At 35.0% G+C, this 213,987-nt stretch overlaps 5 protein-coding genes and 2 long non-coding RNA genes across 23 annotated transcripts; 4 read left to right on the top strand and 3 right to left on the bottom strand.

Moving 5' to 3' along the window:
- The first annotated feature begins 55,219 nt into the window (after positions 1-55,219).
- On the top strand, positions 55,220-59,195 carry LOC138182585 (uncharacterized). The gene is made up of 3 exons (XR_011173833.1): positions 55,220-55,546; positions 56,017-56,734; positions 58,177-59,195. It is a non-coding gene; the product is annotated as an uncharacterized LOC138182585 (long non-coding RNA).
- Positions 59,196-61,359: 2,164 nt separating this feature from the next.
- On the bottom strand, positions 61,360-63,169 carry pasi1 (septate junction component pasiflora 1). Of its 2 annotated transcripts, none has more exons than XM_069118538.1 (6): positions 63,001-63,169; positions 62,364-62,454; positions 62,185-62,284; positions 61,915-62,102; positions 61,792-61,842; positions 61,360-61,694 (listed from the first exon to the last, which is right to left on the bottom strand). In XM_069118538.1, exons 2-6 carry the CDS (start codon positions 62,448-62,450, stop codon positions 61,611-61,613), a joined length of 510 nt encoding a protein of 169 aa, XP_068974639.1. In that variant the 5' UTR covers positions 62,451-62,454; positions 63,001-63,169; the 3' UTR covers positions 61,360-61,610. The 2 variants fall into 2 exon arrangements, with proteins under 2 accessions (XP_068974639.1, XP_068974638.1); XM_069118537.1 differs by lacking the exon at positions 63,001-63,169 and adding an exon at positions 62,543-62,670.
- Positions 63,170-68,852: 5,683 nt separating this feature from the next.
- Positions 68,853-139,777, top strand: LOC138182875 (rho guanine nucleotide exchange factor 17). Of its 9 annotated transcripts, none has more exons than XM_069119187.1 (25): positions 68,853-69,793; positions 82,395-82,575; positions 86,726-87,373; positions 88,632-88,868; positions 89,608-90,106; positions 98,720-99,136; positions 101,212-101,515; positions 102,416-102,716; positions 116,931-117,008; positions 123,103-123,180; positions 124,162-124,266; positions 124,619-124,735; positions 125,372-125,658; positions 126,822-126,959; positions 127,438-127,529; positions 127,645-127,867; positions 128,855-128,946; positions 129,702-129,969; positions 130,881-130,988; positions 131,788-132,027; positions 132,223-132,290; positions 132,528-132,854; positions 134,044-134,214; positions 135,123-135,406; positions 135,867-139,777. In XM_069119187.1, exons 2-24 carry the CDS (start codon positions 82,414-82,416, stop codon positions 135,383-135,385), a joined length of 5,223 nt encoding a protein of 1,740 aa, XP_068975288.1. In that variant the 5' UTR covers positions 68,853-69,793; positions 82,395-82,413; the 3' UTR covers positions 135,386-135,406; positions 135,867-139,777. The 9 variants fall into 9 exon arrangements, with proteins under 9 accessions (XP_068975288.1, XP_068975291.1, XP_068975290.1 ...); XM_069119190.1 differs by having other exon boundaries at positions 127,435-127,529; positions 130,923-130,988; positions 131,791-132,027; XM_069119189.1 differs by having other exon boundaries at positions 127,435-127,529; positions 130,923-130,988.
- Positions 132,850-159,119, bottom strand: LOC138182876 (prostaglandin E2 receptor EP3 subtype). 4 transcript variants are annotated; one of them, XM_069119198.1, is made up of 6 exons: positions 157,617-159,111; positions 156,276-156,515; positions 147,401-147,578; positions 146,621-146,859; positions 144,019-144,247; positions 132,850-133,462 (listed from the first exon to the last, which is right to left on the bottom strand). In XM_069119198.1, exons 1-6 carry the CDS (start codon positions 157,854-157,856, stop codon positions 133,401-133,403), a joined length of 1,188 nt encoding a protein of 395 aa, XP_068975299.1. In that variant the 5' UTR covers positions 157,857-159,111; the 3' UTR covers positions 132,850-133,400. The 4 variants fall into 4 exon arrangements, with proteins under 4 accessions (XP_068975299.1, XP_068975296.1, XP_068975298.1 ...); XM_069119195.1 differs by lacking the exon at positions 132,850-133,462 and adding an exon at positions 140,310-142,007 and having other exon boundaries at positions 157,617-159,119; XM_069119197.1 differs by lacking the exon at positions 132,850-133,462 and adding an exon at positions 140,310-141,910.
- A 4,007-nt stretch (positions 159,120-163,126) lies between these two features.
- On the top strand, positions 163,127-164,757 carry LOC138182499 (uncharacterized). 2 transcript variants are annotated; one of them, XR_011173811.1, is made up of 3 exons: positions 163,127-163,332; positions 163,533-163,710; positions 163,831-164,757. It is a non-coding gene; the product is annotated as an uncharacterized LOC138182499 (long non-coding RNA). The 2 variants fall into 2 exon arrangements; XR_011173810.1 differs by having other exon boundaries at positions 163,127-163,341.
- A 1,756-nt stretch (positions 164,758-166,513) lies between these two features.
- Positions 166,514-179,762, top strand: LOC138182203 (serine/threonine-protein kinase Wnk). Its single transcript, XM_081833743.1, is given in 8 exon segments — positions 166,514-166,666; positions 173,952-174,086; positions 176,222-176,334; positions 177,610-178,134; positions 178,194-178,460; positions 178,654-178,961; positions 179,136-179,316; positions 179,400-179,762. Coding segments are annotated over 8 exon segments (1,833 nt in total). The 5' UTR covers positions 166,514-166,626; the 3' UTR covers positions 179,664-179,762.
- A 510-nt stretch (positions 179,763-180,272) lies between these two features.
- Positions 180,273-210,073, bottom strand: LOC138182200 (thrombospondin type-1 domain-containing protein 4). 4 transcript variants are annotated; one of them, XM_069117794.1, is made up of 14 exons: positions 209,724-210,072; positions 201,958-202,379; positions 187,211-187,358; positions 184,095-184,261; positions 183,890-183,983; positions 183,749-183,797; positions 183,548-183,666; positions 183,239-183,368; positions 182,900-183,143; positions 182,535-182,735; positions 181,982-182,143; positions 181,580-181,756; positions 181,134-181,350; positions 180,273-181,035 (listed from the first exon to the last, which is right to left on the bottom strand). In XM_069117794.1, exons 2-14 carry the CDS (start codon positions 202,006-202,008, stop codon positions 180,902-180,904), a joined length of 1,893 nt encoding a protein of 630 aa, XP_068973895.1. In that variant the 5' UTR covers positions 202,009-202,379; positions 209,724-210,072; the 3' UTR covers positions 180,273-180,901. The 4 variants fall into 4 exon arrangements, with proteins under 4 accessions (XP_068973895.1, XP_068973894.1, XP_068973896.1 ...); XM_069117793.1 differs by having other exon boundaries at positions 201,958-202,316; XM_069117795.1 differs by lacking the exon at positions 209,724-210,072 and adding an exon at positions 202,447-202,639 and having other exon boundaries at positions 201,958-202,316.
- Positions 210,074-213,987: the final 3,914 nt, after the last annotated feature.

The raw sequence follows: 213,987 nt of genomic DNA, 5'->3' as shown, positions 1-213,987 counted from the left end.
TGTTAGGACAACTTCTTAATATCCCAACTTTTTCTTTACAAGAAACAAGTTGTTTTATTGTGATCAGTCTTTATCCATTCCTCAAGCAAAAGTAGAAAAGAAGTTTGCTATGTCATGTTGTAATTAATTTTTTTTTACGGCCACTATAAAAGACGTCACTTTTATAGTCGCTGGTGAAACGCGTTTCGACGAAGCGTACAAAGTTGCACGGTTGTAAGGGAAGAAAGGAAATAGAAAGGCCGCGATTCGAGTAAAGGGATTTCTTCTGCCTGTTGGAGCAAACATCCTGATGCATTTCGCGGAGAACAGACAAGCGGCATTGTCTTTCTCGACGTGACAGAGGTCACTTAGCATAAAACAACGTTGTTTGATCGTATTTAGCATATCCCGCGCGGTAGCCTGTCTAGTCTGCATATATACAACTCGTGTAACACACGCTCGACGTGCTCGTACCGTTTTCCTCCTGTTGACATCACAATAATGATATTAATTATGTCCGTGAGAGCAGATAAATAGCTGAAAAGAACGAACGAGCGACCCACGTTTTATCGTTTCAGACGTTTCGTGACGTATTCGGGTGTCGTAGTTGCTTTTTTTATCTCTCTCTTGTTACAATTTGAATTATAAACTATAAAATTATCGAGAGTAATTTCATTAGAATGTTCGGGAAACGTGATTGTACGTTTTATATTTTTCTATTCTTATAACTTGTGTAAAAGTAACATTCGATTAGAAAGGGATCCAATTAACAAATAGACGTTTCATAATACCAAATTATATGCAAAAAGAAAGTATAGAAGAATAATAAAGTATCGATTAGAAAGTGATCCAATTAACAAATAAATGTTTCATAATAGCATATTATATGCAAAAAAAAAAAATCTTAATCTCTGACCCCGATAAAATGCACATTTCTGTCCTCCCATCAAAGGAACGAGCCAAACAATGGTAGCACAAGCAAAGATAACAATCGTTATCCCGACACCTCGATCTCCCATTCTTCCCTTTATATGTAATTACAATCGTAGTTCCATTTCCTCGTAGTCGCACATAAATTTCCAAGCAGCGCGTTGCACAAAGGGTCACAATGGATTCCCTTAATTAAAATTCCCCCTCTGTTTTGTCACTTGTATCTCAAGTAAAGTAATAAAAAAAAAAGTCGACCGTTTCCGATAGACTCGCGTTCTTTTCTATTCGTCGTTCCTTACTTCTTCCGAAGCGTGAAAACCGCGATGCGCATGGGAAACGGCGTTCCTTCATTTAGGGGGCGGCTATTCACGTTTGTCCCGCCACCGATAAGTGGTAGAATGCTCGGCTAACGAACGCACAATGTCGGCCAATTATGTTTCGCGGTAGTGCAAATTTGCATCGCTAATCCCACGCGTAAAGAATGATGGACTTCGTTGGCTGCATGTCCCGTCGGCCTCGAGACTTCCGAGCAATTTTAACGAACATTGTACTTCAAGAATGTGCGCCGCGGTTCAAGGTGTACCGCGACAGAAGGACGTTTACAGCGACCGCGAGTACACTACGTAGGTACAGTTGCTCACGAAAGTAGCTGAACATTTATGGCAGAAAATTTTTGAATATTGTAGCTGTTATATACAACGTTCTCAAATTTCCTTAACACTGTAAAGTGACACAATTATCACTATCGTATCGATCAAATTTGAAATCAATCTGGAAATCTATATCCACCTATAGAAGTCGCAAGATATTCACTTGGTTGCAACGTCTAGATATTTCGATGAAAGACGTGTTCTCTGTAATGGAAGGGTTAGAGCTTTGTGGGGATAGAAAATCGTTTCTCATTGGAAGTTTGTTAACTTGGTAGTAGCATTAATAGGATATGGTGGAACACAAGTGAAATCCTTTTTGAAAGTGCACAATTTATTGGTTAGAAATGTAAATATAGTGTCCTAAGTATTTTCGAAAACGTGTTGGATCAGTGTTTTAAATGCGATCAGTTGGTCACACGTGGCATGTATTACACGCGATATTCCCAACCGCATTGCCAGAACACGTGTATACTATGCACCACCGTTAACATTCTCGCTCGCGTGCAGCTACACGACACCCGATATGTCTCGCTTAATTGTGCAAAAGATCGCTGCATAATCGTGTTATCGTACCGCGTGGGCGAGAAAACGACGATTGAAAAACTCCCAGTTTGTCAGCTCATAATTATTAGTAGCCGATTAAGCGAAGCGGAAGGTTAATTAATCGACAGATTGGCGATGCATAATTGAGAAGCCTGCCAGTAACTATGAATTAGATAAGCGTTTCACTGATGGTTTCAGAAAGATCATGAATCATGATCTTATTGTACCTTCTCTAGACTAAAAATAGATTAAGTGCATTACTAATTAAATAGAAAGTTTGAAGACACTTTTTCTCCTTCGAAAGTAGTTTCAAGAAATTTATTTATTTGAAGGAAAATTACACTTTTGACCCTTAGCTACAAACATCGATATTTTTATGCCTCAGATTACTTGACAGTTTTTATTTTCTTAAGTTATATATTTTTTTGATATATTTGTTCGTTCCAGTGAATTGCGGAACTGAAAGAAATGTTTAGATTTAACCTTTCGGATTCGAGTGGCTTGTAGTTATTGTGAGTTAATCAAATACAGTTAATTCCTGTTATCTGAACCCGCTTGAACTGGACATATTCTTGTTGAGAGTAGAACAAATGACATATCCAATATTTTGTGATTCGCAAAAATACTATAATTTGTTGAAAGAACATATTTTCGAATTAGCTGGCCATTTATTCATGCACGCAAGACTTTAGTTACATAGAAGCAAATTAAAACAACGTCCACTTTCCTCGTGACAATTCATTAGCGAACTTTACTTGAAAAACGTACTTCCATTATCACCTTATCCATCCTCATTCCATCTATCTCTCTTAGCCACGCAAAGCACTATAAAAATAAACTATCTGAAAAAAACAAATTCGTTTTCATTCGTTTCATCGAATGATTATGTGGTAGGTGGAATCCATAGAACTCGTAGCGAACAACGAAAAGAGGATGTCGAAAGGGCATCGTAGCATGGACTGTACACATTGATATCCCAGTGATAACACGGTTTACCCAGATGTGGTGGCGACATGGTATCGCGAGTGCTACGCGGTTTCCTATGCTATTCTAGCTAGACATCACGGATGTATCGCAACCGGAACAGCACCTGCAAAAATAAATATCAGACACGTGATAAATGGATTATCAGGCGACTTCCTGGCTGCGAGGGCGAAATTTTGTCGTTGGTGAAAGTCGCGATGACAACGACCGCGGAAAATTGCCTTTATCTCGCTGAAAATAGCACTGTTGCATCGCATAGGAAGCGATGCACGATGCACGAGGTGTTTATCCTCTCGACGTGTTGGACCGCACGAGACCACTGCGTTACGCTTTTCTTCCCTTTTCGTGGTTAATCGAGAAAGTGATTGATGCACCGTTTAAGTCAACGCTAACCTGTGATTAAATATAGACGACGATATTACGGTCTAATCGATCGGAAAAGCAATCGCTCGAACACTCGACGAACCAGGAAGAACGTGTCGATGGAAATTGCATTATTAATTAAATGATCGTTTTGATGCAGTCTTTTGTTGTCCTTTTTAAAAGATATACCGTGGCTTTATTAAATATATTACATAAAACCGCCATTGCTGAAGAGTGCAGACTCCGCAAAACTCATTCGCAAGAGTTAAGTTTTAAAATCAAGTGCATGCTGCGCTCGCTATTTTGTTCGGCGATAGAACATTTTATGACGAAAATAACATTAGGATAAAAGATTTTTTCTTCCGCTTTGTTTATTCTTCAAATTGTAAATAGCGTCGTTCATGCTGAAGTGTAATTTTTTTATTGTTCTAGATTAGGCATTTAAAAATCCGCGGAAGTGCTCGCAGTGCTTTTCTATAATATCGTATTAAACTTTTGACAAAAAGATAACAAACCTGAGGAATCCTCAATAAACCTGATACAACGAATATTCACGACCAAGATACTAAGAAAAGTCGACAGAAATGAATCAGAGCGCTCCGTCTCATAATGATCATCAAAGTCAGCTGGAAATCAACGCTGCCGCAACTGAAACGTCTTCTGAGGAGGCAAGATTATTATTTTTCCGCCAGGAATATCGTCATTTTCGATTCCCGCAAGTAGCATGTACACGCCAAACCGCGGCGTGGAATCTGTAAATTACAATAAAAGCAGGAAGCGATAAAAGCAAACGATCGCATTACGAGCCGTTTAGACACTGGCGCGGGATGAATTCAAGCCGGTTGCCCTGAGTCGTGTGACGTAACAAGAACCCCAGCCAACATTGTAACGAAATGCACGAAGCGGCGCGACAGGCGTAAATAACGCGCGCGACCAGCTACGCCGCCATAAACGTTTCGTGCATTTGCATCCGTGAAATTTATGAAGAAATCGGCGCAGAGTCTCGTCGATGACCGTTCGTCGTACTAATAATAATGCAGCCAGGAAATCAACGTACGCATAAACGTCCCGCGAGCATGCGTGCTGAACGTCCGCGCGAACGTTAACTAAATAATTATCGTATAAAATAATTCTTAACGCTGGCTAGGAAGCAATAAAGGTAACCGACCTTAACGGTGGCTGTGATACGAATATATATCGTCGACGACGATATAACCGATGCAACGTGTCGGCGTAACGGATAGAAATATACCTTGTACGATAAACTATCGATCGACCAGCGTACTCAACAGCTGGTACTGGTATCCACCGATTCGACTCGTCTTATAGATGTTATTGCTTGCAAGTGGAAAGTTGACTATTCTTATTCATTTAATAATTGCATCATTCTACGACGAAGTGATTGGTTTTTTGGACAGAAATTTTTTTAAAGATAGAAAATGTTATAAAAAGGATTGAACTCAACATGATTCTGGAGTCAGACTCTCTAATTTCACATGGATTGTTTAAATCTAATGCAATTTTTTTTAAAGATTCCTGATACAGAAAAGGGACAAAAGTGATTGATAAAGCAGAACGAAATCTGATACGTATAATATAGGGGTAGGTATAATATTGGTATTTATGAATTGTTTATTTAGTCAGAGAAAAATTATAAACACAAATATCAATAATTTTTCCTAAAATTCATTTTCTCATGTGAAATCTTAATCGGTGCTTCAAATACAAGAATACGATTTAGCAATAATTGTATTATAAAAAGTATCTATTATTCTCACAGATTACTGGATGTTATAACGAACATTCTGTTATCTGCATTATTCGCTCAGATATCTCGATATCTATATTACAGTATACGCTTAGGATTTCTCTGCTTCGCGAACCAAACATTAAATTTTCATCACCATAATCGAGACGTCATAAATTTCAAGAACAATGTTTCGAGACACTTTATACACCTTCTATAATAAGCATTCTTTGCACATTCCTCTGTTTCCTTACTCTCCTGTATAGTTACACTATCTTCGTTCATTATCACCGGTCGAACCAAACGATTTCCTAATCAGTTATGAACATAATCGGTGTTATACCAAGAAAAATATGACGAAAATGTCAAGAGAAGATGAAATGAAATTGGAATGAAGGAAACATGTTTTGTGCAAATCCTTGGAATTTATTTTCAAAATTACAATTTGTTCAAACACAGATTTCATAATATGAATTATTGACTGAAAATATGCAACTTACATATTGCGTCACCGCAATATCGGGTCTTACATATTAATAAGGATATAAAGTAAGATAATCATCCGTATTGATATGATTGTATTAATTACATCGCAGTATGGTTTATTATAACAGGATAATCAGTGATTCGATTAGAAATAATATACATACTAGGAATTGTTGTTGCAATTTTTCTTTCTAAAACCATTAATTTTGTGGGCATGACGTGGATTTGTTACACTTTTATTACATACTAACACCTGGTTGTTGATATTATATTGTAATTTAGTTTATCGTGCACGTAATATGCTCAAGAGTTTTCGTGAGGCACTGAAGGCATTCGTGTCGCAAAAAACTGAGACCTTTTATCAATCTGTGATATTTTATGAATATTACTCTAACGTTGTGTTACCTCAGATTGATGGTAAAAAACATCGATTGAGCGCGAGAAACGTCATAATCGAAAACCGCTTATTCATTAGATACAAGCAAATGCTCATTTATCTTTCTAGTCTGCACCTGTTGCAACGAATAATAAAGATAGCATGACTGTGAGAAATTGCAGTACCATTACCTTCACCCATTTAAAACCTCTGCAGTTCCCATCCTTGTCGATTCACACGTTCCCTTTAAAATCTCGAAATCGAATTAAATTACAGACATTTTTTTTTTTTTTGGAAGAAAGATTGTTTTCTAAAGCAGGGACTTCCACAGTTGAAAGAAGCCACAGCTGTTGAATTAATAGATCAAATGCTTTAAAACTCGTGAACGCTATGAATCATTGTATCCATTAATTTTTACATTTTTTCCTTATTACAGCACCACAGATTAAAATCATTTTTTTATTCTTCCCGATGGCTATTAATTAGAGTTGACGTTCAGTTACATAAGCAGATTCAATATGCAAGAGTTCATTTAATCGGAACCAATCTAAAATTTCGTTTTAATAAATGGTAGTTATAATAAAGGGAGTTCCACTGTAAAACCCAAATGTCAGAGCTTATAAAGTCGTTTAGTACCAGAAGATTTTACTTTGTTTATCTTAAACGTGTTCCACGATTAAGCGGATCTTGTGAGTTGTATTGAAATTTTATGAACTTGTCTTGGTACGTATATCCTCTTTCAACAATCGATGCAAGCATCGCATCTGCATCCACACCGTTTTCCAAGCTTTCACGGCGCTTACTCGAGCGTGCTCTAATTAATTAAGGTATAAAATAATTCTCGAGTCGATAGAGAAGCAATAAAGGTTGACGGTTTTAACGAGAATCGTTTCGAGGACTTCTCGACAGGGAGTTAACTCGATCGAAGCGATTGCAACAACGTGATATAATGGTCGTCATTACATCTCGATCGACGCTGGATCATCCGATGCAGCCTGAAACACAGTCATCGGAACGCTCGTTTGTGTAATCCGATAGAAATCAGCGAATTTAGTCGACTCACCACCGGTTAATTCAAGTATTTTCAGTATACTGGTTCTGTTCTTAATTCACTCGTTAATTAATTGCTGCAATGAATTTATAAATATTCATGAACGGGAAAAATTCACATAGAGAGAGCTGCAAGTTTGTCCATTTAATTAAAGATACGGATTTTGATTAAACCGTAAGTTATCGGTGAATTTAACGTCATATAATACTGTGAATCTGTAATGGCTTATTCATTATCAATGTAACAGAAGGTAATTTATCGAACTGATAATTCAGGTTCGTAGAAGTACAGTACCATTCACAATCGTTCGAATAACGGTAAATTCAAACTCTTCAAATTATGACTAACGTTAATTGTCATTAACAATTAATTATTCAAATGCTTTTGATTAACAATTTATTATTCAAATACATTCAAGTGTTAATTTCATTAGTGTTTATTAGTTGTTATTAATATTAACACACTTAATATATTCCTAAAAAATGTCTTGTAAATATTCAAATATTTCGTATTCTATCCTATTATTATTCTTCGTCGTATCCTATTATCTACAATTATATATTGCAATTGTATTTACAATTATAATTAAGTATTATTCTACAATTTATCAATTTTTCAAGCATCTCCGTAACAGCAAACACTGTCTGTCTCTCATGATAGCAAACACTCCAAAACTTGTTATTTAACTTTAAATGACCGATCAATTATCCATCGTCCACCGTTAATGGACTTCTCAAGAGTTTACCTACCCGTCCAACAGTTTCCTACCTCGATTTCCACTTCCTTGCATCGTTAATTAACGGATGATTAACTGTTCGCGGGCGATATCAGATTCTGTTCGCCCACGTCAACGAATCCCACTGATTTGTAGGTTAAATAAAGTCCAGCTGGCCGATGCGCAGAGAGCTGAAAGACGCGGTTGTATTATGCGGCCTACGTGCACTTTGCAGTTAGCTCAAGCGTGGGCGTTAAATTGCGGTAAATTGCCACGAAAATCAGGAAATCGTATGTTTAACTGTGGCCACCTTCGTCCTTATTCACTGTGTGCCCACCGAGCACGCGCTTTTCTCTGATTGACAACCGTGGATCTGCGAAAATTAGGTCGCCCAGAGTCGCTGGACGATAAGAAAAAAAATTAAGTCGTTAGCTTGAAAGGAAATACTCAGTTTCTTTCGATATAAAACGGACTTGGTAAGATCTAACAGGTTTAAAGACATTAAGAATCAATGTAACGTTGCGTTAACGCAACATTTCATTTATAATTTTCTTCAGGCGATTTATATTGAATATTATTTTGCAATATCGTGGTTATGAAAGGGAATTCCAAGGATTTGCTTAATACATATCTTTTTCTTCCAAAGTTTTCAGATATTTTATGAAATTTAAAAATGTTGTAATATTTACAGCATTGTAATCATAATTGTTTCTTAAATCATAGATTCAATCAAGACATTACTGTCTTTTAAATTATAGAAATTTTTTTGTTATACATTTATCATATCTTGGCAATATGCAAGTTATGTCATTTCTTTAATAATGCATTTACGCAACTTTTGCGCGTTGCCTCACTGTCTGGTCCATAATGCATTAAGAGGCGGATTTGTAATGATAGCAAAGAATTATGGAAACGAGTTGAGATGAAACAAGATATACAGTGTCTTGAATTTCTGCTTGTGGGATCTTTTATTACACGATGAGTTGGAAGATTTTTCTGATATACCCGGGCTTTATCGTCGAACTTTCAGAAAAAGGGAAACGAAAGTTAGGTTAATCTTTATGCTGCGACGAACGCCCCTGCATGCTCGTTTTATTCGAGATTCGACTTACAATTGACTCTCTTGGAAGCGAAATTAATTAACTTTATTTTTTATACCTTTTCTTATAAATGAGTTTACTTTTTGTAAGGAAGTGGTGTTTATTCGAAAAAAGTCATGCTTCTCATCACTTTTGTCTACTTTTGAATTTACAGAACTGATCAATATGATTTCGGACATCTCAATTATTAGTCAACTTTGATTATATACTTCACATACTATTAAAATTTATGCTTCTTCACCGTGTAGAGTGATAAAAAGTAAGTTGAAGATTAAAAAATTTTTCTTTTTCCTTCTAAAAGTGTTACCTCTTAAAAATAGTTATAGAAACATAGTCAAAATTTCAAAGAAATTCTTTACTCTTATACAGGAAACGAGTAAGAAACTATTTGCTAGCGATTTTAAATTGCTAATATTACTTCGCAATTTGCTTTGCGACTAATACAGCAATTGATGGTTAGATAATCGTAAATGGTCATCGAAGTTCAATTTACATTACTATCGTACTTAATGGTTGACTGTGATGCAGAGTTCGGTTCTTTATCAGTAACTTAACACTGCGTGATACTATCGGCAATATAAATTATGAATCTTCGAAGTGAAACCCGTATAAAGTAACGTCTGGTGGCAGGCGTTTTCCATCAGCTTGGAATTTTAATAGGAAAATTCTGTGCTGGAAATCGTCCCACGTATTTGGTGACTTTCTATCGCGACACGTTAAGAACAACAAAAGAATAATTGACGGTTATTGCGTGGTTCGGTTAACTCAGGAATCAGATAAATTCGCCGATATGGACAAAGTATATGCTCGACACGAATCAGTGACTTACTAATGATTCGTGCAAGAATGTTGTGTGACTCGGTATCCAACTCTTTGGTATCTTATGATACAGAGAAACGACTTTCAATAGCTGTTACGGATTAGATGCTTGAAGTTTTCATCTTTGACATTAATCGAGTGATATCTGTTGAACACCGTGAAATTTTCTGCTGCTATCATTGTGTTGTAATTTGTCATCGTAGTTCGCATAAATTACCCCAATGAAAATGTTGATCTTGCCTCACTTTGCCTCGCCTTCACTTAACCTTCCTTCTAAAGGAAGCTTTTACCTCTCTCCTACATTAACCACTCCTACTTGAGCGATGTTCCTCGAATTAGTTTCAACAAATCCTCTCACGTTAACCTTCTTTATCTTAGACTTCGCTCTACCTTAAGGAAAAGTTCATCGAATTAGTTTCAACGAATCTTCTCACATTAACCTCCTCCTTCTTTGACCTCCCTCTACCTTAAGGGAAAATTCTTCGAATCAATTTCAACAAATCTTCTCACGTTAACTTTTCTCCTACCTCAAGGGGATGTTCCTCGAATCAGTTTCGCCAAATTTTCTCACGCATTAACTTCAACTTCAACGTACGATACAGTCTTTCAATTCAGTCCAAGACACCTCAAATTTCCGTAAAACTTAATCTACTTTCTTCTTACGTGAACCTCTCGTTGACCAACACCGTTAGACCATCATGACAGCGTTATATCATAGGGAACGAGTACGGTCATCGTGGCGTCGCGAGAACGTTCCCAGAAGCGTCACCGGCTGATCATTCAGCCAATGAAACCGAACTCTTTGACCCGTTTCTAGCCTCGATTCGTATTCCGGAATCGAGGAGTTGAAATGGTAAAAGATGTGTATGTTAGAAGTCAAAATAAAAATCTATTTCTGCTAATTTATCGTTTGAGTATTGCAGACCTTCCAACCATTACCACTTTTACACATTTATGAGGAAAATAAATGGTAAAGAAGGACTATGTATGGGCAATACATATATAGATATCAAATGTGCCTTGTAGTCAAATAATTGAATCATTATAAAGTTGTTCAGAATGTTCCCCAATTGTTCCAACACTTATTACACAATCTTCGTTATCTTATTCCTCATGATTTACACTTCTTTTTTGTACCAAAAAATCGTTCTTTAGCTTTTAGTATCTACACTGTGCACAATTTTAATTCTGTAACTGAACTATCGGCGGAAACTACGTCGTTAAACATATCCCGAAACAAATAACACGCGACAGTCATCTGGTCATGGTGAAAGTGCGTATGCATTCTTTTCCGTAGGCAACAAAATTACGATCGAGCCAGCCTCACAATGTGCGATCGCGAAACTCGGAGACACCAACGAACCACGTGAAATATGTTGGCAATTTTATCGTTTCGGCTTGTTTCGAGCTGTTAAGAAAGTTTCGAGATTGAGCTAGTACACGGTGCCATGTAATACCGTACAGTTTCGATAGATCGAGTTTCACGTTTGCGTAAAAACCCTGTTCCGATGGTATTAAAACGTCCGAATTAAACGAACGTTTACGACATGGCTGAGTGAAAAAAGTCACGGTGAAATTCGAATTATTCGCGAACGAACGAGTCTGTTGGAAGGCGTTGTTTCATTCAACTGTACAAGAAAATAGGACACGAGTATCTGTCGGGTTGGTTACTTGTCGCCATTAGTTCGGCCGCATTCCGATCGAATTTCATCGGACGCGCGGAAGAATGGCGGGGACGAGCGATTTCAATGAGCGTCAACAACCGGCTCCTTCATCGACGCTGCCTTACGCGATTCTGCCGTAATAATTCACTGTCACCGATGGTTATCGTCCCGGCCCGATTAAACGGCTCACGCGCTGATTCCTTGTGAATATTTCCATAGATTTATGACGTTACGATCTAAAAAGAACCGCGCAAACATCGTTTTTTCTCGCTTGATCGCTTTTCCGTTTTGTTCGCAGTCTTAATGAATAACGGAAGTAATTTGTGACTTTGCTACCTTTAGAAAGCAGCTTGAAAGTTTCATTTCGCATGCATTTTTATTATATTACGTTTATTGTTTTCTTGAAATAAGTCGAGGTAATAAAACAAAATAAATAAGGTATGCAAAACGGTGGTGAATTGCCGAAACTTTCGAGTCAGTCATAAAAAATTAAGAAATGAACCGTTCTCCGAGATCATTCATGAGTTTTGCGATGATCAAGATTTCGTTCAAAGATAGTCACCTCGCGTTTAATAAAAATATATATCTGGTTCATAGCTACGTGGATCGAGCATTAATCACCCAGAGGATTCCGCGTTCGCCGCTATGTCCACCAGTAATGACTAGTAACTTCTATACTTCCGTGCATGATCGAGAATTAATGAGATACGCGGGGACCGAAAGCTAGTCGTTAATCATTATTACAACGTAATTATCGAGAAATCGTTAAGCAAAAGTCGAAGGAATTAGGTGGTGCACTTTATTATTAAACCTAATGGTCGCCGCTAGATTTAATAAACTCTCGTGCATCGATTATTTCGTCATTCGAACGGTTCCACAGTTACGTATTTCTTCGTTTGATTCTCGTGTCCTCAGATTTATCAGTCTTACTTTTCTATTCACGTCGCGAACCTACACCGTTATAACGTCGTATAACGTCGGTTTATTGACATTTCCTCCGTAATGCAAAATAAATCACGCTATGCCGCAGAGGAAAAATGAAAGAGGAAAAGAAATAGAAACTAGTCACGAGGTTTTGTATAATTTGCTTTTCAATTACATCCCTAATGATCCTGTCGTTTTTAACCTCGGCCGATCGATCGTGTAAATATCAAAGGAGCAACGGGACACGTCGATTTAAACGAACGAGCAGTTTTCTCGATCGATAACAATACGATTCTTTGTCAGGTACACCCACGATCGTCGTTCGTTTAAACAAAGATCTTTATAGTAATCCCTCCACCAAGGATCGGTTCGGTCGACCGATAAAATCTCTTGTGAGAAATTCGACGGTGCGATACTACAAATAACTTTAAACTGAAACGCAAAGGCATAACACGAGGGAGATAGATCGACGGGAAATCACACATTGCGAGCGATTCGCGGTGGTTCGTGGCATGATTGAAATAATAGAAATCACAGATAACGTCGGAGACTGTTGCAATCACGAGTAAGATCGATTGGCCGATTGCTATCTGAAAACGTGTAACGACATAATCGCAGGGAACGCTTCGTGGCAATAAAATCAGCCGAGGTGTTAATAACCGATTCCGTATTTCGTTGCGTGGCAGAACTCGAAACGTGCCGTGATTTCGCAAATAATCGAATGTCAATTGCCGCCGTTACACCAACGTTTCGCGACAATTATTGCCACTAAAGGGAGTTTACGACTTGGCAAGATAAGAAATTTTTATGGCACCGCTGAAGCGGTTTTAAGCAACAGCCTGGTCAGTTTGTTACGTATGCATGTGTGTACTTTAAATTATATATACGCATGCTGCGAGCGGTAACTAATTTTGCAGCTACGTGAAATTTTTAATTTTTAGATTGATTGGAGGATTTATTATTTGAAATTTTTTCTCAAAGATGTCGTTCGTCGCCAATTCTGCTAATCGTGTCACTCGTGTAAAACGTGTCATTTCTATACCAATCTCTGACGCATCTTTAGTCATAATAATGTAACTATGGTAAGCGCAGCTTTAAATCGGAAAGCAAGAATTTTCTCTGGTGGATAACCGTCTTAAATATCATGTAATTTAAAAGTTACATGCTCATATACTTATATCTTACAAATCCACTGAAACTGATTATTGTATCGTCAGGCAAACATCATAAAACCCATTTATATCAATTACTATTTCCTATACTTCGAATTCAAACAAAAGACTGTCATTAATTACTACTAGTTCGCTCCTAATCGATCAAAAACCAAATTGTAAAGGATTAAGCAAGTTTCGTAGCTGACAGTTGCGGCGCGAAACATATTAAGGAACGATTCATAAACTTGAACGTTAGGAGCGTCCATCCGAGGCGTGTGCCCGAATGGAAAGCTTCTAGCCGTGTTACGTTCGATACTGTTTCGCGTCGCTTTAACAAACGTACGTACACGTAGGAGCTCACGATTGCGGCGTGACCAGCCAGCTATCGATTACCGGCGATTTTATCGATTAGATTAATGGGCGAGAGCGCGAGCCGGTTACTCAGACGCGAAATCATTTCGTCGTGCGGGAGAGTCGGACATCGTCGACGATCGCGAAATCGTTCCACCACGGAATTTACGAAGGCTCCGTGGGATAAGTAAGGAACCGCCGTTTGTTAACTGCCGCTGACCTTATTTGCGCCCACCAATCGCGATTTTAAATCGATATTCCTCCGGTAAGGGCGCTAAGAGTCACAATTTAACTCTGATACAGCTGATATCTGGTTAATCGATCGACATACGTCGCAAATGAATTTTTAAGGCCGAGGAAACGTCGATCTTGACACTTTTCCTTTGGAAATAACGAGGAGACGGGGGTGATTTGTTGAGATTGTTAGGGTAAGTGAGGACTTGAAATGGTAAATGATACGAATAAAGTCATCATTTGAATGCTGTGGACTTTCGGCGTTTGTCATCTTTACAGATTCGGAGAGAGAACAAATAATACAAAATACATCGGATTTGTTAAATTTATTTATTTTAATGAATTTACTTATAATAATAGAAATTTTTGTGAATCACGTGAAACACACACACATACAATTATTACATACGTACATTACAGTTTACCTTAACCACAATAGTATAGGGAAAGTGATTCACAATTCAGGACTTTTCTAGATGTATTTTATCGTAGTGAAATAAGTTCATGAATAAGTAACGTGTTCTCTGTCAGTCGAGCGTTATAGAACAGATGACAAATTGGAAATCGAAGGAGCACATGGGAATTACCGATGATTCGAAAGAAAAGGCGAAAGTTCTTGCAATACAACAAAAAATACAGTAATAAGAATTCTGTGGTCAGTGAAATTAAAAATAAGAGAATAGAAATGTGGCAATGCTACATGCTATTTAACTTTCTCAATTTCGTGTTACATTACACTGCAGATTACAAGAAAAGTTCCTTTCAACAAAAAATGACGATACTCCGAATCTCTTTAAATCCGAGTACATGTAACACAATTTCTCATGTCACATTTTTATTTTTCGTTTTTCGAATCAAACAACTTGCAATCTGGCTGTACATTGCTATTACATTTCGCATAAAACAAGACATGTCACCCCACACGCTCAATCCGCCTACCGTAATCAGATATTTAGGTTGCGACACTTAACGAGTATCCACGGGGTAAAGGTAATCAAAATGTTCGTTGAAATTAACGATACAAGTGCCGCCAAGCGTCACTCGTACGAAACGACTAAATTGGCTGACTACTGTTTCGAGATTTCCTCAATCATTTCATCAGCCATCATTATCAGCCTCGACCGTTAACGGTTTGTGGGGCAGATCAGTCCCACGCGATCCCATCGATTGGACCGTCAAGAAACATGGTGGCAGAATTGCCTCGGTGTAACGCAATTGCCGATACGCTTCGCCCACTTGCATATTTATTTGTCTTCTCTAGATTCATCAGAAAGTAAACGAATATTTAGAGTAGTTTAAAAAATAATTAATGCGATCCATAAAATCTCGGACCTTTTCCTTTTATTCTGTATCTTATACTTTATATAACCAAGTTACATACATAAATGTTATAACTTGCATAAAAAAAAAAGATGGGAGAAACATTATCCACTAGATAGATTCAATCTTTTAAGATCTATCCACGTTTGTCTTACAAATTTACGCAATATACTTCCTTTCACTCAGCCACGTATTTTTCCACCCAAATCTAATAACCACAAAGCTTTATCGCGATTGTTTGGATTTATACTTCACGCTCGAGTTGATCAAATCACCCACGTAATATTCTTCTATTTTTACAGTTGCCGATCTTTACCGCGTTGACGTTACTAATTTCATCGTTCCGCGGAAACTGACCAGTAACAGTGCCTGAATAACGGACACTTTACGGTAAACGCTTTTCGTGATAGCGTAGCAGAAAGAAAAATCGTTAGTCAGCCGCGGGCATCCTTTCAACTAAATTGAGACGTTCACTTTGTAGCGTTTACTTCTCACATTTACGCTATACCGACAATTTTCACGCGTATCATAAAGATTTTTTGCCCCTGGTAATTGCAATACGCATACACGCGAAAGCCACCGTGATATACCAATTATGTACTGGGTTAAATTAAAAGAATTCGTTTAGTAAAGTAATACCATAATCATCGTAAAAATCGGACTTTTGCGTTATTCCCGTGTCTGTACGGACTCGTTTAGAAATCGTTTTCATCGAACGAGAGTATTTTGTAGGGGAGATAATACCACGTACCTACTTTGAAATGAAATGGTACCATGGGAGTATGAAGCTATCTCGAGTAGCGTACAACGGATGTTTTGCATCAATCACGGGTAAGCGTTGTTCGTGATGTAAATTCAATGCATGGGAGGAAACGATAGCTGCAGGATGTTCCAAAATTGAGACGTTCGCGATTCAACATTTAATTTACGAATCCTTGCTATTGAGATTCGAAGCAATTTCCTTGTTTAGAATGCAACGTGAGAACCAGCGTTAGACAAGCTTCAAGTCTCTTTGTTTGTCTCTTGAGAGCATTGTAACAACTATACTGTTAAATAACTGCTGTAATAAAAAAGAAAAAAATATCCAAAGGTGTAAAAATGTCGAAAAAATGGAGCTGCCTTCTTATTGTTATTATCTCTTCGATTACCTAAAACAGAGCACGCAATATTACAGGATATACTTCATTTATAACCATGCAAGGTATTAAAGGATTTTACACCGTTTCCACGAAACGAAACGAAACGAGGTAATCCGAAGGCGCGACGTTAATTTTTATGAATTTCACACAGCTTGTTGCAAAGTGAGAATTGCACTTGGCCCGGAAGAGGCGACTATAATATATTCGCGTACGATCGTTTTTTCGAAGGCCATTTTGTTTTGTTGTTTAACGGAACGATCCTTAACCGACGATCAATTTTCATTCACGGGCAGCATCATTATTTTCTCCGTTCGCGTTTTAATGGCATACGCGAGCTTTTACAATCGACAACGAACTGCGGCTCGCTCAAATGAGCCTTAACGCATCGATTCGCAGTACGCAATCGAAGGAAAATCGCGGCACTGGAATGGCTCCTCGAAACCGAGCCGGCGATTAACCAACGAAGAAGAGAATAATGACAGGGAAGAGATCAGCGAAATGACGTCGTATCGCATACCAACGACTAATTTGTTACAGTTTTAATATCCACGCGAGCGCGTATTTAAATCACGCGCGTTGAAAGATAAACCCTCCGTATGGTATGTTAAACGATCGTTAACTTTCCGAAGGAGAGCAACGCAGCATCGAGAGTCGTTTATGATAATTTTGTAACAAATACTTTCGAAATACTTATTTTATTAGAAAAAGCATAGAATATATGTAATTATAAAATATATTACTTTATGGGAGGTTTATTAATAATGAGACGTTTTGTGTAAAGAAGGTTGAAAGATAAACAATTTTCAAAAAATAAAGTTGACATAATTTTAGATGTATCGAAAACATTGAAAATGTTACAACTTACTATTTTTACGTAAAGCTTGCGACTTTTGTTATTATATATTTTCACAGAATCTCTTCTTTCGTTACATTAATATTTTTACTAATATTTTCATCCATATCAACAACTACCTCTCTTATATCGATTTATTTATCGTTATCAAAAGTTCCATAATATCGAATTATTTTTTGAAATTCTTATTTGTGCTATCTCCTGCTGAGAACTAAATTTATAGGAGTAAGTTATTTGTTTTTTAAGATGACGGATACTAAGTAATGTATGTACTTGAATAATAAAATTTAAAAATTTATAAAAAGTGAAGTTGATCCTTTTGGCTTCTAAGAGGCTTATATTTTTTATGAAGTCCATTCACGCAAGCGATCAATCAATTCTTGAACCTTAGTAAACTTCAAAGGGTATTATCGTACAAGTACAATGAAACGATGGTAACGAGTTGAACGTAACGATGAATCGATAGCTCGAGCAACTCATGCGACACGATCGAATCAAGTTCAAGGCAACTCGGCTAATGGGAATGCAAGTCGTGTTCCATTCGTAGATACCTGAAATGCCACAGTCGAGCACAAGCTTCCATAGAAGATCACAGATCCTTCTACGGAAAAAGGACGGTACTGTTCGTCGGATTAGTCGTTAGAAAGATCAATTTGCCGCAGATCCGTACGCCCCCGCATTCGTCTCGTTCCTGTATATCATTAAAACGTTTCAAACTCTTGAAGCCTTGAAACCATGTTTCTCCATTGTCCGGAGAACCGAGACTGACGTTGCATGTAACCGAGACAGGAAACTTCCATCGTGGCTCTATAATTTCTGAACTTACTTCGAGCTCCTATGCACGTTGCTGCCATTTCTGTTTCGAGAGAGTTTCTGCCGATTTTTCCAACGAAATTTCTACGGTGATATTCGCGTAGGTGTGAATAAGTTTACATTGTTCCGGTGGATGTTGTTGCGTGATTTAGTAAAAATAGGAAATTTTCACTTCAAGGAGATGTAAACACATCTGAAGAGCCCCCGAGGAAAAACGAAATCTGAAACATCTTCGTTGTTTTTGAGGAATAAAGTATACTGCCCCCTTACTGTACGCTATCAGGAATTTCATATTTTTCTTCTTTATAACGTGTCTCCGAATGTTTCTAGGAGCATCAAACGTTGTCAAAACGTTCCACAAATTGTATGAAAGTAAAATTTGTTTCTGTAGACTGGCGTTGATAGAAATCGTTTTAACCATAGTAATGAAATAGAAAAATTACTGCAAATCATTTTTGGAAAAAGGACATAGAGATAAATTATACGTACCATTTATTTTTATCCTAATATCTTAATTATTATCATTTATACATACAACTCCATATTGGAGACATACTCCAGATCAGTAATTCTATTAACGAACCTGTATCTTCGCCATCCTATATTCTTATTTATTTAAATTGTATATCGGAGAAGCTTCAATATAATAGAGTTTCAGCAAATTTCAAGGAGAAACTACACTTACACACTTCGCAAACCTCTCAAGAGCAATTCAACCGCAATAACCATCTAATGTCACGATAAGAAGTCAAATTTCCAAGCATAGTCACGCGTAAAGGTGATTTAAGCGCGATTCGATCGGGAAGTCGCGAGACAGGGTATCGAGAAGCTGTCGCTACCTGTTCTAACGTCTCGACGACATCCTTTATTACGTCGATATCGGTCGTCGACGACGTTGGTACACTTGGCGCGCGAGACCGAACACCTATGCGGTCTCGTATTTCTCCTGCTGCATAATATCGATACGTGCCACCGTCGATATCTCAGGCTCGATAGTCGCAAATGTAATACCGGAAGCTGCGCCACGATCACGTCGGCCCTGTCGATCGTCAATAGCTTCCTCGTTGCTTTGCAACTTAGATGGTGTGCGTGTTGCTTTCGCTCGATATGATCGTCGAGTCCGCGTGGCCAGCGTGCAGCAAATTTCTTGATCGCGCGCGTACCACCTACGCGAGATTAAGTCGATTGGAAAGTACGATCGATTGTGAACAGAGAACCATGAGGGATGAAATAGCGCGTCGCCTAGCTAGATTTTTTTTGTTCCTCTCTTGGACGTGGTTGCACCGAGGAACGATGGAAATTGCAGGTCTATGTGTTTTGAGTAATTACGATAGTAACGAAATTGAATCTTGACTTTTCGATTAAACGAGATCGTTGTATTCGAAGATGAGGATTTTGGAAATGGAGAAATTTTGGTGGCAATGGATCGCGTTTTTTTTAGAATGTCTTAATGATACAATATCGTTGTAAATATCCGTAGAAACGAGTAAATACAATTTTAAATCATATCAATAAGGGTAAGATGGTATTACACGTTATCTGGCAGACAGTTTGAAGTGGAGCTAATTTCCTCTCAGTATATTTATACTTTGATTTCAGTCATAAATATCACGTACAACGAAGAAAAGTGTTTGTTAATATCGTTAAAGGAGAAACTACAAAGGTATCAAATTTCTACATTCACTACACCTACTGTATTAAAATACCATTACTCATAATCCTCCGAGGGACGCGGCATTTCACCTTTCGACGACAATACATTCGCATCACTGGATACTATTCCAAGAAACGAACTTCCATTCACTTGTCGCAGTATGCTCTTTCAAGGACCTACATACGTTGGCCGAAAAAAGTGTCTTCACCCTGTCCGCGAAAAATGTCGCGACACGCTAATTTGTCACAGTCGACCGTGAAAAAAACTCGAGACACGATGCAGCAGCACTGATTCAAGAACCGTTTGAAAGATCACCCTGAGCATAAGAAAATCCTCTTCTACGTACCATAAACGCGTATCGCGATTCGATTGGAGAATCCGCAAAACGCGACGCGTGGGTGCGCTCGCGTGTTCGCGTGTCCCACGTGCGTGTGCCCACATAGCGAAAGGACTTAATGGACTTCTGATAGACCTCTCAGTACAGAGAGGGAACGTATACCAAGGGTTACGTTGCCCACGTGAATCTTTCTCGAGTTTCTGCAACATCCTACAGAATCTGTTCGTCCGGATGAAAATTGATCGTCGCTTCGCGATCGAACAAAAGGGAATAATAATTCGCAACCAGTCCCCCCCTTCCTCTTTTCTTTCTTTTTTCAATGAAAACCAGGAGAATGTTATTCACGTCGCCGCGGTCTTCAAGGAACACTTTGCACTCGTTATGCTTCGGCCAATTCGACAAAAACTTGCCGGCGGTTCTTCGACTTCCGTCGCCAGGGACGTCGGGTCGGGCATAAAAGTGACTTTGTTCCTGCTTGTTCGCCTTCGTCGCGCATTTATCCACGAACACGTTGCTATATAGATGCATCGATATGCTGTAAAACCACCATAGAAAATATCGGAATTATGCGGCGGCTTGCTGCGTGCCAGGGGTGGTCGTTAGTCTTTCCATTGGATAGAACCGAGCATACCTTGGGGAGTTGAATGTGGAAAACGTAGGGGATTTAATCATTCTTCTCCTGACTGTAATATAAAACACCAAGGGGGGCTGATGATCAAGGAAAGGTAGACACTGTTACAATTATTTCACAGCCACGATGAGAGTGTCAAAGTCAATGTGTATCGGAATAGAAAATTAAGGAGATCTTTATCGATATCTAAGTCCTCTTGCGTAGTAATTTACCAGCTAATAGTATTAGTGACGATATAAACGTACGCGGAACGAATATATCTCCTCCATATCGTATGTTATATACTGTACGTTATATATTGTGTTAAATAAATAATTATTGGTTAGAGAGTAGTATATATTAGTTAATATATAATTATTGTATTGAATAAAAAACTGTATTAGAAAAAGAGAATTGATACTGCATAGAATATCGCGAATAGAATATCATACAAAAAGAAAAAAAGTGCACCTGGTAACATTACTATGGTCGTTTTTCACATAAAAATGTACGATAGCTGTAACTTTATGCTTTTTAAAGGTGTAAATTTTAATTGTGGAAGCGATAGAGGCGTGAGCACTAGGCAATGTTATCTAATATTATATTACATTATAAAGATCGTCGATAGCAATGTATATAGTTTGTTCTTATTTTATGTTATGAGAAGAGTTTTCGAAGGAAAGTAGAAGAAGTCTCGAGTTTAGTTGAGGATTTTTGTTCAATAAATTTAATGAATTAAGATTGTTCAGATTAAAAAAATGTAGCTGTCAGAGACAGTGAAGGACGTGTACGTTCATAGATAGATTCAAAATGCGAGCAACTACGGGGAACTGGTTCGGTTTTGTTCCTTTTACATTGATCCACTTTTTTACGCAATCGATCCAGTTAATCCGCTATCGCGATCCATCTACGTATGAGAGTCAGCTTTTTTCTTCGCACGTGGCCATCCGTTTGATAAGGCCGTTCGTTTTTCTCTAAATTATTTAATTTATCGCATATCGGGTAAAATTTGATACGGTGGAACGTTTGTTAATCAAACTCTTGCTGCTTTTTTGCGATAGTCTACATCGATTGCTGTTAATTAATGAAGCATTCGAGTCAATTTACTACTTTTTTCTTCCGATTTTTATTTAGATACTTTTGTGGATAACGAAAGAACGTCAGCGAGCCTCCTGATATCCAGCTGTGAAGTTTCTGTATAATTAAGGATTATCGAAATTATTTTCAACGTTAATGATGCAGATTTTTAACAGTATTCCTATCATAATATTTTTTCTATTTAACTATACTTTCTTTTCAGTTTCCTATTTATTTTTGTTTCTGTATTAAATAAAAAATCAATATAGCTGATCTTAATGACCTCGTCATTATTCATTCCAAATTCCTATTAAAAAATTTCATATAATACCTCTGTACGTAACAATTACGCAAAAATTTTATTCCATTTCTACACACAAATCCACTACTTTAACAAAATTAGAATAAATAAATTTCTATTCCACTCTCATAAATCACCAAATATCACACTCAATCTCACTTCATAGCAAAAGAACACTCCACATAAAAGCTCGTCAACTCAGTACCATCTTTCCGTCATATTGTCACTCAAGCGCTTGCAACGTTTCAGTCGACCACCTTCGCTATCGATAACCGCAGACATCTACAAGCATCACTATTCTACTTCGATCCACGAATCAATTCCCACATGCAGTAACAAACGTCAGGTTCGCACGTGGTCGGCAAGCAAACTCGAACCATCTCAAAGAGATCGAACTGGTTTGATTTTGTTCTCTTGCATCCGGCCCAAACCAGGCAGAAAAGGTGCGCACTCGCGTCTTAGCGAGACAGGTTCCGTACGAGTCGTAAAGAGTTCGCTGGCCCCTGGAGCCTCGAGTGTCGTCCGGACGGTGTATCAGGATGAATCACCTGGCCGAAGGCTGTTTTATTATGCAAATACGCAGCGGTTTCGCGCGAGCCACGCCACGCGGACACGCTAAACGCGGCCGATCGGCTCCCCCTTCGATCCTGACGACCTGTCAGGCGTCGATATCACCGATCGGACAGCTGCTACGGATGCTCGAATATCGCCGCGTCCATATTCTGCGCGCCCTACCAGACCGCAGACGATCGAAATACGACTTTCACAGTTTACGACCGTGCCGCGCTACGCAATTCGTGCTCCAACCACTTTGGAGACACGCTTTAACGTCCGTCCACGATTAAAGCGATTTCGTCCCCGAACCCTTCACAGTCGATGACGATCGTGCCTCGTAAAACGACAACCGACTCGCATCGCCGACAGTGAATTAACCCTGTCTGCAATGGGACCAGTGCTACGTTTTAGGAGGATTTTTAAATCACTTCGTTCATTCGCTTCTGCACCCTCTTTTTTTACCACCCTGTAAATATAGGTGCGAATGAAATTTGTATCGATAAGAAAAGTTCAAAAAGGATTCGTGTGCTATTTTGTGAGACGTAACTTGATGTTTGGCTGGCAGCTGGTGTGGGTTGAAGGATTATATTAGTAATTTTCACTTGTAATATACGAAGAGAGAATGATTCCTTGTTCGGCTTCATCGTAGATAAATTATGGTAATTGAAAGAAATATCCTTTGGACGTGTTATATCCTTGGTCACGTATTATAAGTGTATGATATGTGGCAAAATTGACAAGAATTTTCTCTAGAACTTTTACCGAAACCTACGAGAAAGAGAACGGAAACGACTTTTCTACACAACGTTGGTGAGGATAGCTTGTGAAAAGTTTCAAATGAGATTTCTCCGCCGTGTTTCTCGCGAAGATTGTAATAAACTTTGCGAAAGAGATCCGCTAACTAGCAACCGGTGGTAAGTGAAATATTCTCCCGATTGCGTATCCGTAAACCCGTAATGATTTAAAACTCGCTGTCTTCGTAAATTTCAATTTCATTTGAACTTTGCCTAGCATTAAAATCTACGGATACTTTGAATTTTCTTGCATACTTCTACGATTACTTAGTTTGCACCTATCTACCTTGTATTATGCAAATGAAACGTTCAAATATTCTGAACGTCGCAGATTACGCTAAAATGTACAATGGAATCATTTCTTATGTGCAACCAGTATCCTAAATATGGTCATATCTTTTCAGGTGTTCTTAAATATTATGCATATAATATTCTGTAACTGTACTTGCATTTTTTAAGAACTTGTGACATAGTCGTGCATACATTCTAATTTGCAAAATGTAATAAAATGTTATTCAATAAAATTTTTTATGATTGTTTGAAATCCTATATGGAATCCTATTTGTAATCCTATATGGAATTTTAAACAGACACATGTATGAATTTTTAAATAAAACACATTAATGGAGGTACTCCATTATTATATTAAATTCACTCTGTCTTATTCTAAATAAATATTAGTATTAATATTATTAAGTGTAATTTTTTACTTTATACTATTCACTATCTAAAGGAGGATGGAATTTAAAATGCTTCTTAATTACTAAATTAATCAAATAAACTAAACTACAGTGCCCGAAATTTCCATAAAGCCACTAACATTTTTTGGTAAAAATCTTATAATTGTTTCATTCTAATGAGAATTTTATGTATAATGTCATTTTGGAAAAATAAAAAAAGAAACATATACTTCGGTTGTAACAACAAAAGTAAAATTTATTTTAAAAAACGTGAGAATAAAATTAAAATTAACAATAATTTCTTCACTATTCTCATATTAGCAGTGTACATAATTGCCATTTTTTTTAATTACGTTAAAAATGCAATTCAGTATTGACAAAATCAAATTTTATTTACCTTTTTGTTAGCAATAAATGCGCATGCTTCGTTTACCGCGTTTGATAATTTACAAATGCAATTATATTGCCTGCAATTGGCATAAATTTTTCGTAAAATTATTTACGTGTAGAATATACTGTTTGCTGTATCTCGATATATGAATCGGAGCATTGTCGTGTCGATAAATAAAATAATTATCTTCAATTCTTTCCATTCTAAACCATTACTACGTATATGTTTTTTTCTAATTTTTCCCAAAATATTATTATACACAAACTTATCATTAGAATCGAATAATTATAAGACTTTACCAAAAATTATGTACTTTATGTACATCGTCTTTATGGAATTTTCGGTCACTGTATTGTATAAAAGAAATCTTTAGTAGTGCCTTAAAATATTCGCCTTAAAGTTTGTACGATTTTGCAACAAAGAACCACCCACGACGATCCGTGGCCGAGTTCGTTCTGAATCATCCGGTCGACAGTTTCCGTGTATCGAGATATTTCGCGTATCGAACGACATCGGTTAGTTCCAAAGGGAGTATTGACATATCGTGGATGAGTAGCGGGTCTCCATCGAAAGGCAGTTTCCGCGGTATACGAGTCATCATCGGGGCCCCTGTACGACAATGGATCGTGTAGGCGTGAACGACGATGCCGTTGTTCTCCGAAGGTGTTTAGAAATCGAAGGGAGGCGAGCATCAGACGTTCTATTGTCTCACTGGTAACTGCTGACGAGGTATCGTCAATCTCATCCGACCTGGTTGCACAATGGTCGAAAGTCGAAAAATCTTGGCTGCTTCTAATCAACGGCTTGACGTGACCGCCATTATCGTCCATTTTCTAGCGTTTCTGTCGCAACGGGGCGTGTAACAACATTACTTTCGTCCCATATCGAGTAAAATATTTTTTAAATTAGGATGAGATAGATTTTCTGACGTACTGTCGTGTTTTATCGATAAAACATTGTAACTTGTAACTGGACGTTGTATGCGTTTAGATGAAGCAAAAAATATTGAGAATGTGGGGGAACAGAAAGAAATATTCATCGAAAGGAACGAATTTCAAGAACAATTCATTGGAAATATTCTCGTCGAAAATATATCGTTGGTTTTTATGTAGCCGACCAACGAATTGCCTAAGAATTATGAATCTGCAGGTGAATTATTATCTGAGATCATAGAAGAGTACAATCTATGATATACATTAAATGTGCGAAAATATACTAGCACAAATACAAATACAAAAGTACATAAAATATGTAAAATACGTAAGACACTCCTTTGTAAAAAATATGAAATTACATAAACATCCGTATATTAGATTCGTAGAGATAAAGCTTTCTTTAATAATTTTCTTTAGATTTTTACAATGAATTTATTACAAACAAAGTACAATGTACTAGGTATAAAGATTTTAACATTCTAAATAAATAAACTATCTGTTCATAAAAATTTGGTAACATGCTCTTTGCATACATATTATAAACAGCTTGCAAACATCATGGAGTACTATAAACATTGTTCATTGGATGAAAGGCAGAAGCACGAAGGCAAGATTATATAATATACATGTAAAGCAAGATCAAGTTGGCGGATCTCGTCGAGGGTTCGATAAAGCAGACTGACGATGGAATTTAACGAGATCCGCGCGTGACAAAAACCAGTCAGCGTTCTCGAGCTCACGGTGGAAAACCTGGTGAAACGAGAGCTGAATGGTGTAGCAAGCACGACAATGGCGATGTTGAATGAGCTCATGAATGATCGAAAGAATGAAGAAGTGCCACCCGTTAACAGGTAATAAACAGCCTGCTACCATCGTATCATTCGAAGCGATCTCGTACATTTTCCTCGTTTATAAAGGTTGTAGAAGAACACGCGATAAACTCGTAACTAACATACCGACGTACCTTCACGTTGCACATGTTTTTCAAAATGCAAGAATGTTGACGATAATCTTCTAGAATGAAACTTTCTTTATTAACTTCTCCAGTGAAGTGGAATGCTTGGATAATTTATTAGATATTTTTGATTTTACATTCGAAATGCAGTTAAATGTTTCCTTAGAGATAACTCCATCAGAATCTAAGGAAAATTGTTTTACCCTTAACACTAACCTTACCAGGCCCGGTAATATATTATCTGATTAATCAGTTTCTCGACTTTTGTTAATGTAAGAATTTATATAAAGTTAGATGAGCGAAAGAAATAACAGTGAATGTAAAACTTTAAATTGAATTTTGAAAGCGATCATTTGACCGGACCTGGTAAGCTTAGTGTTAACTTCTAAATGGATACTTTACGAAATTTAATTAATTCGATATGATATTAATTGTCTCAAAAATTGGTATCTTGTAGAACTGATCCAAACCATAATTTTAAAATAATAAAAGGTGAAAGGAAGATTTCATTAGACGCAATGAAATGATTTTGAACAGTGATAGAAGTGGAAGAGTTTTATAAATTGACAAGTTACTTATGGGATATTATACACTTGTACTTGAAACTATACACTTTGGCAAAATTTATGAAAGACAAGGAAAGAATAAACGCGAGTATCGCTTTGTACAATTTCATGGAGAAAAATATAGAATATTTTACAATTAAGAAATCAACAAAAATAACATACGTAAGTTGTTCCATAGAACAGATTAAAACTCTCCTCAAAAACACCATAGAAGCACTATTCTTCTAGCGTACAGAATAAGGAAAAAAGGGACCAAAAAATGTGTAGAACGGCACGAGGCAAATATTTTCTTCCTGACTCCGATCGCTTCCCGCAATTTTATCGTAACGCTTTCAAACATATCGTAGCCATCGCATCGCAGGTGTGGCTCGCGACAGGATGTGTCAACGCTTGTGGAAGCCGGTCACGTAGGTGCGTGCATCTTGTGATTGTGGACGGTGCATTAACCCCGGTGAAGATATAATGAACGAGCGGGCTTGTCGACACCTTCCCGTTTCTGAAAACGCCTGTTCCGCGTTCAAAGCCCGTACTTCAACCATTTTTCGTAAACGGGGTCGCTGAGATGAATTTAGCAGAACCGATTTTCGAGGATTAGACATTTACGAGCCAAGACATTCCTTTTTGGACGACATCGACCTATTTTAAATATTTCTAGCGGAAGGATTGAAGTTTAAAACGCATTTTATATGTATCCTTTTAACTCACAGGGCATTTGACTTAGATTTATGAGCAGTAAAGGCTTGAACTACGAGGAATTGGGTCGGTGGAAGGTGAAAGAGAATACATTTTAGTTCTTTCTTTTCTTGTCGAACTCGTGCTTACGTGATCGGTGATTCGAATACTCGATTTCAATTATAACAGATCTCAATCAGATACGAAGCAATAACAGTACAAAATAATAGCACGAAGGATTTTTAGTCTCTCGTAAATCATTACATGAACACGAGTTACATACGCAACGATTCGCATAACGAAACATAAAGAAATCCCTTTCTATTTTTTGAATCCAGATTTCATGCTATGTGCTATGCATCGATTGAAATTTGTACGTCCATGAGACTCTTGCATTACAATTTCCAAACTGAAAAAGTACCAACATACGACTGATATGACCAACATTACTCATATACACATGTATATTTGCTTGCAGATATGTACTGCTCTCTGACGGCGTCGCGTCATTAAAGGTTAAGCGTCTCAAAGATAGAAACGAAACAAGGTCGAGAGACATGCGTGAAGGAAGGAGGGCAAAGAAACGAGAAGAAACGGAAATAGAAGGACAAGAAGAGCAACCACGCAAAGAAGCAAAGGGGTCGAGTGCTAAAAGGGGGGCAAAGAAGAGGTGAGAGAGTGCGACGCGAGCCCTGAAACCAATTTCACTGCGAACGTTTTGTACGATTCTTCACGGTACTACAACGAAGGAACGTTAAACCTTCCCACGACTAGCGGACGAGCTTTCCTTAATGGCTGCCTTTTCAAGGAAGCAGCTCTAATTTTGTCCTCCAACGCGATAATACGACGCACAAGCCGCTAAAGAAACGTAAGGAGAACGAATAATATTAAAGAAATCGTTTTGTGCATTAATTTATGTATGAATTTTGAGGTCGAAGAGGTGACAATGAGTTAGCAATAATTTGTAGGATAGGTGATATGAAAAAGCAAGAAATAATTAAGAGGATTGCTATGATAAAGAGATAGCTCCATTTTCCAATAATTTGGATAAACCAACAAAAATCAATTCAAATCAAGCCACTTTTCAAATTGCGACGTGAAAGTACTCAAAAGCTGGGATACTTTCGAAAGTTTCGTATATCTGTGGTGAAAGATTTTTAATAAGGTCCAGCTTGGTAAATTAATTTTCAAAATGGGTCGAGGTACTTACTTAAATCGAATTAGCTATTAAATCAAGTTTAGCGAATACACTGATGATTTACGTGAGTTATAAAGTATAGGTTGTTGCCCTCGACATAAATTATACTTGGCGAGATACTCGATGTTTCTTAAATCCAAAGTTCATGGACAGCAATGACAGATTGGCACGGTTGCTTGACAAAGAGCATTGTTTATTCAGTCTTTCTCATAGCCATAGCGGATGCATTGTAAATATATTACTTTCTTTGCGCGTTATATGACTCATCCCGCGAAGTAATGACTAACATGTTAATATCTTTCATTTTCGATGTCATATTTATAACCCTAACTCGTAACTAAGTAAATGTTTAAATCATAATAAAATCTGAATTAAAATCTTATTATTCTCTTTAAATTTTCTTTTACATTTGTTCAAGGTAATATCGTATATTACATCTAATTTCATTAAATAAGTTGAACTTTATTCTATAAAAAGAAAGCAGAAGGTAAATACTATGTTCAAATTGATCGTTGAAGTAAGTACTCATATTTGCTTAAATATATTTATTCGTCAAATTTCATACAATTATGACAGTAGACGCTACGTAAAGATTATAGCGTAAAAGTATAGTAGCTCATATTTTGTGGCGATTTAAACATTTAATAAGCTTTCAACCAATATTATATTATTAACCTTCATTCAATCCTGAGACAACTAACGCTAAAATTATCGATAACTAAAATAGAAAATTTGTACCAGAGGTATGAGAATGAAAATGAAAAAACACACACACATTTACAAATATATACAGGGTGGTTGGTGAAAAAGAAGTCGAAAATATAAAATAAAAATTTTTCGTTTGAGGCTTTGTTTTCGAGAAAATCGACTTTGAATTTTCGCTCGGTACGCATGCGGTACGTTATAACGGATCTCACTGTAAATCGTCTCGATGGAAAAATCTAAAAAAAAAAATAAAAAAAAAATTTTTATTCTATATTTTCGACTTCTTTTTTCGCGTAGAATCACCCCCTTTCCGCTTGTACCACCAGTTACCAACCACCCTGTATATTGCAGGGAAAGCAAGAAGCTTCTATCCATATATCCTTATACAGAATCATTAAAAGCAGATAAGTAGAAAACATTACACGATCAGATATTTTCCGATTTTTTTATTTCGTGCCTTAATGATTATTTTTTAATAATTCTATCATTTCTACTAATTAAATTTATTATTCTTTATCTTAGTAATTATATTTTTTATTTCAATATTTATTATTTTTTACATTATATGAGATTTGTAAATTTAATTAACATTCAAGATATATTCTATTCAATAATATTCGATTAGTCCCTACATATTTGGCAACATCATGTATATACGTGCAATCAAACTTTGGACAAACCTGAGCTGAATTTCACGTACAAGGAAAAGGATGTTAAATAATTGGCGATGCATTCGCGTTGGAAACAGCAACGCTGTGTGGTTCGAACGTGGAAGCGTTGGTCGGTGTCCGCTCGACAGCCACCGTGATCGGGAACGCCCAACGCCTCCTTCAGGAGTATTGCAAGGAAATGATCGCTGATGCAAAGCGTGTCGTTGCATTAATGCGTCATTGCATCTTCATGAAGCAGCCGTGATAAGCGGGCCGCCTACGACTTCGTCAGATACTCATCTATCTTTTCCGGAAAATTTATGATCTCTCTGTTTTTGGAGATTCTCTTATTAAGATTAACTATCATCACCAACCGAACGTTCCTAATCTTCTATTCTAGCTCTTACACTCTTGAAAACACGACGCTACATTTTAGCTCATCTTAAATGACTTTCAATTACTTTCAGTTATAAAAAGATAAACGTCTGTAATTTGGTTTTTCTACCTTCCTATTTTCCCTTTTGTTACTTCCTATTTTACCTTTTGTTGAGTTTCGATTGTGTTTCATGGGGAAAGATACATGAGTTAGATATTCTTTGTGAAAGGGGACGTGTTATGCATGCACAAATATATTATTTTCTGTTACGTTAGCGTATATGAAGTTTCTGCAAAGTCTGAGTATGACGGTTCGATACTTATTCGTTCATGTGTCGATTATCAGCTACATTATAAAAGAAGAAATTTATTATAAATCGCGTATATTCAGTATTAAAAAGATTTATCATAAAAATGTCTAAATTTTGCTATTGTCTGTTTTAAATTTAATGGATCAATGATTATAAATTTAAATTCAGAAAGAAATGGTACGAAAGTTGCCGAAAACACAAATATAGCATTTGAAGAAGGTTAAGGATGTCCATTTCTAGGTAATTCTCTAAATGCTATTTGAAAAAAAAATTATAAGAGCACCTTTTTTAAATTCTGGAACCGATGATTCTTATGTAACAACTGATAAATATTAAAGAAATGATTCACGTAAGCGAATATAAATGAGCTAAAATTACGTTAATCGCGTAGTTCGATACATCCATCGAAATTCATATTGTTCCCCAAGTTATCACGAATGCAATGAACTTTCGACTCCCGTTACAAACAATGAGTAAGATCTTACGAAATTTATGCACCGCGTTAGAAAGTCAAATAAGCTCGTTTTCTAATATGACTGGCAGTGAGTGTGTTTGTTCATTGACTCGTCCATTACCATGCAATCGACTTTCCTTTTCCGTTTACTAGCTTTATTTTTATCCTCTTCGTGCAAATCCACGCCATAAAATTACCTCTTCGTTTTCATCGATTTCCCTAAACATAAGCAATGTGTAAGGTCCTATCGATAATACCATCGTTCACTCGTCCATAACAAAGAAAGAAAGAAAAAATGAAAAACACGGTAAAGAAAGTGCAATCTTAGTAAACGGCTGGGAAAAACGAGGACCGTGTTTGGAGCGAAGATCTTCCATGAAATCATACGATACAGGAGGAAGGTCCGATTTCATAACAGCAAAACGATAGAGCATGATCGTGAAACGAGGGAAGCTTTTGTGGCCCGTGTTTGACTCCAGTTCGAGATCGAGGAGACACTGAGACCACCTAGATGTCAGGCTACACTTTAGCACAGACGTATGTTACACGTAAAGGACTTTAAAGATCGTGATTTCTATGGTTCGTGTATGAAACGTTAAACTTGCCACTGGGGCAGGCTGTCTTCCGTTGGCAACGATACACTTTCGTGGTCTGCCGCGACGAGGTGGTCCAACGGTACAATGTCTCGACCTATGCACTTTCGTGTAGACATTGTTGTTAGGAGTAACTGGAACCAGTGCTTTTCGAGTGTCACTCGGCGAACGGTGCTCCTGAGAGATCATAATTGACCGCTATCTGGTGAATGCTCGAACGTGGTATCCATTCTTGGAATTTTATGGACTTCGTACTTACTTCACCACCAGATACGAAGAAACTTAACATATTGTGTCATCAAATCCAATTTCAAATTTCTCGTGTTCTGCCTTTTGACAAGACTATAGGTATGACAGTTCTGAATGAAAACGTCTAAATTTGGAAATATAATACGATGTAAGAATATTGAAGCGTTCATTATAACCGTTTAAAACGATGATATGAAAAAAATTGATCGAACAATCGTAGGAGTATCGAGTAACTGTTATTGAGCAACGCAATTGGAGATGCATGATGAGAAGGATCAAGCGGTGAACATCGCGTTGCCACTTTACACCTAATAGAGACCAACGGATCGCGAATGTGAATGTTAATCTTTACTCAGCCGTTTCCTGCATACAGTAAAGCGGCATAAAGAGAACGACTTAAGTATCATCACGGCTGTAAAAATACTACGTTTAGTATTTTTATTGGCTTATGAAAATCATTATATTTGTTTTGCAATATTACTATTCGATGCTGTATCACATCGTGCTTGAAAACGGACAAAAATTCACAACTCATCATCCAATTAGGAATTAATTCGTATAATCATGATCTTCATTAACATTGTTACTTAAATAGAATTTCAAATCTTTCTCAACTACTTTACTCTAGCTCCTCCACCAACATCATAGGTACATGCATCCGTGTTTTTGTCTGCACCACGTCATTTGCTCCAACATATTCATCGTTCATAAATCTCGTCACGTTTCGGCAGACAGAGCCCAGGTAACCGAAAAACTGGAGAATGTTCGATGCTGGTTGAGTGTTTCTCGCGATGAAAAATCGCCACACACGACGCCGGACATGAACGCATCATCGAAGGATAAAAGGGGCCTATCGAGAGCGGGGCGGTTGCGTGTACAGCGAAGAAAACGGAGAAGAAGCGCGTTACATTAACAAACAAAGGCTTTGTACAGGTCTGTGCACGCGAAGAAGGTAGGAATGACACTCGGACGAGACCAGGACGTAAAAGTGAGAAGACTGCCAGAGGACGGTAGAACGTTGGAGGAAGAGGGTCGAACAAACGGAAGCAACAAACAACGACGCGAGTGGTCGCTTTTAACGAGCCCAGTGAAACTTTTCTGGATTTCTTGCGCGCGCGCGTTGCAACCGGGCCGATGCACATGCAGCTGCACGGCGATCGCCTGGAATTCAGTCGGGAAGGTGCGTGGACGTGTCACGCCGGACAGGATAATAAGTATTTGTTGGAATTTATGACACGGTGTACCGAGCGGGACCCGCTCCGACTTATCTTTATGGTTTCACATTGTATCGCGGCTGAAGCGTCATTGCGACGATTTAAGGAGAGAATTAATGGGGCATCCTCCTTTTTTCTCGCGGGAAGATGGCGTCATTGAAAGCATAGCCTAGGTTGAGTAGGGTTGAATGAGAAATTAGAGTTTGAGGTGTTTTGTGAAAGAGGAGATATAGGCGAAGTGGTTATATCGTGAGAATTGTCGAATCGTAACTTGATTTTGTTAATTAGTTATTAATTAATACGAGATCGACTGGAGTGTCACAATTGAAATAATATTATTAGTGAAATATTACAGGTCACAAATTATACGTTGCATGTAATCTTACGAATAAGTTTTACAAGTTACAAGTTGATTGATCATCTTATTTGGTTGTAGAAAAATTATAGAATCGTAAAGAAGTCCCGCAACTTGTAATTTGACGATTTATTAACGTCATTAGTTCGTAAATTATTGAGCAAGAGAGGCTTGATGTTAAAAGCATGGAAGGAATAAATGTTAATTGATCTGTTAATTTATATCCACAAAAACGACATAACTTTAATGGATTTAATTGAAAATCAACAGTTTCATTGGCTGAGAGTAGAAATTACTTCAGTCAAATTAAAATAGATATGACTAAACATTCGTGGGAAAGCTCACTTCATTTACACATTTCTTTATTGAGTATAATTCTAAAGAAACGTTTACATGCGGGGCTTACAATATGACACGTATAATGAATCTATTGTAGAGGGCATCGCTTTCATGTGCCGAAACGCGTTTCATTCTTTTCTTTTATCGTCTTTACAAGTATAGTCGAGGGATTTTTGCTTGCCTAGACAGGCAACCTTCCGGCTTTGATTAAAATTGCATCATACTAGGTCATCGTTGCAATAGCTCGTGAATGAGCTGATGTCATCGCGAGACAATGGTAATAATAGAAATGATATCAGTAGTTCAGATCAACAGTTACATGCAAATGAGCTCGTATCTACCGTAACTTTAATTACGAGTATCTTTCCTATATTTGGAATAGGTGAATAAATTGCATAATATCACGGAACGATGTTTTAACTGAAAACACTAAAAATACGAATACATAAAGCTTCCTAACAAAAAGTCATCGTTTCTCGAGATTTTCTCACTATCAAACGTAAGAAACTGTTCTAGATTTTCGTATTTCACAAGAACTAAGGTACATAAATTAACGTACATAATTTACAAGAAACAATTTGATCTCATTCCATGGGGGTTGATAGCATCGAAAAGAAACTAACACGTACGTAACTCGTATGCTGTACTTTGTAACAAAAAGACATCGATGTCCACTCGAAGAAAAGGCGATGTACACAGTACACGCATCGTCTAAGCATGCGCAGGGAGTACTTAATCATCCTGCGGTACGCAATTATTCTAATGAAGGGACCAGACGCGACTCACATACGAAGAATAATCTTCGGTCACAACGAAGCCAAGGGTGGCTACAGACCCCCTGTGTTTTTTAGTGCGGTGCGGCGTCCTCTACGAGATCTCCAGCTTGTTACAAAGTATTTATTCCATGGATGATTGGTGGACTTCGTATCGTTGTTCGATGAAAAATATTCGAATATTTTCATGAATATATGAGAATAGAAAATTTTGAAAGTTCCAATAAGCAATCCCAAAGTATCTAGCAAGACAAATGGGACGAAGGACCAAATTTGTTCTATTCTCACGATATTTCTTAACTGAATACTTGATATTGTGTAATTATTTAAGGAACAGTGTCGAAAGAAATTTTGAAACAACGCCTGGAAGAAGAACGCGGCAATATAAGCACACCGAATATTTAGAAAAAAGTAAAATGCGACACGCCTCAACATTTGAAAGTCATTCGATAAGGGCAGCGTCTAACAAAATATTAAATCTTTCTTCCTTTATAAAAGTTAATACACAAATGATCAATCTGAGCATTAACATCGCTCACTGTGAAACTCTATATTGACATATTCGTTTGGAATGTTAGAGCAATTTAGAAATTTCCATCAAAATGTTTAATACGATAGGTGTAATGCATTATCGATGATTAAGAATTCCTCGAAATTCTGATACATACAATACTAGATCGTAAGCTATATCTCAATGACGAAACGCTATTTGCGTACAGACGAATACGTGAACGAATGATTTTCTCATAACGTAACATACCAGAATTAATGTCATACAGTATCATGTATAAAAACTGCAATGGAAACGCACGGTTTAAATATGCGTCGCACGGATCAAAGGAAAAAGAGGAAAGAGAAAGAAGAGGAACGGTTGGAACGTTGAACAGAGGCCTTTGAAAGGGTCTATAAAGTTATTTCATCGTCGACAGACGTCAGCCAAAAGACGACGTCAGATCTTAGGTTCCAGAACCCAAGAGTTACCTCATCGTCCGCTTTTTTCAGCCGTTCTATAACGTCTTCAATTTGCATGGGACAATATCGTGCGCCAGAAAGCCTGGAGGCTGTTTTTTCTTCTTCATCGTGAACCGTTTCAGTTCTCGCACCACGTCGTAAACTCTTTTTAATTGCCAGCCTTTTGCACTCCGTGATGTGTTTTAAACTCGAAGATAATTGGCAGCGTCCTTTTTTTCGAATCAATTAGCTCAAGTATCTCCGTCTTTCATCATTCTAAATCTTTGCCATAAGCACTACTGGCTATATAATTAATATTCATCAAACTTCTCTTATGCCTTCCAAAATTTTTCATATTCAAATTTGTAACCTTTACTCCCTTGAAGTATATGATATCGATGGAATTAAAGCTTTTTAAGGATACATTTTAGTGTTACTTTAGCATTGGTTTGATTAAAAGTATGTGAAACTTTTGTTATGTATTTCAGAATTGTCCCTACTTAAAATCAAAACATTTGTTTCCTTGAAAAGAAATTTATCAATGAGAATGTTAAAAAATTATTAAATATCTCTCATATCGCGAGAACTACGAAGAAGAGTAACAATAAAATCATCGTTCGTTTTGACGAAGTAAAATTGTTCTCGACGCGACAGGAAGCAACTCTCGAGCAGATTCAATCGACTTCCATGGAAGTGCGAGTTCCTGCGACGGCAATTTTCTTCTAGCGTGGCGCATTCCTTCCTCTAATTTCCATAAAACGGAGACGCATTCCTTCCACCGACTATCGTTCCGACGTTCCTCGCTTTTCTGCTCGTTTACGTGGCGTGCGTCGCATGGCTTCTCGGAGCCGTTTCGTTTCCGCGATAATTGCGGCAACGAGCTTCCACTTGACTCGTGCCACCAGGCCCTTAAACTAACCCCTCGTGATCGTTTCTCCTCTTTCAACACGATCGTCCATTCTCCTTCTGCACGTGGCCACTGTGGGAATTTTAAGGATGATTCAGAACAACGGATGAGAAAAGTGCGTTGTAGATGATGCGTATGGTTTACACGCAAACCGAGTCTGAAGCAATATTGGAGCGATGATTATACAGAGTGTTCAAGAAACAGCGTAGAAAATATTTAATCCAGATATTACGAAATTTTTCTCTGATATTTTTTAAGATAATGTCATTTCTTCTTCATTTCGAGTTCATATCGAATGTACCAAGCGTTTTTCCGTTTACTCTTTGAGTACTTCATATAGAGTTTATGGCGGTTTATTGCGAAGATTTTAATTCTATTAGAATTTATTTCTCCGAAAATCAGTTTCATAAAAGTTGTATGAAAAAATATTGAAATATCCTTAGTATGAAAGAAAACGTATGAGAGGTCTCAATGAAGCAATGAAAAGTATTTATATCATGAATTGAATGGTCAATGAATCGTGAATTGAATTTAACGATGCTCTGTATATTTATATGTTCGTCTTATATTTTCTATGCTAATATTCTTTACTTCTCAATAATATTTTGAGTTATTTAAAAAATATAGTAATTCATTCTGGTATCGCCATGCAAAAATTATAGTGGAAAGAAAATTTAAAAAAAGATGAGTCAGTAAGACACAATCTTCTATAGTACATCTACATCAAAACATAATTAAAAAGAATATGATGTGAAACATAACCAATCGAATCCTATATTAAAAATACGTCTCGTTCTTATTCTATAAAATCTCGCGAGGCTTCATTTACAAAGTTACTTTTACGCCCACCGATTAATCTCTTTTTTTTACGTTTGCCACACCGTCGATTCAATGTATACTAAATTATCATATTTATAACGAATATGATAATTAGTACATCTTAATGCAGATCCCGTGGACGTTTTACATAGTTTTTGGAACTGACTACAAGGATCTTCTTTGGCCCATGGTGGAGGTTTACGTCTTATGCGACCCGGTTGAATCGTCCATGACAGCGGAAGGAAACGCGATTATGTCAACATAAAACGAAAACTTGTTCCCCCTGCATTACCATTCAAGTCCGAAATGCATTTCCTACCGTGCAGCGGTACGTTTGATGCGTCCAACATTCACATTGCATCTTCCCCACCTCAGTGTGTTCTGCATTTCTCTTTTCAGCTGTTTGCCATTTTTTTACCCCTACACTCTCTGCCTTCCCAGTGAGCTACCTTTTTTTCGTTCCGCCTTTTCTGGTACGTCCATTTGTTTCTCTCTAAGGTTAATCCTTCTGGAACACTCTTATTAATTTTCATGTCCTTCTTCATACTGTTGTTGAAAATATTACGTATTGGGGACGTATGTATTTTTTATTAATTTGCAGAAAATATTTGTGAACAATTTGCGATGCAACTTTTGAAGCTTGGCAGGGAAGAGAACAGACTGTCCTAAATATATTTACAAAAGCGAACAACTAGAAAAGGTTGTATGGTCGAATATTTTTGATAATTTTTATTTTTCAAGCACATTTTTTCGTAACTTCGTATTTTTTATCAAATAAATTTGTTATTTTCTATTTTTTAACCCTCGTTAATTGCGTATATTACAATTTGATATATCGCGATAAATGTAAGAAAACAGAAATTTCATTTCCTTATTTTCAGAGAACTCCTAAATTTCAATATTTATCATTTGTTGTATTAATATTGTACTGTTACTACTGTGTCGAGTCAACTATTGTGAAAACGAGAAACAGATGAGGATTACGGTGAAAAATATACACCTCCGTCACTTCATTCTACTTAAACAAAGATCTACATTGTGTAACTACAAAAAAAAGATACTCCGCATGCAGTTTCACCGTATCATTCCTCCCACTCGAACAAGCCGGAACATCATGTCGAACACGTAAGTGACTTCAAACATGATTTCCTAAATAGGTAAACGAGCAATTTCACCAAAGTATTCGAGCAAAATGGAATAAGAAACCTGTCGAACGATAATCGAAGGTGTGAGAAAGCTATAGGGAAAGCTGCGCTATTGAGATTCGTTCTCTTTTGATCTCTTACTGTCAGGTGAGGTCCGTAACGCCGAATCGACGGACCGTGCTGTTGGACAGTTCGTTTAATTCCGGCTGTCACGAGGAATAACCAACAATTAACTAGTCGTAACAAGGTGTGAGTCAGAAGCAACAGTCCAAGAGAGAAGGGAATTCGATGTAACGCTAGTGTGTTCCCTTCGTGAGTTTATGTAACTTCGCGTTATGTTGGCTGGCCAAGCCTTTCGAGCAGCGTTTAAACGAACGAACCGTGAAACTTTTTAACCATGAACGGCAAGCACCGCGTCGGTATCGTTTGAAAAAAGGATCGTAACACGCTCGCACCAGAGACCTCATTCTTCATGGCTCGTTCTCCGGACTTCATACCGAGTCATTTAATTACAGTGAGGTCCAGCGCGGTCGATGTTACACTAGGATACATTCAGCCACACCAATGATAAGAAATAAATGTTACGATTATCTCGACGCAGGTAGCGATATTTGTTATTTGTTTTACGCTGCCATTCGGCTCGTTGCCAGCCGTTTTTCTGCGGCCTTACGACAGCCTGCGGTAGAGAGAGGCTCCGGATCGCGTCTCGTTATGAAATATGTATTATCGGGATGGCTGGATGACAATGAATCGCTAGGGCTTCATTGGAATTGCATTGCGGTGCACACGAAATGTGAAATGTTTCTTCCGATCGAATTTCAAACGGATGCTATTTCCCGTTTCGAAATCATATATCAAGTGGATTGTATAATACTAGCTCTTTGACTGATCGTAAGAACGAAAGAGGGAGACAATAGAGGGGAAAAGTCGTTAATGAGCAGAGGCGAACATTATCGTATTACAGTTCCGTGTTGTAACCTTGTTTATGTTTATAATTTTAGGCTGTAAGATCGGTACTTTAATATTTGGTACTCGAGTAGATTATAATCTTGTATAGCGAAACACGAGTAGAGAGTATTTTACTACGAGCTGCAGTAGTCTACGTAGAATTTCAGTTCATTGTGATGCAGACGAGTTCAACAAGCACCTTTAAGCTACCTTCCAATAGTTGACACTGTTCCGTTCCGGGTCCATAGAGCGTCATGCTTATACACGACAAGGAAGCCCGAACCTCATTGTAATGCCTTTTAACATAGCACGTCACAGTGACATACTATGGTCCGTAGACGAGGTTACAAACGGGTGTTTCAAAATGATCTTCTCTCCCTTAACCAACTTGTTTTTCCCATCGGATATCTATGGTAGTTCGCCTTTAATACTCTCTTCAAATACTGCTTTAGTTTATTAGTTTATTATTTAGTTTATTATTATTGTTTTGGATTTTACCTGTTATGAAATTACTAAGATACTCTCGTAAATTAAACACCTATTGGATCGATGCATATAAAATTTTCAATTTTAAATGCATATAGACTCTTTGGAATATTTAAAATTAATACTCATAAACAATAAAATTAACAATCATCTGGTATGGAAATTAAAAACATTTAAGCGCTGTAAAAATTGCTTAAGTTATTTAAAAAATGATAATTCGAGGTAATAAAGTGATACGATAAATGTAAGATCGAGGAACTTTTGAGAGATTGTGAGAAAACTCTATATTTTAATGCATTCTTTTTATTTCTTTGAAGCAAGGTGACCATGTATCTCCATTCGTCTTGGGTTCCACATGCCATTTAACTGATGCGGAACTATCTGTCTATTTTCTTTACTTTTCCTCCTTGTGAATGACTAATAATTGTAAAGTGGCTTAGTTTCGTTTGAAATATTATCTTCCTTGTCGTTTGACGTGGATTATTTTCAATGATCTCTCTTTAAACATTATTGTCAATGGCATTTCCTGGCCTTTCTCCCGGCTTATTCTCTAGTGAAAGATCATCAGTCTTGAATTCTATAAATCAACGTTGAAGTTCCGTAACATTTACATAAACTTTTTCAAATGCTATATTCATACTTTCAGTAGATTTTACTCGATAAATGATAAAAGGCGTATACTCTACGGTGCCTACAGTCGCCAATTAGGATCCAAATTTAATTATTCAAAATCCAAATTAAATTATTTTAGCATCTGTCGAGTTTTACATCCTTTCTCAATAAGTAAAAAAGAAAAAAAAAATAAAAGTAAGATAAGAAATCTATTTTTTACTTTTTCTGTTTTACGTTCCAACTTTTCAATAACTACGCTGTACTGTTACGTTTTAAACTACGTTTTAAAGCCGCTAAAATTCCACTGTTCAAGAAACGCGTTCACCCATTAGTGTTAACAGCAGGGAAGACAGGGCAAGCGATTTCGATTCCGTAGCAAACAAAACTCGTTTCCCTTTTGAGGTTCCAACAGCTTATCAGTTTTCCGTAGGCAGTGTCGCGCGTCTACCCGTCGCTTTGTGTGGCTCTTCACGCCGCAAAGAGGACCACAAACGGGGTGTCAGTGTCCCATTGCGTGAGATAATGCATTAGGTTGCGTGAGTACGTCTACGCACAATGGCCTCGACAACTTTCGTGCCTTTGTAAGTACATGCCCCACCATCGCCTGGCCTCTTTCGACCGATACAAACGCTGCATAATAATGTCATTGAGCGTGACCGGCCGGTGAATCACGGTGGTTTAACAACGACAAACCGAATGTATTCGGAATTGAGTCATTAGCTGCCTCATCCGGTGAGTGCACCCTCTAGTTTCATGATATCCACATACGAAGGCACTCTACTGCCTTTCGTACCTCTCTATATGCGAAAGCATCGCTTTCACTCTGGAAACAAACGAGCTTATTGATAGATACTTTTTGCACACAGTGTATACTACTATACGCCACATACCGTTACATACAACGGACTGAAAATCATAACGGGGTAAGTGTCAAAATTCTACGAATTTGAATGTAGTCGTGTCTGTCATTCTTTTAAAAGTATCATCCCCTTAGTTCCATAAGCAATTGAGTTCTATGATCAAATAACATTGAGATTTTTATCGTCGATCTAGATATGTCATTTCGATACCATGTATGCTGTTACTCAATACTATAATATCGAAGTGGTTGGCCATTGGCAACTGGAATATTCCGAAAGTTCGCGTGGCAGAAGTAGTTTGCTGTTTTAAGTGGCTGGGTCAAATGTGGAAGTTCAACGATGGCAAGCGCGAACGGCATACCTTTGTAATTAAGCGAATTGGTTGTCTAGTGGTCGTCTGGTAACGATAAAAATTGGTCGTCTGGTAACGATAAAAATTGGTCGTCAAGTTTTTAACGAGCAAACTGTGTTATAATTAAGATACAATAACATCGTTGAATAATTGCAATTAGAACATGTGGACCTTCGTTTCTGTATCGAATAATGAACTAATTACGAAATCGACGAATAACGAACTCTAATCAAGTTATAACCACATACAAGAATTTCCAACTAGACTCAAATATCGTATATGCGCATATTATGTCACATAAATGGCGAATTATCTTCAGCTGTCCACATTATAATTGAATACATAAATAATTACATACATATACAATCACATATAGCAATTAGAACCACTCAAAGATTCAACATCTTTCATTTTAGTTAGATTTACATTCAAAATGCGAACGAAGATCTAGATAAAGCTTCGAATGCTCTAACAGTAATTATTCAACGATGTTATTATATATATCTTGGCATAATATTACCTCTATAGAGGTGAAATTTTTGTAGTTTAATATTCGAGAATATTAAAGAGAACTAAAGAACTTTCGAATTCATCAGCAGATCTAAAAACATCAAAGGCGTATCAGCAAAATTATCAACATTTCATCCGGTGTCTGGCAACTTGTTCGCATTTCTATACAGACAGATTATTCATGGCAGAGTTCTCGTTGCCGTCTTGAATTTGTCAATGAACGAAAGCTTATGTTAATCACCGAGACGCTTGAGTAACCGGCATGATATTTCACCGGATTAATACGGGATCCTCTCGGGCAAGAAGATACGTTTTAAATCCATAGAATCGAATTATAGCATTCCAGCGTGTTTAATTCGGCTCTCGAAATGGCCGAGTGATTTATAATCCGCTGGTGTCAGACGATCTGACGATCGCGCGCCGGTATCTGGAGAATGCAGATCCCCGAAATCGAGCCGTGAAACTCGTTGACATTTACAAGCGTTGTAATTAAAGGTCTCGCGTGCGAACTTTTTACTCGAAGTCGATAATCGCTTGTCGGCTCGGCTGCGTTCGATCCCGAGTAATCAACAAAACTCAACGACCGAGATTTTTCGAATTCCATCCATGATTCCCCAATACGTATCTTCAACTAATGACACGTAACTGTTTTGTGGTGTAGACATTCCTTAAATGTCGAAAAGTTGAACAATACTCGAAATGATTTTAAAACTTCCACAATTCTATTCGAAACTCTTTATTGGATATTACGTTGGAAAATAATACGTGAGCTTCACCAAAATCTCTATCTGAACTTCCATCAAAACTTTCACCTACACCTTCATCCAAGTCTCCACCTAAACGTTAACCTCAAACGCCCAGGAGAAACTCTGAGTTAGATTTTCTTCTAACGCGATAAAAAGCATTAAATTTTTATTAACGAAACCTTTTTCTACTTGTAACCGTTTTCGAGTAAGCTCTTAAGGAATCAAACTTTCGGGGGTGTCTGATTCATCCTTTAAATTTGATGAGTTATCGCAGGCATATTTGGCTATTCTTCCAAATCAGAGTTTCATCCAAATCAGAGGGAAACCGTTGGCGATCCTTTCCTGTTAAAAGCAAACGATAATGACACGATCGTCACCGGTTTCACGAAAGGGAACGCTGGTCTGATCGAACTCATTAAGCGGCAGCTGACTTTCATTTGTGCTGCTCGTTGACAATCGGGCCGGCGTAATGCCGGCGCTGTTTTCGAAAGTGGATCGCGTGAGCGCAGGTGGTACCCACTGGGACCTCTCTACCTGTCGTACGTGCGCATCCCGAAAGCAATTACGGCCGGATGAGTAAATTTCGAGCCGCGATCGTATCTCATTCTCCGCTTAGCGTTCGCTTCTTTCACCTTCTTCCTCTTTCTCTCCCTCGAGCCTCCACTTAGTTTCGCTTCCTCCTCTTTACCGCGAGTTCTGTTGCGCTGCGATTCCCAAGCTCCTCTTCCGTCTCTCTTTTTCTTCTTGTCTACTTTCCTTCTTTCTTTGCTCCTTTCGTGCGTCGTCTTTTTCTTGGGAATTCTGGTTTGGGCGGTCGTAGGAAGTATCGCGACTGGGTGGTCCACCCGGTGGCTGCATTGAGACGTCAGCACCGAAGTAGCTTGCTCTCTCGAACCCCTTCATTCTGGTGTGCGTGATCCTTGAAACTGTGTCGGTGCCTGGTATCCTCCTCAAAGGAACACTGTCCGCTTTGCGTATAAACGCCACGAGGATATCGTGTTCATGGAAGAACATTATTCCCTGCGGTTCGTGAGCACAACTTTTCGGCTCGCTCTTGTTCACTCCCTTACGTAATTGGACTCCCGTGTTCCACCAAGTGATCGCCGTGGAACGAGCTATAGCGTTCTTCTGAAGTTCTGATTCCATTTGCAGAAGGTGTAGGTTATTATCCACAATTTTATAACCTTTTGTCCGATAGTGTGATTGCATAACTTGTAACTCGTAAAATTTACTCCCAAAATCCCTCTTACACGATAGCTTACCAATTAATAATACTGATGACTTGAAAAGTCACAAATTGTACAGAAGTAGATGTACATTTGAACGTTGAAGTTAGCTATTTATAAAAGGATTCTATACATTCTGAAATATTTATGTACGCTAAATTCCATTGTCTCTTGCGGATTAAGAAATACTCTCATCGTATATGAATTAAAGAAAAACTAAGCCTACACGTGCGTGCTCTCGAGAAATTAAAGCGCACACGTGTTTAATTAATTTCTAATCACGATTGCACGATTGCTGCAGTACGTTACGTAAAACATAAACTGTATCCGAACGGAATTATTAAACAGTATGTTTTTAAATGAACATTCGACTGGTTCGTAATTATAAGTCGCGGTACCAATCGGAAACGTGTTACACGGCAAGTTAAGTAACGCTGACGTCGTGTCAATAAAGCTGTCGTTGCTCATCGCGAAAGAAAATATCGCGGCTATATTAATCTGATTGGAAATTAGAATCTACCCGGCTGTTCGTGATCACGGCCGATCGAAACGCATTGATAAATGTGACGCGATCGCTGATAATTGCAACACGCGTAAAGTAGTCGTGTTATCGATTACGTTCTCTCTTACGTTCCTCTTTGATCTCGTGCTGTTACGCTTTGCACGGCTACATTTTCTTTTGCTAAAAAATCCGAATACGTGAACTCATTTTATTCTGTGCAGAATTTTTGTTCACATTTAAAAATCAATAATTATATTTTATATATTAGATAATTATACATAATATCACAATATAACGTTGTCAAGTACTTTTAATAAAAACGAAGCGTTCAAAACAACCAACTGTTATTTACGTATGATGGTTTCCTTCTTTTATTAAAACCAATAAAACGACTAAAATGTTTCGTCCAATTATAGAATAAAATACTCTACAATTTCTATTCGTTAATGCTAATACTATTTACCATAGAGAAGTTCTAGAAAATTTCTATTCCCTATTTGTTAACGTTAGAATGACCACACTTGGTCAAAATGATGAGTTTCAGATTAATGACTAATGCCTGTACATGTCACAATACAATAAATCATTAACATATATAACATAAATTACAATCAAATAATCTGTCTCAAATCTGTCCCAAAGCGTGGCAGTATACTACACAATGTATACCAACAGTACCATTTGAAAGTCAACTCACAAATCGTCTGTTCTTATTTTCCTCGTGTTCCACTTCACACATCGCACGATTACAAGTTCATTGACATATAAAAAATAGCAGGAACAGAACGTCCCTTTCTCGATTTCCCGGTGCTCAGATTAGGAATTTACTACGGAACGATCTACGGGACTGGCTGCATGTCCGACTTGTCGAATGGAGTAACGACGGCTCTTTGTTCACGTGAACACGTTGTTCCTTTTCACTTGCAAATAGATTCCCATGGGTACACCACACCTAAGAGGGTCGTCGCAACCGATGAAAGAGAAAAAGACGTGGATGAATCCGGGCCGTGTTTCGCCGGGCCGTTGCACACCACACTCGACCGAAGCGTCGAAGGAATGAACGAGATCAAGATCCTTGCCAATAGTTCAGCTCCGCATACGTTCCGCTCAGCATGCATGTAGATCAGCCCTAGTTAGCATATTCGATCTCATTCGACACGTATCGATCTGCCCGTTCGTCGTGTTGACACTTCGCATGAAAATTTGAAATTCGATGCATTTGAAATTGAGGAGTCGAAAGGATGAACGACGTGAACGCAGAAAGTAAAGATTTTCAATACGAAGGAAAAATGTATTTTTATCCATTTTGATGCCTACAGTGGCCACAAAAAGTATTGATGTATTATTGTATATATTATATCATATACATACTAATCTATTATATCAGTGTATTTATTGTGTCATTTACATACTAATTTGTTATATCAGCCTATTTATTATGCCACTTTAATACCAGTTTATTATATCAGTGTATCTATTATATTGTCTACATAGTAATTAATTAGATCCACGAGTTTTATATTTCGTATCATTTCCCTCTTACTGTTCATGTTCCCAGAAATCGTGTAGGAAAAAAGTATCCTCATCGTGGAAATTTTTCCTTCTTTTTTATCTATCACAAATTCATACATATAGTCCCCGTGAGCGAAAGATTGCGCAGAAAGGAAAAGAAACTCTAGGTCTTATTTCAATCTAAGAGTACTTTATTCTCAGGTTCTACCAGCAAATAGTGCACTGTGATATAACACCGTGTTCACGACACAAATTTCACTCGAGAATTTTAGAAAAGAATAGTTTCACTTCCGGCACTTTACAAAACGTTTTAACCAAGAAGATTGCTCGGTTCGAGGGATTTCCTAGAAATTGGCGCAAGATTATAGACACAAGGAATTTCCTGTGTTTTGTACTGTTATCAATTTTTATTCCAGCGATTTCCTTCGTTAACCGAAGTAGGTCGGCCGCTCGATTTCCACTTCTTTCCGATCTCTCAACTATCAACTATCGTGAGAAACGCAGGAATAGGAAATGCTTCAGTTTAGGTGCACACACAAATCGAAATTGCTTAATGTGCTCGATCCAGAAGACATTGACTTGCTGGGTGCACGCTACTGATACTGGCACACGCGGACTCGCTGCCATCGAGATTTAAATTCTCACAGGAAGACGACTTTCTCCGTGTCGTTATATTTCCATACAACCGACGTGATTCCAATTTATACTTTTACTTTCGCCCGGCCAATTGTACGAATCCTCCTTCACACTCTTTTCGCGCATAAATCTGCTACATTATTCGCATTATACGCAGCTTTTTGAAATCTTATTAACACTGTAATGAGACGTCGATTCTCAATGCAGTGCTAACGAAATTTTGGAGATTTCCGTATAAGCACATAATGTATTCATAAAAGTGTTCGATTACTTTCCTAAGCCATTGCATATGCAGTGAACGTTGGATATAACGTGCGAAGAGCATCGTATTATAACAAAATGTGCTTGGAATATACGACATTGCGTAAGGCATTTGTTGAGCGCTTTCACCGTGAACGACATAATTGAAACTGAAACATTTTACAGTTCTAAAACTAGTTAAGACTGTCTACTTGTTTCAGGAATGCCGAAGATAACTTAAATAAAGCAATCTCAACTAATTTTTAACGAATCAATCTTTCAAGAATAACAAAGTTTAACTTCTAATTTCAATCAATAATATAATGTAACTGATTATCAATTATAATGATCTATGTGACGGTAAACGATATTCAAAGTGAAGCGACAAAAATAAAAAAAGAATCTGATGAGAATCGTTAGGTCAGGTGAAGTAACAATTTCGTAACTGAACGAGCAACAGCACCGAGAGAAATAATCTTACAAATCGCTTAATCTTGCGTTAAAATAAGTTGCTGGGAAAACAAGTCTAATGAACGTCACAAAGAATTTGGTACACCAGAGGAAACACAGCTGATTGTTCTTCCCGGTGAAAGACGAAACAAAGATGGTAAGAGGTAACGCGAGTATCACGTGCAACATGCTCGTTGCTTCTGATCCCACTTGCAAACCGCCTCGAGCCATTTTCGAACGTAGTAACACACGAACCGAGCAGCGCTTGCCACTCGTGGGAAGATAGAATTGGGTTAAATATTACGGGATCGATACGTTTCGAAGGATAAGGGAACTGTCGCGATCAACTCGCCCCAGACATTTGTCAAAGTCCACCGGTTTCCAGCGAACGGTTTGAAAAATGAATGGAGAGCGCTGCGAGTTGGCGGCACACGAAATCCGACATTGTAATGAATGTAGAACGTCGTCCAGAATAGAATTGCGTAAATGACAACGGCGAAATGTGTACGACACTGACGATAACTGGTAGAAATTGCATGAAATTATTTTGGTGCTAAAAGCTGCGCCGTGGTCGTGTCCGTATAATACAGGATGGATCGACTCCACACAAGTAATATTGGACGTAGCTCGCTATAGTAAGATTATTCTTTTGCCGAGTAATAATTTACTGTATGGTGAACGCAATATAGCGAGTTATCAAAGTATTTGAACATTGCTATAAACAAATTTTATGAATATACCATTCGTTATACGAAACTAGGAAATTGTATTAGTAGACGCTATAACGAAACACGACTGTCATTACATCAGATTAAAGAAAATATATTAACCTTTCAACATCGACTAAAATATCAACACCCAACGTACAAATTATGATAAATTGCAACTACCTTCCATCATTTGACATTACACCACAATGTATTTAATATTCAAAGACCACCGAGGGGCAAATTTCCATGGAAATAACAGAAAGCGACGTTTAATGGTCACGGTGGAAACCAGATTATTAGGAAAGGAAAGCATCAATAGCAGAGCACGAACAGGATTAGCAGCGACTATGGACGTTCATGCTGTTGCATCCGCGTTTCATTCGGTCGACGTGCATGAATACATGTGGCAACCACGATGTTCGCGATATATGGATCACCGTATTAGAGCAAGCCGTTACAGCCGCCTTTAACGTGCAAACACGATACAAGGAGCTCGTGACATTGCACTGTCTATGATAATACGACACGTGAACTCCATAATCTGGTCTACCAATGCATCTTATCCCCTTGTGCACACGTGCAATCCGGCTCGCTTCGAGAAATCTAACTGTGTCAGGGATCCAGGAGTTTTACGAGATCGTTGATGCCCTGCACTTGATACTCGAGATGTTCGAATTGAGTAGTTTGACCGAGTGTAATAGCCTCGGAGGAAATATTCGAACAAACTGGAGTCGTTTCGTCCTGAGATATGAAATTACTGCGAACTTCGAAGGAGAATTGAATTTGTTCACGATTCCTGTGCATTTTATATTTGAATTTATAAGTATACGAAGACGGAGGATTTTTAAGAGAAAGTACATCGAACGTGGTTTTTTGTTTCAATAAAAATTTTCAATAGGAGTCGTCCTCTGTTCGCACGAATATTTAAATATAATCCTTTACATCGGGTACGATGTGTGCGAGATAAAAGGGATGCAATACGGTAAACGAAAGGGGCATGTACCTGAAACGAGTGGAATGATTTCAAGGAAACACACGTTCAGACAGCTGGTATTAATGACCATGTGATGCACGGACCACACACGTATCAGCGAAACAATCCCTGACGCGCGTGCACCCTCCATGTAATGACACGGTATCCGCGAACATAGTAGCACTAATGCAGCGTGACAACCTCCGGCGCGCTATAATTTTAATAATAATAGGGATTTTGGCCCACGGAGATTAATAGCAAACCACGACCGGTTCAGTCTTTCCTCGTGTCTTTTGACTCTTCAAACATTCCAGACCTTTCGACGCACTCTGGTTCATTCATAGGAGCACGAAAAGAATCCTTCGATTTATTTATCGTTCTTTTTCATGCTGAGTTACAGGCAGTTTTTCATTTCCATTGTGAAAAGAGATTCTTTGAAAAAATGGAAGAATTCTTTATAATGTTTTCTTATTCGAGCCTTCAATTTCGAAATATGTGTATTTTATCAAGCTTGAATCACACCAAACAGAATAAGAAATCGTATCGTTCAAAAGGTTCGTTCCAAATCATTTAAACAAAATCAATACTATACACACCAGTCTACATTCCTTCTCCAGTCGGATTAATACAAATTACACGGAATAAAATCTATTCGTCACGAGCTTTATCTCGTAAATTATCAAATGAGCGTGAAAATCCACGTGGTTATATAATCCGTGATTAAATGATTTTTTCTCTGTTCTATCCCCTTTAGGCTATCGTCCATTTTACGTTATGCGTGAAACCTTCTAACGGAAAGTCGTGGCGACAGCCAGACACACTCTCAAATTAATTTCCATGGATTTCCATGTACGCGAGGCAATACCAGAGCGAAGCAGGCGAACGCGATCGTTCCTCCGACGAGTCGGCGCGGCAATTAATTGGACGCGGCTTTAACTTTACGACTGTCACTATTATACGGCCTTTACGGCGAACTCGAAGGCGGCGCGGGCCGCGCTCCTCTCACGGTACAAGATAGTTAACGATTAATACGATCGCCCGCGTTTACCGGCGCGTGTTTCACACGCTGCCCGGCTAGACGACACTAATTACACTATCAAGTAACGCGAGGGAGTCGCGCACCGTCCACGATAATTGCGTCCAACTCGTCGCTTCAATTGCCACCAATTGTTTTCTCACTGTCCCTCCGCGTTTCCCACCGTTCGCTATTTTCCCGTCATCTTTGTGCTCCACTCTCCTCTTTCTTTGCAAGATCTTGAGCTGGAGGAACATTTCGTTACATGACACGAAAATTAAAATGTTTATATTTGTCCTTCATACGCATCTTATTATGTTATTATATATGTCTTTGTTTTCACTGCAAGTATAAAAACACGGGACATTTTTTTTCTGATTTCCTGTGACTCACAAAAGTATTCGAACACTTATGGAAATTTTTTATGAATATATTACGTGTTTGGAATTTACATTTGATGTTTAGGATTAATAACGTTAGAAGTAACATTTTGGAATTTCATTAGCATTGTAACGAAACCCGGCTATTCTAATTGTGTTGGTGAAATTTGAAAGAGAATTTTTCCCCGCAAATGACGTAAAACACACACTAAGAACGCACGTATATCGTTTAAAATTTCTCTCACTGTTAGGAATAATCTTAGTTTTTTCAACGCGGTATTAATAGATCTATTGTTATTACAAATTCCGAGTACAAATTACCGACAATTAGTCATTTCAATATTAATTTGTCATAAGAGCAATGGTGTATCTTGATATCAGGTCAATGAAAATCAATTCGTGACTTTGTTCCGCGCCATTGGAGATATACGGTACTTTTAATTCGGAATTGTCTGTATGTAATTTTCTTTGGTTGGCGAATAATTCACAACACGTATGTGTACGTAACTTTTTCATGAGCAAATGTGTTCGGAATACCAAGGTTACTTTGTAACTTTATATTTGCACAAATGCGACGAAGTTTATACTTGACATTAGCACCACTTGTTTTTTCCTATATTTCGTCTGTAATAGAGCAAAAACTACAAAGTTCTCCAATTTCGCGCGATCAATTCAATTTTACAAACATCCGGTCATCACGACGTAATTATTTTCGAGGAAAAAATTAAATAGCGTAACTGCATTTCACGGCCATATTGTACACATACACATTGTATAACAACGATTCAACTGGGGTCAGTAATAACAGTAGGTACATTATATTAAAGTTATTACTGCTCGTTGTTTTTAATGGTCTTCCGTAGTTCTACCCGAGTCATTTATAACATACATTTATTTAGTCTTCCTAATCGTTTTTACACATGTACTATTTGTAGCTTAATTCCTGTAGTTTTTAATAATTTTTATTACGGATACTCATACATTCCTGCAGTAAAGTCTTAGGACACTTTGTTTTTAATAAAGCTTCTGTATCTTTCTGTATTTAATATTTAATTAGCGTTTTATACGATATATTAGATACTCTTTTTATATCAAATATTATGTTGAACTATGTTCCCTTCTGACACTATACGTATTCGTTGGATTTGAATATTTTTTAACATATTCATATCTGAATAAAACATTGTTTCTCATCTTACTTACAAGTACATATATCTTCCATATACCTTTCATTTTGATTTCTTTGCTACAAGTTTAATACATTCATCGTCGATAGTTCCGATATTAACACACGTTCAACACAAGCATCTCCTCCTCTCTTCTTCTCCAAATTTTATCAGGTATCATTTATAATTCGCGCATGGCCAAACCCGTTGAGATTCGAAAAATAAAGCAAAATGATCAGGTAAAAGGTAAAACAATTTCGTTTCATCGAAAACAGGTACTCTTTCATCGAGGCGCCAAATGAATTTTCGAGGAGGGTGATTAATGTTCTCGGCAACGCGGTCGATTAATCGACTGTCGATTATGCAAATTTTTATTTGGCGCACGCTTCGCGAGAAAGTTACGGTAAAATTGACCGAAAGAAGAACAAGAAACGAGGCCTACCGCCAAGTACAAGGCGTACAACGTGGAGATGAAACTTCCACGGAAAAGAGGTTTCTCGGGAGAATCGGCGGAGATTTTTGCTTGGTCGTGCCGCACACGAGGCGCGTATGCAAAGAGAGGCCGAGACGGCCTCATAACGTATGTATCTCGCTTTCTATCGGAGCCCCTGGAACCATATTAGTGCATCCTGTGTTGCGCAAACTGCAGCGACCGCCTGCAGTCCGGTTCCATATTAGCCTTTGAGTCGTGTCCGCGTCTACTTATTAATTGGAACGTTTCTGCGTAATATTGTATTATTATAGCGAAACATGTCTTTAGAACTTATAAAATCATCTTTCGCAAATGAGACCTAATATATTACATCTTTAATCCATTTTGTGCGATTCACCAATTTCAAATACATTTATTTTCATGTGCAACTAACTTTTAAGCTAATTATCCTTCCGCCAGTACATCGGGCGAAATCGAATTATTAATTGAAGTTTATTTTGAGGCGTTCTTGAGGGTTTGAGGAAATAAAAATATAAAACAAAAAATCATCTCATATAATAATACGATATTTAGATTTATATTGCGTCGATAATACGGATTTTAGCGAAACGAGAAATTCGTAAGCCGCGTAATTTTCGATGTCAAAAGATGTGTTCAATACGTGTTTGGTTAACGTTACCCTTTCGAGCGGTCATTGTCGATAGAAAGATAGGATAGAAAAATGAATGCATGCTAGATTATAGCTCGAGTGCTTTCTTAAAAAGTAACTGACCTTTTCTCGAAGCTATGCTCGTTGTAAAGATGAAATCGGGCCGACATTTCGTGAAGTGTTATTTTTTTCGAAGGAGATAGAACGATAAATATTGAACTTCAAGCGTGGACCTCGGGTCGGCGAGTCACGATTTAAAATTCAATCTACAAAAAATATCTGAAACCCAGCAAGATCGCTGTGAACATTTGTGAGATCAAGTGAGTGGCGATAGCTTTTATGGTTCGAGTTTACGTTAGTTTGAGGCATATTAAAACGGTCTAAAAAAAGTTAAGTAAATTCTAAAGCTGCTAAGATCTACAAAGAACAGATTCAATCTATTAAATCGCAGCACATAAAATATTCTACGTGTGTAGTATGAATTTTTTAAACTTCTTTTTTGTAATCAATACATACTTTTATTTTAGTAAATTTTCTACATGTCATCTTAAAACATAAAATCGTCTCTCTCTCTCATATGACCCTCATTATTCAAACATTCACATATATAAATGCATCCATCATAGGATTCATTGGAACATAATCAATGAAATATATACTTTATATAGTCCAAGAATCATTTATGGTGACTCAGCTTCTCTATGAACAACAGTAGTCAATATATAATACCATTAAAATAGGAATATGAAAGTCATACGAAGCCTGATAAACTCAAATATGCCTTTGTATTTTATTTTTTCAGCAAAACAATCGCAGCATATCTGTAGGTTGTATCTATTCTGCAATTTTTAACAGCATTGCTCATGTTTTACATTATGCTTTTACTTGAATAGTAATAGCAAAATTAATATATTTAATTTATATCCTAAGTGGAGAGAAAATGATATTATTTTAAGAAACATCTTAAACACTGAAAAGCATATCTATGTCGACTCATTTATCATACGTCTGTCATTGTGCCAGGTACCGTAATATGCACACTTTCTTAAAATCCACATATCAAGTAGACATCGTCTGGAGGGTCCAGATTCCAGCGCGACAAAAAGCCAAGTCGTCCCACTTTTCTCTAATTCGCGTGAAGGAACAGCCGCAGAACGGTGCATTATGTCCCCGGAACTCGCACATCAAAGTGAGTTCACCAGCGCCGACCTGCACCTTTTTATCCGACGCGACTCTTCTTTGAAAACTCTTCTCAGAGCTCGTAGTCCGCGAATCAACAGAAATATCATTGTCCACGATAGTCTCTCTCCGGTCGAGGACACAAAAAGAAGCAGCGAGAGTTGCGCGTTGAAAGGCATATTTAACCCTGTCTTGTGCAGGTTGACGAGCATCAAAGAGGAAAATCCAGTGGGTTACGCTGAACGTGGAAAGAACGCCACCTAAAAATAGAGAATCGCACGAAACGCGCGTGGTACCGACGACGACCGCGCCCCAAAAAGGGGAAGAGACGAAGGAGGGCTGACAATGAGCACGGTAGGAAACAGGAGATCCAGCCGACAGTGTGACATTTCAGTGATTTAGCGAGACGAAATTTAATTTTGACACAGAGTTCCAAGATTTGTACGAATTTAACAAGCACACCTAAATAAATTTATTCAAATCTAATTCAAATCTAACTTATTTTAATCTAGCCTTTTTACTTTTTGTACAGTATGTCAATCAAACTGAAAAAATTTTATATTTCTATTCATTTCTATGAAATAAGGAAGAATTTTAAAGCACATTTGTTTTCTCGATTGCCGCGATTGATTCGTTGTTTTAATGATAAAATAAAGCTTTCGAAGAAGACTGGAATTAAATAGCGAAGATTGGTCTCTAAACTGCATAATTCCCTCGAAAACGTCGTGCCAGATTGTTAAAATGTTACAGCGCGACGACAAAACTGTCGTGCGACCAAGTGAACCGAGTCAACGGCCCGCGAGAAGCGGAAGGGGCGGAAACGGCCGAGTCGCGCATAAATAAGCGGCTGGAAACCACAATGCTTTTGCGGGGACGTCGCGTGTGGGCAGAGACGCGCTACGGTACGAGCCTCTTGACCTCAAAATCAATGTGAAACAATTTGACTGACGACCTCTGCTGTGGCACGTCGTAAATCATAGCCGCGTCGAAGGAGACGCTGTGCAAGCCGTGCATTTGTTCCCGAGAACCCGTGTCAAGCTAGAAAGTAGAGAATAGCAGAAACTTTTCCCTGCGTGCGAGCCGCGAACGAATTTTTCCGATTTCTCGCGAGGCGACGTTCCTGAATGGTCATCGATGACAATAGCACGCATGAAAATATGTACCCTGAAAATACGGGTCTCTTTCGTTGGCGAGGAGTCACGTAAGTAGTTACGTGTGGTTGAACGTTTCGGGTTGAAACATGGTGACAGACGTCGGGATTTCAACGAGATTGTTGATAAAGTTTGGTTGATCTGTTACTGAAAATCGTTGAAATTTATTGAAAATTAGGGAGAACGCTTCTTGATTGCAATTTTGACTTCATTGAATTGCTGTGCGAATAATTTGTATTTTGGTGAATTATATTTAAGGTTTTGTTAATACTTATTTCACTGAAGAATTGTGTAGATAATCTGTGCTTGTAATGTAACTTGCAATTCGTATTCCTAATCCCTTAAAATACGATATAGTAAAATTTTATTATTGTAGTTATTATTGAAAATAATGAAAAGAGGTTTTTGGCAGCAACTTTTAGTTAACTAAAGTGTTGTATGACTATTTTGTGCTTGGAGATCTTCACAATTTGTATTCGAAACTTTTATTTCATTGAAGAATTGTTCTTCGAGTTTACAGAGCTTCATTCAAATCGAAACCAGTCCGTTCACGATCTACCCTTGTTGCTTCATCAAAGCAACCCAAAACGAGGAGCACAAATCAGACTCGACTAGTAGACATCGTAAAAGCATCTCTTCTTGGCGGAGCGTAAGTGGATTTCACCCTCGTCTCAGGCGATTATAATCACCACAGCCGATCGATGATCGGCACGTTTCGTTGTGGCACGTGACTCCCCTTGCCGACCGTTTCACGATTCGTTGTCCACCGCTCGTTAGGCTAGTCTCGGGATTTACGATTTTACCGTGCGAAATACGCGCGAATAATCAAGAGAAAAAGAGGCAGAGAGGAAAGATTTCGCGCGGCGGGGCACGTAGCGCATGGCACAAGGAGCGGAATCGCCTGTAATGACTGTGAAGCATCCCTGCGAGGTCGATTCGCGGCCGAGCATTATGCTTTCGTAAAATATCACGGTCAGTCGCGCCACGAATGGAAGTCGACGATGATCATGCTTCCTTTACATCGCGCGTACGTAAAGTGCGAGACACGCGTTGTGTGTGACCCGCGTCGCGCAATCAGCGTCGCGTTAACGCACGGTATTCAACCTTGTCGCGGAAAAATAACGTTGATCAAGGTCGACGTCGGCTGTCTCGATCATGGTATCTGCATAGTTGCTGCAGGAGATGTGATGACGTAGTGAAATTTGTCAAGTAACTTAAAATACTTTGTTGAACATAAGGTATTAAATCCTCATTCACAATCATGCGATGCTAACTAGAAACTATATTCTGTTTCCATCTCTTTAAAAAAGGTGTAAATTAATTTTTACAAGTATAAATTAATTTTTTCTGACACAGCCATTATTAAACAAAAAGTTACAAAGATTTAATATCATAGAATTTCGATGAAACATTTGTAGCCTGATATTTAAAGGATTTCTGACATTGTACAATGTGTAAATATAACTTTATGCTTTGTTTCAACTAATCTAATTAAACAATCTCATATTTATGAAATCTATTCCTAAAGATCTTCTTGTAAAAAATGATTTTACTTATCTATTCAAATTTATTATTTATTTTATTTGTAATTTGTTATATGGCAGAGACAGTGACAGAGAAAAATCAGAGAGTAATACTATACATTCCATAAAATGTAAACTAAAACATGCATAATCGAAGTGCAATTTCATCACAAATACGATAAGTATTGGATTTTAATATAACTTGTACCACATCGATATCGCTGATTTACATCGGCAAGAAAGTAATACAGTTAACTGTAAAATGAAAATACGTTTGTCATGAAGTAGCAATTGCTACGTTATGCAAATCGTTGCGACAGACATGTTTCTAGAACTGCGTTTGTTTTATTCAACAGAGCACATTCGTTCAAAGTTTTCCTATTTTTCCGAGATCTTAACAAGTCGATTACAACACGCTCTCGTTACATTTGCTTCGTTGTATCTATTCAACTGAACGGCACACGTTAACATGCATTAACCATAAGCGCGTCCTGCATTTTTAGAAGTACGATCGGACGATCTCGAGTGTCAAGCGTCCTCGCAGTAACTGAAACAATAATTAACTCTGTCGCGTTTCGTTATGTGCGATGCAACGAGCGGGCAGCGAAACTTTCAAGCCTCGAAAGCTTATCTGACACTCTGAATCAGTGAACAGTAGACCTACGAAATAAGCGAGTGCCATCATTAGAATTCGTGTCGTTTCCTCTACACGGCCTGAAGGACTGATTCGAAGTTCCATGCTCGAATAATTTTGTAACCACTTTTACAACGATCCGCGAGTACCTATAACGATTCTTTATTTCATGCCGATTACGGATTAGCAATACGAGAAAGTGTTTCACTTTCGTATTCTTACTGGATTTATATTAAATGTAATTAATAAAGTTGTTCTCCGATCCTTAAATAAAATCTTAACACGGTCGTTGCTGGTGATTTTACAGAAATTCTAAAATAGGAAAGTACATTGTGATTAAAGCAAAGATAGGAATTTGAAGAGTTGTCTTTTAAATATCATATTTTATGTCATTTTGTGTCGTTTATTATAATTCAAATAAATGCAAATCATTTTTATTGAGGTTTCTGAGATAAGAAATAGTAAAAGATACCTCACTATCATTATCATTTTGCAATAAAATACCTTTTATTATGTTATCTAGGTATTTCAGATGGAGTTATTAATGAAGACCTACTTATTCCTTGAATGGGACATTCTACGAAACGTTTAATTCATCATTCCGTATTTTGTGCTTATAGAGCTCTGAAATATAGGAATACGCAGTTCGAAGGAAGCCATAAAAAAGCATAGGGTTATTTTCTCGTCGCTTTATCGGCTGAAGAAGAATGTTCCATTCATACTTTTACACACCATTTATGGACGCCTTATGTGCGCGATATCAGCCTTATCAGCACTTCTACGCCGCCTACAATTTAATGTGGCTGTATGCGCATGTAGAGCTATCGGAAAAGGAAAGACGGCGTTGCAAGAAATGCTACCTGCGCAGCAAACAATCATGGAACTCCTTGTCGACGAGTATTCAATGCCAATCCCAGGGATTCAAATATCGTTCTAATTCTTTGTCCTTTATTACACGACAGCTTCGATATTTATGACGACAATGTAAAACAGTCGAGTATTATATTCACCTATTACAAGAAACAGATAGAAATTTTATTAGCGAAATGTTTTTCCATGAAAATAATTTCTAAGAACTTCTGTTTGTAATATTTGCTATTTTTATAAAATAGTATTTAATCATTTTTAATATTTACGAATACATATTTATTAAGACACGTTGGAAATCAGATTAAGATTGAGATATCAACCTATGGATCGAGTAGCAAAGAAATGCATAGAAATTGTGTAAATGCAATATTATTTAAAAAAGAAAATACTAGTTCCAAAAAACTGTCCATAATTTAACAAATATTTTATCATACTACTCTAAATACTTCGGTTTCTTTACACTTCGTAAGATTATAGGATTCAAATGGAAGAAAAAATAGCGGCAAAAGAAATATAACCGCAATGTTAAGAAATAGAATTCAATAATGCAAATTAGCTGAGAAACCTTAATTGTAACTCAATATTAACGAAGTCGAACTAACATGTACTTGTATATTTGCATGTTAGTGCAGGATACTTTCCTTTCCAATAATCAATAAAGTTAAGGTATTGCGCAAGAATCAGTTCTACCTCGCATTTAATTTCGTTACTCATACAGACTTGTATCCTTACAAAATTTATTCGAATGCTTATAGGTGCTTATGATCATCGCGATCGATTACCTCGGGTGTGGTCGGTCCAGAAGTGAAAGTACCGTCGTGACAATAAAGATTCTACATTATTATGCCTACCATCTTTCGTGAAACCATTGTCGATAGTCGAAAGTCCCACCGAAAAAAAATATTCATTGCTGTAAATTTCGATCGTCCGATACTTTGCTGAAGTTCGCCATTCCGTGGTGCCAAATGGAGATATTTATGATCTGTTAATCATTCGACGCTTGAAACTAATGGAATCTGTAAAATAAAGTTCAAGCAATGATATTATTGGCGAATTTATGAAACACGACAGTTAACTTTCGTTTTGTCGATTGTAATACGAATCTTAGGTACAATTGAATTCTCCGTATTTTTTAAACTTACGAAACGTTCGAATTAAGGATGATAAAATAAGTAACCAGTTTAACTTAATTTCATCGGGATTATTCGGTTTGGTGTCGTTATTAATTACTATAATAAATAAAACTTTCGCAAAATGTTTTACATCATCGTCGATGATCGTTATCTTAATTTCTATGGTCGGCGAACAGTTACTTCGTGAAAATTTGTCAGACACGCGCTCTCTCCTTCGCCGGAATCACTAATTACATGTAAGATACGAAACATTTCACTAGCGCCAGCCCATTAATATCAACTTCGACAGACCACGAACACGGTGGTCCGCTGAGGGAGGATTTCTCGAAGTTGTCATTAATCACCGTATCAAGAACAGGACAACTTAAGAGAGACTTAGAAAGCGTCTGATTTCCTCCAATAATTCCGCTACCATGTGATCACTGAATTGCAATAGCAACAAGTTTATATTTACATACTTGATCTGACTATGATCGTAACTTTAAGGATAGGTCAATGTATATATAATTTATTTCGTTTTTACGTATTTCTATTAAAAGGAAAGCCTACATCCTAGAATCAAGTACGAAATATGTTACTGCTAAATTAAAGAGGTCATTGTTATGACAGACAATTATTCTAATGAATACATCTATACATATACATATACATACATTATTCTTCAGTTTGGAGATTGTTACGGAAATCTAATGTAAAACTTTTTCGATTATATTAATCACATACATTAATTACATCTTTTGAAATTTTACTACATCATAGAAGATAGTACAATCAAATGATCGATTTAAAACAGGGATATGTTTTACCAAAATACATCAAATTTTTTCAAATTATTACCTAAATAATTACAATTTAGTCGTAATTATTTTAAGTGTTTAATAATATATATCTTTTTAATGTCTCGTAACGATTTTAAGATATTACTAATAAGTACATCTTTACGCCATCTATCATGAACGTATTTCAAATTATAGTTTATTTAAGATCATCAAGTATGTATTACCGTATATCTAAGGTAAGTGAGTATTTGCAAATTAATAAACATGATTCTCTGTTTTTCTCTATAAAATAAACATTTGTCGTAATTTTTGATGGAATAGAATGTTTAATATTTGAAAATATATTTTACGCGCGTTTATCTGCATATGCTTCTCTCATGTCTAAATATCCCGCTAGATGACGCTCGCGTACCTTTAACGAGATACTTGTTTAACGACGAGAGGTAATGTTAAAAATGTAAGTTAAATAATTATTTAATTATTTCATAGCTAATTGTTGTATTGTAATCATAAGTCAACTTTTTTTTTATAATTTAGCTCATTTTAATATCAATCGAACTCATTATTTCTAAGTATACACACAAATAACCTCAAATTTTTATTTTACATATTGTATTACTGTATATCTCATTATAATGCTTTAAGAGGTTTATTAACGTACTATTTTTATTTATATCAAACATACAAAATTTTTACAAATGTCATAGAATATCTTATATAAAAATTCATAATAAATTTGTCTATTTGTTTCAAATATTTTTGGTCATGTAGAGCAATCTTCTATAAAATTGTCTTGTTTACAGTTGTTAACAAATTTCAAAATACTACTCTGAAATTTGGACGGATGTTTCCTTAGACCATTATCAGTCTTTTCGTTAAAATGTAAAAAGTTCTAAGGTTCAAACTAATCGTACATTACTGACATGTGAGTATGTTAATTATGTGTTTATAATATTTAATATTAGATATGTCAAAAATAAATAATCATAACCAAGTTGAACACAAGTTTTTGTTCGATCTAAATTATCTTTTAAATATTATTTCTCTAAATAAACATTTTGTTTGAAGAAAATGTACAAAAGTAGAAGATTATATCTGTATCTCTCAAGACACTGTATCTTACTTTGGTGCCAATCAATGTACTTGATATCTTATAGTTAGTATTATGTACCTACTTAAGGCCACAAAAGCTCTATATTCGGAGATTGTAATTCTTCAAATATTTTGTACATTGACAACACAACTAACCAACAATATATCTGAAAAGACAATCAATTATATAATAAATACAATTTAAATATACATTGTATCATATAATAAAAGAATATATCAACGAATAAATTGTTTTATGCTTACATTATAGGACATCCAGAACCAAATACACATCGCTGCAAATGTTGCATCAAGCTATAATCATAACATTAAGATATCCATTTACAAACCTCCAAAAAATGCATTAATGGAATATACAAAACTTACATAGATGTAATAACCTCCTACAAGCCAAAGTCCAAAAACTAATTGGAATAAACATACAATGAACCATAATATAAGCCAGGGAAGTAACCATCCTCTTATTCCTTCTTTTAATCCATGCATCATCAAACCGCTTGAAATTATCAAGAGAGCAAAATAAAAGATCATAAATCCTCCACCAATTTGCATTGCTAAAAAATCATGTATATATATAATGCGTAAATATAATGGAGTAACTGATATATATTACCAATATACAATTATATTACTTACATCCTCTAATATCAGCCTCAAACAGAGGATTATACAATTGAGATGAATCGCCTCCATTTAATTGATAACATACCAATGTAATGCATATTATACTAATTGCCTACAACAAGAGATAAGCAGTTTGAAATTATATAAAACTAAATATAGTGAAACAGTTATATTAAATTCAAAATACATACAATTGTATAAAAAGCGATAGCTTTGCATCCTGTCTTGATATTATTGGTCCAAACAAATGGTGACCAGCAGGATTCCAATATGGTCATGATTCTGTTAAAATAAAAATTTACGTGTAATAATTTTACTAGCGTCCATTAACTAGAGAACGCGGATGATTCGATTAATAAACACCACCCACTTGTTAGTGTACTCAAGATTCAAGGTTTGGGCGTCAACACGTAAAAGGTCTACCAACATACAAATTCCATAAACTAGAAAATACTAGCGAACGAATTCAATGAAAATGTTACTTTTTATCCATTTCTGAATGCCACTTTGAAATTTAAACTTCCAACTTAAGTAACATATTAATATATTTTGAAGCGTGTAAGAGAAAGGTATTAAAATCATTAATGTTGAACACCATTGTTACGAATGAAAACTTTATCCATATATACGAAAGTACAACATCCAAATCTTGAACGAGAATATAATTAAGAAAAAACTGCTAGTTTTATAATCATACAAATGTGAAACTGGAGTTCGTATTTCGATATTTTAATGTAATGTTTTATGAATCATTTACTTTATCTGCTACTCCACGTGATTGGTTATCAGATACACCTTCGAAGGTACGTCATTTTCAAGTTTACTTACGTTTATAAATAAAATAGCTTTATTAAATTAAATCCTTATTATAATAGGTAGTCACCGGTTACCAGATTTCAAATATTTTAACCATTTGGAATGTTTCACTGCTAACAAACAATGCCACGCACGCGTCAGTAAGTGTACTGTTAATGGCGCCGTGTCAGCGTTTACTTCCCCTCCACTTTGCTGCAGGATTGTTATGGCGGTTCCTTCAATACTCGAGCGTAACCTGATAAAATGTATTGTCTCAGTTCTTGTATGTAATGTTCAAATTTCAGTACAGAAGTATCGGATATATACAATTAAAGTATGACTAGTAGGTTTATTTATCAAAGGTCGAAAAAAAATTTTTTTATTTTAATGTATCTATAATGAACTGACAGTTTTCCTCAGTAATAACTTTTACAATTGGAGAGTTTGAATTGCTTTAATTTATTATGTATAACATAAAATAGAATTTTATCACAACATTACACATTTTAAAAAACTAATTTATTTACTAAAATGCGCAATAATTATGTTTGCAAACTTTAAATAAGACATTTATTACGATACAGTTTCAACATTACAAATATATTTTAATAAAACAGATAAAATAATATGATAGAGATTGTGGTTTGAAAAATTTGATAATGTGTTTCTCATGAATTACGCGAAGTTTTTTTACATCAAAGAATAAATAGAATTACGTGTTTTACAACTGTCGATAGTAAGCAATGACGGAAGAACACATTCGTTTAGTAAAGCGTACCTTGGCGACGCAAGGATAAAAATTAATTAATGTATGCATATTATCAACTATCGAACGTTGTCGGTGATTAACCCGTGGAAAATGTAGTTCAATGGTTTCGAATTACTTGCTTGCGGTTTCCGCGGGAAGCAGCCATTTTGGTACCGCAAATGCAAATAAGCTGACTGAAACCAGATAAGATCTGATAATGCAGTCACAAAACAAAACCGATAGCCTTTGACTAAGCTAAATGTTAAGTCCTATAAAGTTGTCTAAATACAACGACTGGAAGCTTTCACCTGATCTGTTACATGCTGATACCATTAGTAACGAAACACATGAAACAATGGAGTTGTAGATGCAATAACAATGTTCAAAGGACATGGATTGCGAGATCTGTTTCGCAAACTAATTTCCGACAGTTAAAACAACAGTACAAATGCTTATCAAAATACGTAATTCATTCTATTTAAATGGCGCAATTGTAAACAACAGGACGTTTGTTATTTTAAATGATACGTGTTTGATGGAACCTTCCATCAGACGCTAATACGGAATGTCAGGAGACTCACAATTGAATAGAACGTTGTAGAATTCACGCGAGCCTCTTAAATTCCTATAGTCATCGAACACGATAGCATATTGCGTAACGGATGAGGTATTCTCTTTGGGACAACGAGATGATCGTAGTCTTCGTATTTTGATTGCGTAATAAAACATCGTAATTCAATTGTATCAATATAATTCAATAATTTCGATAAAAGTTATTACCTTCGTTTTATTGAATTTTATTTACATCGTACTTTTTGATTGAGTTCAACTATTATTAGAAATAGAAAAGAAAGAGAATAAAGCGACAGCAACCATCGACTAAAAATAAAAAAATCGTAAAGGGATTGCTTCAAGGAAGGAGAAAATTGGTTTGCAGGATTATATGGAGTAATGGCATATTTGATCAGAGCTACTGCTGCGAGAAGAATTTATCTCATAGTTGGCGTTCGATCTGCAAGTACTTACGTAGAACGGTCCTTTATTGTAGGCATATCTAGTATTAAGGGGATCGTGGATATTGCATTCATTGCTACTCTCGAGGGAAGAATATCGTTACGTTGCCATACAGTTTATGGAAAAAATATACGTGTATTATCCGTTTTAACAACGTAAACGTAGAGCGACAGATGCGTTTCATAGACTCGCGAAGCCGGCTAGTCCAAAAGCTATAAATATGTAAGTATGAATGCCTGGAACTCTTCTCAGTCCCTTGGACCATCAAAATTCTCTGTCCTGTTCACTTAGGCTATTTGTCTCAATCATTTTCTAAGATAGTTCGCCATCTTATTGGTTCCTTGATAATTCCAGCGAGTTATTATAAAGCAATGTCCACACATAAGTAATTCCTTCTTTAATGTATATTTAATCATATGTTACAAAAAAAAAAAAAGAAAAAAACTGATGAAAGAGCTTGCATGCATGAATATCATAAATCTTTAGATTTTATTAGGTTGTCCGAAAAGTTTCTTTCGTTTTATAAGGAAATAATAGACGCACAATGTTTTTTTGTTTTATATTAGTTTATTGAATTATGCACGAACATAATAATAGAAATATAATGAAATGGATCATACTTAATTCAATAAAATAATATAAAATAGAAATTGTTGTTCATCTATTATCACCTTATGAAACGAAAGAAACTTTTCGGACAACCTAATAGATTCCTTCGCACATTACGTAATTTAGTACGAACATTTGATAATATGTAGGCACGAGAGGGAGACCTTGAAGACATCTGCAGATCCAGTACTCGGTTCTTTCGATGCTAGCGAGGAGCCAAAAAGAAGATTAATGTTTGTCTCGGAAATTATAATGTGACAGTTCATTTTAGCGTCGCGTAACTGTGAATTAGCTTTAAAATGGCTCTCAATTTAGGTGTCAGTCAAAAGCAGCGCGTACAACGTTGTCGCCGTATCCATTCTGGAAGGCATATCTCGACCTCGTGAATGGTAAGTCTCGTAGCTAGTAAAGGCAACACCAATAGATTTTCAATGAACAACCTGCACGTGACTGCTTATGCTTACGGAAAATGGACAAATCAAGACATAATAAGTCGATGCATCACTCCATTGTAATTGGTAGAAATACAGAAGCAAAAAGGAGCCCGAAGGTCTGCAATTTGAATACCTAACTAGTGGTAATCGCTATCTTGCAATAACGCTTAATGTTTCCAATGTAATTTTTGCATTGGAAAAATTTTATTTGAAAAAGAAGAAATTAATTCTAAGTAAAAAGAAGAGTGGTCTCGCTGTTTAAAAAAATATTTATAGTAAAAGATACAAAAAGGAAAAACAAATTTTACCATTATTTTTAATTATTCAGTCGTGATTTATCTGTACTTTAAAGCTAAAGATTTCGCACGTATGATTGATAATAAGATATTACTTACGTGCAGAATTAAAACACAATTTGCGTGAAAAGATATTGATGAAAGAAGAATATAAAAAGATAAGTAAATCTACAAATTTGTAGCACGAAGTGTTTAATACAAACATTACTCGAAAGAGTCAAAGTTTCCACAGGAAAATGTTACTTAAGTTCTGTTAAGGCTCTCCAAATAAATCACCGAACCGTAATTAAATTTGTGCATTGGTATTTCGCTTTTCAAGCGGGTTAACGCGGCGCGCGTTGCAGGAAAGGAATCGGATCAACAAAAAGTTGTTGGAACAACTTTGCGTTTCGCGTTGAATGCTCTTCGAGAAAAACTGTAATACCATACAATGGATTTAAAATTAAATGCATATTCTTGCATTAATTTGGGGAATCGAGCTTATTTCAAAATAAATTTTTACTAAAAAAAAAAAAAAAAATATATGTAATTTCTGCAAACTAATAAAGTTATCCTAAATTGATTCTCGTTTTGTAATGCAAATGGAGATGCTTGCTATGGACACTGTTTTTGAAACGGAAGAATGTTTATACTGTTCAGCGAACTTATTCGTGTACGAAGCTATCACAGTTATCGGAAACGCGATATAGTCAACTCCTTTTGTGTCGATGATTTTGCGTTACTTCGCACTCCTATTTCATCCTCTGTTATTCTGGACACCATGCAAACTCATTCTACCATCATCGATCAGGTAACGCTATTACAACGAAATTAAAATAAACACGTAAAAACATCTTAACATTAATCCACGTATTACATCGATAATTTATGCTTGAATCTAATTACGTTCCCGCCAAAAATTTCACCATGAATAAAATCCACATGGATACATTAAATGGTCTTGTATTGTAAACTCCATTCACATAATTTTTCCTAAATCCATCAAAATCTACCATTCAACCAATTTTTATTCCAAAACTCTCGATGACACTTCATTCACCTCTCAAAAGGCATTGCCTCTTAAACAAATTAACACAAATAATAAATATAATATATCAAAAGGATATTTCGAAGAAGACAATCTCGAATACACATAACATAGGAAAATGAACATGTAACGTATTTGAGAAAACGCAACGAAGATTGTGTGCACAATTGCACGCGCGAGCGAAGCGCGGTGGCGTTGGAGTTAGGGGAAAGGCGCTATAGAGGTCCCCTCTAGTGAGATTGGGCCCCGTTCTGGTCTCTCTCACACACTCTCTCGCGACGTCGAAGGTTTCCTTCGCACCGGTTCGTGCCGTGGCGGTCCGGCTCGGCTCGTGCACATACGCCATGGTCTCTCGTATCGAATCGGGCCAGCTTCGTGTTGCCCAGCTGGATCTATACACCCATTTGTCGGCCTCCAACTCGTCGTCGTCGTCGACGTTCGCCGCGGCCCATTCGTACCCACCGGAGATCCGTTCTCGATCGCTCTGTCGTCTCGGCTGTGAAACGTGCAGCGTGTCTCGGTGATCTGATGTAACCCTTCTCTTTCTTTCTAGCTATCTCCCTCTCTTTTTCTTTCTTCCTTACTCAGGCTCTCACTCTCGCGTAGTCACTCCTTCTCTTTCCCTGCCGTGAAACCGCATCGGCCGTGTGTATATCGCCTCGATTACACCAGAACGGTTGAGCGTCGCCGAGCGGTCCCAACGTCTGGATCCGTGAAGCGCACTTGCTCGTCGTCGTCCTCGTCGTCTTCGATGCTCCGGCAGTGTTCTCTTACGCGCCAATTCCTCTGCCGATCGCGCTGCTAATTAAACCTGGTGAGCTCACTGGACACCGTTGCGATCGACTTGATTCGTTCGCGGTGGAACGATCGACGATCGAGAGTTTCTCGATCACAATCCTTAGTGCGTGGAATTATCCTGTTTATTGGACCTGGATTCGTCCACTCGGACGAGAAATATTAATATCTACACAAGACCATCGATGATCTTCTAATTGAAGCAGGATTTAAGAGATCTTCTGGGTGGTTTAGTGGATTTTAGATAGAAGTCACGGTGTATTTTGTGGTTCGCTGGTGTCGTGCTTGTTTTTCGTGAACAAGATTCGTGATCCTCCGATGCTGAGCGCACAATATTCGAGGCTCGTATGTGTGCACGAGCCGAGTTTAAGGCTGGTTAACGTGGAAGGTGGAACTGAGAGAGGTTAAGTGGTTCAGAGGATGAAGACCAAACAGCGGTGGTTAGAAATTGAAAGCTTCTCGGAGAAGAAAAGCTCGGACGTTTGTGACGGGGAAAACAGACATTTCGTTCTCGGCGATCGGCGCGAGATTCCGTCCGGCGCTTTCGTGTGCGAGCAATTAATCGATTAATCGTCCTCTTGGTACGAAAGAGATAGTCGGTTTTCTTGACGAAACTGGTTTAAGTGGTTCGCATTAGCATCTTTAATATGCTACTGTTACGGAATACAATTCCGCGTCGAGTAAGTGGACGAGATTAATGTTTCTATTGGTGCCGAGCTGTTCGTCGAGCAAATCAAAGCGTTCACGGTGTCCTTTCTTATGGACTGATAAAAGCGATACGCGTGCATTTACGACCGAATAAGATAAAAGTACGAAGTACGAAGACAGTAGAAAGAAAAGATATTCATATTTTGGTGTGCGTCGTCGCTTGTTGATCGTCTCACGGTTGTCGATGTTTTCGAATCTCGATTCTTTATGATCGATTAACAGAGCAGCCAAAAATTGGTTCTTACTATAAAACAAAAAAGAAAAAAATGGTTGAGTGAAAGTGCTCTCGGATAGTAGCCGTGTGTCGTTGCATTCCGTGCGTTTAATTCCAAGTGCACTCGTGATTAATTAAGAACGGAGGAAAGCGATCTCGCGCGCTCGAAGAATCATGAAGAATGCTTTCAGGTTGATATTTATATGTATGATACTTACACCTATACAAGTGTGCGTGCGTGCGTGTGCGTGTGTGCGCGCGTGTGTGTGTATGTCGATCTCTATGCAAAAAACCGATTCGTGATCTGCTAATCTAGTCACATTGACTTTAAGATTATCTCTCTGAAACTAGTGGTCCGAAACGAGGACAGAGACATTTCGTTTGCCGATATGAAGATCTGTATATCGTTCGCAATCTGCAGAACGAACAAACTCGTAAACACAATATTATGATAATATTATCTCGCAACGATAAGGCTCCCACGAACGTAAGCGAATACTCGAATCTGTCTTGGCCAATTTGACCGTGTAAAAGATTTTAAATAAATGTTTTTCAACCGCAGTTGTGCATGATCCGGTTGGGTCTTTTCGATCGGTTCGATTCAAGGCTGAAATCGGTTTAGAAACAGCCGGTTCGATCGAACTCAGAAACGAACGACCAAACAGAAGTAGAACATCGAGATTTGTGGAACATTTTTTATTCTACGTTACTTTCGAGTAATGTACGGGATCGAACAACGTCGATTTAACGATTGTTTGGAAACAACGGGTATAACAGCGAAGAAAATTTTCATCCTGAAGTGTAATGTAACGAAATTGTGTTTGGTGGAAAGCCGTCGATGATAATTCCTCGTGCACGAAACATCACCTGGTTTGAGGAAGTGCTTGTTATGGATATCTGCGTGGCGATCAAACGGGAATACTTTCTCGAGCAGAATTACGTGGATGGCATCCAAGGAAGCGTTTTCGAACCCTTGCAGGAGTGAGTATATATGTTGTTTCACGCAAAATTCCTTATTGAGAATTATTAAAGACAAATATTTCTATCTGGTATCTTGAACTTTTGTGTACATTACTGGTATTAATAACTTGTCAGACTCGCTGGTATTTTTATATCGTGAAAAGTATTTCAGAACAAAGTCAAGGCAGGTTAAACAGGAAAATCTTCTTGTACTGAATATCATCTTTCACGATAATTTATTAACCGATATGATAAATGTTACTATTTTGTAGATTTCTATTGTACAAAAAGTCTCTACAATCTGAATATTAAAAGAAAATATTAAAGGATTGTAAGTAAATATTGAAGTAAGGAACAGCTTTTCTTATACGTATTTTTAATTGCGTGTAGAATCTCATTCTAGTTGTTTTTACCTAAACTTATCTCTTTATTATCTCAATTTTTTAGATTGTTGAAGAACTTTGTTCTTTTTATAAGGTTAAAAAATCAATAATCATTTATTGGAAATGAAAAAGAGGTATCTGTGAGTTTAATATTTCATGGAGGTTAAAAATTGAAATTAGTAGCAACATTACTTGATTGTAAATTTATATGTCTCAAAAGGAAATTGATTTTTAAATGGCACTTTTTATTTATTGGAATTGTCAGAAAATGCAATCTTATAGCTGCAATTTTTTAAATTATACATCGAAGAGAATAAATAACTAGTTCGAACCTTTTAAAATCCGCTTATAGAATTTCGCTTATGTTATTGTCAAACTTCCTACCTCAGCATTGACAACTTGCAATTTGTGACTTGTAAAACTTTGCCAATGATATTACTTTAACCGTACAAGATCTTCCAAGTAACTTATATTTAACGATCAGTAAGGACTTCCTAACAAATGACACATAAAAATGGCAATTTAATATCGGCCATATGACACGGTTAAAACTACAACGCTTACTTTTCTATTCTTAGAAACGTCTCAATTAAAACAAATCACCTGCTAGAGTTACTCCCGTAAAGTGCAATCCGATCGCGATACATCTTCCCCCGAAGCCAAACGTTAATCAAGTGCTTGATCGTTTCTCGATGGATTCTCAACAGGAGTTGATCGAACGTCCATTCGACCATCAGTTTTTTGTATTTACAGCGTACTGTGTATTTCGGATAATTCCGCTACACGAAATAAAATGTGTATTTTCCAATCTCTCCGTACCTATCGAAACATCTAAGCAAAATATATCCACCTGTTAAAATCTCTCCTGCTGGTGTGTAGCGGGATCACGGAGCGTATCCTTCCGTGGAACGGAGCTCAGCTACGATAACCACATGAGAAAGTATTACAATGGAGCACGTTGGGCCGCTATTTATGAATATAATGTTCGATCGCCCTGCGCGGCTCTGCGAACCGTTGTTCGAGCGGGGAAAAATCGCGATTTTTGCTCGATCGGTGAAAGTTGAAGTTTGCTGGTAATCTCGACAATGCCGGAAGCCCTAAGTTTACTCCTCGTCGCGGTCGTTTCTCGATGGGCGAGGAAAGAAGAAGTCGGAAGGCATTGTGCACAGGGGATGCGTGTGTACTGTGTGCAGTCTTCGTTTCTCGTGTCTCTCTAACGTCGTGGCCCATTACGTTGCACCAAGACGACCAACCGTAACAGCCACGTTTTTTCTCCTCATTTCATAGAGGATCATCTTGGGGACGATAAATCGCGCGAAAGTCGAGGACGAATCTTGATCCCCGTAACGATAAAAGAACGCGCGTTCGAAACCGGAGGGGACGAGAGAGTTGAACGGGAATCGTTTCTGATGTTCGTCTTTTTCACTTACTATTATTTTAATTTCAATGGTAATTAAAGAGAAGCATCGCGGCACGCGATGTAATGATTATCCTCCAGATGTGTTGGTATATAGAGCTGAGGTTACTGATTATGAAGTGAAATGAATATTTGACTTGGATGTAATAAAGAGTGACAAATTGATCTGAGCTTAATGTTTGCACAGTGATGTCAAAAGATAAGGTAAAAGTTATGGTGCAATATGTACTGGTTGCAATGTTTGGACAATGTAGAGGAAGTGAAATGTATATGTTATACAAATTTATTATTCTGTAAGAGTTAACAAATTTTTTTAAATTTATCTTCTCATAAATGATATTTAACTTTAAGGAGGGGAGAGTATATTCGCATTGACTTTTAATAGAAGCCTTTAATACGATAGGAGTTCTTCGAAGTATTACTTGATGCTAAAATTATCTTATTTTTCGACTTGTACGATTTAATTCGTCGAAACTCACATGTAGCACTTGCTTCGACTTCCGTGCAGTATAAGCGTAAATAAGATCAAATTCCTTTGCTCTTATATGTACATTATTTTTCGCTGTTGGCTTAACGAATGCCACAAGTCGTATTTTTCGATGATTGCGTTCACTGTTGCGTCATCGAGCGAGGAATTCCGTATGGCAGACCAAGCAATCGATTTTGGCAGCTGTATTAAGACAGGTGCGAAAATATTCGTACAAGATTTTTCATATTAGCATGGGCACTATGTTTCATAATTATCAATTATTACAATATTATATTCTCTACAATTTAACATATGCAAAATGTTGGAAAGATAAGGAAGGAGGAGTGTATCCTTGACGAATTTCGATATTCGTAGATAATTGATAATTTTATTATGGTAGTGAAAATAATAATAATAATCCGCTATTATATAAAATTAATGCGTTGATCATTATCACGGTATCCTGCTTAACCGTGCGTGAAGAATCAATTTACCAAGTCCAGCTTGTGTGATCAGTTTTGTCTCTTCTATTTTTTCAAAAACATGATCTTTTTTTATAATTACGATTACGCGGTATCAAATTTATTTACCCGACGATAATTCTAATTTCCTTTAATTACTCGTTCAGCTTCGTTATATCTTGAACGAACTATATACATATATTAGGATTTTAAGTTTCCGTAAGGTACGATAATTATTAGGAGGATGCGGGAATATAGTTGCATGTCGAAATAAGATAACATAATTCTATGAGGTTTTTTTGGTACGATTATGTATTAATTAGCTTTTGGTTACGTAGAAATATTTAAAGCGGAATATTTCGTACATCTTCATGAAAAGATTTAATTCTTACATTTTTATGAAATTTTTGTATTGAGTTCTTCGCAAAAATGCTTCTTACAATTATTTTCTAGAAGTGTTTGTGTTTTATTATATCATTGAGACAAAGAGTTTCTGAGAATAAAATCATGTTCCACAAGTAGAGCATGTAGTGTAGCTTATACAGAGCAATGTTATAAATAGCTTTGCTAGAAACCTGTGGCAATTACTGTAAAAGAAGATGAAACATTCACAGAACTTCAACAATCATTCAACAACAACCACTTAATAAACTTGAAATTTCTACATTTTTACAAAACAAGATGTATAACATTCTGACAACATTCCAACATTCTCAGAAAATAGTGATAGTATATCTTTGACCGTGCAGTATATCTTTAGTATAGTACATAGTATATCTTTGATACTGCTACGGTCTTCGAATCTTTAAGTTTCAATCTTGCTTTTGTTTCGACAAACAAAACGATTTTTTAATATTTTAAAAAGAATTTCAGTATAAAATTGAAACGCATCATATACAGTATATGTAAATAACGATTCTCTCATACGTGCTCGAAAATTAAGAAATTCTTTATCAATAGAAACACACAGTTGGATCAAAAGTGACGTGAATCGAGCAAAATCACTAAATCCTTTCTTCTTCAGTCAGTCTTTCAAGCAGACTAGTAGACGAAAAGATCGAAGCTCTTGGAGAGCCAGTAAACACGAAAGATCCGCAATATCCGGCGTTCCCTCCACGAAGGTATGCGGAGGGATGTTCCTGGTCGCGGATTCACTGGCTCTCCAAAAGACACGACGTATAAATACCACCTCGTTTCGGTTTCCTCTCTCCTCACTGTCCCGTTCTCCCTCTCTCTTCTGCCTGGTAGCACGGACTCTATTTAGATAATCTTCCGCTTAGCGGGAGCGGCACTCGGTGCGGTAAGGGAGCCTCTTCTTCGCGGAGGCTTTCACCAAGGTGGCATCATATTCCTGATCCGCGAACCGGCCGCGTTTCTTCGATCCTCTCCACTCGTCTACATTGCTCTCGTCTCTCTTCGTCGTTTCTGTTGTCTCGGTGGCCAGTGTTCGATAGAGGTTTTTGGCGAACGCCACGCCCGTGTCCAAAGAACCCTACTCGTCGTGCCTCTGTGACTCGTAAACGCCTTCGACGACGTGACCTTGAGCTCCACTGATCTCGAGGACTTCGCCAGGTCACCGGTACGATATCAAGATCTACGTCAAGACCAGGGATCCGCTGTTGACTGGTCGTGGGACATTCCTTCCATCCTATTTCGTCTCGTCGCCACGACATGCGGCTGTCTTGATTAATCGGTAAGCGAACCAGTCCGCTTTCGACGATTCGTGGCCTCGTCGATGCGTGGGTGATCGCCCCGATGGCGCTTTAATGATAGACCCCGTGATCTCTCGATCAGATTCTTTGTTTGTATTGTATAGAGGTTTTTGTTCTCGTTCGAAGAGAATGTAGGTGGGTCTTGCTATTTGCGGCGCGCGCCTTTAACCCTTTAACTGTCTAGCGCATCTGGCAGATGATTATGTAGATATAGGCCCGCCTGTGTATTCTTAAAATGTAGGATGTTTGCTGAACGGGAGTTAGACTCGTGCGAAGCGTGTTATACGCGGTTCTCGAAGCAGTTTGGTATTTTTAATGATGCGTGTGCAAGTTCATTGTTTTAAAAGGGTCTTCTGGCTTTGTTGGAATGCTTTCTTGTGTCAATGAAGGCTGTATGATTTTTACTTTACCGTGATTACTCATGTTTTCTCGTGATTATCTAAGTAATTTTTTGGGAAAAAGTTGAAGATTTATTATTGTAAAATAATATCTGGATTTTCTTAGGATTTCTTCTTTGTACTATAAATATCTTATTACACCTCTGTTTTATCTATATTTATTTACAATTAGTAATAAATGAAATCGCATTAGTCACATTATATATTTTTCTCTCATAATTAAAATATACACAGGATTCTATTATCTACAGAAAAAAGCGTTATGCTTCCTTATTCAAATAATCAAGGAAACGATGACATCATTGATGTTAGTAACTTACGAACAAAAAGGCGGCATGAGGAAGAATTTTCTTAGCGGGCTTTTAATTTATTAGCGATAAACGGCATTGAACGAGTTTCTGAGAGAAACTGGCGATAACGATCGATCGAATGAGGGAAAGGCACGCGAGATGCTTTATCTCGCGTGTATTCATTGTTTATCATTGAGTACAATTGCCTGGCTACGTGTGCAGTCGTGCGATCGCGCAGATGTTCAAGACAATTAAAAGTGATTGACGCGACTCTGCCCGATTCTCGAATCGTCGCGACAAATTAGGGCCGTATAAAGACTGAGCGTAGGGGCGAACGATGAACGTGTTCTCGTGTTAAGAGGTTCAAACGTGTATTCTATCTTTAGCAACGTTTCCCCGAAAAGAGAGTCTCAACAGAAAGAGAAAGAGAGTACAAAAGGGTTTGCGTTCTTCGATAGAGCAATACAAAATCGTTTGATCGTTTCTCTGAAAAGTTCCATCTGGGAAACTGTAACAGACAATTATTATAGTATAATATTCATTTAATCGAACGTATACATTCCTGCAATGGGTCACGTACACATCTCCTTATTGTTTATTATATTCGATGAATTAATTTTGGTTTCTTTCATGTAAGAAGGTTTGGGATTTATGTTCTTTGGTGCGATTTTAAGTAAAGAACGAAAATAAAAAAAATATCGCGATAAAGCGGCGGGTGCATCTCAGCGAGTTGCAGCAGCTTATCGTTTCGCAAATAAACCCAACGACGCTTTCTGCCACATTGCGATGACAAAGCAACGTGCATGTTTATCGGTTGTTTGCACCGAGACGCGTTGCGTCTCTCGTGCAAATAACATCGCCGGAACGGAATGCGGTTGTCTCTTTTTCTTCAACGCTTTCCTTATTCGTATCGTAGCTTCATGTGCCAAGAAAGACTTTTGGTCTTCTCCAAAAGATCGTGGATTAAAATTAGCCACGAAAGTGTCTCCGCTTCGACGAAGACGACGTGGCGATTCCTTTTTTTTTTTTTTTTTCTTATGAAATCTGACGAATGAAAATAGAAGCTTCGTCTTCGTCGAGAAGAGCTCGATTAACGATAGTGTTCGTAGAAAAGCTGGCCGTCGACAGTGTTCTTTCTCCCGTGTGTTTGACCCTGTACGGATTTTTGCTTATTATACTCGGAATTCTGACGCCGCATTGCGGTGCATTTCTTTTTTCGCAGTGAATGTTCTTTGTGAGCAACGCGACAAAATACGAGTTTGCACCCTCGTCGATATTTACGTCACGTTCGTTGTATTTCGAATTCTTCGTATATTTTCCGCGTGCCATGGCACTTTGCTGTACGTGAAACCACTCTCTTCCTTCGATCGGTTGAATCATCCAAATCCGGCGTTTGGATTCCGGACGAAAATCATGGCGGGCAAGGTGCCAATAAATGACTGTACTAAGAGTGCCACCTGCGTGCGAGATGCTTTACTCGATATCGAATCTATTTCACGTATCTTTCAACCATTAGTCGAACAGTTTTACGATATTTATTTTATGAAGACGTTAATATATAATCCTAATATATAATCTTATAATATCGCTTTATAGTATTTTTATGGAATCATGCTTCCGGAAAACAGGTCTATTAGGGATTATTAATGTATTTTATTGACAGGATGTCAGATAGGAAAAAGAACAATGTCGTCTTATCGGTAATTTATAATTTATTTTATATGATATACAATTTAAGTGGATATTAAAGTAAAGTATAATATTAAAGGCTTAATTTTGGCTCTTTACTTCTATTATCCTCCATTGTCGAATACCCTAATGTGTGAACACTGTACTGAAGAAACAAGTGCTTTTTTCTGTTACAAATAGTATTATTGTACGTGTTACTACGTGTATTAGAACATAAATATTAAGGGCTGGTGTAAACAAGTCAGTTTTTTACTTTGCGTTCTCTCTGTGTCATATGTCTTTCTTTGTTTCCCAGTTAGAACCAACAATGACAGACATATGACGCAGCGTGAACGTGGCGTCAAAAAGTCGCTCTCTGCACGGCACCTTAGTGAAAATAATGAGAATGTGTCTTTTCATCACGAAAATTTATGTAGTTCAACGGCCAACAAATATGACATCCCTAGATAATAAATAAAACTGGCAAGTTTCTTGTTCTTTACATGAATAAATGAAATGTAATATCAAGACGGTGGGTGTTCTATTATCTGAACATTTTCGTCTCCCTGTTGTGTAGTTCCGATACGGGAAACTTTATTGTATTACGACAGTGAAGTGAGGTACGTAGGTGGAACGGATTTGTGAATTAGAAGGAAAGCCACGACTTCCCGGCTCAAGACACTGGTGTACAAGGTATTTGAAATACTACGCCGCGATGTCGCGTTTCGAATTTAATTAATACGCGGCTGCCGCGATACCAATGCCACGTGCCGACATAAACCAAGATGAAAACTTGGAATAAGGTGGGAGCGCGTGAGCGTCGCGGAATTCGAGAATATCGCGGGTGCTGTGGGTTCGAGGAACGAAAAGAAAGTGAAAGAAAACGCCCTCGGGTATCCTGCCGCGCACCAGGCGTCTTTGGTTTCCTCGTCTTCTTTTTATTCACCTCAACGCGACCCTGGCACAAGTTCAATTCGTTCCGGCCAATTGGACTCGGGACTGTGTAAAAGAGCCGCTTTCCATGGACCAATCGACCATTTTCTCGAGAGGAATGCATCGGTTCGTTCGCGGCTTCGTAATCAGACGCTCGTAATGAAATTTGCATTTTCTACGTTAGGATTCTTTCGAAAGCTTCCAGTCGGGTGAATATCATTCGTCTCTTCTTTTTTGTTTTCTTTTTTTTTGTATCTTGTCAGCTTGGTTTATTAGTGGAGATTAATTTAGATCGTTGTTGTCGAGTGATGCCGTTAGTGATGGGATCAAGTATACTATAAGTTGGTTCGAACCTAATTGCAAAGTTTAATATTTATCGCCTCATAAGTTCGCCGAAAAGAAACAATATATTTAAATAGATTTGAACTAATTCAGAAGTTAAATTGGTTAACTTCATAAATTGGAAAGTAAAGAAAATTGTGGAATATTACAATTGTTAGAGAATTTCCTTGGAGAGATCACCTTTATTTATGTTACTTTTTTATAATAAATGAACTTTTGAAAATGAATAATTAGTTTATTCAACAAGTTCAATATTAATTACGTATCCATATAATAAAGTTGAGAAACGTACAAAAAGTGGAGTTGATTAGTTTGGCTTCTAAGGGGCTCAAATAAGAGTATATTTTCAAAGAAATGCTTCGAAAAAAGACACATCTTTTAATAAATATACAAACATAATTGAATAAGAATCCAATTGAAATATTCTTTCTATACAAAATGAGTTGAATAATGTTAGTAATCGAAACATTGGGTGATTGGAATATTCCTGGCACCATTCGCTAGAAAATTGACTCATTTTGGGCGAAAATTGACTCTTTCGATCTGGTGAATCGACTTTCGCCCAACAATAATGCATATCATTGATCATGAACTTTATCGAGATTCGGTCGAATCGAGTTCAACATCCGTTATCGGGAACAGTGGTGGCTCGTGGTTCGGCGAAATAACTCACTCCGGGAATTGAATGTCACTCGATCACTGCTATCTGACAGAAAACACATTAGATGAAAATCGAATAGGCTGGCTAGGATTTACGGTGCATCGAAATAATATTTCTCGTTAATCCCAACCTGTTCCACGGCCGTTCATAAATTCTGCAATGCCGCGTCCAACCTCGATGGTAATTTGCATACGCGAAAAAGAATGGCCATTTTTGTAGTACAAATAATGCAAGAGAAAATGATTTTTATCGTCTCATAAATCTAACCAGCCGCGTTCAACGAAACACGCGATCTGCGTGATAGAATAAAGCCAGCGGAACGACGCGATCACCGTTGCCTTTCGCGATAATAAAAGCTCGTAATTCAACTTTTGAGAAACAATGTCTCTCGTTGCTTTATACAATAGCTTACAAAAGTAGATATACGAATGCTTATATAGACATTTTTTTATGAATATATTATGTGTGTTATACGAAACTTTCCGAAATTTCATTAGAATTGTAAAGAGGCACAACTGCCATTATTATACGTACTGATAAAATTAGAGATGAATCTGAAAATGTATATGACTTCTATATACATTTTCGGAATGGTTCCAAGACCAATATAATCACGAGTTAAATGTCATTAAAGTGTTAATGAAATATGCAAAAATGTTTTATATATTTTATACAATTCATATAATATGTTCATAAAACTTTTCTACGTGTTCGAATACTTTCATAAAATATTGTACGTAAATAAGCTTGATCTTCTTAACAGTATAGGATTTACTCAGCAGTATATGATTTATATAATCGCTATTATTATTATTTGGAGGTGGATGATGGACTCTTAATGCTTCTTTAGACCTGAGAAGACGTACGAACCACTTCAATTTCCGATATAGTTAGCCTTCAGCATTCGGAAATAGAAAAGACATACACGGGTATTTATAAACGCTCAATATTTGCAATCATAAAGTCTCCATCGCGATACTGTTTAGATGAAAGCCAGCTTTGCAAAGATAGTGTAGTTGTCAATATATATGGTATAATTCGAAGATTACAAAAGAAAGATATGATAGTCCGTTTTTATTAGTTTTTTGACTTTTATATAACTTCATGACCAAGAAGAAGTATTTTAATATAAAATACTTAAAGAAGGATAGACATAACTTCATAAATTCAAAGATGTAAGCATTTAGGAATAAATGATTGTAAAAATAAATCCATGATGATTGTAAGAATCGAATAATATTACTTTAATTGTTCTGTTAATTGAACTTAATTATTGTGTTTTCCACATCAAAAATTCTAGCAATAGAGATAAACGAAATTTTTGCACTATTATTTTCGTTCGTTCGTTATTGTTCACGAATTCCATGAATAAATTTGAATCCAAATAACATTAAAGTAAATAATGCAACACTCGAATCGTTTGAAATAGTAGGCATCTGGGATTTTCAATTTATTCGTTGATTGCTCGTTCATCGACGAGTGCACTGCGATTATCAACAGCAATTTCCGGTCTCCAGATTTATTCGTTCAAATCACAGTGGTTGCTTCACCGAATAAAATGATGAATTCATGGTGGATAGTTTACGCGAGATCACATATTTGCAGTTATAGATGCGCGAATTTGTGCCAAATTTCTATCACTATTACTACAGATCTGTAAGGTTTGTTTTCTATTACAAAGTGTTAAACGAAGAATGAAGAATACAGATTTATTTCTTTGTTGGACTTTTTACAGTTAAATGGCGCTTCCATATTTAGCAAAGTTTAAATGCTTTCCTTTTCTGTTCAGAAATCGTCTGTGGCACCTAACTCGGATGTAACGGTGTGATGACGTCAATTTCCGATTGACATTAATCATATGCAATATGGCGAAACGTAGATAAACTTTATAATTCTTGGCCTTATGCGACAAATTCTTCTCTTATGAATGGGCAATTATATTCCTAATTCAACACATAACCTTTACTATGCAAATTATTATTATACGTGACATATGAGTATAAACGTAGAAAGCATATATTTCTAAAATTGTATTTTCTACTCAGAGATAACCAATACATTCTTGTAAAAGTTTATTTATATGAATGGTATGATCAATATCATGAAGAAAATTGGTACAATTGATGCGGCACATTTATTACATCACAAATAAATAATCTACATTTAATCATCCAAAAGTATATGAAATATTACATATGTACATCACTTAGTTTAATATAATATGTACTGCCACTAAATTTTATTTTTGCTTAAAGAATCAGAAATTGTATATGTATTATCAAATTAAGCCTTTGCGTTTTAAACAATTGATGCGAAATAAATCAGAAGAAAATGTATATCTAAAAAATGCTATTTCATCAGTCCGGACGGTTTCTATAAATTTTTCATAACAGAAACAAATCTAATTGAACTACCATGATTATGCGAACTCACGCGTCTATGTTACGCACGCACGCACGCACGCACTCACGCACCACAATCGCTTCTTGAATTCTTGCGAACGTTTGCGCATTCCCCGATAGCTGTGGAGAATGATTTTATTTATTTACCACGCGTTGCTGTTACTGAATGAAATTCTCGTCGATTCCCGAGAAAGTTTCATTAAAGTTACTCGAAGACGTATTGCGTACACGCGCCGTGAAAGCTTCGGAATAGTTCTGTAAATCAACGTAATCTGTGAGAAAAGAAACGTTTACGAGGTTTGATTTGTGAACAAAGTGAACGTTAAGTCGCAATATTATCGACATTGCTCGTGTTCTGTTCTATCATGGTTAATTTATGATAGTGGAGCCTGAAGAGTATAAGTTGCCGAAGTACTTCATATATTAACCAAACTATAGTCTATGTACTGTACATTGAAAAGGTTAAAGATGAAGAGTGGTTCGTGAGATTGATAATTATAGTGAACAGATCCTGATGTTATCTTGACATTGAGATATATAATTTCTTGAAAATGTTGAAAAATTGTGTCATGTGATGTAAAATATAGGAGAGTAAGTATTTAGGTACTTTTATCATCAGTGCATAATTCATTTTTTCTATTAAATTGAATTGATTAAACATTTCAATCCGTCAAAGAACTCACGATAAATCTTTTTGGTATAATAACGATAAGGATATGTTTTGTATGGAGCTTTTAAAAGAATTATTTGTGCCTTTAATTCATTTTCTATATTAAGGAAATATCAAACTTTTAAAGGAACATCAAGCTTCTAAGAAAATTGTTCTTGTCTTTACTTAATTTTCTACGTTAAAGGAACATCAAGCTTTTATAACATTTTACTACCTATTTTATTATAACCTTTTTCGCAAACTAATTATTCGCAGAAGAGATATTAAAAAATACATTAATGACATACTGACGACTAAAGTACAATATTTATAGCAAGGAAACCAAAGTGAATGATATATGAAAAAATATGTAATGAAATTTTTTATTCGCATATTGTACGATAAATTATTCAAATTTCAAAAACTCGTCGTTTTAAAACTATAAAATTTTCAGGAAAATTACAAATTGGACCATCCAGATAATTCTAATGTTAAAAAAAGAAAAGAATAAAAATGGAAAGGAGAAAGAAAAATACACATCGCACGTCAAGCGTTGCCACGAAATTTATGCTCGCTTCCTGTCGAATCAGACGGTAAAACCGTGATGGCGTATTTACTCAAAACACAATTTAAGTTTACTTTACGTCATAACGCGGCCGGTGAGTTCATAAACCACGATGGAAAAGCACCATAATAAGATCATTGCCAGTACAAACTCACTATTAAAATAACGGAGACCTTGGTTGTTAACGGAAGAGACGAAGAAGGGACTATTAAATACGTTTAATGGATTTTTGCCGAAGAGTGTAACGTAATTTGCCTTGTATTTCTGTGCAGGGTGAAGGGAGGATGAAGAATGCCCCGCGTCGGTGGAGACGGCGGTGGCGGGCCGGAGAAGGCAGGAGGAAGTGGTTTCGGAGGATGGCTTGGGGGTGCTGCAAGAGCCATGACAGGGGGAAGTGTCGGCGGTGGTTACGTGGTTTTAGGTGGTACCAGATACGGTCTCAGACTTTCTCAGGTAAGAGACTTGGATAGAAACAGATAACAAGAAATACATCGATAATATGAACGTCAGTATTGAACAAAATGATCAAAAAATACGACAGTCGCACGTAAACAAGAATGGAATTAATTTTGTTATATAAAATTGATGAGATTATTCTTGTAATATCGAATACGTGGATTTTTTATAATTTAGTTTCAAATGAAATAACAATTCTCGAAGTTTTTAATGAACTTCCCAATAAGTATTCATAAGTGTCCTCATACTTATGTACGAGAGTGAATTGTCCTGTATGATGAAATAGTTCTGTTCTAGTAAAATTTGGTGTGTTTGAAATGTTCCTCGTTCGTCGAAAGGAACTTGTTCAAAATTTCTGTACATTTATATATAGGTTTCTTTATGTTTTTATATTATAGCAATTTTTATGTTCTTTATTGTACACTCTTTTGTCATTGAGAATTCTTTTAAAATTCTATTTATCTAAACGCGTGAAAGCTATTCTTTGTTAGATAGGCACAAAAAGCAGTCGGTATCAATTCAGAAAATATAAAATATTGGTTAAATGATATCTTTCGTTTCAATCCGTAATAATTCGCTTGCTTATTATTATACTCTTCAATTTGACACTATTCTTTTTACCAACAGAGCAAGCTACAAAATGTATACACAAAAAGAATCACGTCAACGACAAACCTTGTGCTATTATAATTACAGAAAGAGTTACGCAACAAGTTTTTGTATCTCTATCAAAGCAACTAAATGCATCCTCACACAATGTATGACGCGAAGTCTATTACCACTGGCAACATTTAAAAAGAGCATATTATATTATAAGAGTACTTACGTACAACAGTTCCTTTATTACGAGTCGCATTCCTCGTATCCAAATACGGTTCAAAAAAGACTGTACTGTTGTTCAAAGTGCGTCAACGAGAGATCGGAATGGGGAAGGGGGATATGAAGTTTTTGAAATTTCACAGTGGTGTTGCCAGCGAAATTTTATTGGTTAAGCGGAATGAAGAGCCGCGAGACCGACGCAACGTCCAGCCAAATAAGAATCCAAACTCCGTTGACTGTCGTGACGACCTTCGACGGATTCGCGACAGAGAGGAGACGTTTTCGCGGTGAGCAAAATGAAGATGTCGGAAATTCTAAATATAGAGTCGATCGCGTAAATAGAATGCCGCCAGTCAGTGACTCGTACCGATTTCGAGCCATCTCCCTTTTTATTCCTTCTTTCTTCCTCTTCCTATTTTTCACCGATGCCCGTCCTCGTCCGGTCGGAATAATATCCACGTTGACATCATACGCACACGTAGCGGCGACGTGAAAATCTCGTGCGAAACGTACCGCGGCCGAGCCCGCGAACACTTTGCCAAGTCCTTCAATCGTGAATCTTCACCAACAAATCACCGTGAATACGTCGCGTCGGCCGATCAGGAGCCGATGATCTGACTCTCGTGTTCCGATTTTAGACGCCTCGTGAACGCTTTTCTCAATCTCAACCCTTTTTAGTCTTTCCACATGGTGGCCTTTCAAGATTTGTTTTTTTCCTTAGTCTGAATTTTTATAAAGATTTTTCATACATTAATATTTGGACACCATGGTGTTTGAAAGATTATTATTCTATATATATATTTATGATAGTGTTATTGAATTAATTGTTGATGCAACAAGTTATAGTAATTTTATATAAAGAAACATGTATATGTTATGTATATATTTACAATCTGTAAATGATATAATATTTAATCATAGTACATTTATTTTTGTAATTTCAAATTTCAAAATTATTTAGTTTATTCGTTTAGTTTATTCCAAAAACTACGTGTATTAAATAAATAACACTTATATTTCTACTGACTACAGTAAGTACATATATACATTTTAAAATAGATATACTACAATATTACACAATAAATACCTACATATTCCTATTAGTATCAGAATATAATCCTTTGAATCGCATAGTAAATCGTAAACTTTAGTAACATTATATCATCATTCAACGAATTTTAAATACTAGGAACTTGAGATAAACTCGTTTCATTAGACGTCTCAGGTAACTTAAGTAAAATTAAATTCTCCAAGTATCTAAAACACTTGCATTTAAATTCGTACTTAACCTAAATAAATATATCGAATCCCCGAAAGATCAGTTTATTCAAGTAGAAAAGATTTCTTTAAGCTACTCGATATATTCAAATAATCTTCTCTATTCGAATACATGATTACTGTGTAAATATAGGTCTCTTATAGTGTTATTGCAACACGAAGCATAGGTATTTCTTTATCTTTTTCTTTTTGGCATTTCCTGGTGGTATCTCGTTCTCAGCCGCGCAACGTAAAACGTCAGAATAAAGATCGAAGCAGACATTTCGAAACGTATCTCACTATCTCAGGAGGATTTCCAGAAAGGAGATTAGATGGTTCTACTTTCCAGCATATCCCCCGTACACCGTGTTGCATACAAGAGTCAGAGATCTATTTCAGAGGAGTTTATCTCCGGCTCGTTCGTGGGAAGAAACAACGTCACCTTGCCTCGATTCCATTGTCTCCTCTGTTATCCTCTTTACCACAATCGTCCTTATACACGTATCAATCGAACCCATAGATAATCATAAAACGACGCGAATAATCATTACGGATTCTCAGTAACATCTCAAGGTGCTAAAATATTTCAAAGAAAGAAGATTTTCATTCTTTGCAGTCAAGGACAGAGAAAAATGAAATAATTTACTTAATTCTTAACTTCTAAGAAATTAATTTCGAATAGTTATAATATATATTATATAATATTATAATATTATAGAATAGTTATAATTAAAAGTAAATATGAATTCATACGTTAGATCTTTTTAATCTTTTTCTTCTAGTTTTAGTCACAATGTACAATTGCAAATACGTAGGTGAAAATGAATGATCAATAGAAAAAATATTTAAATTAGGTGTTCCCTCGTAGGCAAGGACAAGGTGAAATTACCTTGTACAAGCAGGTTCTACTTCCTATGTTTCGTTTTACACGGTATCACAAGAAGCAGTCTTTGAGTCTCTTTATGTACGAAGCCACTTCATAGGCTTTAACGGTCCCATTTGTTCCGCTGCTTTCGTGCTATATTACACAAAGGACTATAAGTACGTGGTCTGATCTACATGCATGAGAGGCCGCCTTTTTTCATAGCGGGCTACAAATTAGGAATAAAATATTCGTGAGGTCTTTGTTTGAATACCTTCATACCTAAAGGCTAATTCCTTTTACTTCTATGTTGAAATATGATTTATTTAAAAATATATAAGGAACGGTTCAAATAATTATAAGTGCTATAATGAGTTTTATTTTGTTTCTAATATCGCGGGAGATGCGGAAGAAAAATGTCAAGTATTCAATTGTAAACGAAATTTTATACGCCGTGATAATGCAACTGTGCGTGGTTGGTTTCTTGCTGATCGTAGAACATGTAACATGACAATGTAAAGATTCAGCAGTTTTCTGGAGTTTATTTTCGGAGTTTACATATGTTCTTGATCAAACTAGCCTACTAGTAGTCGTTTTAACTTGGAGTTGTCAAGTGTACAATTTAGTGCCCTTTAAGATTTCAATTAATCAAATGTGAAACGTAGTTTCTGTAAGTGCCATTGTTTCAATAAGTTTCCTTGATATGAAGTGACCAAGAATAAAAGATTAGATTTTCAACGATTCTCTTGAATTTGAGCCTCTTAGAAGACAAAAACCGATCAATTCAGCTTTTTATTAACCTTTTGCTTTATTACATAAGTATAATTAAATGTTTCTTTCGAATTCTTGAGAAATATGTAAAAAATTCCAAATTGTAACTTGCTAATGTATTTTATAAATTAATTTCCAGCATAAGATTAAAAACTATGCACTCCAATGTATTCTGAAAGAATAACGCAACAAAAAGAATTTTACAAAATATGTACAGATCATAAGCTCTTAACTAATATTATTTCACATAAATTAATTTCAAGACAATAGATATTCAAAAATTACCAAATACTAAAAATAATAAAAACCACAATTCTCTCAGCACAATTTTCCTCTAGACTTAAACGTTCAAAACAATTCAAATAAATCACTTAAATAAACAAATAAATCAACAAACAAGCAAATAAAAAATAAATAAATAAAAAAATTTTTTTTTAGGAAAGCTTGCCGCCATCGAACTCGCGGGAAGAATCGCAGGAAAGACGTCGAAAGAGGAGTTCTCGGGAGAGCGATTCTCGCGAAAGACTGACGGAGAAGAGTCCGGAAAACGCGGCGCTCGATCTGAGCACGAGCCTCGCCGACTGCTGTTGCATCGGTCCACGTTCTCGTTTGCCGTTGCCAAGGATCCCGCCGTCGGCAACGAACGTCGCTACGTCGTCGACATACCCGTTGTCGTCGTCGACGTCGACGTGCGGAACAAGCGGTGGAAGCGGTGTAGGTGGAGCTGGAGGTGGTGGTGGAGGAATTGGTAGTGGACAGGCTCCTTTTCCTGGGCCTCCCACGTTTTCGAACAGCCGTGTTGCCGGCGTGGAACAGCCGGCGACGCTGACGACGCCAACGACGTCGGCGCAACCGTTGGTGAACTCTAATAATAACCGAGGGATGCTGCAAACGTCGGTGGGGAACAGCACTGGCCAGCACCATCAAGCACAATCGTCCGCGGCTCTAACAGCGGCGGTACCGTCGTCTTCGTCGCCATCCACTTCGACATCGTTCAACACATCCACCGCCGTTCCGACGTTGCAGTCCGTCTCGGTACCGCGCCAGCTAGCACAGTGGACCAAGCATCAGACGCTGAAGCTGCAGGTATTTCTTCGAACGTTCAAGACATTCGAGGAAGATTTGCTTGCGATGATTAACGTTGCTTCTATTCCTTTCGGTTCAATTTGGGTTACCTTTCTGGTTGAGTTTGGTCTGATTCGATTTGATTTGATCCTTTATACGCTGATTTGATCGTGTGTAAATGCGAAGTGGATCGTGGATTATGAATTATCGATAGGATGTATGAACATACAATAGGTTTATATAGTTTGAGTAGATTGGAGTTTTGTGATGAGAGTTTTCAGTCGCGTTCTGGAGGATATTTTTGGGAATACGTTGATCAGAGGAACGCTTCAGAGGCTGTAGAAAAACTGTTGTGATTTCGTAAGAGTGAGCTGGTTCGTAGGAATTTGGGACGACGTGTCTTCGACCTGAGAGAACGCTTTGTGTCAAAGCTCGAGAGGTGGCTTACAAGTGGTAGAGGTGTAGTATTTTTAATGGCTGGAGATGGGGGTCGGCGTGGAAGGTCTCGCGAGGATTGATTATTATTTATTTCCATCCATTTCTCTTTTATCTATATCCGTCTCGTTGAACACCAGTATTTCTTTTGCTCTTCTTTCTGTAACTGTCAAGAAAGGAAAACAGCAACAGATCGAGTATAATGTATTTGACAATTCGTGGATTTTGCAATTCTCGGCTAAGCCAGATTAATTTTCAACTGACAAGGAAAGAGTTTGCCTTTGTTGAATTTTAGTTCACCTGTTAACTTGATTCAACCTGTTAATTTGGCTTGTTCGAATTCCAATGAGAAATGATAAAACAGAGAGAATAAGAATTGATCGCCGGGCAAGTGACAAGCCTAGAGAATCGAAAAGTCGTATGTGTACGATACGTAGGTGTCTAGTCGAAGAACGATATTCTATTTTGGTCGTCATCTGTCTTTTCCCTCGCGGCAAGCACGAGGCAGCGCACGCTGCGCAGCACGGTCGATCCAAAAATTGGTTTGGTCGCGAGTGCACGATCTTAAAAAACTTATAAGAAAGAACAGAATCGAAAAACCTAAGAAAACCTTATAGTCAAAACTAACATTTTTATTTTACAGACAAACGTTCCGCAGTTTTCTTGAATATAACTGGGCACTTAAATTTTGGTTACTATTTAAAAACACTTTTGAGCACTAGCTTAAAAACTTATTAGGTAAAAAATGAAGTAAAGATATTAAGTAACTCCGAATTTTTTTACAATTTATAGGATGAAAGTTTGGTTTGGTAATATTGATAAAAACGTAATCTGTTCTATTCAGGAACCAGCAGTGATAGCGGTGGACCGATTGCATAGGTTCCGGTGGAGCGGGGGCGGAGGAGGAAGTAGCAAGAAGTCCTCTTCCGGCCCCCGGAGCGAAAAGGCCGAGCGCCTTCGAGAGCTCACCGAGAAACTCAAGGGACCAGCCCCAGTACCACCACCTAGGAGACCTTCGCGGGCTCAAGCATCCTCTCCACCCCCCAGTGGGTATCAACCACCCTCGCAGAACTATCCTCAGGTAAGTAGAATTCGCTTTCTAATTAATAAATCTTTTTGTCACTTCTAACAACTTCTTACTTTTTCCACTTTTTATCTTTCCGCAGGAAAGAGAGACTGAAAATCTGTTTCTGTTTCCTGTTTTTTAAATAATAATTTATATTCACTCGTATATGAAATGAGTTCACCGAAATTTATAAAACAAATATGGTATTTGATGATAAATGTTTTCCTTTGAGTTTTTAGATCTTTTTCAGCATTTCTTTTTCCGTTCAAAATTTAAGATATAACGATGAAGTATTATAAGCTATCAGTTCAGAGATTTAATTAGAAATATTGTAATGGAATTTCATATTCAAAAGGTTTAAAAGATTCTTGTTAATCACGTGATTAAAATATTATATTAATTTCCGTGCCACTAGCTTCATAAAAAATGAGCAGTCTTACATTACTACAAGATCTACAATGTAAGACAATTCTTGAATTACCAGATTTTCAGATTCTCATATTATATAATATTACTGTTTATCATACTATAATAGTAATGATTGTTATTGAATCATTGTAATCATTATTATTGTAATCATTGTTATAAAAGTACTGTTTAGAAAATACTCAACCTAAGAAGTTCAGAATATCCAAGTCTCATTCACCACGACGATGCGACTAACAATATATTTGAAAACACTCAATAGATGCAATATATAACTTCATGAATAAAAATTCTATCACTTCAACGAACAACCAATTTTTTCCTCCAGACAATAAATCAAGGATGTGGTCGCTGCGATGGTCGACCTTCTTGTCGAAGCTACACGTACAGTGAGGGTACGAGTCATGGGTCGGGAAATCAGCAACACCAGCTAAAAACGATCAACCGGAGTGACAGTGTCGGTGACGAGTGTTTCAGTGAGTCGAGTAATGACGCGTGCAGGAAACTATGTAGCGACTCGAGGAGAACCTCGCGGTCGGTCAGGCAACATGATAGGAACAGTGGTGATGTAAGTGACATCAAAAACGAGCTGAATGCCAGTGCGGACGGGGCGAAACACCTGAGACAGTACAGTGATTCGGTGGTGGATAGTGGTACATGTGTGGACGATTTGTGCGACGATCTGAACGCCTCATCCGGGGCAGGCAACGAAGGCGAAGCCAGGGATGCGATTACAAGATTGGAGCCCAGAGGGCCTCTTCTTACGTTTCACAGAGCTGGTGCGCCGTTTAGGAGCGCTTCCTTCGGCCAGGTGGATTTCAATCAAGGTAATTGATTCTTAATAATCCTGTTTTAATTGGACACTGTTAGGTTGTATCTAATATATGAACCTCTCGATATTTCCTGAACATAAATTTCAGATACGTTTCAAATTTTACCAATATAATAACAAACTTCGTGTCTCATTACAGTGGGAATGAAAGTTTTAAAAGTACAAAGCAAATAATATATTCGTAAAAATTACTTGAATGAGCCATTATACTCTTAAATACTGACACTAACTTATCTTCGTATTAGTCATTTTTAACTCTACTAAAGAAACTACAATGATGAAGCTCAAGTCGAAGCGATCATTAGTTTATAATCGCGATAGGTTTGTAGATTTTGTTCACAGGTATCATATCCATAGGTATAAATGATCATACACTAAGCGGTAGAAGCATTTGAATGGGCGTAGCAGTGGGAGCAGAAGCAACTGTAAGAACAGTTACTCCAAAGCATTCATTGTACTTTGTTTCCGTGTTTATCTTTTCGGGTCTTCACCTGCTCGGAACTGGTTCTACTAGTCACTCTCCATAAAAGGTTCTGCTTTACTTCTTTACTCGAGCGTTATTACTCTAGTAGGTTCAAAGAAAAACATTTTGTTTCCGTCTGTCCGATGAAACAATATGGGAATTTGTCGACGAATGTCTTTCCGATTGAAAGGAGTTAGCGAATAATATCCATTTTTATGAGAAATTACGTTTCTAGTTGAAATACTTCTCAAGAGAGGACGGATCAATAGTGGCATATGTAATAATGGCGTATAAAAATGTTAATAGAGTCACTAGAATTATGGAACAATATATTTCATGATAATTCCGTGTATTATAAGAAATTAAGTTTCTTTGTGAACTTTAATTTCTTCTGTTTGTTAAATTGTATCTTAGTATGAGCGTTATTGATATGCATTATTTCTTGTTTCAATTTTCTTAACGTTTTTCCTAAAACATCATAAGTCCTTTTAGTTGTTAGAACGTTAACAACTAAAAGATTCAAATACAAAAGATTTTAACATAATATTAAAGCTACAAGCTAATTAAAATCTTGGTATTTTTTCCCAAGCTTGGCGAACGAACCAGTGTAGCGTACAACAAGAAAAACGAATAAAAATGAGATCTTCAACTCCATCCTTATCGTTCATCTCTACTTCCCATGCAAGTATTTTCTCCAAGGCCAGCCAAAACATTAAACGTTCCACGTATCATGATCTTCGAAGTTCATTTAATAACGCCATGAGCGCGAAGTCGGAAACAAAAAAGGGAAAGAATGAAGTTAAGAAACGTGAAGATAAAGCGCAGAGATAAAATGCGGAGATAAAACGCGAGCTAGAAGTTACGAGTTACATAACGGGACGCGATAATGTTACGGCCAATATCGTTTCGTTTTCATTCCGAAACACGATAAGTAATCGCCCCTGTGGCGAACGCGGAAATTTGGAAGGAAAAACATTGTCAATTAATTATATGATTTGTATACGGCCGATTGTATACTTGTAAATATTGGCCAGCAGGTCCGGGAGCTGCGCGCGAGAATGCAGACTCGGGCGGCATGGCGGTTAGCCAAATAAACACTACCCATTATGTCTATTATTATATTCATGTAGGTGTCGGTTTGTATAACTGAGGATAGGGACAATCTAAATCCGTAAAAAGCAGCGAATATCTCGCAAAATGTTCGTTCGTTACTGGAAAACATCTTTCGTGTGGAAAATGTTCTTCATTCTGTTCTTTTTTTACTAACCATTAAGGCCAACGTTGCGTTAACACATTTCATTTGCAATCTTCTTCAGTCAATTTATCTTAATGGACTCTGTTTTCAAACATTGTGACCATGAGCGGGAGTGTGCTCACTATTTTTTTTTCATCACATTTAGTTCTAAATTCTTTTACTGTAATCATAAGGAACACATCTCGTTACAATGCCAGTGCAGTTTAAAAAAATTTCGTATAATACACGCGATATACTCATGAAAATTGTCTATACTAAATGCTAAAATACTTTCATGAATCACTTTAGATGACGGTTTGTGTGATTAAAGATAGGAGCAATCTAAATTCGTTAAAATATCTCACAAAATGCTTCTTCATTAACGAAAAACATTTTTAGTATAGAAAATGTTTATTTTTTTACTTTTTCTCTTAAACATTTAGTCTTCTACCCTGGCATCTTTCTTTTTCTTCTTCTTGCGAATACGAGTCTGCTTTCTAAATTTCACGCGTGTTAAAGAAGCCTACGTCCTAAATTCACTCGATACACTGTGTGGCCATATTTTATTCGTGAATTCCAGTCCAATAATTTTCGAGAATTCCAAATGCTTTTCCTGTGCGAAACTTCTCACCGTCTGGCATCGATCGATGTTTAACGATAAACAGTTGAATCTCAATTTCAATGCAATTCAAACCAATTCGATGCTTTACAATACTGTCGCAATTTGAATCAGTAGGAGTACGATTCGATGCCAAAAACTGTTGAAAGTTCCGACTAGTTTTGGATTTTAATGTTTCGATAAGTTTTGAGAATCGTGGAAGTCTTGAAAATCTTTATAGAGTGCAATGTTTTGAAAACTTGATGAATAGGTAATCAATATTTCACGTAGAATAATGAAGATAAAATATAATAGAAGGTATTGTATAATGATTGTACTGATAAATAATCGTAGATATAGTTGAAGATATAAGATACTGAATACTCATTAGGTTTTAAAGGCTCTGAGACCGATCAAGATTTCCAATCAAGATTTTCACGACTGATCGGAGTATTAAGAACTCGAGATTTTCAAAAATAATCCAATTGCATTCGAAGAAATTCGAATTCAAGATTTGAATCTATCGAGGAATAAACAATTTATATAATACGAGTTAATTCCCACAGTACTTCGCATTTAGATAAGTGGATTCAGCCGGCAACATTCAGACATTATGTGATATTTGGTTTCAATAAAGGGAGTTGTACTGTATTTCACAGTACATCACTAAACTTTGGATATTCGTGTTGAATAGTAATAGGTTGAATAGTAATAAGTTGAATAATAGAACTTTCGTATAACATGCATAATATATTTATAAAAGATGTCTACAAGTGTTCAAATACTTTCGTATATGAATTTGTACAAATATCCACAGTCTACACATTATTATCAATAATCTCATTGTTGCGTTTCATTTATCATAAACGGTTTCTGGTCTTCTTGCGAAACACGAAGCCTTTATACGCGCAGTAGCTTGCAGCGAGATACTGGTTTCATCTCCTCTTCCAGAGAGGAAGGAAGAAAAAAAGAAGAGAAGTGAAGAACGTCTATACACAGTTTACACTCAGTGCCGAAAATAGTAAACGCTTTTCTAAAGATCTGGATTTTTCGTTCCGACATCGGTAGTCGCGTAACATTGACTTTCGTCTAGATGTACAGTTACAACCCTGAACTACATACCGAACGAAGGCAGCTTCGGTTTCATAATAAAGAAATAGAAATAAAAGAGATATTAGAGAGAATCGGTTTCCGTTGCACTTGTATCGCGAACGGCCTTAAATATAATGCATTTTGTGTCCATAGCCTGAATAAGAGTATTGTTTGCTCAGGTAATTATTTGAACAAATCCTGTCGCATTGTGTGGTACATAGTTGGCCAAAAGGTAATCGATGGCAAAAGGAAAATACGATTTGTGTATTTCTCCTATTGTGTTCATGCAAATACTGCTATTATTATTATAGTTTGTATTACTGCATACGTGATTTGTTTGAAATTCCTAATTCTGGAAGAAATTAAAATTATTTGTAGAATTTAAAATCTAGCTTTTATGTAATATAGTTATCACTTATATATATAATATAAGTAATATATATAAGTAATATAAATATCGCTTCTCTTGTAAAACCTTTTTGCAAGGTTATTTTTATTTTTATTAAATATCTAGCACAATGACAAATTCAGAATATTTAAAAGAAAAAACACTACTGTGCATGAACCAGATATTTTGAAAGAGAAAATCTGTTTTAAGAGAAATATTTTCCAAAGAGCGATTGATGCATTGCAGAAAGCAGTCAGTGTAAATCTTCTTTTCTGAAGTTTAAAAAATAATTGTGGGTACACTCACAAAATGGACGGATTATGTAATTCATGGATGACATTACAACAAGCTTCTGATTAAAGAGAATACCATTCAAACAATCTGTAGTTCTTCCCTTTTTGTTGAAAAAATATAACAGAAATATCATTAGTAATTTTTACGCTACATATTTCTTTTACCTTTTGTCCGTATAGTTTGGAGTCCTAAATCACATTCATGAGAAGTAAAGAAAGATATTGTTAGATTGCTAGACTGTTAGACTGCTAGACTGCACATATCTTTGGGATGTGTCACTCCACTATGAAAAGTCATAAAACTGGACTATCTTTATTTAAGACCTTCATTTACCAAGTACAATATTACAATTCAAAGTAGAATTGTTTCGATACGCATTTTGATACAAGCAATTCGAAATAAACAAATTTTTTTAGAGCTGTTTAAAATCCAAAAACTATTAACTATGTAGTAAAAGGAAAAACGTCGTTTCATTATTAGATATTGGAGTAATTAGCAGTTTTCTATTTTAGACTTTTTTCGTCTCAAAGTATAAATCTTTTTATTTCACATCGATTTACTGAAAAATTTTGATTCTTTTTTATACGAAAGAAAATTTGAGAAAAAAAGGACGCCGACTTCTCAATGTGTAACAAGGCCGAAGGCGTGAAACGCGGCAATTCGCGTGCGTGGCGCAAGCCGGAAACGCTTCGAGCTAACGCGCCAACAAATCTCTTGCGGGACATCTTTTACGTTCGGAAGACGGTTTACGAGGACATGTAACTAGGTATCTTCTGAAATACAGCTACGGTCCACGGATCCTCTCGGCCATTAACAGCGGGAGAACGTTGAGCATTCAGAATGGGGGAAAAAGAGATCGAGAGAAAGCAGCGGTAGATAATAGATTTCCTCTTATCCCACTATCATCGTCCGACAAACGAAAAGAATCGTACGCGATGATAGTGATTACGATCATGAAGTTGACGATCACGTTGCCTCCGGCGAAGATTGTTCTAATGAAAACGACACACGGAAACTGATTATGATCTTAGGTGGAAAATAACCGAAAAAAGAATGAATTGCGGAGAAAGGAACTCTTTGTTGCACGGTGAAAATGTTTCTTATGAAATGGAAACGGGTTTTATGATGTAAAATGATTTTCGCAACGAATAGAGGGTTTGTTGTGAGAAATGGATGAATAAATAAATTGATAATAAATATTAGATTAGATATGTTTCTCTTTTGAACTAAAATACTAAAGTAATTAAAATATTTCTTCTTAGAGAGCAATATTAGCATGTCTTCCGTTTCTGGTTTTCGTATTGGAATCTGGTGAACAATAGTTTGAATGCTACATTCGGAAAACGAATAGTTAAATCGCACTGTGTTCTTCTTTTTAGATGATATTAATTAAAGGGGAAAGCGTATGAATAGATGATATTCTGGAACGTATAGTCTTATCGTGTTCATGCGTTCTCAAGTTCCACTATTTTTCCTATCCCAATATTTATGCTCAGGAGAAGTTTTCTCATACAGAAAACTGTGAACTAAATTAACTGATGTGTGTTTTACCGCAATGAAAAGATTTACATAGCGGTCAATTTGACGTTTAATTACTGTGACGATAATTACGGGAAGGCCGGGGTAACACGGAATTCATTATGATCGTTCTCGATGATTTACAACATCTGTTGTAATTATCGGTAGGTTCGCCGTATAATCAACAAGTTCCTTATTACTTTCAATTTTCACAACGTAAGATCGTATTTTCAGATATGTAGAATGCGAAACTTCCTTCTCGAAATGCTATTAAAATTTGCATAGAATAATAGTTTCCTATTAAAGGAAATTTTAATATTAAGTCATAGTAAATATAACAAAAGTCGCGATCGTCCAGGAGATCTTTACTAGTCTGTACTGTATATTCATTATGTTATTAGATACAGATTACGCTATGTACAGAATTTGTGCCAAATTAGTAACACGAACCTGCTGCGTTTCCTTAGTCAGCGAATAAATTTGCTGCATGCACTTGGAGCGTGTTTATTAGCACACAATATATATACACAAAAGCTAAATTATCGCTAGTAATCCACTATAGTTTAGGATATATAATTTCTAAATAAATTTTACTACTGTTTGTTGAAATTTTATATGAATCTAAATTGTCTACTTGACAGAAAGTACCAAAAAATATCTAATTCTTTTTATCAGCTGTTTTATGAACTTGATATTATATACATATATGTACTATATATACATGTGTTATATTACGTTAATTATATACATGTAATATATTTGCATATATCACTCTATATTACAATTTATAATAAGAACTTGCGCAGTATGAAAAGATTATAATACAAGAACTCCAAAAATAATAATTATAGTATTTATAATCCTAGAACAAAATTTTGCAATACGAAAAAATTATGACACAATAACTTCAGATAAAAATCATAGCATTTATAATCCTAAACCAACAATTTACAGTACATATACAAAGAAATTATATGGCATAAGAACATCTTTATCACTTCAATCGAATGATCATAATATTGAATTTAGTATAATACGTCCTTAAAAGACAATTATTTCAAAGCACGGATGCTCCTTAATTAAAATTATGTCAATCAAATATCCATGGTTAAATTGGATAATTAAATTTTAGAATCTTGTCAGTGATATCCTATACCATATAATTGATAGAACGGAATAACAGAAGCTTCGAAAACGACAGAGTTCGTCTCTTAATCGGTCGCTATATTTGCGGGAATTCGGCCAAGACGACGTGCTGTCGGTTTGGAACGTCACCGAGATCTTCGTTCCCGTTCCCACTCGTACACTCTGTTTATTATTATTGGAATGATCCACCTCCTCGTGTTGAGAGGGCTGCCAAACTTACCTGACACTCGAGGAGGTAATTAGAACTTGCTCTTTCTTTCCCTCGTGGTCTTGCTCACCATGATGACCTCGCAACAGCCACCGGTATGCGAAAATCCGCTCACGATCCTATTAAAAATCTACTCTCGTCCGTTTTCTACTCGGTTAACACGCGATCTACCAATGTGTATTTTCTTTCTCCGTTTCCAGGTATCTCTTGATAGACAGTTCGATTAAAAACCAGTGATTCATAGTCAGGAAAGGTGTTCGGAAACGATTGATCCGGCGGAAGTTTACTTTTGATTTTTACTGCTGCTCTCTTTGCTTTTTTTACTCGAGAAACACGCTACCGTTTCGTTCCGTTCTGGATAATTGATAAGCTGGAGAAATTGAGCAATAAATATTGAACCAAAGAACAGCGTTTTCTTGTATAGAGTTGAGATAATATTTGAAAATCAATTTGAAGTGAAATATTAAGATTGGTTGTTTTATACGTAAATTTGGAAAGTTTTATTTTAAAACAGTGATCGTGTGCTACATAGAATTTTAGAAGATAAGCAAAGTCTATTATACAAATATTGTATAGACAGAATAGAGTTTACTATAGTTTTCTAAAGAAATTATTAATAGTTATTTTTACTTGTCAATATGAATCGACTTAGATATATACCATATATTCTGTCGTGTGATAGATGAGTACTCATCTGTTTCTTTTCACCAAGTTTCCTCAGCTGTTGATTTTAATACGGCAACTAGTAATTTTACAGATAAAGATCGCTGCATAAGACTTATCGAATTAGTTTACAAAGATTTAATTAATTGCGTTATTAATTTCATGACATCTATCTGTGATAAATATATAGCATATATTAGAAGAAATAATACAGTTGATAATTCTGTTACATTGAGAGGAAAGAATAAAATCTTTTTATTTGGTGTCCCGGTTTCGAGAAAATTAAGTTTGAAATCCATCGAGTACGTATGCACTCGTTGCTATTTCAAACTCAATTTTCTTAAAAACGAAGTCTCAAACGAGAAAGCCCTATCCTACACTTCCGACTGTAACTTAACTTTACTGTATCCTTTATCTCCTCAGTATCACATTTATTTAATCTATCCAGGAGTTTGTCTAGTGCGAACTAAAAATAGTATTTTTCAAGCAGAATCTTATAAAGATATACAGGGTGGTTGGTAACTGGTGGTACAAGCGGAAAGGGGGTGATTCTACGCGAAAAAAGAAGTCGAAAATATAGAATAAAAATTTTTCGTTTAAGGCTTTGTTTTCGTGAAAATCGACTTTGAATTTTCGCTCGGTACGCGAGCACTTTATCATGTCTCGTTATAACGGATCTCACTGTAGATTTTTAAAAACATTAAAAAAAAAATTAAAAAAAAATTTTTATTCTATATTTTCGACTCCTTTTTTCGTGTAGAATCACCCCCTTTCGGCTTGAACCACCAGTTACAACCTGTATACCCTGTATAGTAGATAATACTCTTGAAATCTCATTGAAAATAAAATATGCAGAATAAAATAGAATATATCCACAATCAAAAATGCTACGAACATTTTGAACAGACCCAACATTCGTCCATGTTGAATAACTTCCTACTTGTTCTATAATGTTCGATATAAAATATAAAAACCTTTATATTTCATCGAATATTGTGTTCCAGTTAGTCGACAGAAGGCTCAGCCAATAGCCACGTCGAATCGCACAGAGAACAAGGATGTTCGTGCAAGCACGTTACCACGAAGACGAGGGGACGTCAGTCCAGTGGTTTCCACGCCACAGAACAGCCCCAATCGTCAGAGTCCGAGAACATCGACGCCTAGCGTCGATAGCGCTGTTGGTTCCGCGGAAGGTCTGGGTGTACCTCAAACCGGAAACGTTGAGGAGATTCGACCGAGGAGCGATGGTTCCGACAGTCTGGCAACTTCCAGTGCACTCACCAGCCCAGAACCGCCGGTGCCAGAAAACAACGAGCCAAGAGTCGATCTGGTGCAAACTGAGCCTCCTATCGAGATCGTCACATCTGAACCCGTTTTTCCGCTCGTTGAAAGTGCGCCCATCGAAGAAACCGTGCAGAAAGGTAGGTTATCGTCGAGTATTATACAAACGGTAGAGTTTTTTTTATCGAAAAGAGAAGGTTTTGTATGGATTTGGCTATTTGCGAAGAAACAATTAGTTGGTCGTTTGGTAGTTTCCTGAGTTTGTAAAACTTTAGACTTTAAACTGAACTTTGTTCAGATCAGCCGAGTTACCTGAATTTTTAAAATTTTATAATGTTTAAAGTTTATAATGTTCGTTACTACTAAGGAACCAAGGTTGTTAGAGTGATCTATTTCCCCTGACCTGTCGTATCGAAATTATCGTCTAAAGTATAACTTCTTATTCTTCTCCAAAATATAACTTCCTCGAATCGACTCATTTATCAAATTCATCGGACTTTTCTTGAACAATGTATACAAGCGCAAAACCTAGAAATCCACGAGTATCTCGAGTAAGAACGATCATCGTGAACGCGGGAAACAGCTGAATCCGCAGAACTCCTTCCTTCCATGTAGCAACAGTTTGTTATTTGGCTGATTTCGTCGGTGGAAATTGGCAACATAATATTACTAAATCCGACATCCTCGCAGCTTGTAATTTTAATTTAATGACTTTATCTGTGCCAGAATCGCACCTTCGCCGCGGTTCACCCTCTTCTCATCTTCAATACTCATTTCAACATTCGTTTCACGTGGCTTATCACCCTCGCGCATCTTAATAGAGAAACGTTTCACCGTATGTTCGCGGAGGATTCAACGACCCACGGTCCGCTCTTAATTATCGGATATTCGTTGACACGTTTATCGAAGCATCGACTGGCAAGAATTAGGAATCGGCCGTTGAAAGTCCGCCGGTGTCGTTGATGTATTAGATTAGAGCATCGAATCGAAGCGGATGAGCCGGCCAAATATTTTCGCCTGTCCCAGTGTGGTGAACAGGGGTAAGGGAAAGAAGGACTATTTTTGCATCGACAGGAGTATGGGTACAAAGGTGCACCCAAGTTTCCACTTTATTTCGCGTGGCTCTATTTTCGGAACGGTGGGTGCCAGGGTCGAAATAGAAATTTCAACGTCATCGAGTTCTACCCATCTTCATTGATGACTTCACGCCCGTTCACTCTGGCCTGGAGTTCGCCAATCCAAGTAAATATCACGCTCATACGTTGACCTATCACGACAATGGTTAACTCGACTTGATTTTATATTTTCTTTTTTGTACGAGGAAGAAGAAAGTTGAGAGAAGTTAGAAGAAACGGGGTGTACGTTTGTTTCTAGCGCAATCTTTCAGAATATTGTTCTTTCTGTTTATTGAATAAATAGACTTCCGTTAGTTCTGAGTCATTAAACCAACTGACTAGTGATTATTTTCTAACCTCTATCTGACCGTTGTTTTCCAACTACGTTATTTATCATTGTGTTCACTTTCTGTATTGAAGGTTAAATTCGAGTAAAACTTGGTCGCTTTTTCGGCTTATGATCGCAGATTAGAAATATTTTCTCTACGTCGGATGATCTTGTCTGTAATTCTTCAAATGATCCGAACATGAAATGAAGCTTTTTCCAGAAGTCTCAGATACTGTTAAATTTTTCAAATGTAATCTCTTGTAAAAGATAATGCAAAACAGGAGTTTGATGTAACCTACACAGAGTACTAATTTATGTACTCACATATATTTAAAGTTATCGAAAAAATATCATTATAAAATTCTGTGATTCCTAGCCAAATTATAAATCCACTATATATATTCTAATTAATCTTTTTCTAGATATTTGATATTTTTTGCTAGGAATGTGCCAATATGTCCGATTAACGTAAATCGAATTTTGCTTCGTTTTTTTAAATACAGTCGCAAATTTTTGTAATAACCGTTGGCTATAAAACGGTTTTCAGCATAAAATTAGCATAAACAAATATTATCCACGCATTCATTGCGTACCTAGTCCAAGAAATGTTTCGATCATAAGCAAGGAAATAACCACAAATCCAGATACAATAATTTAATCGCCTAATGTCAATTTACCAAAAATATTGAAAGAAACCAATTCATTTAACGCTTTCATTAACGCTATTGCCCCATCGAATTAATGATTGAAACGAATTAATCATTTCCTACAGAAAATAGACTGGAACCGCACGAAGTGATAATAACACCCCCACCTGAGGAGCCACGGCTAAGTCAAGCTAGCGAAGGTAGCGAGGCGGCAAGCGAGGCACCCTCTGAAGCGTCATCGCCATCGGGCAAAACTAGAAGGTACCGAGGGGATACCAGTAAAAGGAGAAAGGGCGTGTACATAACCCAATGGCCAGAGTCCTTGGACACCGACAGGAACAAGCTGTCAGCTCAGAGCAGCGAGGAAAGAGACGAGCCACCTGCGACGCCTAGCGACCTCTCCGACTGCGAGGGCCACACGCCTAGAAGGTAACATGAGAACGACCGCTGATATATCGGAATAGAATGCAAATAGACCCGAAGCGCCTGCTTACGGATACGATTTAAGAGCAGAAAATTACCAGAGATTCGAATGTTTACTTAAAGGCACCCTCTTTGTTTAACACTTGTTCGAGTATCGTTATCGCATTCCAGATTAGTATTGAATGAATGAGAATAGGGGATGAGTTTTGGAGAACAAACAGGAGGTTTGGCAATTTCACGTGACACATTAGCTAATATTAAATTAGATCTTATATAGATTGCATAGGAGTAAATTTTCTATAATCATAAAATTAGGAAAATTAGAGAAAGAAATGTTAACTCGTTACTGAAATTTCTAATTTACTAGATATAATTATTTATGAATATTTTCTTTTAATCGGCCTAATTAGAATCAATTTCTCTTTTAATTCTATGCATTTTGAAAATATTCTACATTTAATGAGACTTGAGGAGAATTATTTCCCGTGCAAAGTACTGCTTGTGACAAACGTATTCGTTAAACAAATTTTGTAATGGTCAATAGAAAGCGTTTTCATTTTTAAAATAGGTACAAAATTCGTTGTTACGAAGGACGGGCTTTTTCACAACGATTATGAAGTTATGCGATAAGTAAAGAGTTATTGAAAGAAATGGTGCATACATTAAAGAAATATGGATATCATAGAGATGTCTTTCAATTTTCCTTAAATTTTGCTATGAACTCTTCGAACAAGTCAATAATGTCCTATTAATCCTTTATAATAATATACCGACAAAAGAAATTATAGCAACCTAATAGCCTTTATAAAAGTTACGTTGAAACATATTATTAAACGTATTATTTAACGAAATGCAACCCATTTTCTAATTTTAATTTTAATTTTAATTTCGTTCTCATCTGTCCAGATATAGTAAAAGACCTCTCCGTGGTCCTTACGGCCAAATGCTGGAGGCAGAGATGGCGAAACCGCGAACTGCTGATATCTCTCTCGAGGAAGGTCTACGTCCACGTAGAAAAGTTTCCGAGAATCTCTCGTACAACGCAAGCTCGAATAACAGCGGTTCAGAGCCACCCACGCCCTGCCATCATAGAACCACTTCCAGCCCGAGCAAACTTGAAGGCCTTCCGGGACCAAGTCCCGAACTCCTCGCGGAACTACTTCGAGGATCTTCAGAAAGGGTGGCACGTGCACCGGCGCATCGAAACGTGAGTACTATTAAATTTAATATGCGTTACTTGAACGCACGGCATGCTTGAACAAGGGAGAAATCGGAGAAACTGAATAAGAGAACAAAGATAGATAGGTGAATGAAGTCGAGGATAACTTAATGCAAGGCAAGTCAAATTCTGAACCATTAGTTGAATGAAGATAAATAAGCATATCCCGTGGATCGTACAACCGAGTAGCTGTGCAACCTTTATTATCCGAAGCTTCGTTATTTGAACATTATTCGAGTCTGTTTGAACGGTTCTACTGTTCAAATGGTTTTTCTTGGAAATTCTGTTCTATGTTGAAATTCGACTTAACTATGAGAGATCGAGAATGGACGATTTTAGTGAATAGATGTAATAAGTGTTAAATTAGTGAATAAAATATATAAAGAGTTTCAAGATTTATAGTAATTGCTGAGAAAAATAAAATTTGTTTAATCAACAATTCATGATACTTCATGTCTGTTGTGTGGTAGGTTCTTGAACTCGTCTCAAGAACCGTTTTCATATAATTAGACTACGGATGTTTGTGCACATATGGGAAATTCAAATGTGGGAAAATATACATAATCTACATAATATGTAAAAGTATACAAAATATGCAAAGTGAAATTGTAATACTTAGGGGGCGGAACAAATTTCTATTTAAATTTTACTTCACTCTTCTTCATAAAAATATGATAATCAAAGTAATTAGAAGATTTCTATTGTGAATGATTCTATCGCACCAATCAGGTGAAAGAGTCTCGCAAGATTCATATGTTATTTGTACGCTACTGTAATAAAGGTATCATTTAAAAAAGCAGTAATTGAAAAAGCGTACAGATAAAAGAAGTAGACATAAAAGTTAAAATAATACGAGAAACGATCCTTTAATTGTCTTAAGTAGCACATGAATTCGCATGAGTCTACACGTAATATAACAAAGATGATAGGCATTATATTAAAAAGATATTTATTGCGTATAAAAAGTAGCAAAACATTATCTCTCTTATTTACCTCGTAAATGTACTACGACTCAAATTCATCATGACTGAAACGTTAGGAATTACTTATCCTGAACAGCCCAGATACATTGCACGCATATGTATGTGTACATACTCTGGGAGTTAATTGAAATTCATCTTCAACAAGTATATCATTTAACAAGTCTGAAAAGAAATATTCGTTAAATTGGATTTCCTCCTGTTCAATTTCGAAAATAACACTATTACGCGAATAATAATCCCATTTCATGTAAAACTTACTCATGAATGAGACAACGATGTAATGAAAGGCTAAACGGTAGATCAATTAACGAACGAAACACTAAAAGCAAAAGGATTAGAAGCTAATGTTATTGAGCGAGTTAAGAACACTGCGATTGATGCTATCGCGGCGTCGTATCTCTGACGGTCTCTTCAACGATCTTCCTCGTCGCTTGTAACATCTGGCAACGAATTTTCAAACGAAGCAATGAAGTACGTCGCTTGTCCCGCTTCGAGTTGGTTTGCGCGACGAATCGTATATCGATCGTTCGTCCGACTTCGCTTTTGATCTTTGAAACGTGAAACATCGAGAAGTGGTAGGTGTTCGCGCTGAAGTTCATTTGAAAAGTGTTTGAAAGAGTTGAATTGCAAGAAATGAATAGTAAATAGTGTGACTTTTAATTTTTGTGAGATTATGGTGATTGGGTATTTTAAATATTCAAATTGCTCGTCTTGCTTTTAAATATTATACAGGGTGGTTGGTAACTGGTGGTACAAGCGGAAAGGGAGTGATTCTACGCGAAAAAAGAAGTCGAAAATATAGAATAAAAATTTTTCGTTTGAGGCTTTGTTTTCGAAAAAATCGACTTTGAATTTTCGCTCAGTACGCGTGCACTTTATCACGTCTCGTTATAACGGATCTCACTGTAGATTTTAAAAAAAATTAAAAAAAAAATTTTTATTCTATATTTTCGACTCCTTTTTTCGCGTAGAAACACCCCCTTTCCGCTTGTACCACCAGTTACCAACCACCCTGTATACTTCTTGAGATATTAATGATTCATGTCTCATTGCGTTAAAACACACGTGAGATATGTTTAATCCTTCAATTTACTCGTAGTTCTATAATGCAGTGAAACAACATTGAATTGAATTTATAATGGGGTATTTATGTCTCACTATTACAAGATACAAATAGTGTTCATTCAATGCGTTAAGTCAATAACTCTGTCATCTCAATAATTCTCAGCAGTGAAATACACAAATATGTATTAGGAATAATTTTCACAAAGAAATATTGATTTTTAGACTCAAATTGATTATTCGAACATCTTGCTCTCTTCTTATCAGATAAAGAAAATAGCTAAAGGAAAATAGTAAGAAAGTTAGAAGCTTTGGATGAGATACGAGTCTCTCAGACTCTAAATGGATCAATACCGCATTTTTAAATTTCTTTCAAACTTCATTTTTAAATTTTATTACCTAGCTGTATGTATATATGATTTGTGTTCATCTTCTTGGAAAACAGATGACTTGCTTCCATAAGTTTATATGTATATCGCAAGTAGATGATATAAATAATAAAAAATTCCAAAGAAATTTGTAAAAATGTTTGTAACGTCATATCACATTTTCTTTACTTTTTAATTTTTGGAGGTGATATTATTTTTTACTAGTTCGGAAGTTGTACGTTCTAGAAATTATTATTTATAGAGTTTGAATAATAGATTGAAAGCGAAAGTAGGAAGGAAGTATGTTAATGAAAATATTCAGAGAAAGCCATGTTCATATTGTTTCTTGATACATATTGGTATCGTTGTATAATATAAAAATATTTAAAAACTTGTATAATTATAGCGAATTACTTGTGAACTGTAATTATCGGTGATTAAGACCGTGATTAGACGAGCATTTATTAGCAAGTAGAACACCTATAAACCTATCGATTTACACATAAAATATGCAAAATGTACATACATTCATCATCGATATGCAAATTCTATCGTAATTTACTTAACAAGCAACAACTACAATTATTATGATTACTTTCATACATTCTTGCATGTATCCTCATTTAAAATTCATAAACATCAATAATTTTTATGTTTGCTAGACATAATTTGGATTTTCTCACTTATTTACGGACACAGATATTTTTCTTTAGTCCATTCAGCGATAAGCAATTTTTGGAGTAAATTTTATTTATCGATGTGAATCCTTTCTCGCCATATTCAAATATTTAAAGATTTGTATATCGCATTACTAAATTGTTTTATGTAGTACAATAATTATTTATTTATCGACAAAATTGAAATCTATAATCTTTTGATATTGTATGATAGGAAAAAGGAAATATGAAGTATTACATTAAAGAAAAACTTACTCTAAAATTGAAGAAATGATACAATGTCGGAATTCTTTTCCTTCTGAAACGGTTCTTTCCCGAAATACTCGAACAGTACTAGTCGAAACATTGTTAAATGTACCAGTGCTAAGTGTGACAGTGTGAACAGTATACATAGAATGATTCGAGACAGACGACTCCAGGTTAGTCGCTGAAACGTAATCTAATAATAATGTTCGGTCATATTTCTGGGATGAGTTGTTGGTGGTTTGGCCAGTGCACTCGAGGTTAGCGTAGTGTCCCCTTGATTCTGGCACGGCGGGGGCGTGCACGAGTGGATATTCCTGGCCTTAGGTGTACCTGGGGACTGATCGGCCTCTACCAGCACACACTGTGCCGATGGAATCTGCCGGCTAGCACGCGGGCATTTTTACGCAACCCGACCTTGCTCGGATACACATCGACACGTTTAACATGTGCGTGCTGTGTAAGCGGGCAAGTTCGTCCCTGCTTTTGTGGTGAAACGTCGCTTTTATGGTCTCAACAAGCAAAGAGATGTTCGGTCGATGCTCTTTCGTTAATTAAAATTCACTTCATGACCAGCAGCGTTTCCCTTTGAATATTTTTTGGAAGGCAAGTTTTTAGGACAGATGTGCACTGTGTATCGTTAAAGAGACGTAATGTCGCTAATAAATTCAATGTGTCGTCTCGATAGATGAGTCATTGGAGTGAGTTTGATAATTCGATCAGTATAATGTAATGTAACGTCAATACTTTGCAATTTCATTTAAAATTTTTGATAAAAAAGCGTACATCTTATGAGAGAATTTAATAATAACTCGTTTGAAAACAGACAAAAATAAATTGCTGTCTTCTCGAAACAAGCATTCCTTATTTTTTAACATGACCAGTATTAACGATACAGATAAACGAATGATTCGCACGTGAGCGGAAATTAGTCACGAACGAAGGAAATACGTTTTGCCAGACTCTGAAAGAAAACAGAATCATGTGTGACATGAAACAGGTAACGTTTGTCAAAATTTTCCCACGAAAACTTTTAGGAAACCCGAGTAGTCGTAACAAGAAACTCAAAGAGATTCTTTGATAGTATTTTGAGTTAAGTTGGATCACGTTCGAAAGTATAATTTCCATTTATTATTACGATATCCTGTACGTCAAACGTATCGGAACGTTTACGAGGGTGAGATATTTTAATACACGAGGCGAATGGAAATTTTTAGGTATCAAAGTAAAAAAGAGAGAAGACGTATAGTTGACGCTTCGTGAAAATAACGCTTGTTCGGAGGTACATGAAATATGGCAGCGTTATTATGTGCGAACGCATAGAATTTCTAGTGGAAAGATCGCTAAGAAAACATATAAACTAAAACCCGGTTGAAAATAGCAGAGCTCGAGATAAATAAGGATATTTTCAGATCGGTTCTTTATCTATTTTCTGATGTCATCGATTTTCGGTCGGTATGTATTACGTAGATTCCCAGGATTTTATGAATGAATCGCGAAACTTACAATGCCAGAGCATCATGACGTCCGCGGTGACGTCGGTGCCCACGTAGATTCTTGAATAATTTATGGCGATCCTCCCTCTTTATCACTTCACGCAGCCGCTGAAAATCTATTTTTCTTTTCGTTTTCGACACTTAATCTCGCGCGTTTGGTATTTTATATTGGCATCCCGGTTTGAGATATGTTTAACATGTGTCGAAGCAATAAAATTAGTTATAGTTATAGGTAGAATGTCTCAGAGTAACGTGATCAAATATTTTTTATCGCTTTAAGTATAACATAGCGGATTGATACTATCTCGATTTGTAATAAGATTTACTGTTATCAGAAATACATTATAATTTACGAATGTCATAAAATTTATTTTATGTAATTTATTATTTGTTTTTCATGAAATTTGTTACCGTTAGGCAACAAAATTTATCATTGTTAGTATTTCGTAATTTATGATCTGCAGAAAGTTTTATCAATAATATTAGCATTGGAAATCATATTTATTGATGAAATCTGTAAACATCAACGCATAAATTAATAAATTAATCGCAAAAGACCCGAATAATATATGGATTTGATATCAATCTCTTTGCTATAAAGTTCAACCGCAAATAATCGTTATATAACGATTTCTAAACGAGTGCTTGCAGCATGTGTAATTTAGACACGAACACGCGACACATAATGACTTTCATGGAGGAAGTTTGAATGTGCAAAAGTTCATATATCGAGGCTATTGAATGAGCAACCTGCAATCCGTATGAGAACGAGGCGAATGAAAAGCAGACTGCAGCGAGGGCGTTCGACAAACTCGAATAAAATGGTGGAATATTTCGTGACTGAGACGCTGCCCAGACTAAACAACCATCCTCGAAATAAATATAGGGCATGAGACATTAAAAAGTATAAAATAATTCACGGTTCCGTATCACATTTCGCAATGAATGAACGAGTAATAGCTCTCATCGATGGTTTACCGTTACTTATTCATCGTAAACTATATTCTGTTGCTCTGCTTTAAATCATGCTTCAAAAATATCTTAATGTCAAAGGAATCTATTAACAGTAGACAAAACGATTCTTATAGAGAGAAATGAGTTGCTCTTGGTAGACGTCTTATGGAGATAGACAACCGTGTGTTAATTCAGTTTGGTGCAGGTGCATACTTCCGGTGTCATCAAATGAACTTGTTGCGGACACGTGCAAATAGAATTCCGCCTATAGCAATGCTAAATTGCTCTCTCTTATAAAATAGTAGAGAATTAAACATTTTAAAGTGATAAGCACTAATTTATTCTTTAAGGTTGTTTTCTTAAATTAATATGAAATTATATGTTATATTCTTTGTTAATAATTTAATATATATGTTAATAATGATTAAAATTTCTTTGGTACAATAAAATTTTAAGAAACAATTCCTTTATATTTGGTATATTTTTACAAAATGTTTATTCAATTAGCAATGGAATTTACGTAATATAATATAAATTCATGTGTCATACTATAAAAATGATCTTCAACAACTTTCAGTTAATAACATAAATTTATTCCATTATATGGAGTAATTAATAGCATTAATAGCAATGACAATGTATTATTGGATACAGAGAATACTATACTTCTCCCTAACATTTCTCCATGCAATCTTTTCCTTTCTCGAAACTTCGAGTAACGAATTCCACATTGCTAGATCGTAAGAACCATAGCAATTCCCGACTAGACAGACACGAATCAACAAATATCATCAAAATCAAATATCAAACATAAGTATGATATACGCACCATAAAATACCATCACAAAAATCAATATAACCAAATCATGACCATGACTTTCTTCCTATGTCATGAAAATATATTGATAATCGTCCTCCGTCTGATAAAACAAAACAGGAACGCGCGTTTCGCTAACGTTCAATCGAAAGTCATATAGAGGAGCATATCGAAGAGGTTGGGAAATCATGAACCGGGAGCTTTGGTGGTTTCGCGGAAACGCGATTGTTATGGCGATCGGTTAGCTGTTTAACTGTGGCGACGGTACAAGGTCGTCTAGAGCTTGCCTTCCCGGAACAAGGTCGCGGCGCAGCAAAAGCTCTTCGAACAGGATGAACAGGATACATGGGTGCGCGCGTGTAATCCACGTGAGAGAGTGCGCCGGCGTTCTGGAAGCGAAACATCTGCCTCTCTTGCTCCGCATAGCGGTCGCTATTCTGTTGGGCATCGATCAGCCTGGTCGTGGTTGTGCGGCGGGTCGCCAGTTTCAGGCGTAACGCCGTGTCTCGCTGCCGCATCGCGAGAAAGCTCCGACACTGAGCGAGAGAAGAGCTTTGCACTCGGTTCGTCCGGCTCGTCGCCCTTGTCACGTGCGAATCTTCGATCAAGATCGGCCAGTAGAATGCGGCTCGCAGTGCGAACAAGCGTCGTGGATCGCGATTCAAGAGTACAATCTTGAAATAGAGGAGTACAGGCGTGATACACGAGAGTACTTTGACGTGACGTGACCGTTTGCTGAGGTTTTTTCGGTGGCCAGGCTGAATCCAGCCTTCGTTAAATCGTCCCGTGTCACGTGTGAGTCTCTTGAGAATCGTGTCGTTGAGAATGGTAATCGAAGAGAGCTGTTTGGTAGAGAACTAGTGCGGCCGTGTTCGATGATTAGAGTTAGGATTGACGATTGATTGAGCCCCTGGTTGATGACGTTGGTTTGGTTTGATTTATAGAGAGGTTTTTTTGCTTCGTTTAGTATGATGTAGTTGATGATACATAATAGATGGTGTATGGTTAGCGAGAAGAGTAATAGCATGTCGAACAGAGCGTTTGAATTTCTATGGAAATTACTTAGAGATGAAAGTTGGATCATTAATAGGTAATCTTTGATAACGGGAGAATTTTATGAGCTTGATAAAACGTTGCCGGTTACAACTAGAACTAATATTACGCGAGCGGTATAACTGCATATTTGCTAGTACATCACGTAAGCTCGGCTACCTTCTATTTATTCTCGATTCTATTCGCAACGTCGTGTACCACTTACATCTCATAATCTGAGGAACGAGGAAAATAATCATATTGATCTTGACGTTCGCGGATTCTAGCGGTCTAGAGCTAAATCGTTCGATATGATTGTACCATTTAATTGGGTATAAAGTGAAACGTCTAACCGTCGATCTTAATTGTCTCGAATTAATCATGTAATAATGTAATCACAGTTAGTCACGGTGTTAATCGAACTCGTGAAATCTGACGGTATTTGATAAATAAAGTTCGTTATCCACGTATTATGCGTTTGAAAATTATCACGCGAAAATCACAACAGAAGCAGAAAATCATATTTAATATGGCAGTCAGCAGAAATAATATAACTTGTACTAGACCGGTGATCCTGATTGTTGACAAAGGTCAAGGGTCAAACTTTAGCTTCGTGTTGCTGTAGACAGGATTAACGCGTAGATCCTTCAGAATACTAAAATTCGTATTATCGTCTGATTTCACTGAACAGTTCGTGGAATTGATAATATTAACTAGCGAATACAGTACACGAAGTTGTTTAGAAAGTATAATAAAATTAATGGATCAATATAATGACGATCATGTTGCTTTATTATATAAAATGCTTATCTTTTTCTGTCTTAAATTCTTTTCATTTCTTGAATTATATAAATATTTTTTAATTTTTCTGTACCTTATATGACATATTATTTCTTATTTTTTTTTTTTACGGTTACTGTAAAAATGCGTGCTGTGGTAGATTCTGCGATGTTGAACAAACAGCGGAACGATAATGCAAATGATGGCATGCAAGGCAATAAAAAGGTCAAAGAGTGCGCTTCAGCTTCCCTGTCTCTTAGAAAAGCTCCTTAGTTCTAAGCTGTTCTCCCGTGGAGCTGTCGTTTAATGTCACACGAGTAGAAGGAGATCTATGCAATAAATAAAAATTGTGTCTATAATATTATACAATTTCATCCGTTCTTCTGAATTAAAATTAAAATTATATATATATAATACAAATTCTGACTTCGAAAAATATGCAACGAACAGAGCAAATATACAGTAAAAAATATATAGCAGTTTCCTAAATCAATTAATTAGCCTTTTGTTATTTTTTTTTTATTCACCATTAATAGTATCAAATTTTAGTAAATTTCATTCCTTCGAATACTGTCTCTTTCTATCTTTTACATGTAGAATAGGAAATGCATTAGATATTAGGGTTCATATTAATCTAATCGATATAGTAGATCGTAGATTGACTTCTGCCGCTGTGATAATAACGGGAATCATAAGACGTATCGACAGAAACATACCGTATTGGAATTCTCGAATTCCATCGAGGAAGAAACGCGCGTTGTACTGAATACGAGGGCCATAGACGTAGCCTTGCATCGACATTTGTCAATCTGTTCTCGCAACGTCACGTTTCTCTATTAGGGTCTAATTTCACGTGAAAACGCATTCCAGTTCTAGGATTTCCAAGGACCCCTTATCATTAAACTAATATCGGTGTTCTACTTTCCCAACCATTCGTCCGTCTTGCTTCTGTTCGTGGAAATATTATTGAATTATTGATCAGGGATACCGGTAGAATTCCACTTTTCACTCGTCACACGGAACGATAACGAAGTTTGCAGTGGTTTCAGAGTGGTTTAAAAAGTGATTAAAATTAACGATCAGTCGAGGAATCAATGGTCATCAGAAAATCTGAGAATAATTTTAATCAATTGAAAATTGTTTACATTTCCGTTTTAATCTCAATTCTAATTATAATTTTCTATTTACATTCATACATAAACATGAAATTTTGATTACACGTAAATTAAAAATATTGTGAAATCAAATAATAGCTGGAAGTATCGTAATAATTTAGCATTATAAAAATATCATATTCACTGAGCTTTACCCTTCAATATGTTCACATAAAATCACTTCAAATACAATTTTTATCTTAATTAATTTCTTTACTCGAGTGCTTTAAAATTAGTTACAGTTAAATTTGTAACTTTGATTACAAGTTTTATATGATATTTATGATATTCATTCATCTTTGATATTTATCATACCACAAAAGAATAAACTACAATTTTTAAAACAAACTCGAAAATTGTAACTTCGTCCTGTCGATCAACAAAGATACGAAAATCAGATTTTAGGGACCGCTCGAATCTCGAATGTAATCGGTTCGGTAATCGTACGGAATGGCGTGTTTCTCAGTGGAAAGAAGGACAAGCGTGAAAGAGCGAATAAGACAGAAAGGGGAGCTTGCAAGCTCACGAGGGGGGCCCTGAGTCAGCTAGCTAAATATAACGCGGCGTGGAAGAACGGTGGTACATGCACGACGTGTTCGACATATGATCATCCCTGCTCGAAGTGTGAAAGCTCTACGTGGAAACGCCAAAACTTGCCGGACGTACGGTCCGAGCTTTTAAAGTGGCACTGCTGAATCACTTTATAAGCGAAATGCTCGAACAGACGTGAAATAAACTTTTGTTCACGAGATTTAATCATTTTCGTATCATACGAATATCATAAAATATCCATATTGGAACACAATTATTTACAGATATTACTTTTTTAAATTTCATAACATGATATTGGAATTGTTTCGTTTTATTTTGATACAATTTTTTTGCGATTTTTCTTCGCTTAAAATTCGGTTGCCGATTCTCGCTTCCAACAGTTATTATAACTTTCCAATAATTAATCCTTTCTATTAATATTTCCTGGTGTTACGTCGTAAGGAAAACGTTATTCAGATAAAAACTGCGTTAGCATAGAACGAACGACGCTTGTGGCTGATAAGGGGGAACTTCTGATCGAAGAAAACCTCCTTTTCTCCCGTCGTCACCTTTTCCTATAATATAACTCTTTCGTGTTTGTAACCGGATATAACTTTTACACGATTTGTGGTATTTTTAGTGGGACACGGGTGCAGTAGGCAAACGAGATCACGAGATATATACTGCTGAAATGTCTTATCTAGCATCCTTCCATTTTTTCAGTTATATTGAAAAATGTTGTATTAATGTACAATAAAGTTGTATTGTACAGGATAAAAAAAACAACGATTAAATACTTTAAACATTTTTGAATTTTGAAACTGATCCTCTAAATATTTTTAAAATGTTTTTAAAATTTTAAAATAAAACTCGTTAGTCTTATTGATTGTACTTTTAGTTTTCATAAAACTCTGTCAACTTATCCGCTATGTTTAATAATCGACAGGTTACTTTCGTACTCAATGTCATCTTAAAATTCTCCTATTTAATCATAAACTGACACTACAATCAAAAAATCAACAAAAATATAGTTTTCATGTTTTTCTTCTACCATCTACATATTATCTTCTACTGAACATTTCAAAATAAATCCCTTCTTTTAACTCTCTAGATAACGAACAATCTATCTGAAACTTAATCAAAGACGTCAACAAAATCAAATGGACATTTTCTAAAACCAGTGAATAATATATATATATGGATCATGTCTTTGATCGACTCTCCAGATCATTAGACCTATCGACGGAGAAAATCTCGTGAATTAGACAAACTCACGATTGCGAAGTGTGATAGACGATTGGTAAACAATCGACATGGGACTCGAATGTGGGGAGCCGGATTGATACGCGATTAGGGAGTTTAAAACGTATTAAGGGACTAGCAAAGGCGGTAGAAGAGGATGACGATGAATGCTGATCGCAAACTCATCAGCCAGCCGTCGGTGGACAGCGAAAGTAACGAACGTGTCAGCACAGACCGCGTGGGTAGCTTTCCTTTTCATGCTTACATGAATCCAACCACCTATATGTGCACACACAACCGATCATATTGCACACGCATTGTAACCATCGTGCTCATTGCGTTGTTTCGACCGATACCAATATTTTTTCCCGCCCATTTAGCATCGATTATAGCACGCGAATACGAAATTTTGCTGGGCAAACTAATTAATGCACGGCTCGAAAAACCGTCGTATTTTCCGTTCCATCTGCCTCGTTTCCTGTGTCCGTGAAATTGCGCTCCATTGTTTCGTGGAAAATGCGTACGAATTTGTATAATCTGTAACGCAGCAGGCAAAAGAAAAAGAATTTTTTTTTATTTCATCCAGATATAAATCGAATGATGTGAGGAGTAATCTGTCTGAATAGAAGTTCGTTTTCAGAGGAATTCTTGAAAAAGCATTTAAGAAAATAACTTAAGTGAATGTAGTAATAGATTAAGTAATTAGCTTATGAATGGAGACGTTTTCATTATATATTTGGGGTTTAATGAGGATCATAGTTTTGTATGATACGGTTTTAATATATTAAGCATACAGAAATGACTTCTTTTTTGTAGATTTTAGAATAGACTTTTGTTTGTATTGTTTCTCAATAAATTTTTCTTACAAATATTGGACTAAGATTACAACTACCATGCTGTGATATTCGATTGTAGTTGAACGTTATCAAATATTCGTTCATTGTGGAATTTCACTTTAATTCACGTGTAATTATTTGCCCTCAACATGAAGAGCTATTCTTTTCTAGTTATTGTAGTTATTATAGTTTTTATAGTTATCTAAAATAATAGCAGGTAAAATAATAGAGGTATAATAAGAATATACTTAAAAAGGATACCTGAAAACTTCTTATGTTAATTTAAAAACGACTGCGAAGATGGAAAAGATCGAACACCTGGGCGAGACTTGAACCATGATTATGTCATAATGGTCGATCACGATTGTCTAAGCCCAGGCCATAAGATTATCTGTTGCGTCTTATGCGTTATGCAACCAAGAATAGTTTTTCTCGTAATCAGTGTCATGCCGATGTCAGTAAACACGTGAGCGTCCGCGCGTGCTCGTACAATACGTGGGCACGTGCGATCTTTATCACGAGACAACGGGATTTGTTGTTCTCGAAACAGTTGATTGTTCAGGATATCCTAGAACAATGGAACAATCGGAAAGAATTTGATTTGTATTAATATCAAAATAATTAGGAAAATTTTAAAAATATCTCTCCTTAAATCCGAGTACTTTTCGAATGTTTAAATCATTTATTATATCATTTTATAGTTAATAATGTTAAAATACGCGTTTTTTTCATATAATAAGCCTATCTTGTCTTTTTTACCTCAAAAATAATCATTTATTTAGTATTATTTTACAGTAACGTCTGATCAAATAAGATGATATATTATTAAAATAATTATTTTCCAAATATTTTATTTAAATAATGCCTAAGCTCGACTAGTAATGTTATTACTTCAGTTTCATAGATATTTAATAGGAGACTGGTCATCGTCAAGGTTCTTAACCTGATTTTTAAAATATCTATATGAATTCTTACATCAATAATTTTATCTATTATAAATTCCGTTTAAGATTCGTTATTTAAGTATCATTATAATTTTGCACAAATGTTTGCAAAAATAATAAATCAGATTCAAAAGTCGGTGATGAATGAGAATACCTTCTGGCACGTTAGATTTTTGTTACCATTGGAATCTTTCGAATGTAGGTCGTGTCGAATGAGAATTACATTCTGACATTTCGCTAGCAATGCAGTTAGCCTCTTCAGGGGTCAAGTGACACGCTGATATTGACCTCTGAAGAAGCTAAATGCAATGCTGGTGAAACGTCGCGATATATGTATTTCCTATTGAATACAGCTTACACCTAAATACCACAAATTGTAATAAGTATGTAAACTCAGGTCAGCTATATAAAGGATTCTCTTTAACTATTTGAAAAGAAATGTTTCTTTTAAAGCTTATTTAACGTCTAGTTCTTTTATTCTTAGTTACATTATAATTGTAATACTTGATATACAACTAGATGGTTTTTAACGATGTGGTCACATAATCGGAACAATTATGTTCGAAGTTCGCTTATTAATTTGCTTTGATCTTGCCACTATCGAATATTTACTGAATAAACGAGACATTCTTTACACAATTATAACTACATCTGTTGTTAGATTAAATCGAATGTAAATGTTATCGATACTGCGTCAGTTATTATTTCTCTGACAAGATTACGAGTTAAGAAAACCGATATTCCAATGAATTCCAACCAACATGAAAATAAAAATATCGCTAAAATAAAAATATTGCTTTTTATTTTAATTTTAAATAGGTTTCCCCAGACCTGATTGACTTATGAAACATTTATATTCCAAATGACTCTTGTATTATTCTGGTGATTTATAGATTACGAATCTTTGCATGTTTACAAGTTTCCCTTTGTCTTTCTTTACAAAGATATTATTAGGCTATATATAATCATTCTTTTAATATTGTTGTACATAGAATTGCTTAGTTATTCTTTTTAATCGTTAATGAGCTTGTTATTTACAAAATGTTATTTCATTACATTGTAGTTATTAATTTTGTTTTTCAGGATACGAGAACTCACGTAGTCGTGGAATTGTACGATACGGAGCGATCGTACGTGGAAGCACTGCAGATACTAGTCAATGTGAGTAGATCAATATTTTAATAAAGCCTACAAATCAATGCAATTTCACTGTGTAATATGACGCTGCACGTTCTTGAAATTTCATTCGAATTTATGCTTTCGTTGAAGTTCTATCCACTCCATATGTATCTTCCCCTACGTTCTATCACTAAATGCAATAGTGAGAATATTTACGTGTGAATGCGATGGAAACCATAATCATTATTTAAGGAAATATTTAATACTTGAATTTAATAATAACGTGCAAAATCATGATTTTCCAATAAATATCAAATAATAAATGACAATATGCCATTATGCCAAAATATTCGAATAGTGAGGAAATATGAAAAATGAAAGCACATGGGAAAACGACGAAAATGTTAACTTTTATGCAGTTACTAAAATTATTAAGGCTAGTGCTCAAAATGAAGATCACCTACGTGGGAACTGCATGATAAGTTATGATTTGTTTATATTCCGATTTTGATAGCAACTTATTTATTCAGTGACAATTTGTGAAGACAACATTTCTCAAATATTTATGATATTTATTTATGTTTAATACCAAGACTAAATAGAAAAAGAATTTTGTGATCATAAAGAATGGTTGACGCTACCTTAAATACAATAAAATAAAATAATAACGAGGAGAATTTTGTTTTGATTGTCAGTATCATAAATATTAAAATTTTTTCCTGGCAAAGACCAAAAATGTAATTTCTCGTATTTTCTGTGCTAATCCAACGTAATTTCTTGAAATTTTTTTCTCGTAAAGTGGTCATTATATATCGCAACCAAAGGATGTAAAACAGCATGTCGAAACAATTATAGATCACCCTTGTCTCGATTTCCGTCTTGTTTTCTCTTCCGGTAAGGAACATCGGTATGCACGTCGACTGGGAGATGTGCTTTCCGAAAGTTCTTCGAACATCGGATCCGCGACCTTGTTTCTCGTAAACAAACTCGTTGCCCGTTTATTTGCTTCATTCGAGCAAGGATTCCACTCGACTGATCTACTTCGTGAAAAGCTTCTCGTTAAGTTATGCAGCCTCGCATCTCCGGTTTGTTGTTTCCATTAAATGTACCATCCGAATTAATAGCGCTTCTTGACAAATTCTCAAAATGACAAACTCATTAAGTTCCTACATTGCAACGCTTTTCGTTTTTTAACTTTTAAAAAGTTAAAAGCATATATGTACTCATATCCTCACAAATATAACCGAAGGAATAAAATTTAAGTAGAAATTTCTTTTGCTTACTAAATAAGCACTTTTCTGTATCTTTGTATATTATGTGTACACTGTACATCGTTACGTCTTAAAATTTTCCGTGAACTCATAAATAATCGCAGTTTACAGATAAATAATGCAAAAGTAAATATCAAGTAACGTTGATACGTAAGCATGATATTATAGATAGAAAATTGCCAAGATCTTTACCCGTGCTAACAAAAGACTAATTAGTTCCCCTAACGCAGCAATTCTTTACTTGCATTTTATCGAAAATGGCATCAGTTTCGTCATAAAGGTTAAAGGTAAAAGTTGGAAGGAAAAAAGAGATTGCGAACAACGTTTCGTTTTATTAAATTTCCACGAAAACGATATTTCCTCTCGTTACCCCATATTTACACAAAAAGAAACAATTCTCGTTACAACTTCATAACTCTTTCTCTCTGCACAGCCGAGGATCCGAATTTTTCCGTTTCATTGCTCCGAGCAAAGGAAACTTCGCGCCATTTCAGGAAACTCGAGTGCGGGAGAAGATCGTCCATCGTTTCCTCGTCGTTTGACATTTAAAGAAGCTGCGAGTGTTTCGAGTTTCGTTCTAGTATTCGCATTCAAAGGCTGCCGAATCAATAAATAATGCTTGCAATTAGTCATTCGTAATTACAGCGCAGTCTATTTGCGACACGATAGGATCACAGGACGAGCATTTCTCATAAACAACGCTAGGCGTAAATGGTCCGTAACCTTCGCGGCCCTGCGTCGTAGCGCGTGTTCTGTATTTAATAACCAATCCTCGATGGTGGCAAACGTGATTTCTAGATTTATTTGTGCGTATCGATATGTCAGTTGCGGCAACTCTTTTACGATCGCTATACCGATGCAACCAGAACGCTTCTCAGAAGCTCCGCATATTTTAGACGAATATAGTGATGGAAAATGGAGAATTGCGGGAATATTTAATCTGTTCTCCTGTATTGGTTCTACGCTGCCAGTTCTACGTTGATTGAATAAATAAGGGATGGATCGAAGCGATGCGAAGGATCGTAGTTGTCGACAGATGTGTGTTGTTCCGTATTTCATGATATTATATCGGTTTATTTTTGAAACGTAAAATATTGCGCAAATATTGGTTACACAGTATTGATAATATTTCTTTCTTGTTTCTTTTTTTCCATGTCTTGTTTCGTTCTTATTCTTTGAAAATATTTTTTGGAATGTTTTAAAGAAGCGATGGTGCGGTTTAACTTTAAATTAATAATTTTTAGGTATTAAAGAATCTTAAAAGCTTATCGTTTATTAAATGTCCTTTTTATTGTTATATATATACTATCTTTTTAATAATTATGTTTAAGAACATGACAAAAATATTGGTTTTAATATTATCGCCTGCAGATTTATACTCAATATCCATTGTTAGAAGTAGAAAATAATCAATGACTCATACCGAATCAATAAATTAATTCAATTTGCATATCGATGAATCGTGTTAGTCGCTCAGTCTGTCTTAATGTGCGCCTATTTTCGAATCGCATACGCAAATCTGCAAACGTTACTGTGTCCAGACATTTACGGATCCAGATAGTTGCTCGTAAAGAATTCGATGGATCAACGCTGTCGAATATCATTATCGAACATAGAAACGATAAAAATACGATTTCGTTCTATCGAACGTGGCCATCGATTCGAATGTTAATATCGCGACGAATAATTGAAACAACGTTTGGTTTCTAACAGTTTATTTATATTTCGCGATTCAGTTTATTGCGAGGGGATGAAATTTATCTTCACCAGGATTATTAAATTCTACCTTTTCATACACAAGCGGTCAATCGTAACCAGAAAATTGTAATAACCGATCATCCACGTGTTACAAAATGAAATTGACGATGGAACGTGTGCGGGGTTGCACACTGAACACTCATGTGCAATACCTTCGTTAGTTCGATAAATAAAAAATAAATAAAAGCTTTCGTTTCAATGCTATAGTTTTGAATTTTTTATTTATTAAATAATTACTACAAAACTATGTTTTCGTTAGACATGACCTAAACTCTACTTAAACATGATCAAAGTTAAAAGATACATGTGTCTTTTTTCAAAAGCAAATAATTCATCATCAACGCTAAATCTCACTGTTTTGTTCTTCCCTTTTTCTTTTCCGAATAAAAAAACACGATTGTCACAAAATATCTAATCGATGTCAATAACAATGCTGTTTAGCAAACATTTTCGAATTTTTCTTAAAGCCTAAAATCGATGTATCAGATCAAGAATACTATTTCTAAAGATTCTACGTTTTTTCGAAAAGAGATTCTTCTCGGAAGACTCGTCACATATAATTTTGGGGTATTTCACTAACAATTAATTTTTTGATTAAAAATGAAAACACCCACGTAACGCATAGGAGACGATTTCCATTGCAAGATTTTTTCGACAAATTTACCAGAAGAATTCGAATTCCGCAACACCAGTTCGCGTATATCATGAAACGTTTGATTGTCATATTTTATAAACAGTACGGTCCACGATGATTGTTGTTCGAGCTGAACGATTATTTAGCAATGGCCTTGGGGCTGGCTACCAACGATTTTTCATGTTGCGCTTCGTCTTAGAAAAATAATAGAAAGGTATCCATCAGGAAAGCACAAATAAACCGGGCTTACATTGTAAGTGTGTCTTCATCGTGATGAGAATCAATGCTAATTCATCCCCTTGCGTCAAGCTTACGATGAAAATGTCCTATTATCAATGTGAGATTTACTCGATGAGTTAGAGAAATTTTAATTTATATTTCTTGAGATTCTTTTCAGGATAACATCTTTTCTCGTATCATGTTTCCTCCTTTTGTATAGAAATTTCTTATTTCAACCTAGATATGCCTATCTAGGATTCTCGCGTTAAAAACGATGGCCATACTATTACAACTGTTGACCAACTTCCATGGCATGGATCTAACCACAGATAGCTATCACAGATAAATTGAGGTTCATGGTTAAAAAATGGCAAACTTTGATCGAAGCTAACGTCGATGTGAAAACCACTGATGGCTATCTCCTTAGAGTCTTTTGCATTGGTTTCACTAAGAAAGATCAACTGAGCACCAGAGGAACGTGTTACTTACTTACAGTTTCCCGCATAGTACTTTATCAAGAACATCTGTACGATTTGTTAACTGATGAACAACGAAATCAGTATATTGTTGATAGTAGAAATGACAGGAAAAACATTAAGACTTCCGGGCTCCTAGACAATGAAACGAAAAATGCAATAGAAGCATTGAACTGTTTAACACAACGATCTTTAGGACGCGCAACAGATGATGCCACAATGAACGCGCAAAAATAGCCGAAATCACGTGATATTCGCTTTTTGCATGTATAATATCTGTATGAATCGTGAAAAATAGAGACTACGGTACAAGAACTTGGAAACCCCGGGTCTCCTAGTTTGTAGCTGGCTAAGTTAACCACTACGCCACCATCGCCTCGCGTCGCCGTCCGTTGATATCCCTGTTCCACAATCCTCTTTTCGGTCTGGAAGTTCCGGTGCCACGTATCAACATGGTAATTAAGAACAGTACAACGTATAATATCAGCGCTCAACACTAACAATATCAACATAATTTTCATCGTAATTGAATTCGTTACTTGGGAACTTCAACTTGTGACATTTTAATAAATTCCATTATCTTTCATATAATGGAATTAATGCATAACTTTTCAATATAATATCCTTGATAAATTCTGTATAAAGCCGCACCAAATTTCATTGGCAATTAATTTTTTAAGTGCTCACTGGAATAAGTAAATACGATTATTAAAAGTCTACTCTCTTTATTACGAAAATTGCTTGTAACTGCTTTAGGTAATATAGAATTTTGTAATCAAACATATAATTATAGATGTGTAATAATTTCTTTTTTTACTTAGTTTTTTTTTAATATTTTTTGTGCGATAAACCAATATATTAACATTGAAACGAACGATCTTTTCAAAATAGGAGCACAGATTTATTTAACTTTATGATTCATAGCATATTACAGACATTTCGTTACTTATACGCACTTAAACCTCGAAATTAAAATTTTTCCACCGAAGATCTATCGAAGGAGCATACTCGACACTTTCCCAACACGCCGTATATTACATTAAAATCCATTAAACCTTTTCATCCAGCCTAATCCCGAGAGCCATTAGCATACGAGTCGCTAAAAATATCCTCAACACAGCTATCCACTCTCCGAAAGTTAAACATCCGCGGAGCACCTTAGATCCAATTCATCACATCGTTCGAGCTTCCCGATCGATTCTTCTGCATCTTTTTGTTCTGGGTCCAGGCTGTTCCATGATTCGACGCGTCTTGATGTAACCCGACAAACGGTGCCCGTTATTTATTCACGTTCAAAATAAAGGTTTCCATCTTACTGCCACGCGTTGCATAAGTCTATGAAAGTTCGTTTCGATCTATTGAATAGAAATCGATTTTTGGGTGCAAACGGATGGAACTGTTATTATCATATAATTAATTGTCTCGTATTAAATAAAAAAGATCATATAATATTTTTTTATAATAGTCCCTGAATATTACAATATGGTATTTCTTTGATATAATTACTTTGTCCCACTTGATTGCTGAAATGTCACATTATGGGTTATATTTGATTCGATTGACTTACGTCTGTCACCTCATTACTGGAATTGCAATTCTGCTATGTTAATGTATATTGGTCAAAAAGAGAAAGAAAGAGACTGGAAATTCAATCGAAATCAATATAAAACTGCATGCTTAAATATTTTATCGAATAAATATGTTTCAGAATTTTTAGTCAAGAAACAGACAATTATTATATTGTACATAAAACTAATTAAAATTTGATTTTGTTTTAGAAATATCTACAACCATTAAAGAGTCCCGAAAATGCAGGTTTGGTGGACGCAGCGACGGTGGACGAAATCTTCTATCAGGTAAATTACTAATTTACAGTTTAAAGTTTATACTAAAGAATAAATACGATGTTTTCTAAAGTCATAATTAAATCAAATCATTTGGATTTAATTCACAAAGATAAATTTTGTAATCCTATGCTAAATATCAAATCGAGAAATTTATTCATAGATTTCATAATTGTTTAAATATAATATAATAATAAATAGATGTTGAGCTAATTGTGTAACGCATCAGAATTTGAATATTTGAAGATGTTAATAGAACAGTAATCCTGTGCGAAAATATTATGATAAGAATTGGTAACGCAGTATTCGTACGTCCGACCATATTCGATCATATCCGATCATCCGTGTCATTCTACTTACAATAAATTCCGTGAAACTCGAAGGCTATAGAATTCGCACGAATAAAAAAAGATGATAAAAGAAACTATACGAAATTGAAATCTGTACACGTAAATTCCTTTAACACGGTTTACCCGATCGATGTGTGGCCACCACGACTTTCCAATTAACTTGTTAAACCGGTGGACAAGCGTGCACTTTCCAACCTTTGACTTACAATCTCCGTGACGGAAAGAACAATTGTTAATTATTTCTTAATCGATAGAACATGAACGTGAAAGGATAATACGATTCTACGGTGTAACAAAACAAATAGGATACCTTGCTATTAAACGCTAACAACGTGAATCGTACAACTACTAGCCTTGTCAAATACAACGTTGTATTCCAAATTACGAGATAATAAACGTTTATTATAGCTTTATCAAGAGGAATGAAATTACGCGTGGTGTGGTTTGTTCAAATGACAGTCACGTTTTACAGCATGAAGCAGCGGACTGAAACTTCGTTATAGCTGAATATCAAGAGTTCGATAGAACCCCTACATTACTATCTTTGAAGTTTAATATTTCACGCAACTTCCCGTTTTTAATATCTTGTGTCGGAAATGTTAGGGTAAGTTGGGAAAAGAAAGTTTGTACGTTCGTGTTTCAGATTCCTTCTATTCTCAACCATCATGAAGTGTTCCTGGAGGAGTTACGTAAAAGACTGGATACTTGGGAGCTTAAGCAGACCATTGGCGATGTTTTCCTCGATGTGGTATGTTTTCTTATTAAACACATCACCATTTTGTTCAACTAAAATTTTAATTCGTTGTTATGCTTCTTCTGATTCATATTATTTTACCTACCTTCTTAAAAAGTATATATTGTATTGAGTTTCTTGGAATGTTCCTGAAAAACAATGTTTCTGAAAAAAAACTGTCAAGGAATTTCCTGAAAAAAGAAACGAAATTTTAATCTATTCCATTCCATAAAGTTACATTCAAGTTGTTTACAATGGACACGTTTCGAAGAACCGAATGCAATGACCATTCTAATTCGATAACGCGCGTTGTATATCAGAGATTATCTTCCCACTTGTTATTCATTATTCGCTGTCTTTTCTGTAGTTCACCAAGGCAGTCGTCCTGGAAACGTACACGCTTTTCCTTGATAATTGGAAGTCCGCGAGGAAGGCGATAAAAACGACTTGCCAAGCGAAACCGGCATTCGCGCGATTCCTCGAGGTATACCAACTATCCTTTTTCATTTTCTCTGTTCCTATTAACATTTTTATTTTCTGCATTGTTAATACAGTAGCTTTACCTTCATTATATTTTCCTTCTCCTTCCCCGCATAAATTCCTTAAATTCAACGAAACGAACGTACAGTCATGTAAGTTTGCGTCCGAATATTTAACCATAAAATTCTTCCACGTTCTTCTTTTTTATGTATTTGTGCAAAATGCACAAAATGTACATAGTATGCAAAAGTACGTAAAATATCCATGAGTTACCATATAGTATTGAATCGTTATAATATTTTGTGGATAAAACAAATTTTATATTATGTTCTATCGTTTTAATTGTGTTCATAAAAGTTTGAATTTGCGCAGATATTTATAGTCTAATTATAATATTTTTCTATTCTCACACATTTCAAGTTGTCAGCTTTACACACTTCCTTCTTTTTCCCAAAATTGTAAACCTTTATGTACTCAATAAAACTAACTTAGACAGTTTGACAAGAAATATTCAACCATGAAATTCTTCAATATCCTTTATATTTTCAATATTCTTCCATATACTATATTTCTCTATTTCGTTTATACTAATCTGATAAAATTTGGTAATTGGTCAATTATCCCTTTTTCTACACGATAGGCAATGGAACGGGAGCACAAAGGAAAACTTGGGCTAGATCAGTTATTGATCAAACCGGTGCAAAAGATACCACGTTACGAGTTACTGATTCAGAGGTTGTTGAAGCACACCGATACCACGCATCCGGATTTCGAGTTGCTCCAAGCTGCTCAGAAGGAAGTGCACGAATTGGTCGTAAAGATCAATTGCACGGAAAGGGAGTCTCTCGAGTGGGAGCAACAGCAAAGTACATTGAGGGAGGTTCAGGCGCTCGTCGAAGGACTCGCTGGTATCGTGACGAACGACAGGTAAACTTACTTTCTTTTATGATGTACGTTTATTTATGATCAGACATATTTTGGGAGAAAATTGAGTGAACCAGAGACAAATTGTTTGATAAATTTGTTAATATTGAGCAGGCTGCGATCCTAAAATTTTCTTTCAGAGGGTTTAATCTGTGCTGTAATACCAACTTCTGCATGATGTTTGGTTCTTTAACAAATACGACTTATAATTACGAAACGAAGTATAGATAATTCCTTGTAACACAGACTGAGATATTGATTGATAGTAAGAAGAATGTCAAATATGAATAATTAAATGAATTAATAAAATAACTGTATCATTTTTTATGTCAGCATATATATGTATTTGAAATATATAAATTTTTCATAGAAATGTAAAATATAATGAGTATATGCAGATACAATAGAGACAGATATATACAGTTATTATATAACAGCTATTCTTTGTCGACAAGTTTTATATTTAGAAATATTTATAAAATGATTTTGTACGTGCCAGATCAACCACGATCTCCACGCAATTAAAAGGAACATATTTTATACAATAGATAATAGTTAATATTCTAAGGGCATGAGAGCTTCAGAAATATGAAAAAGAAAATATGAAAAATAGGAAATCAATTAAATATTACACCTTATTAATAATGTTAGAAATGTTGCTTTATTTCCATCGATTTTTCTCTACGAAAATTAATTTTCTACAATTTGTAGAATATACATACGATTTCAATTTAAAATATCACAATTGAGTATTATGACCTTTTAAAAATTATCTAAAAATATTCGAATCGTTTCTAAATAAAATATGAAACATATTTTTATGTTTAATATCATAATAGTCAAAGCAACGGTTGAAAAACGGTTGAATGTTTTAAAAACGTTTTCAAAACGTTTTTATACTTAATTTAGATATCATTTATGAACTCGTATTTTTACATGATCCGTGAGAAAATAAGGGGGAAAAAGATTGAAAGAAGTTTAACGCACAATAGAGCTTTCATCGAATAGCTGCGCGTAAAACGTTGCACTCGCTTCAGCATTTCATGAACTATTCAAGCTTTAAACGCGTACACCGTATCGATTACCAATAGCGATGCGTGTTGCGATAGAAATTGCTATGAAAACAAAAAAATTCATCTGAATTGATGCGTCTATTTTTGTCGTAGAGCTTTCGTACGCCACGATCTTGTCACCATAGCCTCGAACCAAGGAACCAGAAAGGAACGTGCCCTATTTTTGTTTTCCGATTTGCTTGTTATCACCAGTATCAAGAGGAGAAGCGGGACAATCAGAAAACCATCAACGTGAGTGTGTAATTGATTTGTTCAAATTGTTTAGAAAAATCTAATGCTTATATTGTTTCGATTATTATGTTTAAATTCTATGTTTATTCTGTATCACTCTGTTAATTCATAATTTATGATATACTTATTAATATTATAATTGATAATATTATAGCAAAAATAGTAGAGAAATGTTATATGTTTCTTTTACATAATATGTATATTGTGAAAGTCATGTACATTTATATTTTTATGAACAGAACTGAAACAGAAGATTTTTCCATCTACTAAATATTATGATTATTTTATGTTAGACATTTTATATATTTTTTATAGAATATATATATTCTGTACATTTTTGTTGTATTTTCTATTTTCATATTAGTTGTCAGATATCTTTTATTATAAATATACAATGCACACGGTTGTTTCTTATATATATTAAATTAAATCTAATATTTTATCATTTTCTACATATGCATTCGTTTTCTGTCAGAAGTTCCTGTCCAAATAGTCTGGTTGGCCTATTGGAAGCAAATAAGTACAAAATGTTAATGAGAATACCGCTGGACGACCTAGAAGTTATGAAAGGTAAGCAAGAAGAAACTGCTAAATTCTTTAATACTATAATATTAACAAATGCTACAAAAAAAAAAAAAAAAATAAAATAATTCCGTGGTTAGAAATTAAATTTTATTTCCATTAGCCAAAGATGAAAACCTGAGGCGAATGGCTCGTGAGGTAGACCATCTTCGAGAAGACTGTGCAACGTTGACTCAGCTTCAGGAACTCGCAGCTACATTGCATGGTGCGAAGCAACAATTAGAGGATCTTATCAAGGATATGTTGGGTCAGGCACAACGTCAATTAGCTGAAAGGAACGCAGCGCATTCGCAGTTGGCTTGTCTGGAATTAACGCTTAACACTCAGTAAGTAACACGTCTTTCACATGTCATATCATTACATCCTACGTTAAGCGTTTTAAAATACCTAGTATTAAAATGTCAAGAAAAATTTAATAAACACATTCACATTTTATCATTGACGTTTGAATCGCTTTTATTGGATGTTACTTCACTTTGATCATCACAAAATTTATTCTACTCTATCACATATGAAAAGCTTCTTCATTGAACCAATCCCATAATTTACGATAGTTAGATCTTATACAATTAAACATACACAATCTTTTGAAACCTTTTTATTTTGTATCATTTACATTTTTTTGTATACATTAATGTTAGTGGTAGAGAAAAATGATTTATACGAAACCTTTGATTGTTGATATAGCTATGTTCTTCACTGTATATTATGAACACTAGAACTACGGACCACTAAAGTATAAAATTTGCTCCAAACAAATTCAAATAAAAGGTATATGAAAAAGCACGTAATGCAGGCGAAGGAAGACCACCGAAATATTCAATAAAAATTCAATAATTATATTTTACTATTAATACTTAAATCATTGTATTAAAGTTTCTTTAGTCTGATCATCTCCGACTTGACTGTAACCCACAATACGAAAAGATTTTTCATAATCCATGAATTCTTCCTAATTTACGATAGTTCCTATTGAACGAGTCCCGTTTTCCTATTTCACTGCGTCATTTTCCTCGCGAAGTTCGAGCTCGTATCTTCGCTCGCAAATGTCATTTACCTAACATTTCTAACAAACAACGTCGCGAATGAAAGGACAACGAAGGAATGTTTCATTCGAAGCTGCATGGTGACAGTTTATCGAATGACGACATTCCATCCATTAGCTGTTCACAAAGCGGTATAGCCTCACAATAAGAGTATTTTTGCGCCTTATTCGCCTCACGTTTCTGATCCACGTGCATCGAATCATGCCCAATAAACAACGCGACATCAAGTAACTCGTATGATACTAGTCTCAAGTATTATATTTGCAGGGCTGGAATCGAGAACATTTCCGTAATGTTCACAAAGCCGGACAAAAGGGCCAGCTGGGAAGAGAGCTTCAACGAGGCTAAACAGAAGTTAGGTGAGTTGTCCCGCGACTATAGTGGAATTCACGAGGTTTACTTAGTTAGACACATTGAAAGACAACATTTGCTACGTTAGTTAACTCTCAATTAGTGTCATAAGGACTAGGTCGCTATTGTATAAGTAATAAATAAAGAATTAATTCGTAAAGAACTTGGTTGACAGCTGGTCTCGCGTTGTGAGGACTTCAAAAACATTGAGAAGAAAATAAGGGGGAGGGGGAGATTAAAAGAAGTTGAAGACACAGTAAAGCCTCCATTAAATAACTGTAAGACGTGTGAAAGAAAGTGTATCATATCCCAGCAATGTGACCCGCATTACACCAATTGAGGATGATCTCTTGTAGGGTTTTCTTTTCTCACAGTTCAGACAGCTAGGATTGATGTGTGAGTGGTACGTATTTGGTCTCGGTCACTTTAGTTTTGATATATCACGTCTCAGTCTTTTTCTTCTCAATGTTTACAAACTGCGAACATCTAATTAGAACCACTCGTAGTATAATTTCCACTTCTTTTTACTTTTTTTTTAGGTTAATATTGAACATTTGAAAAAATAGATGAATTACGTTCATAAGTGTATTGCAAAGAAATGGCATTGTATTTAAATAGATAAACAGATAAATAGGTAGTAAATTTAGAATAATAACACAAAAATAAATAAATATCTTCGGACAATCAAAACTTGTGAAACCCACCATAGTCCATTCCAGAACGCGTACATCTCTGATCAGTGTCGATGTGTCTCGACTTACAGCGTTGTCCGCTGATAGGAGGCCCTGCCCAGAATTTGTGGGACCTCTGCCAATTCGAAAGACTCGGGCTGGCTTGCAGTTCACCTGTGCTGCGCCCACATTGGCCAATGGACAGGGTTCCAGGGACGTTTGGGTGTGCAACAGTGATGGTTACGTGGGTCAAGTCTGCGTGTTGAGTCTCACCCCGGAACCACCACAAGTGACATCTTGTAACGGAGTCTGCAACGCAAGGATCCTATGTGTCGCGGGAATTCCAGCGTGCACCCAAAGGTGAGATTCTCTGAGATTCTTTGTTCGCGAAGGCTGGGTGTGTGAGTTGGGGCTTCAACTATTTGGATTCTTGCGGTTTCTGTTGCTCGAAGCTTCTGGGTGTGAGCTGGTTGTGGGACTTCTGGGAACATGTTTTGTCTGTATATTGTGTTTAAATCCAATTAATCGATGGAATATTGTATTCCAACTCCAGGATTGCATTTGTGGAGTGAATTTATTATATGGTGTTAGGTTGTTTCATAAATTCTGTTGTTTTCTTATTATTGTTTTTAAATGTCTATTTTTTAAATTAGCATTTAACTTTTAAACTTTATTTTCTATTATGTATAGAAAAATGTATGTGTCGTATACTATTTCTATCTGCAAATTTCAAGAAGACTGACAGGGCGGTGAAAGGATGGCAAGCGAAAGGCCAAGTTAAAAGTTGAAGAGTTTGCTTCAAAGTTGATTTTCGTAGTCCTGAAAAGGAAATCTTGACAAAATTCTAAATCGCAGATATTTTATAATTTAGGAATAGAAAAGTTCATTTCTAAATGGGAACGGTTGATAGGAAACAAAGAAAAATATAGTAATGATTGAATTCATAATTCTTCTCTATAATTCCATATCAAAATTTGCTAAAAAACGACAAAAGCTATGAAATGACCTAATATTCTTATACCAAAAGTGGTGTCAATGTTTGTCAAATATTATTAATATCTTATCATCAGCTTAATATATCTATCCAACGAAATGTGACAATGTCTGAAAGTTTCAAGCAACATGGAAAGTACATATTTAATTCAGAGAGGTCCTTGATAAAAGAAAAAGGAAACGGTTAAAATAATAAGGAATTTTTAAGGAATAATTTTTTTTGTAATACTTTGTAGGCTAGTAGAAAGGGACCTTATTTTATTTGTATTATATTTTAGATCGAATTCGTGCGTGACTAACAACATTTCATTCGCGAACAGTAAGAGCGGCATAAGCATCTCGGTCCAGGATGTCGATGCCAGTGGCGGGAACATACAGTTAGATAGGTAATACTCTTGACTGAAAATTTGAATCGGAACGAAGTAGTGTTGTATAACGAGGAGTCAACTCGTAAAAGCGAATAATAACTACAATTTACTAAAATTACATACAATCGAGATTATATTATGAAATTCATCTATATGTATGTCAAGAATAAAAATTCTAACCAGGAATTCCGTCACTTCTTACATTTCCATCATGATTTTGAAAGTGATATTAATTATCGGTTGATTTCTTGTTATAGAATATTTTACGATATATTATGAAATCTTTTATATCATTTTACATATGTTAAACATTCATTATAATATGATCATATATCTATTTTAAAATAGTACTAAAAGTAGGCTCCTTTTGATGCTATTAAAAATATATTGATAAAAGAATAAGCAATTTTCACATATATTATCCACACTTCAAAAATGTGTTAGATAATTATTCCGCATTGTAATAAAATATTCTTAATTAATTATTAATATATAAAATCAGTTATTTATAATATTAGATATAATTAAAAAATATGCTTTAAGTATTATAATTTTAATATAATAAATGTTATTATAATAAAATTTCATATTATTTTATGTTATAATAGAAAGTTTCCTTTATAATATATGTATATTATACAATTTCTCGCTATAGGTACATATTTTTTTTAAAACCATTTCTGTAAAATTAATATTTTTTTTTCTGCATCGATTTAACAACATACGACAGGAGCTTATTTTTAGAGAAACTTTTAGTACATTATTCTATATCATTAGTAGTATGCTTCGTCATTAATCTAAGAAAGCTGTTTTGCAGTAGCTCGAGCTCCGACGACTCGGACTCGGACGACATTCCATGTGCAGATACGGGTAGCCTGGCTTTGAGCAGCGACGTTCCGAGTATTGATAATGTTACAACGGAAGAAGACGTTAACCAACCAACGATGTGGCTGGGAACCGAAGATGGATGCATACATGTATACAATTGTAACGACAACATCAGGATAAAAAAGAACAAAGTGAAAATACAGCACAATAGCAGTGTGCATTGCATCATGTAAGATTTTTCAAGTTTCCTTTATTGATCCTAATTATATTTATCAAACAATCAATTTCTAATAATTAATTTTTTACAAAAATTTACAAATATTTTACAAAAATTACAAAAATGTTTAGGTTATTATTATTTTCTTTGGTCTAGATATATTTGTTTCCTTTTCTTCTACAATCTTAATAATATTTAATATTTCAGATATTTGGATAATAAAGTGTTCGTATCACTTGCTAATGGAGACATCACTGTCTATTCTCGAGATCACAGTAAGTCCTATATCTCTATTATAATATATATTTTTCTAAATTAAATTCATAAAAAAATATAAACTTTGTACTAATTGAACAATAAACTCAATGAAACATTGAATCACATAACAAACATCGATTTAAAATAAATTATGCGATTTCTTCAAATTTTTAAGCGTTCTGTAAAAAAATCTTTAGCGTTTATAACACCCTTGTAAGTCAAACATTCTTAATATAAATATCGTTTAATTATAGTGGGTGGTTGGAATACACCCGACCCAACGACAGTATCGGTAGGCACAGTGGCTTCTCCAGTTACGAAAATGCTTCCGGTATCCGGGAAACTTTGGTGCGGGTGCCACAATTCCGTAAAAATCCTCAACACCCACTCGCTAGATATAGAACACACTTTCGCCGTTAGCAACGACACATCCCTGTCGGTTTCGTGCATGGCAAGTTCCGGTGGGCTAGGAGTCTGGATTTCTTTGCACAATAGCGCCGTGCTGCGATTGTTCCACTCTGGTAGCTATGAATGCTTGACGGACATCAATATAGCACCAGCCGTCACCAAAATGCTTACCAGTAAGTTTCTACGTATCTTAATCTTTTAGATGAACAAGATACCTGTGATAGCTTATTATCCTTATGTTAGACATATTTTTAGTCCTTCGTAATTTTACGTTGATCCGTACGCGACATATGTTTCGTTTCATTTCTTTCATCTCTAAGATAGAAAATATAGTCTTTTTCATTGAAATGTCGTTCAATCAAAATATTTTTATCGACATAGATGCAATATTGATTACGAAAATGTGAAAATATATCCAAATTATGAACTATCTTCGAAAGTACCTTATTAAATTTCAATTAATTGGAATAAAATGTGGTTTCTACCACAAAGAGAAGTTAAAGAAACCTAATTCTAAAATATTATTCCCACGTTAGTTTTAGATTTATGTTGAAACTGACTTTAAAATATAAGTTGAATTTACGTGAGGATCGTAAAAAGACCTACACCTGAGAGTGTATAACCGAAGATAAAATAGAAAATCTTACCTGATGCGAGAGGTCGTTAAACGTAGGAACACCAGATTCCTTTCAGCATTTCAAAGTCATTTCACAAGTAGATTAACGGTTGTTCTTCACGAATTGGACCGAGAAGTTCTCGTCTTGGCCGCGTATTTGTGACTCTGTTCGTGTTTAGACAAAATACATAATCAAAATAAAACGTAAAAGAAAACAATATTGAACGTGCATTATTAACACTAATACCACCGACGATAATACATATAAAATACAATACTTATACGAAAAAATTGAAGACAAGAACAACAATTACATATCTGTACAAAGTTAGAAGTAATAAGTACTAAATACTGTATTCAATTTCTTGTGAATTTACTTTTTTAATTTAATTTTTAACTTACTTTTACTTTTTGAAACCTATGAAACACGCAATGGCATCAAATTTTTGGCCGATAGTCTACTTTGCCAAAAATCATGGAATACCCCTAAACGTATAATGAGCTAAATCTATTAAATTTATATGAAGTTATTAATTGGTCATTCTAGCCATATTTTTAAGTTTACTATTAACACCAAATTTTGCAATTTTCATTAATAAATCTTTCTTCAGTCTTATACATTGGAAGTTTTCCAAATAAATTTCATATCAAAAACTTTAATTCAAGTAAACTTTACACAACCAGATATATTTTCTCGATTTTATTATATGGTATTTATTTTAACGGAAGCTTTAAACTTGCTGCAGGTTGCGATGACATAATACGACAGCACAAGGCCGCCTGTCTCAGGGTTACCGCACTTTTGGCTTGCAACGAGTTGCTTTGGATCGGCACGAGTGCCGGTGTACTATTGACCGTGCCAATTCCCCATATAAAGCCATCCACGCAGAGGATGTCCCAACCACCGATCGTGATTGGTACGTATTGACGTCACGTTCGATCGTTTATAATCGTAGCTTATTGCTTTCGATATAATTAGAAACTGGCCACCGAGTTTACTCGTGACTTTTCAACGAAGTGTTTGCTTCGACACCGGCCAGATACAGGCTCGATCAATCATTTAGGAATTTTTGGATTTCCCTGTGTATCTAAGTAAACTGTCTACTAATAAATCTTGGGAAACGGAGCCTTTCACGTGACGCTACAAGCTTTTAATCTCTGCTACAATTTAATGGATATACGCAATATTCAGTCGTAGGAAAACTGGTGTATCTAATACATCAAAGAAAAGGTATTTTGGTCTTTGAATGTTGCAAAATTTTGTTAATATGTATGTTGATGAATAAAATGTTTTATTCAACATTTTCTGAATCTGATTTAAATACGGCGATTGTATCGTTCTTCTATCGCCCTTGTACTGGTCATTAATATTTCAATTTCGTAGAATTATTTAGAATCAGCGCCTTAATTAGATTAACACGATGAAATATTTATATTCCACTTCGCTACATTAATTACTAGGTCGTTGCATGTGAAGTAATCTGAACGTACTTGGAATCATTGCACCAGAACATGTATTACTTTGCAAATTTCGTCTTATGACTTGTAAAATTTCATTAATAATATTAGCTTAATTGTACACACGGGCCCAGAAAGTATGAATAACAAAAAGTTGTCATCTCTTAGAAATAGAATTGCAGTATATATATATAATAAAACAAAAATAAGTAAGAAATGTGGTAACCCGCTATAATGTTTCGAAATTAAAGCTTGGAGCTAGCAGTAGATTACATTTTTAGTGAATAACATTGTTGTAAATAATATCGTCGAGCTTCGCATCGAAAAATATTTAGAAAGTAAAACTGTATTTTGTTATATTTTTCAGGTGTTCCTCATGGACATACCGGACACGTGCGTTTCCTCACATGCGTTGAAACGACTACATTGTCGAAGCCGGATCCGCGTCCAAAAGTGAACAGATACTCTCTGAAATCTAGCAAAACTCAACAGAACAACATCAATCGCGGGAAACTCTTAGTCATATCAGGCGGAGATGGTTACGAGAATTTCAGAGGTGCACAGGCATCCGCCGAGCTGCAGGCTGGTCGCGAAGATTCGACCAACCATCTGCTGCTTTGGAAGGTGTGATCTGATCTGGCACGGCCCTCGGTGAGTTCGATTCGAAGCACTTGAATTAAAATTTGTTATCATATTTGATAATACATATGAACTATTAACAATTCAAATTGATCGGCTCTATCTTTGGACATTTCTTGACTTTTCATTTGAAGTAAAATCTACTGAATTCACAAGTTATTTTTAGGTTGTAACATATGAAACGTACAATTTTTGAAGACTCATATTTCACTGAATTCTACAATTTATGTATTTTTGCATGTAAATATCAAGAAATTAAAATCATATAAAGAAAAAATTTTAAAAGGATGTGTGATGGTACATCTACAAAGATAAAATTATTTAGAAGATAGATACAACAAAATATGTTACAATCAAATAAGAATGTTAAAGAAGAGTTCTTAATCGTGTTCCAATCACCTTGAACTCAATTCCAAAAAATCGCATTAAAACTCGTACACATTTAAAATTGAAAAATGGGGAAATTTTGCAGGTAAGGGCCACAATTCACTCACGTCGGCATGACATGCCGTGGGAATCATTGTTGCGTGTGCAATCCACACGCGGTCGGGTCCGTCATTGTCCGATCGTGACTGTTCAGGACTTGTTCGCCCGACGATTTTTCAGAGAACGCGGGAGAGTTCTCTGGCTCGTTTTGGCCGAGTGGATCAAAAGCAGGATAAGGGAGGTCCGTTATTTTCAAGGTGCCAAGAAGCACGCGTTCCAAACTGCTATGGAACCGGACTAGAGAGCTTTCTCTAAATCTTTTATTAAACCGATCGAGAGAGTCAGATCGTTACAGAAATATATTCGAACCTTGCTGGCTCGTTTCGAAATAGAACTACTGAAAAGGTTCACTGAAATCAAATTCAAAACGACAGAGACATGTTCACACGTGTTTAAGACACTATAGAAAAAAAAACAATCACGTTCGATTGAATTTATAAATAATTATTAAAATATATATCATTCTGATCTGGCTGTTTTGAATATTATTTGATTTCAGTAAATCGATTCCATGAAAGTTTGTACTTTTGCACTGGATCTGAATGAAACGTTGGTTTCTCGATGTTCGATCTCGCGGCATTAATTCTTCGTGTGATCGCAATTTAAATGTTGTATTTCGATATTCGGTAAAGGAGGGTACAGGTAAACGACCATACACGCGTGCTTTAAGCGAATTGATGTAATTACGCGTGTACTATGCTCGTTGTGTTAAATATAATATGTACACGTTGAATTTAACACTAGAACGCAATGGATTACGATACCTGGAAGAGCGTTGAATCGAGCTTAACACAACACCGTGACACTGGCCTAAAAATACCTTTAAAACGTTAAAAGGGAACTAATCGAGTTAGAGTGCCAAAACGAATTTATCATTGTCCATCGATCGACGCCGCGCGCTCGAGAACTGACGTATAACATCGTTGTTCGTTTTATTAATAATTCAACTGATTGCAGCAGAATGTGTTCGCGTTTAATCGCTAATGGGATTCTAGCGAATTCTGAGACTGGATGAATAACGAAGAACTCGGGCGCAAATAAATTTCTTTCGGATTTGAAATTCTTGCGAATAGCAATGTCATTGTAAGTGCAAATCGAGAGAATTATACTTTAGTTGATCTCTAGTAAAGAGAAATGGAAAATAAATAATGTCTCAATCGTTGAACTTTTGACATTAGATTCTGACTTTTCGTCTTCCTAATATTTTCTTTATTTGGAAGAAAATAAAAGTGTTATTGTAAGTGGAAAAAATAATTTTGTTGGAAATGTAAGAAAAATTGTGGAATTCATAAAGAAATGTATATTGGAATAAAGAAGGTTCCTCAAAGCTTCGTCGCGATAATTATTATATATTGGCGTAAAATTATTCTGTTGTTGTTATGTCCGTGTTAATGGTACAAAAATTCGAGTGGCCAATTCGTATAGTTTCCCCTGTTCAGGGTACTTCTGGATAGACCTTAAGCTCTTTATACATCTCCCGCGCGTTTTATTCGCTTCAACTTTGAGCGACTCGTCAAACTTTTTTACAACTTCGCGTATATATCGACCGTACATAATTAACATACAGCGTATTTGACAATAATTAATTGATATCAATCCTTCAGATAGTCTTACTCAAGATCACGATGCAAATCATTTTTTGGTCTTCAATTGTACGATCAATTTTCGCGCACTTTGCCCTTCTGATTTTCGGAATTACCAATTTTATTTTTGCGCGAATGTTCGCACGTTGATTAGTTTCATCGATACCGAAGTCGTAACTATAAAATCCTCGCCTTTATCGCAATGATTCGTTTTTAATCAGGACCGAGGACACTTTACAGCTTCGGATGTCTCTTCCAAAATACTCGATTGAATGTTATCTAATCTTCCTTGAATTCATTTTACGAATTTTAGATTTCTCGCGGAGCCAAGGTGAGATATTCAGAGTATTATTATACTTTTATGACGACGTTTGGTCATAGCAGAAAATTAAAAAAGAAAAAAAAAAATAAAAATTGTTATCCTTCGATTATGAAAATTGAAAGAAATTGTATGAATGCGTTGTCTAATTATATCTATAACATATGCAAAAAAGAGACAAAAATTATATTTAAAAAAAGTAAAAGGTTATTGGAGTGAATGTTTCTGAGGGCTGTATCATTTTGATGGAAGAGCCGGCGATGCTTCAAAATGCTTCAAGACTGAGTCGCATAATTTTAAAGAACACAATATAATGATTCATGTTAACCCTACACATAACCATTATATTCAATCAATGATATTGATAAGACATTTCGCAGGAAGCATTAGAGCCCTGATTTTCGATCTCCCACAACCGGCTCGAACCGAAAAACAATTACAAGATTCGCTCTACTATCATAGAAATAGAGACATCTTTTTGATGTGTATATAATTATCGACATACCTGTATGTGTGATAAATTGTTGTTCGCAAGCCTATCGCTCAAAAGCAAGGCATAGATGTTAGAATTGATATAACGAGGTCGTAAATTAAAATAGTAATCAAACATATAGCGGTATGAATCTTATAAAAATGTCCTAAATCTCAGACTATAAAAGTTACTTTTATATTGATATCTAAAACATCTATATGAAATGTGTGCACTATATGCAAAACAGCAAATTATATATCTTTACAACCTGTTTTCTAGATTGTATCCTCTACAAAATTTTTTTAATTGTTTAGCTGATCAATTATATGAAACTTGATTGGTGATCAACGCTAACATGGTCAATATATTATATATTATATATACTCTTTGTACTACAAGACACACGACAGTCTCATGCGTCACTTGAACCTCTGCATAGCATAATTATAATGCTGGTGAAACGACGAAACATAATTCCTTCTAGATAAACTCTAAATAATCCCGATAACATAGAATTGAAGCCATAAATGCCGAATTCTTGAAATTCTCAAAATCTCCTGAAACTTTTTCTATCATATTGGAAAAAATGTAGAAATTCTAATCCGATGGTCTTGAACCAGCTATCGAACGCCTTGTTCTTTCTTATGTTCCTTAAATTTCATTTCTTTTAGTTCTCAGAACGTACATATCATAGCTGTCCAATTTTATGACCTTATTATATCTCTTCCACCAACTATGCAATCTGTTGCTAATATAAATTGTTGACCGCGTACGGGCTTATATTTTGTTTATCGGTGTGATTTCTATTATCGTAGCCGAAACGTATATACATGTTTGCATGTGATTGAGCTCGATTGCGTGAGAAGGCTAGAACAAAAGATGTGAAAAAGAAAGACGAGAGAATCGTGAATATTTGCCTTTGACTTTGCGCCCTTTCGCGAATTGAAAAGTATCGATCTTTTCGCTAGACAACGCGTGCATTCATATCGTTCTAACTGTCGTTGACGCGTGTGCCTGTGATGGATGGTGAACTAGAATCGTATGGGATGCGATAGTCAGGGATGCAACTGCGTGTACCGGAAGCGTAGACGATCTTTTGTTAATCAACGTGTTGTTAGTCAACAAGGAATATTTACAAATTCTATGAAATTTCGTTACGATCGTCTCTGTGTATTTTTGTTTATCTTGTAGCGAACATGAACGTAGCGGTCGAATGAACGTAGATAGATCTTTGATCGACGCGTAAAACGTGGGAGACGAGCGTGGAATTAAAAAGTCAAGTTATTATTTATTGTAGCTACTTAAGGTACGTGAAAGTACGCCAGACGTATCGCGATTGATACTGTGTACGAATGCAACTGTGGTATATTTCTAGTGTGCAATAAAAAAAAAAAAAGGAAGAAAGATGTCATGTATTCAGCAACGATCGCGTCCCGTAAGTTATTGATTAATGTTGTTAAGTGTCTAGAAGCAAGAGATACGTAATTGCGTATAAAATATATTTGTATTATATGTATTCCTTCCTTTCCACTCGTTTCGTTATTTCATTGTCTCCCACACGCACATTGCTGATTATCACTTGTTTGAAATTATACTTTTTTATTTATTATTAATAATAGCGAAGTTAAGTAAGATCTTATTCGAAATCTAAGATGTAAAATCGATAAAACTGGCACTTAGTAACTCACGAATATTAATTTATTCAGTTACTTGAATTTTTATATTCAAACATTAATCCTCACATATCGTAGCACCAGACAGATTCAGACAAGCCATCAATTTTACATTTTAAATGTCATCACATGTAATTATTAACATTTATTTCCTATAAGAATTGAAAATATGTATTTTTTCTATCGGATATCAGAAACACAAAAAACCGTTTCTAAATCTCTAAATTGATCTCTAAGAGTTAATACTGAGTATTTATATTGATACAAAATTCACAAAAAAGCAAATTTGTTAAACAAATTTATTACAAAAAAGAAGTAATTAAGATGGATTAATATAATTATATTGATACAATAGAAGGTGATAAAGTATTTATCGCTTTAGGTTACATCGGCTTCCTCTAATGAAGTACAAACTTATTGTTTGTTAAGTATAAAGCACGAGACTACTGATTAATCTATTTATATGCAATAAGTATTTCCATCAGTGTCATATCTTGAAGAAAAGAAAGATATATATATATATTTCTCTCTCAAGTTCTATTTAAATTTTATAAGGAAATACATTGTATGATGAAAATACGCTTTGTATTTAATGCTTTGGTAAATTGTCAGTTCATTGCATTCATTTTGTAATTACTGCACACTTGCATTAATTTATTGACTAGACATATATTTACGCAACTATACCAGAAGCATATGTCGAAATTTGCATTACGATCATTTCTTGTTTACTTACTTTATTATACTTACTTAGAATATAGTTCTTGATACACTTAACTCCACTTCTTGTTATTATATATTATCTTATGTGTATATTTTTCTTTTTAAAGACCATTTGAAGCGAATTTTTACATTTCTCGCAAAATACCCGATTTAAAAAGTACACCGAACAAACAACACTCACTCTCACTTGCAGACTGCAAACGAGTAGAGTCTTACATATTTTGCCGGGTATTCTATAACATTTTGAAGCTTTATTTTAATATACATATAATGTACATCCATTAATACGATACACGCACCATGTGCCATAATAATTTTTTGGAATGTTGTTTACTCACTTCTCTAATAAAATTCAATAATATATATAAAGAAAAAAAAAAAATAAAACAGAAAATAAGAATATCAACATCTGTCATATTTTCATTTAGTCCCATTAAATTCCCTTGATATATAAAGCGCGATACCTTTTTTACAAAACAGCTAAAAAATTAATTAGGTAATCAGAATATTAAAATATCCAAAATTACAACGATTAAAATTATCCGTAAAATGTACCATGTACAATAACACGAAAACTGTACAGGAAATGTATGAACATTGAAAATGTGCAAATTGTACACGAAAAATGAGTGAGGTATCAATCTCAATTCATCTGATTTATTCCTCAGTTACTCACTCTCATAATCTTGAAGATTTCTCAAACGAAAATAGTTTCATACTCAAACTTTCCTTTGTTTTAAATATCCTTCTATCGTTAAGTAAAATAAAAATCGTACAATTTCTTCGTAATTTCGATATTTCGATCGATATCGATGCCAACTGAAGGTAATAGGTTTGCCAGGCGTTTGATGAGATATTATTGGTTAAGATATTTTAGTTAATAATCGAAACTATTTTAAATATTCTCCTAATTGCCAACACAATGATCGTAATTTCGTAACATCGAATTTTTTTCGTAATTTTGCTCGATATCGATTCCAGTTCAAAGCAATGGATTCGCCAGTTATTCGATGAAAGTTCGTAGCGCGGTTACTCGTGTATATACCAAGCGAAGATCTTCCAACGTTCTCGAAGAGCGTGCAGCTCAAGCCTGCCTAACATCGTGACTATTGAGCCGTTTCAGGAAGATCATTCGCCGAAGCCTATCTCAGATCGGCACCGCCACTAAATGAGGATCGTGTTCCTCGCTGACGGGTATGGAGGGTGCCTCGGTGATCGGGTTCGACGGATCACCACTGCTGCTCTGGTGGTCTGTGGTACCTGTCAGGTGTTAGAGATTCCATTTCAATCGTACGGATCATCAATATCAGCCTAAGCTGATAGGAGAATACTACTTCTGCCAAAAGTTCTTCATCAGCTATGTTAATGAGAAAACTGATTGTTAAACTATGCAGATAATTATGCTATCGCTTAAAAGGTTGGGATCACTTATTCGATATGAAGAAATATTTGGGCTTTCATGTTTTTTATAAAATTTTATTCTGTTTTATGTTCGTTTGTTTTTTTGCGTAAAACCATATATATATATATATATATATATATATATATATATATATATATATATATATATATATATTTTTTTTCTTTTTTTTTTTTTAATATACAGGAGGCCCCGTAACTAGTAGTACAACCAGAAAGTATATGGTATATATATATGGTATATGGTATATATATATATATATATATATATATATATATATATATATATAGAGAGAGAGAGAGAGAGAGAGAGAACTACAGTGGAAAGATTATGAAGAAGAAAGCTATGATTATTAGGTTGTATCTATTTTTCAAATGTTTCGACGAGTCGTGTCATGTGTATGAATTAAATAAAAATGCAATGAGATGTCATAAAAATACACTACAGAGATAAGAGATAATGGAAGGTATTTCCCCTAAACCTACCTAGAATAACAAATAGTGAATTAATTTTTTTTAATTTTTTATTCCTTTTTTTGTGTGTGAACTATGGAGTGATCCCAAACTTGTAAATTTTAAGCGAAAATGCATATTTCAAAAACGTAAAAACTAAAATCCCCCTATCCCACGTGGTTTAACGATTTTAACATATTTTCATTAGGTTTATACTTTGTACCTCCAAAATAAAATAGCTACTGTGTTTGATTGAAAATTTCTTTTCATAAGCGGCGTGCAATAATTACAGTGAACTATGAACGCTAGGCCAGATTAAACGAGGAGACGATAGAGTCGATAGGAGTACATTGATTAGAAGATCAGCCAACTATATTGATTAGGAGATTATAGTATAAGTTATAACAAAGTACATTGATTAGGAAATGATAAGGACGTGTTAAGTGGAGACTTAAACATGTTTCGGTAAGTACTAATTTGCTTGTCCAAATCGTCACTAAGAATCGATTCAATATCAATTTGCAGCTCGTGTGAAAGTCCCCTATTTGTTGCGAGGCAACCAAAAGATCATCGTCCCCTGAGGGCCTTCTTTATCGGCCTTCCAACTTCTCGTTATGCGTACCATGAAGAAACCGTATAATGGTTAGGGAGACCTTTAGGTAAACCATTTTCCGATAGACAAACTCACGATATTCATGTTAAATGACACGTTGAAAACCAAAAATACATAGACCAATTACCCTTTGTTCTTTAGTCGTTCAAACGATTCAAAGTATAACAGTGGTTAATTGGAAAGGTTCAATTATACAGTGTAAAATAAGTCACGCAATTGCGACGAGAGATATCTTACGTTTATTTAATCATAAAAAAATGTCTTAAGATAGTACTTCTTATTAACAGAGTATTATTAAATATTATTTTTAAGATAATATTATTAATGTTATTAAATATTATATTATTACTAAATGTTAATGTACAATATTGAATATTGAAATCCACACAAGAAAAACATGACAAGTCAATTTTTGTTAACGTTTTAAATTCTATGTCAGTTGGTGACTGAAAAGTTGTATACAATATATAACATAATTAAAGAAGAGAATAATCTGATAAAAGAAAAGAATAATATTAGTTTAGTTGTTATGTTAATTTGACTTAATTAATAATAAACTGCATAATTAATGGTATTAATATTTGTTACGAGTTCAAGAAGGTGACAAAAACATATATTTAATCCCAAACTGAAATGGAGAAATAGTTTTGATGTGGAATAAACAACGTATTGAATTTTTGAAAAATTGTTCGTTTTTCGTTTTTTAAAAAAGATGGAAAATATGACTTATCATGTTTTTCACCTGTGGGCCTCATATCAAATATTCGAAGTGGATATTCCGCAATATATATCAAATTTCTATACTATCGGGTCCCACTTGCGTGACTAATTGTTCCCACCTCCTCTAAACACGTAATTTCCGTTTCGAATTGATGAGACTCACCATTGAACGAACTCGACCGGCTTCTTACTGGCCAACAGATCTTGCAAAGGGGTTTCAGAAGGCGGAATCGTGGCCGTGGCATTCTCAATAGTACGTAGATGTACGGATCCAGGGTGAAGTGAATACAAAGAAGAACATCGGCCGCCAGGTGAAACATACGAATCAGTTTTCGCGCGAATAGCGCCTTCTGAGGTAATTGCATTGCGAACTGTGCCAATGGGATGGAAATCTATCGAAACAAAACAGTAATGTTATAGTAAAGTAAAAACAACCTATGAAACTTAATAATTGAGATTAATATAAAAGAAAAAGTAATTAATTTTAATAAGCGTGTATAAATATTGTTGCGTACAACCTGAAAATATCAAGTATGACGGACAATTAATTTACAATTTGTAAGAGTCACTTGTTTTAATACAAGACAATTTATTAATACTGCTAACTTTTATTTCATACAATTACTAACAGTAGTTCAACTGCGCAGAAAAATCGAGATATGTGGTCACAGAAACTCTACGATTTTTAATTCAGCTCAAATCAACTCTAACTCAGAACGACGACTTCACAAAGTTTCAAAATTATGAAACACAATGACCACTATTAGGAAAGTATAATTATATATTGAGGTTGGCTGAAAACGGCGTAGAATGAAAAGTATCACGGTCACCATAGAATCAATATGAACGCACGCCTCTAGGGTCAATGACAGAAATACACGGTTATCGACGACAGACGTTGTGGAAAATTTTCCTCATCAAAAATCTCTCCAACATCCGGTTTCGTTTACAAAGCGAACATTAACGTGTTACAAAGATCGATCGTTTGCGAGCGTCGCGATCAATCGTACGTGACGATATTTCAAACTAAATCCTCGTGTTTAACCTTCATCGCAGGCAGCGGAAATGCGTCACGTTTGCAATTTTGCTCGAGCAAATCGTTACATTATTTCCATCATCCTCGGAAACAGCTTCAGAAACGAGAAAATGAATAATTTTGTGGGAAGTTCAAGTGCAAGCTTTAAACGTGAGATTCGAGTGGTTGATTGGACTTCAGGGAACGTTACACGTTTTGTGAGGAAAACAACGTTCGTTGAATAAGATGCTGAGCGGATAAGGAGATGGAAATGCGGAATGCTCGTGAGTATGCAATCACCGTACCACACTGAGTGCATTGTTCGAGGCGATTCTATTCTTGCCGGCAGGATACATTCTGATTACATTGGATTAAAAATTCAGGAATGCGAAAGCTTCGGGCAATGGCAATGATTCCTCTGGAATAACACAAAATTTCCTATCCGGATTTATGAATCAATGAACCTATGTTTATCTATGTCCGCTTTTCGACGCCATAATACGTATATATTGAAATATTGTGGATCTTTGAATAAAAATCCTTAACTTCACTGTCCAATGCCCCCTTTGATGTACTGGATCTGACAGGTTTCATTCATTATTTCAAGATCAAAGATAAGACAAAATATATAATTATATAAATATTCTAACTCTTTAACTGCTACTGATGCTATGAGCGATGAGCATTCAACCGAGTTTGCTTTACCATTTACTACAAGCCATTGTTATTGGCAGTTAAAGGAATATTTTCGTTGTAAAAAGAAGACAATAAAAAATATGTTTAGTACATACTTTTTGATTGAACTAGCCTTTTTCAGTTTATTCAACGACACGTCAACATAATTAAACATCGATTAATGTTATATCAACTACATTAATATCGGAATTGAATCAAATATCGTCTAGTACATTATTATCAATTGTTAGATGGATACTTTACGAAAGGTACATGGTATAGAATGAAAAATGTTGTTTCACTTTGAAAGTCTCGTCACGGCAGATACGACGGCAAATTTTATCAATGTTTTGTCGGTGTTGGAGCAAATACTATTGTCGAAAGGATCTTCGAAAACCGTGTCACGTAAACACCATTGCCTCCATAAAAGAGAGTAACCGGAAGCTCTTCTTTCATAGAGACTTCCTTCTCACAATCCGTTGACAAAACGTATCATTATGGCGAATTAAGATGACAACGAGATGAGCAAATACAATACAAATAGATATGAATTAATTACGATTTAATTGTCAGCGTTGTATTAGAGGGAACATAAAATTATAATCCATGATAACACAGGTGAATCGATATTGTCACTTGCTGGTTCCTTGATATTACTACATTTTTTAATATTACACAAAAATTTACAATTTAACAAACTTTAAAATCAATGAAAAGATTAGCGATGCAAAATATAAAATGATAAAACACTATTCATTTAATCTTCCTTGCAATTAGTTTCAATTTATCCAACAATTTAAATCCTTTGTTAGGAAATAAATTGTAGCAAGACAAGACAAAGAATGTAATTAAAGATATTTTCCTGATAGACAATTCTAGATGCTACCTAGTGTAATTAAGTATCTAAAGACACGTCTTTATCCAAAGATGTTCGAAAGCGGAAGGACTGGAAGTTACGACTTCTCCGAATTTTAATTAGCTTGCCAAAAACAATTGCAAGAGTCATTTAATTGTCGAGGGTGTTCCGGCGTGAACGAATTAATTTAATCAATTACTTCCACGATCGATTGCTTACCATTTGTGGCATCCAACAGACAACAAACGATATTGATAGTACGGCCATCAATCTTGCGAATGCCCTTTCCTCCGCGGTAGTGACGATTTCTGGTGTTGGTCCTGACGTTGACAAAAGTGGTTTCGCTCTTGAAGAAGATCTCGTCACTCGTCGGAGCAGCCCAGTTTTGTGATTTAGCCTACTAAGCGCTCTAGAAACCGCCAAATTGCACCAAACTATCGATAGGCAGAGACCCGTACCTGCCGTTTAAAAAGAGTAATTAAGATCTTCACAATATGCAAATATACATTTGATATGGAAATTATTTCTTTTTCGCATAATACAATTACAGAACAATCAACCATGCAAAAGTTTCAAGAAATTGTGAATGACAATTTTTGTAAAATTATTTTTGTTAATCATATTCGCGTTACAGCACATTTTATTCAATTTTCAATCAAGGCTGAATCATTGTGACAAAGATCACAAACTGCAGTGATCGCTTAACGATATCGATCGAATTTAAAATAGGAATTATCAAAATGTATCGTTTTGTTGTTTAGAGTTATGGTAACACTGTTACTGTGTACTAATTCATATAAAATAACAAAAAAGGAATAAACAAATACACAAGTCACTTTAGACACACGTCAATCGTTCCATTTTATTTTCCTTTCATTAAATGAATGAAGGGTCCAATAAAAAACGATTCGGATTATCAAGATTTCACCACATCAATTATTATATAGTAATCGAAACATATTTAAGGATTTATTAATCTCGGCGATACCTCGTACTTACCGAAAACGAACCAAACATACGCGTAGGCGATATCAGCTGGATCGGTGGCTTCTCTGTATCGAATACATCGTTCGCCTTTGTAATACACGCCAAAACCCATAACTGGCATGCTTGTCAACGCCAAGGCGATTAACCAGAGCACTAGCATGCAACGTACAATTGCTGGGTATGTCACCTGCTAGGAAACACATACGTGTCACAGATTTAGTAGTACAAAAAGCAGGAAATAGTATATGTTCCGTCGATAGTGTGGTAATCGAAGAAAGGAAAAAATTAAGAAATGATTACTACCTACATGTTATAACTAAATATTATGATGATTATTTTATTATTTATTATCGATTATGTATTATTCATTATTATATATAATTATTCGTACAAGAATTTTACAATCCCAAAAAATTGAATTTTTCAAAATTAATTCTAGCAGTAATTTATCCTATGTTATATTATGAATTCGCTATATTCAAAGCACTGTTGACTGACTTCAGAGTTCTGAGTAAAAAATAGTATTTCCATCCCTTATCAGCATATGCTATACCAACTTTTCCATAAAGAAACAAGTGCACAATGTGAAAACAAAGTTTAGTATCAGTTTCTTTTTGCTTACATTCACAACTACATGTCCTTCTTCGCATCGATCATTGCTCAATGAGGCAAAGTCAATGAACTTCGATGAATGACGCGTGGCAGAAAACAAACGAAGAATATCGATTCGATTCTAATGGACCGATTGTAACAACGACCAATTGGTAAATAGAATAGCATCGAAAGGGAAAGAATCATCGCTATTTTGTAAATGAGTTTCAACGTTTCCAGACAACACGAGGAATCTTACGAACGGGAACCAGATATAATGTAGATGTTGTTTTTCTTTTAGACAACATTCGGCTTAAAATAGGTGAACTCTTGATCTGCGTCACTATACCACTAGGGTTGCTGACGATCTTAGATCTTATTTTAGATGTCTTGGGCACAGGAAAAATGCGAAAAGGGAATCACTATGATATCATTGTTTACATGGGGTGGAAAGTTTCTTCGTCATCAAGTAGACAATTCTCGAAGATGGACTCTTGGAATTTAAAGAAAGTAGAGCTCGCTATTTGCAGAATGAAATTCTGTATTTTCCAGATATTGCGCTTAAGGGTTGAAGCAACTTATCGTGCTAGTTGTTATTTGCGGAACGTTATGTTTTTGAGACGTATGTTCCCAAAAGTGTTTGAATTACTGTAAGGGAATAGAATTGTTTTGACATGATAATATAGATGTTTGCATTATAAAAATAAAAAAGCAGACAGTAAATCTTGAAATAGTACATAAATAATATTTTACCTAACACAAAAAATGTAATATTCTGAATATACAGAATATACAGGAATCACTAATACAATTGTGGAACATTTATAACAGTTAAATAATATGTATTTAATTAAAACATCTTTTTTCAACACAAAAACGAGATAATGAATAAAATATTCTTCTTATCATATTCTTTTATATCTACGTCTAAAACAAATATACGAATATCATCGCTCAAACGTCGTGGCAAACGTGTTCTTTGAGAAATGGGAGAAGAAATGAAACCTTCACCGACAACTTTTTGTCGTACTTCTGCGGAGGTGGCTAAGTGCTTCCCAGAGGAAAAAGCGAAAGCCCATTCACAAGAGGCATTCAGTACGTAGAGGAAATAAAGGGGCTAAGGGAAACTGTAATAATTGCTGAGACATCGTGTCGTTTTTATTGTACCTCCTGCTTCTGCTATTGCCTTTCGAGAAATATTCGCTGTTTTACAACGCAACGTGTTATTACAATATCAAAATTACTAGAATGTTTAAATTGTCCAACTCTTAACTTCTTTTTATATGATCACTGTAGAAAATATTCATAGAGTACTTAACTCTAACAAAATTATTATAGCACATTGTTTATTAACAAATAAAAAATATAATTTTCATATTCAATATAGTTTTCATATAATTTTCGAAAAAGAAAGAACGGAATGCGATACCTATTCCTGTTTTAAAAATATTAATAAATATCTACAAAATAGTAAAAACATATGCGTAAAAACATATTCGTCGTTATTGCTTCATAGGATACAATGTACATAGATATTTAAAAAATAATCTCCATCAAAGTGCAGAAAAAAGTGGGTTGAAAAGACAGTTTCATCGCGATACAAAAAAACGACCCAAAATATAATGTTAGTAATACGCGAGCCTGACTCTTGTATTTCGGAACGCCTAAAAACACCTCCACAATCCACGGATATAAATATTATCGAAAATATATATGACCACCTGAAACGAAAAATACGGAGTCACCATATTTCATCAAAGAATGATTGAAAAAGGACACTTTCAGAAGAATGGAAAAATACTTCAAGTAAATTACTCATCAATTTGATAAATTCAATGTTTCAATGTTTTGTCGTTTCAACAACGGCTTCAAGCCATAATAAAATCAGAAGGAAACCCCACTAAGCAATAAAATAATTAAACTTGGCAATTTCCTCTCCTGGATATATATTAGGTAAGTCTTATTAGTTTTTCCTATTAAACTGTAACTGTACAAATACTTATTACGAATATATTTTTGCCATTTTTAGACACTTGTTAATATTTTCACGAAGAATATAGATAATCCATCCTTTTTTAATGAAAATTATTTTACAGACTTGTAAGAACACGCGCGTTTTCTTTTTTTTTTTTGTCAAAATTTTGTTAATGGACGATATTCTACAATATTTTTGATAAAATTAATTATTCTATGAATACTTTTTGCACTGACTATATGACGCTTTTTACAGAATTTTTTGTTTCTTGTAAAATATTAGTTCTTTTTTTTACGTTATTAAATTATTCATATGTTCCCTTCTTCCTTTCCCCTTTTAAATACCAGATCATTTTTAATTTTGACACGTACATTTTGAAAATAATATTAGATGCTCTCAAGAAATCTAGAAATCTTAAATTCGATGGATAGAAAGTTGCTGTAGTCGATACATAGTTCGCATAACTGCTCTTTATATCAAAGGAAACGTTGTTTCACGGCGACTAAAATCAGGAGGTTGGTAGGTATTACGAGGTATTAAGAGTGTTAAGTCTGAGAAATGGATGACGATGAAGATTGAATAATTTCTTCTCTGTTTGATGTAACGTTCACAAATATTAATAGCCAAATAATAAAATAAATAACAGTACAAAATACTTGGAGAGTTTAGGTTCAAACTATAATCAAACTAGAAAGATCTAAAGTGTGAATATTTATGATTATAACTATGTACTTATGAAATTTTGTTCTCCCTTATTAAAATAATGCTTATTAAAGCACAATTTTATTAAAGTACAACATTTGAAACATACAGTTAAAAAAAGATGATAAACAGCTAAAAATAAACGATGGAGTTAAGAAGCCAAAACATAGTAATTTACAAGCATTAATGAACTAATGAGTTTTCAGACTTAGTTACCTTGATATATCGTTCCCGGATAAAATCAAAGAATGTAAGATAATATTTCGTTTCTTAATATCGCCAACAGAAAAAAGATAAGTTAAAGTATTCTCTATATATATTTTACAACAGGAAACTAATTTTCACAATCGTGTACCGCACATCCTTACAATATGTCTACAATTGACCACTTCATTTCGGCAGAAGTAAAAATTTCTCACACCATAACTGTAAATATCCACGAATAAAGAAACGATATTACATAAATGAAGTTCAACGATAAATAAAAAGCTTGATATGTAATATTTTGTCTCTCGGCAAATTACGAAAATAATATTCTATCACGACATTAATAAATTTTAGCTAAGCCTGTTTTCTTCTAGTTGGCAAAAACTATAGATAAAAGCATCATTTTCATTCCGCTAGTTACATTGATTTTCTTTGGGTGGGGTAGGCCGAATTAGGAAACATTAAATGTACCACATCTTTTATAACATAGTTACTTAGTGTGAAATAATATGCTATTGTACATGCGATCATTTACAGTTATCGAACACGATACGAGTATGAGGTGACGACGATAATGCTAATGCATTCTACATACCTACATACATATATTTGAACAACAAAATCAACAGTATCAATAATTCTTAATTGCTTTAATGTTACCCTGGAGAATATAAGAAAATCAATTTTTCACGCAACTCTAAACCTCCAATCAAAAAAAAGAAAAATACATATATACAGGGTCATTGGTAACTGGTGGTACAAGCGGAAGGGGGGTGATTCTACGCGAAAAAAGAAGTCGAAAATATAGAGTAAAAAAAATTTTTTTTTTATTTTTTTTTTAAATCTACAGTGAGATCCGTCATAACGAGACGTGATAAAGTGCACGCGCACCGAGCGAACACTCAAAGTCGATTTTCTCAAAAACAAAGCCTCAAACGAAAAATTTTTATTCTATATTTTCGACTTCTCTTTTCGCGTAGAATCACCCCCTTTCCGCTTGTACCACCAGTTACCAATGACCCTGTATATAATGAAATAATATTTTAAATTATTATCCAAATAGTGTCTAATTATAAAATTGTATGATTAAGTACATTTTCGTCACATCTACATGATTTGCAAATAAAATTGGAGATACTAATTCTACATCCTACAAGGTTAGATCAATCTCTTCTTCGCGAGTTTAAAATATCAAGAAGCTAGCAGTATTTTTATCCTCTATCTTCATTAATTGGCCCCCGATATATCTCTAAAAAAACGTTCCAACAAGAAGTTACTGCGTCATAACCTCCACCGACCTAAAACACAATTCTCCTAGCGATCTTCATTTTTTCGTTGCAAGCCACGCTTGGCTCAAAAATTCGTTCCATAAAGCACTTAAGCAGCTCCGAATTCCCTCTTATGTAACCAAAATATTTCATGGAAACGCGATAGAGTGGAGACTATTTCTCAATCGTTAGCTCGTGATTTTCGTTGGTTATTAGAAGCGAAAAACGAAACATTGGTCCGGGGTTCCTCGCGAAAGTGCGTTCTCACATCGTGAATCACTCGTTGCCAATTCATATATCCTCTTTTCATATATTCGTTGCGAACACGACGTTTACGAGCTAATATCGCGAAGATAGTCTTCGCATAAAATCGAAAGATAATTTTACGCACTGTCCAATCATTGATCCAATTCATTTCGGCTTAGAGTCACAATTCTTCCTTTTTCATTTTTCATTTTATAATTCTAATTTTTTATCAAATTTACCGTTAAACCATCATCAAAGTGTTGTTGAGATTGCGACACTATGTTTGGACCGATAGAGAGGAATCTGTTACAGATAATAACAATCCACACGCGTTCAGAGGATATCAATCCGCAGTTCGTCGACATTATAATCATCTTTTCGTCTTCTGCTCTTATATCCTTGAAGTTACCTACCCACCGCAATCAAAGGTGAGATCTATCATGTTCTAAATTTATAGCGTGTTCAACAAGTTCTCTGGAGTGACTGCTAACAAGAGGACTGGATTTTCTAGTTTTCCTTCCAATCTGCTTTGAATCGACCAGTTGATTGTGGCCTATTTTTGAAGTTACTCTATTAAAGCGGAAGTATGATGCGTATGGATGATAAAGTGGACGACGTTTTTTTATACAGACGGTAATGATTGTCGATAAACGATTGTAATTTATAAAGATTATTTCAATTGTAGTCTGACAGCTATAACATAACTATATTGGGATGTGGTTTTTGGTGTCAGCTTGATGAAAATATTAAACACATATGTAGATAAATAAACTCTGGCTCAAAAATTTTGGGATATCTCGTATTTAATAAAATGTGATATTTGGTGTAAACTATGAATATGTTATGTAGTAGCGTATAATTCCTTTATCGTATCAAGTATCGGGTTAAATCAATTGTTACAAGATAATTGAATCATAATTTTTTCCAATTATGGTGCAAATATATAAATGTTCTAATAAGTACATACACAGGAAAATACACACTATAATAGAGATAAGCTAGGTAAAGGATAAAGATGTATAATTTATGAAAATAATCTTAGCATTAATTTTACAGCAATAACATTACTAAATGATACTGTATCATATGGTTTCAAGTTTACGGTCACTGTACGTGCGTGGATACACGTATCTTAAGAAAAAGTTTAAATACCAGTGACTGACCATTCAGTGCAGAAGTGTGGTTTACATTAATTTCACTGACCCTGAATCTCTGCCTACTAAATGTCGAGATACGTGCTAAATAATTCAAGAGGTACGAAATTCGAATGAATTCGTAATTCTTTTTCTTTCATTACTTAATCTATAGTATATAGCGTAACATAAATAGAAATTATATTGTATTATTTTAAAAATCTTACAGTAACTAAGAATTCAATATAAAATATCGAAACTTGTAAAAGTATTTTCTTCGATAATAAATTTTAGATGAAAACTATTGTTTAAAAATAGGGAAAGTGTCAAGGAAATTTCTTAATACACTAATTAAATCGAGGACGATAAAATTCAACAATAATGGTCCAAGAGTAACATCACAAATCGAACAGTGTATGAAGACATTGAATATATTTAAATAATCTAGTGAAATTAAATATCGAATGAACAACGCAATGATTGAAAACAGTATAGGCGTTACGCGTGGACATATTTGGGCTACAATATGGGTCACGAATTTTTCACCGTGACACGCGACGCAACAAGTTCAATTGTTTTCAGCGACGATAAAGCACACATGTTTCATTCCCAAACCAAATGTAGCCATGGTATTAACATGAAAATAAATTTTTTTAATTGGGACATGAAATAATGAGCTGCTGGTGATCACGTACGTCTTTCTTTTTCTCAGAAACAACTTAAGGACTTTCCAAAGCTATCATTTGTTATCATTATCATGGGAAATGTGATCGCTTGCTGTGAACCATGATCCCCTTTAATCACATTTCTTTAATTTGACCAAAAAATATATATCAAAGAATTGCAAAATTTGATAAAATCATTCAAGAAATAATTTCAAATAAAGTAAAATGGACCAAACGTATTATCAACAAATTTCTTATAATTTTTCTACGTAAATGATATTACGATTCCGCTTAAACAGTAGCCAGAAAAAATAATTTATATCTGATTCATATCTGAAAGAAATTTATGTCTCTCTATTATATTTGACAAAACTGTTTTACGAAAATAATCCTTCTTCTTTGGTCACTTGTTGAATTACATAACATAATGTTAAAGGGAAACAGGATATGCATTTTGATAGTCCAACTGCATCAGAGAAACACTTGTTCCTCAGCCAGTTTAAATAATTGTTTCCGCTGCGTTTTAAATGGCCGTAGATTGATTCGACCGAATCGTTGGCTACATCCAAGTGATGGAGTTAATATTTGCGTACTGTCAACCCTGATACCGTACGTACATCTTCAGATTCTTAAGAATTTCATTGCGAATATTTTCCTTAAGCATGTATTTTAATGATTGATACCTAGCAAAAAAAAACCAATGATATCATCGCCTTCAAGTAAAAAGATATTTTATACCATTTCTCAAATATTTTTTTATGATAATATTAATTCTTGCTTACTTTTGATGAAAGAACTGCAGTGTGTCAAGTTCTCTGATTCAACATTTCCAATGAATGATCTTCCGGTTTTAACGCTCCGGTCATATAGTTAGTTTTTAAAATAGAGTATAGCGAATAAAGTGATATAAAGAAGTAATTGTAGTTAAATAAATATCAATTTCCAGTTGCTTCTAACTTATTGCACGTCTAATAAATATCTAATTTAAGTAAACTACCTTAGTTATTAGCGATAGCTGTAAAAAGTTCGGCATTGTATAATCCTTAATAACAAGTGTGCGCAAACATTTTCCTACAATGTCTTACAGGGTACAAATGTTATCAATAAAATATTAAACAGCATTGTCATTTTCAGTAAATATTCACATCAATTCCTGTCAATGTTGTCTATTGAAAAAATGGGTCAGGTCCATATGGTACATCTACCTACACTCTTAACGTAACTTTTATCACGTGTAGATAAAACTTATGAAGCTGCTTCGACTATGTTACTATGGCGTTTTCACTCTCCTTTTATCTCTGTAACGTATATAGTTTCAAACTAGTCCTAATAGAATAATATCTAATGTTTCTGGTATTAGACTCTTGCTTTTATTTTTGATCGATTTCGTCCTTATTTTGCATAATTTTCAATTAATATTCAGAAGATTGATCCGAACCTTCTTATTACTATTATTTACTGTTAAAATACTTCACAAACCTTGAATATACCTCATGAAGAAATATCGAAAAAATTTCGCGGAAATTTGGATTAAATATCAATACATTGATTTAATAAAAACGAATTAATTCATTTAAAAGTTAATTTAAAAATTAATTTTTTTTCGACCATATCAGTGTGTTATTATTTAATTAATAGTAAAACGCAATAACGATTTTTAAAAATAATTAAGCAATTAGGGAAACACTGCGTTTTTACAAAGTTTTAATTTGAATTTCAAGACTTTCGTATTTGTCTTTCATCGTCAAGATATCCTTGCGAGAAAATCTTGGCGCCACTTTCCCGATCATGTTCGATGCGAGAACAAGCTATCGTGAATATGAATGACTAATTGAAAAAAAGAGAAACATTTTCGGTCCAAAAATTTATTCAACTTTTTATGATATATGTGTATATCATTTTTCAATGATGTTTTGAATACTCGATTTAAGTTATGTAACTGGAGATATACAGCTTCAAGTAGCCTGCAAGTGTTAGATAGGATCTAACGATGTGAAAGTAAATGTAAGATGAAGGGAAAATCCAACGATAAGCTCCTGCTAATACCAAAGTCAATGCTAGTTGGTCGTTTGAAAAGGTTTATCAAGGATCTTGACTTACCCTCTGATAAACGAAGGGTCTGGTCAAGGCTAGCCACCTCTCAGCTGCCATTACGATGGCGACGCAACCACTGAATAAACCGAAGAGCCTCCATACCACCCGAAGGGAACAAAACCCCCTGGTAGACATCACACTGCCTACATAGATCGTGATGTACATTTGCACCATCATCCCTAACAATGCGACCAGGTCGTTGATGGCCAAACAACGCAGCATCACCAAATGTTTTCGGTTTCTCCTCTGAAACAATTTATTTCAATTTATATACCAATTAGCCCAAATTACTGAATATATTTGGATTATTTTGAGAATTTCTGTAATTTATCTTACTGTTTGTACTCTTTGATATATGAGACTCTTCTTCTTGAATTATAATCTGTACATTATTAATTTTATTATTAAATTTTAATTTTATCTATTATTAATATGTCCTTTTTATATTGTAACTCTATGTACAAGTAGCCTATATACTATTCACTTTATTATTAAAAAGTAAACATATTTTGTCACTGCTTATGTTGGTCGATAGTATTGAATGAGATAAAGTGTATTATACAAAGAATTTCTCTCTCATATATTCAGCATACATACATCAACTTTCTCTATTATGCTCAATGAGATATATCACACCCTTGCTACAAAAGTAATCTTCCACTGAAAAACTCGTAAAATATGTTCTCGAGATATCACTATAAAAAAGTTCTTTAGGATTATAAAATAGAAACGACAAAAATATTACATGATCCTATTTTATGAATATTTTTTTATAATTTTGATAATTTTTAATTTTTGATAATTTTGATGAATAAGATAATATATTACTATGTGTTTAAAGACAGTTTTTTTAGACATCCAGAGAACCAATGTTTCTGAGCTACGTATTTTCGAATCAAGGGTGCGATATCTATTACTCATTAGCATTTAAACCCGCATCGAAATATTTGTTTAGGGATACACCCACTGTTAATAGAGATACTGTTATTTGTGAATAACTATTGCTTCACAAATAACAGTATCTCCGGGGATTACTATCAATCACATTTCTTAGAAGCGTTTAAATAGATACTTTGTGACAGTAATTTACAAGACACAATTAGTTTCTTTCTCTGTTGTTAGCATTCAATATAAAATATTACCAATAAATACAAATATAATATCATTCCAACGTTACTAATATTAAAGTCTTATAATACTAATTATCTTCAATAATTAGCCTATTAACAGAAGTTATAATATATATCGATAGATACATGTATAATAGAATTTCAATATTATTAAACAAATTAAAGATCTTAGAAGTTTATCGATTAATCGTAGAATATGCAATGGAAGTGTTATTACCTTATCTCGATGAAAAAGTATGACTAGAGCAGACACATTGCCAATTACGCCGGTAATATATACAAGGGTGAGTACCACCTGAGAGGCGAAAGTCACGTGTCTTTTTGATGGATTCAGAACAACGTTGGATATTAGGGTCGAATTCAGCGTCGAATTCAGCGTCGAGTTCAGCGTCGAGTTCAGTGTCGAATTCATTATTGACAAGGTTTCGTTCCAAACCTCTGTCGAGGTGAGCGACATTTTTTACGACTCTCTTTCTTTTTTACGGTTCGTAAGTAGCTTCAATCGATATTCCACGTAATATATAGTATCAAAATCGCAATCAGGCAATGTCCGATCTGAATCGCTTGGCGGGTGACTTCAAGCGGAAGTCTCGACAATATGATCGATGATGGAACGATTCAGAGACCTCATTGTTTATATGGATCGTTCACTCCGTTCCACAATCGTTGATCTGGACTAATCGTCTATTTTCTCGGCTCGTGCCTATCTTTTTCTTTCCTCTATGTAAATGGGAACTATGCCGAAGAAAAAAACGGTTGAAATTTTTCCCGCTAAAGCATTATTTCATGACGACAATTTCTTAAATCGGCTTGTTGATCTTCATTATTTGTATCGCTGCAGTTATCATGTACCTTTGGTACTGTATTATCGTATCTTACTCTTCAACGAGCGCTGTTGCTGTTACGCAGGCCACCGCCTTGAGTTTCTTATGAAATGTGACAACGTTGTATTTGGACCCTTTTGTAAGACTACCTGCAGTCCTACCAGGGGCCCTTATTCAAGTCAGGCTACATATGCTGCGAGCAACAGCCAGTGCAACGGTCCAACTGCTCGGATTCATCGATCGAACAGCACAAAACCGAAATAAATCTCTGTGAAACCTGTTGCTGCGTGTAGGCCAGTTATCCTCTTGTGCGCTCTTTAGATCGAAAGTAACATCAAAGTTTACCAGTGAGGAAAATTAAAGAGCAGAGTGGAACTTCAAAGACGCCTGTTAAACTCGCTTGTTAGAGTATTCTTCGTCATTCGTTGAGTGGTAAGAAGACAATTACACGAATCTATACATATTTAACTTGTATCTTACTAACTGCATATCTGAAGTAGGCCAATTCGATAGACTGTCGATGGAATTTCTTTTCAACTTCCTTTAAACTTCGATCACCGAATTGCTAAGTGAAATCGCCGACTCTGTCGATAGCTCGATACGTTCTTCTCTGTTTCTTCTTTAGAAGATATTAGTAAAGAATTAACGATGCGAACCTGCGATTCCTCTAATCGAACTTAAAGATGTGGAAGAGGAAAAACACACTTCCAATACCTCCTTCGATCGCGAGAGTCGTCGCCACACTGATCCAAACCACGCGGTCGCCTCGAGTTTTGTTTACAATCGATAGGCGTCCTGCTAGTGCGCCTGCGCCGTATTTTAAAGTCGGCGTCTGTTTGGCGCCATAACTTAGGGACGCTCTTGCTTAGGAATTTAATGACTTCTTTATCGTTGAAAATTTCGATTTGGATGAGTTTGAAGTAGATTCGTACAAACTTTAATTCGAGATAAAGAAACGCAACATTTTTGTAGAAATGATATGTATATGATATAGATAATGATATATGTATATGATAATGTATATGATATGATAATGATATAGATGAGAATATTGTAGAATAGTATGCTTTAGATTGTAATCTTTACTGTGTTGTTATATATAAAATATTATAACAATACCAAATACACATAATAGTATCAAATAATTGTGTCCATGACGAAAATATGCTACTACACTGATCTAAGCTATAAGTAAAATCAGATATACATGGAAAATAAACACCACATACCAAATGAGCACAAATTACACTGCCTACGCTATGGAACAGCTTCAATAAAACTAATGTAAAAGTATATGTGCAAGACAGTTCAATAATACTTACACGCCATATAATAAGAAAATTGCTCCATATAGAGACAGGTATGGTGTACATAATAAAAAAAGAAAACATAGGTGTATATCTCAACTTTGGGCTTTTATTATATGTTGGTCATAAAAGAATAATAAATATAAAAATAATCATGAAGTATTCATTTTAACATTATTAGTATAAGGACTTTCAATATTGATATTATTCGTTATACCGTTTTACAATATAAACTCTTCATACACAATAAATACTGTGATTAATACATTTTGCTATAAACTTTTTACAAAATCGAAAATAATTCTCAAATGCATAAATATGAGCACTTAACGCATTAGACGCAACAGAATTCCGTCGGTATGCAGGTAGTTAATAAATAATGCATCGTACATATATTTTTCGTATACAACGCGGCACATTGGCCATTCTCATCGATAAATAATTTCAAGCACGACAACGATAAAGGCTCGATGCGTGTGCTAAGTACTTACACATTCCTCTCAAGGATGCAAAACAGAGTGGGCATGGATCCTGTAGGAGAATGACGATGAACTTTGCACGGATTAGTCAAGATTTGGATTGAATAGAAGGAAAATGGCGACTTGTTGACACTATAAGCAAATTATTTTTTGACATGTTTACTTTAATTTTGTTAAATTAACTGACTCGTGGTATTGTTCTCCCATTGTATAAATATTCTGTTTTGTTAATTAACAATGATTTTCTTAATACATTGTGATTTATATATTAAATTGTATAAAAATGATTTTTTTTTTCTTGCAGTTCACATGATGCATTTATTATGGATATCATTATTACCTTCAACTGTAGGAAAATGCCGCAGAGAAAAAGAAAAATGCCGAAAGAAAGCAGGTCGTATGCATTTGTGCCGTTGCATAGAGGTCACCACAAGTTCATCGAATTATCTTGAGGTGAATGAACTATTGTGTGCTCGCGAGACAACCAATAATTGATGTCTTTTTTATCCAATTTACTACCGGCTACTAGACATAAAACTTAAGCTAAATTAAGTATTACGGTATGTATACAACATCAATTTTTTAACTCTCACTAATATTTCACAATATTTTACAAACTTATTTTATAACATCGCACATTCTCTGATTGTTCGAGAAAAGATAAGTAAATTTTTAATTAAGTAACAACTAATATGACTTTGCCTATTTATTTTATTAAACTTCATACGAGGTTTCATATATTTCTGAGAAAAGCACTTTTTAAAGAATTTTTTAGCTCCCGATGTAACATAGACGAACTACAGTTTCGTTTCTCAATATAGCAAAACGGAATTAATTAATGTCGGACAGAGGAGGTAGTGTTATGATCATTAACGAGAAACTTCTTTCTCGCGCTGTCGATGGAGACCCTCAACGAATCACGAATCGAGTGTACCCTTGGAAAGTAGTTGGAATGTTATGCAAAGCAATTACACCGACTTAATTGTCCATGCGAGAATCATTAAGCAGACTCCACCGAGGGAGCGATGAACCGATTGATTTCCACTTCGATTAAAAATTACATAAATCTAACTTAGCAACAATTGCTCCAGTTATTTATTATAACAATTTCATTCAACGCGACCTTTTGCTGTGTTCAAACATAATATTAATTTCAACAGGACTTTATACATATCATTTATATAACATGAATTATGTTGTAGACTCACATGAAATGCAGTTTCGTCACTCTTCGGGACATAAGTTGGCAGCAGATGTAAATAACTGCTCAGAAAACCAGATGTTTGTGAAAGGCGAGAAGGTATTGAAAACGAACCTTCTATGCGTTAAATCAAGGCTGTATGAGTTGAACATTATTATATGTCGGTGTACACCAAGGAAGACGAGAAAGGGAACAGGGGATAATTTGAACAATTATAATTTATGGTAACTGAGACAAACTCCTGTCTTTTTTTCTTCTTTTCCACAACCGGATTACCGGAACTCATAAAATCAATTGGAGTAATTGCGCTCGTATGGATTCCCGCTGAGACATGATGGTCATTTCCCATAGTTTCTATGGACAATGATATCGATAAAAAGTCGAAACAAAGCGTTGGAATCAGCCAGTGGCTATTTTTAAAATCTATTGATCACGAGAGAGATCATCTTTGCGAATGCAAAGCGTACATCATCTGCATTCGTACGATAAGAGAATGCGACGCTTATAACGAAGGTTTATCTTTAGATGGAGCGGCATAAACATACAATGGGCAATACCGAAACTAACGAGGAAATTAATTTAAATAAAGAGAGGCCCAATCGGCGCCATTCTTGCATAACGATCGATGCTGCTTTTCCGATACGTGCCACGAATGCTGTATATACTTCTGAAATTCTTCTCCGAGGTATGCTCAAATTTAAAATAGTCGAAATGTGATAGCTGTAGCGCAATTTCCTCAAAATTACAAGTTTGTAATCAAAATATTGATATTATTGTACTGAAGCTTTCAATGCACGATGAGATAATATTTGTGAAAATTGGGAGGGTATTTATTATATATACAGGGATCTTTATTAATGTTGAAATTAGTTAAGGTCTAAACTTACAAGAATTTAGTGCTCAGTAGTATATATTTGTAACTACAATTTTGACGTCAAAGAAAAAGGGTTTTTTAGAGTTAATAATGGAAATGACGACAATGACCTTTGAACTTTTGGATATAGATGGAAGATTACTATACCTCCCTAAATTCAGAATAAAGTTTTAGCTACAGCGTGACAAGTAGGGGCCAGAAGTTACGATTTCGCTTTGTGATAAATATAGGTATGTAATAGTTAGGTCCACCGAGGACAAAATAATCAATAATTTAGTTTCACCTATTTATTTTAGTAATACAAAAGTTATAAATAATTTAGAACAATTCACAATTACTATAAATTAAATTTTTCCAAATTAACCACTGGAAATAAAAGATATTAAATACATGATAGTATCTTTTAAATCTTTTAAATTTAAATTATCGGAGGAAAGATAAGAATCAGTACAATAAAATGTTGATTTCTTCCGTACGTATGTTATTGTATATATAATTCAAATATAAATACTATGTTTTAAATATTTCTTTAGAGTTATATTATAAAGTACGTGGTTAGTTTCCTGATGTAATCTATTCGAATTATCAATATTTAAGTAGAATATATATTTCCTACCTTTTTTTCGGAGAAGTATTCATATCGGAAACTCATGATCTTTTCCTAAATCTGATTAGAATGAGCGACGAAATATTGAAACTTCATCACATTGGAAAAGGGCCAACAAGAATATAATTAGATCATGAATTGATCATCCTTCTGATAAACAGTGAAATCTTAATTAGATTCTATGAAACGAGTTCCTATTAATATTTTTCATATCATTTTTTTCTTCCTTTTTAAAAAAAAATGACAATTGCATAGAGTGAATTTTTATTTTGAGCAATTTTAAAAGAATTGCTTTTATAACTAAATTCGTATTTTAAATTATTCAACATTACTCTTAAACACAGAATTACATGGTGATGTGTGTGTGTGTGTGTGTGCGTGTGTGTGTGCGTGTGCGTGTGCGTGCGTGCGTGTGTTTATTTTTATACTTCTGTAAGGGTTGCTAGACTTGAAACCTTCAGAGTCTTTTCTTAGTAATGATACATGTTTCTTTTTACAGTGGTGTTTAATGACATTCATGACAAGAAGCAAATTTTTATGAGTTTATAAGTTTACAAAATGTTACTATTAATAGGTTATTAAGTTATTGATAACTTAAAAAAGAACAAATGATAATGATTTAACCAAGAATAAAGAACAAGGTAAGTAAGGTTAGACAAATATACCTAACCTCTGTAAGGTTCTTGAGCTTCATCTGACAATCAAATTCTGTATAATTTATATTAAAAGTCTAACTTCTTTTTTTATGAAGTTCCAAATTTTCCTTTGATGTTTTGAAATTTATATTTATTCTATACACATTGGTTTTCAAATATTAATCATATATATTTTTATGTTTAAGGCAGAAGCAGTTTATGATAACATACAAGATAAACAAGAAAAATTTAAATATCAATTATAATGTGACACAAGATTTGGAAGTTATACATATATGAAGATACAAGTGATTCAATGTAGTCATTTGTAGCAATAGAGTGGAAGGAAAAACATATTTTATAATGTCTAAGAAAACAACAAAGGTAAAGTTAAGAAGCTTATGCTTACTACAAAGAAATTAAGGAATCTATATGTATATATACATACATAAAAAAACTGTAGTAAAAAATGGAAAATAAGTACACATTTTTATCACTTTTCAGATATTAACAGAAACATTAATATACATATAAGAAGAATATAGAAATAAATATATAAAGATGATTATATAGCTCAAAAGAAATCAGATTTAAAGTTAGGAAGAAAATCAACATACGATATGATATTTAAAGATGACTGTTTCAATATTTGTGGTAAACATATTAGCACAAAGTAATAAACTTGGTATAAAAGAACAAGAAATAATAAGAATTTAATACTTAATTTAATAGTAAGAATTTATACCAACAGATACATCAAAACATTTTTTACAGTTTAGATTTATGTAACAAAATTTGAGTGTATCTAATAACTATGATAAAATAATATTTGTATACATTAATTGTAAGAATAACGAAGACTACGTTAGAATAATAACTCACTAAAAACTTTTAAGTTAAAAGTTTTTATCTTCTTCAAGATATTAAATATAAGATACACCAAGTATATACACTCTCTCATATGAATATGAATATTTAAAAATGAATTAAGCTGTGTTAAATTAACTTCATTTATTATTATTCAATGCAATAAGAAATATGTAGTTTATCTTCATAATTGTTCAGTAGAAGTATTTTTCTTAATATTTTTTTACATACCACAAATGAACTAAGGCTTTCATTGTAGAATTTTAGAAAACACTACATTTATGAAAAAAACTGGAAGATTTCTTTTAATTAAACTTTTTGTGATTTTAGTTTATATTACACCATTTAATTTTTTTTAAATAACTAACAAAAATGACAATCTACGTAGACGATAGTAACAGTAATATTCATACAAAAGTTTCTATCACACACGCATGCAACTAGAACTACACTGAAACGATGAGGCGGGAAGCGATTCTCAAGAGTCGATATATCGAATCAATACCGCGCGCAATATTTGAATTTGAACTGATAAACGCAGAAAAATTGATCTACTATTTATTAACAAAATTATTAGCAAAATTATATTAGAATTTGAAGTGTGTGAAAAGACAAAGAATAGAGAATAAAAAAGTATAGCAATATATACAGTCGTTAAACCTTGATCTATAATCTGCACTTGACATTCGCATGGTCAAGTGTATAATAATACATTCTTGCATTAAACTGTAACCATCCGTTTAAATGAACGTGCCTAGATTTAACTACATGTGTTTCTACAGTATTGACATATTTCTATTAATTTGAGATATCAACGTTGAAACAACATCTGCAATTTAAGAAAGTCAAGAACAGCACGTCTAAGTTTCCTAACGTGCGTCTGCGAAGTAAAAGGCACGATTTCACTATAAAATCAGTGCAACGGAATGCACTGTTACGTCACTTGATTCGCACTCAGAACACTCGATTTGTAGACATCAATCGTAGATACCTGTAAACAATTAGTCAATTACACAGTTATTATAAAAGAATAGAAGAAATCTTTGTAGAGAATTTTTCAAATATTTAATTTGTTTTATGAAATCCTACTTTATCATATTGTATTATTTGTATAATAAAAAAAATGTCAAATACATTCGTAGAAATTTTAAAACTATGTAAAATAATATAAATTAATGACCGTCTAGCTACAATTACTTTTTTGCTATATATTAAAATCCTTATATAAAAAATGTTTGTAAAATAGTAATTATGTTACAATATTACGTGAATGTTATTGTTCTATGGGATGATACAATCACTTTCGAAGAAATAAGAGAAAAAAGAAGAATCTCAACCAGTTTCTGATCTCAGTCATGTAGATAGTGTCGTTTGTCGAGTCTTTCGAAGACCTACTTGAAAAAAGCCAGTCGATCCTCCTTACCGGTCGATCAATTTACTCAACTCTGAATGAACGCATGACGATCCCGTTATCGTTTCGTCCGAGTGGGTCACCGACACTTCGACAGGATTTTACTCGTAGCTGCTTCGAGGTGCACGTACCGAACCTATGCCGTGAACAGACCGTTCTCATTGATACTTGGTGGGGTTCAACAGGACCGTCTCACTTTCTTGGAAAACAGTTTGAAGCACCTCTATGATCTTAGTCTTTTTCAAAAAATTCTATATAGAAAAAACAATAATTTGATCGTGTATTTAGATATCCTAAATTTCAGTTCCAAGTTCAAAATTAAAATTAAAATGTAATAGCACTGTATCGTTTCTCTTAGAAAAAGGTTATACTAATTTTTGAAATTACGATACATAGAAATTCAGCAGCAAAATATTTTTTTTCTAAATTCAATCATTCGATCAATTTCGATCGATTTATTCATCAAAGATCGATCGATCTTTAGTCAGTTTTAATTACAAGTATTTTAATGAACATAGAAAATCCCACAGGTCAAGTGATTTATAAAATATTCATTGAGTTCACTACTTCAAACATGTTTAGTATCAGATTAGTATTATCATATCTATATATAACTGCATATATAACATGATCCATTAAAATGTTTTTTACACTCGAGGAGGAAAAGAGGGGATCTTGAAAGTGGAGCCAAGATTCAGCCGTCCCTGGAAACCAGATGGGGTCTGAAAGTGCCCCGCGTGCTCGCCTTCGAAGAACATATCCATGCAGTATTAGTGTTCGCGTGAACGAGTAACTTGTCGTACCTTTTTATCTCTATTGAGAAGTATCACGTTTACCAGCGGATCCTAAGGTCGTTTTCGCGGACGTTGTATACTTCGATCGTCGCGAACGGCAGTAATTTTCGAAACGTCTCATTCGTGAATAAATCTTCGAGGAAAAGGGAACATCTCCAGGAAACTATTACAGACGATCATTGTCGACTTTGCCAATTTCTGCGCGATAATTAAACTGGATCGACAACTATGAAAATCGCCACGACCTTGTTCTTCTTCGTAGTCGTCGGTACGTACAATTTGTCTTTTATCGCCAAACGCAGCTTCTAGGATTTATATGTATATTTTCTCTTTTGATTGTGTTTCATTAATAAACAGCAGATGTTTAGGCATTTCCGGAAAATTTAAAAGTGCAATAATATATAGTGTACACATAATATACAAACGTAAAATTTCCAAAAGCACTTACTAGAATATTTCTATTCGTGATAAAATGTGACTATAATATATTATATCTGGAATATTTGCTATAATGTATAGATTTTATTTCTTTAGCTATGATTATAAATATATAAAATATTGCATATGAAACATCTACAGTTAAGTCATAAAAGTAGAGTATAACTACAGATAAAATACATTGGACCGTATTAGAATAGGTATTAGAATTTAGTAGATTCTTCTAGAATCTTTAATGTCATTCAATGAGAATGATGTTTTTTCTCGATAATACTTATGATTTAGTACAATGTTTCGTAACATTTCAAGTGAAGCACAAAATGTAATACTTAAAAGGAGGGTGAAAGTGTAGACGTAACATTTTTTTTTCACGGATTGAATAAAAGTAAAGGGTCGCGTTTAAACATACATATTTAAACTAGAGACTGCGTTTTTGAGAATACAGCTAACATACTTACGTATTCATGTGCAAATATTATACATGTATTCTTAAATTTATAAAATTATGTTCTCGTTGTGACACACGAATACCTAAGAGTTAGCCTTAAGCCTCGATCTAAAAGTTCCTATCTAATAAGATGTATTATATCTTGTACAATTTCTTATCACAAACAGAATCTTATTCCTACCTACAAATCGAATATGCTTTGTGATATGAGGCTTACACAAAGATTATATCTAAATATTTAACAACCAGTTTCCAATACGAAGATATGTGATAATGGAAAAATTAATTTCATTTTATCACATATTATTTTTTAGACTACTTTACAGGAAGATAGAATGTAATGATTGGAAACTGGTTTTCAAGGTATCTAATAATATTCTTCCTGGGTAACTCGCAGGTTTTTGGGACTTTTTCCATTATTTACGCTTTGTATCAAAGCATTTTTATTCTGTGCTATCGAGCCTCGACCTATCTTGACTGACTGCACTGTTTATTCGATTCTACTACTTAAGTTTCTCTATCACTCGATCTTACTATTACCGTACTACCTTACTCGATCTTTAAATAATCATTTTTCATCGCAAATTACTAATCGACCTAGTAACGTTCTCCAGGGTGGACGCTGTATTCTTCTCATTTATAAAATGTAGCGCAGAGATCTCTGTAAATACGATTCTGGCTATCAAAAAGTGTGGGAAGCGTTGCGTTCTTAACCGCACTATCTCTCTATCATGATTACCCGTGGGCCAGGAGAAGCAATTTTCATTAATTTTACGGTTTTCTTCGCGACAACTTAAGCGTGACCAATGCGTGTTTTGCGTTACACCACAATGTTACAGTATTACGGATAAGATTCATTATAAAAGAATCGAATTTTATTTTCGCAACATATAATATACCATTTTATCTGTCTCTTTTGAAATTAAAATATTGAGAAGTGAAAATTTTTTGAATATTAGAGAGTTCCTTCTCTCCTTACATTTCACATTTTATGCAACAACGAAATAAAAGTTAATTATATAAGGTATCAAAATTATACATTTCTCAGTTGTACATAATTATGTAAATACGTTACGAAGTGACATATGTTCATCGGATAAAAAATGATCCTGTTTGCAAATGACAGCAAGCAAAATTACGTAAATGAGTGGATCAAAATCAATCATTCTTTATCGTAACCAAATTAATTTCTTTGTAATTATCAATAGACTGTAGAATATATTCTGTAGAATGCATATATAATATATAAAATTATATAGAACATATAAAATATACTTATAATGAATAAAACAAATCTCTGTTTAGATTTCATTTCTTTAATCATGTTCACAAAAAGATTTATCTGCATAAAAATTCAATCTAATCAGCAATATTTTTTCTATGTCGATTTATGTTCTCATAGAGCGTTACATTCGCTGAACATGGATATTCGTTGCTCGAATTTGCTTATCCACCGTGTTTGTATTGCTAAATACCGAGTGTTTCTCGTAAAATGTCGGCTGTTCCAGGGAATGGTACATTAAATGACGTGTAACAGCGCATCGAATAGCCGTGTCTTGACGAGAATGGAATCATTGAACAGAAAAAGTAACAGTAAAGCGATCGTACGCATCGGCGCGAACTAGAAAGTGCATAAGCATTGGTTTCTATTGCTGAAAACATTGATACGAAGGAGAAATAGAACGAACTTGCGACGAAAGTAAGCAATTGCAACAAGACAATTATAGACACGATCGTGAAAGGGGACTGAAATCGAACCATCGTGCACGTTAATCACATATTTTCGTCCAGTCGGACAATCCTCGGTGTAATACGCAAAGATATAATAGAGACATATAGGTCGTGGAAACTCTTACTCCTGTTACGATACGTTTTTCTATGGCAGCGTGTAATGTATTCGTCATTATCATGTCAATTCGAACGTAGTGCGTAACATATCACGGTGATCTCGAGGAAACTTTCTCTGTGTATTTATCGAAATAACTTTCACATTACGATAGAGTGATAATTAGTTGAATGATAAAAATATAGTGGGTTATGTACATATTACTATACACGTGTGGACAATAGAAATGAGAAATTTGCATCTCGAAATTGTTAGATTTTTCGTAGAGAAGAAATATTCGTAATAAAGATTCCATAGTGATCCGTGTATAATTTAGGATTTAAAATGATAAACGATAAGCATGCAAAAAGTGAAAATTTATAATAGAAATAAAAGATTAATTTCTGTTAATTTGACATTTAAATTATTTATCATTTGAAGCTTTCAACGCATTTGGGCTTTCAACGTTTACCACTTTTACAGATTTAAAAGAAAAATAAATGGTAAGAAGAAGAATATTTACGATAGCTCTAATAATACTTATTACTATTTCAACTACATTCATTCTATTGCAATTGTAGTTGTGACTATACTTTCATCTTTCTCAACCACAATCTAGTTGATACTGACGATATCTTTATCTTGCGATGGCCTAAAGTTATGATAAATTATTTCAGTATTAATAATTTCCCATTTTATTTCGCAATTTATATCTCATTAAAAGGATCGTTTCTCGTTTCTTTTGAAACTTGTATCGTTTACCATATCATTGACCACTCGAAACTGTTTAATGGTGCCACAACTTTCAAAACAGATTCAAACACGGATTCTGTGGGTCCATAGTCATCTGACTTCAATAATATTCTCACTAAATTTTCAATAGGTCTGTATTATTTGGGGAATCAGGTCAGCAACGGATCTATGTGAACGTTTTATTTTTCGGTGGTCACTTTCTACATAGCTCTGACTGCATATGGTATCGTCTTAACATCTCAACTGAGACGATCTTCCTATCTTTATGTACTTTCATATTCCTGTTATCACCTAAGAAACTTTAATATCGTCAGCAAAAGAAACGAAACTGATTTCAACAAGTATAAACGTCTGTCCAAAAATGAAGAAATAGCACGTTTTACAGTTTCAACATGCGTACTTAATCTACTCATTCGTTAATAATCATTCGGATGCTGTGTGTGATTGCAAAAAAAAATTAATTTGGTGTAGAAATAAAAAAAATTGAATTCTGTGTAACTTTCAATTCAACTTCAACTAAAATTTCACAATTTCATTTTATGCCGGAACGCGAATATTATTAAGATTTTATAACAAAAGAAAATTGATTTACAAATTGGTGAACTATAAAGCGAAAGACGACTTTAGTTGACTACCGCTCTCAAGGTAAAGGTAAAGGCCGCGTTCGTGGGAAAATGTTACGCGGGTTTGCTCATCGACGGGTGTCGTTATTTCCTCTTAGGTTAATTAAGGAATGCTGCTAGGCAAAGAAAAGTGAATTTTACCAACACTCATAACAAAACACTTTTGTACAATTATATCGTTACACGACTAGGGTCGATCTTGAAATGAACAGTGAAAGTATCCTTGAAATTGTTGCCTTTCAAAGTCATTGCCCTCGTTCTTAATAGCAATTAGAATGTGGGATTGATCTAGGTTTTCGAATAATATTCGTTTTTTTTTTTTTAGAACAAAATAAAAATTGTTTTCAAATGAACAAGAATGAAATTTTAACGTGAAATTTGTTACAAAATTAAAATATGGAAACATACATACGTTTGAAGAAGTTGCGCAATTCGAAATGAGTGTCGTGATTATGTAAAATTTATAACCGTAAATTATTTCACTAGTTGTACTATATTTTTATAATGGCAGGGTTTATGTTAGATATTTTGATTGACGTAGGTAAAATTATTTATTTATCGACTAAAGAAAGTTACTTCTATATTAGTAATCTTCTCGTTTATTTCGCACTTGGCGTTTTGACAAACTGATCGACGTGCACGCAATTCATTATTGCAGATAAGATTTTGAAGAAATCAGGATACGTCCAATTTAGTAAACAGAAACAAGACACGAGTGGCATGGTAACAAAGTTTCTACTGCACGATTATCTTATTTTTGTAGGTTTTGCGAGACGTTCTTAATGAGATTTAAACGCTTTTCGTATAATTGATGATGTTGACTTTAAGTAATTGATGTTATTTGAATATTGTATCAATTTAGATGCTACACAGAAATTTTTCTATAATATACTATATGATTTTATTGTAGTACTAAATATTTTAAAGAAATCGAGAAAGGTAAACGATGCTATTATGCTATATAGCATAATAAAAATATAACAGTATTGTTTCTAGAGGGAATCTGTGTCTTTTTAATGAGATAATTCGATCGATGATCAGATTTGAACTGTTGTTCCTTCTTCAAAATTTCACTATATATACATGTAATATAATTTCTATAAAGTACTTATTTCGCCATACAATCTGACTATATGAATATTCTTCGCTAAAATAACCTTTTCTAATATGTAGACTGTTATGAGTCGTCATTTGCATTTTTATATAACATTAAATATATTCGTCAAATTTCGTCATTCCATCAGACCATGTCAAATTTTCTTATCGCCAATCTTTTCGGTTATTGTGAAACATTGTATGAAAGTAGAATATAAATACGACAACGTTGTTTCTGCATTAGTGGAATATCAAATAAAGACATTATAGAGTATGAAAGATATAGGTGAAGGGCATAAGATAATAAATAATGTGCTCATGAAAATCACAAATATTGAGAAACTGAATTTGTATTAGCTGAAAGTTACAATTTTATAATTAAAGTATTGACATAGTAAAGGGTATAAATCCTAAAGATCTATATAAAAATATCTGTCAATTTTTATATTTATAAATTACAATTAATTCAAACAAATTATTTTATGAATTATTATTTGCAATAACTACCTTCTTGCTACAAAAATACTTTTTAGTTTTTTTGGTACTTAAATTCTTTATCATTTAATCTCTACAATTATTCCAATGAAACAATTTGTCATTGTATAAATTCATTCAGTTCATAATAATTAATGAATAGCTTAAAATGTGGTAGGAATTTATCAAAGTGGTTAAAAGTGAAGTTCAAGAAACGAGGAACTCGGTTATTAAATGGTGATCACACGGATCGTAAAATTGCTTCATGAAACTATTACACAGTGTCTCAACTTTTTCCGTTTTGTTTCAAAAGAGTGACAATATTCGGGCTCTTTAGATGCGAAACTAATTTTGAAGTATGAGGAACCGACCTGGTCAGCCGACGTGGTCGAAAGGTTGACTCGACTTATTAAGTGGGTCAGTAGGCTACGGCCCAATGGCACGCCTAAGATCCGGCAAATCTTCGAACACAAGTTCCGGAAGTACCTTTCACAAACTTCGGGACATTCCTTGGAAAGTTATACTATAATTTACAGAAATTCCAAAAGCTGTAATTAATTTTCCTTTATTTTACCTAAATATAATTTTAAATTCGTTCAACTAGGATTTTCCTTAAATATAAAGGAAGAAATATAATATTTATAGAAATATTTGTAGAAAGTAAAGAAATGTTATGAATTTTTAAATGGTTACACAGGACCACAATTTGCATGTTCTGAAATGTACACGATCCGTGTTTGAACTTTCTTAGACGTCTGTATGCGTTTTTTTAGAAAACTCTAGAAAACTGCAAATATAGGAAGATCTCCTTTCTTTTCTAAGGGAATGTCATCAGTCTCAGCGATTGTATCATCTTGGTGGAGAAAATTACAGATTTGATTACAAAGTGGTGTAGACGTAACGTCCGGCAGATAGAATTTGTAACATTTAGTTACTGATCCTACTGAAATTGCATTCACGAAACTATGAAAGACAATTATAATTATTTATCTATACATTATAATAGTATAGTAACTACAAAGTTTACACCGAATGCAACTTATTTTATCTTAATTCTTCTGATAACAATATTTTAATCTCATTTTGGACTTTTTTCGCTTTACAAAACTATGAAACTCTACTAACATATTGTTTGATGAATCATCTATGACAGAGCACTGACATCACAAAAACTGAGACTGAACAGAAATGATCGTGTCAATTTCATTGGCTTCGAAATACGACTAAGATCGGTTAGACTTTCATTACACTCGATTAGATGGTCATTTATGATGCTTGAACATTCACGGTCGAGAATCAATAGCACAGATTAGGAATTATGAATCAACGGCCCTCGTATCGACATTTATGAAAATCCTGCTTCGATCTTCTCGTTGGCGATTAGTCAGTCGAAATCGTTCTGGATTATATCCCTGTTAACTGATGCAGCTCTGACTAAGAAGAAAAGTATAAATTTCAAGAAGGAAAAGACATCTATTTTGCAAATTCGGTTTAAAAGGGTAAACTTTCTCTGAGAACTCCCTTATCGTTTCTAAAACCAAATGAGTCATAGCTTAAATTTCTTTTTAGAATTTAATTTACGGCTCTTTCTATCAAAATGTTTGCGTTGTATACGAGATGTTTCAGATTTCTTCGATCTGTAGATATAAATGAGAAAGATATATTATATAAATATAGATCGTTTGAAGTTTTAACAAAAATAGAAAATATGAAAAAGCGTAAAAAGGACAAAGTAGCATAATACAGCTATTATCATTTCTAGAAGCAACTCAGTTTAAGGTATACATTATGATAAAAATAAATAAGTTAGTTGATATTAATTACGATGGAATCAGAAGCTGATCAGTTGGGTCGAAACGGGGATCCATAGTGTTCTTTTCTTCCGGTTTGGTTGCAGGATGCACGTGGCGGGAGACTCTAGGGACGTGTGTGTTTCAATCGGACTTTGGTTTCGTGCTTAACTGTGCCTTTCGGAAGTCCGGAATTTTTCGGGTACGAAATCTTGGAGGTGTCAAAGGTTACGTCGGCCTGGGTGAGTCGTAATAAGCGGTCGAAACAATTTTCATAAAAGAATTTCCAAGAATCCTTATGCGCGATCTCTTTCTTAATCAATTATAAATATACTGTAAATACCTTGTATATTACTAGTTATAATTTCAATGCGATAACTACAATAATACGTAATATATCACATGACGATTACAATTTTTCCGGATTGATGGAGGAGGATAATCTATGAGTGCAAATCTAAGCAAATATTGGATGCGAACTGAAACATAAATCTAGTAATGAATTTTACATACATCTTAAAATGAGAGTTTGATAATATTTAGTAATCACTAATAATATTATCATATTATAATAACTCTCACAATGAACTATTTTATAACTATTTTAATAAACATTTTATTCTGAGTTCAATATTTGCGATATTTTTTAGGACTTTAATAAAGTGCTTAGTAAAGCATTATATAACATTTGTTTCTTATACTACCTTATAGCCTTTTTTCTCTGCAGTTTGTCCGGAAAAATTCGAAACACCCTGTATTTAACATGTCCCCTTGTATATTATTATATCGTTGGAATAGCGTGTATAAAAGAGAAAGTGTTACTATTTTGCCGCTTCGTTTTCTTGCTTTTCATTGCTTTTTCACCATAGGACGAATGCTTGAAATAGTGTAAAGTATAGTTTAATGATTTTTTTTTCAGTGAATAACATACTTCCAACGACTATTTCACTATTTCACTTTCATTTATGTCCATTGTTTAATTTTTTTTTTACTGTGATCGATCAGTGTAATATGTTATTATACTTTCTTAAATGATTTGTTAATAACATACTTTCTATTACTGTCTATTCGGCGGCCTGATTCTATGAAATATATATAGAAATAGCACGCCATTGGAAAAAATTGAACGATTTATGTGATATTCTGTGTTGTATTCATTATGCAAGTAATAATACTTACATCACGCGACCCATTTTCTATGAGAGAATAAGTGTAAGTGGTTTTGTAGAGTTTATGGCATCCTCAGTTTTGTGTCATTGTATCCATAACTGTAAATCTCAATTTAAGAGCAGTAAAGGATCCCCACTGAACTTTGAGAATTTAGTTTTATAAACACTAACTCTTATAAAGACTAATCTCAGCATTCTTTTGTAATCTCTAATTTAATCTTATGAATAAAATAAATATTAAAATATAAATAAATTGACTAAAATTTTAGAAAAAAATTAAAAAATGTCGAAAAGTGTAGTGCAATCAAATAATTCTTATTCGCATTGTCCCATCGAAAAAAGTCTATTTCGTTCGCCACGAAACGGTGCAGAAAGTGAATTACCACAAGATTATAGTTAATCGAGCAGAACGTGCGTGAAATGACCAGTGACTTTCAGAACAAGAAGAATGTCTCCTCATAACCTACTTCTCTAATGCTTTGGTATATATGAGTACATAGTAGTTGCTTGGAGAAAAAAGTTATAATACATATTACATTATTCATCGCCTTGACTCGGCCCAGATGTCAGCAATATCTCGTAAAGGATGACACCTGCAATGAAAACGTAATTTGCATTTGAACCGACCGGACCAAGGGATCAAAGAAATCGTCGTAAGAGCGCACGGTTGTTTGCACATTTGTAGAACAAAGCAAAAAACCACGTTGGATCTTGCGCAACATGTGGTTGCTTAACTTTCTATAGCTTGTCTTTTCTGGGTATTATCTAATTTTTCATCCATTCAGAATGGCGGTTCTTATCACTTCTACAATTAGGAATAACAATTTTTCTTTAGTAGTAATTTAGTAACAAAAATTTGTTTGATAAGAAATTGTTTCCCAAGTATTAATTAGGTAAATATGTATTAGAATTCGTGAAAATAGAGCGAAAAATTGGCGGAATTGAATATTTTCGGTTTACTAAATAGATCAGGAGTAAAAATTAAATGCATTCTTTAGACTAACATGACAATATAGGACTTAATTATCGACAAATGTGGATCCTTTCAGTGGTGGGACCTCTTACATTTAATGTAACGATGAAGTCAATCGATTAGTTGGAATAATATCAATAATTTTTTAATCCAGATAATGGTTTATTTCTTTACACAAGTATTTTTTGTACCTAATAATTGGTTTAATTATAATTAATATTATTGTTAACTTCAGGATTTTCTGTGGGTGACGAGCTAGGATTTAGTCAGTCCTTGTCCAATGTGGAGGCTGCCAAAAGAAGAAGCGTGCAGACTAGTAGAGTTGGTTCATTATCCCATACTAATTTGGTAAGAATTTCAGAAACATTAGAAATACGATGTATACATTTATTTTTCTACACCTATTCATGTAGATTGTTATCGTAATTACTTTGAAGATTCTGTAATGAATCGATTTCTATTACATTATAGATGTACAGACACAATTCTTCGTTTAAACTAGTCCAAGGAAAGTTTAAGATGAATCGGGCCAAGTATAAAAACTGGATACATTCCATCGTGATTCCTGTAGTGCTATGATATTTATAATAGTGCTAGTTGCATGCATTTCGGTTGAATTTACATAATAGGATGCCTTATATTGTTTCTGTTGCGTAATCGTGAACTACATCTAACTGTAGATTTTTCATATGATTTATACGTGGGAGTAAATAACTTTTTCGTCTGAATATTTAAAGAGGATTAGAGGTTTCTGAATCTTTGTGAGAAAGGAATTCTGAAGATTTGTTTTCCTTTCTTAAAGGCACTCTTTAAATTAAATGCTTTAATTTATTTTTACATTTTTAGGTTCATTATAATTGTTATGAAAACTTCTGTTTTGTGCTCTTCTTTATCTATCTTTATCGTATTCTGAGATGTCAAATGGGTGTATTTCTTATTATTCCAGCGAAATCTCGATCGAACCCAAGCATACGCGATTGACCTTGTCATAATTAGTGCATGAACGAGTATAAAATTCTTCACACGACGTAGTGCAAGGTTTCCATTCTCATAGAAGTACACTTGGAGCGTACATTGAATCCCCTATAAAATCTGAAAGAAAAAGATAAATGAAGTAGAACAAGGTTGAAGAATTCCTTTTATACGTATGTTAAAGTTAATGAAAGGAGAGGTTAATCGGAGTGCAAGTGTAACTTAATATTCGTCTGACTCTTAATGATTCCACTTAAATTGTGAAATCAGTGACTTTTTACACGTACATGACTTATTTTTCTTTGACAAATGTATATTTCTTCTATTCAGAATCCTGAAAAAGATGGTTCAAATATAAAAATGTTTAATTTTGTAAATTACATAAATTGTGTAAAATGACATATTCATTTTTCATTTCATAAAATTAGATAGGATTTTCTAAAATATTAATCACAGGGATCTCTATCTTACATATATGTATTTAAGTAGAGACGTATCACATATTTATAAATTAATTCGTGTAATTTTGAGTTACTAAATTTTGAATTTTTAATTTTTTAATACAAGTATCTGTATACACACATTTTTTAAATGCATTAAACGATTAAACATTAAACATCTTAAATGCTAATGGATAATAATTCATTGAAGGCTACCAATCGAGATGAAACTAGACAACACACTCAGAACACTCGACAAGTGGTGCCTCCCTTTAAACCATTACCAGCTGGAGCAACGCGGCCGATAGCTCAGCAACCAGAACGTCAAAAATTGGTTGTACAACAGAATTCTACAGTCCTTCGAACCGTGCCAGCTCCTTCCTTATCAGCAACACAGCAGGACTTATTGAGGCAGCAGCAACTAATGCAACAAGAAGTAAAACAGAAGCAACAATTGAAATTGCAGCAAGAAGCTTTCGCATTGCAAGTACTAAAGCAACAAAGGTTACAACAACAGGAAGCTATGAGACAGCAACAGTTGCAGAAGCTTCAACAGCAGCAGAAACAGCAACAAATTGCTGCGCAACAACAAATGCTGACACAGCAACATAAAAGGCACCAACAAATGGTACCGATACAAGTAAAAAGAGATCAGGTAATATCAACTAATTCCTTTCTTTCTTTTTACATTTAACAATTTTTATCCTTTAACCCAGAGGAGGTAACGGGTCTGAACATTTTATCATAAATAAGAGTATATCTGTCTTTTTTCCAATGAATTCGCAATTTAATAACGTTGTAACATTTATTCTGCAGACACCACAGATGCTCGCAGTTGCAGCTGCAATGCCAGGAAAATTACCTAACATTGTAGCTGCAATTCCACCAGCTGATAGCATCGTAGAACCAGGACTTTCGTTAAAATCAGCGTCTTCGAGTGACGGGTTACCACCTTTTATTTCGATGCCACAGTCATCTTCACAGTTGACCGATCGAATTAGCAATAGTCCTACTATTTTGCGCGATTCTGATAACGAGGTGTCGAAAGATGATTTCAATCAGGTAATTACTTTGGTTTTTAATGATAACAAATTAGAATCATTTAATCTTAGATAAAAATTATTTATTTTAAAACGAAATTAACGCTTCACTCTTTATATAGATTTAATAATACTTACTAGCTCTTAAATAATGTTATAAAGTAATTTCGTTTTGAAAGACTGATGTGATAAAAAATATTAAATTCAATTTTTAGCTTCCTCTACCTGGAGATGAGGCTGCATCTTCAGTCAACGAGATGACTTTACTTTCCCTTCAAGCAGCTGAATCCAGTCAGTCACAGCAACAAAACGAGAAACGACAATCGTTGCCATCGTCATTGCCATCTTTAGCGCCTATTCAAGGAATGGAAACGTCGTTGAAAGCTCTGGCAGAAGCTAGTAATATTACTTTAGAAGCTCTAGAAGCTGCTATTCTTCTCAGGCAACAGCAACTTCTACAAAAACAGCAAGGGCCAACCAGTACAAGCACGACGACGACTACAACTATGTCTCCGCATAAAAAGTACGATTAAACCTGTCATTATTTTCTATTATATATTTCAGTTTATACATTTCTATTATCTATTTGAATATCTTAACATCTTGCAAAATCTTGAATCTTGTAGTTTTTAAATATCACGAATTAAAAAAGTTCGTAGTCTTCTTTAAATTATTTTTCAATTATCAATCTTTTTAGTAAATATAATCCTGGTGTCACCAAAGTAATGAACGCTCCTCGTGAATATTATCCAATGGGTTATGACAAGAACTTCGATGACAATTTTGCCAGTCGTGTAGATCTTCCGGACACAAGCTTTTATTGTGGTGACCAAAAACATTTTCCAGGACTTTATGCTGACGAAGATCTTGGGTGCATGGTAAAATATTTCTTCCTCATATATACAAAATAATTTATGCTATATTACGATTTAAAATATTAATATTCTATGAACAACTCTAGGTATTTCACGTCTGTGCATTAACGGATGATGGCTTGATTATGAAGAGTTTCCTCTGTCCCGAATCAACTTTATTCGATCAATCTATCCTCAAATGCAATTGGTGGTTCTACGTGGATTGCAAAACTTCGAAAAGTTTATATGACAGCAACATTCCAATTAGCAAGAGTTATCAGTTAATGAAAGCGCTAGCGTTTTTCTCAGCGTACAAAAACCATGACAATAGTACAACATCTGCTCAAGAAAACTCAGAAAGCTCAGAATAACCCTAAATCTTGTTACAAAGGAACTGAATCTTTATTTTTAGTTAGTTTACTAGTTGGACATCCCCTGTGAGTTTAATTCGTTCGACGATTGCCAATTTATGTTCCTTTAATCCATTAAGCTTTGGATAATGAAAGTTAGCTTCTTTATACATTTTAATATCGAGCTACTTTCTTAATTAGTTTGTGGTATGTTAAGTATTTTAAATTACTGTATAATATTTAGTTTCTTTGTTGAGGTGTAATCTTAATGGATTAAACTGAACTTCTTTGTGGAAAGGTGAATTTTATAAGACAATGGATATTTTTGTGTCACGGTATAACTATTTTTCTCGTTAATCACTGCCGTCACAATCCCAAACGATAAGTGTGTGTATATATAATTTATTATATTAGTGGAGTGTAATAGGCATAGTAAATAATTTGTTTTAATCGTAATATTGTAAATAGTTCTACGTTGGTATTTTCGTTGATGTGGTTTGTTTAATAATAATCCTATTCTTGTTGACGTGGCCGTCCCTATTCTATATCATGAAATTCTTGTCAAAAATATGTAATCAAAAAATATAAGAAATATTAAGAGATCGGTTGAAATAAAACAGACATAAAGAAAACGTAGAAAGCATAAACTTTATTGTGGCAAATGAGAATTATGAAAAATAATACAAATTAAATGCCAATATTAAGTTATTGCAATTTGCACGGTCAGTCTATAATTTCTCGTTGACGATTTTAATTTTCATCGCCGTTCGAAATTCGATTAAATTTTCAAAATATTAAATAGAAACCTCGAATAATTTCTATACTATCAGACGATTTTCACAGAGATAGAATAATTATAAATAATAATATATATTCATTAATACCATCGTCTCTATAAAATAAAAATTAAAGCTATGTGATTCGATAAATAATTCACTTTTTAACATTATAAAACGTTATTGAAAATGTTATAATTTATTATTCGTTATAAAAGCTTAATACGTCAATATGTTTATGAACTTTATAGATTCTCTAAAGGAACAATTTTTGTGTGTTTTCTTTAGAGGGACGAATACCTATTATTTCTATATCTAAAAATTGACATTAAAAATTCCATCAGGCAGTGCAAGGATCAGTAAATCTATAGCAACACATATAATATCATAAGGCTACCTTCGATGATTCGATTTCTGAGCGTAATCATTCATCGAAGTGTTAAATTTGCATTAAAAATACATTTGGTTAGTGGTGAAAAAATCTCATTCGAATTCTTGCTTCTTGGAACACGATTGACAGCACAGTTGGTGATAAAACTGGTAAGTGCAGAGTCGTGCTTGCGCCACTAAGTTGCAATTTGTTGTACTGTCCTTGCAAAGTGGGTTTTCCTCGAGAACTAAAAGTACGTAAAATAATAACAAATTTCCAATACAATTTATCATACTTGAAGCGTAATAATCATATGTTTGACAATTGTAATAAGATATAAAATACCATTTGAGATTTCTGGATCGTTTTGAACTTGCAGGACTGTATGTTGATTTTCAGATCTGTGAACGTCATCCTTACAAGGATAATCGTTGCAGGTTCGTCGAGATATAGGACGATCCTTATCCTTACAATGAAGCTCGTGATGCTCAGGTGGTTGACCTTCTCTGTTCAAACACCTTACTTCTCTCTTTTGAATGCCTTTTCCGCACGATCGAGAACACTAAAATGAGTGGAAAATAAATTTACATAGCAATTACCAGACTGTGAATTTTATAACTCGGAATATGTTTTGTATACGTATATTTTCTTAAAACCACTAGGAAGAAAATTTGATTGGAATATAAATACATGGTTGAAAACTGAGTGACAATTTTAGAAGATTTCATATTTGAATTTAATGTTAGGTTAAAGAATTTTTTTTTAGTTATACATAAGTGACTTTAAATTACTTCTGTCCAATCTGATATAAACCACGAGGATGTACAAGGTGGACCGCTGCAGGATCTTCTCGTTTCCGGTTTGTTTGCGGGACAGTTCATGTCCAGAACAATGCGGAGCGACCCACGAAGTATCGTTATGCACACCACTTCTCTAACTTGTTCGCCTGAATCACATTCTGTAGAACACTATTGGAAGAGGAATATTTATACAGTCTACCAAATTTCCATTCTTGGATTTGAATTCAGAATTAGTATTTACAATTCGATATTTGTAATAGAGAGATTCAAATAAATTCTATTCTCCAAAAAATAAAAATTGTATATAGTTGAAGCCTTTGTAACAAGATCGGAGTAACCTACTTAACTTAATGTTAATGTATTATTCTCTTCATCTATGTTATTTGAACCTACCGCGGTCCAGGGCCCCGTAAACCATTGTCCACTACAGGTTCTGTTGCTGGAACAGGTTCTTGATGATTCTGGTCTTGTCGATTGGTCGCAAAATCCTTCCTCTGGACTTTTTTCGCAGAAGATCTTCCTCGTCTGCAAGCCGACTCCACATTCGGCTGAGCACTGTACAGATCAGTAAAAAATACTATACTTTTCCCAAAATATGTAGCATTCATACAGAGTAGAAGGATAAAAGATAATAAAACTTTAGAATCTTTAATGACTAAACAAGAGCAACCGTATAAAAAGAAATTCAAATTGATTCTCTTATTTCTATCCACTTTGTTGTGAAGACACTTTCTTATATTATATCGGATTCTAATAGGTATAAAACGATTTTATACCAGAAGGATTGATTATAACAGAATTCTAATTATGTATATTTTATTATTATATATAGTATCATATTACATTATAATATATTAGAATTCTATTACAGAGAATCATAAGTTTCTGAAATCTTAATCGCCTTTTCTATCTTCTATGAACAACACGAAAGTAGAATAGTTCCTACCCCATCAGACCATTCACTGTACAACCATTGTGGACTTTGAAGTCTAGTTGAAATGGCATTTGTTTGCGGTGATTTGATGGAACAAGGTCCCAAATCACAAGCATCTTGAGTAATAGGCTTCACTTCGAGATCACATGAAGGTCCGTGAGTAACGCAGGTCGCAGTTCTTGTTCTTTTACCTGGACCACAAGTTGTGGAGCACTTTCAAAGAAGAAGCAATTAAATTCGTATTTCAAATCATCTAAACGTCCGCTATTTTATTTTTATAATGCCATACATGTACTTTCTTCGCTTGATTGTCTTTGAAATTGATTTGACTTTTAATCAGGCAATTTCTCAAAAGATTGTATAAAGTAGAAACTTACTGATGACCATGTGCCCACGCTCCATTGTGGTGGCGGTAAAGTTGTCGTCGCTGCTTTCGTGTCGAATTCACACTGTGGCATTTCGCAAATCTCGGTAGTAGGAAGAATATTCGGCTCCGTGCAGGCGCCATCAGCTATTCTCATTACTAGTGATTGCGTTATTTCTTGCACGCATTCTACGTCTCTCAGACGATTACCGCTACCGCACGTAACCGAACAAACACCCCACGGACCGGCTCTCCATCTTAATAACAAATGTAAAACGTAATTTATGGCAATATGTAAAACACAAAATTCTTTTATTAAAACTAAAGGTAAGGAAATAGGAATTGTACTCACTTGGGAGGACAAGGTATAGTATTGCATTTTACTTGAGTTTCTCGTGGCTTTTCCAACGTATGACATCTCTTGTCAGGCACTGGAGCCTGCGTGTGTTCCCTTGTACATACATACCTCAGCATTTGGACACCTTTTTTTACAAACAGGATAAAAAAAGATATTTGTTATTAATTTACAAGTTATGTATATATATACTTTATACAATTTGTATTTATAATGTATATATATATATAAATTGTTATTATTTTATAAGGTATATAATATCTCTATAATATATCTAAGCTAAATTTAATTATATAATATTCCTACCTCCACCACAAGTTCTACTACACTCGGTATAACCGCTTGCTTTCCAAAAGAATTTCCTTTTTTTGTATCGTCTTGGAAGATATGCTTGCGTTCCATCATTAGTAGAACCAACATCTATTCTAAAGAATAATAAATACTCTTTAATAATTAATGAAGTTGAAAAATGGTATTGAAATGTTAATTGTGTAAGAGAATCCTTACTTCCTATGAGATATCGCCGATAAAATGGGTTCACCAGCTTTGTTAGAAACTGAAAATAGAATTATTCTATATTATAATTATTACAGAGGACGACAATGTATCGTCAATCAATTTTTATATATTTTCAAGAAAATGTTATACCTGGTTTATGTCCAAGATGAATGTTTGGAGATGGTGCACTTCCGGGGATAATGTATCGATATACAATCCCAGGATTCGGTTCTTGGTACAAAACCTAATTTGAAAATATTAATGAATTTATTTTTTCATTCTATATAACGCACTTCTCACTTTCAAGTATAATATTTTATTATTCTGCTTATTTCTATTACAACAATTTATTTACCATAACATCAATAGGTTCTTCTAATGGTCCAATGGCAGAGAAACTTTCCAAATTCTGAGAACCTTGACGAAAATAAACGAAAGTAGTTCCAGCTGCCTGATATTTACCAGACAAACTGATGCTGTAATTTCCATTGAACAAATAGCTACCATCCTGCAACTTGACCGCTAAAAACAGAAATAACGATGCGTGACGAATTTATACATTAAAAATTAATGATAATACATTAATGAAGTTAGTAATTCTAGGAAATGATATAATTAATTTTCCAATTACATTTACCACATTTGTAGTTCCTAAACAAATTGAACTTGTTTTCGCAAAAATCGGGATGGCACGTCTAGTGCGATGAAGCGTTGAAAGACATTAGCATTCAGTTGGTCCCGTTGATAATTACTTCGCGGAATTGTCACGTTCGAAATTAAATTGTGTGGTCACTCGGGTAATGAAACGGAATCGGAGAGTCATTCATGACGTTTGCATGTGAGAAATGCTGGACGCAGTGTATGCGATACGAGACATTAGAAATATAAACGAATCATTTACTACATGACGTATACGTTAGTTATCCACTGCATCTCTTTCAACTCTCTTCAGGTTTGATTAAACGAAACATTAACGTGATAATAACAGTGAATGCAAATTACTTCAGTTTCATTTCAAATACAAGAGATACATAATCTGAATGAGTAACATATTTTACTTTACAAGAACTGTAATAAAAACTTCGTTTAAGTCATTGTTTTATATTGTAAATGTAAATTTATTAGAATAATATCGAAATCATTTAATAGATAATTTTTACAAATTTTTGTTACTCAATAACCACATCTCGTTCTATCAACCTAGATTTCCTTTTCCATTATTTTGAAGCCTAGTTCATGATATGTATCCGTAATTAGATATTTGCCATGAAATATCCACACTTGCAGCTTTTATCACCAATAAAACGTTCGAACCTGTTTCGAGTTGCATTCGCAACGTCGATGATTCGTAATAAATACGTAATTATTCACATTATTATACGTCCCATTCATTTCCCGTTATTTCACACCTACATAGCTGTTTCTTTAAGATCGAAAGAGCAACTGCTTGAATAGAAATAATATAACCTGTGTAATCTTTTTTAAAAATCTATGACACATCGACTGATTCGATCTATTGTGGAAGTCTTGACTAGCATCGTTTAGGTAAGAATTATAGCTTGTAAATGTTCATGATCGACTTTACGACCAAATCAATTTATATAATTCACGTTGAATGTAGTTCAAGGGGCTAACTACGTGGAAACTAGAAACAAACAACGTTGATTTTCAAAAAGAACAATTTTCAAATAATTTATGGATAGGATTATAAAAAAAGAACAAAAATATTTTTTGTACTAAATACAGTTAAATATAGAAGAAGAAGTCCTTTTTAGAAGATTTGTTAACCGTCTTACAAACTTTGCGTAAGATTGCCATTTGTTTTTTCTTATGGAATACTATTTAACTTAGGTTATTTATCTTGGGTTCGCTTAAATTCTTACAACATTCCCATAAAGGATTGTTCTTGACCACGACTGCTTTTCTATGTTGATTCGTTTGAATTTCGCATCTCTTGAGCGACGAAGGCTTATGTTGGATCTACTGTTTGCATAAGGTGCTTAATGATATTGCCAATTGTATTGAAATTCTGTGAAGCTTTATATTAAACGTATGTATGTCACCTTTAAGACATAACACTTTCCCGTTCAGAAACTAAACCGTACGATCTATGGTATAATTTTTGAGTGATTGGATATTTAGCCCCCAAACTACTTTCACGTTTCTGTTACAGTCAATACTCATTCACAATTAACTAATCATATATACTAAAGAGTTTATTTAATGGCAAATAAATAAATACTGTGTCGTTCGAAAAATTCGTAACGTTTTTAAAGAAGAAGTTCTAGTACTTGTTAATAGAAAGAGTATCATTTTACAACAAGAAAGAAAAACTTCCTATACATCTGAACAAGTAAAACATCTAAAAAGTCATTAATATTCATATAGAGAATTTATTCATTTATGAGAATTTATCCATTTTCAAGGATTTACTCCATCCTATTCACATTCTAATCTTTACAAAACATATTTTTCATAACATGAAACTGGATACTCCATAAGTCTGCAGTAACTACTTCAAGGAATTCAATCAAGGAGAGACAAATTTCTCGGAAAAGCAGTTATGAATTATAAACCTACCTGGCAAATAGCAAAAGCTACAATGCATATTTTAATGATATGTTAATTTTAAATTTCACGACAAATTTTCCAAATAACTCAATAAATAGAAAATGACAAAAATTCAACGATATTCAAATCTATTGTATTCAAGCCTTTATAAGCCACGATAGTATAATCACAGATAAGGATCAGAGCGAATAAAACATATTACAGAAAAAATTTATAAAAAGAATTCCAATACAATAGCATCGAACAGGTTACACCGGTGCAAGAAACCCGACAGTTCATGCGATTACTTCAATACCGTGTGTCAGAACGAATCAAGGGACAAAGCTACGAGCACGTATTGTGTGTCACGTGAATGGCTACTGCGTTTCATTTACGTTCCACTTAACGCGCATGTCCAGAGATTAGATTATACAAGGGTTGATGCCAAGAGCACGACAACGCCTCTGGAATAGGATGAATTCTTCATGATAGAAGATCTCGTATTGACAATAAAGAGGGATCGCGGACAGGCGCAGCTGATTGCTTGCAATCGCGAACAATCGCCACGACTATTTGCTTACTGGCACACTTCATTAGAATCATTTTGTTGTACACGAACGAGATTCCACGCTATCAGACTGATCCAATATTCCGTGTAACTATCGTTCGTGTTCTCTCCTCTTTTATTATTTCTCCTTGTTATATGCTTTCGTCTTTGCTCCACTTTATTGTCCTTTATTACCTCGTTATATTACACCGTGTGGCGCTTTCACGCCATTGTTGTCGAACTTCCGTACGTTTTATAAATTACGATTTATCTTCTTGTTAAAATTGTGATAAATGAAGATTTTCTCTTGTTACAGAGACATCCGAGTATTTTTGTAACATGATGCGCCGCACGGTAAATATATGATGTCTTACCCAAATAATTCTCCGTATGACGTAACTGTGTCACGTTCAGAACTACAGCACCTCGGGGAACCGTGGCCACCAAGTTATAACCCCGTTCCAAGGTCGGCTCCGTGAAAATCCCGTCGATTAAGTGTCCGCCGCACAAACTCCAGAAACGCTACAAATACAGATGGAGATTAATCAGTATCGCATATTGCAATTCTTTGAAATATTTTTAGTAAATCAATTGTAACACGACTAAATCTTTAGTTATTATATTTTATATTCTGAATATTTATTACATAATACATGTATATGATAAATCTTCGAGCGCATTTGAATAACTCTTTGGAATTGGAATAATAGTATTTGAATACGTTAAAGCGATGAATGGGAAGCGTCACAGTCTAGTTATATAGTAATATACACAACGTAATGTTATTTTGTTTTACTTTCATTAGCTTTCGAGTACAGCACCCTGTAACAAAATTGATCAGAAAGCGACAAAGCACAACATTGTCGGAGGGAAGCAGGAATGACACGGAAGTAATAACACGTTTGTACGCTCTCGACGAGGAAGCAATCAGATTGTGCTAACAAAAATAATGGAAAACGTTACGCTCGTTTTGTCAGGCACATTGCTTGCATTGCAATACATTGGTACTCGTGATAAATATCTTTTGGCTTTTATTGTCGGGCTGGGCTCGTACCATGACTCTGAACTCGATATTTTTTTGTTTTTTTTTTTTTCACGAAGCAACATGCAGTTTCATTGTCTATAAATACTACGAGCTCGAATCTTTTCATATCCAGCGCAAAATATTCGACAGACTTTTCAGAAGCAACGATAAAGATCCAATAAAAAGACAACGGTTAGGAGATAATAAAGAACATTTTATAAGAAGTTTTCTTTAACTCTTCTGTGAGTCAGAGAATAAATACGATTTGTCAGACAAATACATTAAGCCTCCCTTATTCAACGACTATATATATATTTTCTAAAAAGAGCAGGTCTGTAAAAGCTACTTGCTGCGTTCTTTGTTCTTGCTTTCTAAAATAGAATGTACACAAGATAACGACAATTTTGAAAACTTCATTAAGGAAAACAATTAAATTAATTCTAATAAGATCTCGTTAGTCCTTTTAGGTAATATCGTTGAGTCATAGATGGTTGTATTTCCGATTACTTAATTTCGATTTAAATTTTATATACGGGTTCGATAGCATGGAAACTTTTAGCGAAGAATATAATATGTTTAATTATTCTGCTTTGACAGGTTCTTAATTAACTAAATGATAAATATATTTCCTTTCGGTAAAACTAAACCGATTTGAAGTGTGTTATGACTTCTTTACGAAAATATCAGGAAAGATGTGCTTCTATTATTAATAATGGATAAAATGAAATTTTTCCACAGTCTAAAAGAAATCCGACCCTAAAAGAGTTAAAATCAAATACATAAAAGTATTAATTAATATAATTAACCTTAAGCTCTTATGGATCATTTAGATCTAAGAATATCAGTTGAAAATGAAAACTAAAAATGCCAGTGAAAGTTAAGGAAATCATTAATATCATTAAACACAGAGTATTCGGTAGAGTCCCATTAGTTCGAAATTCCTTCTGCTGCTATGGATAACCATTTGTCCGCCCATGCAATCGGAGATGTCTCTATATCACGAATTTGTTTGATTGCCAGTCGTTGTTTGTCACTCAACGAACTATTCTTAGGGAACAATTAATAAAAACAGAAACGATGTTTGCACACGTGAGTACTTAGCGTGTCGTCTGTGCAAACAAGAGTTTCGTGATCAAATCGAAGATTTCAAATATGAGTCCGCGACGCGAATTAGTAAGTCACAACACGCGTGCCAAGACACGTGTTTGGACGTGTAAAACCGTCGTGAAATTATGGCTGTCACGGCATAAATTTAGCTACGTTGCGTTCCTCCGCGTGTGTCCGAAAGCCAGCTGCACTTTGTCGTTTGGCCTCTGAATCGCGACGTGTCGAGTGCACCGGAAATCGTGGATCGCTTCGTGGGCGATCCGAACGTAACGATCGAAAAGGCAAAAGTGGTTATTCGAAGTTCCTTTGAGTTATGGTGTTTCGAATGTATAATGCTTTTATTAAAGAAACGACTGACTGCGTCTTGTTCATATAGGTTTAGTGGAAGACGTGAATAAATAAAAAAATAAATTTCTCAAGGAACTCAAATTAACGCAAGGAATTATTAATTACTCAATGATTCAGTAATAAAAGAATTTTTTACCCATTTTTTATTTTTTACCTGGAAATCAAAATGACGAGTGAGAAAAATGTATAATAGAAGGAAAAGAACTTTTATCGATGTATTTTAAAGATCATTTACACCACCGAAGATGCATGATCGTAAACTTGTGAATTTTTATGAAACATTGCAATTTATCATTTTCTCAACTCTGATAGCCTTAGTATTAATAATATTTAAATTTTGAAAGTTTAAAAAAAATATTGTTTATGGATTATAACTCACTATACGTAGAAGAGCTGAAACAACCCTATTTTGGATTGTAGAATTCTTTTTTTTTAAGATGTTTTATTAGGTAATTACACATATAACACCCCTATTTTATTAATTAGCTCATTTCTATTATAAATTTCCACAGATATTACAAGACTGGTGATTATTGACATATATAATTTTTCTAGAAAACTGATAATATGTACTTGAAGGGAATGGTAATTGAATATTATTGAATATTATTACGTACTTGGCTAAGAAAATGTAGTTTCATATAGTATGTTGGTTGTGGAGGTTGCTTCACGTCAGCTGACGTATAATGTTAATCGTTTAACGTTATGTGACTTATTATCAGGGGTCTCAAGTTGCGATATAAGATCATATAGCGACCTATGGCAATTATTGTATTTTGATGTGTTTAACAATTGTGCATACTTGGATGTAAGTCACCTCGTTCATTTACTATATACATGCGATGTTGGCTGGAATGCGAGACGCAAATTAAGGGTTATGGAATTTAAAAAAAACAGTTTCACAATAATACATTTAAAGTAGATACTCGTGTAAATTTACAATGTAAAAATGTATTCTGTAGCATGCGTATAGAGATTCAACAAGGTTAGCATGTAGAATAAGCATAGCGGGATCATAAATTAAAGTATCGAATAACTACACTGATTACTATCTTAGGACTGCTAACCGCTTTGATTATACTTATAACTAAATTATTTATAAATTTCATTCTGATTTAAAGTTTTGCACAATAAAAGCAATATCAGCGGTATTTTATTTATATGTTGAGTACGGGCAAATATATTGAGTTGCCCGGAAAGTTCATTCCGATTTTTAAGAAATTTGGTCGACATGGAAGATCGTACTGAAAAGTTTTTCGCCGAAAAACCTGAGAGGTTCTGGAAGGATGAATTATCGAAAATGGAAAGTATGAAAGATAGAGAAAGGTTGCGGATGTATATCGAATCGAAATGTACTTCGGAACGAATTTTTCAGGCGATCCAATATTAATTCTTATTTCGATAAACGTGAAAAATCGAAAAGAGGGATTGTAACGTAGACATAAATTCTTATTTCAATATACTGTATAAAATATATTTGATTCTTTATTAAAAAAGATTTGCAGGATTGGAGTCTTAAGAAAAGTTTAGATCTTCAATAAAATATTTTGCTACTCTTCACGATTAATGCCAAACAGGATCAAGACAGAGATCCTTTCACATTGATTTTGCTAATGATTAATATCTTTTCGTAAGTATCATATTCATTTGATTAATCTATAATTTCTTGCGATTAATCTTTTCTTTGATCTTAAAAAATTTGTTAGAACTTTATCATTTGTCATAACTGGTAATGTAAAACGCATAAATCAAAATTAATATTTCTAACAATAACCACACAGAAAAACTAAAAAGCCTTAGTAAGTAAAAGGATTGTGCGTAGATTTATAACTCTCGGGTTGCACCGTGGCGGATACGATTAATATTCGTGTCTCGTAAACGTCTCTGTTATTTGCGACTTTGATCAAGCGTAGAAAGAAAAATTGCAATGATTTCTTAGAAGGAGTCTCTCTATTCCTGTGCACGTTGTATACTACAGTAAGGACGTAATTTCTGTTTGTCAGTAGGTGGGGTATCAATAAGTTGAAAATAACGTTGCGAAAGGAAATTCGAAGGATATTGTGACTGCACATATTTGTGATTGTATACTCACGAATGTTTTCTATCTCGTGGTTGATGAAGTTACAGAAGATTAAGATGATAAGGGATTGTATGTTAAATTGCTTTTAGTCCCCGTACGTGGGATTAATGTTGCATGGGCGTAGAATCGGTATATGGGACGCGAAAGACGAGTATAAATTACAGCGAAGACCACATGGCCACGTATGAGCAAGTGCTTCGATGGTGATTCAGGTCGGATCTGGAACTCCGTATCTATTACTACTATTTGATTGGACGATTAATAGTGCTCTGATGGCTTTCTTGAAAATTTGGCTCTATTTCGGTACGCAGTTTCGCAATTTGGGAATGCGTCGATCTCGCCGGCAGGCTAGGAATGATACTGGACGTTTATCGATGCCTTAATGGAATTTTATGAAAGGATAGATATATCCAGTTTATGAGATCTAGTTATGAGTTTAATTTGTTGTTGATTATTTATTTTCCTGCCGAATTTAATCATATTACTGTAACTTTATATCGGTGGCTTTTATGAGCCATTTCTTGTAAATTGAAATTTAAGCGGTGTAGATATCATACTGATCTATTTTATCAATTGAAGAATAGAGTAAATTGATTATATGTACATTAGGACTACCTTTTCTTAAATTTATCAAGGAATTTGTGGTTATCTGTTTATAATGTCTTCTTATAATAAATAAACTTACAAGTAGCAAGTCATTTGTGATTCGGTTTTAAAGTCAAGTCATTCGATAGCTGGATAATGAAATCGGAAAATTCATTAACACTCTGATATCGATCAATTTGAAATTTTTAAGAAAGTAATTTATAAATCAAACTAAAAATTTCATTACTGTAATACTGTATCATATGACGGATATAATATATCATATTATCAAAATACTGTATATGATTTACATTTAACAATACCCAGTTTATAGGATCGAAGCCGACATGAATCTTTGTACTTATGCAATGAAATTGAGAAATTAATAAAAATTGAAATTGATAGGTTTTGCTTCTGAGAGGGTCCCACATCAAACAAATATCAAACTTCACGTGAAACAACTGCCTATAAAATTAAACGATCGAAAAAGCTCTTCTGACTGCCAGTTCGTTTTCTAGCGACGTCTAATGACTACGTCCTTGATATCCGCTAGAGCTGAACGCGACGCTATTCCGTTGTAGCGCGACACTTATTTTTTTCAGTAAAAGCTAATCAGTAACGTGCATATAAAGCCGCGCCCTAACTGACACTCCTCGACTCTTTGATTGGATTAACCCAGGATGAATGTCAAGTTACTTCGCCGCTTATATGCTACACCTTGGCCACTGCTTGATGTTAATTGTATGAATATCGCATGAGCGAATTTATGCATCGGCCAGGGTGTAGAAGGGAACAATGCGAGTGGCGCGGACCTTTCTCGATTACCGTTCGATAATGTCAAACCACGTGAAACAGGTCCCTCGATTACCTCGATATTAACAACAAGGGTCAGGCGTAATGCGCACGAACACCGGATCTTAATGTTATCTCTGGTCGATCGTTATCTCGGATTTGTATTTATGACAACGGCCTTGATTTACAAACATCTCCGTGGGATTATGGTTATGAAGAAATTTATGGAATCCCTTAATTACGTAACGAACTACGCGCTAGACTAGAAAACGCAATAATTCATTCGAAAGACTCGATCGGTACAGTATCGTGTTCAGATACTTTCTTCCAAAGAGACTGCTCTTTAAACTTTCTGTAAAGTGACTCCTTTTATTTCACATTTTTTGATTTTATAAAAGTTTCTAAAAGTAACATATGGAATTGAATTTCCATCTTCATTCTTCTTTTTTTCTTATCACTATACCTTTTACTGTAAATCGCAGTAGGAAAGAAGACACCCTTATCATTCAGATTGAGGAAGATTAGAAAAACCACGAAAAAGGTTTTGGAAGAATACAGTGGCGAATAAAATTTAAAAAACACAGAGCTGAATTTTTTTTTATCATTCAAAGAAAGTGTTAATTTGCATATAAAAATAAGAAACTTCGAATCACAGTGCACAGAATTAAACTTCCTTTCTTTCTTCCCCCCTCTCTATCACGCAAAGTATCTTTCACACAGAATTCCACGATACTCAATCGCGAGAGAATCGCACATCCTTACTATTCGTTAATTTCCAAACTTTACGGATCAACCATTCGTTACACGACCAAAAATGTTACATCAAGATTTATGGCGTAGCGGTAGTGACTTGAAATAAACGACGAAGCCGCAATACGCCACATAGTTCTATATATGCGTGTACATACGTAACGCACACGTGTCACAAGGTTTCGCGATACTTTTAGAAAAATACACGCATATGCATTTGTACAGTCACATGCAGCGGGAAGCATAAATCCGTGGAGGTGTTAAAGCACATTAAATTACGTCGTGCCCGTTAACTTGTAATAAGCGAGCCGTAATTCTCTCGAGCAACATTTACAAGCGGCTCATACGAGGCCACACCAGGTGTTTACACTACGATAAAGCAGTTTGCGTTCACGTGTACCTTGTACCCGTTCGTTTCAGGAACCACGTGTGCAGATTTGATTCACGTGAAAATCAAGGCTTCTGTATGGTTCACAACGCTACGAATATTTTTATCATCGTTGTATACACGGTGGTGAGACGCATCTTTCAATTACGAGTTAATTAAACGCAAGGTATGCTAACCACGTTAAAATCGTTAAATTTAGTAGGTTACTCGTATTAGTAGACTTGTCACGTAAAAATAGAGCATCATTCTACGATGAGATATGTCTGTCTATTTCTTAAATATTTTTCGCTACGAAGTGTATTTCTAAGAAACACATTTGAAGAAGATACGTTCGAATAAAAAATGAAATTTATGGATTTCTTGGTTTGAACACTGTTCCAATGCCTTGACTTCGTTGCTAAAATTTAACTTGTTTTAAGATTGTAGATTCGCAATTCGAATATTGTTTATGATGGTGATATGAACTTGAGATTTTGCTTCATTTGAATATTGGTTTAATATAGGATTATTTTCCAAGTAAAATTGTAGAGAAATCTTACTTTCTACTTCTTGCAAATATTTCATATAAAATGTCACGATGTGTCATACATCGTAATGGATATTATAAATACAAAAAAGAGGGTCGGAAGTTGCGCGGTCATTAAGATAAGCAGATAATTAATAATCGGTTTCAAAAGGGCCTGATGAATCATCGTGGTTCTACGAGGAACCCTACAGGTTCGGCATTATGCTTCGGATCCACGACGATGAGGATTAAACCGTTCTAGTGTCTACGAAAATAACGCAACAAGAATAAACGTCGAACTCGATTCTGATGCTATGTGTTATCGGTGCCGATCATCGTGACGCCATTTATCGTGTCCACAGTGAAATACGAAAGTCTGACTCGCTCACACTTAGTGTCACCTGTCTACTTCTGATAGATAAATTTGCATCGTTTATCTCTCCCTGGTTTTTCAATAAGGATCGATTTAAGAACGTTTATCAAGATAAAATATTACAGTTAACTAAAAGTTTCTTAAATATTTGAATGTATGAATCTTTGTGTAACTTGCCATAAGTAATAACGAATTCTTGAATAAAGGTAAAAAATTGGGAAAAATGATAACCTATGAAATTTTAGTAGTGTTATGTCGTGGATGGAAAATGTAGTTAATTAAAGGAGCTAAGAAATTAAATGATCAATTCTAAATATAAAATTCAGTTTTGGAGTGTAGGAAGTATTATTTTATAATTTAATATGATACCTAATAATTTAATATATGTATATATCTAATTTTATGTAATAGATAGGTAAAATAGTATAACAGTGAAGAAAGAGCTTTATTATATATATCATTGAGAAAATAATATGAGAACATATAATTATATTGTGTAGATCCTTAGTTTAGCAACACGTTGAAGGAAGAATTTCTCCTGAGAATAGAGACTGGTACTAGTTACACATTATCGTAATAAAGACCTTGTTATCATGTAACATATTACACAATATTTATTATATATAATTATTATAGCAACAAACATTTCTAGTTCATATCGTAATAAATTATCCCATTATATTCTCAACAATATCTCATAAGTAATTTTTGACTGCATCCTACAACTTCATTGTAGTAGGCGCAATTTTAATATAAGAAGTTTTCAAGACAAACCGGTTACTAAAGTGGTCCAGTAATGCAGTTCAGAAAGCTGTTTCCTTATTTAACCAATACACACGTATTTTATACTGATAAGATTGACATAAACGTGCTGACGTTCAATTATTTCCCGGTACTAATAACGCAAATATCTGCATATTAAATTTGTTATTTCAAATTTTTTTATTATATATCTACGTTTATCTTAAATAAATTAGGTAACCAATAACATACCAATTACGCAACCATACTCGTTTCGTGCTCATTTTATATCCAATAGATTGTACTAATCTACAATTCCTTTGTTTCCAATTTTCCTAGCATATCTACGTTTATCGGAAACAAATTAAGTAATCAATACTACGCCACATACATCACCGATCACGAAAACAATGCATACTTAATGTTTTATTTTTAATTTTCTGTATTACTTTTATCTCAAATAAATTACTCTAAAAAGTGAAATTGTAGTACAATTGATGAGATTAATAAAATTAATCTATTTACAAAATAACCAAGAAAATGAAACAAAGTATTTTGAAATGTCGTTATTCTCTTAAATCTTTGAATTGACATAACGTTACATCGAACATTTGTAGAAACGTTTCATCATTTGAGGAATTCCATCCTTCTTTTCGCGCCTCTCAACCAGTTCCTCGCGCCGGATATAATTGACTTTTCTCGATAAGACCGGATTCCGCGGCGAATTCGAAATGCTTTTTCACGGTGGTCCGACAAGGCGAAGCGCGTCGAGAGGTGCGTCTAAACGTCTCGCTCTTCTCGCCCGCTCGTCGATCCTTCCACTTGGCGCGAGCAATGAAACTCGAGGCGTTTGCAACCTGCTTGCTGGCGCCGGTTACGCGTGCACGCTTCGTAATGCGCCAGATGAGAAAGGGATGAGACGCGAAAGCAGAACCGATAGCCGGCGAATAAGCGCGGTCACGTGCATCGTCATCGCGAAGTCGGACATCGTCGTAGAAACCATTCCCTTGACGATAGAAATTGTTACTGGAAACTACAAATGAAATGTAGAATAGCATATATTTTTTTAAATAAAAATGTTTTTTTGGGGAAGGCTATTGCTTATATTTGCTAGCTCGTTATACTGAACACAATTATTATTAAACACAAAATATTTAAAGTAATTATCTTTGATACCTGCCTTTGTAAATTCTAGTGTTAGAATGTATTTAGTTGAATTTATTCGCGCGCAAGATGTGTGTATCGGATTCTTGAAATAACGAGTCGATTTTTTATTTAATCACAATCTCTTGTGCAAGCTTGAGTTGCATACTTAACGAGTGAAAAGACATGGCTGCATAATCGAGGAAGGTCTTGTATAGGTAATCGGATACTAAAATATTATTGAACTGTTTCTAGCTATGAGCATAATCTGCAGAAATTAGTATGTATCTCTGGTATTAATTAAATCTAGATATTGGACTTGAACATGTAATATTTTAGATATTCAATGTAATACTCTGATGGTTACAGTAATAGCAATAACAGTCTAGAGGCTCCTAATGAATTAACGTTTGACAGCTTGCATGTTGTTTCTCAAATTTTTAAACCCTTTTCGATTTAATATTTTGCGTATATTTTATTTATTTATTAGTAATTTAATTAAATAGGATGGTACTGTTTCAAGAAAAACGAAAATTGTAAGAATTGTATTATTAAAAATTATCAAGATGTAATTAATAAATCTATATAGAAAGACGGAATATTAGAAATTATATGAAAGAATTATATGAAAACAGTCAATGGAGACTCGAGTAGCTTATGACACGTGGTCGACGAGCAATGGAAGTCCAATGATTGTAACCTGCGCGATCGTGACCCTGCACTAAGCGCGTGTCATAACGTTGGGACAGAGACGAGACAGGAAAGTGATAGCCCATGAATAAATATCTTCTTACTGTCAGTCGAGAAAACGTGCGCGTAAGAGCAAAATGATCGTCGTGTGTCGAGTGGAGGAAAATTTAATTTAGAAATTAGGTACATCAAGACTGAAGCTAATTATTTACTTATTACTAAATATAAAAGTATAAATTTATTCATAATGCAAGAAATTATCATGAAATTATACAATGCAATAATGACGCAAATTATCATAAGATTATAGAGTTATTAAACCTCTTCCCAGTTTAAAAGAGTTTTATGATCGTGTAGCAATGTTTACGCAAATTAATTATCCTGAAATATATCTGAAGTATTAGAATTCACAACGTTCACGTTGGTTATAAAAATGCTATAAAGAGATTTCTTGTATATATCGCAATCGTTTTACATCTGATGACAAGGAAGGAAAAGATAGTTTTGCAAGTAAAATGTTTGCGGGAAGCTATGGTATATTTGTAATTTATTACAAAGCCTTGGCCTCAGAGTGCGTCTTCTGCCTGTCCTCTGTCACGAAAACGGGGAAACATTGAGAGACAAAAAATTTCCTGAATGTATCATATTCAACTCATCCATGGCAGATGATACTTTATGTTTTTAATTCGTTCTATTAAACTATCACTTCGTGTGCAATTTATTTATCAACGTTAAATATAGTTACAATGATCATGAAGTTTCCTTATACGTTATATTACTATTATTAAGTTTGTCCATATAAAATGTCGTTTCTTCTGAGTTTGAAGTTTTATTGTCGATTCTCAACCATATTAAAAAGAAAGAAATTGGTTATAAGATGGTTTATATCGCAATAAGGATATCAGAATCTCTTGTGATCCTAAATAATCAGGATATTTGCTTAATTTATAATCTAATATTATACGAATCTAATTATCCTTATATGAATCTAAATTTGGAAAATTGCTTCAAACATAAATTTAGCATTCGAAGAAGGTTAAATATATTCTGCCTTTCACCTAAACAATTTTTCAATGCATAAATTATTAAAAAAAAATAAACTATAAATAAAGAAACTATAACAATTTCATTCTAAGATTTTAATTCCAGAATTGACAAATTTGGATTAAATGAAAAAACCTACCTATCTACCAGGAAATAAATAAGATTTCCTTTTCCGCTCGAATTGTCAAAAAAATTCCATGCAAATTAATCCTCCAATATCAATAGACCACTTTCTCAAAAGGCTACTTTCAGCTATCCATAAAGGGGTTCCTGTACAAAGAAAAATCAAACGTAATATCCTCCAACACCTAAAAGGTCAACTCCAACGCATTCTACGAAAAGACATTTTACAATAACTCTAAAACACCCTGAAGAAGACGCGTCTCTTGAATACCACAGGCCACCTTCAGCAGCAACGTGGGCGCAACGTGATGGATTTCGATTCTCATGATTGATGAACGATCTTTAACCTTAGGAATGTCACACAAACGAGATTTAACCGATAAATTTGGATCAAGGATAATATTGTTTTCTGGTAAGAGCAGTCCGAATCTGTTACAATGTGTTATTGGGTCGGTCTAAGAATATGTGTTACGCTGAAGATTTAACGGATGGAATGCGTTTCACACAACGTGGTACTTCCTAGACAGACCTTGGGCATTACAGACGGGTTTTGGCTCATCAAAGGAAGGAGAAAAATCGACGCTCGTCACAATTAAATAGCGTAATTTACGACACACGAGCGCCAATAAATAAAAGAACATCTTGTTTTCTCAACGGAGGGTAGCTTGTCATCATTCTCTTTATGATCAATCGTTAGGCAAACATCGCCGGTGTCTTTATCCTAGATCAGTCCTATTTCGACTCTTACAGTAATCAACGTGATTCGCATCATATAACAATATTTCTCAAGAAACGTTGATTAATCGTAAGTACAAAAATACCAGATTTGCGATGGATTTATTATACATGTTGATGAAGATGACGTTTGGTCTGACATAGTTTCTCAGAAGCTTTGAACAGCGGAGAACTGCTTTCAAATTGATAATAAATGAACGATACAGTATCAAAGTAGTCATGCGTTAAATTAGAACGATTATCTTGATGATTGGTAACATTTTAATAAGATATGATAAGACAGTAGAACGATGTTGAAAGTGAGAAAGGATATACTTCTTTATACCATTGATTTCTAACCTGTTTCCATATTTATTAAAAACTATGTTAAGGCAGTAGCTTAAAGTTTGATTGACATAGCGCAAGATTTATGCATCTTTTATGATAATTAACGAGAGAGTGGTAGAATTGTAAAGCAATAAATAACTTCGTTAATCGGTTCTCATTTTTCCTTCACGACATGGCGCCTTTATTCTCATAAAGCTGACGCCCTACCTCTTTTATCTCCATGAGGATATTCATACCATATAAATATACTCAACAACTCCTTTTACGTGCGACAAACGCGATGCCGGACCATTTCTGACTCATACTACTTTGTTATTTAGGATTTATCCGCATTTTACGTAAAAACGAGGCTCGTCCCGCCAATATATGTTCCACGATCGTCACTTTATTCGTCATAGTTCCTAATGGACACGAAAAAACCGGTTTGAACGGGTCCCTGGCGAAGCAACGATATATTCTTTGTAATTTTGAAATACAACCGTTCATTAAAGGCGTATGCGACGACTATTTATCTTTTCGGCGACAACGAGGTCTCGTTAGACCGCGTAAATGATAATAATAACGATGATTAAACTAACGACTAACATCAACAACGATTCATTAGCTACTCAATGCGAAAAACATTGCTGAATTTACGAAACACGCCTGGCCGATTTGCTGGACGCGTCTCGTGTCGCCTACGACCGCTTGAAAATGCATGAAATTTGTTTCGTATTCCAAATTACCTGCTGTTATAAACTACACACTAGGAGAAAGGAATTGCCGAGTCGCTGCGTTTTACGACACTTTAAGTTACTTTAAGTTACTCGAGTTCGCGTAAATATCGTTTCACATTTAATAAAAATAATGAAACATTTAACCCATTTAGAACATTCGTAATAACGTAGTATCGTCTATTTTTACAAGCCTGTATATAAATCTTCGGATTATCTTTTTTTAACACTCTATGTGACTAAGAAGAGAGACTTTAAACGCGTATCATTTCATTTCTGTATTTTTCTATGGTGCTCACTAACTCTTGACCAAACAAAAATGGATCGAAAAAAGGGAGCGGTGGGAACAAAATCGTTTTCCTCGAGAAATGAATTTACGAGCGTCTCAGCGGATCCGTTTTAAACATAGAGATGAGGAAGCTCGGAAGAAAGCCGGGAGAGAAACTCCTACTCTTTCGAGGCTGCCTCTCGACAGTGTCAGGAAGAAATACACCGACACGCTTTCAACGAATTTGGTGACACGCACGAATAAAGAGATGCTTCCTAAAAAGAGTCACTCTTATCATCGTGACACGAACGAGACACGGCCGTGTGATACTTTTTATTGGCCCGTGGTAGTAAGTCCCCGACACAAGAACGAAAGACGCCTCTTTCGGTCTTCTCGTGCGGCTCCAGCGAACCAAAAAGAGAAACGAAAATAAAGAAAGAAAAAGAAAAGAAGGCGGAGATGGAGGAAAGATCGAAGAGAAAGAGAAAAGGCAAGAAAAAAAGTGGGCCCTACGCAGTTGTGCTTTTCAGCATGTGCTGAGAACGTGGACGAGTGGGAACCACGAGGCGCCAGATATCCTGTAATTTGTCTTTCAACGAATCACTTTCGACGACCGACCGGCACGACGATTTTTGTGCAGCGTATAAATTATTATATTCACGCGCAATCTGGAGATTAGCCACTGTCGTTCGCGGTCCCCTACGTGATTCGTTCAGGAATTAAATTAGTTATGAGTAATATTGATTAAAATTGTAAAATATTAATTTGTGAATATATAATATAGACTATTAATGAACAAGACTTGAATGTTCAAATATTCCATAAAAAAGATCTAGTTTTTATCTTACAATATTCCAGTTTTAATATATTCTTCGATAAAAAAAGATGCTTCACTTTATAGTGTCTTAATTTTTGCATATTTTCTTGGAGAAATCAAGGTTAAACTAAAATATCTTTCTAATGGTAAAATATTTTAGTTTAACCTTTACATTTTTCTAGATAAGAACTAAATGTCAAAAAGAAGTATTTGAGTAAGAGTATAACTTTTACTGTCAACCCAGTCCATATTCGTCGAAATTAAGACATCTGACTGACTAATTTATTCCTTAATTTCAAAACCAAACAAGCTTACAAAAGTACCATAAAAATTGATGACGCGTCGCTCAAAGAAGCGAGTCTTTTGAATCGGTTTCAAAGACACCGCCTCCGCACTTACACCCTTTTTTTCTTTCCATATACGCACAGACAGTTCAAATAGCCGCACACTAATTTAATCTACGAGTTTGGCATTGAAGTTCAAGTCAAATTGGAACTGGCCCAGAAATCATTCTAACATGCGTTAAATCATTGTAAACGTTTCATTGATTATATTATTCGGATCTTACCGTCAGAGATATCAATAGAGAGAACAGGAAAGCTTTATCCATCTTGGACATTATTTTTCTTCTGGTTCACGCTCCACGTATCATCTTCTTTTCCACGTAACCTTCTTTTCGTTAATTTTCTTCGTAACGAGTTTCGAAATGATTTCGCGAACAATTCTTTGTCATTTTTCGAGTACACCAATAGTTTTGCACCACACCACGGTATTTCGATTCAGTTTTTGTTTTTTCGAATGTCATCGAAATCACAGTAATCACAGTAATTACGTTTCACTCGTACACGCTTTTGTTCGTTTGCACCATCTAACCGTTTATTACGATAATTTACAAGATGTACGTTTTCTTTCGTTCTGTTTTCATATCTTTGAACAAAATTAGATAATGAATGGTTATTACTAATTTTTTGCTACCTTTATGCTATTTTGCTACATTGTACAGAAAAAAATCAAGATCATTACGTGTAATTAGAGATAATACAAAAATTGTCGCTACCTGATCTTTGTTTCGTAAAAATAGAATTCAAATTATCTCATTGAAATTCAAACACGTTACTTGCGCGTTGAAAGAACAAACAGTCCCAGCTGTATTCCTAAATGGTAAAACTATACTGCAAAGGAACGTTATAAAATACTTAGGAATGCATCTGGATAGCAAACTAACATGATAATATCTTATTTCAAACAAAAGTCGAATTAACCGAAATCAAAAGAAGAAACGAGAGCTATATTGCAAAACTAAGTATAGAAATTATAGATATAGAAATTATAGATATAGAAAAATATAGATATAGAATATAGAAACAATAATAAAATCAATATAAAAATATTAATTTCGTATCGTTCTCTGGAGTACAGCAATAAATACGTATTAAGAGAATCGGGACACATACATATTTTTATCATCAATTCTATTTTATAAAACAAATGGCAAATTATATCTAGAGAAACAGAATTATGTATCTTCTATCCTATACCAAAATAATGTGTTAGTTTTGGCATTATAAAGAATTGTAACTACCACCATCATAATTCATCCTTAATCAAGAATCTCAATATTTCTATTTTTCCCTTTATATTACGTTTCTGTGCTCTTTCTTACACCTATTGGGTACCTCTGGCGTCAGCAATTTTCCATGCAACTTTTCCACCAATTTATGGTACGCGGATATTATTTATTGTTTCTTGCGTTACCATGTATCCGAGAGGCACGCAGGAATTTCCCCGCTGATATCTAAATTGTGATCAACCCGACCGCGCGAGTCACGGATAGAAGGATAGCAGGGATAAGGAAATTATTTACACGGGAACGGTTGTGGCGCGGCCAGATAGAAAGAGGCATGGTACACTTGATCTATAGTTTGCTCGTAATTACATCGGTCAAACCAATAAATCGGTGAACTTTTTCGATTTTTCGTCGTTCCGGTTTTCTCGCTACACTTTCCTCCATGAACGAACAAGACAGGTTTTGTTCCTCTTGTAATTGTTTAATTAAACTGCGTGTTGACAAGATTGATCAATACGTTCGACGCAAAATTGCAAGCCACTTTCAACGCTCAGGGTACATACGTGACCTGCTCGTTTCAGCCAGATATTTTTTAAATGAAAAATTTGAAAAATAATTATTTGATTCTATTAATGATTTCTCTATTTCGTAGGAGAATTAGAACCATTTTATTGGATTAAATAGAGGAAAAAAGACATGATTGTTACAGAGCTCGTTACATATTACATATTACATTAATGAGAATAATTAGATGTGTAACGTGAACGTGCATGGTTTGATGATGATTCAGGTTGACGCATGCTAATGTCGAATGCGTGTAACACGAACGGCAAAAAGTTTGGAACCGTTCATCGAGAAAGCGGAACGATAAAGTATTCCGTTGGAAATCGCTGGACTATTTTTAGGATTGTTTTAAGAAAGGCGCCGTTTCTGTCGTTTGTAGAATGAACGCATTTCAACCGAAAAAATATATTCGGCGTTTGAACAATATTTTAATGGCACCGAAGGTGGGTGGAGGATCGCCTACTATTTTTAAGTCGTGTCCTCGATTTCCGGACGATGATGCAGCCTGCACTATCAGCGAATTGCCGTTTCCCATTTCAAGACGATCGAGACTTTTTCTTTCCAAAACTTTTATGTCTAAGAAAAATGGGAAATACATTGTCATAAATTTTTCAGAAGTTTTAAGTTGTAAAATTTGTACGAGGGAGTACGAGGAATTTGCAAGCAACGAAGTACAAAATACAGTTTCTAAAATAACGATATAAGAAGAAATTCATTAATTTTCCAAAACTTGCACCACTTAAAATTATATGTCTGTTTTAACTCGAGTAATTTTCTACTTCACTTGTTCTACAATATTTAATTCGTTAAACTTTAGCCATTTCTGATTCTTTTTTAAAGATAATTAGATTGATCTGAAAAATTATAGTATTATATAAGTAATATTATTATAATTTAAATATTCTTAAACAAACTGCTATAATATTTCTATCAGAAGAAACTGATTAAAACAGCAAAATCAACAATATATGTACATAATTTAACTCACAAGAAAATTAGACCATAAAACTACAAATATTAAAAAAAAGTCGATTAAAACGATCTCCAATAAAAAAATACTAAGATAAAAAGTCCCATTTACATCAATATCTTTATATCTCAAGTACACCATCCACAACTCGAAAACTCGATTCCGTCTAATAAAAATTTTATTGAAACCAACTCGCAAGTACTTCTGACGTACACACGTACGACACACAAATAACACTTCACCGATGGCCAAAGAGCTCCGATTCGACGCACGATCAAGATACATATTTTGCATCGTGAGAAACGAGTTATGATGCGACACGAAGGAAATTGGATATTAAAGAAGCCTTCGAGTCCGTGTACGTATACGCACGCACATAATGCCTTCATGCTCCAGTTGTTAGTGAGCGTTAGACGGGAATCGATATTAGTCGTGCGTCGACCTGTCGAACGTAATCGTTCTCCTACATGGAATTATCCGTTGAAAGCGAGCCGCGCGTGGAAAATTATTTTTCTACCGGTTCAAACATTCCATCGGTCTCTTTCGTTTTGAATTACATACACCACTGCTCATAAGTATCCGGACAATTTGGTCATGATAGTAACAGCACCCATTTTATCGAAGTCTACATATTAATAACGAATATATAGTAAAAATATGCAAATTGTATTAAAGTGTGCAAATTAATGGTCAATTAATCATTAGAAACAACACTTACTGTCTTTTTATGGACTCGCCAGGCTGTAAATCTAAATTGATTATTAAAAAACATAGCTATAATATATTTTACCAGTTATATATTATTGCACACAGTGATTCATGAAAGTATTCGAACACTTACCATACAAAGCTTTTATGAATATATTATGCATGTTATATTAATGATTTTGAAATTCCATTAGCACTGTATCGAGGCACAAATATCGCGATTATACTGGTAAAATTTAAAACTAATTCGAAAATGTATCATAGGTTACAATAGATCTATTGCAAGCATACACTTCGCAAAAATCATCAAAGCATTTGAACAGTCAATTTAATTTCATCCTTTATTATATTATATCTGTATACTAATTTTGCACGAACTGCGAGCTTGTAATAAATATATTGTTACCTCTATATACATTTTGGGATTAGTTCAAAATTTTACCAACATAATCACGATAGTCTTCTTATTACAGTGCTGATGCAATCCCAAAAAAGTATCATATGATACACGTACTATGTTCACAAAAGTTTTCAATGATAAGTGTTCAAATACTTTCATTGTCATCGTATGACGATTATACAGAACAAAATCATTGCATCTTAATTTATCCATAAAATCTCATAACTAAACTACATCTTGTCGAAAATAAACAAGAGTCTGGATACTTTCGAGTGATCGTGTATATCGCACGCTGAAAAGTTAAACGCCGCTGCAACAACGTGGCAGCACGAGATTTTTCCCGGCTGGCGCCATACATCGATGGTTCCAGTAGATCGATCTCAATTACACCTGGTTTACATTATCTCTGTTTTAATCTATTGTTTATCCGGCACGTTTCCCGCCACGCTGCCGTGTCGCTGCCACGGCATCAAGCGGTGAAATTTATGGGTCCAGTCGAGAGCAAAAGGGATTAGTTTATGTTTATTTTGCGGAATTGAAATGGCGCGGAATGTGGGGCCAATGGGTACGCAACACGTGGAATTTATGAAGCAAGAGGAAAATAAGAAGACGGAATTATTGCAGGTGTAATTATGTACAATCGGTAGATACGTTTACGTTTTTCTTTTTCTTTCGCGGCGACTTCACGAAAAAATTGAATTGATCGAGTAGCAGATTACGTGGGTTATAATTTCAGCCATTTATATCGTAAACACGAGTTTAATCTGTTAGTAGAGATAGAAAAGTTATGAGCTAGATCCATAAATGTAAGATTCTTTTCTCCTGAAAGATTATTTTATGTATTTTATACTTGTTCGTTTTCGTGTTGCTGTATCTTATCCATTGATGAAATTAATTCATGGTTGCATATCTGTTTTGAAATCATTCATTCACCGTGTAGATCATATTAACGCTAGAAAATATAAATTGCCGTGGTATAATAAAAAATAAGAAATGTCGACCGGAAAGTTGTTAAACAAATTTGTAAGTGAGAACAGTTTAAATGAACACTCGCGTGGTACTTTGTTTATGTCCAACATTGTTTAATATTTACTTATATGTATATTATTATACGTTTATGTACAATATTGGTTAACACTTGTGAAGTGTTACACTGTGTTTGTAATATTCATACAGAATGTTTAACGAGTCGGAAAACTCGCTTTGTTGATTTTGCAACTAGTCATTCAGTGATCTTGGCGTAATTAAACTATTAGCTGATTATTTAAGTGGCGATGTATGCGTGCATTAATTACGGACTATTGCCAGCTAAATATCGTACGTTAAGTGCGCTGTAAGTACACGATAAGTAGCCGCGTTGCGGATGAATATGAATTATGGGTTATGCATGTATTCGGTAGCTGTCTCTATATGTCGTTCGAATGAAATGGCGCCACAGAATACGTTAATGGCGCAATATTTCAGAAAACGAGCCGAGTATCGATCAAACGATGTCGTAATACGAAGACAAAATATTTAATTAAACGGAAAGTTTCCGCATTTTCGATGAGATGTTCGATGGTTATAACGTGCTACTGTTGATTAGTAATTCAAAAGTAATTATGTATTTTCATTAATTTGATAGCAGATTTTTCTATTCATCTTGTTAACATGTAGTTTAAAAGATTTAATAAGCAATTTGAAAATATTTCTTTAATAATGCAAAAATTTTGATTAAAACAGCAAAAATTAAATAATTACGTTTAAGAATACTCACATTCGTATTTGATTGCTATGTATTTAGATTGTTACAAAGTCATGATTGAAAGAATAAAGAATTCAAAGCTTATGTAGAAGTCAGCGTTTCTAAAATTGTTTCACGTCCAAATACGAAATTTCTGTGAAACCTGATTGTAACATATCAATCTTGTAAATATAATATAACAGTATTTAACGCGATGAAAATGCAAAAGCTTACCATTTAATCTAATAATAATGATTCTTCAACGATACTTCTTCAAATTATTAAAATAATTTATAATTTTCAAATAAATTATTCCATTAGTTTGTGTTCTAATTATGTTATTATATCGTGTAATATATTTTGATGAATAACAAGATTAATTCATATAATCATCATTAAACTAGAATCTACGTGTTAATTACATTACAAAGTGGTGTAGAGCCTCGTCAAACAGCTTCTACTCTTCATTACGCTGTCTATTTTTTCATGACCGATGTTTATGAGACCGCGTTACTTTATTACAGCGAAAACACACCAGAAAGAATAGCACCATACCAATGGATCTGAAGTAAGTAAGTACTTACGCAAGTGTCGGTATAACGTGAAGCACCGTTTATTTTTACGATTATCGACCCACTGGGATCGTGAACTATTAATACACGTTTGTGAAAAGACAGATCGGGGGTAAACCGATTTTCTAGAGAGCAAAATACTCATGTAACAGATACTGGGTCTTCCTCGTGATATTTGATAGCTACTTGCTTGCGTTTTCGAGATGATGGATAAATTATGGATTTTATAACAGACTTTAGCTGCAGCTTCAATTTAAGAGCACACTTAAATATTTTTCTTTTAATTTTGTTCTAAACTTATCGAGATTAGAAAGAGTTGACAAAATAGGGTAGTTTCTATCAATCATAAATTCTTCTTCTTTTTTATTCTGAATTACGGATAAAACTACATGGTATATTTGTAAAGAGTGTAATTATTTAGACATTAGAAAGGTAGGATCGTTAAATTAAACTAGAGTAGGAGGAAGATAGTTATGTAATTACGTTATTAATAAGTATGCTCAAAGTAGTTAACCCGCTATAACGTGATGTAATTTAACACATTGTGTATGGGAGGCGATCATCTCCGTCATTGTATATCCAAACGTTGTTACTGTACTAAATACCATACTTGAAGGCATCATCTAATATTTATGCAAGTTCCATCGCAATGAGATCGAATGAAAAGTAAGCAAAGAAATTGATTTTTCAACAAATACATGCATAACACAGGAGTTTTATTGAAAATACTTAAGATTATTTAAACTTGAAAAATGTAACTCTGTATCAAAAGTTATTTAGATATTTACCTAAATCTTACTAGACTATGGATATTTATGCAAATTCATACTTTCATGAATGTGAATAAAAATGCAGATTCATTTTACTCTCTAAATTATTACTTACTCTTACTTCTTGTGTATTCTTGCATATTTTAACTTATTTATATTAATGCATAAACATCCGTGGTCTGATCTTTCTATTAACAAGCAGTCAATTTATGATCATTATTACTCCTTTAGTGATTAGTGAGGAATGGTAATTATAATCTTTCCATACGTAAGCAAGTGAGAGTTGGGTTATAGCGGGTTGGAGAATGTTAGTAATTACATTTTACCGTGATAACGTAATGCCTTCCGGGACGTGAGAACGAAATTCACGTGCGAAGAGGGGCACAAAGTCAAGGCCGCTTGCATTCGTCCACGAAAATAGCTGTGGAAGCCGTCAAAGGGACCGTAAATTTAGATTTGCGTGGCACAAAGTGCTTTAAGCTGTACCGTGTATGTTGTGATAGAAAAAGAATCTCGTGGTGCCGTGACGGCGCGGAGGAAAAAAGATTATAGCTGTCTGGCAGAAGCAAGGAGGTTCACGTCATAGTTTAGCGGACATGGAATTCTCTGTCACGTTTCTTTCGGCCTGGCACGCTTTTCAGGAACATATTTGACTCTTTAATGGCTCACGTTCGTTGACACATCCTTTACATATCTTAATCTTGTTCGTTCAATTTGTCAACGATGTTCCTTGACAATAAAATATAATTCTTAGCGACCAGAAATATAAAAACCAACTTGTTACGGGAATCCGATTACCTTTGAACTTTAAACGGTACCCGTACCAACATAGAATCTGGTACAACCCCACAACCCCAATGTAAAAAAAGATCGAATACAAGAGATCAATCTGTTAGGTCGATCTTAAAATTCCTATGGAAAGTCTAGCATAAATAAAATCGTCAGGAAAACACTAAGCCTCAGTTACATCAAATTCCTCATAGAACAAGATATGATATTATATTCTTTATAAAACAACTACAAAAAGAGATCGTTATCAACACAAAACACAAAGTATCACCTGCATCGAATTGTTTCTCAGTCGAGCGAATTTATACAAACAGATGAAGAATAAAAATTTCGTCCAGGATTTAAACCAATTTTAACCACTTAATTATTTCATACTCGTGTTCTTTATTTTCATACGACACTCTTTCAAATTATTCCCGCCGAAAAGTTCACGAAAAATTTAACGACGTGCAGTATGATGTACGGAGTTCACGATGCGCACTGATCGGTTGCTCGATCTTTGAGAAAATGAGAAGCTGCAGCCACGGTAGCGTGCCGCATGTTACAGAATACCGAGAGACGAGTTTCTCTGTCGTGCTTTACAGAGGTGTCGTGCCGAACTGACGGCTCCCGTCGGTAGAGGATCGACTTTATACAGCGGTGTGTCTCGCGCTGCTCTATGAACGCAGCTTTAGGGGGCCTCCACCTTTGTCTGTCACCTGACCACACCACGCTTCCGATCGCATCTCTTTTCGATCCTTCCGTTTGCCTCTTCTTTCGCGCTTTTTTTTTCTTTTTTCGCCCTTTTTCTTCCTCTTACGTTTCTGAATCACTGTGCTTTATCGGAATTCAATTAAGGGCTATGTAACACGGATCGAAACGGTAGAGGAAATCGGCGAATTATTAAGCGGAATGGAATTTTGAGAGCTTGACTCATGGAGTTTTTTAAAAGCGTATAATAGCAGTTGAGAATGAAGCCTTTTAGCCCGAACGATTTTCTGCTGTTTTTTATTTGAATCACGGGTTCACTATGTATTTTTATTCTCTTTTTTTAGATCCTCTTTTTTAGATTTAGCAAAGCTTGGTTATAACGTAACTGGCGTGTTAGTTTCCAATAGTTTAACGACCTATGTACTAAAGATTGACGACCAAACACCAAAATTGAAGATAATAAATTAAAAACAAACAGCTTAAATGCAGAACTGACAGATTAGTTTTAATCAGCTCATCCTATAGTGACAAGATGCAAATGAGAACAGAAAGAAAACAGCGTTGTCCTCTTTCGCATGTACCTTTTCTCGATAATGGATTTTTAACGCTGGGGAGCGACTGGATGCAGCTCATCGGGAGTAAAAGTAACAGAGAATTAGGTGATCCTTATAATGGTTGTTTATCGCGAAAGAAGCTTACACGAAGATATAGTCGGTTTAACCGGCTTGTTTGTTGTGTCGCGATCACTTTTTTGTAAACTCTTCTGACTAGATGGTAACCGGAGGGTTAACTAATTTTAGTTCCATAATCCACGACCCACTAAAACGCGTGCATCGCTGAAACCAAATACCGAAAGATCCTGCCACATCTTCGTCAATTATCAGACCTCGAATTTCGCTTTGTCAATTTACCCGCGCACTATGCAACATATGTTTAAAAAATTAGTTACCTGTATATTAATCAATTAAGACGTGTTGCTTCTAAGAAGATTTTGTTTAAAGTTTAAATTAAGACTTCTGGGAATATTTAAAATGGAAGTAATTTACTTTTGCAAAGTTATAAAATAACTTTAGACTTCTCGTTGAATAAGTAAACAAATTCATTGATTTTTTGGATAATATCGATTGCATATCTCGAACTTCATTTTAATCTAATTACATTTTTGTTTCATTCAAATACCCATTAATTAATACGAACAGATATTATAGATCACTTCCATGGTAAATATTCTTTCAACAGTTTTTATAGTAATCTTACTGTTCGCCAACAATTTTATTTCTATAATATGAACGATAAATATCGTCTTGAATTTAATACACGCCTACTACGTTCGTTTTTACATCGACGACGTTCATTTCAGTGACATCGAAAATCGGCTCTACAAATATCGTTTAATAATATCGAAAACCGATGTCACCGCGTCTAGTAATTCTAATGCCGGGTTCTAATGCATCGCGCGAAACGGAGAAACGACGATTCGATGCAACGTGGTTAGTCCCCTCGCTCTCTGAAGGAAAAAGGGAGCATACCGAGCAACCGGTCGTAAGAAAAGATCGCGTTGATACGAAACATGGATGTAACGCGTAATCGTAGTTATAGACCAGTCCGTGAATAACGTTAAATATTTAAGTATATTATCGATTGTATCGGTATCATCCCTTGAACCGGTGCTTTGTGATCTCGCCTGTGGCGAATCGACCGATTCGATAGTTTGTTCTTCCAACGAAAAATAGGCAGTGCCCCACTTTCTTGGTTAAATTCGTTTCTACTTTGTTTTTATATCGTGATAGAATGTTACAATATTTGGTTAGAATTACGCGTTAAGCAGAAGTCTAGTTTCTTATTTGAATAATGGCTTTAGATTATTTTTACATAATTATTTTTAACGGTACAAAGTTTACATAATTTTTACTGTACAGTCCATTTTAATTCCATATAATTGCATAAAAACTATGTCAAGCTCGTGGAATTTTTAGTATAATAAGATATTAAAATTAATTTGGAAGATGAGATAAGAATAAACGTTAACGATAAAATTAAAAGAACAATTAAATCCTAACGAGCGCGCGCTCGTCTCGTGATTTTTATTACGTTAATGAATATCTACATCGAAAACAATATTTGCCACGCGAACGACACATTTCATGGGCACAGCGTCACACATCGTAACACGATACTAATATGAAATATGACGCTAATATTTCACACTACTCAAACTCACATACGCACATCGGAATTGCGCCTCCCTGTATTGTGACACTTCCACCTATAGTGCAATATACATGTAATAATAATAGCATCACAATGGCTTTTATATGTCGGATCCTCTATTAACTAACCTTCACGAAATTTACGGGTTGCAGTATGCCACGAGTGTATACTTTGCAGACTAATGCAACACTGTTTGGCCGTCGCGAAATGTCCAGACCTCCAGTGTTCTGTTTCTCTTGAATAATTTATTACCTAATCGAGCCTACTATACTGAAATATATCATCACGAGTGTTTGTACCGTATTTCGAGTGGCTGATATCGATGTATCATCCTTCACAATGTTTCCGTTGAGCGTTTTATGTCAGCGTTCCCAAGATGTGCCATTTCGATTGACCACAGCCAAAATAGGCCATAAAGAAGCCACTAATAAAATCGAATATCCCCATAAAATCCATAAACAACTCCTACCGCCAATCATGATCTCAAGCAACAAATAGTAGGATTGGTACATGAATGAAGGAGATTTATAAACAAAAGAATATGGTGATCATAGGAGAAAAACATAATAAATACATTTTTATTGATTTTTTATTGCAGTGTCATGAGTAATGGTATGAGTAGAAAAGTAGTATTTTACTATGATGTAGTTGAAAATGAAAACAATTTGTGCTCTAAAGCTAGAAGTAGGTAGCCGATCTTTATGGAAATTTATATCTTAAGTAGAGATTTAGTTTACTTATTAAAAGTTGTAACGAATACTCTACTATATATATTCTATACATTCTGTACGTTCTATTGTAAATTCATAAAAATCCGTAGTGTAACTATGTCTTCTAAAAATAGTTTATAAGTTAATGTTTTGTAAAAAGTCAAAGATATAAGAACTATTAAGATAGGCAATATGTCTAAAACTATAAAGATTATGAACCATTTTTAGAACCATTTTTTAAAGAGCATACATTTTTAGTTGCAAGCTCCAATAAGAAAATTCTGTTAATATCAGATTTATTAACAATTATACATATCAAACTATGAAGTTACGGTTTAAAATACATATTACATTATAAAATAGCTCTGCCATAAAGAATACACCGGAAACTTATCCTGTTTTCCTTCTGTAGTCTTCAAATTAATCAAACCAATTCGAAATCGCTAAAAACCATCACGTCACGTTTTATCCATGTCCAACATGAAACGGTCGATATTATTGACGTTGGATCAATTACGATCTCTCTAATTCGCTACGAAATTATGATGCATGGATCAATGGGCCTACTTATTACGTATCTGTTCCAGTTCTCGGCTGGATAGCTGATAATCAGGTAGCTGTCGATCTAACTCGCTTTAATTCGACAAAATTCAAATCGTAAAATCGACGCAACCAGACCTCGTCCTGTTTCTGCTCGATGGATTAGTCTACGCGTCGTCGGATCCGAGCTGAAGGATCGGTAATTAGCGATTTCTCAGTGGTGCCGATCTAATTTTCCAGCGAACAAATTATCGAGTGGCGCGTAGATAGAATTAGCCGCGTCGGTCTGGTTGATATCGCTAAATTGCTGCATTCCTACGAGACGTCCGGAGTGCATCTCCCTCGTTATATCATCATCGTTCATCAGCCTCTGGTCTACGCGGC

This window comes from Bombus flavifrons, chromosome 8, assembly GCF_040668555.2.
Source record: "Bombus flavifrons isolate JBK064 chromosome 8, iyBomFlav1_principal, whole genome shotgun sequence".
NCBI lineage: Eukaryota > Metazoa > Arthropoda > Insecta > Hymenoptera > Apidae > Bombus > Bombus flavifrons.
Note: the sequence above shows the minus strand (reverse complement) of the source record. Positions and strands in the feature narration are given on the sequence as shown.

Coding starts and splice junctions, on each gene's coding strand:
- pasi1 (XM_069118537.1), bottom strand. CDS start 62,601: ATGTTGGTAGACCTTTTACGTGTTGACGCCCAAACCTTGAATCTTGAG. Junction 62,285..62,363: donor CTATCGCTTTTTATACAATT/GTATGTATTTTG, acceptor CTCTTGTTGTAG/GCAATTAGTATAATATGCAT. Junction 61,695..61,791: donor GGTTCTGGATGTCCTATAAT/GTAAGCATAAAA, acceptor TTGTCTTTTCAG/ATATATTGTTGGTTAGTTGT.
- LOC138182875 (XM_069119185.1), top strand. CDS start 82,414: ATGCCCCGCGTCGGTGGAGACGGCGGTGGCGGGCCGGAGAAGGCAGGA. Junction 127,530..127,644: donor CGACCTAGAAGTTATGAAAG/GTAAGCAAGAAG, acceptor TATTTCCATTAG/CCAAAGATGAAAACCTGAGG. Junction 127,868..128,854: donor GAATTAACGCTTAACACTCA/GTAAGTAACACG, acceptor TTATATTTGCAG/GGCTGGAATCGAGAACATTT.
- LOC138182876 (XM_069119195.1), bottom strand. CDS start 157,856: ATGTCGCTCACCTCGACAGAGGTTTGGAACGAAACCTTGTCAATAATG. Junction 146,860..147,400: donor GTATGTTTGGTTCGTTTTCG/GTAAGTACGAGG, acceptor TTTAAACGGCAG/GTACGGGTCTCTGCCTATCG. Junction 142,008..144,018: donor CCGGTCGAGTTCGTTCAATG/GTGAGTCTCATC, acceptor TCATTAACATAG/CTGATGAAGAACTTTTGGCA.
- LOC138182200 (XM_069117794.1), bottom strand. CDS start 202,008: ATGTCCAAGATGGATAAAGCTTTCCTGTTCTCTCTATTGATATCTCTG. Junction 187,359..201,957: donor CTCTATTGATATCTCTGACG/GTAAGATCCGAA, acceptor CTGTATTTGTAG/CGTTTCTGGAGTTTGTGCGG. Junction 183,667..183,748: donor TCGGCGATATCTCATAGGAA/GTAAGGATTCTC, acceptor ATTATTCTTTAG/AATAGATGTTGGTTCTACTA.